The sequence below is a fragment of the Dufourea novaeangliae genome, unplaced genomic scaffold, assembly GCF_001272555.1.
Source record: "Dufourea novaeangliae isolate 0120121106 unplaced genomic scaffold, ASM127255v1 scaffold118, whole genome shotgun sequence".
In the NCBI taxonomy this organism is placed as follows: Eukaryota; Metazoa; Arthropoda; class Insecta; order Hymenoptera; family Halictidae; genus Dufourea; species Dufourea novaeangliae.
Window position 1 is genome coordinate 3,123,855 of NW_015374006.1, and position 288,358 is coordinate 3,412,212.

At 41.0% G+C, this 288,358-nt stretch overlaps 2 protein-coding genes across 2 annotated transcripts in view; both read right to left on the reverse strand.

Moving 5' to 3' along the window:
• The window catches only part of LOC107188290 (RNA polymerase II elongation factor Ell), a 152,283-nt gene extending 46,918 nt beyond the window's left edge, over positions 1-105,365 (reverse strand). The window contains exons 1-2 of the mRNA XM_015576559.1: positions 104,972-105,365; positions 57,456-57,503 (exon numbers count right to left, since the gene is read on the reverse strand). Coding sequence (XP_015432045.1) covers positions 57,456-57,503; positions 104,972-105,103 — 180 coding nt within the window. The 5' untranslated portion in view covers positions 105,104-105,365. The remainder of the gene's footprint in view (positions 1-57,455; positions 57,504-104,971) is intronic.
• Positions 105,366-115,577: 10,212 nt separating this feature from the next.
• On the reverse strand, positions 115,578-222,316 carry LOC107188289. The gene is given in 21 exon segments (XM_015576558.1): positions 115,578-116,851; positions 117,346-117,508; positions 117,589-117,693; positions 119,666-119,818; positions 120,340-120,565; positions 120,675-120,806; positions 120,880-121,332; positions 121,778-121,999; positions 122,704-123,438; positions 125,579-125,729; positions 126,285-126,731; positions 127,554-127,695; positions 153,286-153,392; positions 162,938-163,058; positions 170,446-170,665; positions 176,706-176,783; positions 180,699-180,707; positions 188,632-188,722; positions 193,589-193,632; positions 216,856-219,457; positions 219,459-222,316. Coding segments are annotated over 21 exon segments (9,357 nt in total). The 3' UTR covers positions 115,578-116,553.
• Between the last annotated feature and the right edge of the window lie 66,042 nt (positions 222,317-288,358).

Genomic DNA, 288,358 nt, shown 5'->3' on the forward strand with positions numbered 1-288,358 from the left:
CGGGGACCGATCCTCGGCCCCGTTGGAATCGGTGTAACCGGAGAAGAAGCCATTTAAAATTCAATCTTCGAGTATATATATATATACATATGTTCATCCTCACCTGAACTTCCATGAACAGGCTTCAACTTCAGATAATCGCGAAAGGTTCTCCCCTCCCTCGACCATTTTCTGTGCCATCTCGAGCGCAACATACACACAATTTACGGTACTTCCCAGAAAATGGTGGTTCAACCGCCCCCCCCCCTCTCTCGTCATTGGACGTCGTGTGGGGGGAGGTGGGAGACGCGTTAGTAAAAATAGTGAACAACCGAAACACCAGCCGAAATGGATACAACCAATCCGAAGGCATTTCGCTGAAAACGATCGCCTCGAGTCCGTCGAGGAGCTATCCGTTCCCTCGATGGTGCGTCTTTCTCTTTCGGGAAGGTAAGCGAGCAAAGGATGGAGATAGAAAGACAGAAAAAAGGAACGAGCAAGTAGGAGGGAGAGAGATAGTCAGCGAGTTGACGTACGTTCAACGGCTTTTGAAGTAGATGCATATGTATGTGTTTCTTTTTCTATATATATATATATATATATATATATATATATATAGATATATGTATGTAAACTGAATCTATGTGAGTATGTCCTTCGTATGCCCGTGCCTGTCGCTGTTTGCCAAGCCGAGCGTAATGTCGACGAGAAGTGGAGGGGGCAGGAGCGAGCGGAGGCGAACGAGACAGAGAAAGAGAGCGCGACAGCGAGACAGGGAAAAGGACAGGGAGAGTTTTACGTGCCCGTGTTCCACTTGGTTACAAAAGACCATTTTCTGTCGTTCCTCGTGCAACGACATTAAAGTTATTTAATAAGAGCCACGCGCCTTTTTTTTTCTCTTCCCCCCACCCCCGTTCCCCCTCTCCTACCTCGAAACGACTCAATACACAACCCAAGAGGGGACAGGGAGAGACTCGGTGTGCACTTTCACGTGCAACGGAATGAACGATATTAACTTCGCTCCGGAGCCGTACGAGAGTCGAAAGTTTCCGACCGAGGCGATGGAACGACGCGAAAAAAGAAAGAAAGAATGAGAGAAGAAAGGAATTCACACTTCGTACACGGCTACGGAAGGTGAGTAAACCGAGAGAGACCTTTAACACTAAACCTACCACGACAGGTCAAATGACCGGTTTTGTCGTTCTAATTCCTACCTTTTCGAAGGGTTCGGAAGCTTCAGTGTTAAAATATGATCCCAAGGTACAACCGTCTGTCTGTTTCTATTTCTTTGGACGTTTTTACCTCGATCGTTTGGGTCTCGAATTAATTGATCGCTCTCGGGTGATAATAATCCGCGGGCGCAAACGTCTGGAAAACTGAACACAACCGGACGCGACGAGATCTCGCTTTTTAAATGTCCGATTGCCGTGTAACCTGAATATCGGTGTATATTGCGAAGAGGCTGGATGATTTGAGTACCGTTAGAAAATATTTTTGCATAGAACTAGTATCAGGGTATAATTTTAAAACAAGACCGACAGCTTCTATTGACGGAACGCGTATATTTTCGAGGATTTATTACTTGAGAAACGAAGCGAAGCATGTCTGGCTACGTGCGGCCTTTTTCACTGTGGCAGTCGACGTGTGGATCCTCTTAGCCAAAAGCCGGAATATCGGCTACGCGGTCTTTGCCATAAATACCTTGAGCCATATTTAAAATTACGAACTCTGATACAGAAAATTACGAAAGTACCTCCAACATTTTTTAAAATACGTTTTATAATAAAATACAAAAAAGAAGTGTAAAGTTATCTTCGTTAAGTTTCTTCTGTTTATATTCATTTTCGAAAAAGTGTGTTAATTTTAATAAATACCTGCGATAATGTATATTTTCCGATGTATTTTTAGATGCTGCATACAAAATTGTAAAGTAAGAGGGTTAATGTATATCCTCCCACTATCGAGCGTATGCGCGGCGACACGGTGGTCGGTGAGTCTAGCATGAAAAATAGTTTTGAACGTTAAGCTTGTGTCTCGCGTTAACATATACCAGGTGGTTCGCGAAAATACAACGTATCCGCTTATTAAATCCATTTTGAGCCAGACGACTACGGAATAGTAGTAGATGGCATTAACAAAACACCGTCGACCATATTCTTTTCTGTTTCGTTCGAGATCCACAAAGAAAATTCAAGACTATCTCGCACCGTTCTCGTCTCTCGATCTTCTCGAGGCTTCTAGCGATTAATCACTCCCCGATACCGATCGTTAGAAAGACTGCACGGTGGATTATCGCCAGATACAGACAAATTAATCATCTGCATAAAGAGTTTTGAATAACGAATGAAAGATAAAAAAAAAGAACTTTGTCATTTTCAATCATTCAAACATGGAAGTTTTTGTAATAAAATAATACCTCTTCTTGAATGAGTTGGAATTTGGCAAACGATTATTTACTCTCATTAACCGTTTAAAGGTCAGGATTACTCTGTTACTGCTACTTTTCACTGTGTATTATTCCAATAACATTATACCTAACACTGATTATCGCGTGTTTATGGAAAAGCCAGCGGAGGAGACAATGGTGCACAGAGGGGGCACGCAGGTGTCTCAATTGGTGTCGACCCTGAAACAGTTCGTGAAACGTAGCCGTCGACGTGTTGTCGGCCTCTGCGTGTGCAGGTGATGTGCGTGCCACCGCGCACAGGTCGCACAAAAGGGGAGGAGGACAGATGTAGGGGAGGGGCGGCAAAGAGAACACAGAGGCGCGGACGGAGGTACGGTGCCAAGGTAAAGAAAGTGAATTTCCGTTTTCTCAGCGTTCCCTAGAAGGCCCCGGCGAGCCGGAAGTAATTACAATCGGATTTCTCGCGGCGAAGACTCCGCTTTTGCTGGACGAACTAGGGGAACTCCGTTTGGAGGAGCGTGTATATATGTATATATATATATATATTTATTTATATATATACATACAAGCCACCATCTATCACGACTAACGACTGCCAGGGAAGCTCGATATGCCTCCTCAGGCAACCCCGTCTCTCATCTGTCTCTCCCCCCTGGAACGACCTTTCCTTTCTACTGTGGTAAAGTCGAAGCTCGAGTATGCGAGTAAAGGCTGACTGGTTCTGTCGAGTTGTATAGTCTGCGCTCGTTATGTACGACTACCGTTCTCCCGAATGTGTTTGGACACTGGAATTTGATACGGGACTATCGTCGTTACAGTGTAAACGTCTCGAAATAGAATTAATGGCAATCGATTAACACGGTGTATAATTACCATAGCTGTTGATTTTAAACGACCAATGTCTAATAATCTCCCCAATTAGATTGTATATTGTTCTTGGTAACATCTGGTTACACACTAGCGAGATCCACGTATATGCCTATTTATATTGTACGTGGAAAGATAAATCGCAAGTAGGAAATTTAATATTTGCCAGCAGGGCTTTCTTTTCGAGAGCAATGATTAATGAAGATTCACGGAGTCACACACACATGCCGCTGAATAAATTCTTGGGTAATGTGGCTGTTCATTACTTACTGGTTCTACTTACAGTAAGATACACCAACGACCAAAAGTATGGGACCAGCGTTCACCATCGATGGAACTGTAACTCGTTATTCCGTTACGATAATCAGACCTGGTCCCACACTTTTGGCCAATAATATATATCAAAGAATTCTCTATAAACGCCACAAATATTATTCTGTCAGACCGCTAAGAATCATCTGTGCAAGATTTTCTATCGTCCCTCCTAGGCGACTAACTCGTTCCCGTCAAGAGCCCCGTAAATAGCGCTCGGCCGAAGGCGGTTTCTCCTCGATTTCGATTGTCGATGCATCGGTGCACAGCGAATTCGACTCGCGACAACTCATGCACGACGTAAATTATTACGTTTTCGCACTCGTGTGCAGAGAAACACACATAGTATGTGAGAGAGACAGACCGATCCTTCGACGATATCGAGACCCCTGTTCTGTCCTCCTCCCTCCCCACCCACTGGCCTGGCTCTCTACGTTCTTATTATTATCTGCGTCGCAACACCAACGTCCCACGATTGCGCAACGTCTTTTATTAGCAGACTCGCGGCCAGGCCGGTCGCGAAATCGTCCCGATCGTTTCTCCGTGTTTGCGTGTTCTCTCTTCCCCCCTCCAACCGGTGTACCGATGCTGTTCGACCCATCGAAGCTATTCGGGCTCCCGCAGAAACGCGGATACAATGCGTCCGTCGTTGTAAATTTAGCCGCCTCGAGGCGACCGCTGCCGCCCTGATACGTGCGTGTGTGTATGCGCGCGGCTGGTGTCTAGGTCGCGATTAACTTTCGCGTGCGTGGCTCGCCTTCAGGAAATCACTTCGAGGACAACACCGCTGCTGACACGACGACGGGTGTTACGTTTCCCGATCCGTAGCCAGAAGAGATCGAACTCTCCTCCCTACCCCCTCTGACTGTCGTCACCTTCGAATTCTAATAACAACGATAGTACCGACCGTGATATACATTTAATTGATTGGACGTGTGGTATATATGCAGTGTGTATACATGTATGTACGAATGGTGATACTGATACGGATTAAGAAAACTCGTGGAAACTAGACAGATCTGTGGTGGTAGATCGATGACGCGCGACAACACAGAGCTGATCGCAGCTGTGTGGCAACTGGCTAATGCCGGAAATCCCCAGCCTCGTGAACAGTCAATGGGTCAGTGTATATTTTCCATCCGTTCGGTGTCTCCGGAGGACGCAGGGGCGTGTATATATACATATATATAAACGCTTTTTTTTTTTATCCTCCCAGTGCGCACGGGTTCACCTTGAACGACCCGGCAAGAAAGAAGTTGAAATCCTCGAGAGAGCCAGTGTGCTCGGAGGGCCTTGGAACCGATGCACGGTCTTCTACCGACATACACGTCCCCCCTACTCGGGTCCGAGGTGTCCTCCTCTACCCATGGACACACGAGATGTCTCTATATGCGTGTGTCTCTCTCTATATTTAGTGTCTCTTTAGATTTGTCTCTGCTGTGTACGAGAGAGACACAGTACGACAAATATATGCGCATAAAACCGAGAGATCCTGAGAGATCGTGTCGCCGGATCTTTCCGCTTCGAAAGTATGTCCAGAGGCCATTTCTAGCGTGGTTTCGCCGCTACATATCGGCGGCTAGCTTGCCGGTGGGGCTCGATCTAATTACGAGACACCCGCGGACCTATTAAATACCGTTTCGTAGATGTCCCCGGACATATTCGGCGCGTGTCGTCTCCACACGACGTCGTTTATAGATCCCTGAATTACGGTCTGAATGACCTATACTATTACGATATAGAGGCATGCGCATATCTGCGAGGCACAGATCTAGCCTCTCCCTCAGGCTGGGTTTCTCGCCATTCGTTGCGAGGGAGGGCAACGGTCTGTTGCTTCTCACACCCATTTCTCTATGACGATGATAGAGGTCACGTATCCCAAGTCATATGAATCGACTTCACGTCATATCTCTCGGTCCATCGAAATCAACGACCTACCGTAAACGATTCGCCATTTTCGGCCTCTTGACGATACTTCCCTCTCTTTCACTTTCCCCAGTTTTGCCCCTGAGTGTATATTACGAGCTTTCCCCTCGTTTTGGTACGAGATACAACCACATATTTGGCCCAACAGAGTTTCCCCGTCTCTGGCATTCTCCAATTAACGGGATAATCCGGTAGTTTCGATTCGAATCTCAGCGACGAAACCCCTTTCTTTCTGTTCGCCTCTATATCCGGAGCGCACACCACGGAGCCAGTCCGCGAGTGGCTGATTCCACTGGCTCGCGGTCCTCCTTATATACCCACGAGACCGCGTCACGTGACCGTCCCCTCCACCACTCAGCTGGCTCGCAGTGGAGGATCACGGGCGCGTACGGTGTGTGCGGTGCAACGTTGCACGCGCGTCTATCGTGTATGTGTGCACGTGCGCGTATACTACCGGCCAAAAGTATGGGATCCAGAGTTCTTGATTGATCCCAGATAGCACATGACGCCATGAAGACGTCCATTTTATGGTTAACTAATCAGTTTCTAACGATACAATCAAACTTGCGGAATCAGTGTATTTACAAGTCATTTCCAATCTGCTTTAGCACATTACATTTATCAAATCTTTGTAGAATAAGATTCTTTCCTTAACCCTTTGCCCTACGATTTTTTTGACGTCTGCAGACTCCAGGATTACATTGCTGTCGATAGTTTCCCAGAAACGAAAGCAATTTTGTACTTATCGTAACTGTACTTTTACTGTAAAACTTGAATATTAATGCCAGCAACATTTTACTTCGGCTCAAAGAAAATCGAATAATATTCTTCTGTATTGAATCGATTTTCAAATCGTCTACACGAGTCTGACTCGATGTTACAGGGCAAGGGGTTAATTATCAGACCTGATCCCATACTTTTGGCCGGTAGTGTATATACATACAGATGACCGGAACCACACGTTACTACCACCACTACCTCACCAAGAAGCCTCCTCCTCAGCCGTCGTTGCTGAGAACGCAGGCTAACGGCGCAGCTAACGACGCGTAGAGACTAAGCGCATCGGGAGCAGCCGCACGAGGTTCGCGGGGCGCGTGCGCCTCGGGCTTGAAAGAGGAGAGCCCCGTGCGGTGGCTGGCTGGCTGACTTGAAGGCCTGATGCGTTATGCGGTCAGAAATGCGACGTCGGCGATGGCCGAGAAATTTGTGTGTACAATGGTAATTGGACTGTGTGGATTTTATTACGCGTTTGTAACCCGTGTATACCGAGAATATCCGGTACGCCTACAGTTGCAACGGGAATTTTAAATGACGTCTAATGGCGGTTTTACTTTTATTATTGAACCTAGTGTAAGCCGGTTCATGGAAGGAACCAAGGGGTTTGTGGAGTCTGATCTGGATTTTGTAATAATGGGAATGGTAAATTTTTTTCGTATGCTATTCATCGCATAAAGATTTTCAGTCCATAGTGATTAAAGGCTGTCCCACAATGTGTGGAATTTCTTACAAGTAGAAACGGTTGGCAGTAGACAGACATATTACTCAGCTACGGTTCTGCAATATACGACTCTTTAAATTATCAAATTTACGTTTCGATTCGATTTTGCCTTCTTTAATACACAGAATCATCAACTATGCCACTCATTTTTAAAATTTTCCGAAATTCTGAAATTTCCTCGAAAATGACGAACCGATTTTCTTCTGTCACCGATCTCGATCCTCGTATTACAAAACCGACCCGTGAAAATTTTCGGAGCGAATTCCAAGGCGAGCGCCATAAAACGATCTAATTTTACGGACGTGAATGCACATTAAAACGCGCGTTACGTGACACGAGAATCGTTAAACAGGCGATTCGCAGCACTGCTTTACGTCAACATTTGCACACGTTCCGAGAACTGACGTAGATATCTCCATAGTCCTTTACCCTCGTTTTCTTTTCGACTCAACGCGATAATGACTTGGACAAACCGAGGACCTCGGTTAACTGGAGTCTCCTTAGCTTCTAAGAACGATCGTTGTTGAAATCCGGAAGCGAACTTACTACTACTTCTCTGGCAACATGAAACATCTGGTTAAGAATTAATGATTAACTCTGTTACCTTTTTCTCTCTCGTAAGCACTCGTTAAAAGAACAGTGAGAAATATTTATACTACATACTTGTAAATGAAAGCGTCGAAAGTATGTACTGCGTTCTGTTTTATTTTTTTTATTTGAACGATGGCCTTGGTTGGAGAGAGAGCAAAGAATGCTAAACTCCCAGCTGGTCCGTACCTTTATCATCAAGATCATTGAATTTCATTATTTAACAAAATGACTAAAATATTTCTATGGAAAAATTCATCTTACGATCAAGTTATTGCTCCCAAAATTTGTACATTACTCTGTCCGAGTCAACTAGCTACGAGTTAGTAATTCACCGCCAAGATGAAAATGTTTTCCGATTCACTAAACATGTGACATCAATTAACAAGCTTAGCTTGTTAAGCCGAGCAGATGAAGCGTCAAAACTAGGAAAATTTCAGGATTCAGGAAATTATAAGTTCATCGAGAGATCGTAAGGGGAAAGCAGGGTAACGATGCCTAGAAGGTAATATCCCCGTTTACATTTGTCGCCGGAAAACAGTGTAACTACTCGAGACACAGTTACCATTAGAATTCCTCAGTGGAACGGCCATTTCCGACCACGATAACGGGCATTGCAGGTTTTTTGGTAAGGACCAAAAAGGGTGTAATATCGATCATAATTACTATATACATTGATTCCTCGATTTTTATTTTCGAACTTTATTTTCGAATCGTTCAGGGGGGCAGTAACGAATATGAGTTTCACGTTTTCAGAGGAAAGAAGCCTATTTTGCCCGGGTGTGTAATGTCGCGGTCATTTCGAAAGGATTACAGAAAACGGTAAAAGAGCAAAGAAAACAAAAAACAAAAACCCGCGACGAGAGTGAGGAAGGACGATCAAGGAGGAGGTGGAAGAAGTGGGTTCGGGTTACGCTGTAAACGACCTTAAAGGCGGGTCGAGGAGGCGCAGACCGTTGAGATAGTAACCTACATAGCGCCGGCAGGCACACTGGACTGCTTAGGCTTGTTTACAACGGGAGGATACCCGCGCCGCGGCTGAAGACGACGAGTCGAGTTACGGTTATGAATCCATCGAGCTCTGATTCTCACATCCCCACGCGTCACCGATGTATGTCTATTCACAGTACTAGTTGCCATGACGCACCGTCATTGATGGCTACACTTGATGATCCCTTCATGCGCTAATGACGACAGCACACAATGTAATTTCGTTTTGTATCGTTTGACGAGACGGCGACGGCTCGGGACAGAGATCGTAAACAGTAGGACATTGTACAGACTCCTCGATCATTGTCACAACTGGGGAGGCCTGAGTTTTTGCAACAAAAGTGGAGGAATAACAAATTATGCGCTTGACAGTTTCACAATTCCCTTCAAATGGTGGGGGTAACGCTTGGACAATAATCGTGTAGAACACGACAGACGATAATGGAGAGTTATTCGAAAATAATCGAATTTCCAGAATGAAATGGTCAGTAATGCCACATACACTGCTATCTTGACCCTTTCGATGTTTATGTCGAATATACTCGTCATGAAAAGATGACATTTTTTTTGTTCAATGAAAATAATTTTCCAAAAATGTTGTATAATTTAATAAAAATTATTAAACAAAATTGCATTTGCTATTTAAAGTAAAATTTAGGTAAAACATATTCGTAATTTTAGCACATTTTAGATTTTGGGACACAAAAAACTTACTTCAAGAAAAATTGGGCCTTTTAATTAATTGTCGTACGAACCAAAGTCGGTCAAAATGGCAAATACCGCGATTGCGATACAGAGAGAGAGAGTTAAGCTATTCGTGAATATACCGTCAATGTCGACGTACCTTCACGGACTGCATTCTTTCTTCCTAACTACACCTTCACTTCATAAAATAAACGCGTACCTTTCACTACGACTTCTGACGGTAACTTACAGCTCAGTAGCAAGACGCAACCAAAAGCGCAATTTTACAGACCCCCCGGTACGTGCTCGAAACACCGTTTCCGATAACAGTGCGTTCGTCGCGAAAATAGGACGTTATCTTAAAATATGGGATGCGACAGCTGAAATAATTTTGAAACGAATAATTGTTCCGCAGACGATAACAGACAACGTGTCAGGTGCCCACAAAAGACCCCCTCGAAAACGCGCGCGCACGGTCTGTAAATTGAGAGTCATGATTAGGCGCGATTGTCCCGAGGCGGAAACAAAAAATTTCGATGCGTCAACACCGCTCGACGCTGACTACTTACGTGCACTTGCAACACGATTATGCAATACTTCTCTTTGCATACACACGCGTAGGACGGTCGTTTTCCTATCTGATTCTGCATCGCGGTTCGATGTATGTATAAAATGCCGTCGATATGCTGATAGAACCCGAAGAAATGTGATTCTAGATGGAAAAATAAGTCGAAAATGTAGAATAACATTTTTTAGAATGATTCTTCGTTTCCAAGATAATCTTTAAAAATGTAATTTTAATTATTTCTGTACTGTTTTTTTTTTTTTAGCAAAATAAAGTTTGCTTACTGCTTGAGAAAATATTTTCTCAGCTTTCAAATGAGCGCAAGATCGAAGTTCTAGGTTTAAGAACAACCAAAATATTGTGGTTGTAGTGATCTCGTGTCGGCTGATTTCGTCGAATTTTTCGGAACGGCAACATTACATATCTCTCGGAAATTAAAATTGCACACAGTTCATGTTTTTCTAGGTCGTCAACAAATGTTGTAAAGTTGAAAAAAATCGGTGACTGTGACCACAAAATTCCCTGTGCGTTTTAAAGTAGAATGGCTCGTACGTGCATTCATAGAGACCGTAAGTAGAAACAGAATGCAGTGGACAGACGCGCCAGTTGGTCTTATTCTACTGCACGCGTATCTGGCAGATATTCAAATTCAATTTTCTCGTAAATGAAATCTCAAATAAAAAAATTTTATTTTATATTTTCCACTAATGTTTCCATGTAGAATTACATCCTGTCATGTTGCATCGCCATTTCGGAAATACCTTGTTTACACCGACCGTCTATTGCTCTAAAAGTTTCATTAAACCATATGAAAGTCTGTCAATCCTACCAGATACAAATGCAGCTAATTAAAACAGAAGCATATAGAAGCTTGTTTCCACTTCTACATGTTTATTTCAAGTTTCTTTTAATGGGTAAGGTCACCAAGAAGTGCGTAAACATCAATGTTTGCAGTACGATCATCGCTCCTCGCGATCGAGGTTCACGAGTGTCAACGCGAAGTTCACTAATCCAGCCGAGGATCGTTGACTCATTACAATTCAATGGTAGATTGCGTCAACGATGATGACGGTCGGCCCGGTGAATAGTGATAAGACCCCGCGCATATTAAATTCCCTTCGGAGATCCCAGGAGTCCGTCAAGTGGACAGCAGCCTGCATTATCGACCGACGAGAAAACGTCACCAAAGAGGAGAGAGAGCTCCCGATAAACAGAAATCCGCCGCGTACTTTGCACGCAATCACGCGATTTCCCCGATCGTCGCTTGCGCTTGAACAGCTGTTTTTTTCTCTGCATTGTTTCTCGTCTCCCCATTCCCCTCCCTTTTTCGTTTTATTTGCGACCAGGTTTAATCGCGACGCGCTGATAAACAAAACACGTTATCTGAGGTTGGAGCGAAACGCTTCGAGTGAACGATAAAAAAAAACTGTTACCAGTTCCTTCAGAGACTGGTACCGTAATCACTATCAGTCTGGTTTCCAAAGACTCCTTTTGTCTTTATTACCATATCAAAATGGCATTTTTTGATATTTAAAAAAAAATGTTGTATGTATTTGTAGAATTTTATTTTTAGGAACCTGACCACCGTGTTAAACAAGGGGTACTTTTTTTTAGGTATGTAACCACCGTGTTAAACGGCGATTACCCTATAATTTTTAGGAACCTAACGCTTAGGAGACCTGACGCTTAGGGAATCTAACGTTCAGAGTCCCAACACTTAGGAGATCCAATGCTTAGGGAATCTAATGTTCAGAGTACCAATATTTAAGAGACCCAACGTTTAGGGAATTTAACGCTTAGGAGACCTAACTGTCAGGAACCTATCCACCGTATTAACCTGCGGTCACCTATAATTTTTAGGTACTTAACACTTAAAAACCAAACCACCGTGTTATACGAGGGTTATCTGTATGTAACAAGCTACACAATTAAGTATCAAAGATTAATTTCTCGAAAATCCATTCCTTCGCCAAGACTCCCGTTACGACGTTGTACCTACCCACCGATCCCGTTTTCCTTTTTATTAACGGCCAGGTGAGACGTCACGCGATTAACGCGTCCGTGGGAAACGAGACGCGCTTTTCGACAGAGCGTATGGTAATCAGTCCCCGCGATTTCGCAAGAGGCCCAGTGCGTTACGTGCTCTCGCGGTGAACGTCGTACACATACACACACACACACACACGTTTGGAGTAAAAAAATTCGATCCCTTTGAGTGAAACGGAACGAGAAAGATGGATTCAATATCACGATGGCGGCAACGCAAAACGCTCGGGACATACACACCGGGTCAATTAACGTCGGGGCGGTCGTTGTTAAATTACGCTTTCCGAAAAAGCGGAGAAAGTCGGCAAAATGGACGACGATGACGTCATCGTCGTTGCTCGATCCATTGCACTGGGGGCACACGAAGCATGGACCAGTGAACGACCTGTTACCAGGGATGCCAGATTCGACCTCTTTGAATCGCTGAAGTTTGTAGATAATATGGCTCTTGTCGTAAACGGACCATGGCGCCTTGCACACCGTGTGGCGCTTATTGGTACTAATCTGCGGCAACGTAATTAATAAAAATATACATACATGTGTGTGTACACAAGATTAGTACTATTAATCACCACACGATGCACATTGTCCGTCTACGCGAGACAAGACCCATATTATCTACATAATTCATTAGTTCGAGGGTGTCAAATCTGGCATCTCTGCATGTTACGATTATATCCTCGCGTCACGAGGAACAGACCGTAGAGGACGACGCTCCGTGCGCTGTGGCGGCGCATGCCGATAGGGGTTGCGCGCCTCGGTCCTAGGGTTGCTCCCACTCCCCTCCATCGTCACCATCCCCTCCGTGAAAGGGTGTAATATTGACGAGCCGGTGACGTCACGTGGCGCCCCGTTGTCGGATTCTACGCACGCAAGAGCGCGTCCCCCTTTTCTTCTTCCTCCACCGGCACGTAACGCGCAAGAGCCACCCACACGCGCTGCTTTAATGCCGCCCGCGCGCTAAATATTGCACCCACCCCACCGAGACTGGGGATGATTAAGAATGTATTTTCGTGCGGGGATCGTAATCGAATTAAAAACGTGTGGCCGAAATAATTTCATGGTCGTTCCGACGTGACGAAGACGGGTGTACAGTAAATCCTCTGTGAGTACTCGAAGACTTCTTGGTACTGAACATTAAATATTTCGTAAACTAGTGGCCATATGTGGCTGAAACAAATTTCATTGGCTTTAGAATTCGAAGATCTATCGATCTGATAAATCTCAGTAAAAAGTCAGCGTTAGACTTGAGGAGCTCTCCTTGACAGTATCGAGGAGCCTTCGAACGCTCATCTAGGATTTACTGTATCTCTGTGTCTTTGGTCTGTAAGTTTAATCATCCGTAATTGGACTTTTTCATTTTCCTGGCTTTGAGAGGAATCACGTCGTTTTACAGGTTAGTTTGCTAGATGGTGAGTGGTGAGATAAGGTTGCTAGGGTTTAACGCTGGTTTAGCTCTGTTATCGTGGATAGATGGATAGACATTAACAGCCAAAAATATGGGACCAGTAACTACTATTCTGTTTACAATATAATCAAGTTTATGGAATCGCTACGTATACAAATCATATCCAATTAGTTTCAGCACATTACATGTACTAATTCTTTGTAGAATAATATTTTTCTCTTTCTTTAATTATTAAACCAAATCTCATATTTTTGTCTAGGTTGGATTGTGTTAGAGGAGTTCAACTGTATCCCGTACTTTTTATCTATTCGCGAGATATATTAGAAATCCGGACGGGAAAGTTTAGAGCAGTGTATGCTAAAAATGAATCCTCGAGAAAGACAGTCTCAATCTGCGACAGTGATGTGCTTTAATAACAGCGAAGACAAATGAGACAAATGAGTGACTTAAGGGAGGGCGAAGTATCTTGTGGCACTGGCGAACTGGTGATTTTTATTCGAAAGATATTTATAACCGTCGAATAACAAGGACCCATGGCAGGCAACCCGCGTCACAATTGTAACCCATTCTCAAATGTTGCGTTAGACATACTTCAGAATTGACGTTTATGTCATCATATTATGTTGCCTTGAGTATTTAGAAAAATGTTCGGTACATTCTCTATACATGTTTTCCAATACACATCGCAGATTTCACGAGGTGCCATGCTATCGCTATATTTAAACCACAAAGATGGGTCAAGAGTGACCTGGATTCGACTGGACGAGGGTTAAGTCTAATCCAGACCAAGCGCCACATAATCTTAGACGCAAGTCCCTGTATCCCCTAAAATTGCTGCCACCGTTGCCAAGTAAAACCCCTAGATACACATTGTATCTAGGCGACTGTCGCCTATACAATCTAATCGTAATGCATTCAAATCGATAATATACACTAAATTTATAACCACATACTTTACATCACCATCCCAAAATGTATCAAAACCAGGGCTTGAAAACTGTTATGATTTCGGCTTAGGTTCTCGAAACAGTTATGAAGAACTTTTATTCTGAAACTTAAATTTCGGGCTATATAAGCTTCAGTTACGGTTCCTATATCAACTCCCATATCGGTATTGTTTAGGTTCTATATCAGTTCTGAATAGAATATATTCAGAAATCCTGAATTTCAGAGTACTTAAAAAAATAGCTGTTATAGAACTGATATAGAACCTAAACAATACTAATATGGGAGCTGATATAGGAATTTCGTGTTCTTCGTAACAGTTATTCGGAATACAGATTCTCCATAACTCTTTCAATCTGAACTTTTATACAAGAGTTCGAAACAGTTATTTTCGGAACCGTTTCGAGCCCTGATCAAAAGAAGCTCCCGTCATTATCATAAAAACACGACCGACCAGGACATCCCCCCCCCCCTGGAGAAGCTGTTAATTAAAACCCACCGACGGCAAACGAAGTCGTACGACCAGAAGAGTAACTGTCCTGTCAAACAATTTGCCGGTAATTTCACGACAATGCCGAAGGAGGAGACCCGAAAGACAGAAACGACGTCGAGAAACGTCGAGGGGGAGAAAGAGAAAGAGGATAAGGCGGGGGAGTAGCACGTCGTCACGAATAACCGAGAGAGATCCTTTGTCGACGTGGTTGCGACGCCGCGTTTATTTCAGTCGGGGCGTCGCTATTTCTAGCGGGACCAGATCGAATATGCTTTTTCGTTCTGGTGCCGACGACGTCGAGCAGAGTCACTTCTCTTCCTCGCTCCCTCTCAGCCTCTCTCGCTCCGGCTCGCTCTGTCTCCGTCGTCTTTGTATATACCAGAAAGAGAGAGAAAGAGATCTCTCTAGAGCTCGCCGCACAAAAATACAGTCAAAGAGTAAAAGGTAGGAGAGGACGCCGGAGATCAGCTGTGTCGACCGACGTATAAATAATTCCTCGGCCCACTTCTACGGGTGCAACGCAAAGGCCTGGTCGCGACGACGACCACGACGACGACCGGCGTCCTCGTCATCCAACCGGCCTGGCGTTTCGCGAAACGCCTGTCGCTTTGTTATTTAATGCTCTGTCAAAGCAAAGTTTCTATATTTCAACGCACCTGCCCCCTCCCGCCACGTTGTTCCTCTTACTCTTGTGGACTAATGGTACACAGAGAGCAATTATGGCCCGTTCCTGAAGAAAGATCGACGGAGAGAACAACCGTCGATGTTTCGAAGACATCGAGACAGACCGATGAAAATAATAATCGAATTGTTAACCCTTTGCTCTATGATTTTCTTGATGTCTACAGTCTCCAGAATTACTTTATATGTTATATCTTGCTATTCTCAAGTCGAAAACATTAATATTAAACAGACCGATTTTTTTTTTCATGTATCTTCGAAGGGAATACAGAAATTTCTCAATTGAAAACGTGATCTACTTGGCAGAATTTAAAGCACTTTTAAAATGGATATTCCATCAGTGCAACACTGGGCGTTAAAGGGTTAATCGGTTATATATTTTAACCCACCTCGAAAAGTTGAAGTTACTCATAGTCATACAGTTTAATAGTTTTATATAATTTTTTTTATATTAAAAAAAATTCTATGAAACTACGGTTTCTATTTTCTTTAAAATCGTGTGCCTCGAAGAGTTAAAATGTATGAAAATAGATACAACTCGTAAGTAAAGATTACTTATTGGTATATGCATAATATATTTATGAATTCCACGAAGATCATCGGGACAGTGCGAAATGATTTCTTAATTGACGCCGAGGCAGGTGTGTGCGATCGGTTCGCCGGCAAAAGCGGTAGGGGCCGCGTGCGGTGTGTCGCTAGAAACGCGAAGAAAGCCAATTGGCAATGAGATTTCTCATTGCTAAATAAGGCCAGAGCCGTGGTTGCGATCGGGAATTCGGAAATCGGTATACTCGAGGAATGTCGTCCGTGATCAGGTGTCATACGGGACGCACGCGACCGGTTGTTGCTTTGTAAACAAGCCATTGGAACACGCGCGATAACGAGAAAATTTAGAAAATCTCCGAACACTTGTATTGTGATTTACAGTAAATTCTGGATAAGAGTTCGAAGGTATCCTCGGTACTGAACATAAAATATTTCATAAACTAATATCACTGGCTTCAAAATTCCAAGCTTTATCACTGCTAATTACAAAGACAGTGTTACAACTAGGGAATTTTTCTTGTCAGTGCCGAGGAGTCTTCGAACACTCACCGACGATTTACCGTACTATCCGAAGAACCGAATGAATACATGTTATTGGCTCGTAGTAACTAAGGTAGCATGTTTTTAACAAAATATGTTTTTAACGATTGATGGAAATTTTGCGCGGTTACACATCAAACCGAGAGGTTGGTTTGGCATGTCAAACTTGACAGGTTTGATTGGCATACACACCTGGAGCGTACCTGTAAATGCATCTATTGCTTCTGTGCATGTGCAGAATGGGATACTTTCGTACATGCTTTTTGGATGAATTTTGTATAAGGAAGTTTGCACTCTAGTAAAATATATATAGAAGTCTGTGGTATTACCGCTGCTTTACTTTCAACGACACCGATTTGCATTCCCCCAGCCGTCCTTTTGCGAGCGCAACGGCGGACAAACGACCGAGAAATCGAGAAAAAATGACTGTTTGCATGAAATATTTGCCAATATTACGTCAATCATCGATTATTCATTCGTGTTGCAAACAAACTCGACCAGGAACACAAACGCGCGCCAAGCTTGAATAAAACCGTGAATACGAAATGTTTTTTTCAAAACCGGGTTTTGTTGGATGACATAACCATACCGAGAATGTTTACACGGAGACTATTTTTGCAATGACTGGAATCGATGGCACGCCTGTTCCGCTTGTTAAGAGGTTCATTAAGCTGAAAACAGAAACTTCGCTAATCTTGTTCGAACTATTAGTTTCCTTGCTTTAAGTTGGACAGTTTAATAAGTATACAATTTTTTATTCCAGTATTTTCTACTTTGTAACTCTTTTTTTTTTTGGAACTTATGCAACAATGGTTTTATTGTATTTCGAATAATACCTGTGTATCAATTTCCAAATTCTCGGATTCTTGGTCGAACGTGAGACGCAAGGTGTAAATTTCAAAATGGCGGACGTAAGTCTCAACCGCTACGAGGACTAACTTTGTAGATTATACTCGGCGTACGTTCCCCTGTATTTTTATCATGCATAGAATTCTCGAGAAAGTTATTCGAGATAAAAATGGTTGTCGGCTGAAGTACGATACAAGCTCGTGAAATGTAAACAACGGTAAAAGAAGCTTGAAACTGAAAGAAGTACAGTGAAACTTCTCGCGTCGAATAAATTTTACCCTCCGCTGCGCAATCAATTTTTGTATTTCGAAGCTGTGCCAGTGGTGCTGATAAAAAGGAAATGCTAGAGAAATAGGTTTTCTTGTCGGAAAACAAAAGCAACGCCCAAACATTTATCCAAGGCACAGAAATAATCATATTAACAACGTAGACAAGAAACTAATATACTGTGAAATTCACAGTTTCATAAATAACTTGCATTTCTGTTTCTTTTTATATTCTACAAAATATCCTTCATTACTATCAAACGAGCCTTTCGATAATCGCACCGACTAACACTATCAAACAAACCAAACTAAACTGACCATGTATTATAAACATTGTCCATTCAACATATAACTAAAAATTCATGAAATAAAAATCTTTAAAATATACATCTTCTATTGTAAAATTTAAAATAACCATCGGCATACTTGTCGAAACCCTAAAGATAAAATACCTAAGATAAAAACCTTAAAGATAAAATACGTTGCGTTACTCGAAATTACAAATATTCGAATAACTGACAATTGACCACAAACAGTAAGTTAATACAACCGACATTCTTCGTTGTGCTACATAGAACTCGTAATAATATTCTGCACCTGTATTTTCTCTGATTACTGAATTCTTTTTACGACTCTTTAACTATTTCTCACCAGGAGAAAACTATCGCCGCTGACGGTGCATATTTCGCGATCTTGAATAAGAAGGTATCTCTTCGAGAACACAGATAGTTTCTGTCCCCACCTGTAGAAACTGGGATCTCTATATAGTTGTCGCACTTTTAATCTAACCAAAGTATCGATCGATTAGGAATGATTTCAGCTGAATCGAGCCGCCTACAAGAAGCTCAAGGCCCGATAGTAACGAAGCCAAAGGAAATTCGTGTATGGGGAACAACGGTATGGCGAGCTCCATTGAGTGTAAAGCCAGCAAGGTAACGGTTTCCGGGCAAGGATGTGGCACAGCCTACATACCTTCGGCACGATGTAGGAGAAGGAGGTAGGAAGAAGGAGGAAGGGAGAACGCTGGACAGAAGAAAAGAAAAAGAAAGAGCCACCAGCAGCAGCAGCAGCCAGCGGAGAAAGATACGAGGCAGAGAGGAAAGAAAGAAAGAAAGAAAGAAAGGCATAGAGACAAAAAAAGGTGGTCGGCTACCGGCTGCCCAGGCGAGAGGATTCGAAGCGTTCGAATCTTTCGTAGATCTGGCCTGGGATCGAATTCTCCGAGATATACGCGGTGTTTCGAAAAAAAAAAAAAAAAAATTAGAGATCGAACTTTCGGTAATTTACACCGTTCTCTGTGGTCACGGCTGTGTAAACGTGAATCCGTGAATCGTATATTGAAATCGATCTATGGCCCATAGGCTCTTGATCTGTTTGGGGATATTTCAAGTGATCTGTTTACGAAAGTTAATTCGGATCCTCGCGATTGTATTGCAGAACACTCTGCAATAAAATGCTGATGAAATGTTTGCATGAGTCCGGCGATTCACGAGCGAACGCTGTCTTTTCCGGAGAAGCCGTGTTGGATATCTCGTTTAATGCGAAACTTTAAACACGGGTAATTTGAAAGTACATGATTTGTTTGTACATACGTTTATGTAACTTCTTTGTATAGTTGCAGTGAGTAGAACGTTCTCCTTAAATTTGGTACATTAATCGAAGAGTCCAAGGGAAAAACGATCGTAGTTACAGAAAGTAAAATTGTCAGTAATCATTATTTTTTTTTTAAATTCTTTTCTATGATATATTTCGGAATCTTTGTAAGAGCATTAAACGTTCATAAATTTTACGGAAGGAATTTGTTTTCACAGTCCAGACTCTGGATATATCGAGTTGGACTCTGTTCATTTTGTCGTCTGAAAAATGTGACACTGATCCTTCTCGAACCTAGAATTCTCTGGATCTTCATTTTTCTGACCTGTGCTCGTTTTATTTCCTCTTATTATACCACAGTTGGATAACTTTCCCTAAGCTTTAAAACACATGACGCATTTTTCCCCTGGACACTTCAATTTAATCTTCTACGAGATGCACAAACGAATAATTAATTTTCATTGTTAATATTCCCCATCAATCCCCTACATTCATTGCTAAAATTCACCATCGAATCCAACAAGAATCCTCCCGTGTTCATTCCACCCCGCCAAACCTCTCATTAGACGAAAAGAAATATTTCTCTGTGACCTGAACTTTCACAAAACACTTCACGAAAATGTGAGTTTTCAGCAAGACTAGCCCAGTAATTTCGAACCCAGTAATTTCACGCATGAATTTCGGTCTTCGAAGTGTGGTCAGGCAAGAAACACGCGCGGAGAAAAGAGCTGCGGCGACCACGGGAGGAAAATGAGCACCGACGGACATGTTTCTTATGCGCGCGGGGCTCTGCAGTGAAAGGAAGTATAACGCGGCTGGCACATAGTTACTTAATCTCCGTTTGACAGAAACGAGGTCATTTTTATCGAGGCCCTCGCGGAGAGCCGATCCGAGAGCCTGCTGTCGTCGCGGAGCGTTCCCGTAAAACAATTTCGATCGAGTCTTTTCTTTTTCTCCCTCTCTTTGTCGCGGGCGGACCAGCTTCAGTACGTAATTGCCTGGAAAAAGTTCAATTCTTTTTCTTTTAATTTCGAATCCTATGTATGTGATAGACGTTATTATTGACAAGGGAAGGACCCCAACTGTACCACTTCGATTTTATCAATTTTTTGTAGGATGACAGGATGCACATTTTTAATTATACAGTAAATCCTCGATGAGTGCCATATGCGGCTGAGACATATATTGGCATCAGAATTCCAAGCACTGTTAGTGTGATATACATTATTAAAAAGGCAGCGTTACACCTGGGGACTTCTTTCCAGTGCAGGAATCTTCGAGCACTGATCGAAAATTTACTGTATGTGTGAAATATTAGCCGTAGTTATTTGATAATTTCTGTAGTTAGATACTGTTCCTTTAACACTATGTATCAAGCGAATAAAATTCTGCCCAACTCAAGCTGTAAATACATCGGTCCACAAAGGACTACAATATCTCCGCTTCATAAAAAAAAAAAACAACAATCCTTTAATTCCTCTGGACATTGCACATCGTCCGTCGAGAATCGATTACGTGACACGGTTCGAGAATTAAACTCCAGTCAGACTACCAAAGATTCTGTCCGAACGGGGGGGTAACGACGAATGTCGATAAAACCGCTCTCCTCGTGTACATATCTTTTTTCTTTCGCGGTCGCCATTAAATTTGTTCGTTGCTGGAGGTGAGGGCCGACGAGTGTGCTGGTACACACAAGAACACTTTCGCCGACGTGCTTGCTTTTCCCTCCCGCCGATCTATAAGTGCGTGGATCCCCCCCCCCCTCGACCCCTTCGAGTTGTACAGCTCTTTAACCGAATAGGAGTATATATCCCTTCTCCTTTGATTCGTGGTTCCCCTACCTTTTTCCTTCTCCATCGTCTCTACGTGTGTTTCCCTCTGCCCGTCACTCCGTTCCTCGATCTCTGTCTCTTTCGTTAGCCTATGTCTCTCGGTCCGATTAACGTGGGTCTCGCTGTCCTTGTTTCACCCGGGGCCACCTCTCTATCTCTCTCTCTTTCATTACATAAAGGAGCTTGGACGAAGCCCCCGGTGTCTTTTCTCAGCCGTGCGCTATGATTAGCTTCGTTTCACCGGCCGAAAGATTTCCTATTATATTTCGTTTGAAGACCCGCTAACGATCCGCCAGGGGGTTTCCCCAGCCGTGCAACACGGCGAACCGCGGCTATTGGGGTGGCGCTGTCGTCACGTAAATTCTCTGTCTGTAAATGTGTACAGTTCCATACTCGATGGAACAAGGGTATTGTCGACTTGGATTCGTTTTGAGTATGTTTGTCTCGATTTTGTTGTTATTTTGGATGTTCGGATAGTACGATAGTTAATAATCTAATTATGATGAAGTCTGGTTCACGTGGAGAGTATCGATTCACAAGGACACAGGATTTGGGGCTTCTCGGTTACTCGTGTAAACGCAGGAATGGATCCGATGAATGGAGTGTGATGAATGGACTCCGGGTTTTATACGTTTACAGCCTTACGGGGTTCAGTGAAATACGGTGAAAAATACGGTTCATTGTATTCGTCTCAACAAACACTATAATAATATGAATAAAAAAATTAAGGGTTCCATTTGAAAAAATTAACTTGACTTTGGTATCTCCCCCACTACTACACTTATAGAAAAATTATTTATACCACGTAATGTCCCCCCTTTTGTACCAAACAACTTTTGTATGAACATTTTTTTGATAACTTTAATCCTTCGTGATTCCACCGTTTCCAGTTAAACGAAACACCCTGTATGTGTGTATATATATTGTACATACCTATGTACACACGCATATACAGAGAGATTACTTTCTCTACGGCAGGATCGGTGTATACACAGCGTATGTAAACACTGGCCGATATGTGCTCCGAAAACGGTCTCTGATTTTAATTGAGCCAGAACGGGGGACCAACGCAGAGAGGGGAGAGGAGGGGTTGAACGCGATATCCCCACGGTGTTAACTTCGTTTTCGTCGACTCGACACGAAACGTAACGAGGAGACTCCGACAATCCGAACGAAAGCGTCGAAAACGTTTCGACATCGCGTTACCCACGATCAACACCTGTACACCCCGAGCGTCTTTATCGTCCGAATGATCGTTGATACACCTATGTGTACCTTTTTTTCTCCCCCACATTTTACACGCTGTCGGTAATTACAGGAGCCTCGGATCGCGGTTCTTGGAGACGTTACGTAAGAACCGGACGCGATGGGAACAGTATTTTTCTTTCTTTTTTTTAATGAAACTTTCGGGCAGACGTTTGCAGAGGGAAATCTGATCGTTAAAATTCGAGCTCTTTCCTGTTCGAGGTTTTGCACTGACTTGAGATTGCGAATCTTTTGTTTTAAGGGGTTTCAACTGTGAATATTCGTTTGTAATGTGAATTTATGTTTTTGGTGATAGAAAAAATGTTGACTTTTTAAAAATGAATATTCGTTTAATCTAGTTATAGTTATACAGATAACGCTTGTATAACGTGGTAGTTATGTTAAAAATTGCCGTGGTATGTGAATTTTTTATCTATGTACATTTTTCAATTTCAGCAGTTTCACCGAAACTCGCGTCGATTATCGTGAAAATTCAATTCCTAGAATACACACACGATGGAAATCTATTCGAAACACATTCATGAACCAACTTTTAATCAATTACAGCCAGTTACCGTTATGTTCCTTTAACACACGCCAATCTTATTGCCCGGTTATTGGATGGGTTGCTTTTTCAGAGTTTGCACGAACGACGTTATTAATAACATTTTTATGTTCGTCCCGACACTGACACTGGCCGTCGATTATCTACGCGCGCGAGGTTACTTGGGATAGCGGCTCTGTACCGTGTTCTTCGTTTTTTGTTTTTGTTCGCCCGTTTTTTTTTTTTTTTTCGTCCACAGCCGGTCGTTAATGCGCGACAGAGAAATGATTACGATTAATGCATTTCACGGGTAGATACGTGTCGCATGTACGAACGAAGAACGGCCATTTGTCGAGAGGTTTCTCTTCGTCCAGGCGTTTATCGGCCGGGGTCACCGGCTGAGGATGACCTCTTTGGGATTAAAGAGAAATATTTTCGATGGTCAAACGTTCGTGATAAAATTTCGTAATTCTGTGCTTGCGAAGAGATCGACGTAACTGTTTCACAAACGGTGGACGAACGCGGGAATTAATGGTCTGCGAAAGCATGAAAACCAGAGTTTGGCGGAATTTTATTCGAATAATACAGAGGGAAAAGCAGCGGTATCTAAAGGTGTCGTCCTGAACTTTAAACAATTAATGGGACTAAATAATTGTTCGACGAATGTCGATTCATTCATAAAGAATTATTATTTTATGATAAAAATTGAAATTGCCACGTTTCTTTTTTTTATCTTTTATTCGTTATTCGTAACTTTTTATCTAGATAATGAGTTTGTCCTCTGATGTAAACAGAAGAAATATGAGCCACCATGTAGGAGTGTAACAAAGATGTATAAATAGTTTCTAATGTCAAGTAGGTAAAATGTAACTATTAGTGGAGATTTAAAAAAAATTGGTAGATCGTCCTGCAAACGATGAATTTTATCTGGATCAATTTTACAATCCACTGTTTTCTTCGAGAGTACCAGCATATTCGAAATTTTTCCAGCGAATATGACAATAAAACGAACCACGATATAATTTATGAAACGGTAGAGATTTTATTGTTCGCCAAGAGAACGAACAGGCCATCGGTGCGATACAGTTCGGGCAAAAGTAATTGTCTCCTCAAGGCTACCTCCGTCATTATGGTTCACTTGATTACGGTACTTTCGTTCGCGGACGGATGTTACGTGTCTCGCAAGTATTCGCGAAAGAAACTACCTCAATATCTCCAATTAACAAATCATTAAGCGCCATGATTATTCGCCAGTTTTATCGTTACACTAGTTCCAGGTCGACATTCAATCCCGAAATTTCTCCATCGAAATTTCGTTGGGAGCTGAACGCTCCAAGAAAGACAATTGCAAGATAAATTCACAGATATAATCACGCCTTCAAAAATAAAAAATGTTTTCCTATCATCTAATCGTGTCTTTTTACATTTCAAGATTCTTTACTGTCATATTGCGAATAGTTTTCCGACAAAAAAATTTGCAAAAATTACTTACTTTTAGAACTGTTACACGGGAATCCCCCTTAAGGAGCCACGACTGTTCAATAAAGCGAGAATAAGTACGGATCCTTTCCTCGGAGAGGGGAGACAGTCCTATTTGCCTTTTCAGTGGTCGTTTTCACGAACCGCCTAGCGCCCCGATGGCCTTAATTATGCTCGATTCGTTGCCGACACGGTAACATTCGGATTAAAGGCCGTTCTACGTGCTTCGGGAGAATATAAACTCGTGTTTCTTGGTTGTCCCTCCCTCCCCCTCCTGCGTCAGCGTTATGAAAGTCAAATCAGTTGCAGGTCGCGCGGGGAACTTTCCCCGAACGGGGTAGAAAAGGGCGTATTACATCATTTGTCCGGAAACCGACCTGTCGCCGGCTCGATCTTTGCGATCGACTGAATAATCGTCCGGTTCTGTGTCGGACCGCGATAAATCGTCGACGTCGTTGACACGAGGAAATCGATTTCCTGCTGGACACCGGGTTACAGCGTTTCTTAAACGGCCATTCGGAAGAGTGATTCGGTTGGGGTTGAAATCGAATTTTTGTACGAAGTTATAATGCATAAATATGTCTAAACAGTTACAGTAAACCCTCTTATTACACGAGAGATACGTTTCCCTGTTATACGAGCTGAAAGACTGGGGAGATCAAGACTGACAGTATTAAAAAAAGAGAAAAATATTATTCTACAAACTAAATTGATATTGATTAATGTATAAAAATCACTAATTCCGTGATTTTTATTACATCGTAACAGAATTAACCAGTTATTGTTCCACCAGTCATAAGCTCTGGGCCTATACTTTTGGCCACTATTGTATGTATGTGTTATAGATTGTACAGGGTGTTCGATTACTAGTGTCAGAAACTATGCATAAGGGGTGAATCTACTGTGGGTCGAATACGATCCATTATTTAATTAAATATATACCTATATTATTTCAATATTGAAAATATTTGAATACAAATTCCTTAATTATTAATATAAACAACATTGTTTTATGTAGAAAGTAACTACAATATCAAATGTTCGTGGGTCGATACTCACTCCATATGCGAGTACTTTTTTTCGATACCTACCTGGTATCGCAACCGTACGTATCGATACCAAAAGTACTCGGTATTCAAACAACATTATCGAGTAATCTACTCGTAAGAATTCATCCCTAGTTACACGAGGGTCTATTGTCTATCGTGGATGAAAATCTAACAGTCTCGCCGTTCCAGAAACCCATCTACAGGCGACACAGGCGACTAATCCGCGAACTGGCGGGGCCGAAACCGGATCGATCGTCGTAGGAACGGCGGGAGGGTGGGTCCCGGGGGTCGCGTAATCGCAGCAGCCCGCGTTACGAATTCTACCCGAGAGACGGTGGAAACCACCGGTGTCATCCGGAAAAACACTGTACAAGCGTTCACTGGGCGTCCTTTAGTACCGTCGCTATCTTATCGTGACGTGTACGCATGTCCCGCGGCGGGTAAGTCACGCTTGATTGCAAATTGATATCTACAAAAGGAAACGCCACGGGGGTCATTCCACGCGAAATCGGACACTTTTTGGGGATAACATTTCAAATTTTGTTGACACTTGGATATGTTGCAGTATTTACTTATTTTTTTTTTTTTTATTTTTTTAATTACTGATTTTACAGCTGTTTCAAATAAGTATAGAATATATTATAATAGAATACTTTTTAACTATTTATTTTGCAATCGTTTATAGAAACGCAATGTTATAATAGCGGGGAACTATTTAAAAATTTGAGAAAAGTGGGGATATTGTTCTGCTTGTCCTGTTTATAGGCGAATTATCAGAATTCTCTGTATTTTTGAAAATTTGTCTATAAAGAGGAGACATAGGACTACATCCTCATTTCTTTCACATTTTTAAATAGTACCCCGGTTTTATAACATTGCGTTTCTTTAAAACGACTGAAAAATAAATGGTTGTATAATACTTCCTTCTAGCTGAAATAATTTTTACTAAGTACTGTTATGTCTCCACTGTAAGCACCCATAAAGATCATTTTGATAAGTTTGTTGGTTCAACGGTTATGATTTATTGATAAAAACAGTGATAACTTTCATCGAATCACGGACGATAATTCTCTTCAGAAGAGGTGCGGTGGAGAGGGGGGTTGTGAAAGACGAGAGACGACGCAGTCGACAACCTTTGCGACGCCTCAGCGACGTCGTCGATCGGTTCCGACATCCAATACGTATGATCGGATGCGACGGGAAGCTAAATAGTGTGTCAGTGGGTTAAACACACCGTTCCGACGTGTTTTCCACGGAAAATTGTGTCTATGTCAGGGGAGTCGACCGAGTGGACGCGATTCCGACGCCGCGAAACGGATCGATACGGATCACCGTGTATTGTGCGCTCTTATCGCGACCGACTGGACACTTGCTTTATAGGTACACATCGCGTCGACGTTGTGATGGAACGTATCCACTGCACGCTTCGCTGGGTGGACAGGGCCTTGTTGACTTTCGTGATCGTTGCCGTCACGAGGAAAGCTTTGAAATTATGATTTCTATGCTAAATTCTCATACAAATAAATATCAGATATCTCATAAGGAACTCTTATTTTCATAAGAAAAAAAAAATAGTAAATCTCATAAGAAACAATATAAGACGAATGTAACAATTTTTATAATCGAAATCGGGCTAATTCGATGCTTATGATTATGTAGACTGCGGATTTTATGCATGTATAGCCTGTATAATATAATAAGAGACAAAATTTTCAACTAATCCAACGAATCTTCTATTTTAGGATACTTCGAGGAAGAAAGAAATTTCTACTTTGGTTCTTGACTTCACGAAGTACCTTGCAAAATGTAATTTTGCATAAAAATCCGCAGTCTACTTATGACGGCAGCGATCGCGGGAAACGGCACGGAATTCAGACGCGATCGAACGGTGGTGGCGCACAATACGTGCGAAGCAATGGGTCGCCATTGCGGCGGCGAGTGAAAGTCATTCGTCGGTAATGAATTCGGAATTTCAGTAACTGTGCGGGGTTTCGAGCTCGCCTGGCGGCGGCGAGTAACAGGTTCGAAAGCCGAGTTTCGACGGAGATGCAAAAAGACTGATACGAGAACGGCCGCTGATTTTAATCGTTTCGACGTTACGAGCACTCACGAGCGTGGGGTTTACACTAACGGCCAAAAGTATGAGATTTAGGAGACAATTTGAAAATAAATGGTGAGGAATATTATAATGAACGTGATGCACTACAGACGAATAAAAAATTATTCGTAGGGGAGAGTTGCCTATTTTGAACCACTTTTGTATTTTTCTAAACGGAACTTTCTTTGAAACGGAAAAAAGACAAGCATTATACGTAGATTGTATGGTGTATTGGTCGTTTTGAAAAAATTCGCGATAAGACTAATATTTTAAAAAAACTAAACTAATGACTTCTAGTCTATGACTTCTAGACTATAACTAATTTGGACCACCGGTTTCCTACATTGGACCCCTCCTAAAAACCAATCAAATTAAATCTACAATTTAAAAAAAAACTGTTCGGGACATTGAAAAAAGTAGAGACAGTAAGAAAAAAGTATCGTACAGTACACGTGGTGCATTAGTACTTTTTTTTAGTGGGTTTCACATTCTTTGAGTCCAAGTGAATTAATATTTAATAATTAATATTAAAGTCGTGAAAAAAAACGTAAGGCAAGGGGTTAAAGTGACAAGGATAACATTTACAAAAATGTTTTCTTGCACCTACGCGATACACATAAAATTCGAAACTCTTGTACAGAAGACATACTAGTACAGAAAACAAATATTACTTGCGAAATGTTCGTCCGAGAGTAGAACCAAGGATCGCACAACATCGTCTTCTCGAATTTCCAGAATCACGATTCTCCCTCGAAACATAAACTCGAGTGACAAATGGGCGGATGTTTACGTGAATTCTCAATTTCACCGACTTAGATCAACATCACCCCGAAATAGAAACTTTCTTAATCGTTTACAGCCTCGATCGAAATCTCGAGATAAGTGTCTTTTTAGATCGCGCGGACACGTGACCCGATCGACGAAAACGGAAGCGTGTACGCATTCCCCGTTCCGCGCATGGGACGAGGTAACACCGAAGAAAAGGAAAGGCCGCGACAGGAAACGAAAGAGAAAGAAAGAGAGTCATCGAAGCAAGGGGGCTGGGAGGGAGGAAGAAGAAAGGAGAGAAGACGCATCGCATGCAGGATAAGGCAGACACGCGCGCGTGCGAACGATCGTTTCTACCGCGGCGCGGTGTTCGCACGATCGCTCGCGGAATTTCCGGCCTAAATCGTTCTCGCCGGCGCGACTCGTACACGACCTTGCCAAGGATTTCACTCGAGGACTCGGAAAGCGAGATGCGGAGAGAACCTGCGCGCGAACGATCGCTGCCCGAACGAATCCTGTTTCCATGGGCTGAGAAGGGGACTAATTACCAGACGGTTTCCGAGCAAATTGCAAAATAATGGCACTACTACGAACTTTTCGAATCGAAAAATCAGGAAGACATACTGTAACGCCGTGTTTTTGTGACTCTACTTAATTATCCCCCAGTGAATAACTAGCGGATTGATTGCTGGGAAATAAATTTTAAATTGTAACTCCTACAAATGCGTGTAGCTGGGTTTGTTGTCTGGAATTATCGATCACGAATGAAGTTGATGCAATGGTAACGAATGTTTGGTAAGATGTGTAAGTGCTAGGAGTGGTGAACATTATTTTAGTTGGTCATTGACTAGAGATTACTTGTTTTAGAGGTAAATAATTCGAGTAGGAGTAATTTTGAATGTCTTACTGAATGGTAGTTTTTGTTATGGAAATGGTGTGCCACTTGTCATCAATTGAAGGTATTCAAACGTTAGAGCTCTATAAGACCATTCTAAAACTTTTTTTTTAGGGAATCGTAATCTATCCTTTTCCGAAGAAACATTATTTCTCAACAGGATTTTAGGCATGGCATGTACTTGGTTCGTTTGTATTTTAACCACAATACATAAGAATTCGACATTTCAAGGTGGTTTTCATAGTTGTGTCACACAGTATAGGTTTTGATAATGAAACAAAAATTCAAGAATCGCCTCTAGTGAAGGGTTAAAAGCATGACTATTTGTAATATTTTATTTCAAAGGAATACTATAGAACACAACGTTCAATACCGATTTCCTCAACGACGAGCCATCGGTCGATAAAATGTAATTTCAACTTTCGAAAGTCTTGGCTAATCGGCAATATTGATCAATTGGTAATTGAGTATTAAGGGGTAGATGATGATAAATAACGAAAGTAGATTGATTCGGGGTTAATACGTGATCAATCAACAATCACCGATAAATTGATCAACGACTAAGAATTAGAAAGGAAGCTGTTTCGATGGCAGTGTACTACGACATAAAAGACATGCTAGACTTTTCAATAACTGTATTCAGTAATCGAATGCCGACCGTTGGCATCTCGAGTCCTTGCATTCCAACGGACGTAACGCGGTCGTCAAACTTTCCTTGGGGAAGAAGGGAGCCAGCCTCTGACTATTCAACTTCCGGTTTTACGCTTTATATTTCTTTCATTCGACGTGCGGGCACACCACTCGTCGCCTATCGATCGTTTTATCCATTCACGAACGTACACATTACATGCATGCGTGTGCGCGTGTGTGTGTTAACTCTGTAAGGATGTGTTCACTGGTGTGTTGCCTGGATGAGCAAGTTTCTATTGCATTTGACCAAAATACCGATGGAAAATTTTGCATATTAGGAATTTAATTCTAATACCGACTCGGTGGAAAGTTGCAGTTTCCATCCAATTTCCATGCAGTATATCCTTGTTTCATTCTAATACCGATTTAAAATATACAGTACTACTATTTAGGTGACTGTTATTATTCGTATAGAAAAATTGTTCACGTAGAGTTGAATGGTTTTAGGAGGTGAATATTCTGATATTAATAGTTTTTTCTTTCAACTCTACGTGAACCATTTTTCGCTACGAATAATAACAGTCACGTAAATCGAAGTGGGAATATCCGGTGAACCACCTTGTATAACTGACTATAGTATTTCTTTCGATTCCTATGTAAAGTATGCAAGATCCATTTAGTGTACCAAGACTACTTTCCAACATTCTACGCCCACCACTACTTTCCAACATTCCAATTCCACCGAATAAAACTTCGCGAAAGCATTCCAATTTAAATTACACTGTCGCTGGTCATGAAAATGTCTACAGAGGTGCAAACACACCCCAGGCTAATAAAAAACACAATTTAACACTAAATCTACCACGATTACCATCTCTGCCCAATGCCAAAATCTACCACCAATTTTACCGTTTTAATTCCTGACCTTTTGAAGGGTTCGGTAGCTTTAGTGTTAAAAGTTTCCGAACCGAAAACATCGAAACTTTTTTTATACTATCTGTGACATATTTCAATTTCTGAAGAAAATTTTTATCTCCTTAAAAATCAGTAAAACTTCACAAACACTCACCATCTTTTTCTTGATATTTTGCACTGAGGTATAAATACACCCCTGTGGTTAACATTAATATGTATATTTCTACACAAAGAGAATGTTAAATCCAACAGGTTTTTCTTGTCTTGTTTCAAATTCACACACACAGAACGCGCAAAATAAACAGCAAATCACAAGAAGCAACACCATGTGTATCACACTGAAACTAGGACTGATACCTTCATGACATCAATTCCAGGGTTGTCGACGAGAGAACTAATCGGTTCGAGTCGGTGAGGGCGCCGGAAACCGACCGGGCGGACGATTGGCGCGTCGCGGTCGATTAGGAGAACGAGATCCTTCACGGGATAGGTCGTGGGACGGAAACGATGACGATGGAAAAAGATGGTCGAAGGGACTTGTTCTGGGATAGGGGGTCGCCGCGTGTACTCGATCGATAAGCGTAAATTTTATCCCCCCCCCCCCCCCCCAGTGTCCGACCATAATTAATGACGCGTCACAACGACGTCGCACAGTGGACCGATCATAAGAAATTTTCGGACATTTGATTAATTTTTTTTTTTAAATCAGTCAAATTTCTACATAAAAGTAATACTAGAAAAGTCAGTCTATTAGAAACTATCGTCAGTTATACTTTTTTCGTCACTTTAAATAGAAAAAATAGTATTAGAAATAGACATTCGTATGATAATGTAATTGACGACTGTCGAAGAGACGCATTTTCTAGTGAACATTTTACAATAATACGTTTAATAAATCTCATAACTTATAACATGTATAAAAATGAATTGTGACATTTTTTTCTACAATTATGTGAACATTTATTTAGTTTCGATAATTTTTATGAAGTCTTCAAAACTGTGTTAGATGTATTACTTTACATCGAGTTTGGTAAAAAGTCCCAAAATATCCCACCTTCCCGTTTATCATAATATGTTGTGAAAAGACCCTATTTTTATATGCAACAAGAATCATATCCTACTTTATCCTACCTTCGCAGTTATTTAGGCCAAACGAACACACGAAAATTGCTTATTTGACAGACGAGTCTTTTATGTACAGTGTACAAGGTATTTATGTATTTATATTTATACTGGGGATCTACACATGCTATTTAATTCTTTAAACAAAAAACTTACATTCTGAAATTCACATGCAACGATTCGTGATTCAGATCTTACTAGATTCGGTGTTTATCATTATTGTTCATAAATAATTATGCAATTGATTTAATTTCGTAATACGATGATAATGGTATTATGAAATATAGTTATTCTGAGTGTTAAACCAGTTAATAATGTGGAAAAAATAGTAGAGCTAGAGTCGCATCTATGAATGTCCGGTTTTTCTTTCGTTTCGTTCCACTGTGCGTCGGTCGACTTAGAACGACTCCACAGAACGTCAGGGATACCACCGACGTTCCATCGTGGATGTTGCCCAACGACGACCTGTCCTCCGTCGATGGAGAAGCTTGTTCCCTGATTAATTATACTACTCCAATCGACGTCACGTACGGACCACTGGAGCTACCTTGTCACCGGTGATCCTCGTTGGACGAGCATCCGATCGGAGAAATTATGGAAATGTATCTCTGTTCTTCGCTTGTCATTTTAATTCGTGATAATTTAGTCTTCGATAAATATAACTGATGGAAAGGTCATTTCGTTAGAAAGTAATCGGTAGTTTTATCTGAATGAAAATATCGCTGGTTGTCTGTAATTTGTCTTGTTAACAGTTTGCCATTTATGGGGGGAGCTCCTGCTTTTTTTTTCTGCCAATCGAAGCCTAGAATTTGTATACATTCGAGATAACGTGGAATAAGTAGCAGACCGATTTTGTCTACGATATTTACTAACTCATAGAGCTCTGTGAAATTCATGAAAAGGACAAAACTTCCTTGTCTTCATTCGATACTTTATAAAGTGTTAGATTTTGCAAAAGAAAAACCTGAGGACTGGTAATCAGTTAAAATATGTGACGTACAGACAGGATATTACTCTTCCCCACATTTGCCTCGGTTCATTCTCACCGGAAAAAGGTATACGATCTTTCCAATCATCCGTTGCAAGTAAAAATCGTTAATAAACACGGAACAAAAGGCATTTCTGACTTCACCACCCCGAACGCTTTATCATCGTCTCTGAACACGTAGATCGACCACAATGGGACACCCAGTATAATTTCTCCATCGAACCTGAAGATTAATCAAAGTTTCGCTTCTGACTGGACTCATGAAAGATTCATCAGTTCGAAGGAACACACGCACATCGAGACGACTGTACGAAAGAAACGAATGAAAATACATTTTTTTGACCGCCTGTACCCATGAAAGCCTATGTCCGTTCTCGATCAATTATAACCCGATCGATGCTACATTTCGGATCGTTGACACACACCACCGACTTCGACTGTATTTGGAGTTGTATCGTAGAAAGCAACAAACACCTCCAGCCCCCGCTCCTCGTCTCGAATAATAGATCCATAGATCCCGCTACCTTCACGCGCAGAGGGGCATTTGACGATTCTAACGGCACACACATACACATACACGCAGTCCACTACTGATTATCCGAAAATCTGCTTAACGGTACTGGCTGACGTAAACCACCATTTCGACTCCGTTTACTCCGCCGAGTGGGAGGGGAGGGGGGCGCGAACGAACAAATTTCGAGCACACCTGTTCGATCGAAACGGAGTCCCAGAGGCCTGTGTGATCCCATGATTTTATCAAACATCAAACTGCCTATACATACATATAATATTAAAGATTACACCAGCCTGGAGTCTGCCAGCGACAGTGACAGTCTGTTTTTCGCGCGTTATTTCGGACGTCGTTTATCGGTGACCCCGTCGCCAACCTTGGACCGCTTCTTGAACCCGTGGATCACTCGAGGCGCCGATAGAGGAGACACGAAAGATGGTTCGTGGACGTGTATCCAGTGTTTCGAATCGTAAACCAGGAGAATCGCGAATGAGAGAGAAAGAGAAGGACAAATGATGGAGGAAGGGTGAAAGGGATGGGCCGAAGGTAAATCGCTCCTGGTAAGGTTGAAATATTCATGGATTCGTTCAGGAGGGGTTCCTCGATGGCTGTGTGTCGTGGGGACATTCGAGAGCGCGTGGGTCGAGAGGAAGCTAGAAAAGAAAAGAGAGGAAGAAGGGGATGGGAGGTCAGAAGAGGGAAACGTGGAAAGAAACCCTCGGTTAAAGGAGGAGAAAGAGGATGAAGCCTGTAAAGGGTGGAGAAATAGAACCAGGGATATGGGGATTAAAATAAAAAGAGGGACCGGGGGTCTTTGGCCAGGAAACAGGGAAAACCGAGGAAAAAGGGGAGGAGGAGATAAAGACAGATGGCTCGGTGTAAATGAAGCCGAGTGGGGCTCGTGTGAACGGGGGGAAGGAGGAAACCGCCCACACACGTACACACAGCAGAAAACCTCTGTCCAGAAGGAGAAACTGAGTATAGAGAGAGCCTGACAGTTGGTGGAAAGAAGATAAAGGGCAAAGCGAACGCGCGTGGAGGGGCTGGAGGGAAATGCCCGTGCATATTTCATGGAAAATCGTCCTCACGTTCGGTTCGAGGCTCGCGTGCAGCACGTGCTGCTGTCTCTTCTCCTGGCCGATAGCTCCCGTCGGCGTCGTACCGTGGAAAGCACTTGTGTGCCCCCGCCTTCAACGAAACTCCATACCTCGAGAGTCTACTGTAAGCGAGGAGAGGTGGGTGTGCATCAGAGAGCATGCGAACTTTACGAGACTCTCCACCGTGCCGTCGTTCCTTCTATCCGTGGCTGGAGTTCTCCCCCCTCAGGTATATACCTGACCTATGTTACCGGCTGACGAGGGGCTCTTCGCGACGGAGGGACAGGAAAAATTGTGTCTTTAAAACGGAAAATTTGATGAACGTGCTTCAATTGGTGACAGGACTGAATATCTCGGTGATGATCGATAAAACGATTTAAATAAGAAATATGCTGGCGTCACACGGTGTTTTCAGTGGCGGCGAGGGTGGATGGCCTGCCGAGTTGGGCAGAGTTTTATTCGAAGAATACATAATGAAAGGCAACGGGGGCATCATCGTGGACTTTAAACAGTTTATTTATTTATTTAGTAATTTAACGAGTATAAGAGAATAGGAAATGTTTAATAAAATATTAACTATGATTAAACAGTTCTTAGTGCTCTATGTAGGGATGCCTTAAAGTATTTAATGGAGCCATTGAAAAGGTCAATCAGATCCGTGAAATTATTGGCTGACTTCAGGATTCGATAAATTGGATCACCTGAACTTCTTTCTAACACACCTTGAAGGAGGGCAGTTAACGAGATTAAATTAATTGTTTGCCAAATGTCGACTCGTTGGACAAAATATTTTATTACAAAAATTGAAATTTCCACGTTTAAGTGATTAAAAATGATAATGTACGTTTTATTCGATAACTTTTTATCTAGACAATGAATTCGCCCATCTCTGCATGGTCAAGGATGTTTATTTTTCCAAGGATTTACGATAAGGGGGTCGTGGTATGCGTGAAAGAGGATACTTGAGGCTAAATAGACCCTGGTGTTGCATGATGAACACCACGTTGGGTCATTTGGCTATCGTGTAGAGGCTTGTTTATGCGAAACAGATAAGAGAAAGTTAGAGATGGCAAGCAGCTCGACGTTGCGTTGCCTTGAGAATAAGGATATTGGTTCGTGGAGGATCTGACCACAGAGTGGGGAAGACAATAGTGCCTTTTGGTAACAGGATTTTTGATGGGCCTCAGAATAGATACTTATCCCAAAATCTCTGAGAACCACAGTTCATTTTCCTAACCAACATCTTATTTCTAACAAATATCCTGTAATAGCAAAGATGTAATGTTACCATTAAGGCGATCGAAAGCTAAGGTGCTCGTATTTCAGACGCTGTCATTTCTGTTACAGAAGTTTACCTTAGTGTACATGGGATTCACATTTAATCGGTGGCATTAACCGTCTGTAGAGTCTCGTGGAAATAACAATTATAGATCAGTAATTATAGATAGTAATCCATTTGCTTGTCGAGGTTATAACCGGGGTACCAGAGCTTCCTTTTCGGACGAATAAATAGCCGGTGGCTGAGTATAACGGTTCACGGTTGTTCCTTGGGAACTGCTTCTAAGCGGCCGGTTAAGTATGCACGACCACAGCTCATGAATATTAACCATTCGGGTGATGAGATTTAGTGCTACTAATTGGTAGCGTGGAAAGGATTCCAGGGAACTCGCGGTGATAAATCGGATTTATCGAACGGTCATCGGGGTGGAAAGTGGTTGAATTGTACGTATATGTACGGACGAACAAAAGAAACCAACCCCCTTCCCCAACCCCCGTTGATCGAGATGAAAATGAAGGGGTTGGCGAGATTTCGCGTCGAGGGTAAAACTGACCGTTATATTTTCTTGAAAACAGAACTGCAGCGATACACTTTGATCATTGAGAATCACTGGCGCGTGATGTCAGGCTAATCAAATTCTGGAACGTCTGTCGAAGACGCCTGGAATTAATTGGCGCGGATTTAACTGGTTCTACCGGATCACCGAATGTTCGACCGAACCGGTTACCGCCACGATCGTTTTATATTCGAGCGTGGAAGACAATACGGTTATTTTTACGTACAAGACGAAATCGATCGGCAACTCGTTAAGTAGTGTTTTACAATTCATATTAGTATTCTATTTTATTTGGCTCGAGATGGACAGTCTGGGAAGCCGAGGCAAGAGCCAGAATCTTCCCACTTCCATCTTTACAACCCTGCACGCACTTTACCTGGCGATCTACAGGTGGGAAAGTTAAAGCAGAAATGTATTCAATATCATCCGGTCGAATTACAGGTATGTAATACTATTATTTCGCAAAACTTATCATCAAATATAACATTTAACTTTCGTTTTATAACCCCTTAAAAGATCTATGCCTTGATATGTTACAGCGAATATACAGTGCACCGCTAATATTAATAACCAAAACAAATTTAATAACTAAGTTGAATTTTTCTCAGAAAAAATAGTTAAAGTCAAAACTTCCATCTACCGGATACTGCGAGAGTAACATGTATATGTATATTTAAACTACCACAAATAATGTTACAAGATGCTTTCTACTTGTTAAACTTTTGTATAAAATGGGTCTACCCATTAATGGCAATAAATTAAACTAAATTTATTTCCTTCTGTTTGCCAAGCTCAACAAAGATATATCATAGATATTTTCGGGGAATTCCACAATTTTTCGATTGTAATTTTCCGCCGAATGGTAACGAGAACGGCGGAGCGACAGTCGTCCGATTGGATCAGAATGAAATCGAAGCGATGCGCCACAGCGGACGAGTTCTCTACTCCGCGATATCAGCCGGTCGAAGGCGGGTAATATCGATGTATAATCACAACACACGAACGGAGGGAATCCAGTTTTACAGGTTTAAGATCGTTCAGCAGAAGGAACTGTTCCTTCGTCACGACCGATCCGTGACTAAAGATAGGACACACTCTTTAAGACTAGATATAAGAATAGACCTAACATCTTCTAGGACTTGGTGTCCCATGAAAATTACGCTGTTTCGAGGGCACCTCTACATAAAAGTTTCCGATTTCAGGAACTACGTTCGACACCGTGATAACTAAACTCCGGGTTTCATGCATTTATAGAATATATGAGATATAGAGTATGTAATGAGTTTTTTTTATATGATTAGGAGCCTAATAAGATGCTTAACACTAGAACTACCAAAGCAGTCAAAATAATTGATACGTAAATTCTTATCAAAAGTATTAAATGTCATAACAGTGTATTTTCTGAGATTCTTCTCAACTTGAATTGCAATATACAATTCAAAAAGTTCTTTAATTTATCAATTTGCACATTTTCAACGAGTTATCCCTTCTACGAACACGATGTAAATAACAACAAATTCATCTTCGGTAGTTCTAGTGTTAAGAGAAATGAGAAATTCCTACATTTGCTCTTGTCTTCATGAATTACTTTAGAAAATATCATTTTGCATAAAAATCCGCAGTCTAATGGGTTCGTGACGTCCCCGACGTATGGGACAGAAAATTACATTGCATGTTAGGTCTATTCTTATATCTTGTCTGTAGTGGAATATCGATTCGAACGACAAACTGCGATCAAACGACGGAAATCGATAAGAAGGTGATGAAGAGAAATGGCGCAGTTACAGACTTGCTTTCTGTTCACCTGCGTGACGCTCATCTTTTGAGGAAGTTCCGCAGGTTTTTTCCATTTCGACGACGTAGCTCGGAATTGTTGATCAGTTTACTTTATTCGCGAAAGCTTCTTCTTCGATCCGGTTATACGAGTGAAATTTCACGATTCCTGTACACGTGATTTTGTTTTTGTTCGATTGAATATTGATGAGGTGCTTAGTTCCCCTGAATTTTTTTTTTATTATTAAATCTTCGCCAGGCGAATGTAGGATCACGTGTATATGGAAAATATACCACGTAACTGTAACAATTATTGTAGTATGCGATTTACTGTTACTATGTAAATTGGAATAAAAATTCAACTGTGAAACGTACTCACGTTACATAAATACGATATTAACTGTTGTCGGATCGAATCAGGGCTGTATGTGGGAGATCTAAATATATCACGGATGGACGGTGATTGGATCAGATAAATACTACTGTTACACACTGATATTAATAAGATTTTGAACTGGTGATTACGAAGGTAAAAAAAAATGGATTGTCGTGAATAAGCTGTCGAACTGACTGAACTTTTTCAGTTCTGCATTGTGTTGTATTTAGTTCCTCTTTATTAAATTCTTATTAGTATCAGTGTGTAACTGAGTAGTATTTATCTGATCCAATCACCGTCCATCCGTGACATATTCAGACTCCCCCCGTGAAGATTAAACTCACCCTTTTTCCCTGATATCTAAAGATTCGACATTGTCGCTTTTACATGTATATGAAATTCCACAACCGATTCATTAAAAAAATACACGCATCGAACAAACAATTGCATCCATTTATCAACTTAAAAAATTACCAGACCTGTATATCGCGACGTTATCATTTTTCCAGAAATAAATCGATAATTGGAATGACCAGTGAATAACATTAATATTTAACAGAGCACGATTTTCCTTCTTCAATTAGTGTCCCCGCGGTGGTGTACCATTACCGTGTTCAAGTTAATTAAATGATTACCTGCCCGAGCAACGTTATCGCACAATAGAGTATCCAGCACGGCCGAGCCACCACACACTATTTATATCCGTAGCCCACGGATATTATTGTATCAGTGTCCACGCACGGTGTACTGTTACCATTGCGCACACTTTTTCATCCCTGATACGTGGTTTGTTCTCCATAATTATCTAGAAACCTGGTCCCTTAATTATCCCGCTTGGTCTAGTATAATGTTACTGTATTCAAAACGTCCCCCCCCCCTCTCCCCTCCCCCAAACAAGGAGCTTCCAGATCCTCCAATTATTTTCTAGCACCGTATCATTTTCTCTGTTCATCATCAACGACAACAACAACAACACGAGCGATTAACGCAACGAAGGATTGTTCGATTCTACAATCATTCCTTTTCCCCATTCTTCGACTATTCTTATCATCGACGCGACAGATAAATCGTTTCCGCGGGAACAACGCAGATTCTCGGAGGAGCCTTATCGGTTATCGGCGCGATCGAATGGAAATATTGGCGAATCGAGATGAGATAAGAAAGCTGCAAGCAGAATTCTAAAAGAACAAAAAAATGAGGGGGAAGAAGAACGCGACACTTTGTGGAATAAACGAAGTCATTTATGCAAATTCCCCGTGTCTTCGAGTCTGTTAAGAAGGTAAAAGATACACTTCTTTTTTGGGGGGACAAGTACCCACGGTGGTTCTAATTGGATGAGACAATTTAAATCTTTGAGTTTCTTAGTCTATTTTATATAAATATCGTTACATATTTCTTTTTCTTGTATTCTAATGAGAATTATCTATAAAATAAATATATAAATATTGAGATTAGGTGAGGTGAAAAATGTCGATTATTATCGGCAAAATTATTGTATTATTATGATTAAGTATGTGAACTATTCGTCTGAAAAATAGTTCCTTAATTCAGACGGTGACGAATGATTCTAAGCGATTCTAGTTACTTTCTGACCAAGGGAACACGAAATTCCACTCCCTCCGACGAGAACCACCGTCAGACAATGTACGCAACCTGGCGAACTGGTCAGAGGGAACTCGGAGGTCTTTAGGAACCAGTTTTGCCGGACATGCCTCGCGGTACGCCGCCAGAATTTTATTCGCCGTTTGACCAATTGAGACGGTGTACACAGGCGGCCTTTTTCTCTCTCCCTCTCTTCACGTCCGCCATATTAATTTAACATAACAATAAAACACGACGCGACGATCCTTGATGGCGATTTAGAGTACCGTAAAAGTTACGTGAAAAACGCGCGAGCTGAACGAAAGCGGTCGATGACGGAAGGTTACCTGGTCTTGACTTGAGGATTTCGAGCATTGATGACAGATTCGTCCAAAAATCTGCACGATAAAAAATTTAATACACTTATTGTCTCTGGAAGCTAACAGAGCATTTCGATGAATAAAGAAATAGTTTAATTCCAGTATTTGGAAGATGAAAAAAATAACACGGTTTAACGACTGGAACTTTCTCCACAATGAAATATTATTATGAATTTTGTACCGTTCAAATGACAGGCGAAACCTGAAATTTGATTCCACTTTGAGTATGTACTGTATTTTTTGGGTGGGGGATTCGTGTGATCCAGGAATTTTAAAAGTTAGATGGCACCTTAGAATCAAGAGAAAATTAAATTGCAAGATATTTGAGGACTTATTACCTCGAAGACTTGAATTTCAAGGTATTTGATGACGATTCAATCACCAGCAAACTTTACCTCATTCTGTTTGTGTACCTCAATCTCGTAATATTTTCTTGAGCATGTGCTACCGTTTCGATACGCGTAACTATATTTCAACATTAAAAAAAAAAAAAAAACTCGTCGATTATGCGACTAAGTTTCTCAATTTATGCGTATTTCAATATCCCCCACCTACCGAGACGCTTGTAGCCGGTTGCAAAACAGGTATCGGGCGCGTTCTGCTTCCTTTCGATCGACGGGAACCTGTTATTTTTCGAGTCTGAATCAAAGGCAAAAGCAACAATTTGGCACGGCCAGGCGAAAGCAAACCGATGTTATTTCGCGACAGTAATCCTGGCAAAATACACACGATGGAGCGGATCTATGTAAGTCATTGCTATCCGCGAACGTGTTAACACTTGTGGCGCCGAGAAGAGATTGAATGAACTTTATCGAAGGGGAACGTAGATATATAACGAACCTGACGACACGTTATTAACCTCTTGCCCTACGATTTTCTTGACGTCTACAGACTCCAGGATTACGTTGCTGTCGCTAGTTTCCCAGAAACAAAAGGAATTCTGTACTTATCGCAACTGTATTTTCACAGTAAAAGTCAGATATTAATGCCAGCAACGTGGCATTTCACTTCGACTTAAAGAAAATTGAATAATATTTTTCTTTGTTGGACCGATTTTGAAATCGTCAACACGAGTTTGACTCGATGTTAATTAGAATTACCGAATCCATCAAAATGACGGATTCCAGATTTTTTATTTTGCAATTATTAAAATCTTAGAGATACTTTCATCGGAATTTATGTTAACTTCTAATTTTTTATACACTTTATATTATGGTATACTAAACTATATTGCATTATATATTACACAATTCAACTTAGCACACATTCAATGCTGGTAGTTCTAGTGTTAAAGATGAGACTTAAGATATGAATTGAATACAAACTGGAGCTGTTAATATTACAGGGTTAATAAGATTTCGATGGAACGTGTTAGATAATGAAATTAATTTATACAGGCTTGTACAGTATTATGTTAACACTTGTACATACGGAAAAGTATACGGTGCCACACACTGACATTTGGAGAACAACAATCAACGCGTGTCTGTTTAATACGGTCTGTGAGTTAGTTAATTATACGGTAACTTCATCATGGAATAAGCGAGGCGCACGTGGAACTGGTAATTTAGGATTGAGAAACGTCAGCCAAGGAATGTGCGTTTATGTATATGCAGATAGTGTTTCACAGTTCATTTAGTGCTGAACATTCCAAATTATACCAGATCTAGGATTTCTCTCTGTTATAATTGCGAAGTGGAGCCCAAAAATGACAGAGAAAAGCGATGGAAAGAGTGAAAAAATAAAAAAAAAAAAGCAACTTCGAGGACGATAAAAAGTCTTAAAAATTACAACACAAAATTCTCCTATTAATCTAAATCTTACAAACAGACTGCAGACTTTATCGACACACATAATTACCTAAAACTGAGTTCACGTACACTTTATAAAGTTAACCAAGTTTTTTATTTTCTCCTGAATGCTACAGAAGCCTGACCTCAAAAAGGATGCAAGTTTCCAATTTTTTCCCGTTCAGCCAACGGTATATGGGGTCACATACGGTATTCTAATCAATCAATGAATAAAATATTCACATATTTTCTACAACTATATTTAATTTAAAAGTGCATTCAAGTAGCTACACAAGGATCCGTACAATCCCCAGATTTCGGTCGCTGGAAAAGTCACCAGAGATTCGTTGCACAAACACCGTCCTTTATACAGACTCCTCTCAATTATCGTCCGACAATAATCGCGTAGAACAAGCCAGACGATAATCGAAAGGAGTCTGTAGGTTACCGAAACCACCAAATTTTTATCGAACTCTTTCTGAACCAGTCCGCAAAGATCGAAATCCGCATAAATATCCTAGTCGTGAAATAATATATTTAAGAAAATCTCTAAAATAAACAGGCGGTTCACGGTGAAAATGGCCGTTCTTCTCCAACGTATAAAACAAAAAAAAAAAGAGATAGAAACGAGTATGACGGTGTCGGTAATTTTTCAAAAGCTTTGAGCCAGAATAACGCACGTGCGAACCCTGTGCAATATTATCCGTCACGTTGCAGGCGTAACACCGCTTGAATGAACGCCGAACGAAAAACGGGGAGGGAAAATTAATGGCGAGAGGAGAGCGCAACACCCGCATATATCGCCTATATGCGCGCAAGGCCGCGACGATAAAGATACGCACACATACATAGGCAAACACACATTTATAAGGACGCGTCCCGCATTCGACCAGCTTGCGGATCCTGTCGGCGTCGAGCACAGCTCGTTACGGGCGTGTTTCCACGCGTTCATAAAAATCCAACCGGAACGAGCCTGGGATAGGGCAGTTTTCGGCCTGAATCCTGTCGTACGACATCCTGGCGCCCCTCGCGAGGGTGAAACGCCGTCGATAAAGGGGGGAATCGAACGGTTTTTCGATGGAACCCACTTCCCTAATACCATATCCACGCGTTCTGTTCCGTGGTCAAACGGCTTTAATTGGGGAAGGAAACGTGTGCTGTACAGGGGTAGTGTTTTTTTGCAGTTCAGTTTATTGGATGAGATATATATATTCTTTTTTTTTCATTAACTTCCAACTACCACGGCAAATTTACTCACCAAACCCAACGTCGAAGCGTGTGCATGTATTCAATCATTCCTAAAACGCTACAATTTAACCGTATAAACTATATATGTACATATTTATTCCCATTATATACCAAAAAAATTCTTAAAAGATTTGAATGCGTCAAAGAAAAAAAAAACCACAAATTGGCCTCCGAACTTCCCATATAAACAGCTAAATCGTTCTCCTTAAATGACCCCCAAACAACAGTCTCCCATCTAACATCGTCAGCTCAACCAACACCGCAGTCCCACAAAAAAGTGCTAAACAAATTCGGCCAAGTACACACCCAGCTGGTGCCCGTTCACTCTAACCCAGTCTTCTAACGTCCTAACTTCAACCAGACTTTAAAAGAGCGCTCTCAAAAGAAAGTATACTACCAACAGTTAAAAGTGGTCCGAGAACAAACACGTGGTCCAGTGTCCAGATCCGAAAAGGTCAGAGTCTAATTTGCCTAACGGTTGGGCCCAAAGTCGCCAGTAGAATTGTGACCACCAAAATGGCCGCTAAAACGGAGGGCTCTTCCCCATTCGGGAACGGTTCTGGCGTCGCGCGGATCCGTCAATTATTTCAGGGTGACCCACTTCCCATTGTGGTGCTTAGATTCGACTGCTGGAATGGTAAGTGGGTCAGGCGTAAAAGTAACTGTTACCGCAGCGATGTTTCATGCCGATGGCGGCCAGTCCCGATGGTAGTAATACACCGCTTTCAGCGAAAGAAACGCACGTCTCGGTGCTCGCGCGCGCGCACAAACCGCGAGGAGGAAGCAACCGACGCCGGGAGAAGAAGAAGACAATAAAACTGCGATAGTTCGACTTCCGGTTGCCGTAGGATACAACGGCCGATTCCAGGCTCGAGTTTTACCATTTTAATCAGCGAGGATCGCGAAACTCTAACGAGAACCGTTCCCACGTACCGACGAGTTTTGTTGGATTTGGAGTGACGTAAGGGGACCGACGAATTTCTTGAATCGTCTCTGATCGAATTTGTGCAAGATGCATCGATGGGACTGATTGATGTATAGGGAGGATGGGATCTGATCTTCCTGAGGAAGATATATGAGTTTGATGACCAAATGATTCTTGGTGGTTGACCGTATGGTTTCCGAGTATGGTCGGCAAGAATCATTGGAGTACACTGGTGTTACAAAGTATGTAGGGTGAAGGTATACAGGATGTAATAAATATTTTTTGGGTTCCTGAAATGGGTCACTCGTGAGGTGATTTGGTTGAAGTTTTTTCTTTCAAGGAAAGGCACGGAAGTGTCCCCCTTCGATTTTGATGAAATTGTATGTCTGTTAAACAGTAGAAAATAAGGGGTGTAATATTAAGAGGTGAAACCACCCCTCGAAGTTTCGACCCGAAAGTCTCGAAAACCAGAGGAGACATATGACAACTTCTAATGGACGAGGTTTGCGGTTTTTTATGTAGAATAATATGGTGCTAACAAATTGTCCAAAATATAATTTGTTTATAACAAAAAAATTTCGGATCGAAACTTCGTGGGGTGGTTTCACCCCCTAAAGTCGTGACTCAGCCGATAAAAAAAGTACGTATCCCTTATTTTTTAACTGCTTAACAGACATACGAAGTTTCATCAAAATCGGAGGGGGACATTGTTAGTAAAAATATTATTCCAAGCGTTGTTAAGGAGATATTAACGAAAAATCCTGACCAATCAGAGCATGAGTTTGCAGGTCGAGTGTGTAACTAGCAATGAGAATGAGGTAGATAAGTGGTAATAAACATGGGAACAAAAGGAGATCAAGTGGGGGTTAGTTAATGCAATTGAATGCATTTGCTATGCATTTTTTTTTTTTTTTTTTTTTTTTTTTTTTTGTAAGTGTGTAATACTTTGGGACACTGGTGTATGTAGAAATACAAGGACGTTTATTGGAATAAGAGATAAAGATCGAGAAGAGTGTTTGTTTTTTCGCGATGTTTGTGTGGTTGAGCAAATATTTGGACAAGCTTGTGTACTGTTCCAAATGTGAAACGGTAACTACCAAAAATGATTTGTCGATTGGAATTTTGTTTTTTCGAAAATTATACCAAACGATCGTAAATTCTTGAATATATGTATGTCAACGAAGTCACCGGGGCGATATAGATCTAGCGGTAAACGCGATTAGCCAATCGATGTATCTTTCCGAACGTTATCGAAAAGTGTCGGATATGCGATAAATTTTCGATGGATTTAGGCATCGAGTAGCCTTGAAGCTCATTAGCTCGTTTAAAAACCATTAAATCGGTCCTACAAATTGTACTTATTTAAAGCAGACACGTTTGATAGATATTCCATTCGTCTCGATTCTCGCTACAGTTTGTCGTGTTTTATTTTATATAACACTAGATCCCAACCGCGATATCACTTGCATAACTTAACTTTACGTTCGATCGCTAAACAGGAAATTACAGGATTAACGGGGTACGAACATGATCCATTACCCAGCGTAAATATCGTATCAGAGTAGGTATAAGATTGTCGATAGCAGAATAAAACGTACAATATTCTATCCGTTTTTCGACCGAACGGAGATAAGAGTCAATTATAAAATAAGATAACATTCCAATATGTACGAGTACACGACCTCAAAATAGCTGTCCAATGGAACACTGTATCGTTACGATTTCTTTAAATGCTTGCATCTGTACAATTGATAAAAACATCTAAAACTTTTTTTCCATTACACTCTATCCTATAAACATTAAGCTAATAATTACAAATTTTTTAACTAGTTTCCGTAACTTTTAGGTTTGTCCATGAATCCAGGTGCCATTTTACATCCCAACGCGAATTCCAGTGATCTATACGCAAAGTTTCCCGGAAAATCGTCGACGTTCCCCGACTCGCATGTCGATCACGAATTTTCCGATTATTCTGTTCCTGGTCCCCTCGTGCAAGGATTTTCCGACACAGCACCAACGATTGTGCTCTCTAGGAACCGAAAAACTTGCGTCCCTCCTGTTAGATCTGCCAATAACGTACCATTTCTGGATAAACGGTCTCTGCGTATGCTAAACCGTGGACACGTAAAAGGCCGCGTCGGTATCGGTGAAATACGTACTTTACGCGAGCAGGAATTATACCTCCAGGAGGGACGTCCGTTCGAGACAAAGATGGAGAACGCCGCGACTGGAGACACGGACGAAGGACCATTTTAAATCTCGTTGAGGAAAGGCCGCGACCTGGGCACGAGCGTTCTTTGAACGGAACATTGGTGCAATATTTTCAGTTTTCGAAAATATGTCGTAACCATATCCTAAAGAATGTGTCAAAATATATTCGAAATAATATGTGAAACCGTGTTCTCAAACAGCAATGGGAAAATTTATTATCTAAAGGGTTTCGAGTAACGAATGAAAGTTAAAAAAAAGCTGCTTCGTCGTTTTTAATCGTTTAAAGTTTTTGGAAATTTCAATTTTTATAATAAAATGATACTTCCTTTTGAATGAGCAGACATTTGGTAAATAATTATTCAAGGTTATTAACTGTTTCTAGCTCAGAATGACGGTTTTAGATACTGCAGCTTTTCACTATGTATCATTCGAATAAATATGCGTCCAAGTCTGTATCTCAAATGAAGGGTAAGAAAACAGAGAAAGTCCATTTTCAATGATTTTATGGTATGTAATGCATTTCGTCGGTGGAAACTACAGAACTGTTACAGTAAAAAGGGTTACAAAAAAGAAATAGTAGTAAAACACCGGTGGACTATAACATTGAAAATTGATTTCCTCGATAAAACACTTTGGTAACACTCCTCGCTTTTCCCCTAGCCTTTCAAATATTAGTGGCTATCGCTCAACGATTCTTATACAAAAATGTCTCCAAACATTGAAATTTCTCCGCCCCCAACGAAAACGGTACACCTTTCCAAGGTTTTTCCCCCGTTAAGAAAAAAAAAAAAATGGTGACATTCACAGTGTTTTAATCCAATCATGCGTACGACGATAGGCCTGCGAACTGATGTAAGTTCGACTAATCACTTCCAACGATCTCAGATAGTAAAACTGGTTCGAACAAACGAATCAGATGAACAACATCGACCTCTATACGTCATGATAATGTAGAGAGCCCGTTACCAGTCGCCGTTTCAATATTCTATCACAACTTCCGTATAAAATGATTCTTTTTTTATTCCAACACGTACAACTAATTCAACAAGTTCGATCGTTTCTCTATAAATCACTCGTTTACTCGAACACCACTGTTCCAGATCCATTAATCCAGAATGTAAAAGAATGGTCTTGGAGTTCCCGAAAGCGAAAGGAGAGAGAGACAGGACATTCGGCGCAATACTTATTAACGAACTTACGAACAGGGAGAAAAACGGGGACGAAGGACTGGTGTTCGACGAAAGAAAAAAAGAAAGAAAAAAGAAGCTGAACCCGGTATACACACCAGTGGGCGATCGTACCGTCATTGTTACACATGAAACACGCAGGTACACGCGTGCGCGGTGGCTCGCGATATCGTGCAACGGCGGCCAGGTAGAGAACCGGGCGGCATAGATCGGGGACAAGACGCACACACTGGTCGGTTCTCCCCCGGATACGTCAGCCGCGACAAGGACGTCTACTAAATGAGCGAATTATTCTGGTGTAATTGCTGCGCTCCCTGGCGGAACTCGTAACGAAAAGAAGAAAAAAAAAGAGAGAGGGAGAAACAGAAAGAAAGACAGGGAATCAGAGAGAGAGAGAGACAAGAGAAAATGAAAAAGGGTACTACGAACGTGGGGGCCATGCTGTTTTTCTTTGTTCCCCCTCCACCCTCGGGTTGACTTCGTTAAGGATATACATATACCGGGACGGAGAAAAATACCGGGCCACAACCGTGTAATCGTAAACTGGCCAGCGAAATTCGACCGGTTTCGTTGAATACACGGTTGCTTTTTGCAATCCGCCCGAGGAACTCGACGAACCCGCCGCGAGTCGAGTTACTTTACTTTCCTACACGCGTAACAATCGACCGCGTGAAAGTTTAAAACGCACACGCATGTACACGCACACGATTCTCCTCGTCGCGCAACAGGGGACAGACAAAATACATCGCTTTTAGGCGATCTCCTCGTCCCCACCCACCCGACGGTGGATTTAACACTTTCTATGCCCGGCCGAAATACTCCCGTGAATGTTACGCGCTTGCGCAACCTCTCGACCCTGCGCGATTTCACGGGTTCGAGGAACATGGCCGGTGTGACGCCATTAAACCTGATTTTTGTCGTGTCACTGGAATTCTACTGTTACATTCTTTTGTTGGGCAGAACAGTCGAAAATTCTATTCAGTTCCGGAAATTATTATTCGAACAGGTTGACTGGCCACGGTGGGTCGTCTGGAGGCATTAACCCTTTCCACGTGGATTTTTCTAGTTCCCTGTAGATTCTGTCCCTTCGAGAGGGTGGGAGGCAGAGTGCAAGGAACTGAATTCTATGAGGATATAATCGATTTCTAAATGAACGTTTGGTGTATCGTGAATATACTTGGTGGTTAATGTAATAATTAGACTGCGGATTTTTATGCGAAATAAAACTTTATAAAGTAATTCTCGAAGATAAGAACAAAAGTAGGAATTTTTATTTTCTGCTAAGTATGTTATTGAGTTAAGAATAAAATAGAAATGTTGTTGGATTCGATGAAAGTTTTGTTTTTTACTGTATTTCACAGAGGTTTGGAGTTTAGAAATGCATAAAGTCCGCAGTCTAGTAATGATGAAAGTGTTCGTGTAAATGAGTAAATACTTGTATTGTTAACAGCAAATGTGTTTTATCAGGATATTGCCCCGAAAATGAAGACTGTGGCAGTGTTAACGTGTTAAAATAGAAGCTAGACGTTTCACGAATTGTCAAATTAATATTTAAATAAATAATTGTAACAAAATTTCGTAGATAGTACCAAGGTGTTTCCGGATGTAACCGCATTTTTACACTTGATTACGTTCACCAACGGTACCAGAGATGTCGAGTGACTTTTCGAACTTTCGGAAGGACGGAGGCAACGTGTGGATACTACTCGCGAAAAATAATATAATAGTGTCTTTTATTTATCACGGCCACCTCTTTATTCGTCGTACAGTTTCCCTAACGATATAGCCATTCAACGTGAAAGGAATAGTTGGAGGGGGAATCAGATTGCTCGCCGCTTGGACAGCGCTGACGTACCACTATCGGTTTCACTCTAAACTGTTCTAACCTAATATCTACCACCGACCAAACTACAGAACTTACATATTTACACCAGAAACGATTATATAGTAAACAAAAAGTGTATCAAAACCTCGTGAAATTTAACCTCTTCAGGGACGAATTTCATTAAGACCAGAAGAAACATAAATTATTTTATTTCCCAGATGTATTTAAGTAAAATATATATTTATAAATATTAACAACAATCAATTACTAGAGTAGGTACTCTGTTCTATTAAAAAATCTCCTAGTCAATAATTAATTACAATTCTGTAATGATGCTTGAATAAAACGAAAATTAAACGCCCACATACGTGCCAGTACCTATCAAGAGTTAAGGTAAATTATTCCACGAAGAGTCTAGTTTAATAACAATACCCGCTGAAACAAAATAAAAACCACCTCTGCTCGATTAATACAAAGTTCTGAATCAGAATCGTTGGTCCACACGAAGATCCTACCTTGAACAAGGTATCGCGATCGATGATCCACGCATCCTCGGTTACTCGCCTCTTCGGCGGGTCTCCACGGAGCTGTGGCGAAGATCGTGGTGGTGGAAGACGAGAGATAAAAAAAAAAAGAGACGGAGGAGACGGGATTCCCGAAGACGAGGACCGTTCTCCGAGAATAGCGACGCGATAAACCACCGTGCAGAAAGAGGGAATGGTCCTCCGTGAAAAGAACCGGAGGAATCGCGAGGGGTGGGAGGGGGCGGTTCGGAGGTGGAAAAGAGTCGGCTCCTCGGGTGTCGTTTATCGCGGATCGAGAAAATATAGAAGCCGTTAATCCGCAAACGTTCCTGTCAGCCAGCGGAGACAACGGATTAAGCTCAGCGGGTGTGTGTGCGCGCGCGAGCGTACAAACTCCGAGACCGAAGGGAGTCTCTCGACTGGAATCACCTCTCCTACACCGTCAGAAAAATACCCAGATACGAAAGTGGCGACCGTTCAACTTCCTACGAAGCTTCCACAGAGCTCCCCGAAGCCGGGCAAATAGAAATTTCTTCTCGAACGCGTAACAATCCCTCAGCCCCGCTTCACGGCTCCTAAATCGAGTTTCTCGGGGCTGTGAACTCGATTCTTGCTATAGATAATTAATTCTGTCTGGGGGTCGAGGAGGTGTTTAAGGGGCTATGCTAGTGTGACGGTTTCGGAACATCGGACTTTTCTTTTTTGCAATTTGCAACAATTTTTTGAGGAAGAGGAAGGTGTATTTTGAAACTAGTACTGGAAACTTTGATCGCGTTTTTCTCGATACTACTTTTTCTTAAGCGATCGACATGATAACTTAAAAACTAATTGTTCGATTTAGTTCAAACTTGGCATTATCTGTTCATCAGATGTGTCATTCTAGTCCGTACCACGAGTTTTTTGATATATTAAAAATTAGAAATTTTGCCGGTTAAAAAACCAGCCATTTTTATGCAAATAATGTCTGCAGTTTAATTTTAATGCATAGTGATTGTTACACAATGAGCACAGAAGTCTCAATTTACTTATTTTGTTTCAGGTGGGCACGTGAGACCCTCCTATAGCACGAAAATTCGTACAGTGTTGTATCGAAACCGTTTCACCTTATGCAACAGAATATTGTGAATTGATGGACCCCCAAAAACTAAATATATAAATTGAAATTCCGTTGCGAATAAAAAAAAGGTACCGTATTATACAAGGATCACCTGTGTATACAGTATCACCTTCATTCCAGATATTACAAATAAATGTCTACGTAAGTTCTCCACTTCCCTCTCACCTTGTGTAAATTCCAAAGGTACAAGACTCCCATTCTGAAGGTTCAGAATGAACCCACAAACATTAGAAAGTCCACAGAAATCTAGATTAGATCCCCCCTCGTTAGGGAACAAACCGGCATGACCAACTTCTCCGAAAACGAAAAGCGATCGAGTGGTCCGAACAGCTGAATGGCTGACAAGTAAAAGTCTCATCCGGTGGGTTCACGGTTCGATCGAACTATTTTTAGTTTCTAGCCGTGGGGGATCGCAACACCACTTTCTAGAACGGCGTACGACTCTTCTCCAAGGATTCGCTGACTCAATCCGCTTCTAAGAAGGCGTCCTTAGGAAACAATTTTCCAGCCATCGCCGTAGGCGAGAATCGGTCGTCCTGAGTCTGCGCGCAGATCCTTCAACCGTGCGAAAAGGTCAACGCAGCCTCGTCGATCTACGGCCGATCATTCAGAGTGGAAGACGAACAGCCCAGAGTCAAAGGTCAGGATGGAACGCGGTCGTGGTGAACACGGATTAAACGGAATCGGTTGTGTCGAATGAAGCTTTAACCCTTTAACCTCTTCAGGGACAAATTATTAAGACTTTCAGCTGCATCTATTTAAAATACATTTCTGGACCCCAGAGCCAGAGGCTTTCCGATGCTACAAATTATTTTGTTCTAAGTCGTTTAGATTTTTTTCTATAATAGTATAAAAATAATATTAAGTTCGTATCTTGTCCGAAGCCAAAGTTAATGTAAGTAACAATTGTTTCTCGTTGAATTCTTACAGAACGGTTCCAAAGCTCGAAGGTTTTTGCACCTTCGATTTTCACTTCTCTAATGTTTGAAAACTGTGCCTTAATACAGGCCCTAGGGTCCAGATTTGTGAATATTAAGGAGAATCATTTGGTAGGTTATCCTTTTTTTTTTGTTACGGAATTCCCGAGTAGGTGTTTATTCGCAATAAAGTAATTCATTGTATCTTTAGAATCATGCTTGAATGAAAGAAAAACTAACAGTATCCCCCAGGAGGTTAGGATTTGAAAAATATGCTTCTCTAGTGTGATAGACGAGTTAGCTCGTCGCGTAAACATGCGTTACGTATAAGGTAACACGTGCAGAGTGTTTTTAGTGAACGAACTCTCCGGTTAAAAGGTTAATAAAGCGAAGCCTCTGGATGGGAGACGGGGGGTGTTCCTTTCCCCTCGCAACAGGTGATACTGGAATCGAAACGAGCCCCGTTCCATCGGATAATTGCGCTCGAGCGGTGCTAATCGTGATTTTTTTTCCGTACCGTTCGAGGAACTCGTTGACCATCGTCGTCCTCGATTTAAATGCAATTCGAGGAACGCAGCTCATCGCCTATCTCAGTTGCGATCCAGCGAAGATCTTTCGATCGTAAACACCTCTGCAGGCACGGTTACAGATGAATAAGGACGATCTTGGTGGACTTGCAATCGACCATAAGTGTCACGTAATTTGTACTTATACAGATATCAGGATATGATTCAATGTTGGAACCTTTAAGCAAAACGAATATAGGAACGATACCCAAAGAAAGATCGAAGAAAGGTTTATTGAGAGAGTCCACTGATATGTCATCGTATCGTTGATAAAAATTTGATTAATAACAGATAAGAGCTGGAAAACTGTTGCGATTAACAAAGTCCTCGGATAAGATAACTCGAAGATAGCCATGCTACCGCAATTTATTAACGATTGGACGATTCCAAAATTCACAAACAGGTGAACGAAACAATGTAAAATCGATTTATTTACGCAACTTCAACGGTAGCAACTGGCTTCAGGGACTCTGGTTACGCACCGAACGCGTCGGAGACTTTCCCTGAACCGTTCGATCGCTCGAAACGAAACAGCGCGTTTAAACCACCAGACACACACGACCACGCCCGAAAAAAAAAAGGAAGAGGTCGATCACCTTCTTTCACCATCCACCGAAAACAGATTTCGAGACCGTGATCTAACGTGACGCGCGGGAAAGGTGCAGCCTCTTTGTGTACACGGTCCTCGGCGACGTCTGGGCAAGGCCACTTTTTCGCCTCTGCATAAATAATCACTGCCTAACGCTGGAACACGTTTTTCGAAATAGGCGGCCGGACGAAAGCACGCCGACAGGCCGATCGTAAAAAGAAGTTTCTTGGACGACGGGAGTTGGGGATCAAAGGACGATTACGTGACGATATTTTTGGTGATGCTGGCTGGAGGTTTTACGTGTAGTAGATAAAGGTAATTTGAAGCTAAATATCACCCAACTGCTGGCGTCTCTTAAAAGATTTATAGATGGAGTACACTGTAGTTCAAAGAACCTAGGCAGAATAATAATAAATTCTAAATAGAGATTTCTAATACAAAGAACATGATATTGGCTTGAGTTAGATCGGTTCTGGTTTGATAAAAGTTTAGATACCTATGGTTGAGTATTGAGTCGTATTGGTTTGAGGTTTCGTGAGTATAATTTAGAGCAAAACCACCCGAATTCTTGACTAGCAGAAGAAAAAAGATAACTTGACCTCTAATAGAATAATCAAAAATTCTATTTAGATTAAGTTTTTGATACGCTGAAGATGGGCTTGAGAGTGGTACAGGGTTGAAATTTTGTATCTTGTCTAATACAAAATCTGAATAATATCACTAGTATCGGGATCAACGCCGAAAACCTTGGACACTATAGGAAGTCTTTGAAATTTTCAATACGTCAGGAGACTAGCAATAAGCGACCGTGTGGTCACGATAATAAAAAATGCTCGTGCAAAATCGCAAATAACGGAAACGACGGGGATAATGGAAGGCTGTGAATCTTGTATCTCACAGCTAGAATCAATATCCTGTAAGATAACCGCTGCATCAGTCTTGATGAATTGATTTCCAGCTTCAATTAATATTGCGGTACACCAAGCCACGGCGAAAGATAGCGTCAGAAGATAAGCGGAATCGCGGGGACGGGTAATGAGAGAAGAAATAAAATATCTGTCGACATATTCCGTTCCACGTCGAGTCGAAGCCTCGAGGAGAGGATTTTGCAACGATCCGGTTAAACGTGGAATTTCCTATCAGCGTCAGACGCGTGCGTCTGAATCGCCACTGAAGCAGACGTTGCACGTCGAAAAGAATTGAACGAAACGAGAAAAGAAACGGAAAAAGAAAAATCTTTTTGGTGTCTTGTACAGAAAATATTTTTAGACTATTTAACATATTTCTTTTTAGTATTCTCTTTATAAACAATGTGTTGTTCGTGATAAATAATTGACTAGTAGTCACAGTAACGCTATTTTTCTAATGTTTCGATGTCATTTAACCCCTTGTCTTACAACATCGAGTCAGGCACGTAATAACGATTTTAAACTGAATTTAGTAAACATGTATATTATTTGTTTATAAATACTGTTCCGTTGGTATTAAAATTTAAGGTTTCGAATAAATGTAACACTTGCCATAAGAATAGAATTCCAATTGTGTCTGGGAAGATAATAACGATAAAGTAATTCTTGAGAGTGAAGTCGTACAAGAAATCGTATGGCAAGAGGTTCGGAATGTTTCATATCGGTAAAAAAATGTTCCAGATATTGTCACTCAAGTGACAAAGTAGGCGTCTACTATAGTGAACGATTCCACCTTTATTCTTGATTCCGTCAAACCGAAAATCGAACATACCAGTTCGGCCTCGAAATCCGATTTTTGCAGGGGCCCAAGCTTTCGAAAAATCGATCGCGACTCCACGGTTTCGCCCCAAGGACCACCGTTTCTGCGACGAAGAAACGGTACGAAATGCTCGCCAGTCGACGAACGGGAGAGAAAATTGTGTATAACCTTGCTCGAACGACCTCGATCGCCTTCGCTGTAGTAGAAACCTTCGGTCGCGACGTGATCGCCACGTCTACGGGCAGGCGCAGTATGTATCGCCGTCGTCGATCCCTCCGATCCCGACACGAAAAAGATCTCTTTCGCGTGTAACACGAGACACGATGCGTGTATATACGTATCTGGTCGCAAATCGTGCCATGTGACGTCGATGACGCGCCGTCACCTCTCACTCTCGATCCTTTTCCCGACGCGTCCTCAGAACATTTCACTTGGTCACCGTCGTGTCCTCCATCCTTGTGGCAACCCTTCACCTTTTTCTTACTGGCGTGGGCATTCACCGATCGACCACTAGATCCGTGAAGAAAAACAATCTTTATGAATTGCAAGATTTGTCAGGGTCTTTTTATCCTTTGGAATTTCTTGGGAGATATTTCTTGAGTATTCCTGAAGTATTTCTTGAGGATTTATTTTAGTCGATTAATGCATGTGGTGGAGATTCACAGAGATTGATCGTTGGGTCTCAGGATCCGTAGGTAAAGCGATTTTTATGAATTTAGATTTGTCGGGAATTTTACCCATTGGAATTTTTTTTATTTCGTGTTAATGAGGATTGAATTTTAGCTCTTGATAAATGAAAACATATCGCGTCGCCTGTATTTCACAGTAATCCAAAAACGAATAAGAAAAATAATCAACCATTGGAAGCATAAAAAATTGATTCAAGATTATCACGAAAGTTGAATTTTCGTTTCAAATGAAGACGATCATCAAGGATTATTGTATCACAGTAATCCAAAAACGAATAAGAAAAATAATCAACCATTAGAAGCATAAAAAATTGATTCAAGATTATCACGATAGCTGAATTTTCGTTTCAAACGAAGACGATCATCGGGGATTATTGCAGTGTGTTTCGTAATCAATTAAATGCTCGTTATCAATTCCTCGCCGCGAAAGAATTACTCAGCGAAGCGAATATACGAGGCTAACGTTGCATCACACACGGAAGCCTCTTGGCCAGTTTACACTTTCGAGTTCCACGCGGGACGAGTAACGAGGTTTCCATAACAAATCGTGAAGGCATCCCCGCAACAAAATGCGAACAGAAAACTTCCGAGAAAACCTAACTCCGCCTGGCTGGTGTCCCGACGTCACACATAAACACACACACACACACACACACACACACATCGTGCGTTCGCTAAACGGTAATTCACGGAAAACGTTGGACGTGAACTCACGTGACGGTCAGTTGGCGATCACCGAGGCTGATTTTTTGTTCTTCATTCGATGGAATTACCGAGGTGTTTTTCGGAATCCTGATGGTTCGCAGAAATAACACGCGGAGGAATCGGTCAGGTCGAGGTTCTCGTGAAATTTTCCGTTTGACGGCGGGGAAATGTATGTGGTGTACGCTCAAGATGAATGGTTTAGGGTATAAATACACTTTTAGGAAGGTCTTCGGCTCGTTTCATTGGAAAAGCATAATTAGAAGAATATAAATGGAACTTTTAGCAGAACATATCAGTGGATTACCAGAAATGTTTTTAATCTTCACGCGCATAATGTTTGTATCTCTTTAATTATTGTTCAGTATATACTGCGAATTTAGGGAATTACTTGTTTTTCAATGAGTTTCGGTTTTGGAGGTTATAGTCACGGTTTTAGGTTAATTGCTCAGACAGACTCTAACGCTAAATTCTTGAGAGCTTTTCTGGCAGCTAGACTGTAGATTTTATGGATTTGTGAAGAAAACGCGACAAAATCGAAAGATTCATAAGATACATAATACAAATATAATACATAATATAAATAATAAAAATATTTCATTCCTGTTGTCTTTATACTAATTTTTCGAACAGTGGATTCGCATAATATCTACAGTCTAGTATCAATTAACACGTCGATATCGTGAAGCAATGTGACATGTTTAGAAACAATTCAGATAGAAGTGAAAAATGAGTTGTTTAAACTAAACTCACGGGTATTTCAAAATTCTAGCAAAATGAAGTGTTCAGTTAAAGATACCGACACCCCCTATTTACGACACCAACCAACTATCGCTTCAACATGTAAATGACCAAAGATAACGTTCCTAAATGAATTAATAATCCTGTTTAAGGGGACAGTCATTTCTTACGTGGAAACGGAAACGACAAAGATATTTCGTTATCTGTGTAGGGGAGAAGAAAGAATTACCCGGTTCTTATTTACGTCACTAATTACGAGTAAACTGGTTGTCGCCTAAGCTCTTATAATCGTTGGCACATCGTCTACGAGTATTCACAATTCAAACGCACGCAATACATGTCGCGCGAGCGTCCCAACGTGAATGTATAAACGATAGAAAGTGATTGCCACTTACCCCTTCGTTTCCTAGGAACTGTATAGTAGGGTTCTGGCTGGTTTTGTTCTGTAACAGAAAGAAGAAATTTCGAATTAGTTACACTAATCGCTATTAAAATGAGTTCACGATTGAAAAATTCACTACAACGTAAAATACTACAAAATATATCAAATCCTTAAATTGAGGATTGACTGTACAACGCAAGCGTCATTCTTTTCTCACTTTTTTCCGCAGGCATAAAGATCATTTTTATTCCGTTCTGTCAAACTTAAAATTGAAATCGTACATCTACCGAATTAATTAGACTTTGCCCCATCAGGTACCTTTAGAATATTCTGTATCCTGAATACGTCGAAAAGAAAATCCACCTAAAAGCAGGTTGAAGATTCTTTTTTAACCGAAGCAATCTAAGTTGTATATAAAAGAGGAAGAAATTGTATCAAAACTAGATGAAGATAAGAATATAATGTTAATGGAAAAATAGAGATTGCAATTGCGCCCTCAGAACGTAACGAACATTCCAACGAACCAATATAATATCAATAACAATCCAACGAAAAGATTATCGACGATTAACAAGCACGATCTACAACATCGTCGAACCGTGTATCCTCGAGAAAAAAAAAACATTCGATAATTTCCAGGCGTGTTTCGAACGGTTCCAGAGAAAAGGCCTGGTTAACGATACCAAGTTAACGAGAAGAAATCGCCGAGTGACCGCGTATTTGCATAACACGCGTTGGCACTCTCTAGCCGCAGCTGAAAATTCAGGTCTCATTCGGCCCGGGGAAAAGGAAACATTCTCGCGCTTTCCACGCGCATGCTTGCACCTGAGGATCCTCTCGGGTACGTGTCCTATCGGCGCCGTGGTATCGATACGCGCGTGTAACTCGAAGATAACGAGCATACGAGCAGAGTTCGTAAACAATTAAATTACATTCGGGGGAATATTTGTATGTTATTATTTGTGGAAAATCTTTGTAAAATTAGTGGAGAGAATCTACGGTCTAATGATTATTAACACGTTAACTGTCATAATTTTTTTTTACTATTAGGTCGACGGCATGACGGAATGAATTTGTTCAATTTTTTTACGTATAAATTCCTTTGAATTATTGTTCTGTGATTAATTACATTCGCAAGATTGTAAATTCCACCGTTTTAACGTTAAATGTTTTTTCGTAAAATTTAATGCTCTTTTATGCGCAGAAATGCATAATTGACTACAATGGCGGCGAGACGATTGGACCGCCATGATCCTTTCGGTTTCCTAGTATGGTAACAACGTTTCTTGTGAAGTGATGCTCGATTAAAGGAGTACAGAGCCTTCTAACGTCGAGTGGAATGTATGTATGTCTTTCCGTGATGCAATCTTAAATGCATTTATGTTCTTATAGGAAGTTTCAGGTCTCGTTTGAAACACAGAATCAACCGTTGATTGTATTACGTAACATTTTGGGTCGTACACTTCGAAATCTTGAAATATTACACTTGCCTAAAACGAAAGAAACAGTTTGTCGGAGTGATCGTCTTTTAGAAATCACTACTGTTAATTAGACGAACAATTAACAGTCGTACGATCACTGTTGCAAAACAATTTTCTGGACGTGAACATCGTCTCGATCGAAACGAACAATTCGATGAAAGAAATTCCATCATCCTTCACTGAAGATTATCTTACGACTAAATTTAGGTGGTACAGTCAAGTGACTCACGATTTTGCGTGCGCACTATACACGGGCACGATCGTTTGAAAAGGGAAAGTCGCAGGTAAAAGCTTCGTGTACCTTTGATCGCGGAGCACGACGAACGAGGTTCGTAAACAAAAGAAAAAAAACGAGATGTTCCGCGATCGATGATATCACCGATGATCGATGGCGCTCGGGGCGGTGATTGTAGAGACAGAGAAAATTGACCCTTTCACCATCGATGGGACAGTACATCCGAGGAACAGTTTAGTATCCACCGATGGATCTTGAACAACTTGCGACAAGAATTCACCGGATACAATAGCGATAAACTGGTGGGAAATAAATGGTCATTTCAACACACCAAAAGGATACCAATACTACACGTCCATTTGAGGAGTTCACAATTGTGCGTGTCTAGATTGAAAATTTTCACTCCCAACACCGTGTACACTGATAAATTTGACTCCCAAGAGTGTAACTTGCGAATACAGTAAATCATCGATGAATGTTAAAGACTCCTAGATACTAAGAGTTCTGACGTCACACCCACCACTGGGAATGGAAGGTCCCTCGTGGATTTAGTCAAACGCCCAGTAGTGGGGACGACGTTTGAACACTCGGTGCCAAGGAGCCTTCGAACAGTCACCGATAATTTTCTCTACTTTGAAATGGAGAAGGAATAAGGTTAACCTTTGTCGCCTTTGCTTATAATTTCAAAATACATGGAACTTCTTTCGTTGTTTTTATAATGTTAATAAACGCTAGAGTTTAGATTCCTGTAAGTGTCAATTATTATACTATCGACCTTCTCTCTCTAACAGTAATTAATAAATTGCAGCACGCGTGATGGACAGTTGAACAAGCGAAAATCGCATCCGGTGTTGCAGCACGAGCGGATCTCCTCGTGTAGTCTCGGTCCATCTCCTTCAAAACCAATATAACTGATGGCGCCGCTGTTAAATCTTATTGCAATCCGAGGGCTCCTCCTCAGGCGCCACTGTCAAAATGCATGCGCATCCATTGACGTGTGTCCGAGAACACTTTGGTGTTTCTGGTCGGTGACGCAATTTAACAAGATTTAAAAGCAGGACTCGAGACCACTCCCGAGACAGAAAACCGAGCAGTCGACCGAACGGAATAGAGGACGATCTGGAGATGGGAGGAGAGGCAGTAAAATGACCAAATAAATTAATGACGCAAAAGGCGACCCCGTGGTCCCGCTCCATTAAATGCTTCAACGTGAAACGCGAGCTTCGGAGGCAGCTAGAACTGTGCTCGATCGAGTAGATCTTGAGTTGAAATTTTATCAGCTTAGAAAATGACAGAATAACGTTTAGAGCAAGTAGGTGGAATGAAAATGGTGGAATAGGAAATTATCGATTCATTAACCCCTTGATTTATAACACAGATCACACTCGTGGGGACGATTTCGAAATTAATTCGATAAACTTGTATATTATTCGTTTTCAACAAGTCAAACTGGAATAATATTGTCACTGGATATTGATATGTAACTTTTGGAGTGAATGCACACTTGCAATCGGTATAAGAATTCCTTTGGTTCGTGGTGAATTGTTAATGGTAAAGTGATTCTGAGGACCGCGGTCGTCACGAAATTCGGGAGGCAAGGGGTTGAATATTTAAGGGTAATAGTTTCATAATTTGACTACCGTGGGAATAATACTCGATTGTTAAAGTGTATGCTTTTTTCGATCAGAGTAATAAAATGAAATTTGCACGAAAAGAGAAATGTTACGTTTCCTAGAATCTATTCGTTTGTTTAATTAAATTTTAGTGTTAAAGGCGATTTCTACCGATTTCCGTTCCATATTGCATGTTTTGCAAAAAAAATGAATATTTCAGACAACTTTATAATTGTATCCCTACATGTATCTCATAATTGTAGTACCCATACGGTGTTTCTTTGAAGAGGAAGACTACAACGATTTGGTCGGAAGGCACCGGGCATACTTTCACTAACGCCTTTTTATCGGTAGAAGAACGATTATACCCCATTAACACGAATCACGGAGAGGAAGTACTCAAGAGGGTAATAAAAACGCCGGAAAGATAGTACCCGATTTCACGTGGCTCGTTTCCTCATTAAGTTCATTCATATCGTTCCCGATATTCGATTATAAACAAATCACGTCAGTCCAATTAGAGACGTTCATTTTCGCCGCAGAAACGGAAAGCGAACCGAAACATAACGAGGGTTCCATTAACGTTTTCCCTCGGTTATCGGTTCGATCGTTTTACGAAACCGTCTTGATAGAAACGTGGTTACGATTATTCACTTCTCTGAACGGTTAATTGCACCGTTCAGAAAAGAACTTTAAGGTGAAATTATGGTTCAGCATCACGCCGCACTGAAAAACGGTCCTTTTTTGTTGCCGTTGGAATTCTTACGAAATAACTATTGGCGAAGGGATCACAGGCAGCTGTGCAACAAGCACATTGAAATTTATTTTACAGTATAAAAACATTTCCACGTGTAAATATAATTTCACCGAACGCTCTAATAAAAATGTCCATAAATTACCATTTACACACAATCCTGCCACCACCCATAATTTTTCCCGGTCATATAAAGCTCGTTTTCGGGACTTTATTCTCACCCACCTGAAAAACACTTCCAAATAAGAACAAAATGTTTAGGGCTCACTGAAGCGAGCCACGCCTCTGCGACAATTTTCTTTTCACTGGACGCAGAAAACAAGAAGTTCTATTAGCACGAGGACCAGACAAAGCTTCTTCTTTCCGCTGGTCGACGAACGATTCGGCTCGTTTGCTTTCATTCGAAAAGGGGTGGAAGGTTTACCATCCCGCCTGACTAAATTCATTTCGGTCGACCCGTCCGCCCGCGTATATAAAGAGATGCAACAAAGGCGCACGCTTGGTCCGGTCGAAAGGAGGAAGTCCCTGGGACAGCATGAACGTCCTCGAAGAGGTCCTCGCGAGGCCTTCGACCACCCTTTTCCGACCGACAACCTCATTGCCGGGTCAATAACTCTTCGCCCCCTTGCGGCGCCACCTTTTATTTTACTCGCCTTTCCTTCCCCCTACAGGGCGTTTTAAGGGCGACGATCCGAACAATGGATTATAGCGACGTTCAGACAAGAAGAAAAATATTAGTAAATATACATCGTCATTTTCTGAATTATTACTCTTGAAGAAAAGCATTATGGGAGAATCATGCTCATGAACGACGTAAGGGTTTTTTTTATGTAGAATAATGTGGTGCTAACAAATTGTCCAAAATATAATTTGTTCATAAAAAAAATTTCGGATCGAAACTATGATGGGTGGTTTCACTCCTTAAAGTCGAGGTCTCAGCCGATAAAAAAAAATACGTATCCCTTATTTTTGACTGCTCAACAGTTTTTAAACTTTCCTTGTTAGTTAAATTGTATTTCCAATACTTGAAATTATTCTTAATTTCCTGACACCAACCCAACCCTTACAGCCCTTAGTATCCGTACGAAATAAATGTCGAGTCGATTTTCCTGCTATTGCGTTAAAAAGAATTAAGGGAAACAAAAGATTCCGGGCGTCGACCCTATGAACGCCCTGTACGTTCCTCCCCCGGGTCTCTATTCGATCAACGACTTCGTCGCCCCCTGCATATCATGGATTTCTCTGGTCACCCTCTTGTCCCCGTCGAAATTGAATCTCCGGCCCCGGAGGCACGTGGGTATTACCAATAAATTATCGCGTCTCCTCGAGACGTCCGTCTCTGACTTATCGACCGAGCAAACTACACACCCTCTACCCCTCACGGAGTTGCTCGCGTTCTTGTCGCTGCAGAACCGGGCTAATTGATCCGAATCCGTCGTTCCAACACAGATTATTCAAGATCGTCGACGATCCTTTTCTGTCCCGTGCCTGGGGAGATCCATGAAACGAGGAAATGGAAGGAAATTGAGCGGGGCCAGGAAACGAGAACGTCGTTCGACACCGAACCTAAACGAATAATTCGTGTTTCCAGCGGGCCGGGGGATCAACCGGAGGGGAGATGGTTACACCTGTTGAATTTCGTTTTTAGAACCACTCGATTCACGGCCGATTGATAAATTATTCGACGCCCCGTCGGAGGAACGTGGGACGCGCGCGCATAATTTATCGAAAGGATCGACATTGATCGGATAAGAGACGCTTCACGGGATCCTTTTCCATAATGCAGACAAGCTGGAGGGAAGTTAAAGGATTGTTTCGATTATTCGTTAATGGTTGTATTTCTGTTTCTTTTTGTAACGTTTTGGTTCTTCTCTGTACGGGTATCTACTGCGATAACTTTTCTAGTTATGACGATAAGTTTTTTTTCTATTACATGCTGAAACACCTTGCATCAGGTTAAACCTGAACGATTTATCATCATAGAACGGTTGTGACTAGTCATGTTCGTAAGCAGCGAGAAAAAAAGGATTTGAATAATAACCTCCAATGAAGTTCAACTCATGATCATTGTGTCTTGAGCTGAGGCCACAAGTGCCACGAAACAGTTTGTTATATGTAGTCAGCTGAATAGACATACTACAACTGCTCGCTATGTTTTTACCCTTAGAGCAATTTTTCCTAACCTTTTTTGTATCATGGCCCACCTCAACGCCTTAAAAATCTCGATGCCTCGCTAGTGTAATAGTGAACCAAGTTCTGAAAAATTTTATAGGGTGTTTTAAAAAATAGGCTCCAAGACTTTAGGTGCGTATAGTATCACATTGGGTCCTAAAAACAATCCTTTCGAAGAAAGGACGTATATTTTCAAATTTCTTACAGATATTCCATACGCGTCTTCCTTCCATTTTAATACAAACACTCACATCCGCTGTTCATAGATCGACATAAATATTTAAATACTGCCCCTTGTCCGCTCGTAAGTATAAAGGTAGATTTTAAATCGAAAGGGTTTACATTTCATGACCTATGCTGTCCAGACATTTGTTTACTCCACTAGGTGAGTGCTAATATGCTTCCAGAATCTTAGGCCGTTTTCTCGAACACCTTTACATTATATAAATATTTATTAATTATATAAAATAAATCTATTAAGCATCCGAATGCATCACCTTTCGCAAAAAACTGATTGACACGCAACGCCGTATATTTACGTGTCTAGCAGTCAAAGGGTTAAGAACCGAGTGCCTCGAACTGGTCGGTGGTGAAACCGAAGTGAAGAAAAATGATTGGCGAAAACGCAGGAGCGCTCGTTAACATCGGTCGTGGAACACGTAATGGATTTACGGTTTCCAACGCGCGGCGTCCGTCTAATTCACGGGGAAAGGAACGCGGAATTTATAATGTCACCGCGTGACGGCCAGGCAAGAAAGCGCCGCCGCGATAATTGAGTAATTAAACGCACGGCCGGCAAAGAGACTCCGTCGTGGGGCACGGTCGTCGCTCGACAAAGGATACCCACGGATCTCCAATGAAAGAGGGAGAATAAAAGCGAAGAAACAGGGTGGGGGAGAAGGGGGCAAGCCTGTGTTAAGTGGACCATCTTGCAACGAGCTCGGTACAGCGTATCACTCTATATATTTTTTTAATTACCAGGCGATTACGCCTCGAAACACCGTTTCATCTCTGCGATCGCTCGTTTTTTTTTCTCTTCTTTTTTTTTTTATTCGAAAGCTTCCCCGATCAAGCCTTGAATATGTACTTGTAGCGTTTCCGTTGCACGGGGAGAAGATGGCGGAGAGGAAGTTTTTGGGAGGAATGGAATCAGTTGCCGTTTTGAATAACAAATCGGTGAAAGTGTTATCTATATAATGAATGAATAAGTAGACTGCGGATTCTGTGCATTTATCGCGTATACGATTGTTTGAAACTCGGTGCATTGAGGAGGTCGATAAATTGTAATGAAGTTTTCGTATTAATTGGAACCTGATAGAATGTTTAATAAGATGTACAACTACAGCTAAAAGTGTGGGGCCAGAGTTCATGATTGATGGAACAATAGTTACGATAACAGTGCATATACAAATTCGTTTCAATCAGTTTCAGTTGATTATTACTTTCGTCAAATTTCTGTGGAATAATATCTCTCTCTTTCCTTAATTATCAGACCTGGCCACCCACATCTTTCACCTCGTTTTCCAGGAATTACATCGTACAATCGACAGTTCTGTGGTCCCACTTATCACCAATAAAACGCGTTACCCACCGTAAAATTCTTAAAAAATAGACAATCCCTGTTTCCTTCTCTTGCCCTTCATTCGAAGCTTCCATGATACAAGCTCTATCCTTTACTAAAATAATTCAACATCCCTAATCAATACCGAAGCCAGCTATTAACCATTACCTATCAACACCCTTGCAATCCAACCAGACCCACCATTACAAGACCTTCAACGAACAAAAAGAATCTACTCGCATCAAACACCCTAGAATCCAACCCTCTCACCACGCAAAGCGTCGTCACACATAAAAATCGCTAGAACCACAAATAAGGAAAAAACAGTTTCCTCGATATCTAGGTTAGCCCCAGTGTCCCACATAGCCCCCCAGACATTGATCCCCTATTCCACGCAAATTGGCACGCGCGTGCCGTGGACGCATCGTCCATCAACATTCCCACGAGCCAGCCCAACCGATCATCCATCGAGTCGAGCCCTGCGTCGCCCACGCACCGGTCGAAATCGAACCCGAACACCTGCCTGGGTTCCAGAGGTCGAAAGGGATTCGCCCGGTGAGAGAGGTTAGGCGCATCTTCTCTAGAGGAATACGAAAAAGAAAAAAAAAATGGCTACACCAAAAAATCATCGCCGCCTCGGCTCAATTAATCGGTTGCTCGACTCATACCGCGTGGTTGCCAGCTCGCAACAGGTAGGCAAGGTGATCGGACGGTTACTAGAGAGACGGCGAGAAATTCGACAACGCCGCCAACTGGTTCACTTTCTCTCGGCCGGCGAACTCGCGCGCGGACCGCCGTTCTGGCTTCGTTCTTGTGACGCGTGTGGTTCTCCATGCGCGCACACATACACACAGAAACGTTCTCCTTATGTATTAGTGTGTACACGCTAGCCCCGTCGCCACTGAAAACGCCTTCGCAGATTCTAGATCGTGACAGACCGACCCGTAGATCCGGGTGCCGGATCTGGAAACGAACGATCGATCGAATTTCATTCGACCGGCTCTTGAACCTTTCGGGACACCCCCCTGTCCACCTCTTGTTCGCAAACGGTGGAGATTTTCGTCGAGCTTTGTGGCGATAACCCTTTACAAGGCAATCGTGTTGTCACCAACCTTTTATTCCTGTCGACACATTATCTACCCAGTTGCTATTTAATACGTTTAGTAGATCGAACGATCAACAGTCAAGGAACTATTATTAAACAGTGTAATGAGAGTAGGAAATTACATGAATTATTTTTAAGAGGAACAAAAAATATTTAATTACCACATTTTAAGTCAGCAGACTGTTTAGATATTTTGTTTTAAAAAATGTTTATATGTCCCATAGTTTTTAGTTATATTATTACATTCTAAATTCACTAGACCTACTAAAAACAATCAGAACGTGGAAAAATTCATAAGAAAATTATGGGTCAGCAATTGTACCGAAGGCTTTGTGTGTAATTGTAAGAAACTTCGAAATGTGACCACCAGGTCTGAAAGGGTTAACGTAGAAAGGGATCGAACACCATGGTCAAACTTTAATCGTACGACTTGTATGACAAATCGTATCGTCGGGAGCCTTTAGTTTTTCCTGATACCTACGAAATCCAAAGGCGTTTAAACAACGATGGCTATGGGCAATCGTTTTTGAATTTCGTAAAATCGCCATTTTAAACAGTACCAAGCTCGACACCTGTCGTTCGATGGACCAGTACCGAGAGTGTCTCAGCGATCGTAAATCGTCGATGTTCGAGCCGCCATCGATAGCCATATCAGGCGCACGGGAGCCGTGTGTCCCATCGATTCGTTCGATGGATTTGACGGGAGATCAATTAACGCACAGCCACCTGAACACGCCCGCCCGCGCGCCGTTCCGTAGCGGTACACCGTACGATTATAAATCTTGATTGTACGCTGGTGTTCACGTTAGGATTATCTTCCAGTGGCCAATTAACCGGATGATCGAACGGTCTTTGCTTGGAATACAGAAGTAAATAAATAGATCTAGGGAGAGAAACACGAGAAGGAAGGATATTAATGGTAAATATCGGAGTAAAGATAACACACACGATCGTTGGTAGGCCATTTAAACAACCATTGGTAGATCTTTCTAAATCCACAACAGGGAACCAGAATGAGTATATTTAATACTTTCGGAATAGTCGAATCCGAAGATCCAACGACGTATGGGTGGTACTTTAGATTGTTCGGTAAGGAGGGCAGTGATCCACGGTAAATATTTAACCCTGTTCGATAAAGGTGAATGATGGTTAGTGATTGGGGCTAGCTCGTGCGATTTTAGTTCCACGGTAAACGAGTGAGTACATTGATACCTTGAGTGCCAAAGCAACACCTGTAAAAATACCACAATAGTCGAAGCTAGAAGATTAATCAACTGTGTAGACAATTTTATCTATATACTTGGCATGGTTCGTAAAACGTTATTCAATACGATTCATTGTAACTAGGCTGGAAATGGAATGAGAGTTTTATGACTCCTTGCCAAGAACTGTATTTCAATTCCTTTCGTATATTTATACACGGTATGCCATAGCTCGTAAATCCATAAAATCGTATGTTTGCCAGTCACGCGTTCGTACGGACACAATAAAATATTCAGAAGTTACTTTCAGGAGCTTCTGTTGAGTATATAACATATAAAGTCGTGAACTCTATTAACAAGATCCTCGTCGTTTAATCTTGCCTAGATGAGAGTACGTATTTCAAGTTGCTCGATAACAATTATCTGTGATGCAATCGTCTCCAGTTTTTGTATCAGCCGCTATTATCGTTATTCAGAAATGAACCGTCGTTGAGTGGAAGGATTACGTGTTCGTTGAGATCTCTTTATTTTTACATTCATTAATCCGAAGAATGTTAATCAAGACGATATTTCAACTAACATCGTTCAGTTAATTCCTTCCTAATCTTGGAGTTTTTTGGCGATTTAATCGATACGGGATCGCAAGTTTTGCGTGCGCACATCCTCGTCGTATAAATTCTATCGTAATCCTATGCATAGCAACGAGTCGATTATTGCAGCGCGCGCGCACACTCGGTCGACCGCGTACGCGCAAAGCATTCGTCCAGCAAACTACTTTTACTCGCGTGTCCATCCCCCGGTGAAGCTCTCAGGAGGAAAATTTCAATCTCTCGTGAACGCACCCTTTGTTTCGAGCATGTTTAAAGTGGCTCACGCGTTTGATGTTGTATCTAGCTGGGGCTCCATGTAGCGCTTTATGCTTTTTATCAATTTTACGAATTTAAATCGAATGATTAATATTTTGAAATACTTGAAAATACCGAAATGGAAAAAAAATTACATATAAGTGGAAAAAAACAAAACTTTTTTTTCCTTATTGTAAAAAATTTAATTTTTCTTTTAATTTATAAGAAAAAATTGGAATGTTCGTCGAACAAACCAAAGGAAGACTAGTGACGCTGGCGTACTTTGATCTTAATTTTTTAACGATCTAATTCTTTATGAAAATGTGATTTTTTGTAACTGAATAAGGAGTGATTAATTTTTCAATATCAGCTACCATTCCATAAGGCTCGTGTTAAAAAGAAATTTTTATAACGTTTCTTTTTCAATAAATTTATCGTTGACCTTGCGATTTTTTAGTAGTAATCAAAAGTTGAAGCTTTTAAGAATGTTCTGTTAAATGTTCAACTAAATTTATAATTATTAAAAATTTGAGTGAGCCCTCTGAAGTATATTTGTTTGTTTGACAAGCGTCAACGCCGTGTGGCGTGTTTAGGAACAACTCGAACAGGGCTCACGAGGATCCAGGACGCCAAGTAGTGGTGCGGTAATCAGAGGGATTAGGCGTGGCCGCGATGAGCACGCTGTTCGCTGTGTTTCTATGATCGTTGCTTCGACGCTCGATATATTGCATATGTGGATCTAGATCGTCCTTCCCTAATACTTCAGTTCTAACAACAAACAATGTTTAGAATCTTTTGAACGAGCCGAATAAAAAAAATGGAGGTAAATGTAATTTTTTAAATGATATATATTGATATATTTTATAAAATTACAACGTACCATGTGAAATTTTGAACGATAATACGAAGAAATATTCAATGTAGAATGACCATCGAGTGCGATATGAATTTTCCTTAAAATATCAGAATGTCCTGTTAGTTCACATAATTACCCAGGAAATTACGCATAACCAGTGGCCAAGCATCGTCATATTCCAAGCATCTCTAAACGTTTCATCATTAAATAGAGCATATTACGGATTATCCGAAGATCACGTTCCCGAGATAATTAACTGTTACGTTTTCCAACGACCGACGATCCACGTTAACGAATAAAAAATATATACTCGATCTCAGTTGCACAACTTTGCACGAACAGTTTAACGTACCGTTTGCAACCCGTTTCGTTCAAATACCATCATCGCATATATGGACTTTCACCGTTCGACTATTTCGCTGTTTCCCGAATGATTTATTATTTCACGGCTTGTTTCGCGTATCGATGGCACATAATTATATCGACGAGTTCAACGGCTACGAATTAACGATGCTTCACGACGATTAGAACAACGTTCGAACGATAATGCGTCCGACGAATCGAATCAAAGGGAACGCACAGTGCTGGGCGAGACCGTAAAACGCAAAATCACGTTTCTCTCTCTCATCGAAGGATAATCGTGAACGATTAGAATGTGTTATGACAAATTCCTGCCATTCACAATGACCCGTAAAGCGGCTGCGAAATTCAATTAACCGACCACGCAACGCGACTAAATGTCAAACGGACTCGTTCGACCGCCGCGGGAAAAATCGCGCGACCGATCGATCGGTTTCGATCGATCTCCAGGTCGAACGAAATACTACACGGCGAAAGGATTGTCCCTCCTTCTTGCCAGGCGTACGATCAGTATGCGCGGCGCGGAGCGTTCACGTCGCATCGAGAATACGAAACGGTATTAAAATTAACACTTTCTTGCCCGGGTACATTGAATTCTGCGCGACGAATTATTTCTGGAATGCTGCCGCGTGTTGTGCCGAACCGTTCGATACCGTGGCGTGGACTTTTTTTCTTTATTTTTGTTAATTGTATCACGTCTCTTTCGGAGTCGCCTTCGCTTATTTCGAATTCGATGCTGAAACGATTGCGTATGCTCGTCGGAGATTATCTTGTGGTTCATCATGTTTGTACGTATTGCGATATTGTCCACGTGAGGATTGAGTATTAAAGAGTATTAGTTACAAAAAAAAATTGATATTTAGTTGGCTTTCCTTTTAAATATCGTTTGAAAGCAGCATCGACGAAGCAGAAAACAACTGATTTTTCTTTTGGCTGGGCAACGAAAAATTGTTCACTATTTCGATTACTGAAAATTGTACACAGTAGAATGTCGATTATCGGAAACTCCCGAATATTGATTGCTTGCATTACAAAACCAGCAAAGATGATCTTGCTTCATCTATTTTTATTATAGATCTTCTAGACCGAATACCAGAAAAACAGTTTATTAGAATGGATAATCGAGGTTCCACTGTAATAATTCAATATATTAAGCACTTTTAAACTATGACATCGTTCACTGTTTCAAGGTGTAAAAGTCGCCAAAATGGTCTTGATAAGTCGCCTTCGGAACTAGATCTAATCTTGCTTTCGTAATGGATAATGGCTGAAGAACGACAGAAACACGGCCCGTAATCGAATCGAGTAATCTTCCTGGCCGGAGCAATTATATTTTCTGTTTCATTACCGTTTCTGGTCTCGCCTTTCGCCTTGCTACCCACGGAAAACGCAACGATGGCCGCGGAAGGGAACAACGGAAAGGGGTGGGAGGTAAGAGAGACCGAAAACGAAAGCATCGAGAACTTGGAAAGTGGAAACACGTCTACCTTAACGAAGCGCATTGTTCTCGACCTTCGAGTGAAATCCGCTGCAATGTTGTTCCATCGTCGTCTACTTTGCTACTTGGGCAACGAGTCGAAACTTTACCTATTTGACCGTTGAAAAGCGAGGAAAGGTGTTCCGGACGAGGAAGCTCGGGGAAGTCGATCATTTAACGGTGTGCCTTCGCGAAAAAAACGAAACTTTCAACGATCTATTCAATGGTACTTTTTTTTTTTCCTTTTTTTCATCGTGCACTGTTCGGGTTAATTTGATCCAGCGATATGTACGCACATTTCTTTAGTTTAATAATTAGTTTAGACTAAGTTTAATTCAGAGAAAAGCAGAGTTGGATACAATTTTGATCCGAATAATACATAATTGTCTGTCAAGTGTGTACTCATTCAAGAAAAAATATTTTGTCAATTGGAATTGGCACGTTTAATTCATTAGAAATACCGAAGTAGTTCTTTTTATCTTTTATTCTTTATTCGAAATTTTTTATGGTTGAAAGTATATGTTTGTAGATTACAAATATTACAATGCACAGACAGAGTTCTTACAAGGAAATATTCTATATTACCTGATTATCCAAATAGAAATAATATTGCATTGCGTGGGGATATTTGTAATGATATCTAAACGTCGCATTATACGCGCAAAACGAAAACATTTTCAAGTACGTAAATCACGGTGAAGTTAGAGAGCTCGAATTGGCCCAGCTAGGTTACCTTATGAAACTGTTAATACGTATAATGGACAGTGTCTACTTGGCAAGTCTCCACGTAGCCCGAGCCTCCTCGCTTTCCATGCAAACTTCCGTCTTTGGTGAAGCGCGCAACGCGCCCCGAAGCACACAAAAAAACGGCAAATAAAGACTACGGCGGGCTGAGAAAGACACAGGAGGCATCCTTTTGTTGCGTGCTTTCTTCTGCCCCGACTTTCGACAAATCCTAGAGAATTTTAAAATACCCTCCGAGGAGTTTCGTGGTGTAGTTGGTAACAATGCTAAATACAAGATTTTCTTTAAAATAAACCTGGATTATTTCTGGACCTGGGTAGAATCAGAATTTTTAAATTGGTGAGTTCACAGTGCCACTGAAATCATAATTTTTGGCTTGAATAGGAAATATACTGTCATTAACGATTTAATTAAATTTTATGTATTCATGGCACTCGAAATGCCTCGAAGTGACGCTTGAAAATAATTTCTAGTCAAATGGTAAAAATTTTGTGAGCGTTTAAATTTATTTTTCCGTAAAATCAACGAAATAGGTTTTCCCTTGATGATGGTTCTAATGGAATAGTCCATGAAAATGGAAGTTTGCACCAACTGTCACCTTTCCCATCACTGATAAAACATCCTACCACCTGACGGTACACAAGAACGAAAAAACAGAACCCTCACCGAAGCTTTCGTATCTTTACTATCAATTTCTTTCTATACGGGACGTATCCACCATTACGATCACAGTAGATACAAACAACATTCGTAGATAGTTTGCAAAAAGCACAGATCACAATTAAACTAAACGAAAATTAACATACGAAGTGAAGAATTTCCGACAGCCTACGATCAAAAACCAAAGAGAATGTTGACCACTATTTACATTAAAAACACCATTCGAACACACCGGTTCCAGTATTCAAACCCACTTCACCGAGTCTCAACACTCATAAAGCACTTTACATAGAAGGAATTTTTTCCAAATAATTTTCGATCGATTCGGAGTTGGCCCCAAAGGAGTCTCTGCCATTAAACCAAACGACAATGCCATAAGAAATGAACTTAGCTTGCGTTGGAAACCGAAATGTATGAACAGAATACTTAGCACCATCAAAATTAAAAAAAGAAAACATTCAAACAGACCAAGAGTACCCAAACCAACTCCAACGTGTCTCACCACTGGCAAAACACCTTGCACAGGCTAGGAGAACTCTTGCATCGTACTCCAGGACAAATGTGGAACGCTCTCAAAGAGAGCAGGGTGTATCGAATCGAGGAATCGTAAGGGCGGAAAAAAAAAGTTCGTTCGATCGCGGATAACAATGCCGGGGATGTGTCCTTTCCGCCGGTCAACTCGTAAGAATCTCGAAAGCAGGAAAAGGGAGTGGTGGGGGGTGAGTGAGAAGAGAATCATCGAGCAGGAATCGGACAACGTGGATCCATTATTCTCGCGTTGCTGTCCCAAGGGTGGAGGTGACCTGGTGGGGATGATGTCGAACACAGAGAATGGAGGGGAGACGTGGGTACCGCGAGGGTGTCTCATTTTTCCGTGTCGAGGATTTCGAATCACTACACTCGGATGCCTCCCCTCCCTTCCATGGTCGACTCCGTTAAACCATAAGCTGGATCAAGGGGGACCCTCTTCTATCAACACACGTTTCGTACGTTGGCCCACGGGTGTGGTGTCTACCTGTGTTGCTTGGGGGCCGCCGGTGTGCGCCTCGTTCGTGTTTATGTGGCGAGTACCACCTGCCCTTATACGGGTGTATTATACCGCCCTGACTCCCCTCTCCGACAATTCACATGGGGTGGCGGTGCGCGTATTCGACGAGAGCCTCTTTCGAGACGTCATGTGCAGAGCGCTACTCGTCTCTCTCGCTCTCTCTCTTCTATCTTGAACAGGGGATCGAAAAGTCCTTTGACCGGGGACTAATGTATCGTATACAGGGTGGACCACGAAACGTGATCAACTTAGATTATTGCTAGCTGCTATTCGACACATTTTCTAGCTTGATAATGCTGTTTATTTGTCAAAGTGTATAACTCCACGAAATTTATAAATGACAATTTATTTTAAGTATAAAAAAAGAAGCATCAAATTTTAGCACTAAAATTTGAAGAAAAAAAAATTCTAAAACTGTTGATAGTCATTTTGGTCTATAAACGGCTTGTTTAATGCTTTCTGTACTATCTTTCTGGTGGTTTATGGATGTACTTTACATAAAAATCCACTCTTTTATTACCAAAACATAGGGAGAAACATGAGAATGCTTTTTGAAAAATTTAATACTGAACCTTGTATCCAAAAGAACTACAATGTATCATCGAATAGAAATATATTTACACGCATAATATATATAAAAGGAAATAATTTCTATTAGCTTGTACAGTTCGTCTCTGTAAACATTCTGTCCATCACAACAGATTGGATTCTTCAACTGTCCCGAGACCGTGGTCATTGTTCGCGGGATCGCGAAGGAAATTCAATCGTTCCTTTGTGGCGATCGTCGAATGGGAACGTTTACGTCGGTCTTTAACCGGGCCGTCTGGAGAATGAATCGTTGCATACGTTTGCATAAAACCGCGTTTATAGGCGAGGTCTGAAAAAACGCACGGCTCGAAGGACTTCTCGCGCGTATTTTACTTCCACGGTAAAGGAATTCCGAAGGTGTTAAAGAGTTGGATCGTTGACACGACGATTCATCTTCCGTGACCTTCTTTGGATTTCCGATAGCTTAATGAACTTGCACCGAAATGGGTCATGAATCACGATTCATTCATTATCGTTGAAATTTTGATAAATTTCAACACGCTTTCGTCGGTCGGAGCCAGTGTCGATTTATGATTCGTTGAACGTCCATTACTTTGTAACGATAAACGGGCCGAGAAAGTAGTCCTTAACTTCTTTAATGGTTCTTAAAAAAAACTTTAACCTGATGTTTTATAACATTATGACGACTTGGTGAAACAATTCCGTGTTATGAAACCGACATTTATATCGACCGACGTTTCACTTTCTTTAATAACTAAAGAGGGTTTAATCATTCTTATTCCCCTGCTGAATCGATCCTACTGAAAATTGATGTACCATTAAAAATGAATTTTGAACCACACACTAAGAGTCTCGAGACCTCCAGAGTAATCATACAAACTTCAGAAACAACAATTTCGAATAGTCGAAGCGTGGACATTAAAATAATTTCTGATATTCGAATCACGTAATAACTGTGTAACATTGTGTTTGTTCAATTTGCAACGATATTGATGGTTGTTCGTTCCAACAGCAGCAAAAGAAGAGAAGCGAACAGCGACGAGGAAACGCGAAAAAAACAGCCAAAGTCAGACGACGATAACAAAAATCATCGTCGAAGGGAAAACAATCCGCTTGGAAACGAACGGTTCGGTAACAAGGAGGCTCGGTAACGATAAAACAGTGGTATTAATTTGCGAGATAAGTGCAATCAGAAACGAAGTAGCAAACAAACACGAGATTGTGTAGTTCTTCGGGGCCCCCACTACGCCCGTTTATTATCGCCGGCCAAGAGTCTGTAATAACGTTAATAATGGCCGGTGGAAACGCGCAGATCGAACGCTAACATTTTTTGGTCCAAGTATTTTAATCTGAAGATTCAGCGGCGGAATATTTTCGACTTGTGTGTGTTGTCGGAGGAGGAATGTTTCGCTGCGCAGAACGCGGCCATAATAATTACGGAGCACTTTTATGATGGGTGACTCGAAGCGAAAACGAAAAGACGTTGGAAACGAGACGTATTCTTCAAAAGCCTCAGGATAGTTACTACATTCGCTTGGAAATTAGAAAATTAACAAAACGATCCTTGGAAGATACGACGAAATGTTATCTGATCTGCTAATTTCTATGATAAAGAAAGCATATCGTGCTAATATATTAAAGATATTACCGAACATTAAAGATATGAAATTTTTCTTTCGTTCATTTATATGTCGATATTCCGTTTAATTTACTGATTGTAAGGTTCCTCTTTCACTTTTAATCGAGAAATTAATTTCCGTTTAATCCTCCATTCTTACAAGTTACCCGATATAAGTTTACATAATCATGTTGTAATAATAATAAATACTTTTAATAACACAGTATGAAGCACCTCGGATCATTTGTGCCTGTTTTTGTGAAGATTTGCAAAAACCAGGCAGAGTATAAAAACAGAAACAAGATTAAGCGTAATGTGTGTTTACGTAAATCGCTTTCGAACCTTCTATATAATTTAGGTTCAAAGGTTTATTCTTCACGAAACACCCGATATATCCATAAAAGAAAAACAATGCTCGCGTAATTGTTATCGCACTGGGTATTGAATCGTATTCAATGGAGGAGCTTATTGCACGATAATTCATATAAAGAGCCTCCTATGAGCGCGTCGCAGGTCATAACATCGAGGGCATCGGAGTGCACCCCACTGTCAACGAGCAGCAAAAAATTTCGATGAAAGTGAGGGTCGTTCAATATTCATCTGGGTCGCCAATTTAGCGGCCAGAAGTTCAGGGGGACAGCAGGGAATGAGAATAAGCGAGAAAGAATGGCAGGAAATTGTGCACTTTCGTCGATCTCTCCGTAGTAAAGCTATCTCGACGCTCGAGTAAACAAATTTCTGGTGAAAAAGTAATAGGCAGTACGATTGTCACCGGGATAACGAAATAAAGGATTCACAGAATGAAAGATTATACGAAAAGTAGACGACATTCTACGTGCAGGATACCTCAGAGTGACTTTTCCTAGAAAGGATAATTTAGTTGTCCTCAATATAGAATACAGGTAAGCATCGTAACACGGTGGTTAGGTTCCTAAACATTGTTATATTATGCGCATTAAAGTTACACGGAACTAAGAACCATGAAGTGTACAAATAAGTAATCCACTATATTTTCTCAAATTGAATTATTACTTTCGTGGAAATCAGAAGTCTAGCTGTTTCAGAGATACTTGGCCGCGTTCTTCAACGTCCGCCGCCATTTTAACAGAAGAGAAGATATAAAAATGTATTAAATTTAAACTGTGCCATCGATACATTGAACATAGCCGATCACTTATTGGTACACCGAATACATAAATAAAAAAAGCAGGGTTAGCTTCCAAAAACTAACAAAACTACACAATTCTAAACAATCATCTAATCGTGTTATTCAGGGGTTTCCCCAATTCTCTAATTGTATCAGAGTAACATCTATAGCAAAAACTACATAAATACAGTTAAGTCGGCGCAAGATAACAGGGATTTTAGTAACGCAATCCAGAGAATCCACGAAATCATCATCTCTTTCCAACCCGGCCTGTAATTGTTCGGGATGAACGCCCAAGGGATCCTCCATCTCCAACGGCGCACGGACGTCCAACCTCGAACGGAGAGGAATTTCATTAGACGGCGAATCGTTAACGCGCGCATTACGAAACAGGACATAACGGGCGCACCGGCTTACATGAAATTATACCAAGAGAGGGGATATCGAGCATTTAGCTCGGGACAACAGTTATTCGGGCCAGTCTAAATCGTCCACCGTTCCCACACCGAATCCGTAATAATATTTCGCGCGCGATCGCGGCCCCGTTCTCGTTTTAGGCGGGCCATTTAAATAATTCTCTGGGAACTCGTGCGAACGAAACTAGTTCGAGGGGTGTTTGGGGGGAGGATTTCCGTGTAATGTCTTTTATTCCTTATGCAAAATGAACTCTCCTGGTGTGCGTGCGAGTGAGCACAACGACCCTTCTCTCGGTCTGTCTCTCTTTCTCTCTCTGATCCCCCCTTCTCGGCAACCCCGAATTTCGCTCAACTTTCCAGACGCGTCAGTTCCCGAACGCGTGTCACCTTTGTAATACAGCCAGCAACGGGAAACAGAAATCAAGAACCGTACAGTGATGGCGTGATTATGGTCGTCCGACTGAGACGACGAGCGACGCCACACACTTTCGTCACTCGGGTTAAACTATCGTGACGGATGCGCCAGTGTAAGATCCAGTCGGTAGCGTTCAATAGAGAACTTGTCTGCTCTGGCTCTGTCCCACTCTTCCTGGCCATTGTTCGCCTCCTCGAGAGCACGGGATTCTTTTCTTGAACCGAATTCTCGTAACTTCGTCGACGGTGGTTTAATTGAAAACGCGTTTTCATCGAAGTGGATCGCATAATGCTAACCGATGTCTGGTTAACCTCTTAAAGGATAGTTGAATATATATGTTTAATTTTTCTTTCAATTGAGCTAAAGCTACAAGGAATATTATTGCAAATAAACAGTTCACATAGAGCATGCAATGGGTGGAAGAAGTAGTTGTATATATTTAGATTTTTTATAGGAAGTATGTGTCACTGAACGGAACGAATTGTGTATAATGATTGAGTAATGTAATGGAAATTTTTATGATATAATCTGGGAATCTATGAAACTGTTGTGAAATAGGGACTGCGTCGCAGTGCTTTTTTTGTGCTCATTGTACATTTAGTTATTTCGTAATGTAATTGTATCTGTGTGGACGCTTCTGATTGTCACGTTTAAAGATGTCATTTTGCGTTACCGTTGTATGTAGAACTTTTGGAAGGATCCAGATTGAAATTCGGAACTCGAAACTGATACCGAAGAAATCATTATTCATAGCATGATTTCCTAGTCTACTTAAAACTGTATGTCCAGAACAGTGTCAGTTTTTTAACCCAAATGTGCCCACCGTTCTCCTATATAAGAACACCTAACAAACACCTGTTCTATTATTTTTCAAGTTGCACAGGGTGGCATCACTCACTAAAAATGATTAAAAAAAAAATACTAAAAACGATGAATACTCATAAAATATTGTAAAGGATATTAAACAGAATAATGTTATCGAGGAATAAAATATACCTACTTTAAAACGAAACTTTTTGAGCATAACTACGTAACGAATAATAAATTCCAAGAAAACCACTTACTTTATTAATTACTATAATGAGATCTCTAATCGAGGCAAGAAATTTCTGTTCGATTCCCACTATTATAAATTGTACTAATTATGAGATGTCATAGTTCGTATTTCAATTAATAATATGAAAAACAATAAATTCCCTGCGTTTGCTTCCAGACAGGAGACTTTTGGAGACATTTTTGTTTCCTTTAGCGATCACACACACGACACGCTCCGAAACTTATTTGATTCCCGTGTCTGACGTGTCAAGGAAACCGAGACTGAGAGACCGGTAGCGTTCGACGTTTACTTGAAGTTCGAGGGAGTTGTCGAACGAAATCGTTTCTCGGTTAATTCGATTTAAACTCGAGTTCGATGCATTTGCGTAACTGCGGCCGGTTGAGTCAGAGGCCTCGGCGGGGAGAGACAGCATTGATTACGCTTGAGGTTCGATTAAACCGCGAAAGTTGAAACGTTCGTCAGTTCGGTTACCCGTGTTTCTCCGGGCAATTTCTTCTTGCAACGACTCGATGATTTTTGTTGCGACAGCTCTGACGGCGGAGCGGACGCGTGGTGGTCTTGCGTAAGCAACCTTTATGAAAAAAATTCTCTATTTTTTTTCCACCGATCGACAAGAAGCCTGGTTACTGGATGAGAAATATCCTTTGTACTCGTTTTATAATTTCCAGGATGTATAATAGTTCATCTTTATTTGAACAATTGTAAATGAAACAATTAACACGTAATGATAAAATATAACACAATACCCTTGGGGACAATTAATTAAGAAGTTGAATATAGATTTCTGCGTTATTTTTGCAAACCCTTTCGTACGCTCGCAAACAAGTTTAAAACGCAGTTTTATCGAACTATAAATGTTTTAAGTATTTTCTTGTCGGGCACAACTAAGTTACATGCCCCGAAGAATATTACCCGTTCGATAAATGTTATCATTATTACCAACGCGATTTATCTAGCAGCACTTGGACAACACGTGAGTCACGTGACAGGACAAACGTGAGTTAGGTGACATCGGTCACACGTGATTGCTAGGTTGCGGCTTCCGATTGGTAATTCGCCGAGTACTGATAAGACCCCGTGAACAGTTCGAATCGAAACTTCGAAATATAAATTCGAACAACAATTACAGAAGATAATTCGAACAATCGAACGACAATTACAGAAGTGTCGGAGAAAAAAGTGGAAACCGTGAATCAGGGGAAACCCCGTCGAGTGTTTTTCATGCAGCAGCGTGTCGAGAGGAGTAGGTAATCGTGGCAAGTTGGCGTTCCACACGCGATTCGCAGAAGTAAACAAGGTCGAGCGCAGAGATCTCGCATAATTACGTTTATCTGCTCGATTCATTGTGCCGGCCGCCACCTACGCGGCGAGCCGAGAAGGTTTTCCGCGCGGCCGCAGGACGAAACGGTGTAAACGCAGCCTCGAACCCTCGATAGACGAAGATAACACGGAGCCAACGACGTCGACGAACGGAGGAGGCGCGTTATCGATTCGTGGAAAGAGACGCTCCACGGTTGCTGCGGTTTCCACGGGGACGACGACGACGACGACGACGATGACGACGACGACATCCGCTGCGACATCGACGCCGGGCCAGAAACTGACAGAGATCGGACAAGAAGCCATCGGGAAACTTTCATTTGTTTTAGTTACAAAGAGCATCATCTAACTGGTGCACGTTGATTTTACACGCTTCGATTCGAATCCAGTTCAAAGAGTTGATTCTACGCGATTCAATTGGAATTCAGTTCAAAGAGTTGATTCTACGCGATTCAATTGGAATTCAGTTCAAAGAGTTCATTCTAAACAATTCAATTGGAATCCAGTTGAAAGAGTCAATTCTACACGATTCAATTGGAATTCAGTTGAAAGAGTTGATTCTAAACGATTCAATTGGAATCCAGTTCAAAGAGTTGAATCTACGCGATTCAATTGGAATTCAGTTTAAAGAGTTGATTCTAAACGCTTCAAATGGAATTCAGTTCAAGAAGTTGATACAACAGAATTCAACTGAAATTCAAGTGAACGTCTTGATTCGACGCGTTTCAATTTGAATTCCATTCAAAGTGTTGATTCAACAGATTTCAATTGGAATTCGGTTCAATGAATTGATTCGACAGACTACAATTGGAATTCTATTCAAAGAATTGCTTCGAACATGGTAAATATATACATAGAATACAATATGTATTACGGAATGATTTCTAATATGCAATGTTTTTAATCGAACAAAAGTAAGCGGACGTAAAAGTTCATTTTTCATGCAAACTTTTAAACGACAGAGTACGCCATTTCTATCACGTGACCCATGGAAGAACGTGACATAATTTCATGACATAATTTCAGGGACTTCTCGATATCACACAGAATGTTTATCTACTGGATTTGGAGAAGTATAAAAATAACTAATTGCAAACAAAATTTTATGTAACTCTCCCGCGTCGAAATTAAATATTTGTCTCTAATATATTAAGCGGAGCGAGATACGGGCCAAAGATCAAAATTTGATGAGCATAAAATTCGTCTTCCATTTTCTCAAAAAATTTTGTTTATCACTTCGGAGATATCGATATCGTGGGCTCGAGTAGCGAAAGATAAGCGGTCGCGCAAATGTAATGAATTCGATCGTGCCGGGTACAAGATAACACTGTTTCACTTTTCACAAATTATTTAAACACGTCTATCGTAATCACAATGTAGAACACATGGCGATCGGGAATCGAAAATTCGAAAGAAGATGAGAACACAGATGGAAAAAGGCTTACGTTCTATTATTTATCAATCGAAGATACAGTTAATGCGACTACCGTGGTCGTAAATAGTATATATATACCGTGTAAATCTTTCAATTTAGTATCACAATCTCTACTTAAACAGCAATACGTGATTAATTTTATCGCCGTCGTAGTCAAACAAATTCTATTTTTCTTGTCACTGCAAACGATACATTTAAAAATGACTTTCTACAGAATTCATTCCAATTATCGCTTCACGACGTAGTTGTTGATAAAAGGAAATTAAATTTCCTCGGTGAAGTCGCGCCATTACATCTATCTATAGTTACATCATACTACTTCCAACGAATTATGTATTTGTCCAGTTGGATAATTAATCTAATACATGATTCAATCACATCTACACGGTGTAGAGTACAGTCAAATAGATTTTTATCAACCTCAGAGGCCACTAAACAATAGTTCCTCTTAACTATCAGACCATGAGTCAGTCGGGTCGCTAATTATACCCAGTACACCTAATCAATTACGAATCCGAAAATCCTCTAGCACTTTCAACCACATCTATTGTTTCTTTTCCGTTAAACTCCGCACCCAAACGAATACGAGTCTGAACGGCAGGTGTCTGGTTATTTCAGTGAATCATAAAAACGGTAAATAACTAGAAAAGTTCACGTAAAGGTGATTCTCGTTTGACGTCTTTCAGGTAGACAAGAAATCTATCGTGTAAACGTTAAAATGGTCACCTTACCAAGGAACCATACAGTTCCTTATTCTTCAAAAAAACAACCCGTCATCCCCAAAGGAACTTCCGAACATTACGTACAAATAATTCAGTGAAAAAAAAAAATGGTAAAAGAAACCCAATAAAAACGGCCATAACTCGAGAACAAGGGCAAATGGGGTCACGTTTATACGATCTTCGTTCATTGTTGCATCATTGTCCGTTGTTGTGGTAGGTCACATACATTATGAAACACCCTATATAAGAACGAAACGAAGAATGGCGGCTGAGGATCGTCTATGAAAGCCGTAGAGCGGTCCCCTTTACGCGTAGGCGAGAGGGACTAGAAATGTCGCCTCGCGACCAGACACCCTGTAATTCGTCATGCCGCGCGACGACGTTTCGTAATCGCGGACACCGTATTTAACATTTTAACTGTTCCAGCTACGTTGTATCTGGCGTGCACACGTATCTACGATCAGTATCTGAGAGCGGTTGGGGAGAGCAGAGTGAAGGAGCGTTGCAAATTAGATAGAGGAACCGAGGCAGGCTGCGCCCGTTGGAGGGGCGGGTGGAGGGGCTGAGAATAAAGCACTTTGCTCGTCTGATGAACTTATTTGCTCGGCATCGATATACTACCCGAATTTCATTTCGACTTACTGCCGATAAAACTACACGGAGAGGTTTCATTGTTACCACTGCCTACTTCAATCCATGAGTTATACGTTCGACCAACAATGCGATCAACAAACCGTACAATTTTCTTTCTTAACAGAACAATTTTTCTTTTTTGCATTTTCTTTCTTAAGTCTTAATGACAAACCACTCGTTTCAGAGACGAATGTGAATTTTTTTCTTACTAGCAAAACCTAAGGGAGAATTCTGGAAGCTCCAGCGTTTGAGTACCTTTAATTTAGAATATACATATAGTGGCACAGTGTTTCCGAAACGGTAACGAAAAATAATATCCAGTTGGTTATTATCAATGTTACAGAGTAGTCGGATTATTCATCTTTGAAACGAGTCTGTAGTTAACCGTTAATCGGATATTGAGGCATCAGTGTGAGCACTTTTTTATTGAATTTTGTGTGTTCTTGTGTATGCTGGAAATATAATAATTGGAAAAAATTATTAAATTATACGTACATTTCTTAAAATTTCATACTTTTTCAGACAATTTCGAAGACAATGGCTATCCCCGGTGAAACTAACGTACGCGTTTGTAAGACGGTAGATAAACCAGCGATTACCGTACCTGTAATTTTCGTTTTACCATCAAGCTTTCATGGAAACTTGCCAGAAAGTGTAGAAAATTAAAACTGATCCTCCAGAGTGAGCACAGAGCGTCGGTGAAACCAGGCTGAAACGAACAAGAGAAGCAGCCTAGCCTGGTCGATTCTTTGAGATCGATGACGTAAATATTCGAGAACACTTTCGTTATTTATAACAAGAAAATAGTAAAGTTTCACATTACACTTTGTCTTCTCCGCAAGTACAGTTCGAATGATCGATTTCTTAATCATACCTACTGTAATTCTACTGTTTCAAATTGATCTCATAAGGCGTATAGAACATACTTGACAGTTAATTTAAAGAACTCTATAAAGACAAGAACCACTTCCCCCTCGTCAGTCAGGCCACCTAGGCCGATTATACGGAAACACATTCTGTTACACAATACAATGTATCGGTGGCTGTCGTGTTTCTATCTTATCTAGGTCTCAGAGCTGACCTCGTGTTTCCTAACGACCAGAAATCTCGAGACCGATGATGCCGGGACTCTTCTAATCGCTTCCTGAATTGCACACGCGGACTGTCTCTCTCATCTTCAAACTGGTCGCGGTTCTGCCCGATAATTCGACTCTGATAGTTTCGGTCGACGTGCTTGTTTGTACATCACAGTCGCAATTCTTTGAAGAATGCAAAGTCACGCGTTCCATTGAATCATTAGAAGATTCTAAAACACTTGGAATTCTAGATGTAACTAATGAACATGTACCGAAGACCCATCAAGCATTAAGTCACTGGAGTTCATCTTGCAACTGATAGCTGAACCATAAACAACAGATAATTTGCTGATTATAATAAGTAAAAGATTGCATACATATATCAAGGAGGGAAAACCTGGGTCTAAATATCGATAGAATGCTCAAGATAACGTATTAAACTCTAGAGTCTCGTTATCTATTCCGAAGATGTTGTTAGCTACCTTGAAGAATGTCTTATAGGAGATTGGCAACCAGCTATTTGAACGGACGACAGTGAGAATCAACTCTTAATCGCCATAGTTTCCCGGATGCCTCGTTGATTTGATTTCTTGCGCGTGTAACGCCGGCCGGCAGTTTCACTCTAACGATGTTGCAAGTTGGGGACCAGTTTATTCTAAGAAGAGACTTCATCGAGCGAGATCGAGGTTGGGAAAATACACGAACAAGACGATGAATGAGTTGACAATAAATTGTCACGTTGGGGAAGATAGAAGAAGGGACAGTAAAGAGGGACTCATAAACAAAAAACAGTGAATGTTGCACTTTAAATAAGGGAAAGATCCGATTGCGTTGTTAAGGATAAGTTCAGAGCTGAAATTTTTTATAAAAAAAAAAAGGCTAACAGGGAACTTGCAAATAACTTTCTATTTTGTAGGAAAATAATATCAAATTTTAACAAACTATACAGTAAATACTCGATGAGTGTTCGGAGGTTCCCAGGCACTGACAAGTCCCCAGGTGTAACGCTGACTTTTTAATGAATTAGTTTCTCAAGTATTCAGTGTTAAGTAGCCTTCGAACACTCATCGAGGATTTACTGTACGTATCATTGCAGTTAAATTGCGTGTTCAGTTTTGATGAAAGGAACCTCCAGCATTGAATTCGTTATCCACTGTCCGAGGATCGATTCAAGAACATAATAACGGCGTCGCTGACACAGTTTTCGCCCCTCGACGATCCTGTAATATCTTTGCAAGTGACACTGAGTGATCGAAGGTGCGAAACGGCGGACAGAATCCCGCTATTCGGGAACAGAGTCTGCGATAGATGCGCCCGGGGAATGTTTGCGTTAATGTGCCCGTGGAGGACTGAAAAGGCCGGACGAGTGGCGTTCCAAAATTCCACGAATGCCGGAAATTTCAATGCCCGATAACTCTGACGAGCCCGATTTCACGACGCTGGAATTTCGCAGAGGCGTGGAATCGAGGTATCCATCGTATATCCTCCGGGGGTTCTCGAAGGTCGTTGTCGTCGACCGTGCGAATTTGGTTATAATCGCAGATCTATCGATGATCAAACTTCTTTCAGAAATTGACGACACCGTTACACACCGACGAGGCAGCGAGCTCCGTGATAGAGTTTCTGATTCGACCTAACGGAGAGGAAATAAATCTTTTCCTGTGGTAACAACGGTGATGAAAGAGTGACTGCTACGTAAGAAAGCAACCCCAATTCGTGTCCTTTCTACCGTGGCTGGAACGGATGAATACGAATCGTTCAGTTCCACAGGACGAAACGAATACGTCTTTTCAAAATTAATTACTTGTTATTGTGCAAGTTAAAAGGAGAATTTACGTTATTTATTCCAACTGTCCATAGAGCTGGGTTGATGAGAATTTTTAAGTTTGAAAATATACGGTTAATGAAACCAGTCGAATCGATTCTAAATCCATTTCAATTTTAACCCTGTATACGGCCATCGGTAATGGGATTCGACTAACCATAGACTTAAAATAATGACGAAGAAGAACGCACGCAGATCCGTAAAAAGTTTCGCAAACCTAAGAACATAATTCTGAGACAAGATTAAGATTAAGTCGAGAAAGTCCGTAAAGTACCGTGAAAAAAAGAAACGAGTGATCTGGTCGAAACAGACCCAAAGACCAGCGTTAAGTTATGTACTGGGATAATTTACAGAAACAGAAATTAAATAGAAACTCGTGTACTTCCACGAACAGTTTCGCCGATCAAAAAAAAAAATATTATATATAAAAAAATCCGCAGTCTGGACAGCCGGAAACAATCAAACTGTAGTTATTAAAAAGAAAGATCCATTTAATCGTTACTGGATAGTTCCCAAGCATGACGAAACTATCCGAGAAACAATCAATTACCGTCCAATTCCGCTGTTCGATGGAAAGTGAGGCAACGGTGCCACGATTCGACAATACCACAGTCGGAGGCCTCCGGTTCTGTCGTTCTCGACCGTAGAATAATCCGAAAGGCGGTCTCGATCTTCGACCCAACACGGGAATTCTTCGTGAAATGGCACGAGTCACCGATCGAGGCACGATCGTTATTCGCGCTAGCTAGAATCGACTTACACGCTCGCAAAGTGTATGAATGGCAGGCATTTTTGCGGGGACCAGCCAGGACACCTATGGGGACCAAAGATTTCATGGTTTCCCGGGGCTTCCGTTTGCTATACATCGTATACACATGCTATAAATCGCCTAGGAATTCCCTGAATAACGCACGAGGGAAACCACCGACGATCAACGTCACGATGAAGACAGAAAAAAGGAGGTGGGAAGTTTACTGCCACGAAGTGGTGTCGAGGACGATGCGATTCCTCGTCGTGGAGGATCTATTATTGTCCCGTGAGATTAATATCCTCGAGAGATAGCTGACACAGGTGAGAGGAAAATGAACTTGAAACAACAACTCGAACTCTTTGGATACCAGGCGGTTTCAATTGGCTTGTTCATTGATTACGAGTCAATGGGTAGCTTAAATACCTTAGAATTACGGAAGAAACGGTAACGAAACAGTTTAAACTCGACTGACTTATGTCTGAGGAACGAAGCCCCTATAATAAAGAATTTCGAAGTTGAGGCGAAACAACGGGAAAACCGATAATCTAAATATGTACCACAAAGGTCTAGAGCAGTGCTGGCGAACCTATGACCCACGAAGGCTTTTTAAATGACCCATGCGTTGATTTTTATAAAATTACTTTTTATATCATAAAAGAGAGAACAGAGAATCGAAAATATTACCCCCCAAGTGACGCCACTGACTTAGTGACCCACGGGCTAGTATTAAAAAAAATAATGAACAAAATTTGACGAACTTCGGTTGGTAAAAGCCAAAAAGGTTCGGCATCACTGGTCTAGAGCCTATGGTACTACTGAATTTAGAGGAAACATCAAAAATCGACTTTAAAGAAATAAAATATATATGTATTGAGAAATCTTTTTATAGCTGGTACTTAGATAAAATTGATCTGAAAAGAGATGACTGAATCTACTACTGAATTCAGTTCATCGGTGCAAAGTCGAGCCTCAGCTTGGTTTCTGTTTACCCTATGTTAATTGTTCGTGTCACATTCATCGAAGGATCACTGTAAGCACTAAATGCTCCAAGAAATCGAAGTAGTAATTCATTTTTCATATTAAAACTCTTAACTCTGACATTAAAGGGTTAGACAATCATACAAACATTCCACGATCCAGATAATCAAGCAATACACCCAAAATCCTATCAACCGAGGGGATCAAGAAACAAATCAAATTTCAAGCTCGAACCGAAACAGTCCGTGTATAAAGCCTTACAAAATAAGTAAATCCGACCGTCGACTGAGCAAGGCGAGTCCAGATTCTGAACTCCAGAATGTCCCTGAAACTTTCGACTTTCATTCCATCGGTATTTGTCACGTTCGACCGTCCAACGCGAAGAAAATTCGCCCGTAGCCGCTAGATAAGCCCTGCATCGAGCGAGATATCAGCGAACTTCTACCGATTCGAAGCAATAAAATTCCAGCTTTTCTTATTATCGCATCGAGGTCGCGCGCGGAACACGCCGCGAGCCGGCCAGGAACTTTCTTCCGTGGCGCAAAAAAATTGTTAAGCGAATGGTCAGCATCGTGCGAGCAAGCGAACGGTTGAAACGCCGTAGATCCAATCGGAGGCTACGACAGAAACCGTGACTTTCCTCCACCGAGGGGGGCTCTCCGGCCTTAACGCGTAAATCATCTCGAAGAAATTTCTTCGAGCGTGCCCGCCGACCTGTTTTCATCGAAAGCCGGAAGAACGGAAGATTGATCGGAGGCCCCACGTGGCGGTGTTCCGCGTCCGATTACGAGGAACGAAACCGACGAGAGAGCAGGCGTTCCAACGAAATTCTGCGTGTTTTCAATTCACCCGGAAACAAGACAGACCGAGTGAGAGAGGGAGGGAAAACTGATCGCATTCATTGACGTTGATTGTATAAGAGCGAAGCAATTAAATCGCGACCAATGTTGTCTTTCTACGAGGACGATAATGGCTCAATTTTCACGCTGCACCTTTTTTACGCGTCATTTTCACGCAATCGGACCGGGCCGACTGGGGCAGATTGTAACAAAAAAAGGTTTCGCAATTTTTTCACAAAAGTGTTTTCCTCAATCAGGAAATAATTTGCGTGACTTACTGCTCGCATCTTTGGTCAACTCATTGAGTGTAAATATGTGACAAAATCTTTGTTACTTAGACATCTATGGTCATCTTAAACAAATTTAATAATGCTTTTGTTTTTGATTTGAGCAACGCGGAATGTTTTGTTTCAGGATGATTCGAGGTAATTAGGAGACGTTTGGTATTCAGTATCGTATTTGTTTAACAGTATAAGGTTCCTTGTGGTGCAACTGAAATATACTTCTGTTTGTAAGTATTTGGACAGTTGTCGAATATTTTTACACAAGGTGTGTTACGAAATTGCTGGATGATGTACAGAAAGATTGTTTAAGAAACACTAAAGCTTGGACAATATTTGCGTACAACACCGCCCAATTTCGATTCCACAACCAAACTTCCATGTTATGGATGTTATACTGAACACGAATTCGATTCATTTTTTTTCATTCGAAATAAAATATTGTTTTGCTGATTTTTACACGTTCAATTCTTCAGATAAGTGTACACCTACAATGAATATGTAATTGATTGTGCGTTTGGAAAATTGTTAACATCACAATGGCTGGAATTTACGAATCGTTCACGGACCAAAGTGATTAAATCTAATTTTATAGCACTTGAATACTTAACTTTATAATTCTATTAATTTTCTCTACGTGTTGTCTCATAGAATTATTGCCAAACGAACGACTGGTATGATTCTCTAATTTTTTTTAGCAGCGTACAATGCTCCACGAGTATTTGCAAATTGCAGAACACTTTATGAAACAAGAATTGATTCTAGATCCAGTTGGACGTTTCAGTTCGAGAGGAAGAAGAAAGGTGCGCGCACGCCCGTTCCATAAATGTAGGTCGGTCGCGGTTGATACAGGTAATTAAAGGTGGACCCGGTAATTCGATAATCCGGACACGGGAAATCAGTACACGGCGATACGGGACACTGCTGTGCCCACCTAAGTAAATTACCAAAGGCAATGCAAAGCCGATACTAATCCATAAGGGGAGGAGGATGGGGTTACTGGCAAAATTTTATTACCACGTCGAGGGGCGGTTCGGAGCGACAGACTAACGACACCACCAGTCTCTTTTAATCAGTTTTTCGGAAATTGGCCTGCGTTGATCCGACCGACACAATCGCGACGCGGAAGGCCGTAAAATCCTTTAACTCGATAGCCACCCTTGTTCCAATTGTTTCTAAACCCTACATCAAAGGATTCGAACGCTCCAACACTCGCCAGACAGTAGGAAAAATTTCACGATTTAGCATATCTCCGAATGTACTGGCAACTGATCGGACGACCGTGACCGTCGGTGATTCTTGTTGGAGACGGGTGACTCCTCCCACTGAATGCGTCAGCACACAATTTACACAATTAGTAAGTGTACCGACAGGAGCCTCCCGACTGCACCACCAAGGAAAAACTAAATTCTACCTGAAACTATGGAACTGACTGTGTTATACACAATTTCGATAAAAAGAACCTAATCAGAAATTTGAGGCTACCACGGCCCAGTATCATACAGTTCTCACTGTTGAGGCATTCAGGTGTAAGTCGTGTTCTTGTAGAATTTTTTTCCCAACGCTCCACAAGCATTGCAGTTAGCTTCAGCAGGGGGTCGAAAGACAGACTGATACTGTTATGAGCCTTGTGATGATCCTCTAATATACCGGAGCTTGCTAACGTTCCGGTTCATTGCTCACGAATGAATAGAAATTTTAATCGATCAGCTGAACAATTAAAAAAAAAGGAATGCTTGTAAATCGTTGGAAAAATAATTCCACAAGGAATTACACCCAAAAGCCTCAAAAGTGAGAACTGTAGAAAGAACCTCTTTCGTTGGATTCGCATTGCCTGACACAATAACAGACGTCGATGCAAGCATAATCGAGGACGAGGAAAAACATCGACGAAGAATCCCTCCTCGGCAGTCTTCCAAGAATCTCTAATTACTCGACGCATTAAAATTCTCCAGCGCACCGAGGATCTCTCGAAACCGCAGCCGCTTATTTGCCGAACAGCTTTAATCGAAATGATTATTTAAAAAAAAAAAAGTACATCAAGAACCACCAGCTTCACGCAACAATGATAACATCGACACGATATCGCGCGTGGATAGCTCATCGCCGATGCGGCCGAGCAACCGCACACCGTTAACATTCGGGCCGGGCCCTGGAACGGTTAGGCGCGGTAAATAATCGGATGGGGCGGGAGAGAAAGAGGAGAATGGGTGGCGAAACTATTTCACGTCGAGCGTTTCCTAACGGGAAAAGCCGAGAGGGAATCCCGGTCAACGATTAGCCGCCGAATCCCTTTTTAAACAACTCCTTCCTCGTTCGTCGTAGCCGCTGTCGCGGTAATTACCGGTGGCTTACGGCTACAAGCCACGTAACTCTAGCCAGCTAGTGTTACATGAAAACAGCTCGATAATTATGTTTCATCGGAGAACGTCTAGCAACCGGCCTCTGTGTTCGATAAAGACGACGGTGGTAAAAGAGTGAGGGGACCGTCGATTCGAGCCGATAATGATAGCTCGATTAATAACATCGCGGTTCGAACGCGTGCTAATTAACCGTTTTAATCGTTAATGTTTTCAGTTTTCCTAATCAACGCGTTTCAGTTCGACATCGCGAAAAGTTGTAAGCACCTCGTAAATTAATTTTATTACCCGAAGTCTGAGCCTCGATAACAAAGTATCACTTTACAGATTCCACGCCCCTCGTGGAAGCTTTGCACACTCAACGAGAATTCTCTGTATTTCGTTTCTACCCAAGTCCAACATCATTATCGGGATGATCGCTGGTTCCTCTACACCATTGGTTCCCAACGTGGCTGTTACCGCCCACCGGTGGGCGCTGAAGAAATCTTGGAGGGTGTTCTAATTATTTTGATTTCTTTATTTTCAGTCTAACTTTTTCAGAGTCAAATATTACACGCAGAACTAGACTTGGTAATTTTTATAATAGAGATAGTTTAGAAAAAACTTTGAAAATGAGGCAGTGAGTAAAAAAAGTTTGGGAAGCTATGCTCTGCACACGGAAAGTGAGATTCGCGGAGGAATTTGTACCTGGTGTTTGAAATCGTTTGATTGTTGTACAGTGGTCGTTAGAGACGATGACTCTCGACGGTGTTCGGATCGCTGATGGGAGATAGATCCGACGCGGACTGCCTCGAGGGACCCTTGTTCCGACAGGTAGGATAGAGGTGTACGTATACATCTACACGTTGCGCGATGAAAGTTGAACTTTCGGAAATTTTATCTTCGTTCACTTCGTTTTTTCACCGTCGATTCCTTGCGATTCGAGCCGGCCAGAGTCTAGCCGCGGTACCTGCGCAACGGCCTTGAGACGAACTCTCCTACCGAGCGCAGCCGACGTCCTTAGAGAGAAAGGACGTTCTCGGAGAGGCCTTCCTCGGGAGAAAGCATTTGCTCGCCGAATAACTGCGCCGCTGGTGACGCACACGAGCGACGTAGTGGCGTGTATTAATGACATTTTCCCTTCACCCGACCTTTTTTTTTTTTTTTTTCTTTCAATACGATCCAGAGACATCCAGTCGACATAACTCTCGCGCGGCTTTCGATCGCTTCCTACAATCGATTACCCGATTTCCGTTCGGTGCACCTATCTACACGGTACTTTCGCTTATTGACACAGCTACACACCAATATCCATAGAAAATTATCCGTTCGATTCCCCTCACGGGGCTGGTGTGTGTTGCCTGGACGGGGAAACCGGCTGACCATATGGCGCGTTGGTCCTGAATCTTGGGTTCACTGGACAAATTGATCTAATACTGTCAATTTCCTAGACAGATCCTTTCCCTTCGTGGCCTAGAATTCTTTCCAGTTACGGCGAGGGGTTCGACACGAGATTTTACATTCGCGTGGACACGGCTGAATGCTTTCGTTTATGTTTCAGTTGAAATTGAGGGGATAGAATCATTATGAATACAGAATTGAACTGTATCTATAGATCCTTGATTTCCATAGAAACGAATAATGATCTGGTGAAGTAATGGATGATTTATCACATCTAATATTTCTGGAGCAAGAAACCCTGCAAGTATAATTACTACGTGTCTCAATTTCTAAAAAGAATACTACTCCGAATTCTTAATGTAAATAAACGAATTACTTTCCCCACACGGTTCTTAAGAATCGTCACATTCTCCTTAAGCCACTTCCGGAAGCCATTATATCGATTTCCATTAACACGGGAACTCCATCCCCCCACCCCTCAGTGGCCCCGAGGACAGGGTAATCTTGCCACCGTGGTGCAGCTGCAAGGACGCTTTCTCGATGAAGTTTAAATCGCGTTACGATCCCATCAAACCTCGCCAGATGGAGGCGAACGATGAAAAACAGGCGAGGAACGGAGATAATAGGGCGGAAGGAAGCGCGTGGCACATCGTTGACGTCGACGCGTCGGAGGATCTCGAATTTCGCGCGCGGAGCCACGCCGCGGCGCTTTGTTTCGCAGCGGCGACGAAGCGAAAAGGGGGGATGATGGGCGGCACAAGGACGCCGAGGGGAAGGCTGAGATTTTCACGTGTCGTCGGGCCTGGCTCGAGCCACCTGAGCCGTGGGTACAATGATTATTGGCCTGGAATAACGCGACACGAGGAAGAAAAGCGACGAAAAGCGGAAAATGAAAAGCCTGACGAACCGAACCGAATCGAAAGTAACGATTCGACCGGAAACAGACCGCGCTGATTGAAGACCTTGTTACCAGAGACTTGTACCCTTAATTGGATTACTTGATCCATTTTTATTTGGAGATTCGCGGGGATTACAGGCTGTCTGTAGACACCTTTCGCATATTTTTCACGCAAATTTTGTTGACCTCGTCGTAATGATTCTACCTAGTGATGAATGATGCTTTAAAGCACTACGAATTCCATCGAATGTATACATATCTTTATATACTTCATAATTCAACACTTAATGAGAACATCTAAAAAAAAAAAAATTATTTTTTATTGAAACGTCTAAATGTGCGATAATTTTTGTAACAAATTTTACAAATCGACAATTTGTATTTAACATAGAGGACTGATATTATTTGTCTGAAGTTTCAATGTAAAGAGAAGAAATTGATAAAGTTGCTGTTATCTTATCGTGCTCGTGATTAGTGTTGAGTCTTTAAATATTCGATAGATTCCGAAAGTCTTGGAAGTGTTGCTGGTTCTCAAAGTCTTGGAAATTTTGCTAGGTCTTTCAGGGCCTATCAAATTTTTGAAGACACAAGATTCAAGACGTATCTAGACTTTCAAAAGTTTTAAGCATTGTATCATATTCGAAATGATTCGAATTTTCACAGTATATCGAAGAACTTCGAATAGCATGGAAACTGAGATTCGGAGCACTGCTGCTCATCACTGCTTTGACCAGAAAGGAAATCGATTATGCTGTTCACGAAAAATTCGATTCAGTTTCAGTGCGAGCTCGAGTTCGGTACATATCATATGTGATCGAGCGAGTGAAAAATGCTTTCGAAGAAAATGGACTCGCGACGAGACACCAGGGAATAAAAAAAAAAAAGAGGACCGCGAACCTTTTTCCTCAGGAAGAAGTTCCGCCGCTGCATTCTTCGCCGCAGCGTTTGCACCTTTTTCACGACGCTTTTACGCGACAACTACGGGGAATTTATGGTCTGGGGATACGACTGATACAATGCGACCGTATCTTGCGTGTAAATAGACGCGTTCCCCGGATAATTTAATCCTTTCCGTTGAAATTTATTCGACGACGTCTGAGCACAGACAATTTAATCCTCTACCGGCTTCGATGAAACGACAATTAAGAGAAAAAAACGCCATGTTTCTGTTCGTATTTAATATTTAAGTTGGCCTAGACACACACAATAATTACATTACTGATTAAGTAATTACCAAGATTATCGTAAATCTCTTTTCGTAGATTCTTGAATTTCTATATTACGCTCCGTTTCATATTTGTAGCCCACTTAATCAGCATGTATTTCCAATTAATACTAGAGTATTTTCACAAATTTAATTCAACGCTTAATGAGACCGTCTAAAAAAGAAGATTTATAGAGGACTAGTATTATTTGTCTGAAGTTTCAATGTAAAGAGAAGAAATTGATAAAGTTGATTTTATCTTATCGTTCCTTGTATCGATTTTCAATATGGAGTGTGCTTCGGAAATATACGAAAAAATTTGTATTCGACGTAACTTTGCCTGAACTGGTTTCGAATGAACAAAAACAAGGAAAACGCGTTGAACCGCAGCCGGGCTCTGATATAAATGGATGCTCCCTAGTTCTTCGCGCATGGCTTGCGAACGGAATAAAAGTCACCGCGCTGAAATGAAAAGGGGGGAAACGAAAGTGTCTAGAGTTTTCCCCATCTCCCTTTTTCCGAACGTTTCTTTCGAATTCCCATCGTCGAAATCTGTTGCCGTATGCCCGACAAATTCAGCGTTAGTTTCATTTGGATTATTGGACGGACGTGAGAATTCTTGCGAGTTTCGGCTTACAATAATCTCCCAGTGCCTTTACCTTTCCCATGCAATAGTACAAATTGGAAATTGATTATTTCACTCGAGTAGATCATTCTTTAAATATCATAGATCCGCAACGTCTTCTATCTAAAAAATAATGAAAACCTGTTGATTTGTCCTTTGGATATCATTACCCACAGGGAATGGAACGTACAAAAATATGTATCTTCATTATTATAGCATGGAATAATTATTAAACAAGGGAAATATAGTCAGAAGGTACAATGTTATCATGTTCGATGATAAATATCTACAATCATGTTCGATGACGGTGAACTTTTTCACTATCTTTCACCAATTCAATAATTATTCTATATTCTAATTCCCTCAATACTAGAGTTATAGAAGTTGAAGATGTTCAAACAACAACTTAATGAAGAAAATAGCTCAGGTATAAATGAATCTGGATCACGGTGCGAACAATTTCAATGGTACATTGATCTGCAAAGGCCATTTTCCAAGCGAACGTCCATTCGCTTATTTTTTTCGTCTCGATATCAACCGGATCGAGCGAATTCACGTGTCCGAGTACAATTGCGTCAATCAAACGGCTTGATCGACGGAACGCCGTGTGAACTTCGCTCCCGTTGCGTCGAAACCCCCCGATTCCTACGTTTTCATCGAAATTCGTTCCCCGTGGAAACACTATTCCGATGTTTGGCCGAAAAAAGGCGATTCTCCGAAAGTGTTGCACACGGAAACCGCACGCTAGTTGCCGAAAACACAATGTGACCATTAATTCGCAGTGATTATCAGAAGCGAGAAAAATTAATTTCTCAATGGCGACGCAACAAACGCATTTACGAGACTTCCGTACGCAGACACACGAACGTAAGTAACTTGTAAATCTGCTTTCCTATGTTGCAAACAGGAATCGAACTCGATAAAAATCAAATCCTTGTTCGTCCCGGGATCTCTAAGATTCCTTTTTCAACGATATTACAGCTCCGACCACAAAACCACATGGAAGGTTCGCTTTCTATTAACGATAGAATAACGGCTGAATTTTTGCTCTGTGAAAAATCTACTCGAACCGTATGTCCGTGTAGACTCGAACTTTCCTTCGATGTTTCTGAAGAACAATTAATGATCATACGGGTATTGTATCGGTTAGAACAAGAAAAAGGAATATAAACTTGGAAGATTGGTACAAGTTATTCAAGTTATTTAAGAAATGGATGATTCTTCGGTTATTACTTCGATAGTAGCCTGACTTCAAATTGTCTACAATTATGGAGAAAACTGTGGGATAAAACAGTTGTGAACCCTAGATTGATACTTTATCTAAGTACCTGGATTATAATATTATTCCATTATATCTACATAAAATTTATTATGAAGGTAGCAGAAAATACATACAAAATTACAGAACTTGAACTATTCTTCAGGAATATCATTTTTTATCAAAACTTCATGATACGTTTATATTGTCTGGATCGCAACTATTTAGATTCGAATTTATATATTCATGACGCTTATTCATTAACCTTCTGGTATGCAATAGTTATGACAAGTCACAAACACACGAACATATATTTATTTTTATTTTTTCGTCTCTTTGCCTTGACAGTTCACTGTTACGCGGTGTGACTTAACGGCAATCGATTTGCATACATTAATTTCGTTTAATTGCGTAACTACACGCGCAACCTCGATTCCACGGGCGTAATTTCATTTCGAGTGCACATAAATTTAGACCGATATCGTGAACCCCTCGCGCATTAAAACGCGCGACACGCGCATCTTTCCTTGTATTTTTAACGCCTCGCTCCGTTCGATAATTTGCGGAAAGTTTCGCGACACGGTCGAACCATCGCCACGCGACTGATCAAAGTCAATCATCATGGTCGATTAACATCCGACAAGAGAGAAAAAGGAGAGAGAAAATAAGCGTTAATATGATTTAATATAGATGAAAAACGTTGACCCGGTGAACGAGGAAAAATTGAAAAGAAACCGTCGTTTGTGATCGATCAGCGAATCCAATTAACATTCCCCGTGGATATTTCGAGGCAGAGAATTTTCATGCGGTAATTCGACTGAAATAAAATTTGAAAAATTGATGATAGGCTCATTCGAAACCACTTTCAAGACCGTTGACATTACTTTACGAAATGTGCACTGCCCCCTTGATGTATCTCGACGGTCACTTTCACCAGACGTAATTCGGGTGAATCTTTGGACACTGGTCGAGTTAAATTTAAATTAAAATAAGAATTTAAACATTCTCGTTACTCTTACACGTTTAACTGAAAGATTCGCTGTATTTGCAATACTATTAAAATTAAAATTGAACAAAGTGATCTTCGAAAGGGACCGATCAATTTGGAGCCTCGAGTGACACGTTCAGTGATTATGTTCAGAACGTTATAATTAAGGAATGTAACAACCTTACATGTTATTCCGTGAACCTGCGTGGATAATATGTAACGAGAGAATACACCGCGATTGCGAGAAGAAACGTGACTCCGCGCGTCGAAGCGACACCGAGGCCCGTAATTACATTTCCGGCACACGCGTTTTACGCCCGGGATCATTAGGTTTCACGCTTCATATACATACGATGTACGTGGACCGCATTATCTAATCGGGCTGATAACGGCTCGTCAAACAGAGGGACACGAGGACGAGGATCGGTTCTCCGGGAAAGCGAAAAGTCGAGGAATCGACGGGGAAAACTGATACGGTTTCGAGCGCAAGATCGTTAAACAGAATAGAAAACGGAGAATAGAATGTCGGGAATTATTGTACTTTCGCTGCTAATCAAAATCTCTCGACACGAATTTCCACGAAAATCTGAAGAGTACGATGGAAATGGCAGAGATAGATCAGATCATGAACGAATTGAGAGAGATCAAGAATATTGGAGAATAAAGGTTACTTAATACTTAAAATAGCGGTTAATAGATATCAGAAGACGTTAAATTTTGTTTCATTTCCAATAAATGTAATAGAAGAGACACTTGAGACATTCGCGAGCAAATGAAGTTTTCCGAAACGGAGAAACTTAATTCGAACGAGAAAGGCCGATTTCTATTTCAAGCAAGGAACGGCTTCAAAGGCATTCCGAGAAACGAGCACGAAAACTTTCCAGTCGAAACCGGAATCACAATAATCGATAGTAAACGAAAATAGCGATCGCTCTTTTTCGTTTTCTTTTTTTTTCTGTGGACACAACCACCGAAATATCTTTTTAGCTTGTGATGAAAGGCATACACGCTCGCGATCGAGATGGCAACGTCCCGTAATCGTCGAAACCGACGCTTTCTAAATGTTCTGCTCGTTAAAAATACATGAGCGTTATTTCGAACACGAGCCCGTATCATTCGACGCTAATACAAGACCGAGGAATCAAGGTGTGTTGATAAGCCACGTTGAATAAAAGACATCGAGGATTCGCCACTCGAATTAAACCGTTTCATAAGTGTTCGATATCGTTTCATGTCACAAACAATTGTGTTTCGAACACATTATGTATTTCTCTGTGCGTTTGAAGAAGATGATCAATCCTTGGTACCTCATGATATTAAATTATATTAAATATATTTAACATAACATATTGCAAGTTCTATGCATTTATCTCTTCCACGATAAACTATTTGTTTATCCCATTATTTCAATGATTATTTTCTCGACACTAGAATTGCCATCGAAAGATGAACTATCAGCAATGATCCTACAACAACGAGAGTCAAATAAAACCACCAATCCCTTATTAAAGATTCTACTAACTCGCAAAATAAATTGGGAAACATTAATTTCACCAACTTTTGTCAAATCTACAGCATAATTCCAACTGGAACACTGGAAATATCACAGACTACTTAGATCCTCCATGTGTGCCATTTATCTATGTCTTTGAGTTCCCTTAGTTATTACTCCTAACAGTTAACAAGTTCCTCCAAGCAATTATTTTTAACAGTTAACAAGTTCTTCCGTTGAATAATACAAAAGACTCGCTCGTTCGTCCGACCGTGGAAAAAAAGGGTTTCGCGTCAATAGTTCCCCCCAGGAAAAAATGGCTCGTAACCGAGTTCATAACACTCGTTGTATGCACAGCGTACACTCTTCGCGTACGAACAAATATTTGATATTTAGACCATTCTCTTTCGGGCTGCTCACGATTTCCCAACCCGTCGGTAGTTTCCCCCGTGGACGTTTTAGGCCTAACGAAATCGCTGTTTCTAATGCTCCGCCATCGGCGGTGATAGTCCTGGGCTCGATTCGAATCACGCTCCGAAGGCAATACATTTTATTCTCGGTTTGTAAAATTTCCAGCCGGTCGCCGGGCCTCCCGTTCCCCCCGGATCGTTATTCAAGTTTCGAGGAACAGCTGTGCTACTCGAAGGGGCCCCCACGCCTCTTTTCTTACGGGGTTATGCCACGCACGGACCCCGGCCGAACTGGCCTCTGGGAGAGGTCTGACGAGAGGGCCCCGGAAAGACCGCTCTCTGTGTGAATCGCATGTTATTTAAAAAGCATCGTGCGCGTTGCTTAACCCGAGTTCCTTCTCCCGATCGTCGGGATAGGATAGTCTTTTTTTTTTTCCACTCCCGAACGGATTCGGTGACCGTGAACTCTTGTATGATGATTTTCTGCATTAGGGATACACACGAATTCCATGGATAAAATCGGAATAATTTAAATCGATTTTAAGTATGTATGTATTGGACATACTATTCCGAGGATATTTAACAATAACGTAACTACTAAAAGATACTTGTGGAATAAAACAGTGTATTTAGTCAGGACTGATTGGAATTGATAATTTAACGCTGGGACTACCAATTTCAGAGTTCTTATTTTACAATTACTACCTTCACATCATTATTTATATTATATTGTATTAAAATTAGGTAAATTTAATATACGTTCAAGCCTGGTAGTTCTAGTGTTAGGGAAAAGGTGAGCGAATTAACTTTGAATTAACCAATTACTAAAACTGTACTTTGGTTTCAGGATCACAAAGACGAAGTTAAACACCCACGCTGGCTAGCACATTTACCAGACCTTAACATTATCACACCTCAAATTCCTCTAAAAAACAACTTGAAGAGTTTCCTCCTATTAAACATTCTTCAAGATTCGTACGATTCCATTCCCAGAAGAATCCAGGTTGTATTAGACGCCAATGATCGTACACGATATTAACACTAGAACTACCGACAATAAACGCATATTTGCTTCGATCGTTGGATGAACGTGGAAAACTTGAAAATTTATAAATTTATAAATTCACTAATTTCTTCACTCTCATATCGTAATAAAAGGTGCAAAAGATCTGGGAAAATGTATTGTCATAACATTTTAATCGTCGTTGTGAGAGTGTATTGACCAGTCATTTTTACTGATTTGGTAGTTCTAGTGTTAATAAAGAATTTCCATAATGCCCGAGGTGTTCCCACTATTCTATTCTGTCCAAACCCCTATAGGTCTCTTCTCGAACAATTGTACGTATTAATCTGAAAAACTCAAAGTCCCCGAAAGATCTCCAGGTTGAGAGTCTCGTTATCGACGGAAACCCTCGGTTCCGGTGCATTCAAGACCGGAGAAGCGTTAAGGCGAGCGAGGAGGAAAAGAGTCGTCCCGCAGATCGGGCGTCAAAGCGGCCGCCCGTGCGCGCGTCGCCTCGTACGTGCAAGCGCATTCGAATCTCCTTGTCCCCGGCGACGTTGCATAATACTGCGGAGCGAAGTGTCGCGCACCTATGCGTCGAGGGCATCGTATCTCGAATGCAGACGGGGAAAACCACGCAACGGGCCCCGGGGAAAGAAAGAGAGGAGGGGGGCACACGGCGGTTGCAGTTTTACGGCCATCGAGTAATTCAGGCCAGGGAGCCGCGTGTGTTAACGACGACGGTGACCTTGAATGTCAAGATTCCATCATGAACTGTCTGCATGCGAACGAGTACAATAGACAGGAATGTCCCGGTCGTGTCTGAGCGCGGGAGGAATTCATCACGATCGTCAAAGCTTTCGAACTTTCCATTTCAGTTATTCGCGTAGGGTCCCTTGATACGATTGTTCTTTGCTTGCGATTCGAAGACTTCGAGTGCGGTTAAAAATTCTCTGGAAGATAACGTAACACCTGGAGTCTTCGGGTTTTTGACAAACCTTTAGGAAATAGACCGATGTAATTGTTTTTGGGGTATACGATGTGGATTTGAGTTACGATAATCTTTTTCTTGAAGAATTTTCAGTATACCACCACGAAATATAATTAAATGTTTGTGCAGGCTTTTGATTATATTATTGCTACTTTACTGATTAAACATGTCCGTTCTGTGTGCGCTGTCCCGGGATTCCTGTAAATCTTGCTTACAATGGCTTACAGTTATAGGTATACTGACTCACTGCCCAAAAATTCCCCGGTTTACGATGTTTTGAAGGTATTTGCGACCCTATTAGAGGCCATAATAAGAGACTTACATTCCCTGGACTCATTTTGCCCACTGTTATAATCCTACAAATCCTCCACTACACCGCCCCTTTTCTCTGATTCTGAGATTTCTGTCCCAGTCATCGAAGCAATTAATTCACCTCAAACTTCCCGCAGAATTATTTCCAATAACGTCATCCCCGTACACGGGCGTCTCTATGCACACGTCAAAACAGAGCAAATCGCGTTTCCTGGTTCATAAAGAGACAACTGAGCAGATTAGTTCCGCGTCGGTAGGTCGAGAACACCGGGCCGAATTTGCATGTGAAAAACCGCACTCCTCGGAGCCGGGGAATTGGATAATACCTGACGCAACATCGTTTTCTGAAACTCCGGGATGAACGGCCTCGCGACCGGGAGGATCAATCGGTTGATTAACCCACGACTACAAACACGACTCATCTCAGAGATGAATGATCCAACAACGACTACTTCCTAACACTTTTGAACAACCGATTGAAGGTTACATTTCCATTATGATTTCATAAACAGTGTCTGCCACTTACTGTCAATTGAAAATACTCAAACAACTTTAGAGCTTCCAAAATTCGCCGCTAGGTGGTGATAGTAGAATAAGTAAAAAAAAAAAAAAATTAAAATTTGTCGCTGAAACGAGTGGTCTGTAGTTAAAGGGTTAGATGGCGATTAACGAATTATTTTAACACGCAGGCTTTGTCGGCGCGCGCGCACGCGCACGTACAAATTACACGTTTTCCCCGCAGCCGACGGTCGCAAACCAAATATTTATCCGCACGAAAGGACACTGGTGCGCGCAAGACGGCCGCCGACGGCATAATGCAACTGCTTCCCGATGTGGAACGAATAAAACGCTTTTACCGCATTCCGAGCGTAATTTCGCGGATTCTTCGGGCTCGGCCGGCTGTTTAGCCGCGGCGGGTAAACCCGATCCCGCTTACCAGACGAAAAACCTTGGTTCAATTACCCGCCGGATTTGTTGCTGAATCGGGAAGAAAAACATCGCTACGAAACGATCACTTCTCGGTCTCCTTACGCAGCGTGTTCGCCCGACAAAAATGTTAAGGATCCGCTGCGGTTTGGACAATGTTTTACCAGGGTTCTAGCAACGAATACAACTGTTTAGTGGTGCGTCACTGTGCTGAATGTGAATGGGGATGTTCGTACCTTTTGGAATTTTCACTCAAGGTGATTAGATTGTTGTTTGAATAAGAATACCCGTATCACGAATGGAACAATTATGTGTTTGCTGAAAGGTTAAGTGATTCAAATGTTGTTCATTTCTGTCTTTATGACAATCCCGTAGAGGGATTTACTTGTGTAGCTATTCCAAAGAAATTTTAACCTATCATTCGATGTTATGAATTTCTAGCAGGTCACTGGGTTGTTTTTTTGAATAGAGTTTCTAACTGATTTGAATTTTTATTTCAACCTCCCCGGTAGAGTGTTTGTACATGCACTTTAAACGTATCTGGGTCAAATTTCTCAAGACTATGTTTGGATTTTTGGGCGCATTTATCCGTTATGGTTTGTATCGTATTGCAATAATTTTGTTATTGTTCGGATGAAGCAAGTGTGGCTTGAAATTCTTGATGTTTTTCCAAAATAAATCCGACGCATTTCTTGCACCGTTTTCAAACAACATCGAATATCATTCATTGCAATCAATCGGATGCAACAGTTCTTCACATTTTTTTTTATGAAAATCTATTCGTACGTTCAACGATTACAATTTCGTTGAATTATATGAATTTTAGCAGAGTATAATAATTTATAAGTATGTTGGAAACAAACGGCTACCTAGTCGTCGTTTATTACAATTATTTTTAATAACGTTCAATTCAAGTTCGTCGGAAACGTCTTATGTCAATGATAAGGAAACGTCAGATTGTCGTGGCTATTTGACCAGTGAATCAACCACTAGACAACAAGTCCGTTAACATTTGGAATAGATTTCAGAGTACAAGCTTGACGACCTCTCGGGTCTGCCGTGAAATTTTGTGCCCTCAGGCGAAGCGGCGTCGGTTATTTCGTAGTTTCACGAATCGAGTCGATGTCGAGAGCACATTCAAGCACAAGGAAGAGGGGGGAAAAAGTGATGATAAGCGGTGACCTATGCAAAACTCGTGCAGATATTTTTTTACGCTCTTTTTTCGTTCAACGAGTTCCTGTTCCTTCTTTTTTTGCCCCCTTTTTTCGAAATTGCTTCGTACACCTGTTGTTGACAATACATACGGACGAAGCGTTGCATGCACTGCGCGATCGGCTTTAGCACTTATATTTTGACGAAAGGCACGCCCCTTGGACGGCTTTACTTTCGAATCTCGTCCAAGAGGTTATCCACATCAGGTGATGCAAGAATCTATCGATTGTGGATCGCAACATTGTTTTAACGCCACAACACGCTCATGCTCATGCCTCTTATCAAACGAGTAAATCCCATATCGAAGGACTAGGAAACGTAAGCGTAAAGTATTGTGGGTCGAGGGAGCACAGATGGTGGCCAAACATAACCTCTACGAAACCACGAACTCGCTGTCTCACGGCAAATCGCCAAAGCGACTAAATATCAACCACGATAGAATCGAATAGATAAAAGCAGACATTTGAAAGCCAGGCCAAAGAAACCGCGATTCTAAAAGCTGGCGGACTGGTGTGAGAATGATTCATCTATTTTCACGTTGCCCGAACGCGAATAATAATGTCTACTTTCGTAACGAATTTATACAAGGTATATCGGGTCGTTTCTACAGGATAGGAAAGCAGGCATTTTCGATTAGATTCTGGAACAATCTGAAAGGCGATCTAACAAGCTAACTGCCTTGTCAGTTCTCTTATTACGTAATGTCGTTGTCAAACTATACGGATACACCGTAGCGATGCAGTCGAACGAGTCAAGTTCGCGAAAAGGGCACTTGCAATCGTTTCGAATTGAACCGCGTTCAATTTTTCTGTTAGCCGTGCACGGACAATGAGGGAAAAATGTGCAGCACTAACCAGCTGCTAACGAGCCAACGTGGCCTCGTACACGTTCCTTCTACGATCATATTCGTATTGGTTTTCGACGACGGTGTAACACTTATTATCGGTCGCGAATAATAATGTTCCCGGCTATTTCAACGTACAATCACGACAATTCCCCTGGATGGCTGCGGTAACGAAATTCCACACGAAATATGGCGAGCGAGTTGACGATCGGGTGTCTCTTTCCTTGGCACGACATTACGACACATGTACGCACACACGTATTACGTGCGCACATACACACACACGGGCGAACGAGAGAACAGGCGCGCACCGTTTCGTGACGAACGTGTAGAGGCGCGCACATACACACCTATACACACGCGGAGCCACAAGCTCGCGATCCTAGCCTATACATTAGGAAAAAAGAGACCGAGACGAAACACCACGAAATTTGTTTAAGATTTACTTACCCGATTCTTGACGAAGTCGTCGATGGCACGTTGCGCCGAGTCGGTGAGCTTCACGAAGATCAGGGACTTGTTTTCGTGAAAATTACTGTGCGACGACAACCCATACTGGACACCTGCCACCAGCGCCGCCATTTCTCTGTCTCTCAGCAGTGGGTTCTCTCTCGCACACCGTCCCCCTCGTAAAAGCGCACACAGCTGACGACGTCCTTGTTGGTTAAACGAAGCACTTTTTTTTCTTCTTTCTGTTACCTTTACTTTTTAACCTGCGATACGAAACTGCTCATGCTACGTCAACGACGGGAACACTTGTCGCGACGGTATTTCCACCCGTTGGAACAAAACGTAACAAGACGAAGAGAGAAACAAAAGGGAAGAGAGAAAAAAGAAGGTAGAGAGACAGATAAAGAGAGAGAAAGACATACAACCCCCCCCGAAGCAGAGGATACTCTCCACACTGGCCCCGCAGCTCTGGCACACACGCGTCTTCTCTGCTTTTCCCGAAGTATATTTTCCTTTTTTTTTTATTTCACGCTCTCCACCTTTGCCACTTCTTTACGCGGTTCGTTCTCCTCGTCACGATTCGAAAGTGGTAGCACCCGCGTGTAAACCACCCTCTCGCACGTTCCTGGTTCTCGGTTCCTCTCAACCGTCACATATTAGCGCGCCGACACGTTTCATTTCAGATTTTTCTCGCGATTGGAGAGAGCACAGCGCCCGACGTTTTGCCGTAAGGAACTACACAACTACACTTTCGAACGACCACCTGGTAGGCGGGGCTTACGGGAGAACAGTTGACCAATCCCGAGCCGTGTTGAGATAGCGTGCGACCGTCGACCGTACTGTCCTCCTGCGGTCGCAGTCAACGATCGACTGACATTATTTGCTTGTACCGTCCGCTTTCTTTATGGACGTCTTTACCAACGCGTGCTTTGGTGACTAAGTTTTGGGGAATTAAATGAACTGTTTTTATTTATTAATGTACACAACATTACAAATATTTACATTGTATACAAAATACCATATAAATATAAGGTATAAGAATGGTGAACAATAACAAACCCAGACACAAAATATGCAATTACAGACTAATTGCGCTTATCAAGAAGTTTCGCAGTAGCACATAAACATATCTGCACACATGAAAGCTGGATTCAAAAAAAGAAAAATGGGAAGAATGGAAAATATTAGAAAATCAATTTAATACATGAGCATCACTAAAGGTGGCGCTTCGATTTCCTAAAGACGCATTTACAATTTTCCTATGCTTAGATACAATGTAAATGTATCCGCGAATTGAACACGATAGTGGTGCGACCCGAACTATCTAAAACTCTACATGTTGGGTTCTACTGCTGCCATCTGATTGTGAATTCTTAAAATCACACGAATAACAATCTGCTTGTAAAATGATAAAAGAAGTTTTAACGCAGGTTATTTTTTAAGTATTTTGCACTCTGTATACATTGTATTAAACAACGACAGAAGTCGAGCGTCGATTAATCGCGGATTTCTGTAAATAATTTTTATTATTTCTTTGTAACTATGCTATATAATCTGATGAATAGGATATTAGTTTCCTTTAGACTTGTTCCATGTATTTTTAATTCATATTCTGAATTAAAACTTTTTTATATAATTTCATTAAAATAAATATTACTAGGTGAAAACGAATCATAGACGTGGACAGAATACATTGCATAGAAAAGATGTAAATTTGATGTGGCAGCCCTGTCGCTGTCTAGTGTCGGCTCGTTGTTGGCAACATTGCGTGGTCCATGTCGGACGTACATTTTATCTGTTGTTATCTGTAATTGCGCATTGTAAAATTGTGCCTTGTATACGTTTTTTGGACACAAATTAAGCTTTGTCATTTCTGTTATATAAACTATTAATTATGTTGCATACGGTACAACTTACTGTAGGCATTAGCATTTATGCTGTGTTCGTATACAGAGCTGTACGTGATCCAGAAAAGTATCAGTGTTGGTCGCGTTTTCCACTACTTGACAAAGAGGTGTACGATAAAGCAGAGGTAAATGTTTATATTACAAAAACATTTGAGACTCAAAGTTACCTTTGTTAAATTAATGTTTTGCATCTGATGCTTAGTGTCACATGTTAATGTAAATTATCTCATGTTAATATTAACATTATGCATCTGTTAGACTCATTGTGAAAAACTATTTTATGGGTTATAATAAGGTAAACTCAACTTAATTTTAACATTAATCAGTGTTATTTTCTTTACAGTATTATATTGCGAAAGCAAAGGCGGAAGCAGCCGCATTAAAGAAATGATGGAGGATATAAAGAAGTAAATATCTTTTTATGACGGATTAATGTTATTTATTGCTATGCTGTATAGAAATCAAATATGTATACCATTCTGCTAAAAATATAGAACTTCGATATAGATTATATCCAAGTGTTTATAGAATTATTTGTTACTGACATTAATGGTTGTTAATGGACTAAACATTTCCAACATATACAATTATATAAATTTTAAATAGGTTTCTATATTCTTTAATGTTTGATAAAACCATTAATAAGGTAAACAAATTCTGGCTTGCCATCAGTTTTTATAAATTGATTTATACAGATATTGATTTGTATAAATATCCACAATCCAGTCATTAATTTATGTTTAAATATGTTTCATGTTTGATTTCCTTTGCATATCATTTTTTTTATTCAGATCTGTGTTTTTAATCACGGTATTGTTTATTTTTCTTATTTTTAGCAGCATTCTTAAATATGATAACTAACTTGTATTCGTAATATGTCATGCTTTTTTTTTTTTATTGAAAAGAAAATGGAGTCCACCAATAGTTTAACAAATAGTTTAGCTGGTTCAATAATAGTACAATCGAGTTAATTGAAAAACGCAAAAATTTGTAAAAACAATAGGGCTTAAATTTTCTTATTTTCTTGGATAGTGTTATTTCCCATACTAAATAGTGATGTGAGAAATTGGACAGAAGATACCAAATGTATGATAAAAGTTGTTCAGCGTGTTGTATCTTATTCACGACCGCAGCTTTTATCCTTTTCAACAAGTGAGGAGAAATTATTTGCATCCCTACAATTTTCACATATTTCAATATTTTTTAACGAAATCTAGAACATGTATCGACTATTGAGTCTATTTGAAGATTTTCTATTTGAAGGCACAATTGGCTTTGACTAACAAGATCTGCAAGTATTGAAAAACAATTTGAATCGGCGTCGTGCTGCAAGCGTTTATGTACATATTATAAACGGGTATTAATTATGGCGCGTTGCAGCATGAAAATGTTCAATAATCGTAGATTCAGGACAAGAAGGTGTTGCAAATAATGTAATCTCAGGCTGATAGGTTTTGATGATTTATTAGAGTCCCTGGATCACCTTCCCCTGAGGCAGCCCATTCCAATAAGAAAGCCATCCTTTCTTTATCACTTTAATATTTACCATCTTATATCGCATACGCTTTTTTGTTCCGCTGTCCATTTAAGAGCACCCTTTGGATATGGTACAATTACGCAAAATGAGTAACGAGAAAACTGTGCGAACGGACAACGGGTAATGAACGAACGCAAAACCGAAATATATATCTTTACATCAGAATGTATCGTTTTTATCTACATCTCATCGAGATAATTCCGCTAGGCGTCGTTCGGTTATTTTCTTAATTTGGCGGGGGCACGATGGTTACGTGTAGCGTGACGGTTCAGTTCTTCGTTTTCGATTTTGGTACACTAAGCGAAGCGTGCCGCGTACATTACTTTGAAATAGATCGGGGGTTGGGGGTTACAGTAGCGTGGACAGTTTAGCCGAAAGAAGAAGTACAGGTACATACTATAAACGCCTCCATCGTGTCGCCGCAACGTGCAACGAGCAACGGCGCCTCAGATGCAGAACTTTGTTAACATTTACAAAAGGAGGACGAGCAACATTCTCATCGCGTAACGTGTGCCGTCTTTTTGGCAATGTTTCCGCTCCGCGCGTAATTTCGGGCGAACGAAACGATGTGAAATCTTCTATGTGTAATTTGACGTGCTTCCCCGATAGTGGACGAAAGAATGAAAGATCGAATGGGCACGATCGATTTACAACACGCAGCGTATTGTAACAGACGAATACACGAGTAGAACGAATAAAAAGGACTCGATGAAACGGACATATATAGAAGAAAAAAGAAACAGAAAAGAAAGATGTGTGTCATTTTCGTTGTTGCCTCGTGTTCTCGCTACACTTGCCTCTTTCGTAACTGAATTTTCCTGGAAATTATAAAGACTCCTAGCTTCGACTCGATTGCTCGTTCTATTTCCGAAAACACGAAGTAACATCGGACCGAAAATATATATATACCACGATCATGTATATGTACACTCGTCGTATATACGTATATATGTATATGTATTTATATATGTATATATAATATGTGCAGTCGTATGTGCAATATATTCTGCCGGTACAAGATTCAAATGCAATAATATCTTACACGTGCGGCATAACTGTCGATGCGAACAGAAAGATGAACGAAAATTATAAGTTCGAGAAAAGAGGTGATCGGAGGCGACCAAACGTACACTTCGTACAACGTCGACGCGACGAAAAACACCCATGCCCTAATTATAGCGGATGACAATGACGGTGGATCGTGACATAGGCAGAGACGATGATAAAATAATGACGACAACGATTATATAGCTATATTGGTTGCGGTCTCTCCTTTTCGCCGTTATACGTCAGGTCAAGAATCTCGGGGCCTTCGATGAAACGAAGAGAATAATTGCGATCGTTACGTAAAGTTGGCCAAAGTCCAAATCAGAAGCATCTGAAGGAGACACTACGATGCGCGGTATCTACGAGGAGGATCGAAGTCAACTCTGGGCAACGCATTATATGTCATTGTCGGTTGCACGTGAATCCTGTCGCATACCTGATTTCCGTGGAATTCAGCATCGACGTAGCTTTTGCATCAATCGAGATCAAATTATATACATACACTTGGTTTCTAGTTCCCGTTTTACCGAAGGCCCCACAGGTCGCAACCGACGCGTGTTCGGTTCGTAACGGTGATTACGGCGTTGTAACATTTAGTCACGACTTAGAAATTCTATCTAGTAATTTGTGGTAGTGATGATATTTGAACGATGTCCCCTGGGACACAATGATATGGTACACGGCACAATGATTCAACGAGACGAGGAAACTTTGATCGTCCTCCCTCGTTCGCCTTTCTCGATTTTCGCGCGAGATCATCACATTATACACTATTCTCAGTCGCTTCACCTGTCCATTAGATACTGCACCGTGGCTCGCATTCTCTTGAACGGCTTTGCCCGTTTATTTAATCCTCTCTTTCGCTCGCTCACACTGTGCCACGTCGTGCGCGTTTCCTGCCTTATCGATCGAACCCTATTTAGCCTCCTGTACAGTCCATGGAACAAAAACTACCCCTTTCCTGAAATACTCCGAAGACCATTCTAACAAGTCACTGATAAATAATTAAAATAAACAGATATTACACCGGGAATTCAAAGAGCCGAGAAAGAAAGCCGTTTTATGGATGGCACTGTCAGGATGGAACACGATGAAATTATAATGTTCCGGTTGAATTTCTTCGACGACACACATGTGAACACGAGATACGACACGTGAGGTGGCGATGATGAAATTCTATTCGAATCGCGATAATGATCAGACCAGCCAGAATTGTCAGAGGATCAATCAAGTATCACAGAGAACGAATGAGGAAACCGGACGCGGATTAATGGATGGATTAAAAAATCCGATGAAATACCTGACAATACTGGCGTTGATCGATCGACAGCGGTGATCTTTAATTTCTTTGGGCAGAGGTTTTTTTTGTTTATGACGATGGAGGTTTCAATCGTACAATCGGCTCGGAGAATAAGCTCCCCCGTGTGTGAGTGAACGAATGAAAGTGAAACATTTATTAACAAAGACCTGGATATTCGGTATCATAGGTATTATTCATTTTTTTTTTCCATTCTTTCTTGTGTTGAATGTGCGTGTTTGACTCGGATACAATTGCTTTCTTTTAGTTTCACCTATCATACTCGGAGGCTGCGCAACGATGTTCGTTTAATGTACTCTCCTTTCTCCCTCGTTCGCTTGCTTTTACGCGTGAAAAATTTTGATAACAACGGGGTGGTGGTACACACTTCTCCGATAAGGGACGACGAAAATGTACTCTTTACACGTTACGATATAATTACCTAGTAAACACGCAGTCATCCGCATATGTACGCACAGAATTACGCGATCCGTTAGTTATTTATTATATACTTTTTTTTCTTTTACTGCAAATGCGTTTCTTGTCACATGATTACAAATTTATCTCCTTAATATGGCTTTTTACTTACGAAACACAAACATTTCGTCATTATTTTTTTTCTTTTTTCTTTTAATATATTTGTTAGGTACATTACATACGCGTCGTACGATTCTTCAAGCATAGTATTGTCAACGGTTGTGTATATATTTGTCCTTCGTTTTACTCTTCTTCTTCGTCTTTCATTCTTTTCTCTCTGTTGACCACTCGGTCCGATTTTTGTTAAATGGTTCTTTTCACCCTGCTACAAGCTCTCGCGACACAGCAATCTCCTCCAGTGTGGTTACTCGAATTTTCCATTCTTTGATTCTGCGCCTGTGTGTGTGTCGGCGTGTATACCGGACGCAAAAGTTCGCGGTGACATCTCGCGCTCCCGTCGAACAAGAACTACCAGCATTCGACCCTATTTCCATTGTACGCGCCCTTTTTTATTCGTCTTACGTTCGGTGCTTGTTTTCGGTTCGTTTCTTTTTTTTTTTTTTTGGAGAACTGGATCAATTCGTGCAACGAGACCAATGGATATGCAATTTTAAGATGATGTTAGCTATCGTCGAAACTGTCGTGTTATATCTGAATGATTTATGGATATGCTTTTATCGAGCGTAGATTAATGATGACACAATTATTGATTCGTTTAACCCTTTAGGGACCACTGTTTTTCCTTTCAATTCAAAGATATCCAAAACAATGGAATATATCGACTATAATACAGTGACCATCTTTACGATTAAAGATTCACCTCTAAAACATCCACAGACATGCATCATATCACGTTCTACTAATTACTAATGCAATAAACAGTACAAATATCGATATCGTGAAAATGGTCAACGCTACAAATTACGTTGATTTAGTACCATAATACACGATATCTCGGTTCGAATCGATGGTAAAGAACATGGAAATTAAAAGTAATCGTCGGTCCCGAAAGGGTTAAATTTTACTGTAAAAATATTAACTTGTTACGATATAAGCTTTCCCCCATTTTTTGTACGATTGCGTGATCACACGAGAACCGAGGTGTGTGACTGACTGGTGATGCATGAATCCGGGCGAATATTTATTACTTTCAAACAGCAACGGACGCTTTTGTCGTTTTCATCGAATCCCTCGTGGCTCACCTGGATCTTCTTAATGGTTACGTGATTCGTTGCCCGCGAATACACTTTTGCGTCCCCTTTTTCGTTATCGGTAACATTGTACCGTCCTCGTTTTTTTTTTTTTTTTATCGTTCCGCGTGGCCATGGATCGCCGAACACCGCGAGAATTTCGGCTCGCCTGTCGCGAACGATCGTTGGCGGCGGCGTCGTTCGCTACCTCACACCGACGAGACTCTTCGGACGTTTAACGAGTATAGAGAATAGAAATCGAAATTGTCTTTTAAAAGAGAAAAATACTGTTTGCTATTGGGATATCGGTGTAATCACGTACGTTTGGTGTCGTTTGTATATATGGAGCGTCTGTTTTCTGTCCCTTTGTTCGCGTGTAATGTGTTTCTCCGTGTCCCCATTCGTTTCAGATTCACTGTTATGCTGTATGTACCCCGCGTGTATAAGACTCCATTCGTAGTCCTTTGTAGGGTTATATGTTTTCTGTGTGAAAATGTACGTGAAACACGTGTACGTGTACATGTGTGTGTACGAGTGTTTGTGGGCTGTGTGTACTTTAAGGGGTAATTATCACAGAATACACGAGATATTTTTTTTTTTTCATTAAGCTTACGAGATATTAATCGAAGCGGAGAGTAGGAGGAAAATATGGCGGCCAACCTGGTCTACGAGGCGCGATTGCCGAACGCGACCCGCAAAATTCGACGGTAGGCCCCAGCGTTGAAACGCAACAGGCCGTTCCCATTTCGTCGACGGACTTGGTCTGGGCGTCGAATTCGCCGGCCTTTTAGTTTTTTTTTTTTTTTTTTTTTTTACTTCGTAGTTAGTATGTACTTAGGCAGCGGAGAAAATAGACACTTTTACAAATGAATATGGTGGCGAGATCGCGGACCCGTGTGTAACTTTCTTTTATCAACCCCTTACTTGTCTCATTGGTTGTATCGTTTCTTTCTTTTTTGACTTATCTGTTCACGTCAATGACACCTATCGGTTCTCACCCCCCTCCCCCTCGACAACGTGTGAATGCTCTCGAGCTCGGAACCGTGTTCAAGTTCGTTCCACAGGCAACCACACAGTTCAAACATCACACGATGAACCTTAGGGTGTCTCTGATGAACGACACGGAACACGTTTCATACTCGAGGAATATTTCGTCAGGAGATTATATTTTCTTTTTATTTTCGAATCGAACGGCACAGATCTGGGCACTTTTTGGATCTAAACGGGATTCTAACCGCGTCGCGGAACGTCTTGGCGCGTATCACGAACAAAACAGGTTAAAAACTCGTGTCTCTATTCTGTCCTATGATATTTTCAATTGATACGAGGTCGCGGAGGAACACGCACGAGTACGTGAAATCGCGTTGTTAGAAGAGAGAAATTTCGTAAAGTCTCGCGCCCGTGTCGTCGCGACAAGGGTAATTCCACAAGCGTAAATGAAATTGTACTAACACGTCGAAACTCCCTTGCGCCTGACCTGTGTCGCGTGTAGTCACGACTGACGGTGTCATTCTGGTTAACGGAAAGCACCTTGGTTCTATCTAAGATGGCCGAACACGCTATTCCTGGGTGGCTCTCTTTTCTCTCGTTCGCGTTATTTGCTCCAGACGAAAATCCCGCGCTCGCAGCCTACAATCAGCGTTTTTAGACACTATACACAATACGTAAGTATTAATCTAGACGTACTACGTAGTAGAAACTTTTTTGAATATAATCATGTAATCATCTGGAATTGTATATCTGGCCGGGCCGCGAACGGGCCGGTGAATGAAATTCATTAGGTTCAAAGTCGTGTGTGTGCATCATCGTGTTATTATTAGTTCTCCTGTTTTTTTTGCATATCTTTTTTCTCGAACGTTTTCTCCGTGAGGTCCGATCGAAGGTTCGTGGGGGGGCAGGCGAAGACCGGGGGCGACAAACGTCGCTTTCGAACGACGTTGGGAACGGCGAAACGGAAAGGACATCCGTGGTGTCTCAGGACAAATCCTAGGAAACGTGGATCGTGTCCAGATTGTGGCAGATCGAAGAGGGATCGTTCAACGCGTACGCCCTCGATTCCCGTGTTTCTTTATCTTCGACGGAGGGGGAAGTCTTGTACGAGAGATTGAGAGAGCACAACAGACCAGATCGTCGGCTTGGAGATCCTCTCCGCGAATGGACGATATCCGATCTATATACAAGAGTAATATCGATGAGAGATATCGAGCGAACAGACAGAGGAGTATTAAACGTCCGTTTCTCATTTGTGTCTTTCCCTCCCTTTGTTCTCGAAGAGCTTGCGTTCCGCCATTCTCGTGTATACATTTGGTTTTTGCTCGCTCACACAAAAAGCAATGGTCGTCGGTAGAGTGTCGAAGTTATTATGAATATTTAAGTACTATAGAGCTACAACGATATAAAGGTTAATTTCGAAAAACGTTTGTTGGTCGTCGATTCGCGGACACAATCCTCGACACGGACTTCCTGGATCCGAGGCTCTCGGTTTCATGATATTGTACAGAGATCCGGGGATCGACGGCGGACAGCACTGTGTGATTGCTTTTTTCTCTCTTTTGTTTTTTGTCTTCTCAAAATTCAATCCGGGGGACAGGACCGGGGGACTGATTCACGGAGTAACGTGGGCTCTCGAAGCCTTCGAGCGGACCTCGTTTCGGTCATTCACCACACCAATCAGACTCTTACGATCTCTTGTTAATTCCTTACGATAAGAACGTACTTTACAATTACAATGCCTAATTTTGTTTATTACTAACGGCACGCCGCGAGCGGCCCCGCGACGCGCCTATTGGTCGTACGCAATGCTACGTTTTAAATTTGTTATTAGAAAAAACTTCTTCGTCAACAATGTGGTTTCCACGTGTTTATCTACAAGTAAACTCGTCTTCCCGAACAAACGGCCTAAAACGTCGTCTCGCACGAGGGTCTATATTTATATAGTAATCCGTTACATTCGCCTCGTTGCAGCATCCGCGATACCCGCTTGCAAGTTTCACGAAAACACCGCGACCAGAATCCGCGGTCTGGATTTATCGGCAGATCGTGATTTCGCTATCTCGGACCCCTCACTCGTTACGACAATCCCTCGTTCTCGTCTTCCGTTCACGCGCGTCGACGTATTTTGCAGGACAGCGCGACGTATCTCGCCTTGGGATCCGTGGATGTCGAGGTGTACAATCGCGTTGGACGCACTTTTTATGTCTAATTCGACTCTCTTCCTCCTTCTCCTCCTTCTCCTCCCTTACGTTACGAATATTACCAAATATATTGCGTACTGGCAGCACTGTTTTCACGGTTTCACGTTTATACGGAACACTCTCTTGCCGATACCCGAGGCATCGTCTCCTCCCCTCTTCACGGCACTTAATCGAATAAGAGTCCGTTGTGTTCCTCTGCGTTCACCGAATCACCGTACCGAGCCTCGTTTCTATCGAACCGGTCGCCTGGTGCGGGCACCTCGAAAGTGTGGCGGGAGGTAAATCGGCGGCTTTCCTCTCTTTCCCCTTCGTTTTTATCCCGTAAAAACCGATGGACGAACGTGTTACGATTCCGGGCGCTTAATCTTCAACGTGGTTCGCTTCGATATATTCTAAGGAGATCTCTCTTCCAAAGGATCTGTCGTCCTTTTTTATTCGATCGATTCTTTTGTTTCTTTGTTTGTTTCTTCTTTTTTTTTTTTTTTTCGTTAGGGACGGGACTAAAGCTCTGTGATTCGTAAAAAAAGAGAGAGAAGAATACGCTCGACCGGAAGCTGGCTGTGCGGGAAACCCCGGAAGTAAGATGTTCTTGCCTTCTTGAATCTTCGACCCGTTCGAACGAGTTGGTACGAGCCGAATGGGACTCGGGGATTGGCCGATCGTTCTCGTCGGCGATTTTCTGTTTTCCCTTCTTTTCTCTGTACATATGGTGTTGTCTCTCTCCGTGTGTGTTCCCGGTGTTTGTTGCACTGCTCGTCAACGACAACGATCCTTGACCTTTGATATTCTCGACAACAACGGCCGAACGCTTCTCTTAGTCTTCCCCATTGTGGACAATGCTCCCTCCCGTTCTCACCCCTCGAGCTCTTTCCAAACTCGAGGGACGCATCATCGCTTCTCGCTGTCGGCTTTTAACGTTTTGGTATCTGCGCTTCAGGTGGGATTCGGCAACGGTGTCTCCTGCCTGATGTCGCTCTTCAGCTTCACGAACTCCTTCGCGATCTCGTCGTTGTTCCTCTGTGACAGGATTCTCAGGATCGTCCAGCCGGTCTCGTCCATCTGGATCCGTTTGCCGAGCGACAACCAGCAAGCGCACGAGCCCTCCTCGACGATGTCCTTGAGCTGCATCACCGCGACACCGACCAGCCTGTCCTCCCTGGCGAAGCAGTAGTCCTTCACGCAGATGTGCAGCTCGTGGAAGTCCAGTTGCTGTTGCTCGTTGCCGATCATACTGGATAGCGAAGCAAAACCAATCAGTTATTACGGAATTCTGAGAACGCTATCACGGGGCTAATGGTTACTTCCATTTAAAAAGGGTGAAAGAAAAAACTGCTGGGGTAAATAGTACTCGTCAAACATTTTTTTGGCAAGTACACCTATACCTCGCTATAACGGCCTTTTTTAATAATGGCACTTTTTCAATTTACGGCCCACAATGTTTCGTTATACGGCCAAAAAAAAATAAGCATTTTTGTATCGATTTGTATCAAAATAATCGATTCGTTTGTATCAAAATAAACTTTTCCGGAACGTATGTAGGCTGTAAAGCGAGGTATGGGTGTACTATTTACCCCAGAAGTTACGAATCCTGTTTTCGTTTTGCTCTTTACAAGAATAATCATAATGGTTTCTTTCAATTCTAGGGGTTTTAGTTAATTTGTACAGGATCATTGATTGTAATGGGTAGTAACTACCGATCCGTGTCTTAACGTGCTCTCTACTTACAAGTCGAAGCTCTCGTTGAATTGCGGCGACCAGTTATTGCTCTTCGACTTTGTCGATTGTTTCCTCTTCTTTCCGGCGAGATTCGGCCCGATTAGATTCACCTCGACGTAAGGCCTGAACATTCCTGTGGCGAGTTGCCACTTCAAATCATTCGCGGCAACAACTGGAAAAACGCCAGATACGCAGGTTAACGAATGTTCTAGAGAACTTAAAGTGATTCACGTAGTTAGAACGATTATGTACCTTTCACTGTAACCTTCTGTTCACCGCTTCCGGGATGCGTGAAGAGATCCACCTGGATGCTAACCTCTCCCACGGAAGTTTCCTCCGAGCCTGCGGTATCTGGAACTTCAAAAAGGCTAGATCAGATTTACCGTTCCACGAATTCACCAATTTTCTCGGATGCTAGGCGCTACGGAATAGAAAGAGATAGAGAGAGATACAGAGAGAGAGAGACAGAGCTTCGATCGCTTCTATTCGATGCTAATATTCAAAGTTCAGATGCTAATATTCTATGTTCTAGAGCAGATTACATGCTCTAACGGTATGCATGAAACATTTGTCTTTTGGAGTATTCAGCAGAGAAGGTGCAGTCTTGGATCGATAAGAATTAAAGGATCCTTTCCGAAGCGTTAACCCTTTCGACGTTCACGTCGAGTATACTTGTCATGAAAAAATGCCACATTTTTCTTTAACGACGAGTGTACTCGTTATTGAACAGAACAAAAATTTGCATTTGCTATTTACAATAATACTTAGGTAAAACAAAAACCATATTTGTAATTTCAACACATTTTAGAATATTTTAGGACAAAGAAAAGAAAATCACTCGAACAAAAGAAATATGCAGCAGTATATGCACAAGGGCTGTTTGATAAGCCAGTTTTGCTTTGATAACACATGGCGCTCAAATCGCAAGAGTAATTTTGTCATTTTATTCGAATTTATTTCAATTCGACAGCAAATGCATTTACTCCGCTTTTAGTCGAGTATACTCGTTATAGCTTGAAAATAATTAAGCACACAAGTGCACGTTTTCGAAACGAAGTAAAACAACTTAAAGGGTTAAGGGAATCGAATGTCTTTTCTTCGTCGAATGCGTGAGAATCGCAAAGACGGATATCTGTAATGGCCCCGTGTCCGTCTCTTGACCAAGTTTGCCTGTAATCTTGGTTGTTGTCCTTGGTAGGTAGTGTATACGTGGTGCCGATGTGCTGGTGGTGCAGGTACGCTGCACCCGACAGTTCAGTATGTCTAAACTTTTTTTTGTGATCGGTCGACGCTTACGGCGACAAAGATAGTACCGAACGTATAGCTGCTGGTGGTGGGTGATTTTCTCTTCAGAATGGATCGTGTCGGACAGTGATTACGGTGAACTGGCCAGTGATCGATCGAACAAAGTTCACATCTGTGATACGTGTGTGTCTCTCTGTGTGTGATTGTGTGTAATCAAAGCCTTGAAGATGATGACTGGAAAGATGCGCACTGTAGATTATGGCAAAGATTCACCGTAGTAGCAGCAACAGCGGCATTAGTGACAGCAGCAGCGCTACCTAATACAACTATCGTTCACCGAGAGCTCTTCGGGACTTGTCTCGACCCTTTCGATTCTATGGCGATCGTCGTATTGAACTCGATTGACAGTTCAAGGTCACGGTTCATTACTGTAATTTATACCAGAGACGGATCGAATGTAATCGATATAACAGTCCACCTGTGACCTTAAACCGCCAGTTGACTTTGATGCTGCTGTAGGAAGCTTAGCTTACGAAACGGGCGGAGCGTCTAAGGTCTTGGCGTACTGGCTGTATCTGGACGCTTCTAAGTTACAATACAGTTACGATAAACTGTTACAAGCTGCCATAGCACCGAAAGGATCTGTACGCGGTGGCCGCAACGCAACCTTTACCAAAGGGATTTTAGATCGAAGTATATGACGTATGAATGTGTGTTATAGAAACTTTGAAAATTTGTTCATAGGATTCGTATCATCGGCGAGAAAAGGAGTCTTGCATGACAGCCAACGCGTGGAACGATTAACTGAACCAAAAAAAAAACAAAAAAAGAACTTAAACACGTGTCTTATCGTATGAAGAACGATGGTATGTATTGGATAATTGAAAAAAAAACAGAAACAAAATGAGAATAAAATTGTGTAGAAGAAATTTGTTGTCCCTACGAGACAGCTCGGTGAATAATGCAAATAACGAACAGTCCAACTACGTCCTAAACGAGCGCCTAGATGTCGAAAGTGACCGAGGATCAGCCAAGAATTGTTTTTCCGAGGCTTCTGCTCTAAGAGCAGTTGCTCTCTTGGTACCTTGTCGACTCTCTCGACGGAGAGAGGGCTTGCTCTGGCGAAGGGGTTCCTCGAGGCTTTCCATACCCTCGGCTCCATCCCCTTCGTCACCACCCCTCTCGCTGCTCATCGAACGCTGACGCTGACGTAGCTTTGACGCATTGTTCAGCGGCACTGTCGCGACAATTCACGTTACGTCGGTTGGAGTTTGATCAACAGAGGGAACGGTAACGTCGGCTAAACCCGGTTTTGCGAACGTGTGTGTATTCGACAATGAATAACCAGGAGGTGACATAATGCGTGTGTGTGTATATGTGTGTTCGTGGCGAAAATGAAACTTGATTTGGAACGTGACTGATACGATATCATTTAACGTCCTACCGAATACAGTAATTTCTGACGGAATTTGGATGAAATGCTATGGTGCGAATGATAGCGAATTTATTGCAAGAGCCAATTCGAAACCCTATGGAATATTCTTTTTCTCATCCATGATTTTTAGGTAATTGGCTTCCATTGAAATTTTGCGATAGTAGTGAAATAAATAGAAAAATTTTGTAGTCTTTACAATTCTCAACAGAAAAAAGGATCCATTCTTCGTTATTAAAAATACGTGTTACCTACCAGTATACGGGAAAAAGATTTAGGCACACGGAGGTATTAGTTAAAGGCATGGTATTTAAATATCAGCTCACCTTGGTTGATCTGCGATTTCACGAAGGTCTGGATAAGGGTGTCCGTTGTCTGCGTGTATAAGCTAAGAGCGTATCGCAAGCTCTGCAGCTCCGACGATTTGTCCAAGAACGTTCTCTTCAGGCCGTTTCCACCAGCATGGAAGTACTGCTTGATCGTGTCGAGGGCGACCTCGAGAACCGCGCATTGTTTCGGCGACAGATTCTTCTCAACTTCCTTGGAAATATCCTGGAGAAATAAGAATTTCGGTAATATCATTCTACTCGGATCAAGATCAAGGTCACCTTATCCACTGCTGTGTCTTCGACATAAAAATGAAATTAAATCTATTACTCACCATCACACCGCTCAGAGCATTCTTCACATCCGGTTTGCCCGCTATGTGGTTCTTGAACAGCTTCGACATGTCCTCTATCTTGGCGTTCGCGGCCAGATTCTTCGCGTTGTCCGTCAGATTCTTGAACATCATCTGTAAAATCGACAAATAAATATTTTACTCAGCAATAAATCTCTTGTTAATCTTAAATTCATCGAACACGTACACTCTTATCCGACATAGGTGGCAGCACAACCGTTTTCTCCAGAATTCTCATGACGATCTTCCACAGTTCTTTAAGCAGCCTCTTCAGCACAGTTTTCTCGCACGACTCGGCGTACAACGAGAGGCTTCCATCGAGAAGAACCATCAACGGTCGCAGTACTTCGTCCGCTTCCACGGCGACGTTGTTCCTCTGGGCGGGTTGCGACAACTGCGAGTGTCCACCGTCCTTGACGGCCAGCAACAAGTCCCCTAATTCTTTCACCGAGGCTGTTATCCTCGGCTCCAGACTCTTCGCGAACAGCATCGCCAGATCGTCGAGCGCGCCGTTCAGTTGTTGCTGTAACTCCTTCAATATGTTCGCCGCGTCCTCCTCCAATTTCTCGCCACCCATCGACTCGAACATCTTTTCTAATTGTACTCGAAGTTGTTGGATGTTGTTCATCAGTATACAGGCCTGTAATACAATTATTTCAGTCATACATCAGTCATAATGTCTTCTAGGAATTTTAATTATTAACTCTCACAAGGGAAGGCACGGAAGTGTCCCCCTCCGATTTTGATGAAATTTCGTATGTTTGTTAAACAGTCAAAAATAAGGGATGCGTATTTTTTTTTAATCGGCTGGGACGCGATTTTAAGGGGTGGAACCACCCCTCGAAGTTTCGACCCGAAAGTACTATCTCGAAAACCAGAGGAGATACATGAAAACTTTTAATGGACGAGGTTTACGGTTTTTTGTGTAGAATAATATGGTGCTAACAAATTGTCCAAAGTATAATTTGTTTATAAGAAAAAATACGTATCCCTTTTTTTGACTGCTTAACAGACATACGAAGTTTCATAAAAATCGGAGGGGGACACTTCTGTGCCTTCCCTTGACAGAGGGATATGTCACGTACAATTCGTTCCTCCTTCAGATGACTCGGGAACTCTTTCTTCACGATGTCCGCGTAAGCGACCAAAACTTTCACGATGGTCTTCGCGAACCGTTTCATATACCTCTTCCAAATCTCCGGATCGGGACACTCGAGCTTCGAGACCACGTCGAAACATTGGGTTAATTGCGTGAAGACGTCGACGACGGAGACACTGAACAGCGCGTGCTCGCTGCTCTTTTGGAACTGTAAAAGAGAATTCACGATATTATAATTCACCAGTAAATCGAACTTGGTTGAACTTCGAATGTTCCAACAGCGAAACATCTAGGGAAAGCTTGCCAATTTTGGATCATCGCCTAAGTTGGACTACTACTGTAACTTGTCACGTGTAAACAATTTTTGCCGTGTAATAGACAATACGTGTATGATAGTGGTGATTCCATTGACTAACTTAATACACTGGGTGTCCCAAAAAGAGAGTACAATCTATCAAGATAGTCCCAAAAGATGGTAAAATACTTTTCGATTTGTATGTACATAAGGAATATCCATGTTCCGGATTCTCCCTTCTTTTTAGAACACTCTGTATAACGCATATTTTCTATCATACGGCGCAAATTGCTTAGACAGTCAAATTTACACTAGTGATCCAACCTAGGCCATACAGTAAATTCTTGATAATTGTTCGAAGGGTCGTCGCCACGGAACATTAAATATTCCATAAACTAATGGTCATATGCAGCTGCAACAGATATAATTATCTTCAGAATTCCAAGCTCTATCACTGTGATAAATCAAATTAAAAAATCAGTGCTCCACCCGGGGACCTCTACCTCTGAATGTCGAAGAATCTTCGAACACTTATCGTGGATTTACTGTAGTCCAAATGCGGCTACCGTCGAATCGTGGCAGATACAAGGAGAAAGAAAAATAAACACGACACTCACTCCGTCCTTCTTGTCTCTGTTGAAGGCACCATGGAGATATTCTAATGAAACGTCGTCGTTCTCGTTCAGCCATTGCATCACGAACGGCTCGAACCACGCCGGGTATTCCGGCACCGCGCCCTTGTACGGCGGCACGTCCTTCACGTAGTTCGTGTGCAACCACTTCACCTTGAAGTGTAGGTTCATGTAGGCCGAGGACTTGCACAGCCTGTGCTGCTCGTGCTCCTCCAGCGCGTACTTCATGTCCACCGCGAACAACGACCACATAGTGGCCGCGGACAGCTGGCCGATGTTCAGCTCCTGCGGGAATTGATTCAGCACCGGGGCGTAACTGTTCTTGTCCTCCTCGATCACCGAGACGATCAACGCGATCAGCTTGTGCCAGAAGTCGAGCGACTCGAGACGTGGACCGTGATCCTCCGCGTCGCGTTTCGCCTCGCTCGGATCCACCTGGAACTCCCTGTTGTAGATGTCGTAGCAATTCTCGAACAGGAACTGATACGTCGAACGAAGGCACGCTTTCACGCAATCCTTTACCACCGTGCTGGCACGCGGCGGACTCGACAATTCCTGGACCTTCATACGGAAGAACGTGATGCTGGTCAACAGATCGACCGTGCTCTTCAGATCCATCAGCTTCTCCTGGCTCGACGCCGGGAAATTGTTTCTGTACATCGAGAGATCGATTCGCAGGGAATTGTGCAGCTGATCCAGTAATTTCACGAACTTCTCTTTCTGGAACGGAACACAGACGAGGGGGCTCATGAACACCGAGCGGGTGGAAAATGTGTTACGCCCGGTGTGTATCGAGTTTCCATAAATTATGGCGAACCGTAACTGCGGGGAGGCAAGCCTCCGGGTCTTTCCGCGGCCATTTTCCGGACGGGGGTGGAACGATCGGGAATCACATTATGGCCGTCTTGGCGGTAAATTTCTGAACTTGGAGTAAATTCGGAAAGGAAGTTTAGAAAAAGAGGCTGACATGTTGTGGGCTTGGAAACAGTGAATCGATGTGTTTGATTCATGAAATTATAAATTGTTAAAGACGCGTTATTATAGTTTTATTTTTGTTTTAAATTTCATCCTATGGTATTAAGTTTATAGAATAAGTACTGTTACTTTTGCTTGTTTTATCAAGTATACAGTTCTTTTTAATAATCACGTGTAATCTGGAAATGTAAATTAATGTTTGTTGTAAGTTCTCCTACGTTGGTCTGCTCAGACAATAATTTATATAAATTGCACGGCTGGTGGTGGGGTGAACGAAATAATAAATATTTTAATGGAATGGTAATCGTATTGGGAAAATCTCTACGATATTGAATGTGGATTTAAAAATCAATTTCAGGTACCTTTTAATTAAAATATGATTTTAATCTAATTAAATTGTATTTACAAGAAGATAAAAGTCCTTTTGTTTCCTAGTTCCACATAAAAGTCTCGCACTATCCTTTCCCCTTCATTTTTTGGAAAAAGTGGCTACCCTTACTATTTACCCTCATTTTATTTCGAGACGTAACAGACTTCCCTTGATAATTCAGTTGAATAAGCCAATATTATTGTTTATGGTTAGTTGACCTTCTTGTTCCCAAAGGTGTTCGCGGGAAAAGAATCTGTGGATATTCGGGATCAAGAAGAAAAATGAAAATCCGAACGGAGAAAAAAGCTTCTGATCCTTGGGAAAAGATTTACCAAGTACCAGGTCAGACATGGTTGGAAGCCAAACCCGACGATGTCATCAATAAAGATGATGTCGAATACTCCCTTTCTTTCCGTAGATGGTATTTCCATTAATATTTCACGATCAATAGAGCTTTCTTGCTTGCAAGAATTTCCTTTGTCCTTTCTTTATGAAGCTCATGACAATGTTTTACGTACAACAAATGAATATAGTAGAAAGAAAATTCTCCTTCAGAAATAATGACAAATTTTGGATTTAATTGCATCGTACAAATAGATTAGAATCTTTTTTTTATGGAATGTTTTATCTGCTTCATTTGTATACGCTGACATTGTTGAAAATTCTGAATTTTATGTTTCATCTGGATTCTTTTATTTTGTTGATACTGTTTGTAACGGTAGCTTTTATACGCTGTAAGTTTCATTTGACCTTGTTTCGCCGATGAGAAACTTCAGCTATTTTTTTATAGATCCTCAACGAAGACAAAGTTATTGGATCATATTCGTGTCCACTTTGGAAAGGGGAAGTCATGCATAATTCAAGAACGTTGAAAACAGGTACAGCATTTGTCTCCATCCAACAATATTTTTGAAAAATTTCCATTACTTTAGTAAAAACACTCTCTGACACGAATGGCATAAAAACAAAATCTGTGTTCTATATTCGATAGCGCTACGCTATAACCGAAATGCTTTTTTAACGACACAGAAATACTTAACAAGTTAATCAATTAAATCTGTACATGTTACATTGTCATTCTATTGTTGACACTCGTTCGGGGTTCAGCGTAAATAATCTCTCCCCAAGATCGGCGTAATGCAATTGAGATATGAAAAATCTTAATTAAAATCTTAATTAGATTCGAAGGTGCACGCGAGCAGTTTGCATCTTGCGTTTCGAATTTCCAAGCCCAAGTGTTTTCTTCTTCTAGATAAAAGGATAAATTAGAAATGGAAGAAACAGGGAACTTAATAGAGGGTTTCAGAATGAAATTGATAGATCTACGAGAGCACGTGTGCTCTAAAGTTTCTTGGTCAGCCAACTTGAACCGGCGTAGGAATAATGGATGGTTTAGGCTACTGGGAAATTGCAGGAGCATTTCTCAATCACAGTGTTCCAGCTATTCACCCTCCGCCTATCTCTTTTCCTCCCGTTTGAATAAACGTAGTGTTCAATGTTCGACCCCGTACTCACCCCGAAGTTACTGGCGGCGAATCTATCACTGGCTGAAACAGCGGAACTCGCGCTGGTATGAGCATAGTACGCGTTTATATTCGCCAGAAGCGTCGACATTACTGCTGGCACACCTGGGCAGAGGTACTTCGTCGAAAGGCAGTGGAAATGCCTGAAATGATCGTAAAGAAATTTGGTAATTACAGAATATAGATTTTCTTTGAACGATTGTCACATTATCGCAGACATGTCAACAATTGTGCTCTTTACATATACGTGGACTATAATCGAGTGAATTATACAACTCAACCTAACCGATATGCTATATTATTGTTTTTTATTTTAGTTACAACAATGCCCCGTCAGTATGAAACAAAAACACAACGCGTCAAAGCTGTTTTTATTTAAATAAAATGTAATAACTAAAATACTTTTTAATGTACGTCGTATTTACTATCAGTAGGTGTAAAATAATGCCTCGGGATCATTTTATACACATACATTACAAAATGATCCTTAAGTATGCCTTCAAAGAAATGTGAATGAAACATATAATTGATCACGTAGCTAAATTGTATTTAACCCAATGATAAGATAGATAGACTAACTTACAAAAACTATTTTACTTTTATTTAAAGAATGAGCATTTGTATTTTTTAAATAAATTCCGTCTTGAACGGATCGTTTTAGACACCTTTCCCTTACTAGAAATGTGAATTTCACTTACGTCATTGCTTGGTAGATACTCTCGATACCATATCGCATCGCGAATTCGTCGACAAGCTCTTCTCCAGGCGGGTCGAAATACACTTTCCAAGCGTCGTCTCCTTTCGCCTGCGGCAGGCCCACAACTCCGTCGTTCTTCTCGCACAGACTGTGGAAGAGGTTTTCGTGCAGGCAGGTGTACTGGACGTGATAAGGCGCGACCTTCTCCTCCCCTTTGATCTCCACGCTGATATGTAGCCTGATAGCGCCGGACACTGCGCTCTTGTCCGTCCTCTTCTCCAGATTGTACCAGACGTCCATCTCGCCGCTGAGCGTTCTCACCTCGATGATCGTCTGCCCGAGGAAGTCATCGCTCTCCCTCGTCAGTTTCTGCCGTAACTTCGATTTCAGGTCGTTGTCCTCGTCCCAGACTCTCACTTTTATTCGGTCCGACGAATTGTGGCACTCGCTACGGACAAGAAATGAATTTACCGGTGACTGACTCACATTAAACCTATAATCTTCTTTTGGTTCCCTCTTATAGTTTATAATTATAATTGAATCAAACACAAACAATTTTATTTTTATCAGTTTTCTTTTTTATCCTTGAGGTTTCGATACTAAGATTACATTGGTTCTCCATTATAATTATCCCTGTAATTATAATTGAATCTATCACAGAAAATTTTTAAATTCTAGTTTTATCATTTTTCTTTCTTGTCTTTGAGGTTTCGATACTAATATTACATTGGTTCTCCATTATAATTATCCCTGTAATTATAATTGAATCTGACAGAAAATTTTGAAATTCTAGTTTTATCATTTTTCTTTTTTGTCTTTGAGGTTTCGATACTAATATTACATTGGTTCTCCATTACAATTATCCCTGTAATTATAATTGAATCTATCGTAGAAAATTTTGAAATTCTAGTTTTATCATTTTTCTTTCTTGTCCTTGAGGTTTCGATACTAAGATTTGTATGTTAAAATGTTACTATTTACGTAACACGAGGATTCTCAATTAAACTAGGCCTGAGATTATTTTGCACGAAGTGTATAATTCGATTTATCGTTTGTACGTAAAGAAGAAACCTCATCGTCTGCTTCTGCAAAACGTAAATAGCGAGTAATAATTGGCGGTGGTTCGTGATTCCACGAGAGTTCTCCAGCAGCCACGATACACGTAAGCTGGAAATTAATTTTCCTTTCGTCTGTCTCTCCTCCATTACGGTGAAACAGTGGAGAAACGCATATTTCACGGGGTACGTCGAATGGTAATGGGATTACTCACAAGTAGAACTTCTCGTGCCAAACCGGATTCAATTCCCTCGGCATCGTTCTGGTTCGCTTCTTCACTTTCCCGACTTGGACCGTCACGTAAGGATCAGACGTGCCGCTCTTGTCTTTCGCGATCAGTCCCTGGGCGCAGATCACTGTGGAAGTTAACGCGGGAATCGATTGTTAGTTAATTGTCTTCTTGGTAAGGATTGCCTGACGTGAAACGCGCACGAAACAATACCGAAACATCTCGAAATAAAATTTCTCCAAGCCTCGGTCCCTCATCATTTTCTTATCCGTTTCTGTACTTACCGGGAACAATCGAGACAATCGATAGAACATTTACGATTGTTCTAGTATCTCGAGGAAAATTGTCACCTGCCGCCATATCCAAGAAATCGAACGAAAACCGCATACTGCCTCGTATTTGAATTATTCATTGATAATTTTTCTTCCCTCGATTTTCTGAGTTATTTATTATGTTCCCCGTGAAAATTCTTAACTGTGCAGTATATCGATGCTTATTCCATTTTAAAATAAACCTTTTTTCCAGCGTAGTTAGTTCAACCGTAAGTTCTAATCCCCGTTAACGAAGTATCTTTACTGACCAAAAACGAGATTCCTTCGATTGATTTCAACATCAACGAAGAATCATTGATCTACATTACAGTCTACGCCAAAGGCGTATAGACTTAAATTATCATCTAAACAGACAATCTATTACTCCAAAAATGTGGATCTGGATTGACAATTTATTTTCCAACCACCTATTACTTTCGACAATTTATTTTCCAACGACTCTAGACCACTAAATCCATTTCAACTAATCGATTTATTTCTTCTTCTCCTGGTATTCCTGGCGTGTCGCTTCAGTCGCAAGCTGAACATCGTTCAAGGTAGCGAACGAGGTAAACAGGAAGTAGCGGATCGTTGGGCGGAACCACTAAAAGAGCAATAAAATCACGAAACTGATGCGCAGAACCTTCTACGTGGACTGGAGAGCGTGTGCTTTCAGAATCGTCGCGTTAAAACGTTGTTACGATCCGTTTCGCGTGCTCGATCTACCCGTGGAACCGTATGGACGATCAGTTACGGGTCTCGAAACTGGGTCGCGCCCTTCGTGAGCCAATTAAACTTTTACCGGTTCTACTCGTTCAGATCCGTTTGCCTGCCCGGAGACAATGTAAACACGTGTTATCAAAGATAATCGGGGAACCACTTTTACAGAGAATTACACAAAGTGTTACGGTAATCTTGATGTAATCGGTAACGAGTGATTTCTTGTGCAAAAAAATGTGCGAAAAATATAAAGTAAGATCTCGTCGTATGAGACTCCGTTAGGGAGAAAGTTTACTTCAATTCAGATTACTAAAACTTTTTACTAGGTTGATGTTGTCTTCAAGAAATTTTAACCTGATTTTATTAATCCTTGTACACTGTTTAATAAATTGTTGCTTTATACTATTCTCTGAATAGTATAATTTTTGTCTAAGATAAAATCGAATTCAGGTAATGTACTTATGTATTCCTTAATTGTTATACATGTAAACTTCTGATGTGAAATTAATTTATAAGTTTTTTTTTCATTGCTCGTAGTTTGATGATTGTAGTAAGTAGAAATAGTATGTAATGACCAGACACGTTAACCGAGATCCATTCGAGAACACGAAATTATCCGACGAATGGTCAATTTTCTCAAAAACTGACCCTATATGAACAAATTCGAATCTATATTTTCCATTTTACTATTTCCAACGATTTATCGAATTTTACAACGATTATATCAGAATAACCTACGTAATGTAAAGTCTAATGAACATCGAAAACGAATGGAATTTTGTTTGTCTACTCTATTGTCCTTTGAATATTTGAAAGTTGTTAAGTAGTATTATTAGGATACTCTTCGTAATGTTTAAGAAACATTTTTGTTTCTCTAATCGGTTGTTCTTGTAATATTCGAGAGTTTCAAGTAGGATCAACAGATTTATGGCAAAGTCTTGAACGGTGACTTTGAAGAGAGATCAGACAATATACGTTTACTGTCTTACGCGATCGAGTTACACCGTTACGAAATCACTTCCTTCTGGACTTCAAAACGTACTGCCGTCGTGATAGTAGTTCGATCGTAGAACTACGATCGTTGAATCAGCTTTCGAAGCAATTCCACCGGTTTTACTCGTAGAACGGATAACATTTCGCTCGGAAATAACTTAAAAGCGATTCGTGAACAAAGGTACATTATAAGCGAGAGAACATTCGTGGCTCCAAAAAAAAAAAAACATTCCCCAGAGCATAAAATTGGGAGCATCGTTTTGAACATTTTCATAGAACCCACTGTTGTTTTACCTTTTCTGAACTCTGCACACGCTTTTGTGCTCGCGTGGCAGCGTCAAAAGCAGCATTTCTTGTTTTTCAGGAACGCAAGCTCGCGGAGAAAATTAAATCGTTTTACACTTTAATTCTCCGCTTTGTGTTCGTGTTCTTGGATGATGGACAACAGGCGGGTACATTCTCGTTAAATCACGTTTTACCTTAAACTCAGGGTGGCATGAAAGAATGCGTAATGGTTAAACAATTTTTCTTTCCGCGTAACGACACCGAACACCAGAAAAAAAAAACCGTAAAGTTCACCAATGAATCGTACATTACACGAGATCATTGAAATATACACCGAACGTTATTTATTAACTTAACACACCAGGTAATTTTTTTAGGAATAGAGAAAGTATTTTATATTAAGGAAAATTCCGAATACTTGTGCTTAACGTATACTTAATTGAGGCGGGATTCGAAACAATGAGAACCGATCAACATTCGTGTACAAGTTACCCTTTTTATGTTTATCGTAACCGATATAGGCTCATGCACATCTAACAGTGTAACAACCATCGAACTGAGCACTCAGAGGTCACGGTTTCTTGGCAGCCACCTCGTAAGCGTGCAGAAGCTCGGCGTGAGTCGTGGTGGGTTAGGTACAATTATACGACTACGGTCTGGCTCGGCGTGGCAATTCGAGAGAACAACGGTGGGGGGGGGGGGGAAAAAAAACGACGCGTTTAAGGAAACTTTTGCAGAGCGACCTTGTCACCCCCCAACGACCGACGTAAATAACACACCCTAGCTGAGGATCAGATTAGAAAATATTAAAAAAAAAAAAAAAAAGAGAACAGCGAAATATTAATCTAGTATCATTTTCAAATTTTATATTAGGTTGTTCCACGTGAAATGATCGTTTTGATGCCGGCACTCGATGAACACTGTACGAAATTTTATTAGATGTAAGATTAAATGGTCTCTATATGGCATTTTTCATTACAAGAGTTACATTCATTACTAAATAATGTTTAGTTAACACTAACCGTGCCGAGACTTAAACGTCGTAAAGAGTATTTAAAACCGGTCATTTGACGGTCGGTACGATCAGTGTTAATTGAATTAACATTCATTAAAAATTTACCTCAGTACCAGAGCAACAGACATAATTTTCATTTCCACTGAAAATTCTACCAATTTGCCTATTCAGAAACACAAACATCCCCACTGAAGAGATTAACCCTCTACCCCACCTCGGTACCGAATTCGTATCCTTCAATATTCTTTTCAATACGGTTCCACTAACAGTACTCCCGCGTCGTCGCGTCGAGGCAGACCGTGATCGCGAGTGATTATAAACATATACATAATACATAAGTATACGTTCACAGCAGACATATATAAACACATATTATCATTAGATTCGACGTGAACGTGCTGCGATTTCGGACAGAGACGGACAGACACACATGCCCATGCTACTAACTCCTTTTTGATTTCGCCGCGCCGTTTGCAGCGGTTCGAAGGGGGATGGACGATCGGCCGTGGCTTCCGCTCGTCCTCGACGAGAGGGTCGAATCTCGTACCCTAATCACATCAATCAATCGGGGGTATCGTGGCCACAGGCTCCGCTCCCATGGTGCCCGTACAGAGTCTGTGCGTGTTGCGTGCGTGTTTGCGTGTGTGTACGCCCGTTTGTGTCACGTTCTGTTTGTGTTCACCCGCGAAATACTCGTGGGCGCAGATCTCTGTACCTTTCGTGTAATGTGGATCACGCTCGTGTGTGTATCGGTTCGGTGTCGTGGTTGTCGTTCGTTCCATTGACGAACGTGAAACGTGAGTGTGTGTGTATGCCGTTCGTTCTATAAAGGAACGAAAAACGTACGTGTGTGCCGTTTCCCGTTTGCGATACCGAGGCCTCGAACTCGCTTCGAGCCCCTTACGCGTCGGGCAAACTAACGGAGGGTGTTTCTAAAGGAGCGTCCTCTTTCTAAATCGATACTCTACGGGGGAGAGAAAACGTACTCTAGAACTCGCTACGGGTGTACGGGACGGAGGATGTACACGGCGAGACGAAAGTCGTGGTACGAAACGGAAGTGGAGGAATTTTTTTGCGTTCGATCGCAGGGTTTGACACGTTGATCGAGTGATTTGTTAGTGACCGTCCGTGGGGGTCATCGATGAGCAAATATGTAAATATTTAACGCTAGTACTATCGAAGATGAACGTGTTTATATTTCTGTCGGGTTGGTGAACGGGACAGCTTGTTGGGAATACGAAAATCTGATAAATTAACGAATTTGGTCACTTATAGACGGTGTTGGTAAAAGAATATGGGACAGTTTCAGAGGGCGGATTCTAGATGGGAAAATGAAATGAAAATCAAGAACGACGAAATTACGTTCAAGGCTTCGTTTCAGAGATATTAATTTTTGAAAATACGCTTGTAACATGTCTAACACTGCGGGCTATTTTACTTGAGAGATTATTTGATTACCGACCGCGAAGTCAATTTTCAAATTGAATTTATCTAATCGTATTCAGTGTTAAATGTCGTTTGTCGATTTTTTCGAAATAGCTTTCTTCGGGAATGAAGCTTAAACAATTAAGAACACCGTTATCGTATTCCCATTTGGAATATTAGTTTCTTCCAGTTTGTACCACAACTTTGTCACGCGTTTTCAAAAATATAACAACAAATTTTTTTATCGGATAGTGGTCGTAACGATGGAAGGAAAATTCGGTTTAACTATTATGGCCACGTTTGGAAATGGGTTCCGAATCAGACCTATTTAGATTCATTATTGGCCGATGTTTCCAGATGTCAACAAAAGCAGCATGGAATATTACATTAATGTTGCCCCGGAGTAGCAGCTGGTTGCCCCAATCAAATTTACAATTAGCCAACAGATCAATTGATGAGAAACAAACAGGGTAAACATGTACATATACACGAATGTTCGCCCCGAGGCTGCGATGAAACGGGCTATCATGGTGTTGAAACTTTAGAATAATATTAGACGTGGTTCAAAACTTGTAAATTTGGATTAATAGCAGACAGCAATAATAATCGTGGGACAGTTACAACGTCCATGATTTAGGTTAGATTTCAACTCAAATAAATAATGGTACACCAACACAACAGAGAAGTTTTTATCAACAATTAATATCTGTGAATATGCTGAGATATTTTACTATCCAAACAGTTTTAGTAAAAAGGTATTTGCAAACTAATGTTTCTTTAATAGAGATTGTAAGATCCTTTCGCCATCTTCAGGTTTTAAATTGTGATTTTAATGGGACAATCAGCTGAAAGTACTAACTTTGCAACTCGGAGTTACTGTTATTTTCCTTCCCCTTTTTCCAAGACCACGATCTAACTTCAAACTTAGTTGGTAGATTTTTAGGTTCATCCTCGCCGCGAAAGTATCGGGGGAGAAAGTATAGTAAAACTATAGTTAGAGTTCTAAAGATCAGATGAAAGTCTAAGCGGAAGAAAGTAGATAGTTTCTATTCTCTATCGGAGAAAAAGAGACACTAAAGTCTGTGTTACCGAATGGAATATACAATGAGTTACTGATTGTGTTCAGTCTTGGATGAACAGTTTCCAATTCGTCCACCTGTTCTTTCGGTTTTGTTTTTCTTTCCAGGGAAAAATGTCGCGGTCAGTTTTATTCTCGAAGTAGAATTTGAGCGAAAAGTAGAGAGGCGAACAGATCAGACACAAAGTTCGGTAAAGTATAAATAATAATCGTTCTAAGAAAGTCTTTTAATGTAATTCACGTACGACCATTTTCGAATATTACAAAATACTACTAATTAATGATTATTGAAATATTCAGTGAGGTGCAGATATATTGACTGTCGGGTAACGATTTTACGCGATGTTTCGTGTACTCTGCCATTTTGATTTCCAGCTTCGTCGCGTGTTCTCGTATTTACATGTTACCGAGTGGTCCAAAGACAAACTCAGTAACTTGGCCGAACAAACAGAATTCAATTTATGCGATTCCAGGGACAACGATGGAATCGTTTCACATAGACATGTTTTTCCGTTATTCCAATATCTGACAAATGTTGGCAAATGATGCTTCAATCATAAGTGTCTCACAAGGTTTCAGTTTATCCTCTTCTTTAGACATTTAGATAATATTTTCTCATAAAACAGTTTCAGTGTTTGGAACAAAAGTCTCAAAAATAGTAATCTTTAACCATTCGATTGTCATTGAACAACATTGAACAACATTGGCACAACGTCCAAAACGAAATGTTCATATAATTTCACGTGACAGGAGATTAAAGTAGAGATGCAGTTATACACGCGATCCTTTTACAGCGATTTTCATTTAAACTAATTGTTTAGGGTCAAAGTACTCATCGTTAAACGGATCAAGTCAATTCTCCCTCTATTATAATATTTAAATTAAATTATTATAAATATTCATTATAACTGTTAAATGTATTTCAGTCGACACTTTAATAATGAAAGACCCTTTGTTTGTCACTTTCTCCCAGATCGAGGTGTGTTTTTTGGCCCTTACAAGCCAGCTGGGATTCGCATTTGGTTGTCGCCAGGTCGAAGCGATTTTAATTTGCGCCCACTGAGTCAGGAGATTTGATTACTGGGGCGGAAGCGGAAGTAACGCCGACTGTTACCGTGCCACCCTCTCACCCAGATATCCCCCACTCTCTTCCATCTGGATCCATCCTTCATCGGCTATCCTAGTTTCCCTCGATGCCCGGGCCTATTCGGAAATTTCCGTCCACTTCGGCCGGCGTGCAAAGAAGTTGTTGCTCTGTAAATTCGGGAGCAGCTGGTGCTCGTTCAAATGGATACCTCTCGACGAGCCTCCGCCGTGTCCACCCGTTACCGAAAGCTATTCCTTCCAATTTTAAACCGAACGCCGGGTAAGTTATCATTATTTCGCATTCACGAAAATTGTTCCTGTGAATTCGAAGCAAAAGCAGTGAATTTTTTCTTTCCAATATGGATAGAATCAACATTTTTAAGCTCTCTAATATTATGGGTAAAGGTAAACAATTTCGCTGTAAAAAATATTCGGTAATTTTAAATTTCAGCAATTTTAGTCGTAAATTTCGCAAGGTACACTTCACTAGGTGGTTCAAGGGGAATGAAAATTTTCGTTGTTTGGATTAAAGAGAGCGCCGCGGAAAAAGAATTACAGTGTTTTGTTGACGAAGAACTTTTTTTCTTCATTTTCTCTTCTCTGTTTATCACTTCTGAGGCTTTAAATTTGAAACGCCTCGATATTCGTATCATTTTCTTATTACACTCGTCTGTCTTCGAAGCTTCTTTGGAATATATTGCAATATTCAATACTCCTAATGGTGTTACGTCAATACGTTTATCCTTCGTCTCTCGTTCGCCACGATTTCACATCGCTTTCACGCGTATCGAGGCTCCCATCGACGGGCCAAGGGGGCCCCGTGTCACGGGGCTGGTTTATCCATCAACGTGCACGAAACGGCGGGCCGGAATGAGAAAAAAAAAACTGTTGACCCGCTTCGCGACGAGGTAGCAATTACTCTAATGATCGTCCTCCTCCTCGCAGCAAGGCCCCAGCTACCTTCTTCTCCGTCGTCGGCCCTCATCCTCAGAAACGCTTTAATTGTCGTAATCGTTCTGTGGCCAAGGTGACTACCAAAATTCCCTTCCCCATGGAAACAGCCGTTTCCAATAAATCGCTTCCCTCGTTTCACGCCTCTACCATCCCTCCACTTTTGTTCCGAACCAATAGCTTGGTCGATTCGAATTTTTATTATTTCCCTCTAGAGCCTCCTTTCTAGATCCACCGCACGCGAGACCCCCATTTCTCTTCTTCGTCGTCGTCGTCGTCGTCTTTCCTTCGGTATTAATTGACTCGTTTCAATTTGTCCCGACGACTCGTGGAGAACGGTCGTGGGAACAAGGAACGACTGGATGGAAAGAAGATCGGACCGAGTCACAATTTAACTCGTTGATTAAGCCGCCCAGCGCAGACCGTGTCTTCGACTTAATTGCCAATCCCGTTTGTCCATGCTGTGAGCATAGTCGGAATGGAGAGACGTTTTTATTTACCGTCGTAACGCGAATTATTACGCTCCCGTTCTTTCTATTCTGTGGTCTTGGTCGCGAGAGGAGGAATTTGTATATTCTTCGCGGTCGTGTCCAATTGAACGTTGGTACAATCGAGTTAGCAATACGTGGTAATAAAATAATGTGTACAGAAGTTTGTTTGATGTGTACACAGTCTTGTTGGTTGTTGGACGTTTGTAGAGGGTTTGTAAGAAAAATGTCCGACACTTTCACAGGGTGGATTCTACGTGGCGAACAGGGACTTAGAACAATGAGATAAAAATCAAGAATGTTAATTGTTGAAAATACGAACGCAGTAGGTGTAAATACGTCTGGAAGAAAACACCGTGTATATTGTATTTTTGGTCGATTTTTGTTTTGCTTTGTTTATTTATTTTTAGATTTTTTTATTCAACTGTTTACGTATAGTATGCAGTAGAGTGTACCCCAAGTTGTCACGGGTTTGGATAGATACTTTATACTCACTTTCATTTCCAACAAAACGTCTTTTTTATGTTTGAATATTTTCATCTGTTCCATTACTTATCTTCCAAAAAGTAAATCCCAAATAACTTCGATCCTGTGAATTCAGCACATATATACTGATAATACTCCGTCTTGTATCCATTAATATTATTCCACAAATATATTTATATCAAATATTGTACGGTAGTGAAAGGTTCCGAAAGTAAATTCCTCTGTACAAAATATCCAGTCGTTCCCTGGTTAATTCGTTTCACCATCCGAATACGAATAAAGATCGGAAGTCACCGTTAATCACAGTTTCCCCCCCCGGTTTTTTTAATCCGAACGAATCACGAAGGTCAGGGCGGTTTAATCAAGCAAACTGTTCGGGAAAAGGTTCACCGTTTAACGACCGAGTCCCATAAAAACGAACAGATCGCATCAGCCCGGCTCGTCCTTTTTTGTTCTTCTGGAAACGAGCAATTAACGTCGGTCAAGAAAAATCTTCCTCCAAGGATTTCTTCTGGCGCTTACCTCGCCGAGATCTTTTACCGTATTTTTTCGATCTTTCTTCGTCACCGCGGACTCTATATGTCGATCGTCGATAAGAAGCCAGCGAGAATTTTTCTTTCACTTTAAGCCGTCGCAGTTCGAAGGATCACCGGTTCCGTAATTCAAGTTTCAGCCGTCTTATTGCTCGTTCATCTTTCCTGGCAATCCATTCGCTTTTTTTACCCCCGTTTCGTTACTTTTTATTCAAGTTTCCTTTGGGTCTTCCTTTGCTGTATACGCTCGGAATACCGAACACACCGGAAGCGCGCAGGAACTTAGAACAATGAGAAGTCGTCTATTCCGAAACGCTCCTTTTCCGGTCGTCTTTTTTTATTTGTTTTCTTCCGACTTGGCCTACTTACTTATCTTCGTTTCGCTGCTTCATCTTCAGCTACCCAGCGACCACCCTGTCCGCCACTTCCGCTTTCAGCCGGCTCGAAACCCGTCCCGAGGAAACCAGCTCCTTTTTCTTCCCCAGCCCGATGCGAAAAGTTCTCGTGCGAGTTCATCTGCTTAATTCGCGACGTTCTTTGCTCGGTCCGGTTTTCAGCTTACCCTTTTTTTTCCTCCCCCTAGCTGCTGCTACTTTCCGTGACCCCAATGGCCACATCTCTCGAAAGTTTCCTCTCTGGCGAAACCGAGCATTTATATCTGTTCACTTTGTCGATATTCACCCTGCTGTCTGTTGTCCACAAAACGATTCATTTCCTGGCCATTATCGTTCTTTCCATTTTAAATCTTCGAAACTATACAGGGTCGACCACGAAACGTGATCAGCTTAAATTATTCTACCGTTGGCTGATTGGTCGTTAAAATTTTGTAGTATGCTTAACCATCAGTGCAGACGTCATAAATAGAACTATGCAGTCGTAATGAAGGGAAATGATATTTTCTTAATGTTTCTTTGGTTTAGAAGAAGAAAAATTATTTTTTATGATGCTTGCCGGATTCGTTTCAGGCGTAAAAAAATTATAAAATTATCTATAAAAACCTGACGCTGACCTTGAAATGTCTGGAAAAAATGAGTCCACAAACAATTTGGTTCAATTATCTTAAAATTCAAAAATGTTTTCCTGTATAGTAACTATATACAGTTTTTTTTTTATCACCCTGTATAATAACTTTGGAAATGCTCTTAAAACAATTTCTCGCCTCGAACGACCGGTTTCTCGATTTAAATCAAAGCGGAAATAGCAGCAAAAGTTACTCCATTCTAAGGTAACTGACATCAGTTAACCGGAGAATATTTGTTTAAAGCATTTTTCCTTTTGAATTTTACGCTTTTCTCCTCGCTCGAGTACGCGATTACCCCGTTTCCTCTTTTGCCGTGACCGTACAAGACGGCTGGAAGTTACATGCTGGCAGTGTTTTTAGAAGTGAAAAATTATGGTAAACCGTGTAAGTAAATACCAGGCCGAGTCCCGAGGATCAAAGAGCTTTCGTAGATTTGACCTTGCGAAGAAAATTCTGCGTGCACGTTGGATCGTTCTGTCGGCGCTTTTTTCTTCCCGTTCTTACGATTGAAACGGTAGGAGCTTATCGTACCTCGTATTCCCATCGTCAAAAGGTAAATCTCGCCGTGGAATACTGTGCCGTGTTTGTTTTCCCTGTTTCCATTCCGTTCTTTATTCTTTTCTTTTTTCTTTTTCTATTCATACCGAGTCCTGCGCTGCAACCAGCGCATCGACGCCCGTTTTCTACCCTTCTTTTTCATCATTCCACGATCGCGTCGTCGAATTTGCTGCGAAACAAGAACGAAGTTTCCATATTAGGTTATTCCGTACATCTTCGAACGTACGTACGGTCTAACGTCGACGGGAAATCAAATTAACCACAGCGAGGATTCCGGTGGGCGGATACGTGTTAAGTTTTATTCCTTCCCGCCTTTTTTTCGTTCCGTACACGTTTCCTTTCCACGGAGGAACGTCGAGGCCGAATCCACTTACGGTATGGAACGTACTTTTTCCTTAAATCTAATTCTCCTCTTATACACCGTTTTCTTCATAGAAACCTCTATTATTCCATTGACACAATTTTTACGTTAGAAATCCTAATATCAAAAACTCTTCATGCTACACTCGAAATTTCTCTGTTTCATAAAATAATTCACTTTAAATAACATGGGACAAATGTTAGAAAAATGAGGAAATGTATAATTTAATGAACGTTTAAGTCTTTCTTTTTATTACAAGATCCACCAAAAAGACTTTAAATTCAGTAACCATTTAAGTATTTATATTCCTTTGGTAAATTCTTCAGAAAAATGTACCTACGAGGGATGTATCCGAAATTCTGAGAATTGTGTTATACATTGTTTATTTTCTTAATTTTCGTTCACATTACATCCTAACTGTTCAATATAATTTCCGTTTCACTGTATGCACTTGTCCCAACGCGAAACTAGATTCTCTAGGCTCCCTGAAAAAACTTCTTAGGAGTCTCTCTTCATTAAGTCATTTAAATCCTGAAATCGTCCACAACATGGACATTTTTACAATTTTGGCAACAGTTGATTCTTCCTGGATGTCTGAAAATGCCATTTTGCCTAAGGATCCGCAGTCTAATCATTACCCCTGCATTATTCACCCAGATCAAAATTCCAGAACTTTGGAAACATCCCTCGTGGATCTTAATCCCGATTCGAAAAGCAGTATTTCATTCGCAAAAATCGCGAATACTCAGAGTACGACGTACCGGATTTTTCCGATTTTACTATTTCCCGCGCGAATATGCTTTCCCGAACGGCGAGGCGTCGCACTAAAATCGAATTAGCGAATGTTCGTTCGACGACGGGAAAGCTGGTTCTCGTTCTGTCAGCCGGTCGATCGTTGGCGGGTGGCAATTCTTTCACTACGTCATGTAAAACAGCCAGGCGTTCCCTCCCCTTGACGTGCACATCCTTCGTCCGTAAATTCGTGCGCGCGTAGACGGCGCGGAACCACTCTCGCGGATTTTACGTTCCTGTTGCGTCGAGAATTCTCGCGAGAACGCCACGAAGGAAATCGAATTTTTCCGGAATTTCCAACCATTTCTGTTCTACCCCCAAGGCCCCGACATCGTTCGCCTGGCTCCCACGGGGCGGCTTACCGAATTTCGGAAAGTCTTTCCGGGATCCTTCTTCTTTGGGTCGTTTTGCTGCGGGGTACTTGCTTTATTTGCGCCACTCGGCTTCGATTCGTCTCGACGATGACGTTTTTCTGACCAAGAGAATTACGAGCGAGTATCATCTTTCAGACGAGATTCATCGAATTGCAGAGCAATTGGACATTTTCTGAACGGTAATAATTATTACGAATCGAACCAACTGACCAGAAGCGTTGGAAAAATGAGAAGGGCCCAAGCGGGATTCGAACTCATGACCCCCAGCGCCGAAAGCAGAGACTCTACTCACTGCTCCACGGAAGCCTCCTATTTTCCAAAGATGTTATTCGCTCCTTCGTTGGGTATGGAGTTCCCGATCCCACAGAAATATTTTAAGTTGTCTTGAACGCGTTAATCTTTTTAATAGGGTACTATTCAACATTGGGATACTAAACAACCATTTACTTCGAGCTGAGAACCTTTATCTTGACCGGTTTATGGAACTTTAATCGTAACTTACACAGGCCATTCTAGGTTCGTTGTGAATTCTGTATGGGAGTTAGAACATGCCCGTAACTCGAAGGGGTTGATTAACCGTTAATATTATTCTCCCCAGCAATTTGCTGCCTTCCCGCACATATAATTCCCGGAATAGGTCATATCTTCTCACGATTTTCATTACTAGACCGCGCAGTTTATCCTTATCCCACAAGCTGTTTCGCTAAATTTTAACGATTCCAAGTGGTACCAGTTTATTGATGGGGATTAGCGCTCGCTAATAACTTCCTCGTAGCGTATACTTTACTGCCATCTAAATCAGTCGAAATCATTCCTCGGATCGACCGAAAAACCAACACGTTTCTCGTGATTACCAGAAACCGCTAGACATTACACAGACGCAGTGGACAAACAGACCGTATCTCCGTGAATCCAGAAGGGAGGAACATTTCTCGATTAGAGATGGCGTCAACTGCTACTTGTGAATCACAAGTGACTCGATCACGTTCGTTCCCAATCACGGTGATTTTTCACAGTGATTCGTAATTTTTCGTAATCGTTTTGCTGATTGGTGGAAAACATAACAACAGTTCTTTGCATGCGTTATATAGCCTACATACCTTATATTAACATCAAAACAAAAATACGAGTTACGTCGTATAAAGTTAATATTGAGGAACAATGAAAAATAACGAATAAATTAATTATTATAAATTCTAATCTATATACTACATAACATATAGGTTGTATAATTATAACAAATCATTCTTTTATAATTTCAACCTTTTCTACTGATTTTTAACCATTTGCATTTAACCATTATCATAAAATCTACACATGTCTTATGGATCGAGTACAAACTAAATTAAACTATAACATATATATTAATTAAAGGTACAAGTTCTTCATTTCTTACTCAATCCTGTACTTATTAATAATTCGCAATAAAAGAGACTCAGATTGCAAAGGGTTAAAAACGCAAATGGTAATGTAATTTATTTTCAAATCATATTGTTATACCCAGGATAAAAAAATCACGACTGTGATCGTGATTGTGGGATCACTGTGATAAATCACTGTTAGTGATTCTGCACACCATCTCTAGTCTCGATCGATCTCTCACCTGCGTAGAAGAGACGGCCAATTAGCCTGCCGATTCGACGGAGATCGAGGGACGAAGGAAGGGCGGCAACGGCCGTCGAGGTAAGGTCTTGGCCCCTGTCGACACGGGGTGCGCACAGGTGAACACCGGCCGCAAGGACCGCACGTGTGCGCTGCAGCCGTTGCTGCACTTCCCTGTACGTTGAACTATCGATCGTTTCGGTTGGGGGTGGGCGGCTCTTCCACGCGAGCCTCTCCCTTTCGCCTCCTCTCGTCCGATACGTTTCGTCGGTGTAGTTCAGACAACGTGGGGGGCCTTTTCTGAAACCCTTGAGCATTCGTTTGTGGCCCCCTGATCGTGCTCAATTGTGCTCAATCGAGGCTGGTCATCGATGTGTTCGCCCAATTCCCTCCCCGATTTTATACGCCGTGTTTCCACGGCTCTTCCACTGTTCCCGACTTCCGGTTCAATGGTACCGCGTGTGATTACAGCTGAAGAAGCTCTGTAGACGCCTCATTGTCGAAAAAGAGTTCGTTTCGGCAGGAAACATTCGTGGTGAATGGGGTATTCATCTTCGATGGTTCAACATTCTGATCTTGTGAACTATAATGACTCATACTGTCTTCTGATGTGACAATTAGGTGTCAAAGTTTTTATTTTTATGCAGGGTTTACCACGTACCACCACGATTTTGAAAAAGTGTTTTAAACTAAAGTTGGTCAGTTTTAAATCAGCCACAAAATGTTCAGAAAATTTTATTTGGATAACAATGCAAGGTGACCTTCATTTTTTTAAATCACATTATATATTTCTGACTTCATAGTATTGTAGATCCTTCGGTTGAACGCTTAGAGGTGCTAACAGTATAGCTCTGAACGGAAATTTCGGAACGTTTGTAGTCGGCAATAACAGCGAAATGGTTAGCGAAATGGTTAATGATAAGAGTGTATCTTGGTTTCGAATTGTACAAACAATTCCTTCCTGTTAGTTTCTCCTTTGCACGGTCTGTTTCAGCGTCGAGGAGATCATCTCCTGATATTCTTTTTTCCACGGATTCAGGACTCACGTATCATAGAGGCTATCCATTTTCCAATAGACACGATCCAACCGATGTACGCGTTCGATTTTTAGACGAACCTCCTGTTCCTCGTGATTTCTCCTCCAAAGCGAAAAACAGATAATAATGTCGTTTTGCAGCGGATCAGTTACGGATGATCATGTGTCCCTGAAACAGAAGACCTCTGCAGTTTTTTAACGATCGTGTCGAACGTGAGCCATTATTCTTCCAAAGCGAAATTAGTTTCTCTGGTTTTTCTCGTGAGTAGTTTTTTTTTTTTATCGTATCGTAGTAATAATTCCATTCTTTTTATAATCCCTCAGTGAAGTTATTGAAAATTTATCTGTTTCCGCGTTTGAGAAATAATTTCCATGGACTTCGTGTCGTTCCATTTGCGAATTGTTTCTCTGCTGTGTCAAAATATCGTTGGACGATTTATTAATATTCCAATGGAAAATGACTTCCTAATTTTGTTCTACTGTATTTCGCTTCGTGGGAATTATTGTTGGTCGAAATGGAAGTTTTCCGTTTCGACGTTTCGGGCTTCGATAATATTCGAGCAATTGATTTTCGTTGTCGCCCGGGGCTCCGGGATATAATGCTATTTCTGACGTTTACCAATTAATAAACGCACCTTTTATGCATGGAAAACAGGAATCGAATCGCGGGGAATACAGATCCATGTATTTCTAACTGCGTTCATGGTAACTGCCATTCTTTTTTCGGTCGAGTGTTTTGCAATTGGAAAATGGATTTTATTTCGGCGAAACGTCATGTATTTTTCCATTCTCCATGAAACCATTCCACTTTTGTGTGTTGTACGTTGCTATTCTATTCCTTGCTTTCACTGAAAACGCAAAAACTGGCCTCTGGTGTCCAATGGAAATGGTTGTCGTTCGTTTTATCGACGTATTTCATATTTTCAAAGAGTAATCTTTCAATTATTTCAATCAATCGAATGACCTTCAGGCCAATGCAAATATATTTTCATAATTGCGTATTTTGTATTATGTTTCCTGTTTTGTATTAAATAACTACATAATGTTGTGTTTATTAAACTCGTTCGTGAATTGATTACAGTATTTCTGCTCGTCTACCGGTCGATAAATGGTACACATTCGCCAGTTGATTTTAACCCGATTTCCACCAGAAATATATTGTCTTTAGGATTAATCAACACGATAAAAAAGTAATTGTCCAGATAAAAATACAGACTCCTGTGATCTATGCACTTGTATTTTTCAATCATTACGTTCCGAAGGACGATTGAATGCGATATAAAAATAATCGCAAAAGACGTTTGATCGCAGGGAAATTAGGTCGTGATTAAGACAGGTAAACGTCTGATCGATCTCGGAAGTTTCCACTGTAGAACAGAGATTATAATTTTAATGCCTGTTCCAATGCAGAGTACACAAACTCAAGGGTTTAACGCAGTGCATTGCGTTCAATATGGTTTACCCATTCACTAGAAAAAGTTTTGCGTCTGATCTGGTCGTAATTCATGCGCAGAAAGACATGAAACCTTCCGAAACGTGAATTTGTGCCTTATTAACAGAAAAAGAACGTCGATCCTTGGCCGGCCGGGAAAATACAAGGACTTCCGGTTTGCGCGGAAGATTGGCGGTTGTCGTCAAAAGAGTTTCAGACTTCACTGAATAAACTACAAAAAAATCTAGTGTTCGATAAAATTTTTTACTCAATCGTGACTGTACCAAAAACTTATTTTAAAAAGTGACATAGTGTTACAACGAACGAAAGAAAATAGAATACTCATTACAGAAAAAGTGAAGTACGCGTTTTTCTTTAAACGCAAAAACCTTCTTTGTTACTTCAACAAAAATATTTAATCTATATGAAAACAATGTTAACATCATGTAACTACATTCAATTTTGTTTTTTTTTTTTTATCAACAATCTTAAATCATGAACAATTATACTCTACAAAGCACTGTTTTATAGTGTCAAAAAATATGACACAATATTTAAGAAAGAACTACAAGAACAAACTATTAAGTGTACCAGTAAGTAATCCACTATACTTTATAATTACCTGGCACTATATTTTCAATTAAAAACACGTTACCAATCATTCACTGTATAAAAATGGCATAAGGTCTCGGAAAGTAATTACAGAATACAAACAAAACAATGTAAATCCATGATTTCGATAGAAACAACTACTAACCTCACAGAAAAAAAAATAGATTATCAGGTACACTAAATATAATAATTTCGACAAACGTCAAAGTTCCGTCCACGCGAACGTTCCCCGTATTTCCCCTCGATCGTGTGGGGCCGACAGGATCGACACACCCGTACTCCCGTGTACCAAAAGCGTGTGTATACATGTGTAGGTCACATTTTACACGGCAGAGAGAACCGGCGGCGCCGTTCACGGGACGCCCCGGTCTCGGTGGTGGAGAAACTCTTAAGTCGCTAAGGTATCAGTATCGTGTCACCTGTGATGGCGATCTTGCAGGACCACTTGCTGGTACCCTCAAGGACGATCTGTTCGGCCTGCTCGAGGCTGTCTATGTGCGTGTCCGGGTCGACTGTAAACGTCGTGCTGAAAAGAAGACAATGTCCGCGTCACTCGGAACGTCCTTCGACAACCTCTCGCAACCGAACTCTCGACGTTCGTCGATCGTTCCACGATTCATATTTCATCGATATTTTGGCCTCTGTCGGTCACCAGGTGGCTCGTTGAGACTCCATTGTAGCCGTTGGACCTTGCAGAGGCCGCCGAAGGACGTGGCAGGACTGTCTCGAGGCGTGGTTTGCGTCGACAGACATTCTCAAACGCGAAACCAGCAGCAACGGCGATTCAGGCCACACTAGCGAGACAACGATGGCAGCTCGAAGGGGAACATACGATTGCCCCCCTCTAGGGGCAATCTCGGCTAAATGACTCGCGGCAAACGTGAAAGCAAAGCGTTCTTTTTTTTCCTTTTTCTCTTTCCATACTCCTGATCCATGGAGATCGCACGCTGTAGGCAGCCTCTCTTTCTCTGGCTAACGATCACGTGCTGTTCAGTAGGCTGTAGGTTTGCGCAAGCGGGATGAGCTTCCAGTTTGGTGAACGTGGATGCGCGTGGATCGTGGCTGAAGCTTTGGACTGGGTCACGGGTGAATCCGGTAGGACGGGTGGAATAAAAGCGACAGAAGAGAGAATAATAACGGCTGGTGGCTTTGGAGTGGAAGGGGGAATGTGGGACGACGAATGAATGAGATACCATGAAGAGTCGCGCGGCGTGGACAGGCTTGCTTGAACGACGTGAAAAATGGGCACGGTAAATAACAATAACGCCGAGGGATGAGACCACCGAGTCTTAACCCCTTGCCCTACGATTTTTTTACGACTGCAGACTCCAGGATTACATTGTTGTCGATAGTTTCCCAGAATCGAAAGGAATTCTGTATTTATCGTAACTGTATTTTTACTTTAAATGTTAAATATTAATGCCAGAAGCATTTCACTTCGACTCAAAGAAAAACGAATATTTGTCTTTGTTTTGCAAGGGGTTAAGAGAGGCGAATTCTCTCGATGGCATTTCTTGAGCGTTTAAATATTATCGAAACACGGATTTCTGACAGGCGTAGAATTCGTTAGGACACACAGGGTGATACGTAGAGGCCAGTGAATAATGAAAGCGTTTGTGACACATATTTGAGACGAAATCGTGGATATATCTACTGGCTCGCGTTTCGATTTGCGTTAGAATAACGGGGGAACCGACAGAGGAAATCCACGAGTGTATTGTCACAGCTGGAATTCCCTTTGAATTCAACACCGTCGAGCTCATTCGACAGAGATAATCCACGCGCGCTGTGTCCCGAAATGCACTCGCAGATCCGATCGATCGCGACGCAACGAACACCAGCTACGTAATCCTAACGCCACCTGTTAATCCTCGGGGACGATGGAATTAACGTGGCTTCGTTCGGAGCAGCTTGTTAGCCCGAAATAAGAAAACTTGTTGCGTCGTGGCTCATCGCCAACTTCGAGCTTAACCTCCGAGAAAGTTCACGGCAACCGGAGTTTTTCCACGGGCGCGACGGTTTAAGTCGATAGACTTATCAGAGGTTGAAGAGAATTTGTAGAAAATTGGACGAAATCGATGAGGAAAGTTCTTGGACAACGAAATTGTAGACCTTTTTTTCACTGTCGGACAGTAGAATTTCTATGAAAATGAAGATTAATGTAACGAGTCAGACTCAACAGCGCCGCCATTTTGATTCCTTACAGCGTAATGAATTGAATTATCTGACGCTGAAGAATCTTCAGAAAAGTGGATAAAATCGAGGAGGAAAGTTTTCTAATACGAATTCTAGTGTTTTCTTTTATTGTCCTACAGTAGAATTACGCTGAAGAATTTGCAGAAAAGTGGATAAAATCGAGGAGGAAAGTTTTCTAATAAAAATTCTACTGTTTTGTTTTATTGTCAGACAGTAGAATTTCTATGATAAAATGAAGATTAATGTAACGAGTTAGGCTAAGCAGCGCCGCCATTTTCATTCCTCACAGCGTAATGCAAGCGAGGAGAAATGGCGTCCGCCTTTTACAACAACTTTACCCACACAGAAATACAGAATGAATGAAGATAATCCGCTTCTTATGTTGCTCGTTCTTACCGAGTGTGGTTCACGAAACGTAACGAGGGAAACGGTCCAACGGTGGTTAATTGGAACGTACAAGGTCTGCTCGGAGAATTACAATTTCCAGCTGGTTTCTGGACAGGTTTAACTTCTTGAAAAGCTCGGAAGAAGAATTGCTGTGTCACCGGACCTCGAGTTCACATGGCAAAGAAACTTATGTGCTTCGCTTGAACGACTGGGAACTTCAAACGACCTAGCCTGCGGGACTGAACGAAGTAAGTCTACAATTTGTTCAATGCGGCAAAGGAAAGCTGCATCCAGTGTTTTTCCTTCAACGTACGGTTACACGTTTTCCATTTTTCATTTTCATTCCGAACCTTTTTAATCATCCTTTAAATCACTCTTGACATTGTATTGTGCGTTTTCATAAGTAAATCTTAACATGATTCAACGGATGACAGAAATTTTGTTTTCTATTTGTCATAAAGATTACTAAAAATTGAACGTTATTCTAGAGTGCACGTGATCAAGAGCAAAGAAGACGTCAGAGTGGGCGAAAGAAACGACAGATATTCGATATCGACAAATTTCGACAGTATTATGCCTAGCAGATCAGGTCGTATATTAGGTTGGTGGAGCAGATCAATTTCGATAAACGCTTTCACCGCACAGAGGACATTGGTCAGGCGTTAGCTTACGTAGCCGGACCGATAGAGTTGGCTTAGCTTTGACAGTGGCAACCGGTATGTGCCAGCGAGGGCCACAACAAGTTGCCGTGCGATCTTAATGGACTTTCGATTGAATTCCTCTGAAGTGGAGGGAGAGTCAATCGCGTGATGGCCAACCACACGACACATGATGCTTGTATAAATGTACTTGCTCGACGAAGAAGCACGTGCAAACGATTATTCGACCCGTGGAACGTCTCCTGGCCAACAATTCGTTTTCTGCAATGTCAATTCTTTGCACCAGTTGCTTACAGAAGGATTCGTCGAAAGTGAAAAATGCGATTGATTAATTGATACCTAAATCGAACTAAATTTAATATTTCAGAATAACATTTTACAACGAAATATAGATAGGAATATAATTTCATGGAACAAGCAAAGATATTCTTGTAAGTTTTGATCTGTGTTCTCAGCATCCTGTAAACAGAAAATATTCCAAAAGCTAGCACTTACGAATATTTAATAATTTTTGTATTTTACACTTAACGACTGGAAAGGCAGTTTGCTATTCATTAGCAATATTTATTTACCAATCAGAATAGGTGCAAAGAATTAATTTCAATCGACTTGGCACGACTATGGGAACACAACCGACCGTAGTTGTTTCTCGAAAATGTTGATGAACAGTACGAGATGAAACGTTACATTTGCTTCTAGCATTCTACACGGATGGATGATCGATCGATGAAGCTAATCGACTGATTCGTAGCGACGGGGATGATCGAACGACTCGGTTGATAATGCTGCGGATACTAGACACTCTAACAGAAAGTACACGTGTAAGAATACAAGTACACTTACCAGAGATTCACGGAAGTTGAACGGTGACTAACGACTTAAATGGCTCTTTTAGCCACGTAAATTACAACGATCTAGAGTAAACTGAAAATTCTGCGGTAATGTATGTGTTCAATTTTTTTTCCTTTAATCGTGATCTTGTTTGATCGATGAATGATGTCTTTTCTGTTCTTTTGTCCTGCTGATTTGTAATCAGATCTACAACGGTCTCTATCGGGATAATCGGAGAGATTGGAAGGTTCTACGGTATAGTTCTCTAAACAGCGTTGAAGAATGAAATATTACACGAGATTCTATCGGTGTACACCTCTGTATCGCTGAGTCATTAATTGCATTGTATTTCTCGTGGGCGTGGTATCGAACAATGTAACAAACGCGGACAGGATTTGTGTGTTTCCCATTGTTGGTAGCTGGGGCATGTATCGCGAGCATTTTACTCTGATTCCATTAAAGTTCTGTACACGAACCTTCTGTGTCTTAGATCCCTAATTACGATACGTATACTATCCTCCGTCGGTCACCGAACACTAATGTCAACAGATATAAAAGAAAAAGGAATTTTTACTGTGGTAAGACCAATTATTAATTCTTTACTTTCCGAAGGATATGGTGTAACAATAAGTAATTCCCTATTTATTTTAAATGAACTGATGACACAGTTTAAATTTGAAACACCTTACTACCTTTTTCAAGAATCAGGACAAATATCACTTAAACAGTATCAGCTTCTTAATTCCTCGAGTATATCCAATCTCTTTTCAAAATTAATCTCATACTTATAAATAATATTAAATAAAATGAAATAAATTAAAAAAAAATATTGAAATAAAATATACTATTTATAAGCATTCCAATTAAAACAGCATTGAACTTGACTGAATATAGTGGATTATTTATTGGTACACGTAATATGAACTGTATTCTACGTATTTGGCTTATACTGATGCAGCAGTCTTATTTAGAAATGAGCATAGTCTGCCAATGAATCATTCGAACGTTTTCTAATGATCTCGAGCACGATCTCATTATAACATTTTTCTACAAATGACTTCATAATTTCGAACATATCTTCTCATTCTCCTCTTGCATTTTGAATTAGTTTTAAGGGGTGGACAGTGATTTTCAAGGATTACGATACTAAATAGGTATACCTATTAATAATATTACTTTTTTTACTATTCGTAATATTACTTACTACTATTTTCTATTATATTCTATTCATAATATTACTTCCTAACTTTTCGAGATCACCCGAATGTTTGACATACGTCTAAAATCATAATCACGCGCACAAAAACAAAATAAAATAAAGTCTCCCTGTATTAAAAAAACCAAGTGCTCGGTGACTCACGGGCATCGTACATACATTCTGTCGGAAATAATCGATCCGTTGTTGCGCGAACAAAATGCAAGGGGATGGACTACGAAGGAGCTTCGAATCGAAGTCGACGAACCAAAGAACTACTGTTTCGATTCGTCCTCGCGTGTCGAACTGCTGGGAACGTAGATCGCGAAAGGGGATGGAACTTTGTAAACTCGATTTCATCGATCTGGTCGTCGAAACGTTTCGGGGCTCGACTGCCGTGAATTTGGCACGTGGAGCGAGGGCAAAAGACAACGAGGGATGTCTGGAATCTGTGAACGCCTGGAAATGTCCGATTAATGCCGCGTCGCTAATGGCCGCCTCGCGACATCGTCGGGGACGAACGTAAATTATGGGTGGAGGGACGGATGTGACGTACTGGACCGACATCGACGGAGTGTGTACCGTGTTCGGACGAAGGCGTTGAAGTAAATTGGACGGGACACTCGGGTTAGGTGTGCTTCCAAGGATGGACGTGTTGAGAATTATGCACCCGTTCGTCACATCGTACGTAAGACATTCTTCTTTCAGCGTGTAGAAAAATCTGTGGCACAGTATCTCCCCTTTATAAGCTCGATATCTTCAGTCACCTTATTGCTGAATGTTCGAAATGTATTTACGTATTTTCTACCTTTTGTTATTGGTTTAATTGCGTCGAGGATGGGGAATAGGCGAATACACTTTTGCATTTGAATGTTCGTTTTGGAAGTATTTTTCCTTTTGGACGAAAGTAAGTTCTGCGATTAAAGGTTGTCACCAGCGAGCTTGTAACGTAGAGATATTGTAACGTGTGTGTTGTTACCGTGTGTGTAGGGTATTTTTTTGGATGCTGTTGTTGGAATTCCGATTGCTTTGTTTCAGACCGCGGATCGCGTTGGTAGCACAATGGGGAAGGAAACGATACTTCGTGATCAAGTGAAATTGTAAATGTACAGTATACGCATGTATTGGGAGTCCAGTGACATTTATGATGAATTCGACGTTTAAAATAGGGTGGAACACAATCATGCTACCTTACACAGGTTTTACTGAACATTTTTTTCAAACACTGACTCTTCCTCTATATTGAACCAGTACATGTTAATGTTTCGTTCGATTGCTTATAAAAATGTTTGCAAAATCACGACAATATTGTTATAAAACATTTACAGGCTTGCAATAATCACGAGACAAAGATGAAATATGACATGTCTATACAAATATATTTACACTCTCCTTAAAAATGTTCAAATGATTTTATTCTGGGATTAGTTTCGTACGAATCCTACTTTTGGAAAACAACTGTACTACATTTTCAATTCACCTTATTGCGAAAACTTTTCTTCCCGATCGTTGACTACCGTGCCTCACAAGTCATCCAGCCTGAAGTCAGTTTTGTGTCCCACGTGTGTAACTCCTGTTCAAGAGTGAATTTTTGTTCACGAATAACGTACAATCTTTCTACGACTATTTTTCCGGCATAATAAGCCTGATTTGTATAACGTGACTAGAATTCGTCTCACGTGGACGCGTCCTATTCGCGTCGTTCCGTTCCCTTGTCTATACCACACAACACACAGCTGTGCTCACCTGTACGCTATCGTTTTTCACCGAAAAAAGAAAAATGTAAATAAGACGTAAGTTGCGATCACACGATTGGCGTAGCGAGACACACCGATGCGAACAGTGCAAATCTACATTACGTACGGCGTCCACGCAGGTGGCAAACATTTTCGGACCAGCGAGAACGGTGTCGTGGACAGTACTCTCCCTTGTTCGTGACCGTTTTCCCCCGTCGTGAACACAGAATTTCGTTCGTAGAGAGACAAAGAGCGAGACAAAAAAGACGACACAGAGAGACAAAGACACACAGAGAAGAGGGTAGAAAGACAGATAGAGGTTGAACGAGTAAACAGACGCACAGCGAGAAACAAAGAAGCAATATAAACGAAGAAAAAAAAATTGGAAAGAAAATGTAAATAATTCACTTTTTAGGGGAATACGGTCAGGTATCATTGCATGTGTGTGAAAGATAGGAAGAGAGAGAATTTCGTCCGCGAACCGTGACACCGTTCCAGAACACCACTGACTGCGCAGCTCTATGCACACATATGCGAGGAACGGGTGCATTCCGACAACGGGCACAGCCAAAATCGCTAGACAATATATAGAATATATATATAGATATCAGTGTGACAATCAAGTACAACACAGCAGCAGCCGGCAGAGCGTCAGACGTCGATGATGAAATAATAACGATAATCACAGTCAAGGAACAGTGTTAGAGCAGTATTCAACCTTTGCACTCTGGATTCGTCGACGTGACATTTGATTCCAGCAGCTCGAATATTAAGTAGGTAATTCGATTTGTAGCTTCTTGGACGTCATCGAAATATTTCATTATCATTAGTGTAAACGGAACTATTAAAAGAATACGTCTTCTAGAAATTTTGTTGTACGTACAAAAGTAGTCAGTATTGAGGATTAATTAATCCTTATATTTTCTAATCGCCATAATTTATTCAATGATCTAATATAGTAGTTTTAAACTATTGTGTTGTCCTAGGAAATATTGTGGCAGCTTTCCACTCGCTTTGTCTCCCGTTACTGATTTTTCTTCCATTCTGCAAACATAAAACTGCTAGACAAAGGACGACAGGAAACCACGAACTACTATGAAATGTATTCCGACGATTGAAATTCGAAACATATACGTGATATTTCCTGGAACATTTTGATTTAGAATATCTTTCATTTCGTTATCGAGTTGCTGGATTAGAATGTTTGATGTAGAGTGCAAAGGGATGAAACAATGAGAGGCAAGTATCCAAGTAGAGAACACGTGAAATGCGTATAATGTAAATGGATGGCGTGTGGAGGCAACGTAAAGGGATTTTCGGGCGTGTAGTTTCATAAACAGTAAATAATAGTAATACAAATAAGGCACATAGGTGGTACACATAATGTATCATATACACATAATGTATATATATATATATCTATATATATATGTATACATATATGTATATAGACAGATGTATAAAAATCGAGCGCTGCACGTTTCATCGTTTTTGTTGCACGGAGGGGGTGCAAAACCGGCCACGGCCGGTGGGCACAACGAGCTGGCCACAAACCTGTAATGGCGATCTTCGCGGACCACTTGCTGGTACCGTCCAGAACCGACTGCTTCACCGACGTCATGTGGCCCGTATATGGCTCCTCGTCGACCCCGAAGACTGACCTAAACTCCGACGAGACTTTCTTTCACATGAGCTGTGCCAACGGCCTGGATCTCGTCCTACCTGTTCCTCTAATTCGGCTAGAGCCATTTTCTCGGCCAGTGCCATTTCAAGCCCCGATATTCTATTTCATTTTTTCTCTTACAGAGAGTTGCGCCGTAACGTAACTTTTTTAAGGAATCTGTTGGTCTTTCGAGATCTATTTAACCGTTTCACTGATTTATCTGTACGGTTTTTGAGTCAGGACCGATTGTTCAATTTACAATGTGGATACTTTGATATTTGGATCTAGATATCTTTTGGATTTAAATATTCATGTCTTTAATATTAGATATCTAATATTTGGCATATTTAACTGTACTTTGTGAACCAAGATTTATCACAATGGTGACGATTTGTGTGTTCGATTAACACAGTGGCGACCGATAAAGCTTTGTGAAAATTGACTGTGTCACCGTGTGACGGTAAGGTTTAAAGATCATTATAAATATCCTCTGTAATAAAGCCAACGATACTCAAATTTAACTAGGAATACTGTTCCCTAAGAAATAATTAATAAAGACGGTCGTCGTACATATTTACTACGAAAACAAGATTTCTCGTTACGAATGCGTTAAAGTTCATATTATGTTTCCTCAGTAAGAACTAGTTGCCCGTGACAAAAGAAACCGAAGATTCTTGAAGTGAAAAATTTGTTCTTAATAACAATTCAAACTCCTTCTTCGTATTTCTATAGAAAATCTAGTTAACAAGCAAAGGTCACAAGAAACATTTTTCGCCCGAATATCGTCGTTTTCAACAAGCAGCGAAACGGTTAGCTCCGAAATATTCAATTTTCTTCAGCTCGACAAATTCTCAGCCGTCTCTCTAATCATCTGCGTGAACTGTTCCTTCAGACCTGTTTACATTCCTCGCGCAACTCTCTGTGCACGATATTTCCCTGTCAGGCTCTGCTCTCAACTTCTATCCGTCAAGTCGAAGATCCGCGACTGGGGCACGATAGTAAATAAAATGTACTAACACAATATCGATAATAATAAAATTCCGGCCTGGACTTGAAAAGGTATAACAGAATAAAGGGTTTAAAAACGCCCTTAGATCGATTTGGATCTATGATAGACTATTGGATAGTTTATCAAAGACAAAGTAACCTGCTACTAAGTTTGCAACCCTCTATTTCAACCACGAGTGTAATAACAGGGAAAATTCGGGTTGCCGGTTTTTCTTCTATTTTCCCTATTTAATGACACGCAAAAAGTCTTCAACTAGGATTTTCAATCAAAAAATCGCAAAAAATTCACAAATATATTTGCCACGGTAAGTACTATCTACCAGATTTTTTACATAATTTTTGCATTCCATTACATTGGGAAAATAAAGGAAAAACCGGTAATCTGATTTTTCCCTGTTACTACACTTTTGACTGAGATTGAGGATTGAACTTGGTACTTTTAGGATTTTAGGTTGTTTTTTTTTATACGCAAATCGGTCTAAGGGCATTTTTGACCCCCTTATCCTGCTGTACACATTGTCGAAAAAATGTGATACAAAATTTGTATACATATATTACTTTCGTCTATACTGTCCATAAGATTGTCAGTGATTCCTTCCTAAATGACTATAAAAACACTGTATCTCGTATGAATATTCCAAAAAAAGTTATACCATCGAATAACATCACGTTCAAACGTTTAATGGTACTGACCACGTTCGTGTATAAATAACATCTGAAATCAACAGTCGCGACGTTATAAAATGGCGGACAAACGGCCAGCAATCTATCCGTCTAGACACGTACGTCGGAAAATTACGGCTGATAAATAACTCTGTTTATCGAAAATCCGATATCTCGGTGTGGTCCTGCATAAATCAAGGCCGACGTTCGGCAACCGCCGATCGAGGTTCATCGAGGAAATATTTTCGGAGCGTTGTGGACAGACGCCCCTTGTAATTAACGCGGCGGCGGTCATCGATCAGCTCGCTAACGAGGGCGTTGATTGTACGCTGGCATCGCACCAAAAATTCCCTGTCGTCGTATCTTCGACCTGCGAACTCGTTCCCGTACACCAACGGATCGTACACGATTTTTCCCTCCCCCCGATTTTCACCCAGAGAAGACGAGACCCGGCCTTGCGAAAGCAACGAGGTTTTCGGTTCGTTTCACCCGGTTCCTCGTATCTTTTCCCCTGGTTCGCCAGTCGCCATTGCTTCGTCCACTTTGTTCGTTGGCTTCGCTCAAAGAGATACTCTGTTCCCATTACATTATTGTCTCCCGTCTATGTGCACCTCCATTGTACACAGTTGCTTCGACACTGCTTTGCACGCGGAATTTTGGAAAATTTCGAAATTTTCCAACGTTTTTGTAACGACACCACTTTGACACGGGAATAATGGACAGGTGGTTTATTTTATTCTTTTTTATTTTACTCGCGTATGGACGTAACTTTGTTGGACACAAAGGCAAGAGGAGAAGTTTGTTGTATCGTTTTGCACAAAATTTTCCGCATTGTGATGCGTTGTTGGGCTAGAAACTGTTCGACGTTGGGTCGAATCTGTTGGGATTGTGAAATATAGTGGGTCTGTTGCGTAGGAGTAGCGACAGAGACAAGAAGTTTTGTCTAGATGATTCACATAAGTATTGTCTGTTGACACTTCATTTATCTCATATGTACACTATTGTCAATATTTGTGCGTCTTAGAATTTGAAAGAAATTACTTAAACTATTTTTTCTTGTAGGTGGAACATTTTCTCTTTGAATCCGCAGATTTATACTTCTTTTTTAGTGAAGTAGAAAATGTATCTATACAGGATGTTTCCGAAGTTGTAGTACAATCGAAAAGGACGTGATTCCTCGCGTAAAAGTAAGTCGAAAATATATAGAATACAATTTTTTCGTGTGATGTTTTGTTTCGAAAATAACGGAAATTGAAATGGTGCGTCTGTCTATTACATTCTCTTTCTACTTATCTCTAGCACGAGTATACACGTATGTTTTAGGTCGAACGTGCCACTTTTGTACACGGTTTGGAAGTTTAAACGGAAGGTAGCAGCGTCGAAACGGAGTCGAGTGAGAAGTGGAAGTGGAAGTAAACGGAACTTTTGATTTCTTACCACCGGGGTAATTCGTTCTAACGTTCGCGGCAGCTGTTCCATTAATTATTTGAAAAAGAAATAAATAAAGTATCGAGTGGTTCGACGGCGGGACAAGCCGAGTTACAAGCTTGAATTATTGATCGATATTTAATCGAACCGACGATCCGCGTTATCAACCCTGAACAACTGCGGGGAAATTCCTGAACGGAACACGGGGGCGGTGATATTAATTAACCCTGATCCCTATTAAATCTATACACCACTTAACTAACTTTTACCGAGATTTCAGATCGTACTCGACCGATACTTCGATCCCTTTTGACAATCGGTTTCGAGACGGTGCTCGAATGAAATCGACTGGTCATTGAATTCTGTATGGTAAAGCGTATGAATTTCTTATTCCATTTTTTTTAATTTATTTACAAGTGGCTGGAATTACATTCTACGAAGTTAACGATTTATCGGGAAATTTAAACAGATTGTAGGGCATCCTCGAACTACTCGTCTTTCGTAGAGTTTATTCGAACATAAAAATTTAAGAGAAGAACAAATTCTTGGAAAGGGGTATTGTATTATATTTAAAATATTCAATGTATTGTATTATTTTTTTTCTTTTCGTTTCAAAGAATCACTGAACATTCAACGAAGGTAGTAAATCAATTTCTCCATCGATATTAGGGAAGTTTAAAGGGTTTTGCGTTCGGGTTTATAGTACCGTATCATTAACTAGTTCATACTGGTGTCGTATAATTAGGGAATCACGACTAATGAGCGACGGATCGTCAGTAATAGCCTGTTGGTGGGGCAGCTGCATCGCTGATTAATTTCCCGGCGTGAGAAGATACGATTAGGGGTGGCGTCGTATCGATTATGCCATGTGCGGTGGAATTATCAGGTTGATCAATTGCATTATTATTAGCCAGTCGGTTTATACGTAAGGAGACCGCCGAGAAATGGGGTGCCGTTCGTGTTTTTCGGAACATCAGCGATTTTCCTGGCGTGTAAGCACGGAAATTGCAATTCCGACCCGTAAACCGGCGTTGGTTACTTAATAACTGATAATGAGTCTGATGGATGCCACGCTATTACGTTTAAGTCGATCCAACGAAATGGTGTATATGCTGGATGCTTCCGGCAGACCTGAATCGAAAACGGAATTCAAATGGAAGCAAGACCTTCAGATTATCTTGTGAGTAAAAATAAACTTAGTGAATTAGAATTTAACGATCCTCCAACGTGTTTGTAGTGTCTTAATTATAATACCAAAAAAGTCTAATGTTCGTGAATTTAACATAGGAATTTTTAGTCTACTACGTTCAATAGGCTGTTCGTTCCCCAGTAATTTTACAATAACCAGGCAGAAATGAAAACAAAACATTCGGCATATACTTTTAATTCAATCCTGCGAAGTCATGAAATACTGGTGTATTTTCAGGGGACTTGAATGAAAACAGTAATTAACGATAATTTCTAGAATTTCACGCATCTATCATAAAAGTGCAAAGAAACTCCACACAAATGGACCCCTCGAGGTTTACAATAAAATTATTAACGGACCGCCTAGTTTTCGCTTCTAACATGGTTCCTACGAATTTAACCAAGTCTCTTTGCGGAGGTACATGTATTCTCGGTTTCTTCCTTTTTTTTTTGCCGTGTAAAATGTTTCACGCGGTACGGTTCCGCGGGTACCACCGGGTAAATGCGTCACATATTTTTATCGCGTCCGTTTTAACATGTACAAGGGTCGTTTGAAACTAGAAAGCGGGAAGTTTCTTTTTTTTTTCTACATGGCACCCTACATTTTCGCCTCGGTAGAATAACACAGATCCGGAGATAAGCGTGAAGAAGTGTGTCGCTGCGACTGTTATTTCTCAGATACAACGAATTTCTTTCCTTCATCTTTTTGTTTCCATTATAAAAATACACTGTCCGTTCTTCCGTCGCAACTACCATTGTGTGTTTGGGGAAATATTTACAATTTATCTGCTGTGTCTCCTCGTTTTTTCCCCCGCGTCAGGGCTACGAATTTCTGCGTCGTTTCCCCGTGATTTTGCGTGTTACGTCGACCTGATTTCTATTCGTAAGGAATATCCGCGCGTTGCTATTGTTTCTGGTAATAAATGGAAGTGAAACCGTGAACGAGTATATTGTGAAATAGGAAATATGTATAGAGTATGTTTTGCTGTTGTCGGTAATAAAATCGTAAAATACGAACCTGTGATAAATTCGCGAGATCAGCCTGGGAGAATGGACGAACAACCGTGTGATGGATGTCGTTCGTCAAAGTACGGTATTACTTGTTTTGTTTGTTTGTTCGAACGAAGAAAAGTATCACGGCGGAAATGCTTCGTCGATTTCGACTCTACACATTTGTCGTGAAATATCACCGAGAATATAGTACGGATTGACAGCCACCAAGATACAGCGTTGGCCATGAATATCTCGAAACTATCGTGAACATGTTGTATGGATCAAACGCGGCATGTGTCGCGTGGTGTGTACGCGTTTACTGCGACTTGCTCGGGGCATCGATCACAATTTTTTGTTCAGACGATTCCGTACACTAGGAAACAGTCCACGAAATCATAAATTATCTCGAATAGGTGACTTTTATCGTCTCTTTTCTCGTGGGCAAGGCACGTGTGTTTTTCATGCTCATCCGAAATGCACGATTTATCGTCGCGAGTGGTGGATCTGTGGCGTACGGCGGCTCCTGCGACTTGAATGTAAATGCACGAGGAGACCGATTTACGCGCAAGAAGTGTCCGTCACAAGGGAACAAGACGAACATCGCATTTTCTGCGATTAAAGGAACACTTTGGTGGCAGTTGTCTCGATCGAAATCTTATCGAAGAAGTAATTCGAAATGTTGGATGAAAAATGATCGTAAAGACTTCACGAAAGTTCGTGGGAGAGTGAAAATCTTTGCTGATTTAGCCTCTCTGTTCCATCGGATACCTGTCCGTTTAAATTCTAAATCAAAAACTGTCTTTCGAACTCCTCGTGGCTATGATTTTAATAAATATGAATTTAATTATTCCTATATTGTAATATAGGAATTATTGATTCAATCTTGGAGCTATTCAGAGATTGGTAAAATAATTGTAATAATTTATTAAGGTATTTTAATCAGAATAAATGAAAAATCTACAGTGGTTGCCACGTACATAGACAATACTCTATTGATTTATTTTAAATAATACGTCAATTACAATTTTCCAAAGAGGCGAGTAAAAACAATTTATCGGCAGTGTTTGTTTGCATCCAGTGTTTCTAAATTCGTTCAAAGCGGTAATTCCAATAGGGCAGCTTAGTATTCCTCTCTTCCGGTCTGTCATTTACCTTTGAACCGATATCGACGTGGAATTATAGTATCAGCGGTCGTTAGACGGGCGTCAAATAAATGGATGTTCTTCGGATGAAAGATCCGCAAGAAGTATTTTCCCGTCGAGCCTTCGGCGATGACGTCAAAAGGACGATGCAGATTTGTAAAGGAGAGCCCGATCAATCAGGATCATCCATCTAGTTATAAAGCCTTGGAATTTACCGAGCTACTAGGATCATGGATCGCGCGTCGATCCTTCGTGTTTACCCAGCGAATCGTTACGTGAAATTGCGTCGACTACAGAGGATGATTTAACAGGTGTACGAAATGTCAAGGGAAATCGCGCGCTCGCGATACGTTTCGCGAAAATTGCAAGTCATATTTTGTTCCCGATTAATTCTGTATTCCCAATTAATCCCGAATTGTCTATTATATTATAGAATGCATTACGAATTGCAGTAGAACGGAAATTATTCGAATGCCGCGATGTTAACAGGAATAATCACTATAACTGAATGTGTTATTAATAACAGTTACTTTAATTGCAATATCTACTGAGAGTTTTGTCCATTTTTTCGATGTTGAGATAGACAATACACTTTACTAGATTGGGATAGATTGAAACGAATAGTATTGGGATTGAAATACATAAAATACAGAGAAATATAACTTGACAGACAGAAATGGTGATTGGTCACTTTCTACCATCAGTCTGATAGCTTTTATTCTGTCCCTAGACTAATGGAACCATTAACAAAAGAAAATAAAGTTCCATTCAGTTCTTGTTTTTTCAAATTACTCTACAAAACCATGAATTTCCATAAAAATGTTCATCCTACAAACCAGAAACAAAACACGTAACAATTTACAAGAATTTCTGCGTCATAAGTTTAATGAATCTGAGTGACTATTTTTCTTTTACTTCCGATTTAATTTCAATGCGGATGATAGTCGTTCGACCAAAGAACTGATTACCTAAGTTTCGAAGGAATTTACAATCGTTAGTAACATACAGTTTCATTTGCAAATTCAGGGGCTTTTATCCGATAAATGGTTTCCTTCGTGGGTGGCTTTATTGCAATCTCGGGAATTACGAAGCGACTGTAACACGATTAATCTAATATGCAGCTCTGAAAAATATGTATTGAAAGCAGTTTCTTGTAACGACAGTATCGGAAAGTTCCCGGGAGCTAAGTGAGTGAGCGATATCAGAGGAAATAGGAGAGACCGTTATACTTGCTTCTCTTCGGATTCCCTTATGTTCTGCGTCTAGGGTTTCATATTCAAAATAAGTACAGAAATCCAAAGGAATTGTAGAACAAGGCAACTGCCTTTAACGAGCAAACTTCGGTTCACTGTTCTACCTTGTTATTACTTTCTTTCGTGTAAGGTTCTTTAAAGTCAAGATAGCAGAAGTGATCAGAACCGTGGAATATTACAATTTGCCCTTCGTGTTTAAAACTATTCCGCAAAAGAAAAAATCCCTGCAGTGAACAAGGAAGAAAAATTTTTCAAATATTTCAAGATGTCGATGCATGATGTCGATATTTTTTTAGGAAAAAGAATCTAGATCACATTATCTCGACTGAATGTTCCACGAACCAACATTTAATTTAAATTTCTGAAAATATGCAACAATGACATTCTTCTTCCGGTTCTTTCCATCTCGAAACTCTCTCTCCCCCTCTCTCTCTCTCCAGGTATAATTCCCAGAGTTTGTGACGCGACGCACGAACAAAAGGGTATCAGGCGTGGCCGGTTTTGGACATCCAGCGCAGGGATGGAAATAGTTTTAAATCCTTTTTTGTACCCCACGAATCACCCCGATATCGGACAAAAGACGCAGCGCGGAACAGTAACGCCGTCTCTCGGATAGTGGCGCTGTGGGGTGGGGGTGAGGGCTCCTCTTTATCGCGGGACGGCCGGCTAACCTAAATTCATCTGTTCCACTGTCCTGGCGCGTTCTGAATGCAGGCATTTCGCGCGGTCTTAGACGGCCGAGCGAATCGTGAGTAATGCATGCAAATGCAAAAACTTTCGAGGATGCAACCAGGAGCCTTGTTAAGGTACGAACGGTTCGAACGAAATCGATCCTCCACTCTGGATCAGAATGAAAAGTTTCTTCGTGTATAACCCCTTGCCTTACGATTTTTTTCACGACTGTACTTTCAAGCATTACTTTATCGTTAATAATTTCCCAGATACAAAAGGAATTTTATTCTTAGGGCAAAAGTATCATTTACTCTAAATCTTAAATATCAACCCTTTGCGTTCGAGAGCCGACTCTTTAAGAATTTTTAAGAATTGACGGCCAGAAGCAATTAAAACGTAATTGGAATGTCTGGCGCAGAATATAGTGTAATTCACGGGTGTTATAATTGCAGATAGTAATTTAATTATCGAATAGTCGGGGTGTTGGATGATTAACCTTCTACTGGTCCTGAATCAATAGAGCATTAGCTTGAGAACTTCTACTCTGTCGCTGTTTCTTAAATACGTGACTCACTGTTGCTTTGCCATGAATTTCGAAGTCTATATTTGTACAGAGTTCCATTTTCCTCTTATTTATCTGTTAAGGACCATTATTTCTGAAGGACCTAAAGTGAAGATATCTGACAGATTTATTTACTAATAATGATAATTCTACTGACCTTTAATAGGTATATAAGTATATAAACAGTGGAATCATGAATAGTCATTCATTTAAAAGGGGATTCAAAGATTGCAGCAGATTCAATTTCAGACGGTCCATCACGTTTGGCCATTTCTACCGTTACACGTCTACCGGTAACACCGTCCATTTGTCTCACGAACCACATCGTAGATCCGACCAACGGTCAGAATCGAATCGCGCGTGCAAAGCAGTGACCATTTCTCATATTCATGGGAAGCTGAGAATGTATCATTTGTATTCCAACGAAACGTCTTTTAGATGGCCATTCGACTAGCAATGGCGACGGTTTCGTCGATCCGATCAGATCGGATCGTAATCGATCGACTATATCATCCCTGAAATATGTGCGTGACGATCGATTGACGGCGTTTTTACCGCGCCGTGTCGATTTCGCTGCGACAGAAAAAAGAAAGCGAAAAAAGAAACGGCCGAAGACAGGCCAAGAAAGACTCACCGGATCAGCTCGAAGATCTCCGGCTTCTCCCGTTCCCTCTGCTTCATTCTTTCCTTCATGGCCGTGATTATGCTGTTCGCCTTATCTTCGGCCCCGTGCTTCGAGCTCTTCTCAGCCGCCCCTGGGAAAAAGGAAAAAAGCGACCGGTGAAAATTCGTGAGCGACGGGAACGCATTTCGGCTTCGAGCACCGACGAGAAATTTCACTCGGAAGGGAGTCGTTTAATTTGAAAGGAATGTTGTTTGCCGTGAAAAACCGGTATTTCGACGGGAGTCACGTTTAATGTTTATACGAACAGTGAATATTATTTTGATTTCCTTTTTTCATTTTGCAGTTCACGTTCAACGCTCGTGCTCGATGCAAGTCGGTTCCCATGAAATTATTAAGGAAGGTTTGTGAACGATCGTACAGGTCGCTTTCAAAGCCTCTATTTTATTCAATGCCTTTATCTTTGTCGAGGAAAATTGTCAGGAAGATAAGAATTTTTACGATTAGATATTAAACAAATTAATTAAGGAACAAGGAGACTATTTATTGCAGGGTTAGGTTAATCCAAACTGAATATATTCGTCGCCATATTGGTCATCCGTGACCGTGACTAACACTGATATAATTATTACTCGTTAATGGAAGAAGCTACAAAAACGTTTCCCGAAAAAAAGTAGGTACTGCTTTCGTTAAATGTGGTAAAAAATATTCCGAAACACTGCTACTTCACGGAAACTAGGAAAATGACGAAGAAAATTCAACTTCTGAACTCTCGACGCTGATTTAACCCTTTAACCGCTTCTCTGTACGATGCCAGAGGAATACCATTTACCCGTGCGCGGTTTTTCCTCGGAGTTCGCGCTTTTCCAACCCTCTGAATAGAAGCCAGACCCCGATTTTTCGAAAGACGCGATCTTTTTACTCGCGGCTGGCACGTGCCGTTTTGCACGCGCGGACTTTCGCGTCTTTCGTCGGCCGGAACTATTCGGAAGGGATTTAATTTTCCGGTGCGAGTACCGGCCGCGAGAGTTTGCAGGGTGAAAATGTTGCACTCGACCAAACCCGGAAATTACACGTAGCAATCGGTTGGAATTCGTGGAAAACAAACTCGAAGCGGTCAGATTAGTTTCGTAAATAAATCGAAACCCTGTATCGGCACATTGTTTTTTAGGCTATCAAATATCACACGGAGTCGTTTAGGAAGTAGTAAAATCTTTTACACAAATTCAATGAAATACTTTCAGGTACCCAGTTTAGGGCTATGAAATTAGAATGTTCAAGAAGAGGTAAAGAAGTTTCATATTTTCAATCACTTTGTGATACTTCAATAGAAATCGGTATCCTGTGAAAAAAATCGTATTTAACGATATGAAATGAATAATAAATAACGGTCTTAGGAATTTATACTGGAGAGCTAAATCTTTAAAAGGAACATGTCGCTTAAACAAATTAGTTAAAAATGATATTTATTTGGGGAATATGAACATCATAAATAAACGAGGGTGGTAGAACGAGCCGCGGTACCGGTGCTCTCTGTCGGTGCCGACGCGTGCCGAACGATGCCGAAGATGGTCGGAGCGGGCGAACAGAAGAGAGCGAGAGCGGTAGAGCAAGCCGCGGTATCGGTGCTCTTTGTCGGTGTTGACGCGTGCCGAGGAATTTCGGTGGTCTATGGGGGGAGGTGTGCGAGCGAGAGAGTACGGTAGAGGGTGCCGCGGTATCGGTGCTCTCCGTCGGTCCAACAAGCTAGGGACGTTGCGTCACACAGTTTATAGACCTAGCCGTGTACGCCGCGTACCAAGGCCGTACCTGGCCGTACCATCTGGTGTTTGGGTCGTTCAAGGAAAAGGTCGTTCAAGCCGGCAAAAACAATTCATCACGAACAAACCTGCGTACGCCCAATACATAACGGCGTTAGCTTCCTCAGTTTGTCGTGAACCGTCGCGGAGGGTGGGCGCGCGTCTCATACTCGTCCTTTCTCTTGTTACTAATCCATTGTTTGTTGCAGGCATTCGACAACTATGTTATTTTATTTACTGTGCATATTATTAATCTATTTACTGTGCATATTGTTGTGTCCCCTCTCTTGTTACTAATCCCTTGTATGTTACAGATGTTCGAGAACCATTGGCTTCGATATTTATCTTCTTATGTACTGTGATTTATTTACTGTGATTTATTTACTGTGCATATTATGTATTCTATGTGTATTGTATAATGAAAAATATTTTTCCAAACAGTTATTCCATCGAAAGAAGACATCGATCAACGTCTACATCTTCAAAGCGTGCGTCTACCACTGCGTTAAGTTACTGTAAGTTAAACTTAAATCATAATTCGATATTCATTGTTATATTCATATTCATCATCACATCGTTTATTATTAATTTTAGTCTATCTATTAATAGACTTAAATTGTGATCAGCCATTGTGCATACCAAGTTATTATTAATTCATTTTGCTCGTTGATTTCTCTACACAGACTTGGGGTATGGGCAGTGGGTCTGTACCTATTATGGTACGGGCAGTGGGCCTGTGCACTAAGACTGTTTGCCGATCCCTCTGGTTTCTATTGAGAAGCCAGATATCGGACGTGTTTAGTCTTTGCCTGGTAAGTAGGATTTGGAGTAAAGGCTCGTGCGCGCCTGGGTACAACGTACCCGCCTACGGAGTAGTCGGGAGTCTGCTCCGTAAAAGGACTCTGTTTTACAGGGGATCTCGCTTGCACTACCATACTTGGTCATGACCTGTGCTCGGGTCTGGTACGTAGGTGACCAGCCCAAAGGGCCTGGAAAGTGAGAGATGGATTCGGGTTTGCGAGGTTGCGCCCGTCTTTCCTATTTTCTTAAACCAGGTTCTGGCAACACTTTGATCGCGATACTTGTTCATACTGTAGTTTAACGTGGTTCATCGTAGAATTAATTTTTGGCTTGGTATATTAGGTGCGTAAACGAAATGATCGATGGAACTTTTTCCATTCCGTCTATCTCTTTCGTTTGAGTATTAGCGACTACATTGCGTTAAATTTGTTATTTCGTATTACTAGCATTAATTCGTATTAATTAGAATATTAAGATAATATTAGTTCTAAGCTGAAGAACGAAGACAACCGACGAGGGAACTTAGTTTTTTATAGGTTTAGGCTCAAGAAAGAAGTCATCCGCCGAGGGATTTTAGTATCGGTAGTATTATATAGTTAAGATTTAAGTAATTTATAAGGTTTATTGTGAAAGGTGGGTAGATGTAGAACTTGTGATTCCATCTACTTGCCTTGGGCCTTCACTCGCAGCAACCTCCTCGTGGTGAGGCCTGGGCAATCTGTATTATCATCGGTAAAGTACTGTAAACTGATGATAATATTGAGCTAATGGCTGCGAATTTCGAATCTATCTCATAAAACCACGTTCTATATTACATCGAACTAGAATTATTTTAGAAATCGATATGAAATTCAAAGTGTAAAAATGTCTAGTACTTTGAATGTTTTAGAAAATTATTCGAGATAAAGATGTATAGAACTACTGGAAATTACTTTAGATTCCTTTTCCTTATTCTGTAAATTCTTTGATTGGAATATGAATGCTGCTAGAAGTATGAACATTTTTACAGGATAATGATATAAATGGAACTTTAAAACTTTTTTTAAGCGTTACAGTGATATTTCGTTATATGTTCCATAATGTGAATAATAGTGATTTTCCCGCAACGTCCATAATTATTACAAATGTCAATATAACGAAATACCTTTTATGCGATGTTTGTGGTGTAATACAAATCTGTATTTCGATTACGTTTTTGATACATATTACTCACTTATATGTAATAATATAGAATAAAAATATACTTTTAGTCCGATATTTGAAAATAAACATGCGTTCGTTGTGACTGTTACACTGTTGTAATAACAATGGAATACTAAAATAATTTACTCAAATATACATAATACATAATACATATACATATTCATAAAAAACATATTAAACGCAATAACTTTTTTGTACGCGAAAAAAACCAATAGTTCCGTCGGGACTGGAACCCAAGACTCCTTTCTAATACGTCTACTTTACAGCGAACGGACGTAGTAACGAATACAATAATAGAGAAATGGGGAGTTATACATGAAACTGACAGTCTGCAGAAATGAATATGTATAGAAGGTGTCTCATTTAAGTGTGATCCAACGAATATCTGTTTTAATTGTAGAAGCACAGCAAATATTTTATGCATAATTTGAATTGTATTAATGTTAGTATCCTGCAGGCGCTGTTGACCACTCGATACCATTCAAATTACGTATAAAATATTTTGAGCATTTTCACAATTCAAAACATAATGAGACACCCTGTATAAAAGTTAATAAGTAAAAACCAGAGTGGTATTCGACGGAATCTACAGACTGTCATAAAAATCAATTTCAAAGTTTTTTATGGGACCGCGGTGTGAACGTGATGAAGTAGATCGGTATCTTAATTCGAGGAGAAAATTAGGGTACGAACTTCCGAGGGTCTCGCCACCGAGGATTTACGAGAATTTGCTGTAAAACAATAGCGTGTGCCAACCGGGGCCGGGAGCTTCATCGATACTAGGACTTGAAAGGGTCGAGCCATTAATTTCGAATAGCCTGTACGAATCAGAAACGGATGAAATATCGGTAGAAAGCGAAATCGTGCGATCGTCGGGATTGAGAGCGGTGAATGAAAGGAGAAAGGAGGAGAAAAGACTCTGTGGAGGATCTGTTCGAGCCAACTTGAAATTCTGACGGTGACCATGGCATTACAAGTGTCCATGGCTTTGTTCCGATGAAATCTCGAGTTCCTCTCTGTCTTCGTGAAATGTTTCACGAAATCCAATTTAGTCTCGACCAAAATGAGTCCTCCCGATAGAAACAACGTTAATTAACGACGACGAGAAGCGCCTTGTTATTTTCGTTCGTGTGATTACTTCACTATTCCTTTAATTTGTATGTTTTAATATAATATCAATTCGGCAGTTTAGATTGAAAATATCAAATGTTGTTTGTGTGCTCGCATTAATTAGAGGGGTCCACGATACCCGAAGCTACTTTTTGTTGCGCAGTGTTATTCAAAGACTGGTCACTTTATCGATTATTAATTAGAGGGCCGTTACCTCGCATCGGCTAGAAAATGAAAAAACGAGCCTTGTCTAAGAAACTTAATTACAAAGGTGCTTACAGAAATCTACGATACTAATTAGATACTAATTGAGAGACAGAAACGCGAGGCTGAATCTATCTTGACTTTCTTTTCGTTTATCGAGTTACCTATTAATTACACGCATTACGTCACATTTTTTTTTCGCGAACTCGAATCTGTATGAATCAAGGTATCATAAATTAAGGATTTAAAATTTATGGTATGCCTTTTTCTTTCTGATTAAAAATAAAAATTAATTTTATCGTGTTCCAGTTAAAATGGTATCTATTTGAATCGGTAAAGAATCAAAAATTAAATCCACGAAATTGTCGAGGATATACGCCATCCGATAGTAATTCATGTGCACTGAATCCTTAGGCGGTTACTCAACTTCGACCGGAAGAATGATTAATTCAGCGTTCATTGAACAACTCTAATTGAAATGAGAACTCTTAATGCTCGAGATCCAATTAGGGTCGCGTCGATCGATCCCCGGAGTCACGTAATTTTCCGTGGGTAACATTTCCGGTCTTTTCTTCTTGCGGCCACGTGAGTTATTAACATTCCCCATCGACGCACGCGTCGAACTGACTATCGATTCGATTCAGGCACCGGTCGACGATCGAACGAGCAAACACAGAACGATCGTGACTGCGTACAATCATCGATTTTCGAGGAATAACATGAATCGTGTGAAACTCACCGTTTTCCTACCGCCTGGCATTTTTTCACGATTTTACGGACCTTTGTGAACTGATCAATGAATCACTCGGCGAGCCGCTTAATCAAGCGTCGATTTAATTGGAATATTTACTACCGATATTTACTAACAGGTTTTGTATAGAACCCACAGCAAGTACCGATGAATTTTGTATTTAAGTAGAACTTTATAGCCTTTTTAAATTTTAATTATTTTACTAGTACCTACTTTTAGTTTACATATCGTTTATTTATTCAAATATTCGTGTTTAAGATTGTGTTAATTCGCGACAAAATTCTCGTCTCGACCCGACCCGATATTTTCGGGTTCTCGCACATCTCTAATGTATATCATGAATATTTAAATAATACTGCAAAATATGTTTGTCCAAGTAGCTACTGTATTTAGATATTAGCAGTCGCGTAAAGTCTCGTGTGATTCGGAAAATTCGCGTTTCTTTCCGGTTTTCACGGAGTCGCTTAACACGAAGGACGTTAGACGCGCTCGTTAATTACGTTCCCCGCTGCGCTACTGGCAATTAAGTTCGGAGAGACCTGGTATAATTTTGCCGGGGTATCAACGTCGGAGTTCACAACGAGTTAATGTCCCGACGGTTTGTCTCGCATGAAGATTGCGTTCGTGTGTTTTCGCTTTCGAGGGGCACGTATTACACGATCCTTTACGGATCTAAAACATCATCTGATTATTAGTCGTATTAAATGTATATGGGCGTTTCATAATTTGCGCACATAGTATGCTCGAAACCTGTTTCAACAGAACTACAAGTGTAACTACACCATTACTATGGAAATAAGTTGGAAATAAGTCCATAAAATTTGGAGTTAATTCGTTCACTCATATTTCCGTCTAGTGTTTCTGCATTGAGTGAATTTCCTCTGACGAATAATATTCAACGTACCTACTCGTACGTTAAAAAAATAAAATTTTTAAATTCAAACGAACATTAGGAAATTGACGGTTGATTTCCATTCGCCTTTTTAATTGATTAGAAATCATCGTCGACAAATGTTAAATAATAAAATACATACAAGCTTTGTAACCATTAGACTGCTGGGTATTGTTTAACTCTTGAACGCCCAGTGTTGCACCGGTAAAATGCTCATTTTAAAAGTGCGTCAAATTCTGCCTCCGATTAATATCTAACTTTTGTCAGCAAAGATCCGTAACTTCACCGATGTGAAGTAGATCTCCACGTTTTTAGTTGAGAAATTCACGTATTTCTTCCAAAAATATGTCTGTTTAATATCGATATTTTCAATTCCAAAATAATAAGATACAACATATACCTCTATCAGTTTTATAATTTTGGAATACCAATTTAAGGGTCTAGGTGTGAAAGGGTTAACACGCAAATGGAGACCTGCATCGATCATTTTTGGAGCGTATCTACAATTGAACATATCAGTAAAATATACAGCAAATGTAATATCAAAAGGCTTTTTATCGAGAATATTACTGCAAAGTTTATAGAAGCTTCCGTTTTTATTTTCAGAAAAGAATCTGAAAAGTCCAGTGTGACGAAAATTTAACACCGGAGGGGATCGTTACGGTACGTGTTAGAGAGGATGTTTCGTGTATGGCCACAGGTGAGCCTCCCGTCGGATGTAAGGTTTCCAAAAAGGTAAAAATACACAATGACTACTCACTCTGCAGACAGTCCGCGTTGAGCAGATCCTTGCACTTTTCGTGGCACTTGACACCGCACTCCGTGCACCGCACCCCTTGGCGAGCGATGCCCCAAAGAAGGCCCTCGCACTCGTAGCAGTAGGTCGGCGATGTCGCCGTCCAGGTGACGAATTTGTGCGGCGTGGTCGAGGAGATCGGGTAGATCATTGCCTGCAGCGTTTTCTTGTACACGTGCATCTTCTGCGGGTTTTTCAGCGTTGCACAGCGTTGTTAAAACCAGCGTACATGATGGGGCACGAGGGTTTGGGGGATGGGAAGGGGTTGGGGGTTGGAAAGACTTTGAACACACAACTCAAACCACCTCGGCTCCGCTGTTTGTACATTGGACTACTAATCTTAAATGTTTTTTTTAATGAAGTTTGTAAAAAGAGATCCGTTGAAAGTGTGAAACCAGGTTTTATGATTTCAACTTTACTGATTTATAAAACGGGGGAGTATTGAAGAAAAGGTAAATATTATTGTAGTAGCAGGGGCCGTAAATTTATAAAAAAAAATAGATACAGTGAAATAGTTCCACGGTGCGCTATTTGCGTTCAGACTCATGGAATCGGTTTGTAAAATAATATTTTTTAACATTATCAGCCTGGTCTCGCACTGTTCGTGTTTCCTCTATGAATGTTGAAATTTTATGAGCTGAAAGGTTCATTTGGTATTCGTTCTGTAATTGACTGGCAGCCAAGAGAAGTAAGAAAATGAAACTGCCAAGAGACGAGCAATTGCAGCTCGCGACGACCATCGAAAATTTGATCAAGGAGCTTGACGCGCGCAATTCGTTTTAAAGGAAAATTGACATTTCAAGCGAATTGCTGTCCCGTGTTTCATAGAACTCCAATTGTAAATGTATTAAATTCAAGGGATCATAACTTTGCTCCCAATCCTTGAACAATTTTAAATTTTCACAAATTTCCAGTACATTCAACCAAATCAATCGTTTGTTCCAAGACATTAAAATTGTGTGTCTTTTTCTACATTTTTTTCAAGCACGTATAGATATGTCTTATTGCCAGTCAATTTAGGGAATCACTAAAATTCTTCCCGGGATCTCGTTCGGTTTCTAAAACTCCTAATTCAACCATGTATATTTACAATCGTGTAAAGCAATTTACAGGTATGAACAGCAAAAGATACACAAGATTATCAACTATCGTTCAAATTTTTCCATGTTCTCTTGATTCGAAACTCTATGACGTCTAAGAATTTCTAAGATCTCTGTTAACGCGTCCCAGAAAATATTGCATGTTTCAAGAAAATCATAAATATACACAACAAATAATTTCCATCGCGATCTATCGTCTTCTGTCATCGTTCGGCAACCATTCCTCTATCACAGAAAATTAAAAACCAACAACCAACATATATATATATATACACAGTTGCGCAATATTTTCTGCGACATCCCAACATCGTCATGCAGCTATCTGCAATGGATCCTCTTCGATCAGAGAGCCGAGGTGTCGTTCATCCATCGAAATCCCAGAAATAGTCAAAAATAATTTGCCCAGAGTAATTCTCCAGAAAACTCAAGAATTCTTTTCGATTTCCGACCATGTCTGCGTTTTCGACCCATTCGATCGTTCGCACCTCTATCGAACACACGGTACACACTCTCATGCAGAGTCAAACGTAATGCAAGACGGTCCCATACACGCTGCCAGTCGCGTCATCCACACACTAGCACTCGCGTATAGAAAGTTACCCGCGAGATCATAACGTGCCGGGAGCGTTGGTGCCTGCGAGACCTAATTACATACGCATATCCTGTGTACACAGATTAAACAGGGGTTTGAGGGGGGCATATCTGGGTGGGATGGTTCAGCCGCGTGTGTGTGTGTGTGTGTGTTAGCGAGATTCGCAAGGATCACCGTCCGCAACACGACGCCTGATGTCGCAAGGTATCGCGGTGCGGCGTCCTTTCGAACATCCTCTAACAAGAGAGAGAGGGGGAAGCTAACAACGCGTGGGAGAAGCCAGACGAGGAGGCTAATCCTTTAACTGTTCCGGACGTGTATTTGTCCTCGTTAACTGTTCACGCTGGCTGCGCTGGTTCTCTTTGAACCTACGGTAAGCAAGCTTGGTCCCCTTTTTATCTTTAACAAATATCACCAACTAGACCAGATTTATTTTTAAATCGACATCGTCATTTCGGTTAATTTACTTAACCCTCATCCGTCTCTTGTGTCCATCCGACAGATTTTTCTCCTAAAAAATCACGTTATTCTGTCATGTGTAAGTAAATTAAGCTAAAACTTCGTGATTTTTACATTAAAGAATTTGCAAATTTAATTATTTATCACTTCGTTATATTAATTTTTGCCACCGGGTGAATTTAACATTAAGTTGGGTAAATCAGGAACGGATGAGGGTTAAGGGACACGTTTGATCTTTTATTGAACTTTTATAGATTTGTGCTTTTCATCTTTCCACGATGGACTCTGTCGCGTGACTGTAGTGATCTATAAAATGACGGAGTTTCTCGTTTTTATTTACGAAGCCACGGAAAGAAATCGGGCGAGAACCGACTGAAATCCCATTCGATGGATTTATAAAATATTAAACGATTCCCGGTTCGAAATATACTGTATAAAAGAGCAGAAGCATATTGGTTCGGAACGGTGTGCTTCTATTTATTTTCATGTTGGTTTTTATTTTCGATACATATATGTCCCCAGCGGAGCCAGCGTTCTCCAGCTTCCGAGGATCCCCCGCTCGGAATTGTGAGGTTAGGTTGTGCTACGGAGGTTCCTCGAGGTTTTCGGGATCTATTTCTTTTCGTGTCTCTCGGTCGCGCGGGTCGTCGCACCGAGCACGGCCTCTCTCGAGGACCCTTCGGCTACGGTTCTTTTCACTCGATTTTTATCTTTCTCTCGTATCGACACTTCGAAAGGGCTTTTCGCCTGGTCGGGACGATCGAGAAGCGGAATTTTATTCGGACATTTTTCTCCCTCGGCAAAACGGTACTCGTTTTCCTATCGATTCCGGCGAACATCCTTGACTCGCGATCACGTTGTTCACTTTCTTTTTTCACGTTTATTTTACTTTTCTACTTTAGTTTTTCGAAAGTACCGGGTACTTCGAGGGAGAAACAGCGAGAGAAAGAGAGAGCGAGAGAGAGAGAGAGAGAACACGTTTTCTAGGTGTCGCACTATTGGGGTCGCTCTGCAAGGGATGTAAAAAGCATCGATCCGCTAAAAAGCACTATGGGGGGTGTTCGCGCCGTGATCTTCTGGATGTTCCTCATTTTTCCGACTATTTACCCTCCTGTCGATTTCGATGTAGTTTCACCGGTTCGACAATCCTATTATCGTCGCGGACATTTATCGGTTATTTCGATACGCGTTAAATTTTGCTACAACGGTTGACACATTATATCGTGGTAATTTGCGAAAAGTGTCAAGCAATATACACAACTCTCTGGAAACGTTAGTTTTGGTTCACGGGAAATATTATATCATAGGATAAAGTTTCACCAAGTTCGAAAGCCAACGCAAAATTTGATACTGAAAGTTCGTTTTTACAATTTTTAACGGTTTGCAGGTCAGTTTTGTTTTACCTTAGGCTTCAATTAAATACTCGTTAATGAAAGAATAGAATAGAAAAACTCGATGAAATAGTGCAGTGCAAAGGATAACTGTAAAATTCGAAACCCAGATATTTCTTTAACAACAAATTGGAGGACTATAACATTCTCCGTAATAAATTTCTAATCGTATAATTAACTCCAGTACACGCGACAGCGTTATTTGATTTTCATTCCGCGAGCGCAAGGAACATCCGGTATCACGGGACAGGTATCGGAGAGACCTAGCTCTAGCCTAATTACACCCGGTTTACATGACCACTGTAGCATCTCATATCCACGGATATCCTATACGTGACCGACATACACACATATACATCGCGACCGTGCGTTAACCGTGACGACTACTACGCCCGCGGTTAGAAGAAACGACTCGTCTAGGATCGCTACGAACGTTGCTTGTCTCAGAGTCACAGAGCGTGATCAAACAGAAATAGAGATAGCGAAAGAGAAAGATAGAGAGATAGAAACAGATAGCAAGAGAGAGAGAGAGAGAGAGAGAGAGAGAGAGAGAGAGAGAGAGAGAGAGAGAGAGAATGGAAGAGATTGAGAGAGATAGAGAGTTATAGACAGAAAGGCAAAGAAAGATAGATAGATTGGTAGAAGAGACAGTTCGAAAGAAAGAAAGAAAGAAAAAGAGAGAGAGAGCGAGATAGAGAGAGAGAGAGACAGAGGTTGGGCCACACTTACGTGAAAGAAAATAGCGCGGAAATGAGGATAAAATGCAGCACAGTTCATGTGAAAAGAAAGAAAGTTATCAGAGGTTAAAATTCAGCTCCACGGAGAGAGCGTTTCACCGGATACGCGGGGATGTATGTCGCAGCTTAAAGTTAGATGACGCGTGTCTTACGTTCTAGGCGGGGGTGGGGGGCATGAGCGTAGATCTTTTGGTCCCTATTCTGAAATTGGGTCGCTAACGTCGACGGCGAGGCTGACAGGCCTTAGAGGATTTAATCGGAAATTAAATTCCATCACGTTGATTCTTTCCCTAATCTGACGCTTCTTCTTTATCATTTTTTCTTACGATATATTAAGGATTCCGGTTGTTGGAATTACCGTCTCGGTATTAGCGTGGCCAGTTTCAGTGTGGACAGTATGCGTGTCTGATTTTGATTGTCCGTCGAACATTAATGCACGGAGTTTGATAGCTAATACAGATGAGACCAAATAAAAAGTCAATCAAAATAGTCAATTGTACAGGGCGATAGGGAACCCAACGGATAATGTACGTTTGGTAAGGAAGTTCCTAGACCTGATCCGGGCTGTAAAAGATCCGACAGACTCGATACGATCCTCACAGAATTAATACACCTGATAAGAAGCTCGATAGACGGTAGATGACTCAACAGACTTGGTATAGATGACAGGAAACTCGACAGACCGAATAAAATAAATAGACTAGAGAGTTCCTAGAGAGTCCTAACTCAATGGCCCCAGTACTGGGGGTTCTTGTGGTTCATGTGAGTCTTGGATACCTTGGAGATCTTTAGTCCTAGGGACCTTAGAAGGTCTGTGGGTCTTGTTACCCAAACAAGTCATAATGGGGGCCCTTAGGACTCCCAGATCTCCAGAGAATTCTGACACATCCGTTCCCTTCCTAGGTGTCTCAGACGTTTTTGTTGGAATCTCTGTGATTTATGCCGGGTCTATTGGGTTCTCTACCGTTTGTTACCCACCATTATTTCCACGTTTCCAAACGTCCCTAATAGCATCTTCATTGATATTACTATACTGTCCTGGATCATTCGTATACTTTAATGTCCTCAGAAATTAATACACACGGTACACACTTAAACTGGCACACATTGTGTATCCCTTTCACGATTCCGTTACTATACCTATATCTGTACGTTATCTGACCACGATTTTATTTTTCTCTTAACAAAACGTTCGCAGTTGCTTATCGCTGTCGCGCGACGTTCCAATCGACTGTTAAGGAACCCTGTCCCCGTCGTTTCGCGACACAGCAGCGCGACTACCATCGGGTTTCCCCGCTACGCCGCGTGCATCCAAACGAAAATTGTACTATCAAGATTTCTCTAATGGACACCGCTGAACGTATTAAAATGCTCGACTCGGGGCGAGGGGGAGATTGTAACCTCCCCTTAATTTCAATCTACCCGTCGACTTTGCGCGGGAAACGATCCTTACCGCAGCCTCGGGACAGCAGTCTCTCTCGTGTTCGAAGGCCGCCAGGACGTTTCAACGAACGCCGGAAAATTGATTCCTTTTGATTGTGCGTCACGTTTCCGACACATCTACGTCCCGAATCTCTATGTTCCGTCTCGATAAGGGCTTTTTTGACAGGTTTCGCGATGAAAAACGATCGTTCCTTCTTACGTTCCCTTTACTACATCAACCGAAAAAAAATGTCCGAAGCGTTGATTCCGATAGAAGACTAAATTCCTTTCATCTCAGAATTAAACTTTGAGACATTTCGGGGTTACGTTGATTCTGAAGGATAAATACTTCGTGACAGCTGGGGGGAGGATCGATCGTTTTTCACGCGGAACACGAGATACGCTCGGTTATTCCGTCCCCCAATACGGCGTGATGACAAATTCTTCTCGATTCGTTTTGATAGACGACGCGAGAGATGACGATGATGCCTGTAAGGACATTGGTTAAAGGACGAATTCTTACCAGCTCCTCGTCGTTCAGTGTTGCTCTGGGCACCGCCGATGTTAGACCTGCCGCGTTCCTCTTCGTCGCCGCCATTGTCTGGGAAAAGATAAAAATTAATGCTCATCTGATTCTGAAACAATGCCTTCCAGTCTCTCTATTGTGTGGACAGAGATATAAAGAGCAGGAAGAGAGAAACTGAAAGGGGGAGAAAATGACGACGATGATGACGACGTGGAAAACGATGAAAATAAAACGAATAAAAAAAGTGTGTGTGCGTGTGTGTCTGTGAGTGGAGATATGAGAAAATATACATGAAACGATTTTCAGCGTGATTTTACGAGAGATATACAGATTTCTGAATACATAGAAACTCTACATATAGTCTCAAGAAAATACAGTGCTTCTAATTGCGATCGATATCGTTTAGAAGGAAAACACAGTTACTTGCGAAATCATTGAGAAAACATATTGCAGGAACATGATATCGAACGTTACATTTGGCATATACGTTCGTTTTCTCTAATAACATTTCAGCGTGAAAATATATAAGCTTTACACAGTGACTGCTGTTCTTATCAGTGCTGTATCTGTACATATTCCTTTATGCCAAATATACTTGAGATATCTGTATTGCTGTTTACAAATACTATTTACAGACATGATAAAATGTGTTTTATTTACATTGGCTTGTCTTAAAGCCGTGCTTTGAGCGGAGAAGAAATTACAGCGAACACTATTGAGAAGTAACTTCGTATAAAATCGCGTTCTCGAGCAACAGAACCATTTAAATTCACACTAACGTTGAAAAAACTACTAGACATCTAGATCGAAGAGCTCTGCTCAAACACGAATTCCTATCCCCGCATAAAAAAACATTAATCCATATCGAAAAACATCGTATAAACGGTGCAACGAATCGACTAATAAATCTTTGTCAAGAGATAAAAATAACAGGGGTCAGAACGTGGTCGAATAAAACCTCCAAAAGAAAAAAAAAGAAAATACGACGATGACAGGCTAAAAAACAGAATCAGATAAAACGGTTTGATAAGAAGGTGAGCCTGGATTAATGATCGATTAACGAAAAATGAGACAGTGTATGTGTGTGGGAAACGGAAACACAAGAGTGTATAAAATTAATGGCGGAATGACGATCAAAAGGCGGAGCAAGATAGAAAATGGTGAATCTCTACAGAGAGAATCTAATTCAATTAGCTTATGGCGCCGTGGTAGGTGTGGCGCGACAGGATTTGCGGCCTGGGCTAGATTTCAATTAAGATATTATTGCACGGGGCCCCGTGCTCGATGCATGCGCTACTGTCTGCTTCCCATGGACAGACGCTAATTCCAGAGCACTAATTTCGCGCCTCGCCTACCCTTCCTCTCCAACCCTGTACATTCTATCCAGCTTTTCTACACTCTCAAGCGTGTTCGTGGTGTGATAAGCGATTATTTTATTTTCTGCACGGGGCACCGTGATTCCCCGACCTCTAACATTTTTCCTTTTACCCCGCTTTCGTTTCACGAAAGTGAACAATGAATACACCCACAAGGAGGTGAATATAATCTTGCCACAATCCTTCATCATCAAATGGGCGCATGGATAAAGTTCAGTCATTCTTCCTGGAGGATCTTCAATTAAAATATTATGTTTTTTGTATTACGAATTGTGGTTATTAATATGACATTCGTATAATATATTTATACTCTGACAGTATCCGCAGAAAGAACAAATGAACTGTTCCTACAGCTACTTATTATAAGCTTCTATGACCGTTTCCGGTCCTTATACTATAATCGTCCGAGGATCTTAGATCCCCTGTCGTTTTTACATCCTAATGATGTAATGTCTCGCACACTACCCCTTTCTTCCATCGACACAAATTTTATATTGTTCATAGTAAACAGAAGCTGTGTCAGGGAGAAAGGCAAAGCGTCCGAAAGAAGACAACGCTGTGGTGACACGTATATATCATCGCGAAGCGGTCGTAGGAATTGGTATATATATATATATTCTACGCGTGATTGATCGGCTGGTTGCAATCTAACTACGACAACACGGAGACCTACTCACTACGGTCATTATTTATGTACGTATGCTTCATGCGTGACCACGATCCATATATCGTGACGATTCTCCGTGCGGGTATACACTCAGAAGATTAAAATGTCAAATGAAATCACGTGCAAAAGCGTATCCGATGGAATCCTCGGGAGAGAGATAGAGAACGGTCCTTTTTTTCTCGGGACGATCGATCCGATCGATTTCGCGTTCCGTTGCACACGGACGAAACACGGACAACCCTTTCGATTCTCCGGAGGATTCGACGGATACGTTGATTATTATCCAACGCAGAAACGTGGACTAGCACGACTACAGAAAAAACGTGACGAAGAGCAAAACAGGATCGCAAGATCGCGCCTGCAGGATTACGGAACGATCGAGCAACGTTTTTATCCGCGGGAAGGGTCGACAAAAACGGTATCGAACCATACAATGAAAATAAATTGAAATACTTTTCTTTTTTTCGCCACCTTCCGCTAATTAATGGGTGTCTCAGCAAGATTATTTCCCTTTAATTTAATTGTTTGTTTTTTACATTTTATTATTGATATCTTCAGAGTTAGTAATGACATTAAACATGAATTAAAATGTCGGTTAATTTCAATTTCGCAGTACGTATTGGAGTAAGGGCCGGTGGATTTTACGAATTTGAGTCTTTGAATTGTCTCAGGGTGGTTTCCATAGACCTTACTTTTCAAAAAGCCCCAGAGGAAATAATCCAAACAGGTTAAATCGCAACTTCTTGCCGGCCAGCTTTGGTCTCCAAGACGAGAGATGACACGACCTGGAAATTTGGTTTGTAACAACGTTTGTAATGTTTGTAATGGGTTTTCATTATTAACAAACGTTCTTCCAAAGTGTACGCGTCATTTTCGTAAATGTCAATGTAGTAACTAAAAAGGCGCCAAATATGACTGACTTCCCATTTGACAAACGAAAATGGCGCGCGATTCGAAATTCAAGTTCTTGCTGAGACACCCTTTACAACGATATTATGCAACGCGACACGATGGCTGGAACCGAGCTGTAATTATGTCGCGACACGCGATACGAGCCCGCGCGGTGTAACGCGTCGCTGCATCAATCCTTCAATTATAAAATCTCCATTTACGTGGCTACGGGGGCTAGGATTATGCGTGAATAATTAAGTCGATTATAGTAGTTACTAAACGAAGGGAGATATTCCGCGTTGCTCGAGCGAACCGTAGCCCGTGTGGCTTCGAACGAAATTCACGTTGTATGGTAACCAGGATCGGAAACGATAATTAAAGAAAGAAGGAAAAGGGTGGCACGGCAGACACATGTGAAGGGATATATAGGGTGTTTCACTTGACGTGAGCACTTTCGATACCCCACTTGTTCGTGACGATATAAGAGAATTGTAGTGAAGAAGCAAATATTGTGATAAGCAAAAATTGTTCTCAAGGTCATATTTTTCGAAATTTTAACGGTATCGATGTTTTTTTTTAAGTGGGATTGTGTAGATTTATCAGCGTGGCGTAATAGCTGGGATCAAGACCAATCTAATGATCTATAATAGTGTGACCTTCATGTGACCTTGCGTACGAAAAATCGATAAATGTATGAAAATAGATTTAAATAATAAAATAACTACGATAGGGGGATTAAGGCAAAAATGTATCGGATTAGATGGACATCGTTTTGAGCATTTATTAAATGAAATTTTCTGCAAATGAAAAGCAAGTTAGGTATTAAAGGTGTTCAGGTCAGGTGGGACACTGTATATTGTTATGTCGTTACGGTTAGGTGCGGAACGCAAAAATCGAGAGAAACGAAAAACGGATGCGTGTATGTACATTACTGTTGGCAACGAAGAAGACGGAGAAAGGAAAACAGGCAACGAGGCATGCGCGCTACGTAACGCAAAAGTAAACGAGACAAGCCTTTTAATTTAACTTCGTTAAAGGAGGCATTTGATTTAGTACCTTCAAGACCTGGAGGTCGAATTTTTGAGATTTTTTGAGAGGTTTTTTTTGCAGTGAGTGGTTTTGTATTTTTCAGGTGTTCAGGTGGATACAACAACGGGCGCCACAGAGAACAAACAAAGAAAATGGCATGATATGCCGGTTAGTAACGTATATCGGTTGCATCTATTTCTGGGTAATTTTTTTTTTTGCTTTTTCTTTTGGAATAGCTTTGTATGTTAACGGGTGACAGATACATTAAGAGGTCAGAGGCACGAGAGGCACAAAACGTAAATCGGGAACGTATAAATGTTCACCGGGACGGAACAATCTTCTTCTAATTCTGCAAGTTTGCCTACAAAGATACTCGTTTATTAACTAACATTTTCGAATAACTAGGAAACGATGATTCTTGGTTTCGCGCGGGAAGAGGATATACGTTTAAGTGTCGCTCTTCCTAGAGAAGATTATTCCCGGTCGGTGAACGTGAAAACCGAAAATTACTGGGACTCGGGCGACGCCGTTCGCGTTTTCCACTCCGTTGGTTTCGTAATTCGCCGCCGGGAACGTCTGTGGCGCTGCGCTCGTGAATTAAAGCAAGCGTCGCAAGTATTACTACGCGATCGAGACGCCATTTTGGTTCCCAGTGATTTTCACGTGGCTTTCGAGCGTGTATCGTTTGACCCCTCGTTTCCGGCTCGATTCGACTGGATTTGGTACACTTGCACGGACGCGTGGGGTGTCAGGGGCCAAGGTTTTACGGTACACAACAACCAAGAGAAAAAATTGTCGACATCGAACATACAGAAGGGTGACAAACACGGGTCGAACTCTAAGAAGGGGTCTCGGCGACGACAGATTCGAGGAGGGTTCTCTCGATAAGTGGTCGCGTGACGGCGAAACGGCGGACCTCGTGAGTATTCTCGTGGCCAATCCACGGTTTCCTTCGTTCGAAATTATTTCATCCTCCTCCAATCTCTCGTGATGGGAAACACGCGTAATTCCAGGGACGTCCGACCGTGTCGGTTGCACGAGATCTCACACAGAACATATACGCAACGGGTCGAGCGAAAAATCGATCCCTCGCTTTGCCCGGTCCTTGTTTGACGCCAATTTTAGACAATAATCTTTTCTGTCACGCTGCAATTTGCGTTCGTGGATCGAGTTGAACGATTTTAACGCCTCGGTTAATAAAATAATAACGCGTGGCCTGACGTTCTAGACAGATTTTTTTTCGTCAATAGTCAAAATTATATCGAGAACGAACTTGAAGCGAAAAGATTTGTTCAATTAGTGAAGTATTTTTGACGTCGAAGATTTCAAATACTTTACACGATTCTCATAATTTCCTGTACAAAATGTCTTCTTCCGGGACGGTTCAAAGGAATTTCTAAAAGGAGAGACAAAAGCAACCTTATCGTAACCAGCAAAACGGTGGCTTGAAATTCTTATATCTCTTTCTTTCCATTTCTTTTATAGCTTTGAACCTGTATGAAAGTCACTTGCTCCACTTCAAGTAAATTACGAATGTTACTAAATGTGTTTCTCAGAATTTTATGCTGTACTTTGCATGTTTCCACATTTCACGGGGTTCATAAGTAGAATCATAAATATTAATGTCGCCCTTGAAGCAGAAGCACGAAGTTTCCAAGGGACGTAAAATCGAATATGGTGATACAAGAATAATTTTCCCCGAGGGCACCTTTTTCGATAGAAATTTCCGGACTTCAACCAGATTTTGAATCTTCCTAACAAGTTCTTCTTTGACAGCATCATTATATTTGACTCTAAATTCAAAAGAAATATAAAGAACTTTAATTCCATTCTTATTATCATAATAAGGCCATACATATGATTTTCATTTCTATTAATATGACGAACTTTCGATTATTTTTCAATAAAAGATATTTCTAATAGCTTTCGAATATTCCTTAAAATACAATTTCACAGAATTTTCTATCTCTAACCTCCAAGAAAGCAGAGACGAGTGAAAATTACTTCGGTCTGTCCCGTTAACTATAATTTCCTCGTCCAAAGCAATCGCGTAACGGTAAAATTTTTAGGGCAGCGTATGAAATTCCGTTCATTTCAGATCCAGAATTTCAGGCATTGTGTCCCGACCACAATACGCGCCATCCAGTTTGACCGAACCAATTTCGATTCACCCTTCCGCCGTTTTTCGAAAACCGTTCCACCGTACTGTTCATAAATAACATTGTAACAGGCACTTCTTTTCATCTCCTGTCGACGACGGACCCCGTGGCGCGAGCTTAAAAATCGCAAGTAGAAGCACGAGAGCTTCGACGCCACAAGGGCGAGCGTGACGCAAAGCGGCCCCCGGTTTTTGATATACGACATCGTCTCGAGCACGCAGGTAATTGCTGTTACACGCCAACCCGCGTGTCCGACGGAGTATTTCGTTCAAAATTTTCCACTGCAATTAACCCGGCCTTTCGGCCATTGAGTCATTCTTGCAGAAATCTACTCGCGAAAAAAATCTTCTTTTCGATACTCTACTCCCTACTCGTGCTTTCGCGATGCATCTTTTCAGGTAAATTATATTTTATTGTTTTCTAACATTTTTGAGGTTAGGATTTTCTGGCCTAATTGTTCTAAAAGAATAATATTTGTTATGGTTGATAGTCATCATTGAAATCTTTCCTTCAGATTGCTTCTACGTTTTGCACACATAAGTAGTCTATGACTAATTTTCTTCTATTCAATAATTCATTTAAAATTGTTGAGGTGAGGATTTTCCAAATTCTTCTGAAATAATGATATTTCTTAGTTGATAGTCGTCATTGAAATCTTTTCTTAAGATTGCTTTTACCTCAACCATTTAATTACACGGATTCGATGTGTATAATTCAGTCTTACTAAATTATCTTTGAATATTTTGAAAGGAGTAATTCCTCGAAAAATCATGACACATTTTCCCGAATTAGTTTTACAAATACACGATTTGGAACCCATCCATCGTACTTCCATACGTACCTACTTATCCTAATACCAATAAATAAACAAAATCATCGCTAAACAAATCAGTTTCAGCAGCCCGATAAAATCGTCTCCCCAAAAAAATATTTCGTCGATCGGTTCAAGCTCGGCCCGAGTTCGCCCTGTACCGTTTCTGCAATGCAGATCGAGACCGTCCCCGGAATACATATGAAAAAATCATGTAAGTTATCGCGAATCCTCTCTGGAAAATTCACCCTGGAGTGAAAACAAAAAAAACTGCATCATCCATAGGGGGAAAAGAACGGCCGATCGGCGCCGGACTTTCTCCCGTATACATATATACCGGGCGTCAAACAAGCCGCGCCCCCGAAAGGCCGAAATTCGAATTTCAAATTTCGGCTGCTTTTCCGCAACATTTTCGATCGATCCGTTCGCAAATCGCAAGGGGGCGGTGTGTGGGGGCTCGGGGGGAACTAGTGGTGGGCACTTTTTTTTCGGCGAGATGAATTTCGATTTTCACGATCGGGCGGAACTTCGCCCATCCGTGCTCGCCATTCCGGGGATTCGTCGTGTTTCGTACCGACGCAATCCCTGGGAAAATTTTTCACGTTAGCCGTGCGACGATTCAAACCGTTGGAACGACGACGCAAACATATACGCGACGTAAAACCGATGTAATTCGCTTGGCAACGAAAAGCGAAAGCGCGAAACGTTCACACAAGTTGCAGGCTTTGCGACTCTGCGACGAGTGTAGGTACGTTTTTATGTGAACGTTCCCGCTCGGTTTTAATGGCCCCCCGTGTAACAGAACCGAGAAGTCGTTCGAAACGTGATGCCGATTGTAATCTGACCATGGCTGTTTTCTGCTTGGTAGATTTATTGGCTGGTAAAAACACGCGGCAATCTGGTCCATCGAGGACGGCGATCGAGGTAAGGTCGATCTGCGATATAACGTCGGGAAAGTTTTTTCGCCGTTTAATAATTACAATCGACGGTAATTACGAAGGTCGACTACTGTGCAATTCAATTAGGTACGTGATTTATTTGTTGTGAATTTTTGGCAAGCAGAAGTACAGGGACCATCTTGGTAATATGGCGGATTACTCATTGGCACGGACACTGCCTGGCATAACTATAGAACCACCTTAGAATTTTGAATTATTGTGTAGTGTAGTTAAAGGAACCTTGTCTGAAATCGTGTTGAGAAATATTGTTTCTCTAGAAAAGGATAGATTATGTTCCTTAGAAATAAACGTTCATTTTTATTTTGACGACAGTATATTATGATTGAAAATTTTAGGGCGGTTTCATAGTCGTTGAAATTAATAGTTGAGGAAGATAATTAATTGAAAATACGGAACTTTAATGTTTTTCTTGATAAAGTGAAAATTTATCTCAAATAAAATAATTTTATATGATGTATTAGAGTGAGTCGTAAATAATTTTTGTGTCTTTCGTTTTGTAATCTATTACGGTCCAAAATATTTTGCAATAAATGTTAGTCTATTATATAGTCTACATCGTGTTTAACCTTGTTGATTATTACTTAGCGCAAGCCTATTTATATTTGTCCTGAATTTTCGCTATTGGCCAGAGGTACTTAATTTGAATAATCGATGAAACAATTAGTTTTATTCAAGGTAGAATCTAAGGTTTAGATATGGAACATAATAATATATAATTATACTACATTGTATAATTACTAGACTGCGGATTTTTATGCATAATTACATTTTATAAAATAATTCACGAAGACTAGAATAAAACTAGGAATTTCTTCGCTTCCTTAACTATCTTATAAAGTTTTATCCTATGCTGTATTTCACAGATCTCATAAAATCCGTAGTCTATTAATTACAATAGTCAATGTGATATAAATATGTATAACTAGAGTTAAAATAATCTGAAATAATAACTTCTATATTTAAAATCATCTGAAGTATTAGCATCCACCAATTTAATTTTTAAACAAGATTAGACATTATTTACAAAATTGCCTGATATTTACGACTCAATCCAATAACATCCCCCAGAAAAGTAGAAAGCCTGAACAAAAAAATTCAGAACACAGTGCTATAAATGATTGATCCGTCAAACAGCGATGAAAAAAACGACACAAATGTGCATCGTACTTTAAGTAAACGCGATTTGCTTTGCGTCGTCGAATCCAAATTGAATCATCGCGTGGCACAATCCTCGAACGGTAATATAAAATCTCCGACGCGGGATATCCTCCAGCGATCGATGATTTCGTAACGTCGAACGAGCAAAAAAACTGTCTGCAAAAGCACTAGTATAAACGGTGTATAAACAAACAGTGGTTCGTTGACAGACGATTCGCGGCAAATCAACCGCGGTGGTTCATGCTCGACCACCCCGTTCTTCGCGTCGTGAAATGTAATTCCGTTCGGTCAACAACGTCGCTATTATCGTCGTCGTATCTTAAAAATTTTTCCACGCAAAAAAGGTACACGTGTTTGCGATAAGAAAATTGGAAAGAGACCCACACGAGGTGTTAAATCTCTCGATTCAACGGTGTGATCCCGATATCGAGTCGGAGAACAGCAACCCTTACGAATTTGTCGTCGAATCGCCTGGCAACGTCACATTCTGGAAGAATCTTTAGGTTACCGAATGAAAAAGAAAAAAAAAAACGAAAACAAAAACGACGCAACACCGAAAAACGCATGTACACGCAATCAGGTTGCACGACGAGGAGGATGGTTGTTTCGATCTTCGAGGCACCCTCGAGAGACGTTCATTTCTGTTTACTTTTATTTTTCTCTTGCGAAATGGAAATTATTTCGATCTGTTGTACGCGATCGTCTCTCGACGGTGGAGCGAACGGTTCGACGGATATCGATCTCTGATCGAGACAGACCGCACGCTCGACGTCGTCGTCTTGCGGGGATCGAAGGGAAAAGCATTTCAAAGGAATTTCGTCGTTAATTTCCACGAGGACGTGGACACGACGGGGGTGACAGGGGAACAACCGTGAAGGGGACTGAAGCCGATCCGGGACACGGGTCGACGTGTAAAGAGAGAGTTTGCATGGGACGAAGAGATTTTTCTTCTCCACAACACGGGTACAAAGAGAATTGCACAAGTTAAGGAGAGTGGAGGGAACAGCACACTCCGATATGGGATGGTCGAGAAGCACTGGGAACACATGAAGCTCCGATTGATATGTCGGTCGTGGTCGTCGGTTTTGATTTCTTTTAACGTCAACATGCCATCGGTATCTTTACTTTTGTGGTGTAAAATTGTTGGGCAACTTGATCGAAGCTGTATGCAATTATTATTGTGGTCAATTATTATATGTACTTAATGCGTAAAGGGTGAAACACAGGCTGTTAAAAAATCTAAACTGCAAAATATTAACAGGTGTGAGTAGCCAGTATTTTAATCGTAATATCTTTCGCGATTTTACTTCAAACTTTTGAAAGAGATGAGGACATTTGATTCGATAAAGACATTGAAATAACATTTGAAGACAAATTCGAATGAAGTTTTTGAAGTCCTAAAACAGCGTTCTGAACAGCGAAAAAGACGTAAAAGCAGCGAACAATGGTTGAAAATCGAACAACAGGTGTATACTCGAGACGGGACTCGGAAGAATGTGGGAGGTTCGGCTAATTCAGTCATGGAAATCGAGCCTTCGTTCAAGATCGATACGAAGGGGCTTCGAGCTTTACAGGTGTGCCTTAACGGCGCTCTTGGACTTCGTACAATGTCAAGAAATATATCAGTACAGGAGATAATCAGAGTTATATCGATATGTTGATTTTATATTCTTAATATTATTGAAAAATGTATTGGTTTGTAACCGTCACTTGTACAGGCGGTGGATAACGAAACGGCGAACTTGGGAGGTTACTATGTAGAGGAGCCGGTACTAGTCGCGAGGTGAAACTTAACTAAATCACCTGGCCAGGTTAATTCTTTAGGTTGTAAATTTTCTAGTCTGGGATTAAACGCAGTAAACAGTGTATTTTGCTAGAAAAGTATTATTAGATTGCAAACATGGGCTGCGGGCCTACTGACCTTAGAAGTCTGTAAAGATCAGCAGATCTGTGAAGAAGGATTCAACAGGAATAAACGGAGAGAAGTGTATTTTCTACGGTCCCTGAAGGGGTTTTGGGGCCTACTGGTCTTAATCCAATGTGTGAAATAACTCCTTACGGTTATCGAAAATAATTACACACCATTTCGCTGCATCTTATCCGTTAACCTTCGACCGGCGAATCTTGGGTCACTACCCTTTCCTTGGTAGACCAATAAAAATTTGATAACTTTGTACCAAAGGGTATTTATCCACTAAATAAATAAACAAATGAAAAATAGGATAAAAACGGAGCCACGAATCTTATTGTCATTCCTCAGACAAATAATCGTTACTGTCGATCGAAATGGATCCAGTATCCAAGGCAGTCGACCACCAACCGATTCGTAATTTAACAGTTAAAGAATTCCTCGCTCCGAAAGATCGGAAGGGAATTTACGTCGCCCGTTAATCTTCCGTTTAAAGGACGGCAAAAGGAGTCGAACGCAAGAGTTTTCGGTCCATGGAACGACGGTGCTTGGTTAATTAACGACCGTCAACCCGGTTAATTAACTCGGCAGCGAAGTTTCCCTTCCGCGGGCGTGAAAACACGGTGAAATATCCGGGCGACGACCACGACCAAGGCGACGACAACGACAACGACAAGGACGACGACGCCGATGACGACAGTAAATGAGGAATAGGAGCCAGTAAAGAAGGTGGAGGTGGAGGAGGAGATGGTTGGGGGATGACGACGACGATCAACCATGGGAAACGACAACGTTTCCGCGAATACGAGACGGGTCGCGGCACGGATGATGACCCAATACGTGGTGCCACGTATGCGCACCTCTGTAATACATATATCTATATGCATAGTCGCATGGTCGTTGTATGGAGAGAGAAAGAAAGAGAGAGAACAAAATAGAGATTAATGGAGAATTGATTACGTACCAGCTCGGAGACCAATGGCACCGACTTTCGGCGCGGCCGTATGTCCGGCATGCTGTCGATGTTGCTGTAGAAAGGATTGTCGCCGGGATGCCTGGAAAAATAGAGTGGATGTGATTTAAACGTAAGTTTCTTTTATTGGAGAAAATATTGCAGTTTTGAACAGTTTGTATAAATGGTGTATTTGGTTTGTTGGAATAGTTACGTGATTTATTGTCGTATTGTGATGTATTATAGTGTTTTAATGTTGTTGTAGAACTATGTAACATTGAACATTATTCGTTCGATGAGAAAATTGCGCAGTTTTTTAGAATATAGTTCCGAAAGTATATGTCAGAATGGATGTAATAGGATTGAACAAGTATTTGATTCGTTGCAATTGAACGTGGATAAAAGTGATATTAGAATTGTAAAACCTGGGATCCTCTAATTATCGGTTCACTAGGAAATTTATAGAGGCTTCGATCGCGCGGCGATCGCGTGTCGAAGGTCATCTGATCGTAATGAATCTTTTCTAAGCTAGGCCAGCGCCTGAATCGATATCGGATTGAAAGTAATCGAACTTTCGTATGAAACGAGAAACTTCGACTTTGACGAAGATCTCGTCGAGTTACTTAGCCGACAAGAAGTTTCGAGGAGACTCTGCTCACGTCTTACCCTGACCGCCATCATTGCTATCATAAAGAACTTTCGAATTACTTTGTCGTTAGATCGAATTCCCTTGGAACATCAACGAGATCCAGAAATTTCGAAATATTTCTCCAACTTTGTTCGATTTTTTCTGGAAAACTACTAAACATTACACCGTCAAATATCACAATACAGGATGTCTCCGAAAGTTATTGTACAAGCGAGCGTAAGTCTACATGGAAAAATAAGTCGAAAATATAGAAGAAAATTTTTTCATTTGAAACTTCGTCTTCGAAAAAATCGACTTTGAACATCAATTTGAAACGCGTGTATTCGTCGTGATAGTAAGTAGAAACGTCCTGCAATGACCAGACGCACTAGCCAAGTCCTATTCAATTCTACGCGTATGCAGCAGATTTTCAAATTTGATTTTCTCGAAAACGAAGCCTCAAATGAAAAAATTTTATTAAATATTTTTTTCTTATCTTTCTGGAAGGAATCACCTCATATCCACTTGTACATAACTTTCACAGGCGTCCTGTATATCTTATATATAAATACTAAATTCTCCTACAACATCGATTATTTAATAAAAAGAAGGAAAATGAAAACTGACAGATTCGTATATGGTATTAATTAGGAAAGTCGGAATATTTGCGAATGTCCAAAGGGATGACAGTTGATAGTGACTTGACAATTTCATTTATCCTAAAAAGAATGTGTCACGGTAGTTTCCTGTCCGAAGATTTATCGCTTCCCGCGAATAGACGTGACCCAATTCACTCCGAATTCGCATTTAATTGCTCGAAGTCGGCCTGCAGATCGGCGAATTAATGTCGGCCAGGTAGAAGTTTGCGAAGTACGGCGTCACGTAATCCATCACTCGTATACGCCTCGCGCTATTATCGTACTTCCTCCTTTTTTTGTATTTTTTCTTCCTTTAGTAATTTGTTTATTCGAACACGAAGGTTTCACGCGAACCAGATAAGACGCGATTTTACCATTTTATTCGTTCAGACGGGAGCCGAATAGAAGGAATTTTATCGAATTCTCGTTGCCGCGTATTTCAAGATTTCGCCGCAGTCGGCGACGTTGGAAAGCGTAGAGAATAGATAGATATATATTTTAAGACACGGTTAAAATTTCATGGTCTCGCCTGGATTTTACTGAGCAGTCTCCGATATTTACTAATCTATAAAACTCGGAAAGCTTAGCTGTAACGCACACAGCCAGATTAATGATCAATAAACGGCAAGGACACATCGGACACTCGTAAATTTCACGGTTTAACGTTAGACTCGCAGACGTGTTTCAGTGGTTAAAGGTTATACGCGACAATGAAACTTGTTTTAAGTCTTCTAAACGCGTATCTCAGGTCAAACAGAATCACAGTTTCCTCGTTAATTCTACTTAATATATAAATTTTCAATATCTTCGTAATTATTACTAAACTCAGGTGTGCGAAGAAAATGTTTTCAGACCGGGAGTCTCGGGAATACGGTGGAAATGGTGATACTAATTTGGGATGAAGAAAATGTGGTTGTATGAATACTGTCCAGATGACTAACAAACAATTCGATGCCTAGAATTGTTTTATTATGTTCGAACAAACGTTTGTTATTTAATTCTAAATTCACTGGACCTAGTAAAAACATGAAAAAATTCAAATTTATAGGAAAAATATACCAACACACTGTACCTAAGATTTTGTGTGAGATTGTAAGGAACTTCATGTACATAAATGTCTGACCACTAGGTTTGAAAGGGATAATTATGCGATCCCCAATACAGTAAATTCTCGATGATTGTTCGAAAGTTACTCGGCACTGATGGAGGGAGATCTCCTGGTGTAACGTTGACCTTTTTAACGAGGTTTAGCACAGCGATAGAGCTTAGAATTCTGAAGCCAATAATGTTTGTTTCAGCCGCATATGGTCGTTAGTTTATGAAATACATGATATTCAGTGGTGAGGCGTCTTCGAACACTAATCCCGAATTTACTGTATCGATATTATTCCCAGTTGTAACCAGAAGCTCAACGAGATTCACTGATCCATTCTGCCATACTTTATGGATCCATTAGAGACGACCCGCAACAGGTCTACGGAACAGACTACAACTAATTCCATTGAACAGCAACAAGCCCCTCTCAGGTCAGAGGAATCGATTCCGATGTTCCAGCGTTTAATCGGCAATTCCGTGCGTGGTCGTGGGCGCGATCAACTAAACGTTCGGCAAAGAAACGATCAACTTTTACGAGAAAAGAATTCTACTAACGGTTGGTGGCTTTCAGGCTGATGAGCCTGTTCCGTGAAGAACGGGAACGGCGTGATCGAGTCGGTCTGAACGACAATTTACGCGAAAGAAATCGTGCAGGCGTTCTTGAAAGCATCGAGTTCTCTCGTCGTCGAGAACCTTCGGATACGAATGTTTTTGCGAAACGCCGGTCGATTCGAACGAGTCGTTTGGACGTACGGGCTTATCGATTTGAGGTTAGATTGAACTTGCTGAGATTAAGAAGCGTTTTGCTACGGTGACTTTCTTCAGGGTCCTGATTCATCGAAGAGTTTCGCTTTTATAACAGTCGCTGGATTAAAGCTGGTCCATTTTAGAAAAAGAAGGATAGATTCATTTGCGACCGAATAATAGTTGAAAGAAAATGAACGGATTCCAGCATGTACGACTGAATTTTCTGAGTTGTAAATTCTGCGAACAGATGTAGGTACAAGTTACATTACGCGATTTGATTTATTGAAATTATGAAACAATTAGATATTTCAAACCTAGAAATAGAATACATTTTTCGGAAATGTAAATCTGCGAACGAGAGTGCAGTAAAAGTTTTCCGAAAGAATACTATAAATTTTACATTACGTTGGACCTATCGAAACCTTCAATAAAGAGGTCGAAACTCTGACGTAATTCCAGTTCAGTGAATTAATCTATAAAAATCTGAATTTGCATAAAGATCCCGTAGTCTGTTCATAAATCTTTTAAAAGATAAAGTTTCCATACGCATAATTGCAGAGGTTCCGAATTGCTTTGTATTTAAAAAGAAGAAAAATCATCGTTCATTTTCTCCGTAGGTCTCATTGGTTAATAAATAAGAGTCTCAAGAATATCTTCAAGTAAAACCTCAGAGGGGAAACATATCTCTGCCAGCCGTTGCCAATAAATATTTAAGTGTCTTCGAAGAGTGACTATCGATCTTCAAAGCCGTCCCTTTAATTTGGTGAAATAAGAGTCTTCTCGACGATTTATTACGGCTACGTCGTTAAGATGCCATCTTACAACGTGCATAAAACACGGTCGTACATTTTGGGTTTTTTTTCTCTATTTTTTTTTTCTTTTTTTTTTCAAAGACACATTGTTTTTCGCAAACGACCGGACGGCTCAGACTGAGCCGGCGAGGCAACGGCTTGATTTATCGTTGAAAATTCACATCGTCCGCGAAAGGGGGAAAAAGTGGTTGGGGGCTCGAAAAGACGGACTCGTGGGCGGATCGTTCCACTGTATCGAGGAACAGGCGAAAAGCCGTCATTCATGCGGCCAATCCTCCTTCAGATCCTGTCAGACGCCGCGCCAATGACGTGATTGTTCACCTTCCTCGAGCACGCTAATAGAAATTTATCGTGTCATGTTTGGCTCGATGAAAAATGAACTCCGGCTGGCATCTTATCAATCTTCGAAAAAGCAAACTCGAGTAAATTCCTCGAAGATTTTTCCTCGCGAAAGAAAAGCTTTCCGTGTCGAATGTCTGATTTTTCAAACATTTTCGACTATTTTCTCTACGACAACACTTTCATTAAAATGAGACTCGATATTGGATAGAAACATTGAGTTTCCTACTAGATTCCAGGGACTTCTACCGAAATATAAAATACCGGTATTATATCGGTATTTTCGATTGTACCTTCGCCTTATATAATCCTATAAAAGCTCTATCCTTATAGAAACTGAAAAAATACCAGTATTTATTTCAGTTTTCAGTAATATATCGGTTTCGGTATAGCTTTGATGGCATAATACCGGTATCAAAATCATATCGATTTAAGTCCCTGCTAGATTCAACGACTTCAATTTTCGCGGTGGTAAGACCTGTGTTGGACTGGAACGATCGTATGAAATCTGTCGAACTAAAATTCGTGTACCTATATTTGACCGTGACATAAACTGTGTAACAAAACTGTCAAGCTCGAACGATCAATATGTAACATTCCTCGGTACGTCAATTAAATATTCCACGCGGATGCACCGCACCGCGAGAAATTCGACGGAAAAACCGAATAACAAACATTCCCATTGATCGAACCGATCAATCGTTACTTACCCGTTGCCCCTCACGCCGGATTCGCCGCCGGGTCCGCTGCCGTTCTAACAAACAAAAAAACAAGTTTATTAAAAAACAAGCCTAGTAACAGTTCGAGGAGAACGAAAACGGAGAACGCGCGTTCGCGCGAACGATGGCGCAGGCGTACGAAAAAATATTGTACACAGTCTTTGGATTTACGCGCGGCCACACGGAAACGGACCAGAAATTTCGCGATCCTCGAAACGAAAAACAAAACCGAACCGAAAAACGTTTCACGAGTGACCGAATGAAAAGTTCTCGTTCCGTTTCCCGTGGCCGCGCACGCACAATGCTTTGCCCTGTACACAAATCAGTCTCTTTACGTCGACTTAAGGGTAAGAAAAGCTCCGACGAAGCAGAGAATCGAGCGCAGATCGCGGGGACTCGAGGGGAATATAGCCACTCCCGAGAGGTCATCTTTCGAAACCGTGACCTGGGGGATAAAAGTAGGTGGTTCCCGTTGTTTCTTTTTTTTTTTTTTCTTTTCAGTCGCCTTTTGCTACCTGTCCTCCCCTGGATCGCCCAGCGCAGCTGTGTTGACTCGGATTAAGAACCTTCATTTCCTCCCGGCCGTTTTCTTTCCACCGTTGTCAACCCTGTCCGTTTTCTTCCTCCGATTGTAGGTACTCGTTTTTCTCGTCGAACACCGTCCCGCTCCCATCTAGCCAGCCACAGAGCCTTGTCACACGCTGAGATGAGCCAGCAGACTCCTGGCGAACCTCGTCTTCTTCCCCCAACGGAACAGGTGCACCCCCCATTTTTTATCCATCGTTGAATCCTCTGGGACAGCTCTTTAGACCGGTCGTTAATCAAGAGTCTCGAATAGAGGTTGTTTCAGAGAACACCGCGGGGGTTGAGGAACACTACCGATTTATTGGGAAACGATAATCTCGTGACGTCTTCGACGGCAAAAGGGTATCCGATCGATATGAGAAACGTAACGGTTTCTCGTGTTTTCTACCGGATAGAAATTTCAATTCAGATTGATTATTCTATCCTCTTGTACGCTTAATTAGAGGTGACGGGTCTTATCGAGATCATATTTGAATTCAACCCCTTTTCGCGGTATTTATTGTGCTTATCCCGGAGTCTCTGAAAAATTTTGTGCCTCCCTTAAAGAAATCTGTTTCTTCTTCATATTTTTTGTCTCTTGTAGTTTTTACTGCTCCCGTACTCTCGTCCCCTTGATTATTTTTCGCGCGTTCGCACGCTCGCCTGCGCCCACTCTCGTGTTCACCCTCGTTCGCCCGGCGTCGCACGGAGAAATGGAAGATTTGGGAGACAGTGTGTAACAGCCCGTATAAATATAATATCACGTACAATATACCTCGTAAAATTTCTGTTCACGATAGAAGATACAATATAAACTTACGGATAGCGTAACAAGTATAAGTTATTTAGAGTTAGAGCCGCAGGTATCTTCGTCCACATTGTACGCCCTGTTAGTCGTTCGCTCGTCTATTTGCGTGCCGTTTTTGCCCTTAATTTCTCGCTCGTTCGCGCGAATACAGTCTTGCGTTAATGCTGGGGGTTTGTCGTTTTCACCGTCACCCCCGTTGAGAAGCTTAGACAACACCGGATCACATGACGATCCTCGCGTCGATGTGGTATCTTTGGATCGTTCTGTTCGTTTATTTTTGTTTCTTGGTTTTCGCGTTTAGTCGCGAAGATGGCCGCCTTCGAGGACGTCTCTCGAACGATTCTTGATTTTCGTGGGATTTTTTGCGCGGGTGTTGTAAGGTCGAGTAGCAAAAATAGAAGTGGGTTCGCTAATTCTTTTCCGTGGGAAGAATTATTTTGGAATTTAGGCTGGTTATGGAGTGTCCAGGGAATCGAAGAGGAATTCGATACGCTTGGAAGAACTGTAGGCATTTTTCTTTTTCATCCCTCCGTGAATTTAATCGAAAAATATTTTTTACAGTTGCCGGTGCGTCGGGTTTACACGCGTGGTCGAGAACCAACGAGGAATTAATTTGACATTTTGTAGTTTCGTAATGCATCCCGCAGCGTAAATTAATTTTCAAGGCGACACTTTAAACGCGTTAACGTTTCTATAGGACGCGGGGCGAACGAAATCCACGTTGCGAGCAAATGGCGTCACATTTCCCCGGGGACTGCATATGAAATTTTGTTACGGGTCTAGGAAAAGGGAGTGTTCCGTCGAAACGTATGCAATGCAGGTTTTAGTTTATAAGGTACGAAACGTCACTGCTCGGAGAACTTTTAAACGGATTTATTCAATTTATCATTACTGTGTGAGATGGGAAATATCTATGAATCGAGTTACTCATTTGTTTTTCAATGATAATTAAGAAGGTTAGTTTCATTGCTTTTCTGTCTATTCGATAAAATTAATTAAACAGTAATCAACGTATCGACTTGGGTCCTAAAAAAAGAACTCGTTATATAAAACGGAAATAAATATAATAATATTCTGTCAGAATGTATTACAGAGTTTCAATTTGTTACTCTGTAGATTCAAGGAACAGGAACGAAGGAATCGTAATACGTCCGCCATATTGTCAGTCTTCGACGGAGAGGTCCTCGAAGGCGAGCGAAGTAATAACTGATTAATTGCTATACGTTACATATCTACGTGGAATAGCATCGCTTCGCGAGTGTAAGAATTCTGACAAGCGTTTACTTAACAACGAAAATACCGTGTACATACGTATGCACCGTCTAACAAGTTTGTCCGTTTATCTATTTATTAGGCCTTAACCACATTACGTACTTCCTTTAATTCGCTTAAACGCTAAACCGCTGTACGATCAGCGCCGCTAAACATTATTACGCTACGATCGAAGAAGCCTTACGAAATCCGTAGCTCCCAGATCTTGTCTGTCGATGATATGAACGCTTAAAAATGGAGAAACGACACCGATGATATGAAAAAACCGTGCGATAAAGATGGCCCGCTCGTCGAGACGTCGCGACGGTTTCGCGTCCGACGACGACGCGCGCGCGCACACGACAATAAGGAACATCGATATTGACTAATTATTATTAATATCATTGTTCGGCGATATTTTGATAGCCAGAATGATCGAGTCATTCCGCCTCGATCCCCTAACGAAGCGCGATATATCGTGTATTAAACCACGAATTCGTGTGAACACCGCCATTTCGATAGTGGCCAGTACACACACTGTTCGTTTACCCTTTTTTTTTTTTTTTGTTTTTCGTTGACGTACACCACTAACGTAATTTTCCTTTCATTCTTGACGTCGCGATGCCTCGACGAGGTATATTAACGTTTAAGCGTCGGGATCGTCGTTTATCTGCGCTCCAGGAGCCAACTCCGATCGAGGATTAAGAAAGAGGATCGTCCGGTAATTGGTTCTGAATCGATGGACGATGATGTAGAGTTAATTCCGATAATAACGAAGTTAACTATGAAGGGCGATGTTTTGCTGCTCGATTCACCGTTCTGGGTAATTGTGAATCAGCAGCTCAGGGGTGATTAGACCGCGGATGTGTGTCCTTTACAATGTACAAAATATAATTAGATATTTTTTTTTTTTTCAATTCTGATAAATCTTTGTTTTAATAGAATCTTTGATGCAGAAGATAAAAATGTAAATTTATATATATGTGTGTATATATATGTATATATAAACATCCGCAATCTATGGATGATATGTGACGTTGATAGGGTTAACGATGATCGCTCCAACTTTCGTAAACATTCGCTGGAAACCAAATTGCGTCCGCCATTTTTGCAGTTCGTCGGATTCTAATTAATATTTCATACATGGACCATTAACGTATTATATATGACATTATGTTAAATTGATATAAAATACTGTGATCCCACCGATTTCTACGCAACGTTAATGGACAATTCGCTTTCTGCATCTAGCAGAAAAAGGCTGAGATGAATTTTATATGATATGAGATTAAGGTATCATGAGATAGGTATGATTAAGAGATCCCAGATCGATATCGATGCGAATGCTGAGTCCAAGAGCGGATGATATTCAAACACAATAATTTTCCATGAAATTCCACTTCCTATAAATTACACCAGCACCAATTTTCCCGTCGTTTTCGTAAAACCACCCATTGAATGTCACTCGGAACCATAAACACGCGTCACGCTTGGAGTTAATGAAATTCGCCCGTGTATCCGCGAAAACGGACTTCCTTTGTCTACTGGAAACAAAAACGTCGACTTCGACACACGCCTCGAAATCGCGCGATTAATTCCCCACGGTTTTTCTCTCGAAAGCAATTCAATTGGCCTCCGCGACGTAATCAGCTTTTCATTTCGCGAGTGCACCGAAGGAAATTGTAATCGAGCCAATTATCCGGGGTTCCATGGAACTCGAGGATCTTCGACCCGGTACGAAATTGCCCGTTATTTTCTCGATCGACCTCGATCAGTTCACCGGGATCCTCCCTGACCCGCTGAGGGAGTATTTGTGCCGAGAAGCTGGGCAAAATTCCATCTCGAAAATATTGCCCAAAGCTTTCAAATTCTTGCCACTCGAGGGTGTTGAATATACGAGGAGCAAGGCGTGAAGACCCGAATTCAAGCAAGAAAACGAAACTGTTCTTAAAGGAAGCCTTACGATTCCTACGTCCTTTTGAATTTACTGTACTTTATCCGAACACTTATGGACGGTACAACATTTTTAATTAACGTGAATCTGAAGAAAATTTACGGTAAAATATTTTTGTTACTTTGTTCAAAATTAACCTGACCACCTATTGCTTAATTAAATGCGTTTAAAAACATGAGATAGTTTTTGCCCAACATTTCGATGGAAAGAATGAAACAGGTGATGATGATTGATCACGGGTGTACCGAAACGAAAATTGCGGGGAAACGGAAAAACTCCGGAGGATACATTCCTCGGCTGTTTACGTATGCAAAGAACGTACGTCGCGTAACGTCGCGGAAAAGCGAGTTTCCACGTTGCTCCCCGTGGAACCAGCCGGTTCCCGGCGCAATATGACCGCGTCTCGTTTTCCGTCGCCTCTGAGAAATCGTTGCCAACGTTTTCCAGCGACAGAGGGAACAGAGTGGTCTGCCGCTTGACGGGAAAGATTTGAACGAAGCTGACTCTGAGGACGAAATTACCTAGACCGCTCCGTGAGCGTGCAAAAACAACGCGTGGAAAGGTGTTGGGTTGGCAAACGGAAGATCTCGACTGGGGTAATTTATCAATGACAAAAACGCGTCTTTGGGAATTACCAGCAGGTTTCGTTTCAATGGTTTGTGACCTTTTTGCTGGGAAGATTCTCCAATCTGACCTGTGTACAGTAAATCTTCGATTAATGCTCGAAACTCGGGGACTGCTTTGGAACAATTATCGTGGTGGGACACTATTTTCGTATCTTATAAATTTCAGGCCGAGCCTGGGTAGAAATGAAGATCTGACAAAGATTAGAAGGATTAGTGGGGATAAAGCAGAAGCATTTAACGTGGAGATCTTTCTGAGCACTTATTGACAATTTACTGTATTTCTGATTTCAGTGGCCATGGTGGTCGAGGAATGCAATTTTCAACTTTAAGGAGGAATGGATACAATTCGATATTTTTATATCTTATATTTGTTCAGATATTAAAGTGATTTTAGGTTTTTTGAAGGTCAATGCATCCTTCTTTAATACCGTCGTGTTATAGATCGCTGAATTCGTCCTTCCATCGACAACAACGTGGTGTTGAAAAAAAGCACTGACCTTGAAAAAACTAAAGGTCACCTTGATATTCCAAAAAAATAAGATATAATAAAATCAAATTGCATCCATCCGATGCGTCCCTTGAAATGTCACACAATTCATAAAAACGTTTTCTGATACAAACAATAGGTAACGAGTTATTTTAGATAGTAGTTCTTGTGACTATTCACTCGTCCTGTATTACGGTCAAATAATTTCGGTTTATCGAGTACGAAATTTTTGTCAGCCCGATTACTTGTCGACCACAGAACCGCAGAGTGACGTCTCTACAAAGTACACACTGCCGTGAAAAGCACTTTGAACAACCGACGATCAACAGTCGCAAAATCAGCACTCGATTTGCATGCCGCGGCCGTCGGAGTGATTAACGCGAGCGCTTCGAAAACTTGCTGCAACGGCGCGCAAATAACGAGCCGTAAATGTACGTCACAGTAGAGGAACTCTGCCCCTTCATTGTGAAACGGATAACTTTCATGGGTATTTCATTTCGTTCGAGGAGGAACATGCGAAAACAGCGAACGCACAGATGATTTCCCCGTCCTATACGACGTTTCAATTGAAATAAAAAGCTCGGCGAAAGAAGTTGTAGAATTCAGGACGAGGATGCAGAAAACGGCACGCGTTCACTGGGAACTATGGCATAAAAAGAATAGTGTTTCTATGGAATTTATATCGCATCCCGTGGAAAAAGTGTAACGAGTCAAAAGTTACAAATTTTCATTTAGAATAATTTTGACTTTAATGTGCAATCATATATCCTTGTACAGAAGAATCGAAATTAAAGTGTCAGGAGTAGGACGTAAGAATTGAAGCTTATGTTATTCAATTAACTCATAATATAAACACTGATTAATATTTCTTAAGGTATACTAATTAAGAATTAAAATACTATAGATGTCTAAACAAACAAACTTGTAAGAACATATTCAAATTCTTAAAGTAATGTAATAAAAATGTATAAACTCACATACTCACTCACTACACATAAATCGTAAGGTACGAAATGTAATATATGTCGAAATAATCAATATAATATAATAATTCTTAATCCTTAAAGTAAAACAGCCTTCATTTAAGCATGAAATGCTTAATAATAATGAAAAAAATCCTATAGATATATCTATATACGGTAACACAAACTTTATATTTTTCAGTCAATTATTCACTACTGCAAAATCGTTATGTCGGCCATACTGGGTGTCTAAAAAAACGAGAAAATGGCGGATGCAAGATGTCCGAGGGAGCCCCTGGAGCGCAGATAAGCGAACAGATCGGTTCCCGCGATAATACATAGTAGCATCGCGATGCACGCGCTCGATTCGACCGACGATCATGTTGCCCTCGATTATACACGTCGAAGAATCGTACATGCGTGTTACGACAGTGTGGTGTTGTGCGCGGGGGATAATTGTGCTAGCGGTCTGGCAGACGGATTCCACGTTCGCCAGCTTGTCCCACACACAAACACGCACGCACACATACAGCTCGCCACTCGGTTTATCCTGCGAACGTTCGGACGCAGGCACCGAATAAAACGCGGCTTAACCGCTCGTTAAATTTACAATGAACGCGGCCCCAACCGATAAGCCGTTTTATGCAGCCGACAAGGTTACAGATGTAGACCCTGGGCGCAACTTGACGCTCGTTAACGTTCAACAAGCGCGGCGTATCGCGTTCCTGCGAATTTAACCCCTTGCGTTAGGGATCGTGCCACTGGAATTCAGTATTTACGAACGAAACACGTTGGGTACAACGCAGGTATACAGGGGCTGTTACGAAAGAAGACCTAAACATGTTTTGCTTAATTGAAGAACACTTTGTCCGCTAGGGACGTCGCCATTTTGGATCACCAGTCACGTGACGGGTATGGAGGTTAGAAAATTTCAAGTGTATCCTTTGTTGGGACAGTTTTCGCGTGTACGTTGTAGGTCGTGGTCATACTAGGCTCGTGAGTGCGAATAATCGGTTTTTCTAGAGTGGTTGTTTGTGCAAGTTGATTTAATATATAGTAATGGGTAGAAGTATGGGACCAGGTCTTATAGGTAAAGAAAGAGGAACGTATTATTGTAGGAAAATTTGAAGATTTTTTGAAAAAGCTTTATTATATCGTAACAGAATAATGAATTATTGTTCAGATAGATCGTGATCTCTGGTCCCGTACTTTTGGCCGGTAGTGGATTTTGTGATGTATAATATTTATATCTATGCGGGAGTGATTGTGTTAGAAATGTACGTGTGTACTCCCATTTGAGGATTTTGTCGGACTTCGAATTCCATCAAATCGCAGTGAAGTACTTGTTTTTTATTTACATAAAATTGTTGACCCGGTGATCAGTAAATTGTAGGTCTTAGAAAGTGAGATAAAATTTTGACCCTTCAGTGCTTGTGTTGGGTCCGTGGGACCTCATCAGGATATTGTTTTTCCGTTTGAGTACTTTTATTTTTTAATTCGGTAAAGTCATGTTTGTTTGCTTAATAATTCAGTGGTAAGGCAATCGTCTATTACCGTGGACACTAGAAGAAAGAAAATTTCAGGAAAAGCTGTAAATAATTTGACCTTACGGCCCTGCGATGTTCACTTTACAATTGGCTGTTGATGCCAAACGCAAGGGGTCAACGACATCTTGAATTTTAGTCATATACAATATTTCTGTAAATCGCGGGGACAATATCGCTAGATCAATGGTGAGCTCTGGGACCAAATGGTCGCCATGATGATCGTGCGTCCGAACCCCTCTCGGTTTCCACGCGGTTTTCGCGTACCAAGGTAATGACGCGTGAGTTGCTTTATGCTCCAGGTAATAATTATCGAGTACGGTACGCTCCGATGGATCACGATTGAATGTTATCGTTCGTTAATTAGTTACTCTTGCGTTGTCGTAGATTTTACAGCAAGGCCCGCTGTTTCATTTCATTTCCACGACTAGATTGCGGATGTTCACGAGAATTCCCATATTTTTCTAGATTTACAAGAACTTAAATCGTAATAAACATTATTTCTCTAGCTAGAAAATACATTAAGTTAGAAATAAAGTGCAAACTTTATCAAAGATTCGTTACATTATTATTATTGTTATGCATGAAATCCGCAATCTGTGGATGACTAAGCAACAAATTCTGCTTTTGTTGTACGACCGTACAAGCGAATAAATTCGTGTACGTTTGATAGCTCGCGAGAGATAGCGGCGATAGTTATTGGCGAATTTCATAAAATATTGTATACTACTAGAATTACCTTATCGTTAGCCTCGTATTTCTGTCTCTGGCTTTCGTACATTTTCGCTATCACACCTTAACTCCTATAAAGCTTAATGCCGTCCGCAGCCGGACAGTTTTAGAATTCGATGAATTTTTTTTAGCGTTACAAGCTAGAAAAAGAAGTTCGTTTTCGTAAAAAGTTGCTGAAAAAGTGGGGCCCGCTAACAGTCGGTGTAAGGTGTACAAAGTGCTCTCTGAAAATTGTGCCGTGTTAGCGACATTCCTTGATAGATCGTCGCTGATCGCCGCCCGCGGGGAACACGATCGCGTTCTTGTCCAGATCATGAGACATTTGGTCGACTTTGCTTCAGTTCCACGATAAATTATATCGAACAAAAAACGAAGCCTCGGTACGGATAAAACTGTAGAATTGTCGCGTTGCCATTAGTCTACGAACAAATCATCGCATTTCGACCCTCGATTGTCCGATTTTTCCCCACGAAAATGTATATACGTATTATCTACATCAGAAAAATGGTATTACCGTTCGAAAAAACATTACTATAAACGGTTAATGGACGTCAAAAACACTTTCCAGCTCGTTATAGAAAAGTTCGCATCGAAAAGCGTGTACGACAAATTGTACAAGAATCTCTCAAACGATCGGCGATATAAAATTTACATCAGTGTAAAATCGAAAATTTTCGAGTACGTACTATGGATCCCGGTTTCCATAGAAGCCAAACAGGAGGCTGCAAAATTGAGCGTGGTTTGATGAACCGAGAATGGGATCACGACGAGCAGACGGTAGAAGTCGATATGACCTACAAAGAATGTTCGTCAGCTTGTACCATCGACGAGAAACCATTAATTATATTAATTTCTTTTTTCCAATCCCGTTTCTCCTTTTTGGATACACTTTTACCAACGCTTATTTCTCGGTCCCGTGCTCGGTCAGCCAGACAACACGTAGAAAAGCTTCGATTCCGGGCATTATCGGTGCTACAAAAAACATTTTCTCGATACAAATGTCCTACAGTAGAAAAATCACCCCCCTTACAACTCTAATTCACGTTCGGTTCCCTGCACGTGATTGTTTACATGGCTCGCGGTGGAATTACACGAAATTGTCCACTCGATTCCCCATCGTCGCTAGAAAATTGTTCACTATATGTAGACCGATCGATACTGCTGTATACGCGACGAATACTAACTGAATTTTTATTATTAGGCTGCGGAAGTTTAATTCACAGTTTCAGATACTAATATCTAAAAATTAAAATGATGCAAATTTTCGAATTCTGCACCAGAAGATTTATTATGTTAGTAGTAACAAATAAATAGTGTTAAACTATATTAAAACGTTCATTTTATTGCATTTTCCAAGTTACGAGATACTGTAAGTGCATAAACATCCGCGGTCTGGTTATTATTATATATATGAAGAATCATGGACTGGACGAAGTTAAATCCGATTTCGGGAGGATTTGCAGGCGGTGCTGTTGCGTGGGCAACGGATTTTTATCGTTTAGCAACGAATTAGTACCGCGAGTGCAATAAAACGCGCGGGTGGCGCGTATTTATCGGCGTCGACGTTGCAACAGATGGCCGAAACGCTCGCCAACGGAGATCACGCGATATCCCGCTTTGATGATATGCGAGTTTTTCTATTTTATTTTTTTTTATTTTGCGCGAGTATATTTTTGTCGCGGTTATGTTTACTAGGGAAGGCACGGAAGTGTCCACCTCCGATTTTGTTGAAACTACGTATGTCTATTAAGCAGTCAAAAATAAGGGATACGTATTTTTTTTTATCAGCCGAGGCACGACTTTAAGGGATGAAACCACCCTTGGAAGTTTCGGCCCGAAAGTACTGTCTCGAAAACCAGAGGAGATACATGAAAACTTCTAATGGACAAAGTTTGCGGTTTTTTTATGTAGAATAATATGGTGCTAACAAATTGTTTAAAATATAATTTATTTATAACAAGAAAATTTCGGATCGGAACTTCGAGGGGTGGTTTCAACCCTTAAAGTCGTGTCTCAGCCGATAAAAAAAAATACGTATCCCTTATTTTTGACTGCTTAACAGACACACGAAGTTTCATCAAAATCGGAGGGGGACATTTCCGTGCCTTCCCTTGTTAGTATAAAAAACCCAGAAAGTTGAATGGAACGTATAGAGTGGTATTAAATGCTCGAAAACAATACCGCAAAGGTTAAGATAATTATTCAAAACTTTCACGCGGATTTTTATGTCGACGGAAGAGTATTCTGGAGATATTCCCATAGGGCTTGATATTTTATTAATGGCGTAATTGCACGAAGTATTCGAAACCTGTTACTGCTGCCAAATTGCCTTCCAATCGCGTAATTTTTATTCCGTGCGAACAAAAAAATTCCCCGTGGCATTTTTTATTCGGTTCGCACACGAACGATCGACTGGCTGAAAAATTGATCGCATTACCTGTAGCGAAGTTATATCGAATTGCAGAAACGTAGATTTTCGACTGCAAACAGAAATATTCCGTTACCGAAAATGAAACAATAGGAAAACGTTTGGAGCCATTGAAGCATAGTCAAAGTAATGTCTCACAATCCTATTTTTTGGAGCTACTCAGAGATAACAATACAGCAATCACCAACTTATAATTGCGCCTTAAGATTCACATAACGCAATTCCATACAAAGTACAGTCTATATCAGTCTTATGAAGAGAGTAAAAATCCACGTCCGCTTTAATTGCTACCAATCCTATATTTTTTCTTACAAGCAACCCAAAGAACCCCAAACGAATTCATTTTCCTTCCACTAAATTAAATTCTCCACTTGACAAATAAATTTTAGAGAAACGGTAAGATTGATAAATCTCTATTACCGATGACCCAAACCGGCTACGTCAGCTGTCGACGTCATTATTGTGTCTACGGTGCCCTAGCACAAAGTGGGAAGAAAAGAAACTGCGGTGGAAACTCGTGGCCATCATTTCCACGCGGGCGGCGGGCAACGACACCGATAAACACCTACACACTCCCATTCCCCGAACCAGCAACTGGGCACAACCATTATATAGCGTGTGTCGCGGTCGATGAAGCGAGATCGACTCTTACAGTTTCTCGCGCGTGGTTGAAACGCCGGAAAATTTGCGATTTTTCTTTTCTCGTCGAAAGTCAGCCCCAGCTCGATTTTCCCGACGACAAACACTTGTCACGCGTTTTTCTTTTTCATTCCTCTACCCAATTATCACACGAAAGCTTCCTTACCCTACTATAACTCTGTCCCCATCGGTAAACACGGCTAAACGATTCTCGTTACATTATTAATTGACACAAAACTACCGCGTGGGCTATAGGTACCGTTACAAATACGTGTTTTATATACTTTTGTGTGTGTATGTATATGTGTACGCGTGATGAACGAGAGGCCTGTTTTGTGCGTGTGTAGATGTCCGTGGATGTGTGCTTGTAATGGCTTGCTAATGAGACGCTTTCGCGATTATAGCTCCTCGAGGTCGTGAACGGACAAATGTTGCTCAGATTGGTTGTCAACGGTGAGTGTGAGTCATTCAAGTTGATAGTGTCGCGGCCGAGCGTTCAAGAATCGTTTGATCTTTTAGCAGGCAAATGTCATCGAGTTGTATCGAGAGCACCTGCTGTTTCAGAACGATGTTTCGAACGTTTGGGGCAGGGAAATACTTGCAGGTGTGTTCTGGAAACTGGTTAATTCAGTGACTAGCAACCTTTTTTGCGGCGGGTAAAAATTTAAATGCTTTTCGTTCTGTTTTAGATATATACTGGTTAAATCAGTGACGAGGAACCGTTTTTTTTCTTGCTACGGGGCAAAATTAAAAATGTAATAAACCGAACACGGGCTCTGCAAACGGGACCCTAATGAAATCGAATTTACTGATCTTGAAAATTATTATTTGCTTGGAATAAAGGTCGGATAAGTGCAAGTGACAAAAATCATTACGACACAGTTACTTGCTTCTCCTACTAGATGTACTAATAAGTAATTCAATTTTTTTTTGTTTAATTATAAAGGGATATATTTTCTTATAGTTTCACTGAGTAAAACTGGTTCAGGATGTGATACTATTATTATGAATATAAATAAAGTACATCCAATATTCACTTGTTGCATACTATAGATAACAGTTGTGAAACCGTCAGAAAGTAATTCTTCAACGAAGAAAAATCAAATTTTTCAGTTAATATAAAACTACTTGGCCCTGATGTCATCCACTGACTATGCCCTTTATATATATCTTTTTATAATTTTCAAATAAATAGTTGGAAACAAAAAGAAAGCGTGCATTTAGCTTCGGAAAAATTGCAGTTCCCACAACTTCTCGCTGTTACAGATCAGTTCCCAAGCATAAGAATTAAACTTGTTTGACGTACGAAATTTTAGTGAGGACCATTTTAAGTATCTTCTTCGTAAAAGGCAATCGGAACGATCTTCCGTCACTGTCTAAATATACCATTAGAAGTAGTTCGCGGCATTCATGATTCTCAAAGTCCGCCTGAAAGCCTCAGACACACCTGTCTTGAACGCTCGCGTACGCCCCGCCGCAAGAATGAACGAAAGAAGAGCGCACAGTTTCCGGAAAACTTTCGAATTAATGTTCATCCTGTTTTGTAACTTTGTCCGTTCGCGGCCGGATTCGCAGGCGCTTCCACCTGAGAGAAATTTTCCCAGAGTCTCGCGAGGGAGAAGACGGTATATTACGTCTTTAACGAGCGCGGCGATCCAGCTCTCGGAATATTTCGAGCAACGGCGGACGCAGTCTCGTTGCTTCGTCGACCCTCCGGGGAGGTTTTCCTTGAAGAAGAGGCGACCACGAAGAAATCTGTACAACGACGCCACGCGACACCGCCGTGTACAGGGTGTCTCACCCGATTTTGACATCTGGTTTTTTTGTCGTTATTGTTACTCGTAGCAAAAAATGTTTCAGCGGAGGCTTGGATGGTATCGAGTGGAGCATATTCTGATGTTATTAGTTTTTTCGTTCAAATTTGTTTTTTTAATTGGAATGAGGTATTTTTTAATACATCAATCGATGCAGTTGTACATTCGTTGTAAAAAAGTACTAATCTATGTATGTCGAAAAGTTATTAATTCAGGAGATATTTCAATTTAAATAATTCTAAAACACCATTCCTGTAAATAAACGATAACGTCTTAATACGACAGTAATGGTGTTTTAAAATTATTTGAATTGAAATATCTCATGAATTAATAACTTTTCGACATACATAGGTTAGTACTTTTTTATAACGAATGTCCAGGTACATTGGTTGATGTATTAAAAAATACCTCATTCTATTTAAAAAAACAAAGTTAACCTTTATATGACCTTTATGCGTCGACTTACGAAAAAACTAATAACATCAGAATATGCTCCATTCGATACCATTCAAGCCTCCGCTGAAACATTTTTCGCTACGAGTAACAATAGTGAGAAAATCAAGATGTCAAAATCGGGTGAGATACCCTGTATATGCGAGACCCTCCTATAACACGATTTCGCTGTAACAGCATTCGAAAATCAGGAAAAACCCTCGTATAACACGGTATTCTGACAAGATGGCGTGTTGCTTGAACACGATCAAAAAATCGTGTAGAATAGGGTTGTTTTGTTAGCTTTTGCCATTTAACTCTGTTTCTTTTTTGTACGCTAGTTCTTGGTTTCGTATACGTTAAATCCTCGATGAGTGTTCGATGGCTCCTCGGTACTGAGAAGGAGAAGTCTCCAGGTATACTGATTTTTTAATGAGGTTTAGTTGTGATAGAGTTTAGAATTCGGAGACCAATAATGCTTGTTTCAGCAGCATATGGTCATTAGTTTATGAATTATTTAAGTTTCAGTGTCGAGGAGCCTTCGAACATTCATCGAGAATTTACTGTAATAAGGATTTTTAAGGAACATAATCACCGTGTTATATGGGGGTTATCTGTATATAAATGGAGGCTCGACGATCAACCCCCTCGATGGATCGCCTAGTTCGACCGGAAGTGTTATATATATCTGAACTCGTATCGTCGAACTCACGTAGGTATACATTATATGTATATCTAATTATAAGCAATACGAAAAGACTGTCTTTTTATTTAACCTCCGAAGCTCTTATCACTCTAAGCATCGATCACTGGATGCTTAACGAAAGATCGAACCCGATTTCCATCGACATCAGACGTCGACAATGCATTTGATGCATTATTTCGTAAATTTTTGTTCTCCGAACGAACGTTCGACGAGTTTCATTAGAACGTTCGACGAGTACGAGGCTTCAGTGTGTGTATTTGGTATTGGGAGTCCACGGTTGGACCACGAAAGACGGTTAAAAATGTGTTAGACACAACGACACCGTGACAATACACATATTACAATATAACTATGACCGTTACAATCGGTACGCAATGTTCGCACACACTCACAGTTGACGTCTCTGGACGCGCGAGCCTGTGGCCCTTCGCTTCTTTGCCTAGTCGATTTAGTCTTTTTTTCTTTCGTTAAACTTGTTTCGTATAAAAGTGAGAAATGGTACACAATTGGTCCGGGTGGTTGTTCGGTTGGCCTCGATTTCGAGGCGTCAGGGGATGATGGCAGTGTTCTCCGCTCGGGGTGAAACGAACTGGTTCTCTCCCTTTTGGACGTCTGGACGCGAATAATTCAGCGGAGCTGTGATTGATTTATGCCTCACCGCGAATCTTCCGTGAACGGAATGGTACATGTTCTCTGGCGATTCGTTACCGTCGAGGAAATACGATCGACAATGTGGATGCACTTGATTCAGTCGATTGGAATTAAGGAAACTTTCACTCTCGCTCGTTCGACGAAAATGTTCGATTTTTTCAAGCTGGCAATTTTTTTCTTGTAACTGTTTGGAAACCAATTGGTAAATTTTATTTAAGTGACATTGGTCATTTTGTGAGGTAAGATTTATCGATGCCTTTTATCGTACGAAAGAAGGAACCGTGGCCTTTTTTGCCACTTATTTTGTTACTTATTTCATTTAATTCTCGACGAATGTGAACGAATATTTAAAGAAAAATTGATTTAGACATTCTACACATTTTGTTCCTTTTGTTCCTTCATTCGAGTTTGAACATTTTTCCTCGTAGTGTTTCTTCGTCTATCTTTTCCTGGAAGCTTTTCCTATCGAGAAAGTGATACGTAAAGTCTCTGCACAAGCCAGAAGCGTGCCATTAATTTCTATTCTGTTAAGTCGATCGTGTCTGGGTTCGTACAAAAGAGGGAATCTTTGAAACCTGTGCACGCGTTACGTAAGATCTCAGGTATTTCTGTGAAAGACCTTCCATTAATTCAACAGTCGTTAATTAAAGCATCAATTATGAAGCTGTCTAGATTCCTGCAGAACGGATCGATGAATAACGTGAGCGTTTCGTAGCTGTTGAACAATTTAAACGTTGTTCATCAATATGATGCATCTATGCAAAAATATTGCAAAATATAATGAGATGTGAGCCGTCTGTATTTAAAAAAAATTGTTTATTTTGAAATAAAAATCAAAAATATTGTAGTAAGTATATAAGACTTAAATAATTTTATTATAAATATCCAAATCAGGTTTAACGCGAACGTCTGCAATCATTGCTTCGAAAGGTTCCAACCGTAGTAAGAAATAGTTCCTGGCGGCCGGATTCAATTACTCGAAGTTTCTTTCGAAGTTCTTGAATCGCTGAACATTATTACAGCTATTCCCATTTTCACGAGGGACGCATCTCGAAAGTTTCTTTCTCTAGCGAAAGTCATTTCTATGACTTGTACGTGTCGCTGCATAGAATCTAAACGCACACGTGCGAATGCAATCTCGTTGAATTACAGGGAGAAACGGGGGAACATTACGAGCAAAGCGAAATCTCGAACCATTCGCGGTATTCTCTGGAGGTGAGCCAGTTCCCGTAAAAAAGATTTCAAGTGTCCCGTAGAGCCCATTTCCCGTGACGTTCATAATCGTATCCTTTATTCTTCGCTCCTGTAAATGGGAATTTATTTAATATTTCGAAACGTGCACAGAATTGGATCATTTACCTCTGTTTCGATTGCAACTACTTATCCAGCAATTCAGATCCATTAATTTTTTAATGTAATAGAAATTTCTACGAATTTAGTGTTTTAGGCCGCTTATGGGAGCATATCTTGGTTCTTGTTGAGTTTCATTTTAATTGACAGTGATTTACCTTCAATATAAGGCGATTCTCACACTTAAGAATTAATTAGGTAAAAAAGAATACAAATTTTGTATTGTATTAAAAAAAAGGAATATATTTTCTTTGTTACTTCAAACAGAAGAATTCCACAAAGCAGATTTTTTCCTCTAAAAAAGTCAAGTCTAAAGACGTTAAGCATAATTTAAAAATTTTTCTGAGGAGATAATCGATAAGGTTCAGACATCCAAAAGGGTTCCCCACTTGATTAACCTCGCGGAGACCATTGGCCATCGCGATCAGCCGCCAAGGTGCTCGTCGACCCCGAAACATCCCCCTGAAAACGTGCACCAGGGGACAATTCTCTTTTCGCTGCTATTGACATCGTCCCCGGTGGCGTGCGCCCCACCCCCCTTGTACGGCAGAGAGTCGCCCGCCACGTTTCGCCAATTACGAGAAGAATCGATCGGCCGAGACCCGAGTCTGATACCTACAATACGTGTGCCCCTACCGAACCCGACCAATTAAGTGAAATGCGCCTGTTCCTGGTCAGACCCGCAGCTCTGCAGGTTCCGTCAGCTCGGAACCGTTTCCCGGATTGCGAGAGCAGGTACAACCTTCCCCCCCCCCTTCGTCCTCGACTTCCCCTAAAACACTAACAGCGATGTACGGAAGGATAATTAATTGCTAGCCTAAATTGTTAGTATTATACACCTGCGAAGTCTTTAGATACGGAAGCATATACACTTTTGGACGTGTGTACGACGCGATGCTGTGTGTTGTATCACTGCTCGAAACAATCAGAGAATCTCTACTAATGACTCGAGAGGCAAAATCTGATTTGGAATTAATTAACGAACTTGTATTTATGTAACGTAAGAGGTTATACAGGTCTGATAAATTGACATCATTTCGTGTTTGGTGCTGACATATTGTTTCCTCTTTTTTATTTTTTAGAAAGGTTGTGTATTTATGGGGAATAGCGTCGACAATGTAGGATCCTTTAATTGTTTTTTTTTTTTAGCAGTGTGCGTGTGTCTGTTCGGTGTGCGTGTACAGTACGGGCCGTAAATGTGGAATAATCGGGGAATTTGGGATTTTTTGTAGTAATAACGATATAATGTTTGGTTTTGTTAGGTAGCATCCATGTGGTGGAATTGAAATGGAAAAAGGGAATAGAAGTGTAAAGGGAGTGCGTAGGGTTTCTCGAATGTAGCAATTAGTAAGTTGTTATGTTTTGGCGAATTTAATATTCGTTCCTGAGGAAATTGCGAATTTATACCAGTACATGAATATTTATGGTTGTTTTCCGATATGTGTTGGAATATTCGAAGAAATCGTTGGATGGTGTTGAAGTTGTGTGTAACTGGGACAACTTCGTTTGTAACGAGCACGATATTTACATTTCACATTACGCTCGAACGTGTGAGATCACTTTTTCGATAAGAAGAAAAATCGAGTTTTTTGCATCGAAATATTTTTTGAATGTGTAAAAATTGGTAAAAAATGTAGTATAACGTTGATTCGTATGAAGATTCGGTTTCATGGCGACTGGGTTTTGGAAATTTATCGGGCATACGTGTGCTTGATTGCCAGGTGATTTATGTGGCCCGTCCATTACTGACTAATTCTACTTATGGTAATGATTGTGTACGTTCGCCGCGCTATAGTGATATCTGTTTTCCGCAATAATTTGATATAAACTGATATTTGAAAGATAATCGATGGTGAGCAGATAATACCGTGCCAACGTCAGCATTCATTACAAGTCGAAATATCGAGCGATGGACAAACACGCTAGTCACATAATATAATTTTTATATAAAATGTAAACTACATTTCTCGTTCATTTTTACACATACAATCTTCTGTACGATTGTTCTATTACGTCTGAAACATCCCGTATATTATCGCAAATATGAATTACCATTAACTTTATTATATTGTGGACCTTTAATAAATGAAACAAGTGTCTTAATTGTAGTTCGAAAAATCAATCTATAAAAATCTGAATTTTCATAAATACCGTATTCTAATTAAGAATGACTATTACAAGTGATCCCATAGTTTCGAGCTGTACCATTAACACACATTCCAGTCTACAGTACAAAACTAGACACAAAAGTAAAGTGCAAAGTACAAAAGTAACCACATTTCCCTATAACATATTTCAGTGAATATCTGATAGATGAATATACATTACTACTAAATGTTCTCCATACTCCAGAAACAATAAAAAATTCCAATACAGAATAAGGTTTCCTCTCAAACTTGTTCCATAACACTGCCTACTGCAAAAAAACCCCGATAAAATATTCTCTCTGATTAAATCACAGAAATTACAGAATAAGCATTACGAATCGATAATTCTGCGCGTTCACAGTTTGTTATAAACGAAACCAACCGACAATACGTGTACCGTAAAATCATAAAATCACATTGGCCGTACTGTACTCGCCCGTTATGCGGTTTGCTTTGCGTCTGTGTGGTCGTGTGTAACTGCGCCCCGATGGCATATCCGTTCGATTATGGAACTATTGCGGACATATCGTGTTATGCCGAATCGGTTATCGGTACACGGAACGCGATCGATCGTTTCGAGATTACGAAATGGTATGCATGTCAGAGGACGAGTACGAGGAAAATCTTAGCACGTGAACTACTCTGCGTATCGTGACGACGTCGCGCGTACGGATCCCGGAGCTTGGTACGTCCCTTGTGTCACGGGACGTTGGATTCCATTGTGCTTGACCGGCCACGAAGGTATTGTGCGAGTTAGGAAACGAAGATCAAATGTGAACGAGGTCTGGGTATCTGTCCCATTAACCTGTTAAACGAGAAAAACGATTTCTACGATTTCTCTTTCTTAGAAATTTATTTACCTGGTTCGTGTCACTTGAATTGGAGCAAAACTAGAATTTTGTGCGAAACGAAGATCAAACGGGATCTGAAGAACTATCCTATTAACTTGTTAAACGAGGAAGACTTTCTATGATTTTCCATTTTCGAAATTATTCACTGGATCGTGTCATTTGAGATGGTGTAAATTAGATATACTGAACCTGTTAATTGGAAGACTAGGAATAAATTGTGCTTAACCCATTTTTGTTTTTTTTCTTATGGCATCAAGGGTCTATAGTTGTCCAATAATAATTTGAAAATCGGCTGAAAAAAAGTCAGAATTAATTGGTTAATCTTTGAACTGAAGACGTACCTTTCGATCGACTATATTGCTCGAGGTTGATTCGTTGAATTTATTTAGTAACATATTACAGTAATAATCTTTATTATCAATCATTTTTAACCATGTCTGTGTGATTTAGGTTTGCTTCACCAATCGAGGCGTCAAAAGGATAGTCATGTTCGAAGTATGATCGTCAGTATCTAGAAACACAAGTAACAAGTCCAATTTTGACTAATCTAGCAACACCCACAGAGCTCCAGGATTTCGTACGCGACTCGTCTCGCCCGTTTCTCACCGGAACTAATCCCTATCGTACTATCAGCCTATATAGTGTGAACTAGCTACGAATACTACAAGATGCACGACAACAATCTTTAATCTCATCGTTCTCCGTTGCTCGCGTAACTTCGTTGAAATCTACTTGCAGCTGTCGGAAGAGAACCGAAACGAAAAAATACTTTCATCGATAATCATCGTTCACACGTTAAGTGTCCCTCGGTTAATTTGCTTGAATCGATCGTGGTTAGAATTCAGAATTCACCGTATTTTTTCCTTATCTCGCGAAAGATTAAAGGAAAGGGAACGTGTTACACGATTCGTGTTTATTATCGACTTTCCCGTTGTCACGTTCATCGGAACGGAATACCACTTGCGCTTTAATAAGCGGCGAACACGTGATATCGATCGTGGAGTAATTTTTTTCGCGGAGATACGTTGCAAAAGCGGAACGGATCTGGAAACACCGTTCCCGTTTCTCCTCACGGTATTACAACGCGTTACGAATCACGCGTAATTATATCGTGTTTCATATAATCTGGTCGTTCGATCTATCCCCCCGAAGATATTCATACTATTTCCAGGAGAATAGATATTATTATAAATTGACATTGCCCCAAGGAAATTCTTCGAAAATGCTCCGATTCCTCTTCGAGCCAACTACGAACAAAAATTCTTGTCGGTGTTCTTCTTCTTAGACGAGGACCCCTCACAGATTCGAAATATGTTTGAGTATTAAAAACGGTCGGTAGAAAGATGTAACAATAGTTTTTAGCGTGTATTTCCCGGCGTGCATCCCGGGAATTACATATATGGCCGATGTATCCACTTCCGTCATCTTGTTCCGCCATGTTCCGCGAGCTGTTGCCACGGAAATGATTTGCCTTCGATGTGCACGAGATTTTCTTTAACCGTGCCTGCGCGATTTGCCACGCGATCTGTCCACCTTAGAAACCTCTTTCCATTCCTAGCTGTAGAGAGGCTGTCGAAACGGCCGTGCGATTTTCTTGCGTTTTCGCGTAGCGTGTAGAGGTTATGCGAGCGAACTGTTAATTCGGAAGAGACTTGTTTAGAATCGAGTTCTTAACTTAAAGGATGACGCAGGTGTCTCTCTTACGACTACATTCGGTGATCACCTAGGATTACGATAATCGCCGCAATGTTTTGAATCCTAACGAGACGTCATTCTCCGCAAAATTTCATTTGGAAGTAGATTTCCCTTAAGTACTCGCTAACTAAGTAGCTATCTGGATCGTTCAAAGTGTTCATACAACACGTGTCTCATATTCAACGCCATTTCGCGTCCTTCTTTCTTTTTTTCAAGTAGGAAAATCACGGAGAAACGTAAACTGATCGCCGTTGTAGTTAAACGTCTATCCGTGAAAACCTATGAAAGACCAAATCGCCCTTAATTAACCAAATAATACATTTCTTCCACCCTCTTGCGACTTCGATTTCCTCATACCGCGCAGGCACGCAGTTTTTCTCTTTTTCATTTCGATAATACTACCCTTAAAGCGTATCGATTATTAAAGCACCATCTAAGTAGTTCTAGGATCTATGAATTAGACAAGCCTCGTTTTACTAGACGATCTTTGCCGCCGCAGAATTATCCCTACTCGGGTTCTCGAAATCGATCGTCGTCGATCACGACCTTCCGAGCGACGCCTTTAGACCCCATTCCCACCCCTTCCTATGAGTATATTGCTTGGCCAAGCGTAAACGACGCTGCACTTGTTGAATTGACTAGTATACCACCACCGTTCTACGTGCCTCGAGTACTCGATCGGTCCCGCGCGTCGTCCATCGACGTCGCTTCGTTCGCGACTAAGGGGGACACGACTGTCTCGCTTAATGTCCGCCCAGCAAAGCTTCACTTCCGTTTCCTATCGTAACCTTAGTATTGACTGGATGCACGTGCCTACGCACACACACATACACACATACACACGCACGCACACACATGCTGGCACAGGACTTAGATCTTACGCGGTAATAATGCTTAAATTCGTAGGTTCCATTTACAGTTCGTCTCGCGTAGAGCGTACTCGGTACTCGCTGGCGACAACGAATCGATAGCTGGCCGGAAATCAAGTCGATTTTTCATAAATATGTACCGTTGTTGCATAAATCAATTACATTGTACCGGCTGAAAGGAGGGTGGATATGAGAATGTGTAGATCAATGGACGATCGGTTTAGAAGGACTTTTTGCAGAGGTTGTTTTGTATATACGAGTAAAATTAAGCGCGGTCGTGGATTTCTCTCACTCGTTTTGCCCTTTCAGCTGATATCTTAGAGCGTTAATATCGAGGACAGTGTTACAATGATACCTAATCTAGTTTTATAGATAAAGCGAAATGATAATTCGAGTAGGGCACTGTTAGATCCATGCTAGCTGAATTTAAAAAGAATTACATTTCTGTAGGTTATATCCAACCCCAGTGACAATTACTCAATAACAATAATTAGATTTTGAAGACATAAGGTGTCCGACGTAACGTCCTCAACATTAACCAATACCCTGCACATAAAGACACCAGGAACAAACATCCCACGAAACCAACGGACAGTTCGAAAGCGCGCTACAGACGAATCGATTCGTCGACGATCGTAACGCGACGATCGTCGTATGCGAGCGGTCAGGCCTACGACTTGACCCAACCACCGAATCTCGAGTACGCTTTACAAAGGTTTTCGTGGCCTCACTTGATCATGATACTCACTGCCGTGGGTCCCTGAGCGATAGCAGTCTCCTTAGAGGCCTCCTCGACCTCTTTGAGCTTCTCCTCGGCCTTGCGTTCCTTCAACGCCTTCAGTAGCTTCCACTTGGATCCAGGGGGGCCAGGGCTGACCTGGCCCTCCTTAAGCGTCGTGTCCGAGCTACCGCAGGACGAGGTGTCGATTTTGATTTTCGGCAGGCTCAAGGTCGCGGTAGTGGCCGTCTCGGCGCTACCGGCACCGTCGCGCTCGAGGCCTTCAAGGACAGTGCTTTCCGACTCCCAGGCGCCCGGTATGCTGACGGACACCTCGCTAGGTGGTACGCTAACGCTATCCTCGCGTGATACGGACTCTGAACCGGGATGAATTTTTTCACCGTGTCGCAGAGTCGAGCCGCTCGAGCTCCGTCTCGACTGTTGTTCGTCGATGTCCTTCTGCATCTCGTCCTCCTCTTCTTCGTCCATGGACTGAACGGGACTGTCTGGTCCCGAGGTTTCGCCGGACGAACCCTCCTCCATAGAGGACGGTGGTTTTTCCTGTCTGATCTCCTCCTCTTGCGCCCACGTATTGTAATCGGTTACTCTGGCGAACACCTGCTCGATGCTCTCGGCGGATTTCCGTTTCGGTATGGGTTTCTCGTCACGGTATCTGTCTCTCTCGTCGATACGACGATCCTTCGCGATGGTCCCGTTCATTTTCGCAGATCTCACCTCCTCTCGGTCTTGTTTCGCCTCGTTGGTGATCGTGCTCGCCTTTAGCTTCAGCTCTTTCAGCACGAATGACATCTTCTCTTTTACGGCGTTGTCCGGCTGATAGTGGTCAGCCTCTTCGGGTTCCTCTACCAACACTTCACCCATCTCTACCTCTATTTGCGACTGGCGTTCCATCTCCTCGAGTTTCCTCAGTTCGTATCGGTACCATTCATCTTCGGAATCGATCGAATCCTCCGTACTCTGCCGCCTGGACGAGACCCTCGACGTGCTGCGATAGGAATGCGTGCTACGGTTGTCTTCCTCGAGCTCGCCCGCTCTCGCCCCGGTCCATGGAATTTCGAGGGATTGCTGGTGCCGCGGTAGGAATCGTGTGCCCGTCGATAGGCCTCTCGTGCTTGATGCGGACGGGCTTCCCTCCGACGGTGGTGCTTCCTCGGATATGCTGGTCACCAATTCCGGTAATCTTGTGCTACTGGATTTCTCGCTCTTCTCGCTTTTCTCCGACATATCCTCCGGATATTCGAAACTCGTTTCGAGGGTCTGCGGGGTACCCTCCTCGGATTTTTTATCGTTCAGGGATTCCTCGCTGGGCGGCTGTTCGTCGGACACCGTCGACGACTGCCTCTGACGGTACTTGCCTAACGCTCTGGAGACAGCGAACTCCATGCTTGCTCCGCCCATCAGAGTTACCGGTGGAAGCTTCGGGGCTTTCTCATTGGGAGCTTCGTCAGAACTACCCGTCGATCGCTTGATGTCACCGACCGTTTGGAATATGGAGGATCCACCTGAACCGGATCCGGTACTTTTACCGGAGGTTTCCTCCTCGAAACCGCCCATTTGATCGACGTCGTGATCAATCTCCTTTCTTTGATCCTTCTCTTTGGCCCAGCCATCCTGAAGGGCTTGTTGTTGTAATTGTTCCTGGTGCTGTTGAATCTGCTGTTGGAGGGCTTGTTGTTGTTGCTGGAGCAGCTGCTGCTGTTGCTGAAGATTCTGCTGGTGCTGTTGTTGCTGTATGTAGTCTTTTTGTTGTTGGGTAAACTGAGCGGGTAGCTGTTGCTGCTGGGGTATCGGTTGAGATATCGGTTTCCGTTTCGTGCTCGCCGTCTTCACTTTGGCGAAGAACGGTGGCTCCTGGTTCACGTCGGACATCACGCTGTCCTCGTCTTCCGAGAGGCCACTCTGTCTACCGCTGCTCCACTCGGTTTCCGATTGCTCCGGATCGGAGAGGGACTGCGATTGATGGCTTCGTCTCTTTGCTTTCTGTAGAATACCCGACACCGTGGACACTAGCGTGTGTTTCTTCTTTTTTCTGACTGCTTGACCCCTACCACGTCCTCTGGTGGTATTAACGTCAGTGGCAGGCCTCTGTTGTTGTTGTTGTTGTTGTTGTTGCTGTTGTTGTTCCTGAGGCCCGTCTAAGTCCTCCCTTCTGACACCACCAGGCAAAGAGTGACTTCTGTGTCGTTTGCTAAGGTGCAGGTCGGGTAGCCAATTGCTCATCGAGCTCATCGCGTTTTTCAACGACGAACCTCTTCTGATTTTCTTCGCAGCCTTTGCGTTCTCGATCTCGTGATCCTTCAAGTTCGAGGAGATGCTTATGTATCCAGATTGCGATACTATGACACTCGAGGCGTCGTAGTACTCGCTTTGTTGGTGTTGCGACTGATCGATGGTCATCCGGCTGGTGTCGTGATCTTGTATGTATTGATGTTCCCGTTGCCATTGCCTCTGGTAGCCGTCAGCGAGTTGCGCGCTCTCGGAGCTACTCAGTCTTTGGCTATACGGCTGATACTGTTGTTGGTAGGCCTGCGGGTAGTTCTGGTTCGCATACGTGTGATGATACTGGTGACTCTGGTAGGCCGGCGGTTGAGGGTATCTTCGGTCCGTGTAGATCGGAGGTCAACGATCTGATGCTCGAGGACGTGGAATCATGAGGTATCTGATCCTCCATCGAGTTCAGCCACGAATTTTCGTTTGTCTCTGTTCGGGGCAGGTTCGCGCTTGTCGGGTAGTAGGACAAAGCATCGGTGATATTCCCCGTGGGAAACATTGTGCGGTACAGCGCGGCTTTGTAGCTTTCGTGATTCGTCAGCCCGTCCGAGTACACGCTGCTTCTCAGAGGTTTCTTCACGTGGACTACTCCGCTGGATTCCGTGTATTGCACGGAACCGAAATTCTCCTGGTAACTGTTGTACTGTTCCATCGAGTCCGAGTAAAAAGCGGTTGTCGTAGTCTTCGGACCGTAACTACCGGAACCACTGGTGTAAACGCTGGTGATAGCTTGTTGTCGATTGCTACCGGCCACGGAGTAAATGGCCGGTTGATCGGATCGAAACACGTAGTCCAGGGTACATCCAGGTGGCACGGAGTCGTAGGTGTGCTGGAGGGTCTGATGACGAGTTCGTTTTTTGGGACTTTGGCAGGTGGTCGCGATGGGCGCTGGCGGAGGCACGAAGTTGTAATCATCTTTGGTAGTTGGGGTCTTCATGATAGCGTAGTTCGACAGGTGGTTCATGGTTATGGCGTAAGAATGGCTGGTGACCATGGCTGCCGCGCTGGCGAACTGATCTCTACCTTCTGGCGTGTCGTACAACGGCTCCTGTGTGATCACCGTGGTTGTAGTCTCTGGAAGAGGTGGTATTGGACTGGCGGACCGGATCGTGCTGGTAGTCGGGATCAGAGTTGATCTCGCGTGATCCATCGAGTACGAAGTAAGCATCCTGCTGATCGTGCTCTTTGGGGAACTTGGCGATTTGTCCAGGCTGCTCCATCCGCTCATGGACGATAATCCTGAATCGGATTTTGCCGCGACTATGTTCGCTACGCTGCCAGGCTTGATTATGTGCTTAGGGGATACTCGAGGTGATTTGGGCGAATGAGGAGTTCTAGGACTCAAACGACCCTGTTCCAAGGACGCCAGTTTCTCGGCGCTCCTTAAGAACGTAGGGCTCTGAGTTCTCTTCATGTCGACGTCTCTTTGATCCGATCCTGGCATCAGGAACGTCTCCGCCGAGTCTCTGGGAGCTGGTGGAGGCGGAGAACTTGGCGACGGGCTGGGCGGTGTTCTGCTTTCTTGGAACTCGAGGTTCAGTCTCGCTGCACTGCCGAAGTAGCCGTCTTGCCTGGTTCGTAGACTCTGCACGCTGTGGACGCTGTGCACACTGTGTACACTACCTGCTGAGAGAGTCGGCGACGGAACCTTATCCATGGTGGTGCTGTAAATAGTCGGAGAGGCGCAAGTCACAGCCACGAAGCTCTCGACCATCAGGTCCGTTAGCTCCTTGTTCTCTGCATAGCTTTTGGCGAAGCTACCAACGTCTATGGGTATCTGGATCACCGGTTCAGGACTCTTCTCCCGTACGGTAGAGGTGTAGCTGAGTCTAGGCGGCGTGTAAGCATTCGAGATGGAATCCAAATTCGTTCTAGATGTAGACGTTAATCTAGGTGAAATGGATCTGGTGGTGAAGTCACCGTCGGTCGCTAAACCGCTATCGGTGCTCACTCTAGAGATCGATCTACCGGTCGAACCAGGACTCTTCGAGAAAGTCCAACTGTCAACGTCGGTCTCGGCGTATATCTTCCTGAGCTGCTCGTCTATGCTACTCGCTTCTTCCGCCAGTTTCGCCTCGGCTTCGGAGTTGTACTGTCTCTTCGGAGAGTCCGTTAATTGAGACTGCAGTTCTATCAAGTTCTGAGAGTCCTTTTGCAGCTTGCTGGTCAACCTGTCCAACTCGTGCAACTTCTCTAGAGCCACTTGATCGATGGAACTGAGCCTGGAGAGCTGGGCAAGGTCTTGTTCACTGACACAGGGCGTGTTGCCTCGGTAGCTCTTGTAGTCCTCCGCGCTGAACACTTCACCCTCGTCCTCGTCTGCTTCGTCCTTTTTCTGTATCGCTGCTTCTTGAATCTCCTCCTTCGTCGGTTTGCTGGTCAGCTCTTCGAGCTCTTTCTCCTTTGCCACGGCCTTCTCAAAGATGCACGACGCATCAGCATCCTTCTTCCCATTGATATCCTCGTCCTCCGCCTCCTCCCAGATCATCCCTAACTGCGACGTCGGCCTGGACGTGTCGCCGCAGATCAGATCTTCTCTGTAAGCGTTGTTCAAGCTCCTGTAGAACGCCTCGTCCGGAATGTTACTCTCTTCCGCGAGAGTCTCCAGAGCGTCTAGGTTTCTCACATTTCGGTGCATGTCTGTGACCACCGCGGCAGCTGTCGAGCTGTCCTGCGTGAGCCCGTGCATCCTTGCCAATTCTTGATGAGCGATCTTCTCCCTCAATGCGTTCGTCTCCTCGATACCCATGCTGGCGCCTATGCTCTTTGCGATCGCGTCCAGCTCTCCTACCGTGCCCTGCTGGCTGGCCAACGTTTGCTCGACCACGTTAACGGTCTCGTGGGAACTGCCGCCGCCGCCGCCGCCGCCGCCTGTGTAGAATTCGATCAGCTGACTGATCACCGTTTGCTGTTCGTAAAGAAGGCCCTCTAGCTTCTCCAGCCTCTCCCACATTTTAATGTACTCCTGGCTGAGGAGATCCAACGCTCTCCAAGCGTACTTCAGCTCAGTTTCGAGTATGTTCAATCTCGTACCAAGCCTCTCCATGTAATCACCGATCACGTAGTCGATAGCCCCATCCGTGGCGGCGGTCGTGGTGGTAGTGGCGGTAGCGGTGGTGGTGGCGCTGTAGGTCGGCATCGCTGGCGAGTGAGCCCTCGGGCTGGTTGGGGCTGGCCCACCCAGCTTCGTCGAGTCCATTTTCATGAAGTTCGCGTACGAACGACGCGGCTTCTCGGTCTGCCACACCTGTGCACCACACCTATGCTTTCACGATCCGACAATCGGATTCAGGCTCGCGACGATCCCCTGGACGATTCATCGCGCGTATCCCGTGAAACGATATCGAAGTTACAGTCTTCCCTGGGGCCCGAGAAGGAACATGAATGACGCTTGAACGTATCTAGCGGAGGCGTTAGATGCTCGAAAAATCGAACGATACTCGAATCCACTTCGCCTGGTTACGATCTCCATGTCGAACTTTTTCGTTCGCTCACACTTGACACACGTTCGTCGAACCGTACACTTTGTCTTGTTCTGTTTTTCGATATTTTTGTTTTTGTCCGTTTCGTTTATGTTATATTGTCAGTCACTTTGTCTCTATCCTCCTGTACGCTGCGATCCACTATTTTTCCCGTATTTTGTTTCGTCTACACACTACCGCTGCATACACAAAGTTTCATAGTTGCCGACCGCGATCTTGGTGAATCGTTTGAGATCGCGCGACACTCGGCGGATGGCACTTCGTAACCAGTCCCGTGTGTTCATCCCGCTGCCGGTATCTGGAAAACAGGAGCAAACGGATTGCGTGGCTTAGTACGAGGGCGGCCCCTCGTACCGAGTCATTCGCTGACACAGTTTCCATGGTGCTAGGACTTATGCTATTTCAGTGTGTGCATCTTATTTGAAATAGTACTTCGTTAAAAAGATCCGCCTATATCCACGAGGCTCGAATCAACTTCTGATTCGCTGTATTTAGACCTTAAGCTTGTTTCTTGTCAACGGGCAATGATAACGAATAAGCAGTTGGCACATTGACCTCCGAGCCGAATAAAAATAAATTTATCTGGATTTTAAAAGTTTGCTTTTAAACATTGATCTTTTAATATAATATTTTTATCGATATTGTTCGCTAAATGACGGCGTGGTGGTCAATGTTTTGAAAATTTGTGGATTATTTTACAAAAACAAATCTCAAAGGTTTTATCAGGGGAAAAATTAAAATTCCATTGAACATATAAATCTTCATGGTCTGTAAATAAAGAATATTAAGTTCTAGTTTCTTACTTAGAAAGGTTTGGAAGACAGCAAGAATTCTAGTGGGGTTAAAGAACACACACAAGGGATTTTAATGATGAATGATTACGAAGAGGGAGATAGAGGTATTGAGAGAGAGGGTGGGGGGAAGAGGGAATACATAAAGAAATCGATCGAAGTGGAAGCAAGTATGCGTGTGAACGTCAGAAGAAGTTTCTGAGTGTCGTAGCAAAAGTTGGAACGAAAGTTCGTCGGAGTGACAGAATGGGAACCGTGCCAAAGACTTGCAGAGTACCACAAAATCATAGAAGTGAGTTCAAGGTTTAACAAACTATTCGTACCCTTTGTCTGGTACTCTACGAAAACATTTCCTCATTAATTTCCTAGTAATAATAATAAAATACAGATTACTGAACTTGGATAGCGTGTGAGAAGATGTACATTTCAATCTTTGCTGGTAGCACAGTGTCAATCAATGTCCAAGTTGAAATCTTTCTTGAACATAGTAACCTCAATATCATACTGACATACTATTTACTACTCAGAATTAAAGAATTAATTTTCAATGTGAGGTATCAATGATTATAAACTTCGATGCGTTTATAAATTAAGGAATTATGATAAATTCGAATTCATTAAGTTGTTATACTGTTCAACTAGGGTTCCTTGGGAGTTTTTGAAGATATTTGTCTGAAAGCTGAAGCGTTAAGCGCGCCTTCGAGAATGACGCTGAAATTTCAATTTGTCTTAACGCCGAGCAGCTGTCGTATAGCGTCTGTAATCTGGATGCAAGGGATTTCTTACCCGGGAAACAGGAATTCGATATCATTAGGGGGTGTACTCAGGTGTTGCTCGAAATCGTGGTTAATCGAAATGCACATCAGCAGGATGAAGTGCGTGAAAGCTTCGCATGGAATAATTTTTGTGGTTCGGGCAACACGTAAGCACGTGTCGGTATCGATTACAGGTCGAGACGATGTACCAGTCAGATTTAATTTGTGGATTTACTCGCGAATCTTCACCAACCACTTGAAATCAAGTTAATTAAGAATGTTCTAGATTTTTAATGTTCAAAGTATAGTAATTGTTGATCGTATTTCAGCAAATTTACAATTGTTATTCTATGTGAATTGCGATCTAGTTAAACCATCTTCATCAAAATGTAAATCGATAAATGTCTTCATTAACGACGAAGACGAGTAACATCATTATTTATCAAGATCCTATATGATATACCGAATGTGTATCATTAATTTATCAGCAAACGTGGTGCAACACAAAGCTTATCGTAGTCCAGCAATAAAGTCAACGATGATTACTCTTTCTCTAATATATACAAAAATTCTTCGAAAACAGATTAATGATTTTAAGCCACAGATGTCCGAACGTTGGGACTCATGATAGCAAATTCATTACGTACACTTGGAAGGAACCAGTTGCCAGTTGTTCGTTCAATAAACCCAACGATCCCAAAGTAACATAATACTTTTTCCATTGATTGGACAGATGTCCAAACGATTGCCCAATTAGATCAGTTATGGATAGAAAAAAAGAAACGTTTGGACACTTGGTCTACCTTGACGAGTGTCGTTCGAATGAAATTCCCGTTCCAGATCCGCGAATTAAACGATCTCGCGTGTATCATCGATTCGTGTTCAGGGAGGGAGAAGCTGTTCGCTGGGCTAGCATTGATCCAGCGAACGGGCACGATTTCGATCAGCCGCGGGCAGCACGCGTACCTACTCCCACGAAAGAAAAGAGGATCAAAACAACCGTTGATGACCCGGAAACGAACGTACATATGTGTCCTCGTATGGCCGACCGCCGAACGATTTTCTGGGCTTTCATCGCCGACACGCGAATTCCCCAGGCCCTTTTCACGCGGCTTTTAGACGCGTTTCCCTTCCTCCGGGTCACCCGTTAGGGATAAGGTCTTTATGAAGCACATAAAATTAGAGGCAGAGTAATTACAATAGTTATACGGGGTAAACCACGAAACGTGATCAGCTTAAATTCTTCTACTGCCAGCTGTTCGATTGAAAATTTGAATTATAAATAGAATTAATCAGTCGTTTCTAAACCGTTCAGGCAAGTGTATTGCAACTGATGGATATCATTTCGAGCATCGTTTTAATTAAGGTATATGGTATTTTTTTAATGCTTCGTTGGTTTAGACGAAAAAAAATTGTTTATTGTAATGGCTCGAATGTGTCTGAGTATTCGCTAAAAGAAACGCGTACAAAAATTATAGGTTTATCTACAAAAAAAACTGAAGGTGACCCTGAAAACTCTGGAAAAATTGAGTTGACAAAAAATTCGGTTGCAATTACCTTGAAATTATTAGCGCAATATTAGGTGTGGACAATTGGTAATTTTAAAGACATAATCAATTGAAAATTACGAACCTTCAAGATATACTTATAATGTAAGTTAAAGTTATCGAAGTTACGTTGGCAAAGTAAAAAAAAAAAAATTTCGATAAACGGGAATCGATCCAAGGTCTTCCGATTTTCCAGTCAAACAACCTTATACTTCGATAAGTTTCAATTATATTCACAGTAGTTCTTAAAGGTATGTAATTTTAATTGTTTATTGGTATATTTAAAATTGTCGAGTGTCTACACCTAATATTTATTATATATCATTATGTACCTAGATACTATCACCTTACAAAAGCCCGTTAAAATCGATGGTGAACAATGAGGGTCCATCGTTTGTGAGGCTTAGGGTTATTACTTGCCCACCAAACACGACAAACCTATACCTTATCCAATGAGTCGAGTCACTAACAAAGGGAAATGATGGCCATGTAGGTGGGATAGGGACAGAGACCGTTGCCAGTCTATACCTGAGCTTAGGACGCGAATGTTTTGGTTAATTCTATTGACTTGCCTTTTTGGGTGAACCATAGTACATACATATAATACCGACAAAGCTACAGTCGCAATAGTAGTACTCAGAGTCTCTCGTCGGTATCACGTTCGCTTCAATTCGCGAAATAGTGTCACATACTTGTTGTATCCGTTTGGAAATACGGTTTCTTATTGAAATTTCAATACTGTAGTTTTCATATATTTCAATAGTGTAGTTTTATAAATCATTCTTAACATGTAGTTGAAAAGCATATTGTGTGGAGGAAGTTCGTTCAGTTTGCAGTGAGAATCATCAGACGATGTGAGTACCTACACCTATTTTAATTGTACTGTTTTTAGTCGGTATATGACAGAATGTTCGTGATATTACTTGTAAGATTTTATGAATTCGTAATTTTTTGAAGGATCGTTACAAAGTAGCTATTATAACTCTTGCATACGTCAGTTCTGTTCCGAGCATCAAAGATCTTGCATGCACGGATATACATTTATAAAATTTTATGTTTTTCTCCCCTGAAAATAATAATATTTTCATCCGAATGGTGGTTTCACGCGTAAATGTTAGACACAGTTCCAAATCGTCTAGAGAGAACGTAATATTTGTAATGGGGAAAAAAAGAAAACAATTCTTCGTTCACAGTTTCGATCTGCTTTTATTCGGAAAATAAACCACCTTCAGGTTGAACTATGTTTCCATCCAGTCCTTCGATAGAGACCTCCTACCAACCATTTCCGAATCACTAGTACACTTGACGGTGTATATACAAGCATGAAGACTCGACTAAAGTGTATTTGCTCAAGCATGAAATAGTTCTCCTCGTCTCTTCAGATATAGTACTTATTTCAACCATATTTTCCCTCTTCGCATATCCACCCTCTCCCCACCCCTCCCGTTTCCAGAGTAGATTTTACATTGTTTTCTAACTCGCGCCCTTGCGATTGAACAAACATTTATACGTTCCGTGTCTTCCATGGATTATTATCTGCCGCGAATATATATGAGCCACGCCGGGCTTTCCACTGTAAACAACGGAAAATCGATAGCCCGCTGCGTAAATATTCCTACGCGGCCACATGGTTGTGTGTGCACCGCAATGCATTGTGTTTCCATGATCTACGGAAGATAATTTCGGCCATATTCCCTTTGCCGTCGTAGATCCAACGATTTACCGGTCGTGCATATTTTACGCTCGTGCCATTTTCCTGGATTAACTGTGCTCCTCCGCGCCGTTACGGCGGCGAGGACCCAATTTCTGCAGGAATACCAATTGTATTATTATAAACCGAAATTCAGCAACGTCATTTATTTTAACCTATCGAACATCGTACACCTAACTGGGATGGAGGGTAGCATTGTTCAATCGAGGCACGTTCTCAGAATTCAATTTGAAAACGGGAGACTGATAAATTATAAAAATAGAACAATATTGAAAACTTCTGGTAATGTTCGTGGTCCCCGCTAGATATCATTCGTTCGCAATAAAATACGACGTCGCTCCCGTTCGCGGGAATAAACGTATCAACCACCGACCAGATATTACTATCTACTCCAATAACGGTTAAAACGTCTTCTACCCGGTATAAATAGGAATTCCTCGACGAACGACGCCTTTATCGTCAACGCGCACAGTTTTATGTCGATTCGAGCTGGCGCGGCGATTCGTCGCCTTTATTAGACCGGGGTAAACACAATTTTATAAATGCAATAAAATCGAGCAGCCCGCTTTTTAAAAGTTGTCCATTTTCCGTGAGAATCGATCGCGTTTCCCTCGCTTCGGGGGGAAGGTGGGGGCCTAGCACCCACAGCTATTCTCCCTCCGTTGTCGACAGGATCGTCGAGAAAATTTTTTCTCTCTCCTCGACGATTTCCAAAGGGACCGAGAGGAAGCCAGACTTTGGAGGGAGGAAAAGCGAATGGCATGACGATAAGTGGCTCTCCCGGCGATTCGCACCTGCGCCTGATTCCACTTTAATCCGACTTAAGCTCATCTAAGTCTTAATTCAGTTAAGCGTAAAACTGTGTAACCAATCAGTGACGAACTCCACGGGAGTGACGTCAAGCACCTCAACCTAATTAAATTCGCCACGATCTTCTCGCCCCGCCTGTTTTCTTTGACCGTCGCGAAGCAGAATTCGTTTCAGACACGTAAGTTCCCGCGTATTGGGTCATTTCACGAGATGATTCGTTACGTTTTGTTTACCTTTTATGGGACTTGAGCTGTGCAACGCGGGGAATTTTTTTGCAATTAAATTAAGAAAAATGTTTGCTTAAATAAAAACATACCCCCTCCTCTTTTATTAATTATCAATTTAATTGCGTTTATAGAGCATAAAAAACCTCCATTTTTATTATAACCATTTTTTTAAAAGGAAACATGGAAACATCTATTTATCTTCAAGGGATGTTTTCACCTTGAAGAACTGAAATTGGGTCAAAAACAAAAATTGCGCTATACTTCTCTTGTGGTCCCCTACAAACCCCTAAAAAAAAGTCGGAATTTTCGGGTTATCGAACTTCTGTTGTCAGCCATCGGGAAATCCTTCAACAGTCTCTTGTAGACTTCAGCCGTGGGGAAGTTTCGTGCCACGTGAAAAAAAAAAAAACGAAAATGGAATTCGTTATCGCGGAGCACCGGGACTGCGAAATCTTTGCCGGGCCCCGTGGTTCATTAATCCCCGCGAAGCCGCCGCGGAAGTTTTCCGACGAATTCGTAATCCTTCGAGCCGTAATGAACTGGATAACTATGGAGAATGCACCAGCCGGGCCCGTTGGAAACTGCGAGAACGTGATCCGAGTTAGCAATGCCAGGCCTCCGGAAACAAATCTTCGGCTGAAAGGAGCCCTCTTTCGTTTGCGGCTCGGTTGATTATGCAGCCTGTATAAAGAAATCGTCCGCGATTATGCCGTGAAGTAGCGCTCGTAAGAGGCCGACCGGGTAATACATTCAGAGGGAAGAATGATTATTCAAGCCCGTCTTTCGAATGTATTTCTATTATTCTGTTCTGGCTCGACAATAGGTCTTTGATAATTAGACCGTGAATTTTATATACAGAGTAGATCACTTAAGTCAGTCGTACGAAACGTGTTTAATGGTCGAACTATAGACGACGAATTTATATTCATTCCTATCAGATCGGTGAGGATTGGTAGCTTTGTCAAAAATATTCAAGATACAGTAAAGACTCGGTGAGAGTTGGATAGAAAGTTCCTCGTATGAGTTTCTACTTAATAATTCTCTACTTAAATAATTCTTCCTTTTTATAAATATTACTTTTATTTATTGGAAGTCATGCCGCGCCCACGCAACACTTTAATATGGAAGGAAATTTATGGTACGAACAGATCATGCAGCTTTGAAGTAGTTACTATCGTTTAAGAACCCATAAGGTCAAATGGCAAGTTGGGTTGAACTTCTTCAACAATATGATTTTGAGTGGTAAATTTTATTCTAACGTTGATGCGTTATCTAGAAGACCTTGTTTAGAAATTAGTTGTAAACATTCTGTTAATGTTGAGAATAAAGAGAAACTATCACAGTTTGAGGAGATTTCAATTTTTCGTACACGATGTGAATTGTTTGAATATATTAGCTGCGCGTACTCGATGGTGCTCGGGTGCTTTTGAGGGGGAGAGCTGGTAAAGGCTGGCTGTATTTCGTACAGTATTTTTTAAGGCGTTAAAGAATAGCATAATTAATACTTCGACGAACAATTAAGTAAATCTGTCTAAAAAAAAGTTGGCGTCTCCCCGAGGGAGGAACTATACTTCACACGCCGAAATTTCTCTCGTAGCCGTGTTTATACAGAAGGATGTATCTTCGCGAAGCTCCCACGAGATGGCGGTCGTGAGAACACGTCGCTGTGAAATTAGACGTCGGTAGGGGGCGCGGAGAACGCGAAAGAAAATAGAGGTTAGCCGTATAATTACTCATGCCGTTGGTTTGGTCCCGCATTGTTTCGAAAGTTTCGTTCGCCGTGCAGCCGGTGTCGCGCGTAAGCTGCTTAATGCAATCATAAATTTTAATTTTCAATTTCGCCGTGGCCACCATCTCCTCCCCGTCTCCGTTCGTGTTTTTCTTTTTCTTTTCTCCGGGCCACTCTTAATCTGAATTGGAAATACAAGTTCGAATCGTTTCGACCAGTGGAATTATTGTTCTTTTGTGTCTATAAGGATGTACCGCTGTGTTTTGTTTATTGGGAACCAGGTAGACGGCTATTGGAATTCTTTTGGGACGGCCAGTTTGCGTGAGGATGAAACGAAACGCGTAATGGAGTTATCGAAATGAAACGGTGCTGTACGTATAAACAATGCGATTATTGGTCGCGATAGCGAGAAAACGAACGATGGTGCAACACGTTGCGGAGGTAAGAAATCTTTTGTGTTGGATTAGTACATGATACGTAGAATCCTACTTGTTTTTGGGGAAAGCTGCAAAATTGCAGGTACAGATGTTTTTATCTTTTATACTCCTAGAAGGGAGTGTAAATTTGAAAAGTTTGTAACTCTGTGAACAGCACGAAATTGTACGTTGAAACATATTTCCCGTAAGATGACGAACTTATCTTCGTACCAAAGTTCTGTACCGTAGTTTTGTCAGGCTTGAGTAAATACAATCAACAGACATATCTTCAATATAATGTTGGAGAACTTTTCATAGCCTTAATAATTGTTAAGGAAGTAATATTACACTGTAGTCGGCTGGAAACACATGGGACCGAACTTACGGAACGCGTGGGAGCCAACAGGGACGCCATCTTGATTCTACTATTCCCCGCGCAGAACTTCTGATTAATACAGTTTTACTTAAGAAGAATATATGTTCAGGGAATTAAAACTGCTACACTGTCTATAACACTTCCTAGGGAGTAAACTTCTTAATCTACGTAATTCACGTCTGTCGAAAATTCTCCAGTAACAGTCACATTTCGCGAGACTTCGGTTGTAACTAACCATTAAGAAAGATTCCCCTCTTCTTTTTTTATACGACAATCAAAAGGCTCTCACCGATGAGACCTTCGCGACGAGATACGGAATCTCGTTACGGTAATCGTCACGTAGTCCTTCCGCATCTTCTTCGCCTATCCTTGAGGGGTATGAAGGTCGGAGGTTGCTCAGGAAATAGGATACGAGGAGAAAGGGGGCGAAACGGGAGGGGCTAATCCCATTTCCGGTTATTCTCCAAGAGGGACAGAACCGTTTCCATGGAGAAAGATTCTACCATCAACGACCGAATTTATGGCAGGAAGTAAGGAACTATGTCGTGTCAGTTCCACTGTAACACATATTTAATTATGGGGCGTTGCCTCGCGAATTCAATGCAACATGTCGTGCAATTTGATATCGAATAATATAAACAGAATAAAATGTTTTTCAGTTCGCTGCAATAGTTACGAATGACTAAATCTGTACTGAAGCATTGAACAAGACAATTGTTTTTTAATTCCATAGAGACAGGGGTCTTCTTTCTCTGAACACACATGATTCTTTTTTTTCTTAATAAAAAAATTGGATTTATCGATTAATTTGAACTAGTTAACCCATCAGAAATTGTGTAATAGTAACAGTCATTTGTTAATGATTTAGAGTATTTTACAGTGTCTGGAATATAACATAATACTGTAGAAATCAAAGAGTATTTATTTAAAAAATGTAAAGATAAAAGAGAGCAGTTTCTGCTAATACATAAAAGTGGTATAAAAAGAAATTAAAGAGTACTGCGAATGTTTCTGAAATAACAATAAAATGGAATGAGGATATACATTTAAATGAACATCAGACGTCTATTCTCATCCACTTAAAATCTACTCGGTTTTCACGGTTCGGAGGAAAAATCTTCCCCTTTTCTCGCCGATACGAGATGGCAATTCCTGTTGCCTCGGGAGTCTGAAAAATTCAGGACCACCTCCGAGATGTTTCTTAAAAGACAAATCGGAACAAAGACCGGGTCGTTCGTCCGAGTTCAAGCCGGATTATACGCTCGGGGGAGCCCGTGGGCGCTTCCAGACGCGGCGTTTCTAAGATGCACGAGCCTGTCCGGCCATTTGAGTTGTACGTCCGATAAAGTGCGACACGGAAGAGGCATTAGCGCCTTGAGAGCGACTCTTGCCCTCCGGTGTTTCTGTTGATGTGGCCCCCTGCAGTTATTCAGGTGTAAAAAAGAGAACTGGTAACGTGCTGTATCTACAGTGTTCGAAAGCGTTAAACAATTAACCCTTTGACGGGCAGATTATTCTTTCGTTCGAAATTGGTCGAAATCTCGCGTACAGTAATGAGTCTTGTGGGATCGTTTTGGAAGTAGGAATGTTCGAATTCCGATTCGATACTTCAGAAGATCGATTCCCTTGGGTAACACGTCACTTACAACAATAGAAGTTTCTCTTTTACCTTTAAAAATGGTGAACACAACAAGTTTCTGATTTTGTAGAAAAAAAAAATATTCGAATTGACGAAATATAGCGGATTATGTATTGGTACGCCTGATAATAAGTGTTGCAGTATTTCGAAATGTAAAAGGGTGAGATTGGTTGATTTCAACGGGGAACCGGAAATTCCTTTCCCATTTATTGTGCGTTTGACACAACTAGGGTTGATTACAGTTTAGCGAACAATATTAGTTGAAATTAAACGAAGTATCGTGACACTGGTTGCGGCTTAATGAAAATTGTTTCTGTTTCATTGAGCACTGTTTCGATACCCGTCACTCTATGGGTGATTCTAGCTGGCTTCGTCTCTGTAAATGTGTTTACTCTCTGTCGGGCAACGGACTGAGCAGGATAGTATTGGATTTTCCATGTAAGCTTGGTGTACGGCTTCGATACATGAATAAATTATCGCTGAGTATTGTCATTCAGTACTGTTACATTCTGTCTTTGCTCCGTACGGAATTTCAGTGTTCATGGACGAAATCTACTCACTACGGGATACCAAATTCGAAGCGTTACCTCGATTAATTAACATCAACACCATTAAAGACATCGATGGCATTAAAAATTGAAATAAAGCGTGTCTGGCTATGTACGACCCTTTTCACTGTGGCAGTTGACGTGTGCTTCCTATTTTCTTATATATTTTGCAAACTATAGTAGATACGACAAAATTGTTAGAATGAAAATTCAATACATTTTATGCTGTATAAAAATTGTCATAAATTTATCGTTTAAGTAAAGTTCCCTTGCAAGAAGCTACTCCATCACAACGAGAAGCTGTGTCTCCAACACTTTCCCGAAACGAAAGTCCATTATCTCTCATCTAAAAAGTAGCAACAAAGTTGCCTGATACTTCTACCAATATCCCCTAGAAGCCTGCAAAGTTTCACAAAAATCGGAATTTTTATATTACCAAAGTTCCCTTCCAAGCTACTCCACCACGGCGAAAAGCTTTCCCCCAACAATATTCCGAAACGAAAAATCCATTACCTCTCATTCAAAAAGTAGTAACAAAAATAATCTGATATTTCTATCAAAATCCCCTAGAAACCTGCAAAATTCCCAAAAATCGGAATTTTTATATTACCAAAGTTCCCTTCTAAGAAGCTACTCCACCACGACGAAAAGCTTTCCCCCATCGCTATCTTAAAACTGAACATCCATTATCCCTCATCAACCCCGCGACTCGATTTCATCCGCCTAATCGTCGTCGCAGTAACAGTTCCATCGTTGAAAACGTGGGAGGACCGGTACCGTATTACAACGGGGGGTTGGGTGTCATCGTCCAGGCCAGTGGAAATTAATTTTTACCGTTCGTCGACGATGTCGTTCACCGTTGTGATAAAAACGCTTATCGCCTCGCCAGGGCGAATGCTAGCGCGAGTCTCTCCGCCCGTCTGGCCGCTCGTAATAAACGAATCTGGCTGGCTTCCTCTCCCCGCGGTTTATTGTCCAAGAAGCGTAGTAACTCCGAGAGGGAGAGATGAAATTGGATTCCGCTTGTAAGCTCCACGTACGGCCTCGACAAATCCCGGAAGCACACACGGCGACGACAACGACAACGTTCCCTTCCCCACCTGCCAGAATTATGTTTCTCGTGGCACGCGAACGATACTTTTGTTGCGTTCGATCGATTCCCACAATTACGTATAATAACTAGATTGTTGACTCGGTTGAAAGGCTGTGAAATATTAGAAACAGATAGCATGCTTTAGGTCACCATTCTGTCTTCGTCTGACATTCATTCCTTTTCATTCATTTTCATTCACTCTACTTATCTCTTTTCCAGGCAACGAAAACTTCTGTATTTTACCACGTATCGTTAGAAAAGGACAAGTTGGTGACCGTACAACAGCTAACTCTTTCTAATATTTTACAAGGCCTGACTATGGGGGATATTCAAAACGCGTGGTCTATTTAGGTATTATACGACTATGGATCCACCATTTTTTTTTTCTTAACGGGGGGGGGGGAAACCTTGAAGAAGGTGCGACTATGGACCCACCAACGATAACTTCTATTCTCTCGAGCAAGATGGCGACGATGACGGTTTGGCGTCTACGGGGCGGCAGTGTGGCGTAATGGCCGTCCGTGTGTCTTCGTTCGCCTGGGGAAGGGGGATCCGAATACACACATCCGGGGCCAGAGAAATAGAGAGGAGCTCCCGTTGGGACAATAATAAAGAATCACGCGGGCGTGAAGAGTTAGGGCTCCAATTTAAAAAGTCTCAAGCTCAGAACACTGACAGGGCTATTGCCATCGTGATGGCTGTCATTTTTCAACTCTTTTCTTTATTGTGAGAGAGAGGGAGAGAGAAGAATGTGTGTTGTTTTGCCGCCGTCTGTTATCGAGTGCGCGGATTTGATACGTTGACGTCGGTACAGGATAAGGAGTAATGGTTTAAAGGTTCTTGGGAGTATGGAATTGCAACGCAGTGGGTTATTTCGGTTGAACAGATTTGGACGGTGGAAGGTATCGGAATGATTCTTTGTTATTGAGGATGCTGTCGAAAGGACATCATCGACAAGAAGGTGTATTCCTTATGCGAAAGTAAATTAAGAGTGTAGAAGAAAATTTTTCCGTATCGAGAAAATCGAATGTGGAAATTCAATCTGATGGGCGTATTTGTGCTGGCGATAAGTAGAAACGGAATGTAATGGTCAGACGGCGTTAGCCGTATCCTATTCGGATGCACCGTGTATCCGGCAGATAGTCAAATTCGATTTTCTCGAAAACAAACCATTGAACGGGACTGTACTGAGAAATAAAATAATTAGAAAATGCGATATTAATTCTCGCTGCTTTGCTCCGAGAACTTTATAAATGACCCACGTATATTAGGTTGGTCGGAAGATTCTCAGTCTTCCTTCTTAGGAAACGTTGACAAACCCTCGGAAACACGGTCTACGATCACGCAAAGAACTTATACCTAATATAAATTCATGTGAACACAGATCAGGAAGGGAGCAGAAAAAAACAATCGTGTATTTCCGAAGCATTTAAATCCGGTACGAAACGTGCTACGTAAACCTCGGTAAATATATTTAAAGTTAAAAAAACAAGTTATCCAGCCAGCGGTTAGAGCTGGAATCCACAAGGTATCCATCGAAAGTGGCTGTTTATCGGGACGACCTAGAGGCGATCGAGGGAAGCAGACCAGAGTTGAATAGCTAACGCTCCGAGCTCGTCTGGGAATTTATTTACCCGGTTCAGCCTCAACAATTATGTTAGCAAAATGTACGGGCGTATTTTCGGGGACAAAGGAATTTTACAAGAAGCGATGACTCAACTCCGACTCGAAAGTTTCCTTGAGACTTGCTCCAGGGCCGGTCGTTTGAAAACTGTCTTTCGAGACTGCCACGTTTCCGTCGATTTTTGCTTCCCGGGCAGCGGGAAGTTCCGCGAATCAGCGATAAGGGTACGAAGTGGAGGAATTTTTCTTGCGATGTATGCATGGAATTCCTTGAAAGTTTCCTCGGACTTGGGTGATGCAATGTGGGACAGGGTCTGATGAACATAGTTGTTATTTGTGCCGGCTGAATATACAGTGTGGTCTGAGGAATAAGAATTAAATGTTGTAAGAAGAAACTACAAAGCGAATAGAAATCAATAATTTAACAAAATTTTATTATGAAACTGTGTTAGAGGAAGAAGCGTTTTCAAGAAAGTTTTCTCGGCAGCGTTAGATTGTTTAATAAAATTAAAAAAGAGAAAAGAGAGAAGCGTTAGTTGCAGAAGTATGATTTAAACAAAAGTAGGTTGTTTATTCGGACAGATACCATGCGCGTGACTTGCTTTCCCGTTTTCGCGCGAAAGTCTAAGCCACACTAATAAGTTTCTCGAAGTTACAAACCATATTTTCGAATGCAGCATGACGCGATATGCATTGCTTATAATTAACCTAAATGCTGTGGCCAGGATTAATTAAATTTCGCGTGTATGCGGCGGCAATTCCGTGAATTTCGTTGGTACAACTGTATAACCCGCGGCCGCCATTATACCAAGCATTTATTAATTTCAATTCCGCCCGAACGCGTACACAAATGGAACTAACTACGGTCCGTTTGTTTTAGTGGTGATGTTGTATCAATTTTACACTTGCCGACCGCAGGGAAGAATTCCATTCATGGAATAACTATTCTCGAGGGCTTTTCCTATCTTAAACAGAAATCACAATAATCGAGCCATTTAAACCACATCTGAATGGACAAAGTTGCACTCTTTCGTGCAGACGTTCTCAGAGGTACACTAATTTTCCATTTTCTTTCATTTCTTGTGACGCTTTATAATAAACATTTATGAAACATTATGAACTAATCATGATTATATTCCATGATCAATATTGGATATGGACCACTTCTGTTTACAGTGATAGTGAAAAGTATTTATTTGAAATAATATTCCGGGTAATTAATATCTGCAAACGTTATTTAGAAATGTGGAAAGTATTTCCAGTTGTTTCAGTTCATTTCTACGCCCGAGAACAGAATAATCGTGAAAATGTATCCATTACAAATTCGTATTAGTTTGACATTCTTTACAATGTTATTAATGACTGACGGTGTTAGTATTTCCTTTTGTTTCGTACTATCGTGTTTCACCTACAGACCTGAAAATTATGCAGTATTCGTGACTTTTGGCTTCGAGCAGTTATTCAAACAATTCATATTCAGTGAAATTATTTGCTTGAAATGTTCATCCGTAACAAACTTTATTCTAAAACATCCAACATCGTTACGAAGTGAAACGATAACTCCAGTAGAGTATACCTCCAACGCGTGTAATTATTCGTGAAATTTATTAAAGCAACGACATCTGAAAGGAAAAAAAAAACTATTATTCAAGAAAATATTTTAGAAGTGTTCCGATTCGATTATCAGTAACCTGCTTTGTTCTTCACCTTTTCGGTAATTAGGAACACATAGAAAATGCTGCCAATTAAAGAAATTCATGGAACTTTGATTTCTTTTTTCATCAATGAGACGCAAATTTTTCTAACATTCCCATTTTCCTGAATCAATCCACAATGCTGTGAATTTGCATAACCATCCACAGTCTATTTATTAACTAAGAGTTTTTAACATTAAGAAAACGAGGTAGAATATTTCAGGAACTTCTGAATCTCTTTTACCGGAAGTCCTTTTCCAACGTTCCTCTTTTCGTGCACCGTATCTTGTTAAATGGCCAAGACTGCCACTCATTATCGGTTATCCCTTTGACCATACAAAATAAGATGATAGCTGAAACAGACAATTTCTGGACGAATCACCCTTGGTCCGTCCAACCTCCATTCAGCAGGCGGTTCATGGAGGCTCGAAAGGAGGCATTAATTGCCGGATCGATCCGATTACTCGGTAGAATTACGACGCGGAATCGTTGGCTATCCGGCCGAACTGATTTCCAATCTATCGCCTTTATTAACCGTTCGTCCAGTTTCACTTCGGACGACTCGTCTGTCGTTTCTCTTTTCCTCGTCTATATTACAATCAGGGAAATCGGCAACCATCGCAAGAAAAGTGTCACATGTCGAGAGCATGTAACGTGTTCAGGCGAGCGAAAATAAACTGATTCATTATGTAGCATTTCGTGCATTAAACAAAGCGTCACTAGATGCCACCTCGCTTGAAGTATTGGACGTCAGTTTATGATATATTTCTAGATGATGGACCTATATATTAGCAGATATTTCATGCGATAAAATGAGGGGTCCAGTGTAAGAGGTAGCTAAATCACAAAATGCTGAAAAATTAGATTTTTTATTAATTCTTTACTTGCACTTGGCAGTATGTGTTTGTACTTTAACTGTATGCACAGGATGTCGTGTAACTGGTACACAACCCAGTATTTCGTGATTCCACGTGAAAAAATAAGTCGAAAATGTGGAATGAAATTTTTTCATACCATTATGGTATTAAGTAGAAACGGAATGTAATGATCAGACGCGCCAGCCATGACCTTTCAGGGTCGATTTTTTTTCGAAAACGAAGTGTCAGATGAATAAAATCGTATTCTATAATTCCGACTTACACTTTGACTGACACTTTGTAAGTACAATCATATACAGGGTGTAACAAAAATGTTGTCCGACCCGGAAATTGGGCACTCGGGGGGTGAATTGGAACAAGTTTTTCCTTAGCAAAAATGTAATCTGAGGCTTCTCAGATACAAAACTCGCGCTCTGATTGGTCAGGGTTTTTCGTTAATATTTCGGTAACGAAACCTCAGATTACATTGTTGCTAAGGAAAAACTTGTTCCAATGCACCCCCCGAGTGCCCCATTTCCGGGTCGGACCCCATTTTTGTTACACCCTGTATACTATCATGATATTTCATAATATTTCACAATGCTACTGTTGTTGGCATAGTACCCTTTAGCATTGGACCATTGAAATGAAAATTGAAATAGTTTTTGGGACCAGATGCGAGGCAAATCCAACGCAGAGGGTCGCGAAAAGGGTCGTGGCTCTCGACAAGGTGTTAATCGCGGCGGTTTCCATCGCGTACAGCGTTAACAGAATGTACAATTTCAGGCCGACGGTTCGCGTGGATTAGAACAATTTAGATAACAACCAGGCTGTCGAATAGCAAACCCTGGCGTATTGGGAACGTCAGCTGTTTCCATTCAGAGAGTATCGGTCGAACTTTGCATGCCGTGCTCCGACCCCCTATTCAGACCACGGTTCGTTTATGGACACGAACTTTCCGCTGGGGCTCGCTAGTTTCTTTCCAGTTTATTTTCTTTTCACCTCCACCCCTTCGTCCGCTTGAATGTGAGGTTATTAATGGCGGAAGTTGGTTTTCGAAACCGTGGACAAGTTATTTTCCTTTCCTTAGAGGCAGAGCAACCCCCTCGAGCCTCCCAACGCTTTGGGACTTTGTTCCGCGTTACGCCCCGCGCGATGCTTTTTATTCACGAAGATAAAAATGGAAATCGGACAGACCTGCTGTCTATTGTATCAACGAAGAATGCACGGATGGATTAACAAGCTTCGAGGAATATGTAAATGCTGGGTGCACTATGACGCGTGACTGAGGTCCCGAGATTGTATGGAGCTGGAAAGGAGTAATACTATTCGGTCGATGAAAAGGTATCCGTGGGATAAACGAAAATTAGGAATACTGTAGTTGTCAAATAAAGTAATATTTCACGTTGAATGGGTGAGCATGTATATACACTTTAGTTGTTAGGTAGTACAATACTGTAGTATAGTATTTAGGCGAATGTAGGAGGATAAAAGTGACGACACAATACGAAGATGTCCTAATACTTGTGGATAGATCAGTACCTTTAAATAATTATTTGGCTAAGTAAAAGGCCAGTTGTCATAAATGCGTTGCATGATGTCTGGAAACTATTATTATTTAATAGAGCTTAACCATAAGTGTCTATTAACCTAGTCACTTGCTGCAGACTATTGCATTTTTTTTTAAACAATTTTACATTTCACGATTCAGAAGTATTAAAATTTAGTGTATGTATTTACATTTTTTAATAAGAGAACGTAGACTTTAATTGTGAATTAATCAGCGCAAGAATAAAAGCTTTTGGAATAGTTGTCCTGAAACTAGTCCATTGATCCTCGGACCAAATAAAATGTGAATGACTTGGGTAGGATAAAGGGAACAAGTTGGTCTTTGTCAAACATGTAGAATTAGTCTGACCCCTCTGCGCAGACAACAGAACAGGATCATCCCCGGAACAAGCGGGTAGAATTGATCCCCGTGAGACTGTACAAGTAGAATAGCTCTTCGTGTGATTAACTATTGACTGATCGTGACCCTATTTCAAATGAGTTTCACATCGTAATCCAAAGGTCATTTGAAGAGTTCACGGAATGAAGTATACATGATATCAGTAATTTTAAAATTGTTAGATCATCGACAGATTTTCCTTTGATAGAAACTTGTAAATTAAAAAATCGTAGACTCGGTAGTTTATAAGTAAAACAATTTGAACTTGTTACCAGTATTTTTATAGTTAGGCTTTCTTTTTGTTATTATTCCAGTCTGACAAGTGTCGTGTCTCCTAACAATTCCTGATCAGAAGCAAATTCGAATGCGAGTTTCCCAAGAGTGCTTAGAACGTTGGTTTATAGAATTGGAATATCGTTACTCCAAGTGCATTGATGTTAAAGGGGATTGTATCGAAAAATATTTTAAAAACGATACAAGTTGCCTTTCCACTCTGCTGCGAGACCATTTCCAACGATCCATGTAGACTCAAGTAACGAATTCCGGGTTACAGATGAACGAACTTAGCTCGTTAATGAAATCTCGGCGAGGTTTTGTGCTAATTCGCCAAATTAAGAGCAAACCAATGTGATTTCGCGAATTAAGGATACCTTCGGGCGAAAATTCTGTTCACTTGCGGACTTAATTGGGCATCGAGGAAATTTTGATCGAAGTCAAGTGGATAGAAATAAACGTAGAAACGTCTTAATCGTATTTCTATCGGAATTCTGAGCCAGGTAATAAAGAGACAAGAAGTATCCTTTCAGATACCAATATGTACAAAGTTCTGACAGTTCCGAAATGTATTCTGAAAGGAAGAAAAATTGCTACCAGTCTACGTTACAAATTCAAGCGTTTTCCGAAGAACAATTTCCGATGGAACGCATTTCAAAAGTTTCCGTGGCTGCACTGCAGGCTCGAATTTCATGCGTGGCTACTTCCAGTCGCGTCTCCTCGCCGCATTAACGTCACCTCCTCTGAATGCAGAATCCTTTGAATTCGATGAAAGTGATACTGAAGCACGGTTTCAGAAGCACATAACCGTTAGGACGAATCTTCAAGAGGATGATCGCGCGGTTGCTGGAACTATTTGCCCTCTATTTCCGCGAACTGGTTATTCGTAAACGGATTCCAGGGAATTATTATTTGTATTTCCGGAAATTATTTACCTAGAAACTGACTCCTTATACTCTTTTTCTCAATTTAAAGAACAGAGAAATATACGGATTAACTTCGAGCGAGCTTGATATATCGATGCCTCGATATTAGTACGTAGGGCGGGACTAGGGCCGAGCACTATGAGAAGCAGGCTACCTAATTATTACATTCTTCTCGATTCACGTGGAACTTGTAAAGCTTATATTCATTTTAGCGAACATATAACTTCCTCTACCTATTTATCATATTCGTGGCGTGCAATTTTGAAACAATCCAAACGTTAATATTAAATAACTTTAGTTTATTAAAGTTTCGAATCTGTGTGAATATTTCACCTTCGTTGCAAGCTATCTATCGGGTTCGTACAATAATACACAAAATCTGTTTCAGATTAACAATTAACCTGACAAGGAGCTTCGAATACGTCAGTTAAAAATTACGAATTTCCAGATTTGTGTTTATATGATGTTTGTTCGGTGATTATCTGGAGTAGACTGTACATTTAGCGTTAGGCCTCTTGTTGAAGTATCCTGAGAGCGATATTATTGCACGTTGAAACTTTCCAAGTGTTCAAGACGATCACGAGTTGCAGCCTCGAATCGTCCTGGTCTCCTCTGACTGGTATCACGGGACAATACGCGCGTGCAGGATGAGCTGCTTGACGTAATCGGGTTAATTATGACACACAAGGGTTTTCCGTCGGCCATGGTGCGTGTACCGCGACGACAAAGACGGTAATTATGACGGACGATTTGCCGGACGCGAACGTCCGCGTATACACGTGTTCCAATTCAGCATTTCTAGCCCTGGAAACGCGTTTATCAAGTTTTCAGATTTTTGTTTTTTTTCATCTATAAGTAAATCTGGCTTTTCACCTTTTTGGATTTTACCTTTTTTTTCTCCTGTCGATTCTCACTGACATTCGTTCATTTTTCAGCCAACTATCTGCTCGTATCCGATACGGTTTTATCCGCATAAACAAAGCGTCGATTTATCTGGCGACGTTTTCGAATTCCCAAGCCCGTTTGCATTTTTATTCGTGACAATTGATAACGAAACGTCCGGTGACGAATCGCCCCTCCCTCATCCCGTTGTTTATTCCGTTCCATTTTCCCACCAGGTTACGATTGTTAATCATTATACACGTTGTGCGTGAATAGTAATCAATATTCGCGTTCGTGGTCGTGACTATGTCGTTTTAATTTCGCAAAACGGATTCGGAGCGTCGAACCGCTTTGCGAAAAATTAATTGGGTCTTCCTCCTGTTGCGTTGCTTTCAGTACACGTTTATCGAGTTTTGTAATTACAACGCGACTAATCAAATGCCGATTAAACGCGCGTAAAATGAAATTTCATTCGGAGGTGATCAATAATTCGATCTTCGTGCTAATTTTCTCGAGATTGTCTTTTCAAACGAATGTCTTTATTTTTTGTACCAATGTGAAACAATTACTTTTTCGTATTCCTATTTATTATTCATGTAGATGTAGTCTTCCTTTTTTCTTCTTTCTTCCGTTCTTCTTTCTAGCGTTTGATTCTGTCACAAAGTAATTCTTCATCTCCGATGTACATATATAGTATAGCTGTTGACGTTTCGTTTCAATTGAACAGTTTCATAATGTTTTCGATTCTTGAATTCAATGGATCCTCCGTAAATCCCGTTGGAATGTAAAGTAGCACTTTCCTAGAGTGGATTTCCGTTTTCGGAAATGAAGTTGGCGGCTCGTCCCAAGCACTCATCGACCTCTTTCGGTTAATACTACCGCAGAAGATTTATTTTCCATTTATTCTCCCCGTTCACTGTTAAAAAGGGGTCATAATAGCGCCTGGAAGTCACGAATTATACATGGAGATTCGTTTGATACCATTTTTCTTTGATCACTTGCGAGAGAAGCCAGTATCGACTTTAGACGCCATTCCGAGTAAGTGAATCTTTTTTTACCGTTTATATATCCAGGATTGGGTCTTTTGAAGTGCAGAAATTTAAAATCTTTTTTCTACAATTTATTTACATTTTATAGGCATATCTTCTTATATTTTCCTTCTTGCATATGATTGCTGAACTGTGGATTATATGCATTTACACCGTTCCCAGGTAGTTGGAATTAAAGTTTTTTAAATATTTTTTGCCTATAGTTAAACTTTGTTCCATGAGTAAGCGGTGATATTCGGATTTCGAAAACATTTTGTACCGGTAGAACAACTCTATAAACGGTATACAGCGTGACCGATCAATTATCTCAATGTGAGAAAGCACCACTGTTTGTAATAGAACGATCCCTTATCATCCTTATGCAGACGTCGTCCAACTTCCGCCAATAGAATATTCACGCTTAATCCGGATTCCAAATCATGGCACTCCATCTTGAACCGTGCCCGCATCGAGTCGGTCCTCCTCCTTCAGGTGTATTAACGCGTAGTCTCAGGTGGTGGATTCACGGTCATAATTCAGAGCTGGTACGGTAGTAAAATAAGTCCAGAGTGGCTGCTAATAAAAAGTCTGTGGATACGGAAGCGAAAGCACATCAAAAGCGAGTCTTCGTCAGGATTTCAGGTCCAGTTTTAACTCGCGACGAGGATCAATATTCGGCAGCCCTCCAAAACCGTGGAAGCGGCTGGTCTATCTCTTTCTTTCATCCCCCTCGGTTCTCTGTCTCGCTCGTAAATATTTCCAGCTCCGTTTCGCAAGGTACTCGGCTCCGTTGCCTTCAGCAGTTTGTCTTTTTCCAACGGGACTCGCGCGCCCTGTCTTTCTCTGGTCTTCCCTGCCCGGGGCCCCTCCCTCTTACCCGACGTTCCCGTTCTCTCTGCGTGTGCCACGAGAAATGAAAATCGTCTTCCTTTCGCGTGTACGCCCTGTGCCGTCTTCCCGACCGGAAAATTCATCGGCGTCACCGACTATGTATAATCGTATTCTTCTGCCGCGTAATGTTACATCGCCTCGAACGATCAATTTTTCGATACACGTGATAGCTTGTCGTCTGTTCTTCACTTTCCTCTTGGTTCTTCTGCCAATGATACCGCTGATGACCAGATGTTTGGCTAATTGGCGGGATTTGGTAAAATAATTGCATAGGTCGTTATGACTCGCCAGAATTTGGTGGTTTTCGATTTTATTCGATTTCATTCGTCAGATTTAGTGTTTCCTCGACTGGTCTTCGACTGATGGAGAATTCGTTTTGGAATTTTTTTTAGTAGATTGGTGTGTTACGCTTTTGGAGAGCAGTGTTTATATGTTATACAGAAAGGTGTATGATTATTAATTTGGTTTAGACGCCCTAACGTTCTGTACATTTAAAATAATTTAGTATAGTGTATTTATTTATACCTGGTCTTTCCTGGTGACGAATTTATTCCTGAATATTTTAGTTTAATCAAAAGAAACATATGCTTCGTATAAACTTTTTGGAAGTTACATTTAGTATAAATGTACAAGATTCGAAATCTAATAAGTAACAAACAACATTTATAATGGAATATTTCTAAAAATCCTCCTCGATTGTATATAAATTCTTAAAATTCATAATGTAATAATGCACAAAGATCGCTGCTCGGTATAGTAATATTTATATTAGAATATTTTTAAGAAAATAGTCAATCCTATACTATCGATACATTTTTTGAAACGTTTACAATGCATGTCCTATCCACTTCTATCTGCCATTTTCATTCAGCGTCTCCCTCTCAGCCCTCTCGGGCGGAAGTCAGACTCTGGAGTGGGGGTGTGCAAAGGGTGGGAACGCGTCGTTCAGCGAACCGGCTACAAATTTTCATTCATCCATTCACCAGTGTCGATTTAACCCTCGCGTTCGTCGAGCCCATTCGAATTCTTCCCGGCGAGCCTATTGCACGACGAGGTAAGCAACGATCCGTGAAACAGCGATCTGTCGATACTCTTTTTGTTTCGATCGGCGACGTGGCCGCTGCGATTCCTTTCGTGTCGATACGTTCGCTGATCAAAGACGAGCGTGCTCCGCCGCCGCCCAATGAGGCTGGAGAGTTCCTTTACAGTTTAAAAAACCTTTATATTCTAGACTATCTCCGATACGCTTGTAATTTTCACCCTAAATCATATTTAACTGATTTCTTTTTAACCCTCTATAGTCCCGTGCGACTTTAAAGTCATACATCGATATATCGATATTTTTGTTGTCTAATTTAATTTTTTTTATTGGTAATACGACGTATACATCCTATTCTAAAAACTCTCGTTGGTAACCGACTAGATTGCCGTTTAGATACGATATCGGAGTAATAATAAAATAATTGAAAATTGTAAATTGTAATATTTGTTGGTCTCACACTACATAAATTTTTGTATAGTCACGACAAAAATTGATGCTATAAAGGGTTAATACTATATGGAAGAGATTTATTTATTTAACGATTGTGCACTCTTTGTGACTATTTAACCCGAAATCAATGTTTGATTCTTAATTTTTTATTTTATTACAGAAATTTGTAAAATCACTTAACACCAATAGCTTACATGTAATTAAATCTAGCGATATGCAAATATATTTTCTTAATTCGATTTTATTTCAGGCCTAATTTAATTTGATGAATAGCAATGCAATGGTTTCTAGAACAATGCGCGGGGATTAAAGTATAATGGTATAATATATATTTTTATGCAATCACTTCATTATGTAATATGCACGGAAAAATTCGGTTTATTCAAATATAGAAGGGTGGCTTAAATCTTCCAGCAACGCTGTACTTACGATGGATCAATGTTCCACTCGTGTCGGTGTACATGCAAAGTTACTTCCGACAATATTGTGAACATGAAGTTTGTAGCTGGGTAGTGTAATTTATTAGAATTACCGGAGCTGCTGAAATGTTTAGAAAGAAAATGAAGTACGGTGGTCGCGGTTTGATCAAGATATTCAAACTTTCTAGTTAATTAATCCTTCTTGTTGGACTTACAAGGATGTACTATGTATTTGATTAAACCAACGAGCTATGTTTATTTTTAATTGATACAGATTTTCATTTTCGACGTGTCTTTTTTTTTTAAATTATTTCTATATCCCTCAAAGCTGTTTACGGAAACATAGTAAATATATATTTCATTTGCTGTTTTTAACGAATTTCAAAGCGGTAAGAGGATATTCAACGTTCACCGGTGACAGGCTGACGCTCTTTGAAAGCATTCGCACATTCGTTTTGTATGTGACTGCGTATTAAATCTCCCAAGTAACAAGCAAAAGCCGTTGGTTGGACGGATATTAAATAAATGCAGACACCATACACGCTGGGACAAATTGAAATTCTCGCCAGCGAAATGTTTCGCTTATTCCAGCTCGTGACGAGTTAATTGCTCGGTTAATTGTGTCAACTGTGAACTGATCGTGGCGCTTCATAACTTGTAAAAACAATTATAACATTGTTCCTTAATATTCCTTTCATTCTTACCATATAACCCTTTAACACAGTGACAATCAATACAACTTTATCGTCCTTTAAAGTACAATTGTTTCTTTATATCGTTAAAACAGAAAGTGTATCGATCATTTCATACCGATTATTAATGCTTCTCGACACAAAAATTGAAATAATCCTTCAAGTTCTGTTAAAAATGTGTAATTTCCTTTAAATTGATAAGAAATAAGTGTACATTAAAATTCTGCATACAACATTTCTCCTCCATAAACGCACTCGAGACTAAACCTGAAATGACGCTCGAAACGTCAGAAATTTTCATTTTCATTAAGATACATTTTTCGCTCCGAAACAAGCAATAAACTCGACGATCTTGTATCATTTCGTCACATCTGCCAATTACTGTCCCATTCATTTCCCGTCGATTCGTTAACAACACTTCAGATATAAAATAATCAATATCGTCGAGGGCCCTTCCGCGACCGATCATTATTTACATCCTCGACAAGACACATTCGAATAATCCCGGCCATGTAATCGTAACAAAGTGGCAACTAGAACGAGCCCCCCCTTTCCCGTCGTCATCTATTTCGCCCTGCCTTCCGCCCCCTCGATCTGTCACACGAGACCGAGTCAACCGTCGAACGGGAACGATGCTTCATGTTCCCCGACCGGTGCGGCCGTGTGTCGCCCCGCCGTTGAATTCCTCCCCGCTTTTATCGAGATAAATCGGAACAAACAGGTTTAAGTAGGAAAACAGTACTCTTGTCCCAGTTTTTCGATGTTTCTCCCGTTCATTCCTATCCCCTCTTCCTCAACCGTTCCCGTGCGCGCGGTCGCTTCATCGATTTCTGCACCCGTGTATATCAAACGTGATTCGGAAATTAAACGAGGTACCAGTGTTCACGACGGCGGGAATGAAGACGCATCGAGAGGTATTTTAGATGTTTCGCCGTTTATGCTGGGGTTACAAGAATCTTGGTGCGTTGAAATATTGAGTAGTTGTAGTAGTTGAACGATTATTATTCTGTTTTTCGAATATTTATGCTGGGGAAATATTGTCGTCTCCATTTCAGTGCGTCAAAATATTAAGTAACTGAGTAACTAGGTGATTATTATCGTTCTATTTATTAAATATTTCTGCTGGGGAAGTATTGTTATCTCGATTTCGGTGCATCGAAATATCGAGTAATGGAAGAACTAGACGATTATAATCGTGTTTTTGAATACCTCAAATCTGGAATTCGTTAATATATCGTACACGTATATATTTATAATAATTTATCTGTTGAAAGTGACCCTACAACTGCCGCGTCAGTTAAATAAGCAAATAAAACATCTAAAGAATGCTCCATCAGAGCTATTCATTCAAGAAAGAAAGAACCTGCGTCATTTCCATAATTATTGCAACGTTCGCCGGCCAAGTGTGATCATTCAATTACAGACCTAGAACCGAATTGATTTGCATTAATGCGGGAATACGTTACGTCCGGTCGTTCGTTCGCCAGGTCGTATTCCGCGGGTCTTATCGCGTGATCTTTTTGTTCTCCACCCTTCTGCCACTCCCCCTCCCTTCCCCCTTCCTCGATACTGCGACGGAGGGGAGGAAAAAAAAGGGGGTAAGACCGAAGAGGCAGGGCTTCCTTTGCCTTTTTTCGCCCGCTTATTTCCGGTTCCCGAGGCCGGCGACTACTCGATAATAGGGTCGTAAGGATGCAAATGGGCTGGATCAGTGGATCGATGGGTGACACTTCCAGGGGCGAAACGAGAGTGATTGGGGAGAGGTGGGTCCGCATCCCCCTGCGGGAACAGAGTCAAGGATTTCCTTCTGGCGGGATCGGAGTCACGGGAGGGGGAATCCTGATTCATCGAGAACTAATTACGGTCGTTAGACGGAACGAGTGACGACCCGGTACGGTCACGATGGATCGAATAAATGTTTATCGCGGTGATACGTAAGATCTTGTTCGATCTACAAGACGATAAATGTCTCAACTACAGACATTACACCCAATTAAGTATTGAGTTAATACTTCAGCTAAATATTAAGTATTTGAAACTTATTGAGACCTTCACCCAGATCGTCTAAAGGAAATTGAAGTATAACATCACTTTACTATTATTGTCTCTTTCCAACGTCGGAAACGATTACTTCCTCAATGTTATTTCACACGCTTGTTTGTGATTTAAGCAGTGAATTAGTGGTAATTGAAGAGCTGGGACGACCGATCAATTAACTTTGTATGAGAAATATTTTATCTTGATCACTTTTGATATAACTGCGGAAGTAAGAGAAGCAAGTAGATTATACATTCCCCGGGTAATTGGTTGGTTTCTTAATTTTTCACAGTAAGTGTGTATGAAATAAAAAAGAATTGCCAGAGTTCTTCCTATAAAGAACGGAAGAAGATCCTTAATCCATCGCATAAAAAGCTTCATTGCCGTTGAAAACGTCCCTTCAAGCAAAATATTATATATTAGGTCGAGCCACCCTCTGTAGAATTCTCAATAACAGCTGACGAAATATTAAACGGTCCGATGCACCGTTAAATTCGGCAAGTATATCACAAAATGTTGTTTTTTTTCTCTTTTAAATAATCATTTACAGACGTTTGGAAATCGTCCAAGCAGTATTCTTCTATTCTGGCACCGGAAAACCGCTGCCACTTGCACGTTTCACTTTCCGCCGCGAGCCAACATCGACTAGAGCACTCGGAAGAACTTCATCCGGGCAGTTTGTCATCGCGAATAGTTTTATAAACTCGGTTGCTGTACTAAAGAAAAGACTGAATAGCAGGATATGATTTTTTAAAATAATATTAACGGCTAATTGGAACTCGCGGGGGTCTTTAGTCAAAATTCACCTCATAATGTAGGAAATTCTGCAATTAACAGTACAATCGAGGAAGAAGCGATAGATGTGAAAATGTGGAGTGAAAATTTGTTCACGTACGATTTAGTTTTCGAGGAAATCAAGTTTGAATGTCTGTCATGTTCGTATTCTAATAAATACACGAATGGCTAGCTTGTCTGACTATTACTTGATATTTCTACTCTTGATGAACAGAATTGCACGGTATGTTCTGTTTTATGCCAATAAATTCATGTAATATATTTTGAATTATTGTGAAGTATCACTCTCTTGATTTTCACATTTTAACAGAAGTATGAATAATCAGTACTAAACAGACACTTGATTCAAGTGGTATGAAAATGTACATACGCTCGACGAATGGTCATATTCGATTCTCCCGAAATTGAAGCATTTTACGATACGCTTCATTTCGCTTAAGTTATAAATTATCGAAACGAAATATGCGTTCAGTTAATAGTGACTGTTTGTTTTGCGTTAAATTATACCGCGATATTAATATCACGGAAAAATTTTCTAACGATCTTTAAATAATCGTGCTTCCTTGCAACGTTTCAACCACTAGTTTTCTCCTAGTCGGCAGTCAACGTGTCAAACAAAGTGACACTAGATGTCACCTCGAAGTATCGACCATTAACTTACGATATTCTTTTGGACGGTGAAAATATTGCACGCAAAATAAAATGAAAATTAAAAATTTTCGACTTGTGACACATCCCTAGTAGCACAAAATATTAACTACATATTAATCCAATATTAAAGAGATTCAATCTCTTTTTAATATTTAAATATACATACAATGTTTATTCCATATTACGAAAAAATGACGTATTTAATACTGGAAACATATTTTTGGAACAATATTTATTAGATATTAAAAAGTGTGGCTAAAAACATATTTTTTCACTATTTTTGTGCTACTAGGAATATTTCTTCGCAGTGGGTGTCGATATAATAGAGTCTATCCATCGTATAAAAATGTTTGTTCAAATGCCCTCGAGTAGCGTCAGATGGCCAACGATTATCTCGAAAGAAGGGTGTCATTTTAAAGTCGTTCTCCACGGGTCGATGGTCCGAAACGAAGACAAGATAGTGTAGTAAAACACTGGCCAACGTTCTCGTTCCCTTCTCGCGAAGATTACCCCCTCATCCACCTTCTTTTTTTTCCCTCTACTATTCCACCGGTGTAGTCGTTCCGTCGTTTGAGTGTATGCGTTCCATGCAATTTCTATGCAAAGTTGTGTGCGGAGTTACCGGCTCTGCACGAGGACGCGAGGCGAATGGACCCGGGCTTGGTAAACGCGAAATTGTTCTATCGTCGTATATTGCTGTTCCGCGATATCGTCGACGTCGGCTGACGAGCGTACGCCGAAATTAAACGGCTACGTGTCTTCGTTCCTATCGGCTCGAAACAGAAGCGACCCGCCTCGATTGAATCTTTCATTTCGCGACTGATGTCTTTGGGATGAACCACTGTGTATACATTTACCGGTAAAAGTTTCGGAACGTTCATCGATTTCCCGTGAAATCCTGCCTTTTCACAAATTGTTTTGCGTTCTCGGTGCTCGTGAATTCCGAAGAAATCACCGAGACTCGTAATTCTTTACTTTCGTGAGTCGGTGCAGTTATTGATAAGTTTTCTGGAATTGTTAATTTGAAAAAACTCGAATTAAATAATTAACCTCTTCAGGGACAAATTATTGAGACTAGAATCATTTTTTTTTCAGTTGTATCTAGTTATTAAGTATATTTATGAATATTAATGACAATCGATTGATAGGTTATCTTTTTTTTTGTTAGGGAATTCCCGAGTGTTATTCCTGATCGAGTGTGTTAAATTTATCGAGTGTCTACACCTAATATTTCACACGTGTCATTAGGAATCATCTTACAAAACTCCGTTAAAATTGAAGTTAAAAGAGCCCTTATGGACAGGTTTAGGTGTGATGACAGTGTACGATGATTCATCGTCGATGAACTCTGACTTTGTTGTGGATGTAAGAATACTGTTTCTTATTTCTTGTTTGCTATATTTCTGTTTTCGTATTCCGTGTAGCTGTAGTAAGTGTATCCAAAGAAGTAATTTACTACTATACAGCTACTATATTTTCGAATCACTCTGGAGGATGATATTCTAGAGATAGAAGTGACTTCTTATACGCTTCATAAACGCATCAACTGTCCTTGTAAAGAGTATGACATTTTCCAGGAATTCGCTTGAGAAGGCGCGTTTCAGTCATGTCTTAGATACTTTCAAGGAATTTACAGAGAATCTGATCCAAACTTTCGGGAATAATGTTCAGTTAATGCTGTCACGTTCCTCATATGTCATGGAAATATACTACCATAATTTCTCAATGATATGTCAACGAATTTAATTAACTCCCTCTGAGTTTTTCACGTAAGAATTTCTTACAGAGTTTCCACGCAGAAAAGGACGAATCGTGAAACTCTCAATTTAAAAAAGAAGAAGAAAGAAAAAACGTAGAGGAAAGCAGATAAAGGTGGGAGTAGAGATGTAAAGATAATAAGAAGGTGATGGAAGTAGAAAAAAGAAGTCGAAGAAAAGATACGAAGTTGCAAAATGGGAGACGAAGTGTGTGGGCAGTTGCGACATCACGACCATGTCCAAGGCTTCATATATCTAGCAGTGGTTTCTCGAAACTTTTACTTTTTCAAACTTTTTCTTTCTCTCCTGCTTGTTCCATTTGCTGTAAATCTTCGAAGCATAGGGTTAGGTGTGTGTTAGGTCAATGTCATTGCACGCTTCGCGCTCGAATGCATCGTACATTCTACCCACTTGTTCTCAAGCTTCCTCGGCCGTTTGTCTTCAGAACACTTCGTACCTTCTTGAAGATTCTGAGCACTCGTAAAAAACTTTAATAATACTTGTACCGAAAATTTGGGTGGTCTAAAGATGAGAGTAATCAAGCTATCGATGCCTGATGATTTGTTACAGTATTCGTACACGTGCTCACGTTTCCAGGGACATAGGAAAAATACTAAAAAGACGAAAAACATAAATCAAAGAGAAAGTGTAAATAATAGAAATATAAAGACGAATATAAAATTCGGTGAAAGTTCAGAAATCAAAGCAGCGTAAGAAAAATTGTTTAGGAGCAGATCTAAGGAAGCAAACGAAATAAATAACTCAGATCAATGAAAGAACGAAAAAATAAACACCCCACAAGAGTGTCCAAAAAGACAGATATAAGGATAACAACAATTGTCAAACGAGAAAGGAAAAACGTGGAGAAGATTTACAAGAGTACAAATTGAGGACGATAAAATCGAAATGGTGGAAAATGAGGTCAAAGAGGTCGAAGAGAATTCGAAAAAGAAAGTAGTAGTAAATCCGAGAAAAAAGGTCAGCCAGAATAGAAGAGGGAAAAATTGTGGGAAAAAGCGAAACGGAAAAGGATGAATGGACGAAGAGCAGGGTGCAAGGGCGGGTATGGTTCTCTCGAACTCGTGTCGTCATTTTATTTAGCGACAGAAAATCGAATCCGTCCGAGCTTTCCAGAGGGGAAATGATACTACGAGTATGTCCCTCAAGCTGCTCCCTGTAATTAGTCAGGCTTCCCAACAGCCGAAGCGTCTACAAGCCGCCTCGCGCGTTACTCGAGATTAAACGCTCCCTTCCTTCTCTTTCTATAGGTGTGTATACATCGATCTTTCTCTCTCTTTCGGTGTCTCTGCGGCACAGCGTCGAACAGGCAGTCCAGCGAAATTAAATTGAACAGCACGCGATTAATCAGGCTTCCAACGAAAACCGGCTGCTCCGCGATACAGCCATAACAATAACGCCGTTGGCCCTTCTCGTCCCTTCTGACAAGGGTCGCATATTCAGGGCGAAATAAGGAACAGGAAGTAAATAGTGTATAGTAGGAAGATAATGCTTGTAATATTTCTTGTCAACCGACTGAAATACAGTCATCGATAAAATTCACGAAATTGAACAATTTTCTCTTGTGTTTGGATACTTTCCTGAACAAGCAGTGGAACACCTGTTTCGATCGGAAATAATGGGGTGTTTTATAAAGATAGATACTGACACTTTTGTGGTGCATAAGTGTACCAAGTTTACTGGGAAGTTGATGTGTTAAGCTGTGTCTACACTATGTAGCAAAACAGTGATGTATAACAAATTGTTATATAACCTTGCTGTACAACATGTTTTTATAGCTTGTTACATCATGTTATATAACATTGTTCTTTCTGTTTTTCTAATAATTTTTATAACTTCGCAATAGAACGTGGTGTGCTATATAGTGTAGACGCAGATTTAGTTTAACCCTTAACTAAAGACGATTTATCTCAGAGACGAGTTTGAATTTTTATTTAAAAGACACGACCTAGTGGAGAATATTTGAAAGTCTATCGTTTAGGATGTTTAATTGTCAGTAAATAGTAGGCTATATTACGTCTGTAGTTAAGGGTTACTTCGTTATGGATGAAGGAGAATTTTCTTTAAAAAGAGGTTCATAGAGACGACCCTTTGGAAAGGGTTTCTCACGATCGGATCGAGATGACGAGAGGGAGGGCAACACGAATCACGGGGTCAGAATTTTGACCCATAGGTCAATCTTCATTTCATTTCAACAGGGAGGAAATAGAATCTATCGTGGCCTCGCTTACCGGCAGGAAATGGGGCTGGTCGGTCCCCAATCAGAAAGGGAAAATTAGTCTGCGCCCCTGTTTGGTGCCCAACCCTTTCCACCTATCCTCGTTAACTTCATCTATCTCGAACTGGTCACGATTTGTGTTCTATAAACGGACTTAGTTCGATATTAAATGCCACTATCCACTGCACTAACGTAAGAATATATAAATATTTATTGCTTCGAAATATCATTGTGTGTCTGGGACTCCTATTGTACACACACGCGAAACTTCGAGTTGGTTTTTGTATTAATTCTAGCAAAGTTGTCCCACGCAGCTTGATTGTACAGAATAGTTTATATCGTTTGAACTATAATAGTTTGTTTAATGAAAGTTCCATGCTTTCCCTGTCCTGTCGTGTTTCTGCTTCGTGTGGCTTGAAATCGCTATCTACTACTCACTGCAACAATAGAGACGTATTTGAGCTAAATGCGTTCCTATGCATCTTGTATGTATTAATAGTAATTAGTATATACTTTGTTAAGTTAAATCCATTTAACTGAACAAAGTATATACATCGTACATTTCCAAACGAACTATCGTTAAATCGAATTAAAACGTATTATTTTGCCCAGCAGAAGTCTTTCACGAAACATACACAATTTCCCTTCTGTTATTTTCAAGCTGAAAGGAGTATGAGTGTCTGGCACGAAACTCAATATTTCCACAAAATGTGTCTATATTTTCCATATCACCTGCAAATGTTCCGTACGACACGAGCATCGATAAATTCTCGAGCTAGACGAAACATACGAGAAAGCCTTTTTCACGTTCAAACAATGCGAGGCGCAGAGAGCTACCGTGGTTTCACACTCGAGGGAACCTCTCTGAAATACCATTTTCCATCCGCTTCCCCTTAACGAACCCACGGGATTGTCGTCGCAATTAGAGGCAGCATCGAGGCTCGCATTATCCAGAACTTATGTTGCATTTGCATGAGTACAGGCTGGACGAGCCACGGAGGTGAGAAAGTAAATATCGACGGGGCAAACGTTGCACGGTTCTGTCGAGGTTTCTGCAGTCGTAGCACGACTGCTACGTCGAAAATGAGGGACAAACTGTAGGGAAATCCAGTGTCTGTAATTTGCTGGGTAAGCACTGGACTTGACGGAGTCCTTGCGATATTCGAATTGGTTTGCGAGTTTTTAATCTGAGTTTTTAAGAGTTACCGTTAAAGTTAAATTTAAGGGTAATCGGTTAATCTGTTTGGTCTTACGGAATCATTGGCCACGTCGAGCAGAGATCCAGGATAAGTTCGAGGGATATCGAGGCTTCCATAAAATTACGGATTATTCGGCGAGGAAGAGAATCCTGGACGATGTGCGCGCGGCTCGAGGGACGGGAAAAGTTTCGAGCGATCCGCAAGGACGATGAAACGGCCGTGAGCTGCGGATTTCAAAATCCCTGGTCAGAACGAAACCATTTCAATTTCCCTCTTCCCCTGTTCCGCCGTCGAGACTGGTCGGAAGTTTCGCTTGTTTGAAACGGCGCCTTTCGTTCGCGGGGAATACCTTTCTGTGTACGGGCGAACCCTGGGGATTAATGAAGCGCATCTGGGGTATTCGGATAATTTTAAGCGAAACTTTTGCTTATTCGCCCCTGGAATACTTGGCGAATTTTCGCATTCTTTCCATGAGTGGATAGAAATATGGGAGGTTTGAAATTTTCCGAGTGAGTTTTCGTGCGTTGTTTGATGCATATTTCGAATTCATTATCGTTAATCACCTTGTTAATCTCAATCGAAATTATTATATATTATGTGTACCGATGAATAATCAATTTAGTTTCAATATATACTGCCGATGCAGTTTAAATTCGGCATTGCCTCCCTGAATTTCTGCCTAGTTAAAGTAAACGAATAACCAGTACTCTGTTAATATAGCAATGGGTTTTGAATTATTTCGAAACAATTAGTGGTTTCACCCCTTAAAGTTACGTCTCAGCGAATAAAAAAAATACGTATCCCTTATTTTTGACTGCTTAACAGACACACGAAGTTTCATAAAAATCGAAGGGGGACACTTCTGTGCCTTCGCTTGCAATTGTGTAATAATTCGTCTCTACTGCATACTATTAACAAATGCAAATCAACTAAAATATCAAAAAATTCAGATATCATTCTCCACATTTTCAGCCATAAGTTCCGGAGGTTCGATGTCCACTTGACAGGTAAGCTGTGACAAGAACATTTCTAAGTGGAAGGAGGAGTGGGGGGCATATATAAGAAGTCAAGCAAGATCACAATCACGACATTCGGTTTCCACACAAGATCGGCTCAGGAGCGATGAGTTCAAGAGTATCTTTTCCCTTTCAACGAAGGGAATTCCCGTCGGTATTCACGCGACAGCCTATTGTATAAAGGAGGGGAGGTCCGTCTTATCGGTTAATCAGGCGGCTGGAAGTCGAACTCAGGGCTGGCCACATAGCCTCGCTAATTAGCATAACGAGGTCGTGCTGTACGCGTTTCCGGGCAGTAAAGGGCGGACGTCGCTCCATTCAATGGTGGGCCCCTCGTGATTGTGCTTTTCGGTAAACTGGATTAGACGCGACACCGTTGTGTTAATGCCAGTGAATAGCGTAATGGAGGTTATGCTCAGCTTCTATACGAAAGATCGGTCTTTGAAATTCGGACTTGTGATGGAAGAAAAAAAAAGAAAAAGGTTGTAGTCGTACAGGTGAATCTATATGGAGTTTACGATGTTGGAAATGATTACTTTAAAAGCCGTTGATTTAAATATTTCCGTTCTGCCGTATTCAAATGTATAGGTTGAATATTTAATTTAATTTCGGGTGGAAGCTCGATACATTACGACAGACATGAATAGGAAAGTCGTAAATGGAATATTGTAATCGCGACATTCTGGCTAGGAATCGAGGTTCAATTATCCGTAATTAAGTTTCGACACGATTAGCTCGTATCAGCTTCATGACGAGTCGATTGTCGCGAATTCACTAACACCTCTGTCATTGATTCGGTAATAACACCCTGGCCTGTTGATTTCTGCGTCGATCCACTGGTGTTTTCGTTGATTCACAGATGATAATTATCAAATTGTATATTGGACACCATGGGGGGCGTAGCCTATTTTATAGTTATAGAGACTACTACTCAATTTTTATTTGTTAAACTTTACATATAGGAAAATCAATTTTTACTACTACGTCAACCGTCCTCGGCTTCTGTTCTTGAAAAGACGTATTACTACGTCATCCGACATCAAAGTAGTAATAAGCTACCGGCAGAGATGGTCAAACTAATTATCTAGATACAAAGTTGCGAATAACGAATAAAAGATAAAAAAAAGTATTTCGTCATTTTTAATTGTTTAAACGTGGAAATTTCAATTTTTATAATAAAATAATACTTCTTTATGAACGAATCGACATTTTTCGAACAATTATTTAATCTCATTAACTATTTAAAAGCTCAGGACGACACCTTTAGATACTGTTGCTTTTCATTGTGTATTATTCGAATAAAATTCTGCCCAACTCTGGCTACCGGTCAATAAAGTATTAACACAAAATATCTATATGTAACTAGTTGCTGATCAGTGGACTGCGGATTTTTATGCAAATTCAAAATTTTATGAAGTAATCCATATAGACAAGAACGAAAGGTGGTATTTATTTTCACCTTCAAGTATATCATTGAGTTAATAACAACATAAAAAACTCGTCTTTTATTGTATTTCACAGAACCCTATAGGCTATAAATACATAAAATCCGCAGTCAACTGATCAGACTTCCAAAGATTCGACAGAACTAAAGCAGCTTCCACCGAGCACAGAATCACAAGGCGTCGTTAGCTCATTCGGAAGCAGTTCTCGTCGCGTCAACGGACAGGATATATTGTCGCGTACACGATGCTCGGGCAAGCATGATCAATGAGACCGGCCACGTGGCTACTTGCCCTGGATGGAAGTTTGTGAATGGGGGTGGTCGTGTGTGTATGGCCAGGTCGCTACATGCCATCGACCACGGTTATTAATTAACCGTAACGACACCAGCAAGCCATAGAGCAAAGTTCGTATTTGTCGACACGAGGCATCAGGTTATTAATCTTAAATCCATTCGCCTCGGGCCACCAGTCATACAGGGTGGGCCGGAAATCGTAGTACAACCGGATAAGGGGTGATTTTACGTTAAAAAAGAAGAAAATATTTTAGTATAACATTTTCTCATCCGGGGCTCCGTTTTCGAGAAAATCGACTTCTAAGATCTTCGACGATTTTTCTTCTTTATGAAACCACGATTTGACATATTTCAAGTGGTGGCCAAAATTTGTGTGCAGATAAAGGTTTTCGAGTCATGAGTAGAGAATAAGGTATATTCTGTTTATTATTTACTGAGACAAAACGAGAATTTGTACTACAGAAAAAGAGAGAATTTCAATGCACGTGATTAATATGGGCCTAAATACTTGTTCAAAAAAGCAGACATTGCAAATAAACATTTCTCTCTGTTAAAATAAAGTTTAATTTTCATTAATTTCTTCGTTTTATTTTATAGGTAAAATTACCTTTTATAGGCAGTTAATTCTATTTGTAAATAAATTCACAGGTATGAATAAGACAATACTTTCAGAAATGATCGCTGGAAATTCAAAGAGATAAATTCTGTCGAATAAATTAGTACCGAGAATGTTTCGTTCTCCAATGTATCGAGATTAGAGTACTTAATTTATTCATAGAATAGGTTCCGGAACAACTATTCCGTGATGAAATTATACCAGCGTTGTAATACTCGTATAAAGAGGCTCTTTGTTACGGTCCTTTTTTCCTGATCCAGTAATTGCTACTGAATAATTCGCGCGTGTCGAACAGAAAAAGGGCGGCCAGGGAAACATCGTCGATCGTATTACTGGAATTTCATGAGCCTCCGCGAATATTCATGGTAAGCGTTCGTCGAACTTCCTGGAGGTAGGAAAAAGATAGCGGAATTCGATTCGTTGAGAATTTCGATTGTCTGGAGTACGGGGAATGGTAGCACAAACGTGAAATACTTGTGGAAAATGCGACAAACGTGCTTCGAGCACGCAGAGACACGCGACTGGAGGAAAATGTGAATTCCATGATCCTCGGGTGTCTGCGGTTCTACTTCCGGTGATTTCGCCACACCAATCATAACTTTCTGTACCTTACTTTTCCTCGACACGTTTATTGTTATCTGCACCGACGAATAAGTCAGTTTTTCATCTGATTGAAAATTTCAGTTAAAACAGTAAGAAATACATATGCCTTTAAAAATACTAATCGCGTTTATTCTGCACCATCCGACGCCATTTTTATCGGGTAACAGTAGTATTAATAAATATTTGCCACATGAAAATTAGATTTTCTAATATCTATACCTTTTTATAATGTATACACTTCAACTTGAAAAATTGAAAAAATGTAATTAATTAAATTTACTACAGTTTGTACTTAACGTAAATTACAGTAGATCCTCGATGAGGGTTCGAAGGCTCCTCGACACTGACAAGATGTCCCCAGTTGTAACGCTGACTTTTTAATGACGTTTAGCACACTGATAGAACTTGCAATTCTGATGCCAACGATATTTGTCCCAGTCGCATATGACCATTAGTTTATTAAATATTTAATGTTCAGTGCCGAGGAGCCTTCAAACACTCATCGATAATTTACTGTACGTACAATTAAGTGGATCTACTGTACCGAATAAATTTCTAAAATTAGACGAATGTCTGGCCATACCGTGTAGATAGATAGTGTCGATCGTTTCTGATTTAATCGCGAAACGTGTCTCGTTCAGATAATTCGAGATATTTGGCGTAACCGCACGAGCTACCGTAACCATTCGCGACACATGTAACGTCAAACGTGTTTCGGCGGTAGCAAATGGGACTCGAAACGCGGCCTCTCCAGGTATGTACAGGACACACGGGCGAGCAGCGTGTTGGTACAGCGACTTTCACGCACAACAGGATGATTGAGAGGGTCAGATGCGAAGGTGTGCCGGTGACGTTTCGCTGAATATTGAGTTTGATGCTTGGCACCGATGTGGGCGTGTGTAAACCTCGGTGACACAAAGGGACAGAAATTCTCGTGCCGTGCGCGGTTGGAAAGTTAAAAATGTTCGAAACCCGTCGTCCCACGTCCACTGGAAACACGCTTTTATTTTCTAAAGGGTGGTTAAACACGCATCAGTATTCAGTTCGCGTCTTCGTTGTGGGTCTAGAACAAAGAAATTCTGCGACAGGTATAGTAATTAATTTTAAAATAAAAATATTCTTAATCCTTTACCACGTTGTCTGCTACAGTGAAAAATGTCATACTATGCCAGACACATTTTATTTCATTTTTCACGTTGTAAATCTTCGAAATTATGCGCGTTTAGATAATATGTACAGGGTTGTTTTAAATTATACCGCGATATTAAATTTATGCAATGTTCGTGTAACTTTATTTAAATAATCAAATTTGGGTGACGTAGACAGTGTAAGACCTTAGTGTTACAATAGAGTATTCGGTCTTTTCTGCATTTCTTTTATTTCAGTCGAGTGAGTTGAAACTGTATGTCAATTTATCGTAATACAGAATGTCACACGTTATGTTTAATTTACGTTACATGTAACAGTTAGGAATTATCACTGAATCATTTTGTATTATTTAGAAACGGGAACACTTCTTCGACCGGCAAAAATTACGTTATGAAGTTTCTTTGACGATCGTCTATAATTCTGTGAACTCAAAGATGGTGTCGAGTTTCGATAGAATCGGCTTTAATCAATTTATAATTCTTCGTCTCTCGTCTTTGTCGTGAAATTTAGGACGAGAGCGACGATAAAAATTAATTTTAACGTTATTACGTATAATTGTCCTTCTCTTCAGAGTATTTCCCGGGGATATATGTAGGATGCTTTTTAATAACGCGGCCAAATGGCTAATAAGCGGCGTAGCTCTCTGTGCACGCGTTAATACTCGCTAAAAGCATTTCGCTTCCAATGGAATTCAGATGTTTCGAAATGGAAAGGCGAGACCGGACGTATTTTATGCGGCTCGTACTTCGTGCACAGAGATCGAAACGCAGTTTTTGTCGAATCGGTACGGAACGCGCGATTAACGAACCGATTTTCCCGCGCAAGTATGCGCCAACTCACGGTGATTCGCGCTTCTGTCCCAATCAACGTCGTTATTATTTTTTCCAATTCAAGTCGGTTTCTAGTCGCGCCACGAGCAAATATTTTATCGTTTCTTAACACGTTACGAATCAAAGTTTACTCGATGATTTGCATTTCCGAATTTCTGTCCACTATCTGTGTATAGTTGTATTTACCTGTTACTGCAAATAAAGTATTGTAAACTTCTGGAGTATATATTTGTTCATAGAATAAGTATTTTTTTGTTTGGAGAGTGTTGTAATTGGAAGCGGGACTAGTCGTTTTCCAGATTTATTTATTGAAGATCAATGAAATGTTTTGGTGAATCGAAAAGGTTTTATTTAGTAAATTCTGAATTGTTCGAAGATAAGCGTAAAAATTCTGTAGAGTTAAAAATATTTCGTACCAGATTTAAATCAAGTTTATTTTGTTGGTTAGAATGTGCAGACATTATGCGAAAAATATAATATTATATTAACTATTGCATTTATTTTCTCACTTGTTTCTTGTAACATACATATCTTGCCTTGGTCTTATCTGTTTCAATCGTATTAATGTTCATAATGGTTGACAACTTCATAGTCTGTTGAAGAAATAATAACATTAATTCTCTGCCTGAAATTCTGTTACTATTAACGTCGTATCATTTTTATTGGAATCACTCTCCTACGTTCTGTGTACATTTTCTTCTTGTCTAACAAGATGATCTCCTTAGTACTGAAAGAAAGTGATACAGATAATTCAGAAAATAACAACGCCACTTAGGAATGCATTGATAATTTCCCAACTTCTTTTTCCACTTTATTTTTCCCCTCATTTCGCAGCGATGCTCTAACGACGATGATGACAATAAGCGAACTATATGTATGCAAATTGCGTTTTCAGCAAACAGCTGTTATCCCAGTATCGGAACAGGTAGAAAGCATCGGTTCAATTAGCGGAACAGTGTTTTCGCGAATGCGGGCGCTGTTAACCAAATTAAAAATCATCGAATGAAACTTAATTACAAAAATCCATACGTTTGCACTGTTACGTCCGCTGGGATTAAACTCAGGGATCTGCGAGTGGATGTTATTCGATGTTTAAAAGAATTAAAATACGCGAATTCTAGTATTGTATCGAGTCAAGGCTATAGTGGTTGAAGAAAAGCTTGTAGAACTGGTATAATTTCCTAAAGAAACTACTTGTTGTAGACGTTAGTGTACTAAAGGATATCGAAGTTAACTTTTTACATCAGATTTTGCTTCTACACAAGTGCTGTAGAAATTTCGATGGCACTTGAACCTGGGACGGATATAAACTTTCTTGTTGAGCTTGTATTTTTGCACTGCACGCTACAGAACGTGAAAGTTCAAGTTGTATTCGCACTTGATTTATCATTGAAGTTAATGAATCTGAGGTCCAATGATATTACGAAATAAATATTACAAATAATTAGCCTTTTCGTACAAAATTATAATAACATAAATCCAATAATCATTTATTCCCACGACACCCTGTCCCCGTTTGCATATGATCGAAGGTCGTCGATCGTGCATATTTCAGGGATGTGGTCCAATAAAAACGACCTCGGAGAAACTGCGTAACCGGGGGGATCGCTCTAGAGTACTGTTCAATAAAACTGACATGCCCCAGCGTCGGTTGATGGAGTCTGCTCGAGGCAAGCGAGGTCACCGATGAATTTTACACATTCGAATCGCGTCGCTCTTGGCCGCCCCCGCCAGAGGAAGTCTCCAGATTTCTTTTTCATCGAGCGAACGTCACCGGGAATCGATACGCCGGCATTACCCGAAATAAACGTTCCCGCGATTTCTGGGTTACGAACCGAACGCCGTCTGACTCACTTCGCCGATTTATTCTTGTCCCCTTACTCTTACGCTCTGTCGTTCGTTTGTACGAGACAGGGAAGTGTGTGGCTGTTTTAATCGGACCAGTGAATTCGATATTCCTTGAACATGTTCCCACGATATATCACGCTTGGGTTTCGAAGGCAGAATGCGAGCCATGTTAAAAATAGGAATGTTAACATTAGGACCATTGAGGATCGCTAAATCGAAGAGTACGTAGAGGAGGTGGTCCGAATAAGGGTCTAAATATGGCACAGTTGAAAGTATAGGGTTATGTTAGGTGGCTCCATTCTAGCTGGAATAGTGTGGAACTATGATTCAAGGAAAACAGTAGCATATTTTAAGTCCATATTATAAAGCAAACGTAAAAATCTTCAACAGGTCTGACAATAAGTCCTGAAGTAATAGTGCCAACTCGTATTTAAACTATTTTTCCTGTATCGACTAAGGATAAAAAAGTAGTTACAATGAGATGAATGGAAAAATAGTTATCGATGCAACGGAAAATCGAATAGACAAGAAAATTAGTATTGTACGAAGTAGTATAGATGAAAATAGATGCTATGACTCTATTTTGCATTAATATAACGTTCTGTGCTTTGAAATGGTCCAAATTAATATTCACAGAAGATATCGATTCTTTACTTCCCTTTGGCGTTAATATTGATTGCTATAGAAGAATCTATTTAAATAACTGTAATCGCTAAAATTACGGTAATTTCAAGGAAAAGGTTGGTAAACGAGTTACATTTTTCACTGACAAGAGCTTACACACACACACACACACCCCTCTAAAATGGCGTACAAATGAAACGGGAGAACCGTGCGCAGGGCGAGAAACCCGTGTAAATCTTTTTTCTCTCCGTTCCTTTTTTCATTCATCCGCAGAATCGATGCGTCCTCAATGTCGGGAAACATGTGACCCCGTTTCTCACCCGAACCTCGTGTACGCAGCAATACGTTTTGCATACAGAAATTTTTATTACACTCCGACACATTCCGGCTGACACCGCAGGGACTTGGTTTCCACTAAACCTGGTTTAAAGTGGATCAATTACACAACGGATAGAGATCTCACAGATTCGAACAACGTTGATAAACGCGGTCGTTTGAATAAGATTTTGCTAACCTACTTCTTGCTCGGTTTATTTTCTAATTCAGGCTACTGTTAAACGCAGATTCATACTTTAACGAGCACTAGAGTAAATTCATCAATGACTGAACACTTAAAAGACTTTGTAACAGTTAAAATCTAATTTTAAATGATACGAATATTAATAAATATTTGGCACATGTAAATTTTTTAATATCTATACCTTTTTACAGCGTATACATTTCGATTTGAGAAATTGAAAAAAGAGTAATTAATTGAATTAAAAAGGAAAAATACGGACTTCATCGGCGAAGGCACAAAATTAAGACAACACAAATTAATTTCAATATGAAACAAGGCATTCAATGAAATCAATATTTAATCATTTGCTTGTTTTAATAACTTAATATACTCGAGTTTATGTATAGTGTTCATTCACTGGTACGTGTTCATTTACTGGCGCAGCCACTCTATCAAGAGTTCATTCGTACAATATATTTTTAAAAGGATACGTTCAAATTACATTTTCGCCAGAAACTTTTTGGCAGCCACTGTACGTACAATACTTTCAAACGTAGAATTCCTGAATGAGAATGTTACGTTTAATCAAGATCTCTCGCAGTCACTCCAGAGAACTCGAATCACCCTGAAAGTACAGACTGTCCTCGCTACAATAGTCTGTCACATATCTCCGCCGCGTTTCGTCGAAGATCTCTGTCTACGTTGCGAATCCCCGGACGAATGGCTCTTAAACAAATCTCTCTGAAAGCCGGCTTGTTGTACGGCCGTTTCGGCGGCGAACGGACGCCGTGTCTACGGGATTGCAAAACGAGGAGCCCGTGGATAAATTACTGCGTACACCGGGGACGCCTGTACGTGTGTTTGCGGTGGTGGTCTCGCACACAGCCTGGTTGGGATATCAGCTTTGACCTGCGCACACCATGACACGCCTTTGACTGTCTGTTGCGAGAACTGGGAAACGCTGCAGGAGCTTTTAGCGTCTCGTGAGCGCTACCCCTTTCCACCCTCGTACCGGGCCTCTTTAAAACGAACGTGAAAAATCTACCCCGCTGGCTGGATCAACGCGAATTTTGCTGTTGAAAGAATTGCTCCGGGTGTAAAGAACTTTGTGTAAAATTGGGGCAATATGAAACTCATTACTGGAATAGCCGATTATTAATAGTAAATTATTAACACTAGAACTACCAAGCAACGAAAAACGACTTGTCGATACATTCTTACAACGACGATTAAAATGTTATGACAATACAATTTTCTCGGATCTTTGGCATCTTTTATTACGATATGAAAGTGAAGGAATTGGTTAATTTCTAAATTTTCAAAAGTTTTACACGTTTTGATCGAAGCAAATATGCGTTTTTCGTCGGCAGTTCTAGTGTTAACGCGGTGAATAATTTTGTGATAATTTTTAGATGTTTCAGAATAAGGGGGCTACCTACGATTTCAATGACTTTTAAATATGTTGTCTAGGTCATCGTTCTGAATAACTTTTAAATAGTTGGTGTCTTTCAGTTTTCGAGATGTTTGAGAGATATCCAGAGATTGGAAAACAGTATTAATCTTGTAATTATCTAAATAATATAAACGGTCTCTCTATGAAAAACCTTTAGTTATATAAGACGTGGCTTCTGGGAATTTTCAAGATCTTTACGAGAGTTTTCCAGAGTATTCGGAAGCAAAAAAAAGAAAATTAAAATTCTATAAGCGTGGGAAAGTCGAGGAACGAAGTCGCGAAGTTGAAATTAATAGGATTTCACGCAAGCCGCGGGAAATCGTTCTAATAAACGCGAAAGTTCGTTCCCCGTGGAAAAGAAGCCGTCGACCCATCAAATATTGGATTACAACTTTTTCAATTTCGTGAGATTTCGGAATCGATGTCGTTTAAAGTAGTCGTGTTTTCGCGGCAATGTTCATCGATCCAAGACGGAAGGGTGAAAAGTTTCCCTTTGTCGTCGGGAATCGAACCCCGTCCGAGGCCCACGTTCTCAAAGGAAAGTCCGACTTCGATCGAAAACTTTCGCGCCGCGCACAGAAAATGAGAGTAGTTTTTCTTTTCGAAATGTTTCCTGGAGTGCCCCTTCGAGCTTCACCCGAGGAGATTCTGAATAGTGGACAGTTTAGATTAAAGGAGAATCTGCCTTTTGGGAAACATTAGGCTGTTACCGTACAAAGAATCCACTTTTGCTAATACAGAGACGCAGAGTGTACGTTGCTTTGTCGGATTTTTCCACTGATACGAAGGCAATTTCTGGGAATTTTTTAAAGAAAAACTATTGAGTATATCAATTTGAATAATATATATATTTACTAAATAATATTTGTAAAGTATACTATATTTTTATGAAGTAAAAACAATGTATTGTTTAAAAGTTACAGTTCGTTTGAGAGAGCGTCTTAAGGAAATTTTCTTCCCACGGCGGCCATAGTATAGACTTTTGGGGTTGTGTGAAATAAAGAAAAACAAATATTTTCTTAATTTGTACGTGTGTGGCTATAGCCCGTACCAGAATAATATAAAAAATTTGAGAAATACAAAACTGGAGCCTTCCCGAACAAAAGGTTTAATTTATTCGCATAAAAATCGCATGTTTCATACAATACACTTTCCTCTTCCTCAAAAAATTGTTGCAAATTGCAAAAAAGAAAAATTCGATTTTCTGAAACCGTCGCACTAGCATATCCCCTTAAGGGGCGTTTTCACCCTAACGAATCAAAAAGTATAAAAAAGATTTAAAAAAAAAAAAAAAAAATGTTCCAATTACCGAAGTTTCCAAATACAGTCGACGAAGTCCGAAATTCCGACAATCGGTCACGCTGAGAAAGCTCGGTGATCCGTGGCGGCGGGGGCCAAGCTCGATGACCAGATTGATCCAGCTTTAGTTGCCGGACTATGAGGGAACGGTGGCGGAAGATTGATGAAAACCGTGGAACGCGTCGGATGGTGTGCGTTGGCCTGTAAACCGACGGGAGGCGAAGTCGAGAGAGCGAGGGCAACGGGCCGTGCAGAGGATCGCGATGATTGCCTTACGGCGTAAAATGAAGGGACGGTACGTCGAGATCTTGACGTGCACGTTCGTAATCCTCCACGTTGTAATTCGCCATCCCTCCGGAAAGTAGGTACAGCGGGTTTGCGAGATCGAGGTCCGCAAAGAAACTCCCTGGATAACCCTCGGATAGGATGCATCGTGCAACGATCCATCCCCCATATAAACTTCATTGTTCCTGCTCGAACGTATTGCACGCTTTGTGCAACGAACATATGTGCTGCATTCAGGGTCCCGTTTGATACACCGAAACTGCATTCAGAGCGAGTCGGTGTGGATTAATATGTCAAACCGGTCTGGTTTTCCAGGAGCACGTTAAAGACAACGTCTGGGTAATCTAATCTTTGTCGTTTCCGTAATACTTCGGTAACCCACTTCCTGGTCGGTTTATCCTATAATACAGGCGACTGTTAAAGGAAGGTTCAGATTTTTTGCTTATTTTAATCAGCTGTATACTCTTCTAAACTGTGTCGATATTTCTTCAGTTCAGCAATAGAAGGATCAACACTGATCCTGTCTGTGGATTTCTTCCCTGAATTTTTGCAATCTTTTATGTTAGAAATTTTGTATTGACATTTGTCTGGAATTTCTGCATTCGACTGGGAAGTACAGTAAAGACTCGATGGAAGTTCGAAGCTCGGGTCAGCTGTAAAACTCTAACAAATCTACTGTTTGATTGAAACCGACTCTGGGCAACAGAAACGGGAGAGCAATAAATTATGCACTTGACACGTTCCACGGTCTTCCCTTTATAGTGTTGGGGATGATGAAGAAATTCACACAAGAAACTTCTTATCCAACTCTCATCGAGTCTTGACTGTAGAATGAATCTTTTTAGATTTAGAGGAACATTTCAAAAACGGGGTTTTATTTAATTAATCTCGAGATGATGATATGTCTGGGTGAAAATAGATCTTGGTAACGGTCACTCGTTGGTTAATGGAGAAATACATAATATAATTGTAAAGATACTATTTATTATTGGCATACTGGTTGTTCGATTCCAAAGATATCCCAATTTTGATTTAAAGTAGCCAGATGCAAATTGGCCCAGGTTTCGATCTGAAATTGTCAATACCCAACGCTCCTAATGTCATTTTAATCAATTGAATTCCACTTTTCCACAGTATCTACAGAACAAGGAATAGCAATCGTGTATAAAATTTTATATTCACCAGAGAAAAATATGCTTAACCGTATTCATGTGAATAGAGGGATCTGGTTACAAAATACGCTTCTCATTACCGTGTAATATAACCTCACAGTCTGTTTCCCTGAAAGAGGAACTTCCTCTTCACTGCCAGCGAAACAAAACTAATCATGCTACAGTATTATAGACTTGTCCGTAACCTGAAATCCAATATATCGTTAAGAATCCCTTAATAATCAACGATTCCTCAACAGTGAATTATTACACTTATTCAACGGTTACTGCCTATTACCGTCTCATCAGTTGTTATTGTTGCGCGACAGCTTAGAAAATAATAATCAGCCCTCGAACTGACCGACATTTGTCAGTTTGAGGCTGTTACACGGGTCACCGCATCGCGGATTTCCCCGGGTAATTGTTCACGATATATCGACCAGGCGCTGCCTACGCACATCACGCTCTCAGGAGCCCCGTATACATATACGCGTGCACAGTGAAAGGATCCGCTCGAGCGGACGAGTCGTGTACACGAAAAGCGTAAATAGTAGCTCAACTGCCTATAATTAATTGCTAATGGTTGCTATACTTAACACTAAAACTACCAACGATAAACGCATATCTTTTTCGATCGATGAATATGGCAAACTTTTGAAAATTTACAAATTTATAAGTTTAATCATTTCTTTAATGTCGTATCGTAATAAATGTGACAAAAGATCTGGGAAAATGTATTGTCATAACATTTTAATCATCGTTGTAAGAGTGTATTGGCAAGTCGTTTAGACTTGCTTGGTAGTTCTAGTGTTAAACAAACAGAACCTGATGGGGTCGAAATAGATGGTAAAACAGTAGGCAGGGTTAATGGGTTAAATTTGGAAGCATTTTCATTCATGCATTCGCTTGGAATCTAGTTCACGAGGATATCTGACCTCGTCTGGAACACTCGAAACTCCGCATTCAGAGCGTTGCTAAGCATGTAAACGTTCTTTTAATTCAGACCCTTCCGACGAGAACGCGGTTACCTGTTCACCTGGTCAAGAGCTTTGTGAAAAATAGAGCCATGTAAACGCCACGATAGCTGTAATAGCTTAATGGTAGCATAGAGGAACTCCCCCTCTTCGCGAGATTTACAACATGGAAACATGAAATTTAGACTGGAGCTTATATATGAAAATTATTTCATCCTACTGAACGTAATTTCTATAATTTATCATATTTTATATCAGATATGTGTCAGTGAAACTTTAGCACTTCGTTTTCCCTTTTACAATATCTTCCGAATAAGTCTCTTTCATCCCTTTTTCCAATTTTCAAATAACCAAATCGATAGGTTATTAAAAAATCTTAAAAAATTCAGAAGAGTATTTCTCAGATGTACTATAATTTAAATAAACCGCCTCTCCCTGCAACGCCCAATATAACAGCGACGTTTCTCTTCCTCTTGGAATTCAAATTTCACATTCCAACCTGTAAGACTCTTCAACAACCTCCTCGAATCCCACGAATTCATTGCGAACAACTCGAAAGTAGACAGGAAACTCTGCGTACGTCATTTTTTGGTTCACGTAAAAGAAAAACCTCTCCTGCAATAACGCGTTCGGTTGATGTGGAAAAATGGTTGAAAACGTCCAGAAAAGAGACATCAAGGTATCGGGAACGACAGAGAAAGAGTTATCCAGAAGTGGAGCGCTTAATGCGTCGGAGCATTAAAAAGACATTAGCCGAGGCAACGAGATGATTCGATTTCGCGACGTAACACGAATAAATTTGCTCGTGGTTTTCGAATGAATTCATCGTGGCCGCTCCTCTATCGATCTACACCTCGCTCGGCCGCGCGACGAGTGAAAGTTTTCACCTTCTTCCAGGCGTGTGGAGCGTTCTCGCGTGTGAGATCGAGCCCCTGTCGAGAGGCCCCTTCACTCGGCTCATATAAAATAATCTCGACCAGGCAGAGGCTGTGAACCCACTTCGTCAACGACCGACTTGTGCGGCAGGGGGTTTAGAGAGCTTGAGACGACGACGACGACGACGGGGCCTTTCTCGTACACCCCGGATGCAGACTGTTTTAGTGAACAGTGTTCGATGATGAAAGGCTGAATGAAGGGTTGCCGCTTCGATGTGGAGATACGTAACCGGGGAAAGTAGGTAATACACGATTCAAATACGCTGGATCCCCATATGACACGGATTCGTTATAGGACGATGAAAAAATTGTGACAGAACTTGTATAGTACGGTAGAACAGGTAGATAAGTTTATTTAACTTGAAAATTACATGGAGTCTCTTTATTATTCATTTTACAGTTTTTATAAGAAACTTGTATATCTTTCATAAATATGTGTCAATCTATGTATTGGGTTATCTGGAAAATTTGTACAGTTTCAGAACGTACAATTATTGCTGTCTAGAATCTGGAACTTCTGTTCTATTTTATGAGTAAATGTTCTTATTTTTAGACAGTTTTGCTTTAGTGGTTGTATAAAATTTGAGTACTTCTATTTGAAAAACATTTTAGTATGTTTTCGATCGACTTCTAGGGATTCAAAGAGTTTTGCTGGCGTGAAATACATCGGCGACCTAAGGGAATGGTTATTTTAATGGAATAACGTTTGGTAAATAGATTGAATGTTACAAAATGTGGTTGTGGTTACAATTTTTATACTGTGTGATTGAAGTGCACTTTGTATTCGATCATACTTTTCGATTTGTACTTGTCAGAAGAAGATAAATGTTGTGTACGTAACTCGCATGGAGTATACATATGAAATGTGTTTCGAAGGCAGTGTATATGCACCCTGTCAAACAGTTTTCCATTTCTCCGGCGAAAATAATAAGAAAGGTACTGAATGTGAAACTGCATGAATTCTCTAGAGCACCTAATACACGATATACGTATCGTTTACACAGTTTGCTTCAAAAGTTTCCGAGGTGAAACTAAAACAGCACTTTTCCGTAAAATAATAATGCTCCTCATCATCAAACATTAAAAAATCAGTGCAAGTTCGATTCAGAAACGTTCGAGACAAATCGTGTGACTCGTATAACACGGATTCATATAATACGAAGCGTATCCCCCGTGTAGTAATAGCGAGGGTCTACCGTACATTGGTCTAATTCGAGTCACTGGGTACAGAATTGGCCAGCTTCCAGATTTCTGTATTGTTCCAATTAGAATCATTCAGATGTGTCTTTTGTGCACGTCCACTCCTTCCATTCGGTTCTTCATCGTCCAATTTTCAATTTCGCTAATTGACATTCACCACACTGAATTGTTTCGGTTGTTTTATTTCAACTCGTTCAACGTGGATGATGACGTAACGAAAATTCCCATGGTCCATTTACTTACTGGGAAGAAAGTGCCTGTTTTTTTTCTGACTGATATACACGGTGGAGTAATGGGATTATTACGAGGGATGAAGTGAGAATTTCTCGCCTTAAATATATCAGCGCAGCTGTTACCGAACATTGTTTTTTCCTCTAGACACATTTCTGTAAAATAAATTTTATTCCCTTTAAATGACTTCCTTTTGCTGACCTTTTTCGTGATTTATTACTCGCTGGAAGAAGTTACCGTGGAATTACGGAGCGCCAGGCTGGAAGGTAGTCTACTTGAAAATTGTGACAACGATTATTTAAGATAGGAACGCTGTTTTCTCTTGAACGGTGACACCAATGCCGTTGGAAGGTTCTTCAGCCTTATTTAATTACTAAACACGCGGCGCCTATCCGATTTTGTTCGCGGAGAAGCTCGTGTCTCGTGATCGGTAATTATTCAGAGAACACCTATGCTACACTCTTTATGTGTCATTATTAATTCCTGGATACTTTTTAACATTTTTATTCATATTATTACACCTCTTTAGGCACACAACATTTTCATCTCCGTCAATCATGAGCATTCTCCAATTTGCGCGAATTATTATACCCATATTCCTCTTCTATGATATACGTAGACGAATCATAATAAACCGTGATTTATGAAAATGCAGAAAATCAGCGTTCGAGTAAATTGCAAATTTAATGATACGAATTTATGCTTCACTATACAGACGAATCTTTTCACATCCGGATTATACGACATCACACTAAACTACATATGATGAGACTCCAGAGTATCAGGATTAAAGGTCAGAATAACTAAAATAACCGAGTCCCATTTAGAATGATGGATTCCAAGTTTCTTGTTACACAATCACAGAAATCGTAAATATGATTTTAAAAATTTAATTCAGTATAATTAGTTGCATTCAACGCTGGTAGTTCTTGTGTTGCAAATTAATTGTTAGTAAATTCCTCGTTAACAGCGAATATCCGCGCAATAATTATCAGGACATTGATCGCCAGACGACGAGCAAGTAGGAAATCCGAACACGAGCCTCGTCCGTGTCAGGAAACAGAGCAACCTGGATGTATCAGTCTCTCTTAGCCGGTGTCGGAACTGTGTCCCTGCGACGGGGATATTGAATTCTGGCGGGACAGAGCGCGGATATCCAGGTATTATTTCTGTATAGTCGTGGATAGTGCAACGTCCGCGTTGAAGAGGTGCAGCCTGAGCCATTTCGGTCGAGTTCGCTTCAGACTCGATCGATATCGTCGGACGGATACATACTTGAACGTATATCAGTGATGGGCAACCGAGCCCGCTCGGGCATGTTGCCCGCACGGGCAAGTGGCGGGCAGCCGGGGGCTCTTATGAAGGCGACGCGAGGATTCTTGGGAACATACGATAGATGTCGGACTCCTGTGGAAGGGTTGCGAAGCAGGACACATCACGAGTCACTAGTCGTGATTCACGACATATTTGTGTGTGAAGAAAATGATAGATACGTGCTCTCATTCACACATTTCACATAGGTTGTTGCCCGCTAGCGAGTTTGGCGGGCGCTGAGTTGCCCATCACTGACGTATATAGATCGTGCTCTCGAGCCAGGTTCGGTCCATTACAGTGTCCCTGATGTTTCGGAATGGCTAACCGTCAGAAAAACGGGTCCCCCTATGTTCCCTTTCTTCTTTGCCCGTTCGCTCTTCGTTCCCCCTCGACTGACCACCACTATTTTATCTCGTTCGGTCATCGTCTGCTCACTGGTTACTAGGTCTTTGCCCCTTTTGAATGTTACTCGGTATCTTCTGGGTTGATCCTTCTCTGTCTACATTCTTATATGTATACCCCGATTGCGTCTCTTTTCCGTACAGGTAGCTTTTATCGTATTTATTAGTCTCCAATTGCTCGTATAGTTTTACTTCTTTCTTTTAACAGTTGCGTTTTATCTTTATTCAGTTTTTATTATTCTCGCCCGAACATGTTTCTGTCACTTTTCTATTTAACAATAACGGTAGCTTACTTCTACTAAGCAGCCTATGAATGGGATATAGACAGAGCGGAAACCAACACTTTATCTGTCTCCGTCACACACATAGACTCCTCAGCAAGGGTAAGCTACCGTTGACACGTTTATGATCACGGCAGTTAAATGATAAAGCAGGCGGCTTTCGTCTCGATCCTAGCAGCGAGCGATTCACTATGTATGTGTTCTTTCCACAGCGTACTTCATCATTCCTTCATTCTCACGTCCCAATCTCTAATGAGTGTGACTTGATCCATCCAATTACGGTCCAATCACAATTACTAAATTCTCAATCGACATTCGGCCGGTATTAATCATCCATCTCCATGCACCACCCCTTCCACCCTGCCCCAATTCATGGTCATCTCTTCTCCCGTCCCCTTCGTCCGACTTCGATCAACATATTCCATGATCCACACAGGTGGCCGCAACTTCCGGAAACTTCGACGGTCACATCCCTTTCGTCGATGCGACAAGTTTCCTGAGGAAGGCTCGATAGCTGGTCCCGAACGTTACAGCATGTCCACGCGAATAAGGCCGTTTCCAAATTCAAACTGGATGCGGTCTACGGTAGTGCAAAACGCTGAGGCAGGTCGTCACTCTTTGACACGATGCATCTGCATTACGATTCCTTCGATGCTTCCAGGTAAGTAAATCGATTGCTCACGGTATCTGGTTAAGTGTCACACGGATACTGTCACTTTAACCCCTTTGAACGGTCTCTTTGAAGACATCGAAACCACTTCGAGTCAGATCAATGCAAGAGTAGACAGCAAATGTCAATGTATCAGCTGTAGCTATAAATGCTTGAATGCCAACTGATTCGGTAATGTCGTTGATTTTTTTCTTATGCCTTCATACAGTAGGTGGTTAGTCGTGATTTTAGTGTTACAGGGAGTTCAACGAGGAACCACCATTCTCTTCATTATCTGTTTATATGATCACTGATAGAGTGTTCAGTTCGGAGCCTGGACATAATGATGTTTCCTTCTCTGTTTATGCTAATGTCCTTGGACAGATATCTTGAAATATATTCAACGTGTAAGGAATTTTCTGGAATTTCAGAATAGAGGCGAGTGTCTCATGTGATAGCCGAATTATTCAACGTTCTGATTCACGGAAGTAGTGATATTTCCTGTCGATATGATGGAAATGACACGAACAAGGGCAGTCCCGTCAATCTGCACGGTGTTAATCACAGCTGGTGGGTCTCGTAGATGTTCGACGGCGCAGTCGCATTTGCGGTGGAACAGAATGATGCAGGACGCACGTGAACGCATTCCTCCCGGGCATTCCCGACCCTCCTGAATCTAATAGCGGCTGCCACCCAGTTTTCGCACCATCTCCGTATCCTACGTGTCTCGGGGCACGATTGCCGAGCCCGATTCGGAAGTTGTGGAATTTACAGCCATCCTTGGCCACGCCACGTAAACTCTGCCCCGAATGAAATAATGGTTGTGCAAGTAACGAACCATGGGATTCCAATCGGGGACGATTCTTGGAAGAACGTAGAACCGAGAATCATTCGGAGATCTCTTGATCCCTAACCCGTTTCGGCTATCTTCAAGTCTGAACAGTGATCCCATGATTTCTCAGATTTGGAACACGATCTCTGAGGATTCTCTCGGAAATCCTGTTAGGATAGACTCCCTCCTCTTGGATGTGAAATCAATGGAACGTTGATCTTTAGACTTTTCCATGTTCCCTTGATGAAGTTTCTTACGATGGACAACTTTCCATTTAGCATCGATTATTTTTATGTCGTGGTTATTAATGAAATCTGGAGGATTTATGTGTGAAAGATCGCTTGGGAAATGTTTACAGGCACAATTTACCGAATTGTATCATAGGATTCATAGTTTATGGTTGCCAGTATTCAAGGTTCAAGACGATAAGTGGAAGTGTATGAAATTCTGTATCGAAAGGTTTATAAGACAGCTCGTTCCAAGTTGATTTTTCCAGGAGTCGATATTGAAGTTTACCGATATCATGTGACTTTCAAGCATGAAATTCTGTTGTTGTGCCTCGAAATAATCATTCTGTTCAGCGGAAGTTCATATAGGTGTGTGCGCTATGTCTCTGGAATTTCCGATTACACCGGTGGATCCCGGCTTCTAAGCTTTCGTTCACGCTGACGGTTCCAATATCGTATTAACCGAAGAAACATTTCTGGTCACGTGCAACGACACTGGCGAGGTCGAAACAGGTCTCTCCGCCATTGTTTCTACGTGTTCCAAGCAATTTCGCCGTAATTGCGAAATCTTTATTAGAGACAATGCACTGTTGGAGAGTAAGAAATACTTCAACGTGTGATGCTAAGAAATTACACGTAAAAGTCTCCTGAATTGTGAATTTTTCTTTCACTACATGTAGTTTCTTTGATGTTTCTCGAAGAAATGCACAGATGACTGTCAAAGAAGAACACGACACTAAAGTTACGAAGTCGGCGTTTAGGTGTGTCGGAATATAGTCGAAATTTTTCGAAATACCCCCGTGTAGATACGCGTGGAAACCAAGCAAATTTTACGCTCGAATAAAAAGGTCCGCGGGTCATATCGATTCGGGCTTTTATTGGCATTCGAGCCGTGGCATCCTATTTCACGCCTCAGACGTCAAATAAACGCCGGGAATGGATTTCCGTTGACTTATTCATATTCCCGGTGTTCTTAAATGAGACACGGTGCCAGTGAACTCGTCACGAAATTGAAATTCCGTTCGAAGACCTATCGTGTTTCGGTACGTGTTCACGAGACTGTACTTATGGCCTGTATTCGTTTCCAATTTTACCTTCCGATCTCGGATAGTCGTGCCCGTACCACGGTGACCCTCCTTTGTGCATTCCTATTATACTCTTCTTATCCTTATATTACTTTCTTCTTATTATTCTAGGGTAGTTTTCTTACGAAGGATGGCTTCTGAAATAATCATGTTGTGCCCTGTAGAATATCTACAACAGTATAGATGATGAAAATTATAGGGAACCTTCGCACCGGTGGCCACTGAGCAAATCTGGAGGAGTGTTCTAGTTATTTTATTTTCTTTATTTTCAAACCAACTTTTTAAGATTCAAACATTACACACACATGGAAATTTTGATAACAGACATGATTTCCCCGAAGGGACCACTGAATAGAAGAAACGTTTTAAAAAGTTCAGTAAACTGTGATACAGGTGAATGTTTCTATAATATAATACAAATGCAAACTATTTCTGTCTCTTTCCCATTCCAATACATTTTCTCTTCTCATGCATTGAAACACGAGATTGTCCCGCCGCTCAATAGGATTAAAACATTCAGGAATTCAGCCGCGATTCAGAGTGTGGTACCGAGAGGAGGCATGTATTCCCCAGCTTTTGTTCGGGTAATTGTTTCATCAATCCCATGAAACATTGAAAACACCGTTCATCCGGCCGCGAGAGTCCCCGACGAACTGAAGCGTGGGCTATTAATTGCGGCCCGAACGATCGATTGGCGAGAAGTTTTCAAGTGGAACTCGAGTGATTTACAACGGAACGAAGGTGATAAAACGTCGACGGAAGATGCGTGACAAAGCGTAACGAAGGAATAATAAAAGATCGTCGTCTCATTGTACCGTGCTCGCGATTCTTTCATCGTCGAGGAACACCAGAGAGGAAGAAAGGTGGGAAACTGGAGAAAAGGGAAGGATCGATCGACATGGGGAATATAATTATGGAATTTTCTTCTGCTCATCGACACGCCTGGGTCCATTAAAGCGCGAGGCCTCCAGTGTCTGAATATTTCGAAGAAAAGAAACGGCACGCTTTGTTCCATCTGGCTTCGTTTCGACGTGACGGAAGCTTTTCCATCCGTGGACGATGGGCGAACGAGGTATTTTCATAATTATACAAGGCGTTAGTTAAAGGGATTCTAGAAGAAGGGCGGATTATAGAGCTGTCGATAAACTGAACGGAGCATGCTTTGTACCGTAGTATAATACTAAATGAAAAACAGCTGTTTGATCTTCGATAATTTATTATTAAGCTGTAGATTCTTATGCGAAATATCATTTTACGAGGTGATTTATAAAGACAGAAGTGAAAATAGGATAATATAATTGGATGGCATATAACGAATAATTTAAGTGATTGGTCCAATCAAGCTATTTTCTCAGAAATCCTTAATGAAATATGCCAGGAGCGATTTTCTGATTGAACGAGAAAAACAATTGAAATCGATAATATTATCCAGCGGCCGAAATTTCTCCGATAATGATTCTGTCCGTGGAAACCGACGGATGAGGATTCAAGACGATCATGTGTGGAATTAACAAGAATCGAATTTTAGATGCGTCAAGGATCGAGCACGAGCTACTGGGAAATCGAATTCGGCTCGCGCTAAGAAGTAGCAGTGGCTAGACGGTATCAAATAGAAAAGATCTGATACTATTGTGACGGTCGACAGGAAACCAACCAACTAGGATTCGGTGAGGAATTCCTGTTCACAGAAAACTACGATAATCTATTAAACGTTCTTCTAACCTGACGATATAACTCGTCGTTTGTCTTCAATAACTCCTAATTTTTCCATTTACTCGCCTGATTATTCCTGAATCCACTTGTATCATAATATCTACGGTAGTATAAATTAAATCGTATCTACATAAATTGTAATAAAAGTTTCATATAATAATTTCTATTCATCTTATTTTTATTCATTTTTTCGTGATCAACAAGTAACTCCATTAACAAAAATAACACCTGAATGTACCGCTTCGAAGATCGATAAAAAATCCGAAATTATTATTTCATATGTTTCGCTAGTGAAATATTTTATTTCGTGTTTCCATTCAAATGGTGAACCTTTCCGATAATTGATATAATTGAGATTTCCAACCACGATGAAGTGTTTTCGAATGTAGATATGTTCGGGAGTTTCTGAGCGATTAACACACATTCTACCCTCGAGGTGTATCGAAATGGGGCGAAACGTTCGGCTGTACAATCGAAATTTCACCGTGACGTGTCCGTTGAATAAACCGGAGAGCCGCCGTTGCGCAGTGGTTTTTAAAGAGCAAACTTTAGATTGCGTCGCATGCTGGTAACGTCTCGATCTCGGCGTGATTAACATCCTGGACAGTGCACAATCAACGTGTGCTCCGGTATTCGAGGTTTTAATGGTGTCGTGAATTTATTATAGCGAACAGTTACAAAAAATTGATTAACAGCCGACGCCGAACAACAATGTTCAGGTTTATTGCTCGGGCGGACTGCGTAACAGAGTTCAGAAGCAAAGTAAAACTGAGGCGAATGCTCGTAAATAAGTAATCGACTGCATAGTGTACAGCTCAAGTCGTGGTTGATATGGTCAGTTCGAACGGTGGTCTGAACTTTCACGCGAAGTTAATTGATGTTACCTTTATCGTGCATCCATTAAAAATGCAAACAACAACCACCTGCAATGAATACTAGGCCATGGACGTTATTACACGGAACCATTAGAAAAAAAAACTATTCAACTGTTTAATAATCTGCTTGTCTAAAAACTGCATTGCAAATCACTTCATTGCTCAATCTTAAATGAAATTGGGCCTGAATTAAAATCGAATTGAGGAAATGTATTTTGCCAATCGTTGGATTACAATGTATACAATCTACTGGTGTCAAAATGATCTACAAATTTCTGTAATACAACATATAATTAAGAATCGAACATTGGCTTTAGGTCAAATTGATTCGAACAGTACTCGAGGGTTAATTTCCCTTCGCTACATTATCAAAGTTATGTTTTGTTAATATAGGAACAATGGAAGTGTATTCAAAGCTTCGTATCCGAGATGATGCGGGAAGCTTCTTTCGCTGCGGACAGGGAAGCCCTTTAATGCTCAAAAGCAATCTACGCTTGTAAACTTGCACATACTTCCCACAGAAGCCCGGATTAACGAACTGACCCGGGTTTCTTTTCGAGGTTTGAACTTCCTCCTCAAAGTAGCGTGGTGCACTGGCATAATAGTTTCTAAGCCACCCGTGACATTCGGTGGTCCTTTTTGCCCGAAACTTCAACGTCGTGTGGCTGATTATTATAAAAAAAAAAACTAATCAGCCATGGTTTGATTTATTAGGTGTGCAACAACAAGTTACTTACTATTTTCGTTAGTTGCGAGACAATATAGTTTATATTAGAAATACCCTTTGGTCCTTTCAGTGTATAATAATACTGTAGGATGTTTGGAAATCATTATTACTAGATCCTTGACTTCCATAGAAAGGAATACTGTCAGCGTTTGGAAATAGTAGATTAGCTCCATTTGTTGAAAGACCTAATACACATACAGAGTGGTCTGTAACTGGTAGTTCAACCGTAAAGGGGGTGATTGTACCTGTAATAATATTTCAAAAGTATGGAATAACATTTTTTCATTTGAGACTCCGTTTTCAAGAAAATCGACTTTGAAAATCTATTGGCTACGCGTGCAATTGAGTAGGACTCGGTTAACGCGTCTGTTCATTGCATTCCGTTTCTACTTACTATCATGATGGATACACGCGTTTCAGATTAATTTTCAATGTCGACTTTCTCGAAAACAAAGCTTCGTACAAACAAATTTCATGTACATTTTCTATTTATTTTTTTATGTAGAATCACAACCTTTCCGTTTACACCAACAATTACCGACCACCCCGTGTATCTCGATTAAAACCTCCTGTAATTCATACATGACTATTAATGCCTTATTCAAACAAAAATAAATGTTCAGCCCAACAGCTGTGAACGTTAATGTCACAATGATATATTTCTCGTGACACTCTGCCATCTCACCGAATGCAAATTTTATATTCCAGAATTGACCTGAATACACTTGTTCAGATCTTATTATTCAGATAATTATGATATGGATCGAGTAAATATTAAGTAAACGCTGCTTAAGTGTGTAGTTTTCCAGTCTGTTATTAGACACTTACTATAATAAATTCTATCTAACTCGCACGATAACCGATTTAGCTCGCCCCGATAAGGCCGAAGAGATTAAATCCTCGACTAAAAGCGCGCACGAATTTTATGCAACGCGATGCAGCGAGGATACGGTGACGCAGTGGAGGAGAGGAAAATTGGCGTTGGTCCGTTAATTTGAATGGGAAAAGACATTCGCGCTGCTCGTCGAGTCAGGATTGGTTGGGAACGTAAACGAGTCTACTCGAAGAATAATTTCGACCGGGCTCCACGTTCGCATCTTTCGTGCATCCTGTTGGTAGGTAATATGTCACTGTGACGTTCCGTTAAAAAAGAGGAAAACACGGTTCAAGATTTACTGGGTGAATGGTACACGCGACTCGTTCGTTTCGTTTTGTTTTTTTTTTTTCATACGGTGACACGAACATACGAAGGGATTTCTGGCTATGTCGAGACTCGCTGTATAGGTGAATTCAACGAGTACAGTTTAGGTATTTGCATACATAGAGGTAGAAAATATTAAACGACACAAATTTGTTTATGTGAACATTGGGTTCCAAGAGTGCCAGATGCGACTGAAGTATACCGAAGATACGAATTCGAAAAATGGTACGTTCGACGATACTGACTAAAACATACCGAAGATACGGATTTGAAAAATGTATGCCACTCTGCAAACACACTTAGATAATCCGTCGACAGAATGTACAGAGAGAATATTACCACGGCAAAAATGTTGTTGAACACAGAAAAAATTGAGTAAATTAAATAAAATACAAAGTATATTACCAAAAGAAAGATAAATAAAGTCTGGGGAAACACACAAGTTTAAAAAGGATTTAAAGAGAAATCCTTCGCGAAAAAGCACGTGGTTCGTGATGTTCGTAATCGCTCTCGAACGTGGCGAAGAAACAGCGCAAAGTAGCATTAAACGGTCTGACCGGAAAAACCGTTGCCGGAGGTAGCTGAAATTTCCCGGGGTAATTACGAGGCAGCTGTTTAATGCGCGAAAATGGCGCAGCCCACGAACCAAGCTGCTTAACGACCGTGGTGTTTCTTCCAGGGTTCTCCAACCAATCGTCGGACGACATGGCGAACGATGTATCCGTTTTTTTTGTTATCATTTCCATCGGAAGGAAGTCCGGTGACCGATGAAAAATCACGGTATTACGACGAACGCGACTGGAAAAACCGACGGTCGCGAAGATGCAACGAGCGGAATGAAGACTGCAGAGCTCTTTCAACCCTTTTAATTAATTTAGAGCTTACCAGAATCGAGCAGAAATTTATTTACTGTATTAAAGATATATTATTAAGTTGCTGGTGAAATAAACGCTACAGTAAACTTTATTATATTAAATTCTAGACAATCGAATACCGTGTAAATGCGTACAATCCTCAGTGTACTAGTCACCATATTATTCATTTTCGCGAAATTCTAGTTGAATAAATAATGAATCAGAATTTAAAGTAAAAATTAGGGTAACCAGCCGATGATAACATTAGGGAAGGAGGTGTAAGACTCCAAAGAACGAGCTCTAGATCGAGGTGGATGCCATTCCCTGAGTATGCTAATTAAGCCTTAATCCGACAGATTTATTACTCGAGAAGGTTATTTATGCATATATTGCCACTCCTCCTACTCCTGCGGGTCCATTAGAATGGAAGCGAATATACGACCCATCTGACGAGACAGTTCTCGTTTTATCTGGAGAACAATTTTTCACTCGCATTACGCATGAGTTTTTACATTCTTGAGCCCAATGCCCAGGGAAATGCGTTTTTAATTCTGAATATGATAATTAACGCGGACTTCTCCTGATACACCATCCTTCATCGTTATATTACAATTCATTATTCCTCGCAGGCTCCATTATTAAGGTCGTATCGCTTCGCTGCCCAGGTATAAAAATTCTTAATAGTAATTCTCGTGTTAAAAGAATATGGACATTGAAATCTCGATGAAATTTTTACGACGAAGCGGAGATAAACGGGAACGGTTACATATGTATAACATTAATTATGTATAAACAAGTGTAACTTTTGTATAATTATCGTTTCTTCAATTATCTCGATAAGTGTATGAAAAGGACACGTATTTGAAGAAAAATGCAGCTGAAGAGGAGATTGAGGCAAAGTAATTAAGAAAGAAAAGTGAACATTTGGGACAAACAATTGGTTATAAATCCAATTTCATTATGGCTAATGTGCAGTTACGGGAATTCTTTTGACCAGTTCAAATTACTGGAGCAAGCGAGTGGCACATGAAAACGAAAATCACCGAATTAATGCTCGAATCATCGCTCTTTGGAAACAGTCCGATCGTCGACCGTTGTTTCGCGGCGATCCGCAGAACAATGGCGGCGTGTTATTTATCGGGGCGGAATTGCTCTTGCCGTTACGATTTTTGCTCGGTGCCATTCATAAGGTTTCCAGTCTGAAAAGCGCGCACGTGCCTATGATTAAAATTTATGCGTCGCTCGATAACACATGTACCCTCTGAAACGCGCGCGTATATTCCACGAAATTTAAGTGAACTCGAAGCGGAATACATTCAGCGAAACGTATACATTCATTGATGCTCTACGATTACGTTTAATTTGAACAAATTGGCCACCCATAATGCGTTGCATGATAATTTCAGAATTTCTGGTCAAAGAATTGGAGTAAAAGTATTTATCTACATATTAAAATTTCCACTTTCTGTTCTATACATTATAGATTGGGTGTATTAACGAGTATACAACGAGGGAGGTGCGTTGTTTCTTCTTTAGTTGTTCTTTATCCACTATCGATTGATTTTTTTTTTGTCAGAGAAGGAATGATTACATTCGATTTGTTTTTCAAGCAGCTTTTGCCGAAAGAGAGAATTCAGCGTCGATTTTATGGATATAAATTGATAACATGGAAATAGACAATACTTTATTACCTTTTTGTCGCTTAAGTTAATTATGAAATTAAGAACCGTGTTCAGCATCAAATGAAGTCAGCTTTATTATTTTAATTGGTTAATAAACTCAATAACCAGCAAGCAATTAATAACAGACGGACTGTTATACTTCAATTGCTTACTTAGGAAATTGTTACAGTCCGAGGTACTTAATCCCTCAGATATTTAGTCTGCCTGCAAACGGCCACAGACCGTTAAGTGCGCAGAGTAAATTATCGACGGTTAATCGGCTGAAATAGTGGCGGGAACCGGACAGCTTCCGGCCGGTTTGAACTCATTAAAACTCGGTTCGGCTAATTACGTTTGCAGAAATACTTTCGCAGAAATAACCCGGCAAAATAAATCTTCGTTTCGTACACTTCCTTGCATGCTCCTCGTTCTATCTTAATGGTCGAATTTTATACCGTTTCCTATTTCAATTTCCTCTCTTCGAATCGCTAAATTAGTTATAAATAAACAGAAATTCATAGAATATACGAATGCACGGAGAATTGCGAAATAGAATAAATTTAACTGAAAATGGTGAGATTTCTATTTCATTTTTTAATTAAAAATATCTCGTAGTTGATGAAACAAATGTTTCATTTATTCTGATGATCATGGAATCGGAATTGGAAATGCAGATTCTTATAAATATAGTACAGTTCACTTGGAAGTGATCGACAATTGTAAATGGTATTATAATTATTTACTGAAAACATTCATCTCGTTTATCGAGATCACGATTCCTTACATCGAATATTCGCTGTTTCCGTTAGGATACCACGGCCAAGATTATTCCGCGGAAACCAATATATTATCTTTCCCCATTGTTTCCTCAGTTCTTCGTTCCCCGGGCTTCATATTCTTTTTCTCGAGCTCATTTTATATACTTTTTCCGCGGTAAACTCTTTTCAATTTCACCGCAAAGCTCGTGTTCATTTTTTGTTTCATTTTTTTTTCTTTTTCTTTAAGAATATTACGAACTGCGGCTGACGTTGACGTGGATTTCTACTGTTTAATACTTTAGAGGCTCTGCTCGCAGCAAATATTCTGTTGGCTTCCGAGCAAATACAATGGATTTCTTTAGAAAATGTTCGTTAACGGTGAATCTAGAAGACTAACGTATATATTTCAGTATAAATATTAGGACATTCACTGTATAGAAAACGTGAGTCCAGATAACTGACATATATACCTGTGTATCAATATTAAGACACTTACGTGTTAGGACTATTAGAATTATTTTTCCACTAAACGTGGAGATTTACTTCATATCAGTGAAACTATAGATCTTTACTGATAAATGTTAGATACCAACCGGCGACAGAATTTTATGCATTTTTAAAATGAGTGTTGCACCGGTGCAACATTGGGCGTTGAAGGGTTAAGAATCTTATTTCGTACTTTCGAGTTTACTTCTGCACGAAGAAACCAGCTCGTATATATTTGTATCATAGTGCTGCGTGTACTATCTACATATCGTGGTCTCTTATAGCCTGTGGAGTCTATTGATTTTTAATAGTACTGCACATTCGATAAGCACCGTAATATATATTTTGATCGAAGCTACACTTGCATGTGCGTAATGTTGCTCTATCTGCCAGTGAAACAGGCGGATATGAAATGCAATATCAATCGCATCGACGAAGCCACCGACATCATGGCATTAATGTAATAATCAAGCAGAAAGGACCTCTTGTTAATTAGTACGAAGCGTTAGCCGAAAACGAAGTGCTTTGCAGCTACGGCTGCCAAAACGCATTTGCGTTGCCCTAATTTCGGGAGCTACACCGATGTAGTCGGTACATTGTAACTGCAAGTCGGCAGGTAGGGGATCAGATGCTCTGCGTGTTTTGCTTTATAACTTAACTGTACAGCATTTTGTGCAGAAGTCACCATTTGCTGACTTTAAAGAACAGAAAACCGAGTGAATACAGAATTACAGAATGAATATATTTAATTACTTGGATAACGATTTTCTGGTAAAAGCTTTTGTAATTGTCAGTACATTGGATAATGGAATTTTCTGTTATCGTTTGAAAATTCCTTGGTAAATGTTATTTCACTATTTCGAATGTTTTACTTAACAGTAAAGTGATTATGAGAATGGTGTTCCCGGAATATTCCATTTATATCGTGGATGTAACAACGTGATTATTTTATTAACAGTATCCGTTTCTGAATCCCTAGAATGTGTACTATTCCAGGAACTCGCATAAAGTTCCTCCTAATCTAAACTTCGTTGTACCGGTGGACTTCCTGAAATTAATCATCCCGATGTCCAGGATGACTCCACTAGCGGTAGGATTTAGCTTCAAACATGAACTCTATGTACCTTTAGAATGTCAAGACTGAACTACGAAGACAAACTACAAAGACAAATGGATCTCTATAGTGAGAACGACCTTTGAAAGAAGAAACGCAAATCAAGTAGACCATGCAATCACACGAGTTCGATTATTAATTTTAAGACGAGTAGATACACACGAGGCAATATTCTACGATCTGAATCGTCTATTTGTAACGATACAATCGTAGAACCCGGCACGTCAGAACTGATAGGTAAGCATAACTTTCAACGTTTATCACATTCATAGAGTCAATTAAATGGTAAATAATATAAAAAGTAGAAGGAGAAATGTGAATTGAATAATTCATGAAAGAACATAAAATTGCGATTATTAATTTTAATACGAGTAGATACACTCAGACGAAGTTCTATGACCTGAATCGTCCATTCGTGACGATACAACCGTAGAACCCAATGCGTCAGGACTGATAGGTACACCTAACTGGCAACGTTTACCAGATTTATCGATTCAATGACAAAATAAACCGATAAATAATGTACAAAGTAGAAGGAGAAACGTGAGTCGAATAATTCATGAAAACAGATACAGTTTCGATCATTAATTTTAATACGAGTAGATATACCAGTAGTCCATTCGTGACGATACAACCGTAGAACCCGGCGCGTCAGGACCGATAGGAACACGTGTCCAAGCGGGGAGGAGGATTGTTGTGTCCTCTTCTCATCCCTCGAGCGTTTCGAAGCGAGTCACTCGTATCGGAAATTACAAGTACGGCCACGTAGCCGCGAGACCGGCGGCGCGTGACCGGATTACCTGGTTTCGAGATCTGCCCTGCACTGTACGTCCAGCCGAAAAACAGGAGAAGGGTGAAAGCAACGAAATAAAAAAATGAAATGGAAAAACAAACTTTGCAAATGCACCGTTCTGTAATTACCCGAATTAGACGTATGTGACAGACGCTCTATAGGTATCGGAGACGTCGAAGTAAACGCTGCCGCGCCAATTATCGACAGTCGAGAGCCTGGCTGAATAATGCATAAAGGTGATAGAAGTATCGATCGACTCGATTCGACCGGCCACGCCGCTATATTTTACCTGGCTGCTATAGTACGAGCCCCGAAGCCACGGAGTCATTCTCAAATAGAGCCGGCTCGAATTGATGGACGACCTTCGATGGACCTGTGAACTTTCTGCGGGACATTTATAATCTCTGGACCTAATATGCACGACCAAGATCGAATGTATTGGGCGATGATTTTATTGGGTAATAAATTGTTCGATGGCAATTAGAGGTGGGCTTCTAATCTGATCCTGAAAACGACGAATTTGAATGTTTGTATTATTTTGTAGTAATTTTACGGTGTTTATAGTGGACTCTATGGACGACTCAGGGTGGGAATTGTATGTATTGTTATAGACACAGAAGCTCGGACCACAACGTTACTACTGAGGTGATACTATGATAGCCAGACATTTATTAACCCTTTTGAATTTGATTAAAATAAGAAATGCAAACGGAGCAATTTCTGATCACCCAAATCACGTATCTGTATCGCACTTTTGAGCTACCGCACTTTACGTATAAATTTCGGAATAGTTAATAATTATTTACTAACTTTTTGGAAAAAAGTTTTTATTATATAATCTTAACTGATCAGGAACTGAGTCCGTGTCGGTATACAATAAATCCTCGATGAGTGTTCGAAGTCTTCTCGGTACTGACAAGAAGAGCCATTAGTTTATGAAATAATTCATATTCACCGTAATGTTCACCGTAACATACGTTAACAAAAGATGTCGAATTAATTCAGAAATTCCTAATTGAAAATCGAATTTCGACGTCAGGTGAAATTTATCCGAACGATGCACGAGGTTCACTATTTCGACCTTGTGAAACGATTCTGATTTGGTACCGAATGAGAGGACGCTATTCGTTCGAAAATACTCGTGTGCACCGCGAGTGCAATTTATTAGTGCTGGGTGCATATCCACGGAGATGGGCAACGTAGGAAGATCGATGAGCTTCTCGAGCGGAATTGGATAGTTTTTTTCGCGAACGCAGAAACGACGATCTCGTGGCATCATTCATCTTGAGACAATG